The sequence below is a fragment of the Thunnus thynnus genome, chromosome 5 (assembly GCF_963924715.1).
Source record: "Thunnus thynnus chromosome 5, fThuThy2.1, whole genome shotgun sequence".
Taxonomy (NCBI): Eukaryota; Metazoa; Chordata; class Actinopteri; order Scombriformes; family Scombridae; genus Thunnus; species Thunnus thynnus.
The window spans coordinates 25693331-25981688 of NC_089521.1; the positions used below are offsets into that span (position 1 = coordinate 25693331).

Below are 288358 nucleotides of genomic sequence, written 5' to 3' on the forward strand. Positions count from 1 at the left end.
TCCAAGTTGCAACTCTGTATCGTAATCCAAAAATGGTAGCTGGTGGCTCCCTGGATAGGAAACAGAGTCACAGATTAACAATCTTTTTTATAGCGTGGTGGTAAATTAATTCTTTATGTCCCTTTTAATTTTAAGGTTAAAAGTAGTGCACACAGCTCCAGAGTAGCGGGTGCACAGTTGTAGCAAGGATGAAACAAACAAATCACCGGCACTCACAGATCTTTCTTATTATTATTTGTTGTGGGCAGAAATGAATGCATTTCAGCCAGAAGCCATCATCAGCATAAACGTGCTGTTTCTGTCCACAATAAGTAATAATAAGATAGATCCGTGAGCGCCGGTGTTTTGTTTGTTTCACCCTTTTAATTTTAATTCTGAGTTAAATTATCCTTCATACTGCCTCATCATTTAGTGGGAAAAATTGCTCATTATTGTAAACATTACAAGATTTTGATAATAGCTAGGCAACAGGAACATTACTGGAAAATTAAACTAGTAATGTACTCCCCAACACTGTGCACACAGCCTACAGTTTACATGGATAGATTCAGAATATCGTGTGTTGTGCATCTGAATATTAACTGTATATTGAAACACATGTCCTGCGTTATTGTGTCTTTAAGATCCTGTAGTGGAAAAAGCCTAAGAGTGCAGTTTAAGTGATGTAGATCAGAAAGGTCAGCTGGTCAGATTGTTAGATATTAAAGAAGCATAAAAAACCCTGTGACTGTTAGATATCACATGTACAGTACATATATTAGATATTACTAAAACTAAAAAATAACAGAAGATTGGTACACAAAGAATGTAATTCATAAGCAAGTCAGAACAGTCGCACGTCAGCTCACCTTGATAGAGTAGATGAGCGCTGCCAGTCCGAGGCAGAAAGGGTTTGAGTAGACAAAGCAGCAGAGGGACCAGATGATGTGGTCCGGGGGGGGCTCAGTGGTGATGTTCACAGTGGTGTACTGTACTGAACCATCGTAGGTGCACTGGGCTGTCCAGGTGTTCATCTGGGCACCTGACTGTTGTTTTAAGACAGACCTGAAAAATTGTGAACTTATCCTTTTAATGTGAAGTCCTGAGGAGTTTGCGGTTTTAACTGAGAATTAGAGTACATTCTTTCAACTGAACTGGACATTAAATTGTCCTTGAAGCCTTCAACTGTCACATTTGCAAAAGTACACCTCTAAAAATGAATAAGAGAACAGCCAGATGAGAGGCCACTTCTCACTTTTTTTTTTTTTAGAGGTGATAATGTAGAGCAAGAAAGTTTGGATCAAAGAGCCTAAAACACAGGTATAAACTAAACCAGATGCTGTTAGTGATAACTGTCCGTGTACTGGAAAATTACAGGAGGGCAAATCCAACAGGCTACAGGCCAGTGGTCTACAAAACAGAGATGTTAGATGGCTGTAAGGGACATGATATGTTTCAACATAGTACAAGTGTAACTAGGAAAAAATGCAAGTGTCGAAAACAACCACAATCTTTTCACCCTCAAAATTTCACAACCACATTTCAAAGAATAATGAAGCAGACAAACTTCCATTTATTAAAAAATTAAACTGTTGCTGAGATGCAGACCTCCCTGACAGGAAATCTGACTTTAATAACAAAGTCTTGCATTCAAACTTGACTACAGGCTGCTGTTAAGGAAATGTGGAGTTACATTTAGGACTTTTTGACACCAATGAAAGTTAAGTGTCTGTTTTGCTCAAGGGTATAAGTAAAAGGGCATAAAAAGTTACAAACTGTGCCATGTGCGTTAAGCAGAGAACCACAAGTATCACCAAGCCACAGCAGCAAGCAACTCTAACACTATTTGAAATTATGCCATTTTTTTTAATATCTGTAATAGTTGCTTCGGTATTGGTATGCGTACCTATTCGCTTCTACAGACAATACAATAACTGTAATAATAACAATAAGAATCATGACGGCAGCCAGCACAGTGGACACGATGTTGAGTAAGCGGGCAGTGGATCCGTAGTTTCTGGCACCCTCCAGGTCTCCAGCCAACTTTCGGTCTCTGGCCTGTAAAAGCAAAAGCAAATCTCATAGATTTCAGCCAAAACCTTTGAGACATTCTTGTTTGCTCTATTTCCATGCAGCAAATTCAGTTGCTTTCTTCCTTTTCTATCCATATTTCCATTCTCACATGTAGTTTTGTTTGCATAGTTGTCTTTGACCTTCTATTTCTTTTATCAATATTTTTATACTTGGCACATCTATGAAAAACCCAGAATGTTGTTCAATAACACTTAATGCTTTTCTGAAGGTATCTCCAGTGCAACTCTGTTTCCTAATCCAAAGAAAGATGGTAGCTGGTGGTTCCCTGGATAGGAAACAGAGTCACACCTTGTAAAACAGGTTAAAAATCTTTTTTATTGCGTGGTGGTAATTTAATTCTCTATGGTCCCTTTTAATTTTAATTCTGGGTAAAATTATCCGCCATACTGAAAAAATTGCTCACTACTGTAAATATAGACACACAAGATTTTGATAATAGCTAGGCAACAGGAACATTACTGGAAAATTAAACTAGTAATGTACTCCCCAACACTGTGCACACAGCCTACAGTTTACATGGATAGATTCAGAATATCTGATGTGTGTTGTGCATCTGAATATTAACTGTATATTGAAACACATGTCCCGCATTATTGTGTCTTTATGATCCTGTTATGGAAAAAGCCTAAGAGTGCAGTTTAAGTGATGTAGATCAGAAAGGTCAGCTGGTCAGATTGTTAGATATCAATGAAGCATGCAAAACCCTGTGACTGTTAGATACATGTACAGTACATATAATAGATATTACTAAAACTAAATAATAACAGATGATTGGTACACAATGAATGTAATTCATAAGAAAGTCAGTTGCACATCAGCTCACCTTGAACGAGAAGATGAGTGCTGCCAGTCCGAGACAGAGAGGGTTTGAGTAGACAAAGCAGCAGAGGGACCAGATGATGTGGTCCGGGGGGGGCTCAGCGGTGATGTTCACAGTGGTGTACTGAACCATCGTAGGTGCACTGGGCTGTCCAGGGAGCCCATCTTGCCTCCCCCCCTGCAGTGGAATAAATTCAGCCGGGTAACCTGAAGGATTCATCGCTGTCAGCTCAACTGTGGTTTGGAGTGGAGGAAGGTGTGCAAGAACTGATCGTTTCAGTGTAATTCGTGTTAGCTTTTGGGGTCAGCAGGCTTGTTGGTTTGTTTGTTTTTTGTTTGTTTCTTTGTTTCTTTCACCGAGAGCCAATGAGAGAAAAGCAGGCCAACCACAGTGTGTTGAAACATTCAGTACCTGATTTTCTTTTTCTTTTTCTTTTTTTTTTGTTCAGAAGAGTTCGCAGATTTAATTCAAAATCAAAGGATCGTTCAATGTCCAGATTAATAAACAGAATATATTCTAAGTTTCACTCAACTATCACATTTCTAAAAGCAAACCTATAACAAGTAGTTGCCAAGATGGGAAGCTAGTTTGATTTGTTTGAAAAAGGCATGTAAAATTTGATCTCATTTACATCTTTTACCATATAACAGCATGGCAGTTGGGATGGTAATGTTGGTCTGCCAGTGAATTACTGTTCAGTGTTGTACAGACATTGATGGTGCCCAAAGGATGAATCCTACTTTGGTGACCCCTTGATTTTTTCCTGTAGTGTAACCAGCAGGTCAAAGTTTTGACTTAACCTGACAAATATAAATATCTACTCGAAGGATTGGCACAAAATTTGGTAGGGTTCAGGTTGCATGATCATTTTGGTGGTTTTGATGTCCAAAGCTACATGTGAATGTAAGGACATTCCCACCAGCCTCAACTGTGCTTTGTGCATTTAGCATTGTGAGCATATTCGCATTACCATTTAAGCCCCTGCTAAACATAAGTACCACCTGACAGATCAGCTAGCATGACGGTACACTCTTACTCTTATTGAGATGTAGAATTGGATATATCTGGATCAAAGAACCCAATACACAGATAAGCTGAAATCAGTAGTTTAGAAGCTGTTGGCAATAAGTGTGCTAGAAAATTACTAGAGTGAAGATTCAAAAGCCTTCGGGCCAGTAGACACCCGCTAGCTTACAAAACGGTAGTTAACAAAACATCAAGCACTGAACGCCTTAGCAGGAAGCCTTCTCGTGTCAGGTGTCACCTGTTGTGCGGACATTTGATCAAACTGCACATTTTCACTCAAGCTCAAAAACGTTTCAATTTCACGTAACGTACCATCTTAATATCCATGAAGATACAAACCTGCTTTAAAAGGACAGCTAGAGCAGAAGAAATGGAGACAAATGAAAGTAGCTGATAAGCTTTAATTACAAATTATTGATACAGGCACTAAATACACATCTCATCTGAAAGAAGTTCACAACTTGAATATTAATAAAAACATCAGTTACATTCAGATTTACGAATACACATCAATGGCAGGTTATATAACTAATTCATATGGACTGTTATACATTTGATTTTAGATTGTTTGCATCCTGTTGGGAATCTTTGTAATCTCTTTCCAGGAAAGTGACCTACATGATATCTTTAAATGTGAACTTGGTCTGAAAGAATCAGGCTCCGCCTCAAATGTTGTCAGATTTTGTAATGTGCCATTTAAACCTGACAAAAGCAGAAAAGCAGGACTTTCTGAGCTGTTTTCCATTTTAAAATTCTATACATTTTCTTAGACACTGCAGAATTAACAATATCTTTCACCATTAGGTCACTAATGGCAGTCTCTTTCTACTCGTGAATAAGTGGTGAAAACTTCAAAAATATCCGGATTTCTCATAATTAATTATAGTCTGCTATGTATTCATATGATCAATGGTTCAGTCAGGCATAAACAAAAGTGGTCAAAACTAATTATGACCCATATTGAAAAGAAAAACACTGTCATAAGCTAATCCAATTTTTTTTTTCACAAATATTATTTGAATGTTATCAGAAGAAATTTAGAACAGCTCTGGAGGCATTTTTGTTAACTTTAGCAAAAGAAAACATGACATAGTAGTACACGCACAACCTGAGGAATTATTAGAGACATTCATCACGCATCATAGCATTTATCAGGGGCTGAGGATCAGTCATTAATGAAGTCATATGAAAATGCACATACAACTCCAACCAGGTGTTTGGTATAACTAGTCATTGGTCGAAATTAGACTTAATTGTGGACTACTTTTTAATCTATTAAAAAATCCTGATGTTAAACGTCTGTTCAATCAAGACAAAAGTAACTTCAAAGGTTTTATCCTTAGACTGAGTTGTACAGAGAGCCAAGGCATATTGATGAATTGATTGGTGTTTATGCTATATTCTATTACTATAACTTATTCTTAAGGCAGTGCATTATATATTTTGACTCACAGCAAACAGATATTTATAGATTAGAAAAAACATTAGCTGCTTGAATTGACACTACAGGGTTAGTATTTCAGTCTTGTCTCTGATTGGCAAGTTAAATACAAATCCTGTGACTGGTAGTAGCAGTTGGTAATTATGTAAGTGCATTTTGTTCTCAGATAAATGAAGGGTGGTCCCCCTGTGGAAATTTAAGGCATCACATCTTGGAGGACGCAGCGATGGCCGATGCTCCTGGACGGCTGTAGACATGCAGAGGTGTGTTCTGTGAAAGTGGAAAGGAGAGAGAGAGAGAAAGATGGTATAAGCTTTTTTAATGTGCAGCATGTGAACAATAAACTGGTATCATTATAAAATTAAATATTTAATATTATTTATTTATTTATTTATTATATATGTGTGTATATATATATATATATATATATATATATATATATATATATACACACATACACACACACACACATACACACACATCTCCCTGAGGATCAGTGAGGTCTTATCTATTTCTAATAGCTCCATTTAAAAATACAGTGGTGTCACTTCATGTGAGAGCAACCGTAGTTTACACTTAGTTAGGGCTGAAACTATTAATTATTTTCATTATCGATTATTTTCTGCAGAATATTTTTTTTGATTAATCCATTAACTGTTTTGTCTATAAAATGACAGAAAATAGTAAAAAATGTCTTGTCTTTTTCCAACCAACAGTTGAAAAACCCAAAGACATTCAGTTTACCATCAAAGCAGACAAAGAAAACCAAAAACATTAATTTTCTGTCAATCAACTAATCGTTGTAGCTCTACACACATTTTGTGTTAATCCATCCAACATCATCCAATGGTTGTCAAGACATTTTACTCAAAATTAGAAATGTCAAAATCATGGTGGCACTAGAAGAAAAGTCAAGTAATCACCAGAGTCAATAGGACTCTCTCTATGGGGACTGTGAATGTCTGTACCAAATACTGGTCATGATATTCCACTCTGGAACAAAGTGGTGCGTGGACTGATGGATAGACTGACCACAACTGTATCTCTAGGAGATGGAGCACTACACATCTTAGCATCATTGCACTGGCTTCCTTTAGATTTTAGAATTGATTTTAAATTGTATTGCTTACTTTTAAAGCACAACTTGGACTGGCCTTATTATATATAATAGACCTCTTAACATCCTATGAGCCTGAACGTGGTCTTAGATCATCTAATCAGTTAGTTCTCGTTGTTTCCATTTCTAATTTTAGCCTGACCAGAGGGGATCAGGCTTCTGCTGTCACTCTGGAATGTACTTCCTATAGACGACAGACTGTAGACATCTGTGTCAACATTTAAAAACCTACTTCTTTAAGATGGCTTTTTGTGTGTGTGTGTATGCTTCTGCAAGTGTATTTATGCTAATGTGTAGATATGTATCCATGTGTGCACATATATCTGTAATATATTTTATTTGTTCTTGATATCTATCTTAGCACTGTTCTGTCTTCATAGTTATTTTACTGTCACTACTTTTATTTAATTTGTCTTGTTTTTATTGCTTTGTGTAGAACTTTGTAACATTTACTTTGAGAAGCGCTTTATAATTTATTATCATTATTATTATTATTATTATTATAATAACAGTACTGGGCAAAGACTTTATATTTGACTGGACAAGGACCGGGTTTACCTTCTGGGCCTCTGCATTGTACTTGTTGAGAAGGGTCTGAACCCTGTTTCCATAGTCTGGATGGACAGCCTTCAAGTTCTCGACCTGCAGAAAGAACCAGACAATGAGACTTACAGGCCCTGAAAACACTTTTACTATAAATACACTATTACGTGTCGAAGTGAGAGCAGTATTTGTTATTCTCACAGGAGATGTCTGTATTTCTTTTTTTGTCTGTGCTCTTCTCACTGGTTTGAAGTTTGCAGGGCTTAGTTAGAAACAGGTATCAAACCATAACCACACAGTTCTCATGAAGCGGACCGGCTGAGTGTTCATTTGTTTATAAATAATATTTTTTAACTTCAACTGTTGCTTATTTATTTATTGTTATGGAGAAATATTTAGGATTTGAAGCCAAGTTTGCAGGAGCTTTAAAAGTTTCTCAAACATCATACCTCAGAGTTTCTCGTAAGTTTATAACATTTTGTGAGGTGATAAACTACACTTGACCACAATGGAAAATGCACGTACTGCAGCAGAAAGCTCCAACCACATCTGCAAAAAAGTTTCTGTGGGTTGGTGATGGTTGGGGTGGTTGACATACGCATAGAAGACAGTACATCTAAATGTCTAAAAGGAAGCTAAATGACTCTTTGGATTTTATTGTATCATGTTTCAAAAATCTCTGGTGCTTCTCTGTGTGATAACACCAACACAATAAGTACAAACCAAATAAATCTGGACCAGATTTCAAGAATTTGGTTTCTGTGATTCTGTTGTCATGATTGTTGTTACAACACTTACACAGGGTTAAATTATTGGTCCTGTAAAGTTCCTTGTCTACATTCTTCACTGGGTCATAAAAGTCACAATAACAATATTTTATATCATAATTATGCAGACAATATTGAACTTAACATATCACTTACACCTGACAACTTCCATCCTGATGAAAAACTGATTCAGTATTGTATTCAGTATTGACCAGATGAATGACTGCATGTCCCAGAACTTTCTCCAACTCAGTAAGGACAAAACTAAAGTCACTTGTGTTGGTACGCTTAACACTGCTGACCTGCTTGTGCAATATGAACAGGTTAAAAAAAATGTGCTCACTGTTCTGAAAGTGAGATCAAAGATCAGAGAGCCATTCAGTTACTTTGCACCATACTTGTGGAACAAATAACTTGATGATCTAAGGTGTGCCCCAACTCTGCCTTAGAAGCTTTCTTCTAATGTTGTGTTTTTATTGCTTTTGTTGTATGTCTATGTTGTCACTTTTATACGAGGAATACCTCAAAGTTTATATATATATATTCATATTTACTTTTATTCAATTGTATTAATTTATTGTTTTTATTCTTTTTACTAAGTTTTAATGTTGGTACAGCACTTCGAAAGTGTGTTCTGTTTGAATTCTGCAATATAAGTACACTTGTTTTGCCTTGCATCCACATAACCACAGATTTCCTGTGTATGATTAAATGTACCATTTGGTATTTCTAAGAGCAACATCCTGTGGTGCAATCATACAGCACCTCTGAATATATGCAATTGGTTCAACAATCCAATAATTAACTATCATTGTCTTTTGTGCAATTACTTTGTAAAAGTAAACATCAATATTTATATTTCATTTTGAAACTATTCATCACTGCATAATAAAAGCACAACAGCATGAAAGGCAATAAGGTGACAGACTGTGGTGCTTGCACTGAGTCAACACTATAAATGACTCACCATGCGTTTCTGGATGAAGAGCTGGGCCCCTTTCAGGGCCCCTGCCATGTTCTGGCAAAGTCTCTGGCGCTCCTCTTCATTCAGCACCTGAGTGTAGAAGGTACGAACCTGCAATATAACACAAAGAAAAGTTGTTCAAAGAGGGTCAAATTAAAATTAGATTAATTTAAGTGCAATTTCATATAGGAATTGCTGTTTAAAAAGGAACTATTATTAATTATGATTACCCTTATATCACAAACCAAGTGCCCTGCCAATATGCTGAATATACTAAGAAGCATATTTACTGCCCCTTTAGCCAAAGCATGGATGATAAATTACCTTATTTGCATTATTGTATTAAATATAAACTTATTTGAAGTGGTATCTCTGGCCACCCAACAAATGTAAGTCCGTATACTTAGCTGTCAGGAGTGTATGTATGTATGTATGTATGTATGTATATATATATATATATATATATATACACACACACACATACATATACATATATACACATATATATATATATATTTACTGAATCTGTGTTTCTCCATAATGACACAACGAGAACCCCCGCCAGGCCAAAAAAAGTTTTTTATTATTTGATATCCGAATGAATATCCATTCATTTGGAAATCGATAGTGTTTGGGAGTCTCTGTGCAGCGCTGTTCCGGTACGTGAGTCAACCTCTGTCGTTGCCTGGGAAACTATTGGTAGCGTGGCTCCGTTAAGGAGTATGTTTGCGTATCGAGTGGGAAAGAGCGAGAGGCAGAGAAGTGACATTGGATAATTGGATACATTCTAAAACATAAACAAACATGCGCACACCTCCACACAGCCCTGCAGGAAGGTGCCGCATTGCCAGATTTTTTGGTGAATGCAGCCTTACATGTAACCTAGGTGTATGAATGGTACTAAAACAAAGTTTACTTTGCTTCACCATCGTCATATTACAAATATTAATCTTACATAGCCACACATAGATACATTACCTCATCGCTATGCATCCTGCAAACAGCTGTGTTTAAAAAAGAAAAATAATACTAAAAATAAGTAGTGTCTTTCTTTCACTTGCTCCCAAAGCAAATGCACATGCTAGCTAAGATTTTTATGACACACAGGCGTGGTGCTCATGGGAAATACATTATTCATTCCAGGTAACACTACCGTGTTTGTCCACAGGGGCTGCCAAAATCAACACAGAATGAAAGTTCCTTGTAGTAACTTTAAGCAATTTGAAACCCCTCTTTTTTGTGTGTTTTTAATTTGTTTTTAATCCTCTGTCGATTATTTATTAATTTTTTTGTCGTTTTCACTCTTTTGTTCGCAAAACACAAAAATTTAATTTGCATTGAACTTATTCCCATTCTCTTGAATGAGAAAGTGTGTTCAAACATTTAACTGATACTGTACTTGTTTTGAAACGTATCACATAACCTGACTATGTATATAATCAGAGATGAGTTGAAGGTTGTAATTAGTTTTACAGCTATTGATAAGACCAATTGATCCAAGAGTTATGGGCTTATTACCACAAGGTTGGAGTGTATTAGCGATGATCTTTAGTACTTAAGGCTAATTTTTAACAAATATCACAAGCATCAAAATCAGTGTACCACAATTAAGAGAATTGTCCCTATATTTAAAGATTCCCTCCAGACATGTTTTAAGATATATATAAAAATACTCTTTATAGAAATACTATATAGAAGTACTCTGCTTTGAATATAAATTTGCATCTGATGTGGTTTTTCCATTAAAAAAAGTTAAATTGCCTTGTTAAATTACAGTTCCTCCTTCTCCCCCATTGAAAAATCTAGAAACTATTTTTTCATTTCATTTTTCATTTCAAAAGTTAAACTGCTGAAAAGTCCGTTCTCAGTCTATGTGCACTGAAGGCCCTTCTGTCCTGGTCACTTTAATATTCTGACACACTATAGTACAGCTGGGAAGTGTGTGAATTAATGTTATTAATACACTTATTCAGCTCTTGTGGGCACAAATGGCTTGGCCACAGAAAACACACCTACAAAAGTGTGACGCTATCTTTACCTGTGTGACATTATCATCATCTGCGCTGTTGTAACGTGCCACATCTAGAGACACCTTGAACTTGGACTCCATAAACTGAGGCTGGGTCTCTGGGGCACTGAAGCTGTTGGGAAAGTAGTTTGGAGCTCCACCTAGAGGCAAGACACACCAAACACTAGTGAGTCAGGTATGAGGAAAAAAATGCTGTTGAAGGTTGAATTCTGCAAAATACTGAAGTAACTGAGATGACAAAAGATTGTTATTTATAGTGAGAAAAAAATGAATGATACCAGACACATATCAGCCATCAGGTTAGTTTACAGATAGTGTTTGCTTAGGATTCATATTTTCTGAACAGTTTGGATAAGATGAGAAACTGAAAATATATTTTCTTATAGCCGCTTACTAGTGATGGGAGAAATAAAACGTCCAAATGGCGACATCTGGTGGGCAGCCATTGGTATTACATTTGTAGGAAAGGATTAAATACAAGACCAAAATCAATGAAACAATGATATAAGTGGTCTCACAGCTGTCACTACTGATATCTTTTTAGCGTATATTATAAATCTGATTACTTCTAAACATCTACAGTGCCTGCAATACAGTGATCTTTGAAGCTACGAGGCCTTGTTTATAATGGTCATGTAAATTTGGTGTGAAGTGATGCATTGATCCATCGTGTTCTTGCTTTGAAAGGTTGATACTGTGTTGAGTAGTCTGTTTCCAATGTAAAATCACTACTGCTTATAGCTAAATGGTTCAAAGTCAGCTTCATGGATTGTTTTCTGTTGTGCAGTCAAAACAAATTGTGCTTACTAGTGATAATGATCACTGGTCTTGATATTCTGAAGAACAAAATAATTTCCCTGTACTTGTGCACATTTTATCATCATCATCATCATTATCTCAGCTCTTTTAACTACACTAAAAATAATGTTTCTGTACTGATGTAGTATAAAATGTGTTTTAACAAATATATTAGTCAAGATTATTATGTTTGCCTTAACATTTAAAAAGCATAAACGCATGCTCATCATATGAACAAAGGAACACACACACACAAAAGGTGGGTGCAGAAAAAGAAAAACCTAATTTGACTGGAGTAAGGAAGCTGGACTGTAACTTACCTTGGTTGTCAAACATGCACATCGGACCATCACGCTGGTAGTTGGCCACACGGGCCCTGAAGGGGCAGTTAACGGGGATCTGCAGGTAGTTGGCTCCCAGCCGGTGTCGATGTGTGTCTGGGTAGGAGAAGAGACGACCCTAAAGGGAGAAATACATCAGTGAGATATGCAGTGCAACAAAGATCTGTCTTGTCTAAGAGGAAATGTGTTAACAAAATACGATACTCGTCTCCCAGACGGTTGCATTACAAAGGTTGCAGATCCTCTGGTTTCTATCCAGCCCTTTATATCTTCCAATGACCTTGGGGATTCTGGTGTTGTTCACCCTGAAGTTACAAACAGCCTGTCTGGACTTTTGGTTTTCGTAAAACAGACACTTTTCCAGTTTAAGCTTTTGTTTAAATTCTACATAAATATCACATAATGTCATACTTCTGAAGTCACTTTGCTACTTCTGCATGAACTGATCTTTCAGCCTCTCTTCTGTTTCAATCAGTTGATTATGTAACTCTTTTGTGTAAGACAAACCACAGTCCTCAAGTATCTGCTTAACCTGCAAGACCGAAGGCAAAGTATATACACCCAGTTATGCAGGCTGAGCGAATAGTTGTACGTTATTCGACTGAGTTTAGTTCCTTTACCTTCTATCAACTTCCCCCAAGCGCATCTTTAGCAGCTGGTGTGTAACGCTAGCAGCTGATCATCTTGAAATATTGTATGATTTTACATGATGATGGGCACTATGCCTTCTTTTAAGGTATACCGGTATTGATTCACATGAAGGTCACCTTCATCAAATGGTATTTTGTCATCACAAAATTCAGTTTGCTAAATACTTTTTAAAAGCCATTGTATGACAGAATTAGTGATCTAAACGTAATATATTGCAAAGGACAGTAGCATAATTTGATTAAAAAGTAAAAATAAAAAGGCCATTTGAGCTCATGTTGTTATGCGGTAAAGTAACTACCCTAAACAAGATGCAGTCCAAGGCAAGTACCAGCACTGAAACCCACACGGATTTAATTCCTAAAACTGGTTTTATACCAACATATTAGTGTATGTTAGTGTTAATAGTGTAGCACAGAACTAATGTTCAGGGTGGGAGAGAAGCTAAATTAATCTGAATTTCTAGCATCAAATTGATCTGCATTAACTATAGTCAGCAGGGATGTTATCATTGTGTTTGTGTTATTATTGTCAGACATTAAATTAAAAAATTAAATTAATGCCTAATGTAAGATTATATGTACAATAAGCATACATATTTCCTTTCCTTGTATTTTATGTGTTATGTATGCTCATCGGGTGATGACAGTGAATACAACTACATTTATGTGAATGTTGAATATTAACTGTTTACTAAATGTCATTATATATTCAGGCAAATAGTTATACCAAGAATCTGTAAATGCTAGGACAAGAAACCATGAGATGGTAGCGATGAACCCATCGTATTACAGGTTTCCTAATAAAAAAAAGTTGTGAAATTCAATATAGCATTTTTCATGCAATTCAATTATTTATTTAAGTTTTCATTGAAGTCTGACAGAGAAACAATCAAGTGAAAATATACTGTTGGTTACCTGCAGCATCTTGTCAGGGCTGGGCTCGATGCCTGGTGGCATGTTACTGGGGTCAAAGGCCAGCTGTTCCACCTCTGCAAAGTAGTTGACTGGGTTCCTGTTGAGTACCATTTTCCCCACAGGGATCAATGGGTATTCTTTATGTGACCAAACCTGAATGAGAGAACTCCATTAGCTGAAATATAGTGACACCTACTGCTGGATGAGCCAAAGAAAGAACTGACAAATCCAGGATCCATCCAACTATTTCTCATGTATTCAAGGCCTTTCTCAACATCACAACATTTCATATTGGTATAAACATTCAAAACTAGACATCTGATGTTGGCCACTAAAATTACTTCCATGCACACTGCTTTTATTAACTGGAAAGTAAATTATAACTAAGCAGAAAGTTATGATCACAATGCAGAAATAATTCTGTCAAGTTTAAGTTCTCCTAATACACATTTTACAGCTGCCCCAGAGATGTGCAATTCATCAATAAACAACTTTTCTATAAACTCATAAATGGGGGAACTCAAACATACTACAATAAAGCTTGACTTTTGTGTGGTTTTTCTTTACTAGGTTACTGCAATATGGTGATAAAAATCTTAATCTGTGTTGGAAATTCATTTACAGGGCTGCTTTAACTTCGTCAAAAATTTTATTTTCATTTCTGCATAATGGTATTCACTGCTCTGACATCACAGCAATATCAACAAATATAATGTGGTATTATTTCAAGAAATCCTATTACTATTAGTAATCTCACTGTTTTTCAACCGGGAACATCTGTATTGATTTAACATAAACATTTATTTGAAGAACTGTTCCTCATTCAACCTGATGGATCTTTTATGATACACACTTCAGTAAAAACTGCAAACAGTTGTCAATCTAAAAACACACTTTTGATAATGTCAACGGTTCTTTGCAATAACGCATGACAGTACTTTGCAAGAGGTTATAATGCCATTGCATCTACAACTACAGGAGTGAAGTTTACAGTGCAGTTTGTTGTGCTGTGGAGGGATGCGGTACCTTGGTAAGGTCGAAGGGGTTGAACTGGAACTTCTCAGCCTGCTCAAAGGTCATGACCTGGATGTAGAAGGTCCAGGACGGGAAGTTGCCATTGGCAATAGCGTTGAACAGGTCTCCAATAGCATAATCTGGGTTGGTGGAAGCCAGACGTTCTGCCTCCTCCACCGACAGATTCTTAATTCCTTGATCAGTCTAAAAAAATATGACATAAGACATAAGTAAGTAATGTCACAATCCCAGGAAGTACATCTGTAATGTTACATAAGGCTGAAACCTGGGCTCAAACAGACCTTGTAGTGGAACTTGCAGTAGAAACGCTCTCCACCAGCATTTACCAGTTTGAACGTATGAGAGCCATAGCCATTCATGAAACGGTAGCCATCAGGCAAACCTCGATCGCTAAACAGGAAGGACACCTGCACAGGAGATATGGGTCAGAAGACACAAGACAGTGTCATGCAACAATGCCCTGCAACACAACACAACTTTCATATTTCATAGATTTTAGTCAAGTGTCCTTTTAGAAATGATCTCGACTAGTCTGTCTTGTTAACAAAAGCCTCAGCAGCAGCTACCTGATGCAGACTCTCAGGCCTCAGACTCCAGAAGTCCCACACCATGTCGGGGTCTTTCATGTGGGTTTGAGGATTGCGTTTCTGGGAGTGGATGAAGGACGGGAACTACATGGGGTAAAAGACACAGGTCAATGCAATGCTTTCTATACTTGCTTCATGTCAACAGAAGTGTTGTGAAACTTAGAGAATTTATATGTTTTGTCTCTATCTGTGTTTGTTTTTGAAATACGTTAAACTGTTGTTCATTTGATAGCTTATTATGACTGATGGAATTAGTTCTAAAAACTGTTCCTATATTTATTTGCATGTTTGAGGGAAACTAGAGACTGTTCTTAAATAAAATTGTGGCCCTTCACTACTAAACCAATCCTGGCTCATACACCACCTACACCCACTCACCAGCAGGGCATCCCTGATGAAAAAAATGGGGGTGTTGTTGCCTGTCAGGTCCCAGTTGCCTTCATCAGTGTAAAACTTGACTGCGAAGCCTCGAGGATCTCGCACTGTGTCTGCTGATCCTGATTCCCCAGCTGGAATAAAATGCACATAAATGATAACATTTTACTCATAAATTAGCAAAATAATTGATCATGAAAAATAATCTGTAATTGCAGTTCTACAATTAATTTTGAGGCTCATTCATCAGATTAGCAAAAGCAAGCATTTAAGTCTGATTTAGAGGGGAAGTGATTGTCTTTGTAGTTGTGATCCCAGCTTGTAAGTGAGTGCAATTTTACAAAACACCCTTGCAAGTGTAGCTTTAAGTTTGAGCGGCACCTCGCAGCTTCTGAAGCTACCAATACTAATCTTATTAACTATCTGTGCCAATATGTGTATCAATCCAAAATACTTAAGGCACAGCCCATCTGTTGAATAGAGATAACCAGTGTGGTGCAACATCAATGAAAGCAACGACTCCCAAAGTGGCCTATACTTGGACTATGGATGTCTTAAATATATATCAAAATCAAGAATTATTTTTATTCAGTTGATACTTCTTACTCAAATACTATACTAATTACAAAACATATCATTTACAACTCATACTATACTTTAAAAGTCATCATCTAAATCAAGCTCTACATATCTGAATCTTATTTTGACAGTTCTGTGAAGAGTAGCCTGAGAAGAAACTGCCATCACACCACATTTTTCAAGTGTCAGAAGATAGGGTTTATTTGTATATAGTTAAACTGACAGTGTCTAGAGCAGTGAAAACATCTGAGGAAGCCACTTTTTCCATGAAATAAAATATTAAAGGGTTACAATTGTAAATCAATAGCACAAATTTTGAAGTGAAAAAAATCAAACTATAAAAATACAATTTATCATTATTAGTGACCTGCATAATCAGCAGACCATGGATGCTTTCCCCTAATTTTTCTCTTCACTTTTACTACAATGTTTACAGCATACATTAGCAGCGGGCAACATGACAGTGTGTTGAGATATAAAATCCAGGGGAAAACGCAATCTTGTAGTAAATAAATCTGGATTTTTTTTTTTTTTTTACATTTTATGGAAACAATCTGTAAACAAGTGGTATAAGTCATACGTACACACATTACATGGTTGCTCTTACCTACAGTTGAGAAGCGGACAGCAATAGGTGTGGTCTTGCCGACATGCTCAAACACCTTAGCCTTGCAGTAGCGAGAGATGTCATGAGTCACCTCAAAGTAGCCGAATGCACCTGCATCAGGAAGGAAAAAAGTAAGTGTCTTTGTTTGGTTCACATATTCAGATCAGCTTAGAGTTGTCTGACTCACATATTTGTAGTTAACTGCTCAGACTAACTGTGGGTTGTCAGGCCAACAAACACAACTTTATGAATATCTGCCCCACAGTCTTTGACCTTGATCTGTAAAGCTTGCAAAGATTAGCATTTGTCAGGAGCTAATCCTCAAACAAGAATGACCTTCATTTGCTTTTTGCCTGTTTTTTTAGTTTTTTAGTCAGTTCTGTTGACTTTGGCAGGTAATATAGCTAGAGGTGCACTAGTGTTATTTATTTCTTTCCAATGTCAAGAATTGGTCCGAATATTATACATTGTTTTAGAAAATGGTTCAAAAGACATAATATGCTGTGTGACAAAAATAATCTCATCTTCATCACTCATGACTGAGATGTGGTTGAAAGCACCAAAAAGGACCTTGATTTTGAAATTACTTTGTCACACATAGTGATCCAGTGGTAAAGATTGAACTTTTTAAATTCATGTAAAACAAGTTTGGGCTGCTTGTTGGATTGCAAGGGGAAAAAAATGAATACAGTTGCTGAGAGGGTCTGTTTTGGGTTTTTTTTTAGTTTTTTTGTATGTTTGTTGATATTATATTTTTTTGTTTTCTTATTATTGTGACTTAGGCTAGATGCTCTGAAACTTGCTTTATAAGAATTATTGTAAAGGAGACTGATGTTTTGTTTATTATTGGGGGGAGGGGAATCAAAATAAATAAATATAAATTACCTCCATGCCCAAGACCATTTTGTTATTCAAATGTAGAATTTATTGAATTTGACAAATCCTGGTCTCTAATTTTGGGTCAGTCCTGTGCCATATGTACATTACAAAAGTGTTGAAGGACTACACTAAAGGCTCAAAATTTTATTAATTATATCTTAAACAGTAGTCAGGTACCCATATTTACACTGAAATAGGTTTTGCAGTCATTATTCCTCCTGTTCATATTGGTTATTAAGTGATCCCTTTCTACTGCACTTCCAATGTAAATGACGGGGGACAAAATCCATAGTCCTTGTTCCATACCAGAATGTATTCTAAAGTTTATCTGAAGGATATACAACATATATATATATATATGTGGATATTAGATGTTATGTATTGTAAATGCATTACGGTATATGTGGAGCCCAGGAAGAGCACCAATTGTTGTTGCACAAACACACACAAAGTTAGCGACACAGATGAGACTGATTACTACTTTGCACTTACCTGCCCCCTTGGCATGCACCACTCTCTCTGGGATTCGTTCCCGGTCAAAGTGGGCCATCTCATCTGTGAAGACGACATCTTGAACCAGCAGCGGCCCTCTTGGTCCTGCAGTCTGCAGGTTGAGCTTGTCTCCAACAGGATGGCCAGCCCCTGTGGTCAGTGTGTCTGGTCTCTGTTGCAAACAGCATCCACATTAGAGATATGTACATGAGGCCAATCACAAAGAGTCTCATGTACGCATGTTGCAAATGAATGAAATTATATGTTTAGTAAGGCTGTAATTTACAAGTATTTTCATAACTGATTCATCTGTCGATTATTTTTTATTAATTTAGTCTATGAAATGTCAAAACAATAAGAAAGAAAATGATTAGTTGGGAGAGCCCAAGGTGACATCTTCAAATGTCATGTTTTGTTTGTATTCATCAATTAAAAATACTACAGAATACGCATAAAAAACTGCAAAACTTCACATTTAAGAAGTTGGACCTAGTAAATATTTGCCATTTTTGCTTGACTAAGCAACAATCAGTCAAACAATCAACAATAAAAATTGTTGCAGATTTATTTTATGTTGATCGACTTGTCAATTAATTGACTAATTGTTTCAGCTTTTTGATTACTTTATCTAACAGATGAGTTGACTGACAGAAAATCAAACATTTGTTATTTTTAAAAATATGGTATGCAAACAAGCAATTACAAGTAGAATTTCTGCAACAAGCATGACATTGATGTTCGCAGTGTTGCACCAGATATACCAAAAACAAAGAAACTACGTCCACAAAATTAACGTCTGTGCAGAAATCCTGCAAAATTTCCTAAACATTATTGTTTCCTATTCATTGTTTATTGTCAAAGATGCACTCTGCTTGTCATGAGTATTATCACAAGATTCAGAATGCTCTGGAAACCTGCACAACTGCTGAAAGAGCAAGAACAATAAACAGTAAGACATTACAAAATCCAAGCTAACATGCAGTGAGTGGTTGGAGGGACGTGGACTTCAATAAGGGTTACATTCGGTGATAGTGGCTATTTACTCTGATGTGGTCTGGTTATATAACTGAGAGGGCTGAAGTTCATTCACAATGCATGCCTCTGGACAATGACCTACTTCAAATCTTCCCTCCGCATTAAGGACTTCTCAGGTTTTTGCATGTTTATTTTGTTAATTAAAAAGGTTTGAGAAACGATTGGTGGCCACTTACTGCTAGACGCTATTTGATTTCTTCGACAGAGGCCAGTTTAACCTGCAACATTAGCAAACGGCTGTTGGTAGGTTTGCTAGTGAGCACAACAATAATAAGGAATACTAACGATCAAAAACAAACAATAAGCCAGCCAACCTAATTTATAATAGCGTAAAGTAGTTTAAAAAATATTTATTTACATGTCTGCACATTCAGGCTTCGGTGCTGAACGCTAATTTTACCGACAAGCTAGCTTTGGAGTTTGGCTGTTAACGTTAGCTGGTTACCCCAGACGACCTCTCACCCAAAGTCAGGCAGCGCTGCGCACCATAAAACACTTCAAATACAAGGCGCATACAGACCTGAGAAACTCTGTTCTCCTTCCATGTCTTCATTTGATCGGTAGCTTTATCTCTGTTCTCAGACATGTTGACAGGTCAGCGCTGACGGACGTTCAGACCACACACTATTGACAGGATACTGCGGAGGAAAAACGTTATTATCCCGATTCCTGAAGATTTCTTCCTGGACTTTGCTTTGCGTGGCCCCGCCCCCTCCTGCACCCCTCTCCTCTGATTGGCTGTTGGGAGGAAACTGACCTACTTTTGAGACTAGAAAAAAAAAAAAAAAGCACCAAAGCAAAGATCGTCTATAACGTTTGCATAATGCAGAATTGTATTTGTTGAGTTGTAACAGCAGAGTTTGAAGTTCGTGCCCCTTTAAAGTCCACCTCTGCTCAAAAGTGTGTTATTCTCCCTTTTCCTACAGTTAAATGTTTGAGCTTCACTGTGCAGATTGATGTAGAAGATGGAAAGTTTCTCCGTGCTCATTTAAAATATAATTTTAAGAAGTGGGCCCATGAACATGATTTGTGACATTACAACTAGTTTGGAAGCCAGTCCTGGTCCAATATCAATGTGTTCGGTGGAAACTTAAAGTCTCCAGTGCACATACACTGAGAATGGATTTTACAGTGAAATAGGAGATATCTTGTGTCCCGCAATTAAAGCTCTGAGATGAAATATATTTACATATTTATAGGAATTTTTAATGAGGGAGGAGGAAATGCCATTAAAACTTCACTTTTTGGCTTGTAACCCCTGTGTGTAGTTGTGGCCCACTGTCATGTCACAGATGTTTGAGTTGTTAGTAGTTCCACCAAATAAATAATCGTTTGAGGCCCAAAGAGGTAAAACTTTCCAACTTCTCATAAAAAAGAGAGAAGTCTGAAAAATGAATCTGAAAAATTTGTGTGGCAGAGTGATACTTCAGTCACAGTCACAGTGGCTGTTTTTCTGCAAAACGAGTACTTTTACTGGTAATACTTCTGTACTTTTACTTAAGTAGGATCTTAAATGCATGAATTCTACTTGTAATGAAGTAATTTTACATTGTGGTATTAATACTTTCACTTAAGTAAAGGATCTGAGTACTTCTTCCAACACCGATGCTTGTCTTTACATACAAAGTGCTAAACACTGAATCAGATGCTTTAATAGTCTTCAGAAGACAAATACAAACACCTCATACAAGCACAAGTTCAAATATTTATTACTAAACATTTGGATCACTGAACAGATGCAACACAACACGTGTTTGTAGCTACATGCACTTTATTTGAACATTTCCTTCTACTTTATACTTACTGACAGTGGTGGATGAAGTATTAAGATCTTTTATTTAAATAAAAGTAGCAATACCACAGCTTGAAAAGTACTCTATTACAAGTAAAAGTCCTGCATGTAAATGTATAGAAGTATTAGATGCAAAATTTAGTATTGAAATTAAAAGTATTCATTATGCAAAATGTCCCCACTCAGTGTTATATTTATTATACATACAGATATATGGTGCCTGTAAAAAGTATTCACCACTCTTGGAATGTTTTGTCATGTTTTGTTGTCTTAAAACATTGAATCAAAGAGGATTTAATGTGGATTTTTTGACAGTGATCAACAGAAAAAGACCCTTTAATGTCAAGATGAAAACAGATCTCTACAAAGTGATCTAAATTAATAACCAATTTAAAAAATAAAGAATACATCATCTGTTGTACATATAAAATATTGATCTGAAAAGTAACTAGTATCTGTAGTTGTGAAATAAATGTAGTGGAGTAAAAAAGTACAATGTTTTCCTCTGAAATGTAGTGGAGTGCAAGTATAAAGTAGCATAAAATGGAAATACTCCAGTAAAATAAAAATACTTCAATATCATATTTAAGTATATTACTTGAGTAAATGTATTTAATTCCACCACTGCTTACTGCTCCACTACATTTCAAGGGAACTAATGTACTTTTTACCCAAGTAATGTTACATTTGTTTGACAGCTACTATACTTTGTAGATTAAGATATTCTGTACATACAAATTATATGATCATATAATTTATAAAATATGATAAAATGTTAGACTAAACTACCCAACAGTATATAAAATAGCTAAATTAGCATCACCATGATCCACTACAACATTAAAGTGCTGCCACAAAGTAACGCATCAGTAATAATAATCAGTTGACATACATATAATATAACACTGACAGAGGCTATTCTGCATAATGAGTACTTTTACCTTTGAAAACTCTAACTATGTTCTACAGATAATACTTCTGTAATTTTACTTATATAAGATTTTGAATGCAGGACTTTACATGTAAGGAAGTATTTTCATATTGCCATACTGACACTTATACTTACGTAAAATATCTGATTATTGATAAAAGCGAGACAGATGCATTTGGTGGTATATGACCTAAAATTAACTTGCAATGAAGATTAAACACTTATTCTCCATATTTGTTTAATAATTTATTTACCTCACAAGAAGGCTACTGTATAATTACACCTGTTACTCTGATGTGTTGATTATCATTAAAGCAATGCTACCATAAAGATAAACTATTTTACCTGCAGGCACTCAGGCATTACATACAGGCAGCCTTGTTAGCTGTAACCTAAAAGGTCCTTAATAATTCAACGATACAAAAGTTTCAAACTTTTAGTTCCACTGAAAAATAGTATTAAGTTGGAGAATTTGCATTCACAGCCAAGAAAAGTAGCATAGCGCTAAATCCTCCAACTATTTTTCTATACTTCATACGTATTATACCTGTCATTTGTGCTATTCTGTGATCAAGCTTGTATTTGTCACATGCGCATAAAAATGTGCAGTGAAATACACTGTGGCAAATTCTTGAGGCTGTGCTAAAGTGTGAGCACTAAAGAAAAATAATTAGAATAAGAGTTTAAAAAAAATAAAAATGGAAAAAGGGATATAAAATTTAAAGGTACATTTTTAAAATAAATGTATAGTACCAAAAGTATACCTTGGGCCAGTGTGTCGATGGGCTGTGCAATTTTTCAGTAAATAAAAATGTAAAATATACATGTGTCACATACATGTCATAAAATTTTGAAAATGCCCAAATGCAAATATGCAGATGTGCAGGGTAGACAGCCTGGAGTCTTTGGGGTGCTCCTGGGCCTTATATGCCATTCACAGACGCTGGTGGTCATTCCTGGTGTTAATTCTTTGAGCTGGGGTGTAATATTCAATCAAGCTGGCAGTGTTTTTACAGATGATATCTCCAACTGTAAACCATATCTCACTGCAACAGTTGTCTGCACCCCAGCAATCCCAGGTCATTCCAACAAGATAAACAAGTGGTCAGACTGTTACTGTTGAATTGCTTTTATTTCAAACAGCATTCACACAATACACTGTATTCTTGAGGCACATTCACATCAAGTGCTAAATAACTTCATGCATGGTTGAATGTAGGCTACAGCTTTGTTGAATTGAATGCAAATGCTGATTGTAAATGAAAATATTGCTTCATTATTTGGCACAGTAGGAAATGTTGTCTATTGTATGACCACAGGTGTATTATTTTTGGACTGATTGTAAAAGTGAGGTGAGGAATGCAGTTGGAGTTTGACCCAAAACGTAGAGTAGGTTCTGCTTGGAAAAATCCAAAATCACAATAATGCGTAAGGCTGATGATTTAGTTCGCAGATATTTCACGTGATAAGTCACATTCAAAAGTTACAACAAAACAGCACTATTGCACAATGTCGTAGAGAATACCTCAGACAGATAAAAAGCCATCTTGACATTCTGGCTTTCACCAGACCCTTGTCATTATCTTAATTTTAACTGAAAAACTGCTTATTAGCAATATTACCATTCACATTCCAGCTGCAAAGAGGTACCTATTGGAGAAACGTCTTTAATGCTAACAAGAAGTCTGCACATTCAGAATGTCGTGGCGTTTCCTGTAACATAAAAGGAACTGTAAACCCATTTAAAGGGGTTAGTATACTTTATATCACATGTTAAATTCCCAGAGGTGTTTTGATAGTAATTAATTGACCAGCAACAATATTGGTGTTGAATATAGAGTTAGGTATGAATGGACTGACTGTCTGGGATGTTTATTAAAGTGTAATATGATGGAAAGCATGACTTTGCACCCAGAATTTAGAAGAAAAACATAATGATGGCAATAAGAAGAATGTTGTAGTACACTATTTACACTGTTAATTAAGCTTATGCAACTTGTATTGCATTAATTATGGTAAAAATAGAACAATATAACATGATATTAATATGCTGATTACATCTGATTTGGCCACCCTGTAACAACTGCTACAAATTACAATTATTTCACCTGGATAAGAGTACCTGGATTTTTTTTTTCAAAAGCACAATAAATACTGAACATACCAAAACCTCTATTATTTATCAGTCTCACTGTTAACAAATTACACAAGCAAAACCAATAGAGCTAACGCAACTCGGCTCTAAAACCGCTACGAAATCAATCAAGGAGGCGCAGTCAATGACAAATGAGTGTTTTCCTGAAAGAGAAGTGATTTCACTCCTCCGTCCAGTCGGTCATTCTCTAGACGATATAATAGGCTACAACCAGAGTAGGCACCATGCAGAAAGGGGGGTCACGCCTGCAAAGGCTGGGCTCAATTAAAACTCACTGCAAAGTCCAAACTGAAACTTCTGATTTCTTTACTTTTGAAAAAAGGAAAAAATATCCACATATTCATGTCTCCTTTGCTGTTGTTGGAGTGGAGAATCGGGTTTCAGCGTGATTCTAAAGCCAAGTGAACAAGATAGAAATGAGGGAACTACACAATTTAAAGGATAAGACTGGCGATTTTCTATATTTTTATTCAACTTCTACCTTAGTTTGTTTAGAAACAGCTCCAAAGAGTAATAACAGCAATCACATTTTCAGTCTAAGGAGAGTAGTTTGTTGTACGGCAGACGCCATTGCGCATGCGTAGGAATGCAGTTCTGTTTACAGAGCTTCGCTAGGAACTACTCTCCTTATAGTGGAAATGTGTTTGTTGTTATTACTCTTTGGAACCATGGCAACCATTGTCTTTGGAGCAAAGGAACATGTCATGCCCAGTGCAACGGTGTGGTGTGACATGTTTTTAATAGTTTTTCGCCAAAAACGAAGGTCTACGACACAGAGGAATACGATATATCAGGCTTTGGATAAACACACAATACTTGTGAGTAGGACCAATTTATTGTTGGTTTTGCTCTGCACATGAAATTTGTTGACAATAATAAAAACACAGAAAATCGCCAACCATATCCTTTAAAACCTCATCTGTTACTTTGAGCAGGTGAACTGGGTAATTTGGGAAATGGGCTGTTCCTTCATAAACACCACCCTCACCCATAATGCAGAGACAGAATGGAGCCAAATAATAGAAAGTGTGTAATTGATCCAGGGATCAATAATAGACCCAGTTCAGGGTCAAACACTAGCTTATCAGATTCCTCCCCCTTATATGATGATAAGGTGTTTACTCCAATTTGTTAGAGTGACACAGACCACACGCAGTATCCTCCTGTGGGCCACAATGTAAACTCTATGCTACAGATTTGAACATGGCACCCAACAAGGGGAGAGGTGAAAGGAACATGAAGAAGCGAGTGTTTTACTTGAAACAGGTCGGGTATGCGCAAGAGTCGAGAGGACTAGATCCTGCGCAGAGGGTGCCACATGGACACAGGCTTCCTCAGAGTGGCCAGCATCTGGTTCCAGTGGGTAATCCCCATCCCGCTGGCCTCTGGACCGATGATCACGTGACCCAGGTTCTCGCCCCGACCGTCGTCTGTGGCCTCTGCCACCGTCACCCTCAGGGAGAGCTCCTGCAAACAGTATAACATGGTTACACAACCTGCTATGTAAGCATGACTCTGCATCTTCTTTACAGCGTGGTTCATCCAAAACTTAAGTTAAATGAATATGTTTAATAACAATATTGCCATTTTTTTTATTGTTCTTGGCATTTTTACCTCAACACCTTTTACAAGCATTTAATTTTATTACTGTCTAGTTGGCTCACTTTGTAAAAAGCCAGAAGCCTATAAAAGCAATTACATTATCTTTGGGCTTTAACATTTTTTACAGGTGGAACCATGCATTTAAAGGCACTTTACATAATACAGGAACCTTATGTTTTTAATTCTCTTTATATCAGCATTTTTTTCCTACTTCTGGATCCAAACTAATATTTGTTTTATTGTATTAAATGCATTATTTGTTTTACAAGAATAGAAGCATATTAGTTAGCATATAATTACACAAAAAACACATTCACATAAATCACAATAAGATAGGACCTGAGAGGTATGATGGAGAGAGGACTATTTAAAGCTCTGTTAAGTATTATTATTATAATCATGATTACATGATACAGTATGCATTGTTTGCTTCATTGTATTGTTTATTGTATGCTTTAACTAAACATGTAACTACACAACTATTCATGATCTGTTTGGACACAACTGTTCATATTCTTTTTGTTGCTTTATGAATTATATTACTGTTGTTACTGTTGGCAGTGTTGGTTTATTATTTTATTTTTGTACTTGCACCTTATCTTATCTTTTTTCCGTAATCTAAATTCCCCTTTTGCATGAATACATTTTCCTATTCAGGAAGGGTTTGGGCCACAGTCTAACTCTGAAGTGTTACCTGCAGGACGAGGGATGGCACAGAGAAGATCATGGCTTCATTGAAGATTGGGTTTGTGTCGTCCCTTTTGGTGGATGTCTTCTTCTTGCTGATCTTCCTGCCGTCTTGCAGGAGATACACTTTGACAAATGGGTCTGATCGGGAGAATGGAAGAATTAGATGAGGAAAGCATTACTGTACATCTTTCAGGTCTCTAAAAAACAGACTACCTGTAATAAACATGTACACACACTCAGTGTGTAGAGCATGCAATAAACTCCTCATTAAAGATTAATCAACTAGAAGCTGAGTCCTGTATGCAAAATTAGCTCTGTGGATGATAATGACAGTGTGTCAATAGGTGACCTTTGTTGGTACAATGTTAATGTGGACATTTAATGTGATGAACAAGTGATTTAAGTCCCATCTGCCTGTCTGGATGAAGATAAATGAATCCTCTGGGAGTTGGCATTAAGCATCTTTTATTACTGAATCAGTTAGTATTCTCCTCAGTGGCAGGATATGCATAATTTAAAAAACTAGAGAGAGACTTAATGGCAGAAAGAGACAGGTAGAACATAGTTTATACAGAGATAAACACACAGACACTCACAAACTCAGATCGCTCACTTTGACACACATTCATAAATAAAACACAAACACACACCAAGGCGAACAAACGAGTGTCCCTGACCTGCAGTGTTCTTGCTGTTGGTCCACACCAGGTTCTTACATTTGGCCACAACCACTGTGAGGCGCTCTGCTGTTGGCAGGTAGCTGAGAGACAACAGGATCTCCCCGACTGCATCCACAGCCTGCAGAGTCAAACCAGAGTACGGCAGATATGAAATATAACATGACATGTGCCAGAGTGGACGATGCTCTGACAGAGAGCACTTTAGAGAATCAGGAATCTTCTTTCTTGCAAATATTCAACCTTAGATAATCCGGAGCTGTTAAATAGCATCAATCTGTGATGTTCAACACGCTCCAAGTGTGTCATTTTGTTTATTTGATAAGGAGGATAGTATCATAAAGCATCAACATTGTTGCTATGGTTACCTACAGTTCAATATCTGTACTGTATCAGTACATCATGCACTGAATTAGAACAATGGTTAAACTGGGACCACATTTGTGATGTCTTGATATACAATTTTAACATAGTCGATCAGAAAGAAGTACTTTTGAGGACATAGTATAAATGCATTTATTGAATATATTTTTTATTATAATGGATTACATTACAAAGATCAGTATGTATAATCAATATTTCAGGATTTGCTGTTTGCAAGTAAGCCACTCAACTCTGATCCTTGTACTGTATGTGAGTGGTGGTGTTTTGCTGAATGTCCAGCAGGGGGTCCCAGACACCACAATGCTTTCTATACACATTATAATGTTCAGTACGTTGTATTTATGCACTTATGTTTATGTTAGTTTGTTGTGAAATTATAGTGCAGAAACTGGAAATGAGTTTGTAAATGAGTACTGTAATGCAACTCACCTTATTGACATCCTGAAGGTAGAGCCAGGCGTTGAACGGTCTGATGGTCAGGTCCAGGTCTGACAGCTTGAGATCTGCTATCCCCGCACTGATATTTCTCTCATCAGCATCAATACCAAAAGCAGCAAATCTCAGGCTGCACTCATCCAGACTGGACAAGTCCAGAGGGATGGAGAAGCGCTCATCAAAAATCACGGTGTATGCATTTGTCTGGACCTGCGGGAAGCAGAAGATAGTAGAAATGTAGGCTTTTAAACTGTTTTGAGTTGCTCCTTAGGAATTTTACATAATCACACACAGAGGTAATAAAAACACCTGAATCAGACCTTATTTGCATCAGTAATAAAATAAATTACACAAAGCGTGAGTCTAACTTTACAAGAAAAGATGTTTTGTAGGTTGTAACATCTGTTCTTCTCTTCATCCTCTCCCTGACCTATTTGATGTCAGGCTGACAAGCACAAAAGTATCAAACACTTTCTCCTTATTAGATAATAACTCAGTCAATTGTAAAACAAACAAACAAAAAACTCTTGTTCACTGAGGTAAAATGGATCCATTCACTGTTTTCCCAGTCTATGTCCACATATATCCATTTATTTTTCCTAAAGTCATTACCACAGCATCACATACAGACATCAACAAAGCAGCATTGCAGCTTTTCTTTAAACTATTTCTCATAAATATACTTTTAAACAGATGTTGCACTGTCACTCTACAGGCTGCAGAGAGGGAACTACACTTTTTCTTTTCAGAGTTACCTGATAAACATTTGGTGTCTCCATTGTTGTGGTACTTGGGATACTCTTCCCCATCATGTCACATCTCTAAACACTGCACATTTCTTCAGTATGCTGCTAAAAGATGTTTTTACTGGAATCATCCTGGAGGATGAGATTTTTTATTTTTTCTGTATTTTTTTGTCAACCAGTGACAAAGTCAAGGGGATTCAAATGACTAATGATTATTATATTTCTTTTCTTGGCAGCAAAAAACAGCTTTTAAAATGAAAAATATAATCTGAAGGCAGTTTGGCCTGTCCAGCAGTATTTTAGATCAAAGTGAGAGACTCTGCTGCCAGAATGACCAACAATTGCTTTGAGGCTAATGCTGATTTTCAGCCATCAGATGCTGAAGCACGTGTTGAAACCAGGATTTACAAAGCAGTCAGAAGTTACCAGGCAACTAGTAATGTGCATGTAATGATGAGAGTGGATTTAATAATAGCCCTTTTTCTCACCAGTGTTTGTTCTTGAAGTGTGAAATACAATGGTAAACATTTCTGCTAAATATATCTGAAATAAGAACAGCTTTCTTTTGTACAAGTACAGTGAAACCCAGTAAAATTATAAAAGCACGTGCTGTGCAAGGTCACCAGGAGTTGTTGTCGACAAAAAGTAAAATAGTAACTCTCTGTATTATAAAAGGATTGTGAATTCACAGCACAGGGTCTACAAATCAGCCTGTGAGGCTGACCTTGGATTGTGCCTCATATCAAACAGCTGAATAGCGTCATAATCATACATCCAACTACACCTACAGCCTCACTGCTGTATAAATATGTACATCTTTCTGGCAGCCGAAGCATACAGACTTGCTCTCAATCCACAATATATGATTGTCTGGCTTATCATTCATGGGATAACAATGGCGAGGTGTGAGGTGAAAATGAGGCAATAAAAAGCTCAGAGACAGGCACATGTGTGTGTATGTGTGTGTGTGTGTGTGTGTGTGTGTGTGTGTGTGTGTGAGCTACAATTCAATTCAGACTTCATTAAGGACACAGCTCATGGGGGATCCATAGCAAAATAAAATACAAAGAAGAAAAATAAATAAATAAATGAACAATATCTAAAAAAAAAATTTTTTAGAAAAGATCTAAGTGAACTTTGAAAGAGGGTTCATTGTTTGGGCATGGATGGCAGGAGTTTCAGTCACAAAGACTGCTCAACTGGCCACTGTTTCAATAGGAACAGTGACTGAAGTGACGTGCATTTAGATTTATGGGAAAGACATCAGTAAATAGGGTCGGAAATTGTGGTCAACAGTGCATATTTGATGACTGTGATGCTCGTGCATTAGTGAGATATGTAAGAAAAAACAGAAGAGCAACTCTTCCTCAGGTGACTGAGAATGTCAATGCAGGACGTGATCAGAATGTCTCAGCAAGAACAGTCCATCAGCAATTACATAGAGAGGGATATTATAGCAGGGCTGCAGTGCATAAATCCCTCATTACAAAGATGAATGCACATTTGAGAGCTAAGTGGTGCAAAAATCATAGGCACTGGTCCACAGAGATGTGGAAAAAAGTGATATGGTCAGATGAGTCACCATATTCTGGGCGAGTGCATGTGTTGCGTACACCAAGAGAACGGTACAGGCCTGAATGTTTGACCCTACAGTGAGGGGATCCGGTGGCTCTGTTATTGTTGTTGGAGGCATTTTGCCGGCAAGGTTCGGGTCCACTTGTCGCCTTAGAAGGAAGGGTCACTGCAAATCAATACAAAGTTGTTCTGAGTGATCACCTTTATCCTATGCTGAAACATGCTATGGCCTTCACAGTCACCAAATCTCAACCCAGTTGAACACCTATGGGAGATTTTGGACCGATGTGTTAGACAGCACTCTCCACCACCATCAACAAAACATCAAATGAGGGAATATCTTTCTGGAGAATGGTGTTCATCCCTCCAGTAGAGTTCAGAGACTTGTAGAATCAATGCCAAGGTGCATTGAAGCTGTTCTGGTAGCACATGGTGGCCCAACACCCTACTAAGACGTTATGTTGACCTTTTATTTGTCATCTGTCTATATATAATATTTCTTATTACAGCAGAGCAGGTGTTGGTGCACCAACATTAACAAACCTAAACCTTAACCTTGGCTTGCACTGCAGCTTCTTGGTGCTTTAAGCAGCAGCCTCATACTGTCATTATAAGCCACTGTGAGCCTCTGCATGCTGCCCTTTCTGTAGCAATGCCACAGGTGGGCGATATATAGTGGGGTACAAAAAGCTTTAAAAACAGAGGTCTTCACAGTCACTGAACAAAAACTGAATTTACAAGCCAACATGTTTGCTTGTGCGTACAACTTTCGACATTTGTCTGTAAATGTCCTTTTCATCTGATAGATCATTGGTTGTGTAATGGCCTAAATATTTAGCCTCATTACACACTTTAAGGGCAATGCCAGACCTCAAGAAATCAAGAAATACTAATTTTCTGTCTTCCCTACTTCTGACAATCATAATATTATTCTTATTTGCATTATATCTGATGTTGAAATCTATACCATATTGTGAACATACCCTCAATAACTGTTGAAGACCAGCACTACATGGAAAGAAAATCACCAAATCATCTGCGTACATTAGGTGGTTAATGAGAGAATTACCAACCATGCACCCTGTTCCACATCCTTTTAACTGCATTGACAGATAATCCATATTGATGTTAAAAAGAAAAAGAGACAAAATACCACCTTGTCGAGCTCCATTTTTCACATGGAACAGAACAGATAAAGAATTTCCCTGTTTAACTCGCATTGTCTGATGATCATACCAGAAAACCAGGATTCTCACTAGAAATCTAGGAACCCCTCTTTGATATATTTTGTTAAATAATTTTTCATGATTTATATGGTCAAAAGCTTTAATGGCATCAATAAAACACATAAAAATTGTGTGATTTTTCCTTTTGTATTCATCTAAAATCTCCTTTAAGGCAAAAATACACATATCAGTGCCATGTTTATGTTTAAAACCAAACTGGTTTATTAAGTAGAGTTCTCTGCAGCACTTTGGATAAAATGCTGGCTAAAGCTATAGGCCTGTAATTCTCTGAACTATTTAGTTTACCAGCTTTATCTTTAATGACAGGCACTATTATAACAGATAAAATACAGTCATGTAGAATACCATGGACTAATAAACCCAATAAAATAAATAGCAAGCAGAGGATAGAGTTTTTTACCAGCAACTGTTCAGCAGTTATATTATCCATACCCCATGCCTTATTATCTCCATCATGACTGCATCATGGACTTCTTGTGGGGTAACAATCACATCCTCATTATTATCTATGTTGCCCACTATAAACAAATTGCTTTTAACACAGTTGAACAGATTCATATTAATGTTTCACCAGTGAGAAAGTTTATTTGAGCCACTTACTCCATCAATATTCAATGGTAGAGATGTTTTACAATTATTCATAACTCTGACTTCTTTCCAGAAATCATTAAGACTATTGTTTTGCAACTTCCTCGCAAGTGAGTCAGACCTCAGTGCACTCTCATTCGTTCTGATAAATCGAAGGGCATATGTAAAATTTGCATTTGCACGTTTCTTATATTCAAATAAGGGTCCATATTTATTTCTACCTGACTCAACCCATGCTTTAAAAGCCCTTCTAGCCTCAGCATGAAGCTCCTCTACATATTCATTCCAACCTGGCTTAGCATTGTACACATTAGTCTTTAATTTATTTAAAAGGCCTGCTGGAGATAAAGAGACCTGGTATCATGCCTTGGACTATTTTAGTGCTATGGTCAGTAGTGGATTCACCAGCCTCATATAAGCCTTTTTCTTAAGAATGTAGTCTTTCCAAGTCGTGTTAGCTAAGAATGTCTCTTGAACACACAGTATGTCACAGTTCTCCAAGAGCTAGTCCACAACAACACAACGTGATTTGTCTACTTCACTGTGGCCAACACACAGTCCTCAGACATTATATGACACAATACTGACTTTCATTTAGGGGATTTCATTTCATGTTAACTACATTGTCTTTACTGGCTGCTGTCATTTGCCCAAGCAAATCCCATGCGGAGCTACAGGTGTAATCACAGAGCGCTCCACAGGTGATCCACAGGCCTCAGCTCTGGGTCTATAAGCCTCATAATAACGATGGACATAGGTCTCAGTTGGCCAAAGTTGTGGATCGTACATATCAGCAACTTTGTAACATTCAGCAGTGACATGAAACAAGGTGAACCTGCTCCGGGTTGAATCAATCTTCCAACACTGTCCAATTTCTCAGTCAAATAAGTACTAGGAGTGTCAGCATCAAGATTAGGGGAGAATCTTGTAGCAAACACACTCACCAGCATGCTTTTAACCACTTGAGTTACTCTCAGTGCCGGTATCAATTATTCTCATTTTCTTCTTCTCTTGTTTCAAATGAGATTGCATAGCGCAGGGTTTTGGCTGCATGGCTGTGTTTTGGGAAACGTGCTTTAGTCGCTGTCCCTCTTTCACAATAATGCTCCACTGTGGGGACCATGATCATGTTTGGGGTGGTGTGCTCACTGTTGCTTCATCCAATATCTCTTCCTGGCGAGCGGAGCACGGTCTCTGCACCTCTCTTTCCTGATATGCACAGGTCTCAGGGTCCAAGCCAGGGGGACCACGCTACTTTTTCATTGCTGACATCCAGCAATCCAAAGCTGCAGTAGCCGCCCCCAGGTTCTCATTCACACTTGCCTGTGCTTCCAGGGCCCTCCTCAAGCTAGAAACTCCTTGGCTCAAATGCTCAACGCTGCTAAGCAGTGCTGATGCATCCATGCTGCCAAACCCGACAGGTGGAAGCTTATCCAAGTAGTGCGAAACAAACCTGGAAATATTTTCTGCCCTGATGTTGTTAATGTCCTTCTGTGGGTCTTTGTATGAGACTTAGCGTTACATAGTTTTCGGGCAGACTTCAAATAGAAGCCTCTTGGACTCTTCAATCCACTCAGATGAGAAGTTGTTTGAAGCCAGCAAAATATTTTCATTTTAGCTTACAAGGAAGTTCAAAAGCTCCTCTTCCACTATCACCTTGCCACCAGCCATTTTATAAATCTCGGGTTTTGTATGAGAGCAAACACCGCCTCCAGCACATGCATGCACCGCCACCCCCGCCATCTTGCTAATATACGGTAAACAGAGGAAGGGACAAAGGGAGAATGAGAAAGAAGAAGAATGGCAGGCTCATTACTTCAAGCAAAACAAAATCAAGAAGCACTGACAGTAAATAAATCGGGAGGAAAACGTGATGAGGGGAAAATGGGCAAGGAAAGGCATGGGAGACAGAGAGAGTGATAGACAGGTGACAGGCAGCACAAAAACAAGAAACAGTGACAGAAAAGAAATGCAGGAAAAAAGAGAGAGAATATAATGAGTGAGAGAAAGCAAAGGAACAGAGAGAGGGAGGGAGGGAGAGAAAAGCTAGCTTGGCCATCAGGGTGAGTGGAGCTGATGTCAGCATTTCCTTTGGTCTTCACCTCTCCTCTACATTAAAGAAGGAGCCACTAAAGCCGTCGCATCAGTGGCTGCTTCAACTATTATTACACCCAGCCTGAGCACATTAATACAACAAAACAACATGCTCAAGTAAAAGGAGCCCTGATGACTCAGTGTGACGTCCCTGGCAGCCTGTACAAAACCACAGTCACAGGAGGTGCTATGCTGATGACTCACAGCCAGGCAGGAATTAGTAAATTTTCTGGCAACGTGTAGCTAAGAGCAGAAGGCAAGTGGCAGGTGTAGCAGATGGAAGAATGTAGCCCTGTTCTTCTCTTGTCAGAGTAGTCACATAGATTTAAGCTTTTATGAAACTGTTTCAGTGAAGGATTCAAGTAATTTGCTATAGGAAGTAACAATCAAGATACGTTTCCACCAGGGGAACAATAAACATGAGAATCTACAGCCATGCTATAGTGGCTCTGTGAGGCTGCGGCACAGTGATGTGTTGAGCTAAATGCTAACATAAGACTGCTAACATGCTGATGCAAAGCAGGTATAGTTTTACCATGTCCATCACCTTAGTTCAGCGTGTTAGCATGCTAACAGCTGCTAATTAGCACTAAACACAAAGCACAGCTGAGGCTGAAGGGGATGTGATTAGTTTTGCAGGTATTTAGTCATAAAACAAAGTATTGGACTAATTAAATTTTTGACCCAATGATAGCGCAAAAAAAATCTGGGGATCATGTTATTACAATTCATCCTGAGGGGGACATGAATGTCTTCATCAACCTTCATAGCAATCCACAGTTGTAGAGGCATTTCACTACAAATCACAAAAGTAAACCCTATGGTGGCGCCAGAGGAAAAGTCAAGGGATCACAAACATCAGTAGGATTCATTGTCTGGGAACTGTGAATGTCTGTTCAAAATTTTGTGCAATCAGTCTGGTAGATGTTGAAATATTTCAGTCTGGACCGACCAAGACTGAGTTTGTTATCCATAGAGCCGTGCAGTACCATGGCTAAAAGAAAATGTTCTCATCACATCTCATCTTATATGTATGGAAGCACTTTTCTGCTAGAAAAAGATTTTTAAAAATATGCATGATTAAAACAAAAAATACTCACAGTGAAAAGTTGGACTTCTATCTCATAATTTCTGCTCAAAGTTATGCTAAGTCAGTTACTATGAGTATTTTTAATTTGATCATGTCTAAATTAACATCATTTTTTTCCTCAGCTGCATTTTCTGGAAGGTTTTTGATCAACAGTTTATGTAAAAATAACCAGATCCAAATATTAGTTTTGACTAATACAGAAACTCAAATACTTAAATCTGTGAACTTCATCACATTGTCTTGCCTGCTGATTTGCAGAACTGTCCCCAAGGACCTATTACACCCTGAGAAATTACAGGATATCTACCCGTGTATGAACAGTATGATAAAATCTCTTATGGTTGACAATTTTATTTAGTCTATCATCATATCACCCAACCCTATTATCTCATCTCCACCGACCCTTATTTTAATGCGACCTGTAGCATTTTCAGACCAGATGAACTGAAAATGAATCCCTTCTCAATGTGAGAAGGGATTATAAACATTCATAATGCCACATATCATAATCATAATATCATATAACATAATCACAATGGCACATACCATCATCATTATAATATGAACTGCAGTTAAAATCTGAATCACTCAAACTCAGTGACCTCAAAGTCAATCACATCTACTCCTGATGAAGGTAAAGGATGTGAAATCAACCAATGCTGACTACATCCAGCTCCCAGGGGGCTTGCCACTCAAGCAAATGAAATGGGCTCTTCCAGGGGACAGGAAACGATTGGCTTGTCAAGCTGCAGCATCAAGCATCGTATCACTGTCTCTGTCTCAAATTTAGCAAACGCTAAAATCTTAAACACAGTTCAAGCGAGCCAAAGCTGCCCCCTGAGCGAGAACGTTTCAGACACTACAGCCTTATTGCTCTCCCACGATGACAGGGTCGACTTTTATCTTCAGTCCTTTGCTCTAGTTCAATCGTCATGGCTTAACTGCTAATTACCCATCTGAGAAGCTGTCCCTTTCATTTTTTGCCCCAATCCTGAATCACTGCTCCATTAGTAGTCTAGCTGTAATTATGTTGAAAGTCTCCCGTCCTCTTTTTGTGCGATAGTGGCAGCTAATGAGGAACTGCCTCATCTTTAATTATCATATGTTAAAATGCACATATGCTAACACTTACAACACACACGCTGAAATGATTAGTCGATTAATCAACAGTTGATCCATTGATCCATCCTTATTAAGCAAAAATCCCCCAAATTTGCTCAGAATTCCTGCTTCTCGGATGTGAGAATTCAGTTTTTCTCTGGTTTTATATCATTGTAAATGTAAAACTTTTGGTTTTGGGCTGTTGGTGCCACAAAACAAGCAATTTGAGGACGTCACGTATAGCTCTCAGAACAAAAATAATTGTGTGTTGCAACTAACATATATCCACATATAGTGTAGAGTCATACTTTATTGAGGCGGCGCAAGTAGGCATAGAAATACAAGAACACACACAAAAACACACAGCTCCCTTACCCTTGTGACTCCCACGTTTAGCTCTTCTGGCCCCAGAGAGACTCTGATGAAGCAGCCTGGAAAGTCTCCCTCCTCCTTCTCCAGCAGGTCCTTGCCCTGGTGCAGGCTGATGTGGAGCATTCCCACTCCCTGACCTGGCAGCCTGGACTGCTCAAACTCCAGAGTCACCTCCAGCTGGCCGACAGTGAAGTCATGGCCAAAATTGTTGGCGATGGAGGAGATGGAACTGAGCGAATCGGTGGAGATGGAACGGTTGAGCTGGGCCATGCCAGTCGGGTCCAGCTCTCTGCTCATCAGCTCCAGGTGACCCAGGTCTCTGAAGCCATCTGGGGTGTCACCCAGGGCCAGGCTAGGCTTGCGGCTAGAGGTGGTGGAGGCCCGCCGGTGATTGTTGGCTGCCACTCTCTTCAGGAAGGGGTTAAGTAAAGGATAAAGAACTTTTTAAAGATACTAGGATGGTAAAAAATGGAAAAATCTTTACAAACTGACCTCCTGGTTCAACCTTGACCTGCTGTGCTTGTAGTTGAGTGATGAAGGATGAACACTTAGTATCCTCACTTTGGGTTTTAAGCCAAATAAGGAGGTTTACAGCAGATATTCTGGCTAAAGTGCTTATTTACAAACTGTCTGATCATCTGAACTCTTGTGTTGTTTGTTGTACTTTGTTGTAGTGATGTCACTGTGTTTACAGATCTCAGAAAATTGCTTTGGTGAGTACAATTTTAACATTAACAGATAGAAATAATGGCCAAAACTACAAAAATAAGACCCTGGAATTCTGCTTCGAGGTAGCTCAAGAGTCTCAACATCAAATAAAATCTGACCAGTAAATTTCAAAAATCTTTCAGCAACAGAAGAGAAAATATACTTATTTCCACTTAATACACTACAAGTGGAGAGAAAACCTGCAGACTCTTGACCCTCAGTGGTACATTATTGCTCATCACTTGTTCTAGGCAAACCAGTTCATCTTTCACATTTCTACATAGCATGCATTTAAATGTACCTTTTGCCTGACTTCCGAGAAGGAGTTTCCATATTTTTCTTGCAGGTACCGGTAGTCAAAGTTGGGGAAGGGGGATGGCGTGGGGAAGGTTCCAGATTTCCACAGCTTCCAGATGTTGAGTCCGGCCACACCCAGCAGCACGAAGAAGCCCACTAGGTAGATTCCCACCTCCCAGCCCGGCGGGTTACGTACCACTGAAACACACACACACAAAACAAAAAGTTCTTAAAGCTGTCTTATACAGTTCCATTTCATCAGTGGCAGCATAAAGTTTTGGCCTCATAACTGTCTGTATTTCATATCTGATGCGAGAACACATTTTCGTTTTAAGACTAGCAGGATTCTTAACAAGCTCATGATCACAGAGCACAGTTTGCTGCAGCCTCAGTTCTTGTCATTTAGCAGTGAGATGACTTTGGGAAACAGTCGTGACATGAAGTTTTATGTAAATCAGCTAATAGTTTCAGACGAAATCTGGCGAAATGTGACAGATAAATTGAAATGCCACTCTGAATTAAAGCTCATGTTGTATCTTAGGGAGGAACTATGAGGGTGCCGAGCTGGCTTTCTCAAGATGAATTGCATCTGTGGGAGGACTTTGACAGCTTTATTTCTACTTTTTAACACAAGAGATAAACCAATTATAGTGCAAGTTAAAATGTCTTGAAACATCAGTGGCCTTCAGCAACAGATGAGGCCGCAGGCATTGTAAAGCTTGTGTATAAATGTGACCTCAAAATACATACGCACACCACTGAATGAAAAGCTATAGACAGCATCATCTGTCATGGTCTCAAACACACTCACATACAAACAGGCATTTACAACAGTGTGGATGAAAAAGGACAGCTGTCAAGCATTCATCCACACAATGATACTCAATGCAGACAAGATCAGTAAAGGAATTTGCTTGAAACCATCTTGGACATTAAGTGTTGTCCACTCACCGCTCAGATGGTAGCCTGATATATCCCCACTTTGAGCCGAGGACATGGTGCTGCAGCCAGCCTGCAAAAAAAAAACATCCAGAGAATAATCTGTTCAAGTGGCGTTTTACATCAGGAAGCATAAGAGAGTAAAGTTTGACCCTCAGAGCTGTTGCCAGACTCGGACTTAAAGGGAGCTGCACAAAGACAAATCACAGAATTACTGACAACACAGACTATTGTTTTGACCCAGAGCCAACAAAGAGGGCTACTGCAAAATTATTCCAACTTTGATAGCTTTTCCAGTGTTCTTTTATTCAAACCGAACCTCCAGTACTTAAAGCAACAACCTCCTCTGCCAACTTTACAGAGTTTTTAACGCAGGACCAACCTTGTCTCTTAGAAATTACATACATATACAACTAAATTGTTTTCTCAATTATGTTGCATTGGCAAAGGTAATCGCTGCCTGGATTTATGTTCACAGACGTGTGTTTTTGAATGACTTAAATGCCACATTTATGTATCACTCTGAAGTCGGAGGGAGAAGGTTGAGGTGGATGGCAGGTGTACAAGATGCAGGACTCTGGCAACAGAGACTGGGATTCGCATCCTGAGTCCTGCCAGAGTGTTGCAAGATCAGATAATTTGATAAGAAAAAAAAGAACTACGTCATCACTGAACACTTCCCTCATCCATTTAGCATCAACATTTTTGCAACTTGCCAAATACGTAACATTTTCTCATTATTTTGAGAGAAAAATTAATCAGCCAGCATTACATTTCTAGCAAAACGTGTTTGCCGTTGCAATTTAGATGTATATGAATGTAATTTCTTGGAAACATCTTGCGTAGGTCTGAACGCCAGTAAGAGGGGATGTAAGACTCATGGTGCTTTTTGCCCTGCCTCTCCTAGTAGATTAATCTGGCCATGATTTAAGACCGAATGGAGGAAAACACCTTATATACAATAATATCAAATTGTGTTTTAGACCCCAATTGTTTCTGGGACTCCTACATTTGTTGCATTAACATTTATATTGATTGAAATTGATGATTTGTGGCCCTGAGGCAGTAATGTGAGTAATCCAGCGACCACTACTTTGAAATCTACGCTAAGAGAACACAGATTATGTTATTTTCCAATCATTCTGCCGTGACAAACAGAAAAAATGTGTTGCTCCCCCAAGCTTGCATTAAGGATTCTGGGAGAACTCACTCAGAGGCAGTCATCAGGTTTGTTTGGTTAACAATGAGAAATCAATTCAATTTTTCTTAAAAATTGCATCAGCGGCTGTTTTTCAAAAGACAAAGGAGAACAATATTTTCCTGTGCCCTTCTTCTTCCTTCACAAACTGCAAAAAAAAAAAAAAAAGGTTGCTGGAGTGTGACTCATTCCTCCCCCCAACCTCCCCTCTTTCTCCCCCGCTTGTTGGAATCTCCCCATATCTCAGCAGCTCGGGGGAAAGGGAGCATTACACTAATGATATAGCAAAAGGCTGGAGGGGGCAGCGGGTGGGGGTTTGCAGACCATAGCCATGCGGGCCAATTAAAGTGGCTGACGCAGTGCAGGGCCCACTGACAGCTGCTGATGTGCCATTAAACAAAGCATGGGGAATCTCTGGCAGAGAGGGAAGCACTGAGCATCGCCCGCCAACTCAGCCCTGCCTGGCTCAGCTCGGCTTAAGGTAACATATGAGTGTAGAGGAGGTCCAGAGGAAGCTTAAAAGAAGGAGGAAGAGGGAGGGGAGATCAAGGCAGGGGAGGGAAAGAACAAGAGGGAGAGAACAAGACAATGTTTCAGACAGATTTAGTAAATAACAATGAGGCAGCATTGGCTTTGTTTGTTAATGTTTGCTCATTTGAGATCAGTGCCAATGGATTTAAGGCTTTGAAAGTCATTTAATCAGTCACATCAGCTTACACAGTGGCTCTGAACCTTTTTGTCTGATGAACAAACCACCATCCTATCAGGTGAGATGTACCCCTCCATCGACACCAGCTGTCATGTTTCAGATGTGTTTAAATTGAACATTACATTTGATGTTATTTATATCCATAAATATGTGGATATATTTTTACAGACAGACAGAATTTCTACTACCTATTTCACTGTCTTTCCACGTACCCACTGGCAACCGCAAAAGCACCCCCGGCGTATAATGTACTTCTGATTGGGAATCACAGTTCTTGCAAACTCAGCAGACCAAATCTTGAAGTGATTCAAGTTTTGACCTCAAGATGGGAGCACAAAGGCAGGATCTAAAGGAACGAAGCTGCAAAGGAAATTGAGGTGACTCAGTGTTACACAATCACTAATGTGAAATTTAAGACCAGAGTTGCACTTATGCTCAAACTAGATCCGGTCAGCAAATGTCTTGTTGTGTGTTTTTTTGCAACAAGTACTGTAGACAGCCAGTTTAAGGCTGTAATTAGTCCTGCAAATACAAATACTGTAAACGTTTCTGTGGATCTTTGCAGAGAGCAGTGTTATAATGTCAAGTGTTAAAAATAGAGCAATGCGAGCGTCTCCTAATAACACCCGTGCACTTTCACTTATAGTACGTGCAGCCCAGAGAAGCATTTTCCAGCCTTATGGTGGATTCCATCATGTACACCGATGAGTGAAGAGTAGAATCAGGATCATGACCTTTGCTGCTTGTTATCCCCTCTCTTTCTCATTTTCCCTGTCACCTTCTATCACATAAAATCTGTGCAGAGGTGTCTCAGAAAACCATCGAGATAAGAAAGATGGTGTGAGGACAAAGGCCAGAAATAGTTTGTGTAATAAACTGAGACAGACAAACAAAGGCAAACAGAGAGAGAGAGAGAGAGAGATGCCAGCAGAGAAGAAATGAAAAGGTTGAATTTTTACACACTTGAGTACTGATATTTTTCATATTATCCAGAATGGCAATCGTTTAGCTGGAACTCAAAGAACTGGAGCATGAAACACACTTCTCAACGTAAACTACTTACTGTATGTCTTATTTTCAGGATAACAACATGTCAGTGATTTGATATCACATCAACGCTCTCCTTCAGATTGGAGACTTTCCTCCAGCTGACAGCTCATTAACACATGACTGTGAAAGGAAAGGTGAACATTTACATAAAGGCTTTTCCACTGATGTGTCATCTTCATGCGCACATGGTCTCTCACATCTTTAGATTTATCTCACCGTTGCTGCAGGGATTCTGTGTCTGATAATATTCCTCATCAGGTCTAAAAAGACTGTCTGCCTCCAGCGCACAGAGAGTTGTCTAAAGGACTTTTTTTTTTCAATTACTGAGATATGCATGAAATGAATGTCCTGTCACTATGTCAGCTTGGAAAACAAGCTGTGAAGAACGTTAAGTGGCAAGTGAATGATGCAATGGAACAGAGCTTGTGAAATTTGTGGAATACAATTTTCCGTACCAGTAATGGGCCTGTGGGTGGAAAAATAAACAGAGTTAAGAATTATGCATACTAATCGACAATTAAATACTTAAACCATGAATATCTATCTTAAAGGTTACAGGGTTAAGTAATATCTCAGACTATTTGGCTTTACTGGGAAAACTTTGAAAACCTGACTCTTCCTGGAAACATTTTCCTCCAGGCACTTACAGTAGGATGCAGTCCTGTGTGTGTGTGTGTGTGTGTGTGTGTGTATGTGTGTAGCTCTCATCAGCCACATCTTAATGTTAAACCTACACTCAGACTCCCTGCAGAGCGACAACCCCAGCCCACACACACACTGTCTGAGCCCGTTTGTGTGTGAGCCAGATAGATGTATCAAACCTACTCTCCATTAATACTGGCCTTTCACAGATACAGTATCCAAGGTATTTGAATAGAGCAAGCACAGGACACTAGTATTGACTGTCTACTTTCTGCATTAGCTTCAGGCTGTTGAAAAATGAGATAAAATAACTCATGCGTTGATCTGGCAGATGGAGGTATCTTTTTTTTTTTTTTTTTTTACAACTGAGATTGGTTGAAGGTTGTGTATTCAGGCTTGTTAGTTTTCTTTTGCGGCAGCTTATTAACGTACAGGCTGAAAACCTTTCACGTCAACATTTTAATGAGGCTGTTTTTACTTTTCTAGGAAACAAAAAATGTGGTCACACATAAACTTCATGAAAATCCTGGGTCAAATCTGTGGAGATCTGTTGTTAAAAGCCTCTGAGAAATAATAATATAAATAATTTTTTTTTTTTTAAATGTCATGACTTTTGCCAAAGAATAGAGAAGGAGATTCGACAGATGTGTTTTCAGGGTAAAACTTAAGGGATGGGTATGAATGAAGAAGACTCTGAGATGCAGAAAAAGCTAGTAAGAGAACCTTGACTTCATTTTTTTGTAAAACAAAATATCTCATACAGTAGTTACATCCATAATAGTCAAGCACAGCTTTTCCAATTCTGACCACTGACCAGACTAGCAAAATGAGAGTAAAATAACATTTCCACGTCTATTGGAATATCGTTACATGATTTACAGTTCAAAAGACTCATTATTTATCTTATACTGGCTGTTTATGCAGCCCTTCAGTTCAGCCTCTGTCTGAAACAGGCTGTTTTTTAGCTCCTGTCTCTTTAAGGCCCTCCTCCCGAAGAGCCCACTCTCTTCTGATTGGCCAGCTGGAGACTGGAGGCTATGTAAAAAAAAACAGTAGTAGTCAGAATTCACTTCTTTTTCTTGTTCTTTACTCAAAATGGAAACTTCTCAAACACATCCATACAAATTTGAGGCAAAATCTGACTCGTAATAACCGCGTGGACATCACAAACAACGCTTGGAACAACCTTAGCAACAAAGGCCACAGAATTGACAGGTTGAAGCCCTTCACTGGCTTTTGACTTTCAGGGAGCATTTTTACATATGTTCACCTCATATTTGGGAACTCTGACCATGTTTAACATAGACATCCAACATTATTACTGTATATGAATGACAGAAAATCACAAAAAGCATGTTATGTCACATCCTTACGGTACTGTAATTATTAATGCAGCCACAGTCACATTCACTCTTACAGAGCCAAATAATTGGGTTGTTTTTTTTAAGTTAGATGCTGCTTTTCACATAACTACAGTGAAAATATTGTCCAATAATAAATAATAGCTCTAACCCATGTATCTGTGTGTGAAAAGCTCTTTTGTTTCCTTGGATTCCCTGTAGGACTGCCTACAAAAACCAGCATGACTGGGGAGGAAACAGACGCTGTGGCTGCTGCATGCAAACCAGGCAGCCTGCGTGTCTCCTGCTGAAACCAAAACAGCTCAGACACCAACAGCGAACCCAGATTCTGCACACTGGATATAAATACGGCATGGCTGCTGCTGTTTGCTGCTAACTGCGAGTAAGAAGGAAAACAAGAAATTCCCCCCTACCGGAGCTGCATCTTAAAACAGGCCTGATCAATAACAACAGACACACTGATTTATGACACCCACGAACACATAAAAAGGAGATAAAAACAGGAAGAGAGGAGAGATAAGGAGAGAAGTGAGACAAGGATGAAATCATAGAAAGAATTGATTGAGGAAAATAAAAAAAAGATGTGTGTGTTGAAAAGAAGAAGCAATAGAGCCGCTGGGAAGGAAGAAGCTACTCCCCTCTGACTCTTTCTCATTCGCTCTCCCAACAACTGATCAATCAACTTTGCTTTTAATCTTGCCCAATGACTCTCATAATCAAATTAACTGCCTCACTGCTGCGCTCAGTGAAACAGCCAGATACAATATGACACCGCACAGCAATCTGTGTTCAGGCCGCAAAGCAATATCTCTTTCTCTCTCTTCTCCTTCTCTTTCCTGCCTCTTCGTATATCTGCCTGTTTCAATGCCAGCTACACTCTGACTTTCTGGTTTGGACAGCTTATTTGATGCACGGTTAAATAAAAGTAGCATCGCACCGGCCAGCGCCGGTTTTTAAATGTCAGCGATGGCGCCAGCTGAGGCAGGAAGAACCAGCAAGCTGCAGCTAATCAGCTCAATCACTCAGAGTTAGAATAACAAAACCTGGACTCAAAATACTGCCACTACTTTTCAGCTAAAGGCAGCTAAAACTATAGCATATGTAAACGCACTGAAAACATAAAGAAATATGTTGAGATTTGTGCAAAGGATGTCTAAAAATTAAAGGATAGGTTCACAATTTTTCAAGTCTGTCTTAAAACAACAGTCAGGTACCCAAATGAACATTGCTCATGTTCTTCTTGCTGTAATGATTCCTCCCGTTCATACTTTCAGTGTAAGTGATGGAGGACAAAATCTACAGCCCTCCTTATATACAAAAATATATTTAAAAGTTTATCTGAAGATAATATGAAGTTGCAGCCATCCAACGTCCAAGTCCAAATCAAGTCAATATGTTTCAAAGTGTCTTTAATGCCAAATTCCCTCTTTTTGTTTCTTTGTTCCTACAATGTCCATTAAGACACAAAGAGGGAATCTTTTACTAAAAAGACTGCAAAATTTTTACTCAAAACAAGGATTGTGGATTTTGTCCACCATCACTTACATTGTAAGTGCATTTGGAGAGAATCAATGGTCAGAAGAGGGACAATGATTACAGCAAGCAAAAGCTGTTTCAGTGTTCATTTGGAGACGTGACAATCGTTTTAAGACAGACAGACTAAACTGTTAATCTATTCTTTAAAATGTTTACTTGTGCCAGGAGTTTTTTTTTCACCCATTTTAGTTAGTCACTTGGTCTGTCTGTTGGCTGCATATTTCAACAACTTATAAACAGAGTTGAATGAAACTTGCACAGATCATCCTTAGTTCACCAAACAAAAGATCAGATTTTGAGGGTGATGATGGATGACCACCAAAATGTCTTTGATTTTCACTTCATGATCAGTTTCAATCCCTTTTTTAACCAAAACTAACCATAAAGACTTGACTCAAGTTTATGTTTGCAGACTGAATCAACACGAAATGGAAATAGTGTAACAGGCATCTTTGACTGTGACAGCGAACAGAGAATTGTTTGCACTCTGTCTGGTAGTGAAAGTCAAGAGCTACTTAAACAACTCTCGCAAGTGGAATTTGATTTATCTCCTAAAATCTGGAAGTTAAATATTTTCTTTCTTTCTTTGCCAAAGACAGAGGAAAGCTTTCTTTGAATCTAGTGATGAGTTGTGAGAAAAAGCCTGCTGACTTCACTCTAAACCACATTAAACACTAAAATGTCCAAACAGCCACTATAAAGAGTAGATAAAACTGTACAAACACAGATAAATGGTTAAATAACTACAGAATAGTTACCTAAAATCATGTCATTTGCTTCTTTTTTAATCCTGGTAAATGATGACCTCGCACGTTATTTTACAACATTTGTTTGAGTCACAGTTTCATATATCTAAGTGTCTCACAACACAACCATAGATGTTAGGGTAATTAAAGAAGTTGCTGAGAGTTGCCCATTTATTTCCACACCTGGGCGGGTTTTTCCAGGCCACTAATTTTTCATCACTTCTGTAATCTTGAAGCCTCAGTCTGAAGTCTTGATGTTAAGACTGAAAAGCTAAATCATGTGTGAGTCATTATACCTACAACTTATTAGATTAACAACCTCACAATTAGGCTAATACAGGACAGGGAAAGCACTTAGTGCTGCAGAAAACGTCTCTCAGACCTGACTTAATGTTTTGGAAAAGGTCCATACACTCTCTTTAATGCGAAAGTGGGTGGAAGCTTAAATTCTCCAAAGTGGGGAAGAGTAGTGATTTGAAGCCAAGCCACGGCTTTATTGATTAACTATTGAGTAACTGCAGAGGGAGCCAAAGGTATTTGGACAGTAACACAGTTTTTATGCTTCACCCCTGCACTCTTGCTTCTTTGTAGGTTAAATCTTACTTTAACTGTGGTTAAGTTGCAGACTTTCAGTTTTAAAAGCCAAACTTACATTTTAATTAACTTTTTGTGTTAGGAAATAAACTATGATGATACTGCAACTATTATGAATATTGAACTTTTCCTAAAGAGTATAAAAACTCCTTTGGAAACAGTGTCAAAGCTTCAATCCTCTGTTGACTGAGATTTTAAAGGTGCAGTGTGTAGAATTTTGTGGCATCTAGTGGTACGGACTTGTTCATAAGTATGTTTTCATTAGTGTATAATCCCATGAACATAAGAATCAGTTAAAATGAGCCCTTTATATCTACATAGGGAGCAGGTCCTCTTCTTCTATTCAGTTTGTTGCAATCTGCAACCTCATCTCTAGATGCCACTAAATCCTACACACTGCACCTTTAAGAAACGGAATTGCTTGGAGACACCCTGTTAACTTCCATGGTACGCTACTGATAGTAGCACGTCTTAGCATTGTACAGCCTCCAAATATTGAAACAACACCGTTTTTGAGCTCCTTTTTCAAACATCCCATATAGCACTGGTTATAAACTGATAGTTCTGTCACTTTGCAGCTTTGCATGCAACATTTGGGAGGCCCCATTATGCTGTTAAGTTTGTATACAACTCAAGAAGTGGAAGCTAGTTAGCCTAGCTTGCCAATGTTAGCACTGGCTGTGCTCTATTTGGCTGTGCCAGCGTGCCACTTGGGCAGGGAAATCAGCTTAAATGGAGTGCAGATGGAAGTCAGCTGATAATAACATATTAATTTCATCTTCTCACATTTTTAAGTGTTAGCAGAGACACCACAGTACATCTTTTATTTAGATTCAGCCACAGCAAGCCATGTGAAATGTGTGTTTATTAGTCTGTATTGTTTAAGATGCAGTTGGTACACATTATATTTTGTTAACTTGCCGCATGGAGCTGTTTATTCAAGTTGGCAAAATGTGCCATTTTTAACTGCCTGTGTGTTTGTTGTAATTGAAGTTACAAATTACATTACGAACTGTTTTAGTGCCTGCCCATACAGATATTGCACCCGTCAAATTACCAGGACTGACACTGTCAGTAGGAACCAAAAATTCACGCCTCCTGGAGAACGCTAATATAGGAGCCACTATCACTGCAAAAACATATATAAACAAACATCAACATACTGTATATAGACTGATTATTTAACAAAAATATATGTTCATTTTCACTATAATTTTAATGTATGTTCATCCATATGAGATGAGTAGTTCAGCACCTGCGAGGTGTTTTGTAAAATCAGAACCAGTTGAGATTATTGTCAGTAAAGCAACCAGTTTTATATATTGCCAACACTGTTTAATACCTGATAACTTCTAGCTCATGAATATGACACATCTTATGATAGATTATGATTCTCTCTCTCCAGCCTGCTGTGTTTCGAGGCATCAATGAGAGAAGTGAGCTGTAGCTACATTTGGCAGCAAACTGCTCTGACCACAGGCATTCGCCAGAAAACGAGGCAATCCATTACCTGATCTATTCGGGAAATATTAGCTGTGATACATTAAGGTGTAACTCTCCATTCTTTGTTTGGAAAGACCATTTAGATAATGGCAGTGGGCCTTTAGGTGTTGGACTCACAGAGCCATGTGTCTTCAGTGTTCATCTAAGTGCTCTCAGTTTTGTTAATGTAATAACACTTTTCTTTTGACGAGTTCAACACGGGCACAGGAAGTGGAAGTAGGTGTATTAAGGCTTTGAGTGTGTGTGTGTGTGTGTGTGTGTGTGTAAGCAAGGGAAACCCATGACAGAGAGCGAGAGAGAGAGAGTAGGTGTTAAACGAATGGCTGAGATGATTGCGAGTGCTGGTGGAGAATTGAATTCTGAGCAGGTCGTATTTCAGCTCGGCGAGGAGGCGAGAGTCCCAGTGACACTCACACACACTCATACACGCACACACACACACACACACACACACACAGCTATTTCACCTCTACTGCCGAGCCGCTTCACACAGGCCGCCAGCATCATTAGAAAGCTCCGAAGAAAACACTCAAAGAGCTGGAGAGGACCCAGGGTGTGAGCTAATGTTAACAAGATTTTTTCCTCCGTCTAAGTTTGAAATGTCTAAAGCAAAGTTGGGTAGTTTTCAAGTGAACGTTTTTCTTTTAGATCCTGAATGTGCTAAGAATCACAGCTTTGAGAGGGAAAAGTCTATACTCCCACACATCTTTTTACCGTTAATTGATGCATAAAGCTTTCCAGGTAATTTGCACACAACTGTCACTTTTTAAGACAGTAGAGTACAGCGAGAAAGCAAAGGAAAAAATCTGGCGCCTATAAAGTCAAGGAAGTGTTAAAGAGACAAACAGTTAACTTGAGTTATGGGAAAGTGCATTTAGGCAACCAAACACACCAGCAACAAGATCATCTTCTGTATCACTTTATGGGGTTAACATGCATAACTAGTAACATTTTTTCATTACCATTTTTACTCAGCTTTTTTGGATTGTGTCTCCTCACAACACCCTCTCACAGGTTGCATATGTCTGAGTAGTGAGCAGTGCAATGAAAGAGTGATGTAACCTTTTCAGACTGTTTGATATGAATAGTTTTTAAAGACCAGAAGAGGTCAAACTATCCAGTATTTCACGATTAAAAAAAACCCCAAGAAATTGAAAAATGTTTGTTACCCCTTTTGTTATTCATCTTGTGGCCACTCAGGTTTGTCTTGTGACTCTTGGTGTGGTCCAAGCCCCCATGTTGGGAACCCATGATTTAGAAGATCAACTTGCACAAAAGCAAAAACATTGATTTGACACTATTAATAATTAAGTCTAGGTATCAAAATTTGATCAAAGGTAACAAAGGACGGCATTGAATGCATGCTTAATCAGATATATTTAGATTTAACTCAACAGTTGTGTGCTGCATTTTATTGAGGCAAAGTTCTTAAACAGCTGTTTGTGTTAAGATCAAATTAAACAAAAGTATTGGGGGTAAAAAAAAAAAAACGCACCTTGGTGTTGGTACCAAAACACAGTAATTGAAAGTATTTATGACGCAAAGATTTATGGCAGCCCTAATAAACCGATTAAACACTATCCTGCAAACAAAAGACTGTGAACTAGACTTCACTTTACACTTAAATCCCTGAAACTGGTCATCAAACCTGCACTAAGTTTTTTTTTTAAGGCCACAGTTGCAGTTTCTAGTTTGAGTTGAGCAGAGTGGTGCTGAATGGATAGCTCCTGCTGGACAGCTCCTTTAACCTCTGTCGCCAGTGAAAGCTGCATGAGCATCAATTCACTCCCTCAGCAATAACCTGCTCCTAGTTCAGGTCGACTTGCAATGCGAATCAACATTTGGGTCGACTGAAAGACGGGATGGCAGGCATTTCCTGTCATCCCGTCTGCTGAGATGCATTCACAAGCGCGGCTAATGTGCTTTAAATTAATCCTTTACTCTCAACAAAGAACCGAGGAGGAAAAAAAGGGACACATGCAAGTCCCAAGTCTCGCCATGATGCATGTTGCGTGTTAGTGCACCGAGAGTGCAGGAGCGCAGCGGTTTACGCCAGGTGGTCGATGGGGCCAAACGGCCTGAGTGAGCACGCATTTCTTACCCGGAGTTTTCTTTTGGTGCAGTAGGGAAGAAGGAGGAGGAGGAGGAAGAGGAGGAGGAGGAGAAGGGGGGTTGACCAACTCCACCGCTCTCCCTTCTTCAGGCGCCTCTCTCCATCCAATGGCACCGGTGCCGGTCCGGTCTATCTGTCCCGGGGGGTGGAGGAGGGGAGGGAAACGGCGTTCACACTCCTCCCGTTTCAGCGCATCCGGAAGCTTTCAGACGCGGCCGGCTGAAGGAGGAAGATGAGCAGAGGGATGAAGAGGCAAAGGAGGAGGAGGAGGAGAAGAAGGAGGAGGAGGAGGAGGGTTTATTTCAGCTCGGAGGTGTCCGTGTGTTTCTGCTGCTGCTCGCTGGAGTCTGGAAAGCTGCTGCCAGTTGCATTTCTGTGTGAGCCGCAGATCACCCCCGACTGACCGACTGCAGAAAAAAAGTCCCACCCCTGCAGCGCAACTTCCACCGCCGGGCCGCTCAATAACACGACCACCGCCTCCTCCTTCACAGCTCCACAACAGCAGCAGCAGCAGCAGCAGCACAGGAGAGGACCTGACTGCTGCACACACACACAAACACACACACCCTGATGTTACGCAATGGGTGCACGGGGATAGACCAGGATGGGAGGTGTGTGAGTTTATAACTTTTAAAGTCTCCCCGAGCTGCCCTCCATAATCTAACGCCCCCCCCCCCAACCCCCAAAACTGATCAAATTCTGCCCCAAGAACCTCCTCCTCCTCCTCCTCCTCCTCCTCCCTCTCCTCCTCCTCCTCCTCCTCCCCTCCTCATCTGAGGTTTGAGCCGTTAGGGATGATTCAGTGTGAAATTACATAACTGTCTATACTGGAGGTGGGCAGGGTTCAGTGATGACACCTCAGATAGCAAAACAATCATCTTTAATCCTCCTCTTGCTGCGGCCAGAGAATTAAATTAAAGGCAAATAAAACTTCTCCTCACCGCGCTGTTAGTAGCATAAAGTCACAACACATCACTGAGGTGGCTGAAGAAAAAAAAAAAGAGGTGTCATTTTCTAATAAAGGGTTTATTTAACGAATATATTTAAATATTTAATAAATCATTTATGAATGCATTATAGATCCATGCAGTTATGTTTAGAGAATAAACAGTCAAAGAGTTTTATGAATATAGCAACCCAAATGCTCTTATTAATAAATGATTACTGATCTATAAAGGATTAATACATTATTTATTAGCCATTAGACACAATTTGTAATCCCTATGTATAGCTGTAACATTTGGAAATACCTTTATCTTTATTGAGTATTTTATATTACTCTTTACCACATTTCAGTGAGAAATATTTATTTTTTCATGCTTTTACATCTTTTTAAGCTACTTACATGTAGCAAAATGCTACAAAGGAGTGTAACTACATGCATTGTCAGTTACTTTGAACTGTTTCATCTATCATTTACTGCATCTCTGCCAATCTGCATCTTAAACACACCTCCCCACTTTTACTTATTGATCACATATAGGACACATCATTGACAGAATTTGCAACTGATTGAACCTAAATGTCACTTGTCATCAGAACACTTTCGCCAATAGTTCATCTTCAAAACAGTGTCAGTGGAGGACGGTTTATTTTTAGGCTGCACAGGAAATTTCAAAAGTTAAATTTCATTTATGCTTTTTACTGTTTGATAAACGCAACAGCTGCTGTAACATTTTTTTTTTTTTTTAACAAAAGTCTGTTTAAATGCATAGTTTTACTTTTAATACTCAAAAAAATCTCACATTTCTTCTCCAGTATGTTGACAATAATGTCCTTGTTCTTTCATTCTTGCTGATATTTCCTTGAAGTTGACTTTTGATCCTTTGTACCAAAGAAATATGCTGTTAAGGTGCTTTTTTACTTCTATAACAGATTGTGAGTGCTTTCTGAGGATCCCCTGCAGTCCCCTTCAGTTTCCCTGACCCCCGGTTTGCCCTGCTTTGACATCATTTAACAAGATTATTGATTAAGCAATGGCTCACAGTACAGGTAATAAAGCTAGTGGAGCATCACTCTGGATCCAGACTGATGAACGTGATGATTACTGCCCGCAAGAAATATTCACCACTGCTTACTGCAGCAGATTTTAAACTAAGGTGAACGGAGCAACAGGGAGTCCTGGAGGAGACACCGGTGAGATGTTGTCATGTCAACAAAGGGTAGATTTTATTCCTCAGATTGGGGAACCAACATTTTGCAACATTATTTATAGGTTTACATTGAGAACATACCCTAAACATTGCACAGGATGCAGTTATGATAACATCTTTTGGCTTCTGATGACTTTTCTACCTTTCTTTTGACAGCATCCACAGCGAGGTTTGGGGCTTTTGTTTGGTGAATGTGTCCTCAGCTGCAGCTGTGCCACTAGGGTGTGTGAGGACAGAAGAGTAAACACAGTACATGATGAACAGGAATTGAGATTAAAACTCCACTTTATTTGCCAAAGGAGGTGCAGTCTGATCAAACAGACCTCTCTTACCTTAGAAGTGAAGCTCTACTTGCAGTAATTTGCCTTACATACAACATGAGGGTACTAGTTTTCTGTTATGACAGAAGTGTAGTGGATGAAAAGGACTTCATCTCCTTCCTTTTCTCATTTTCAATTAAAGACGACGAGTGAGACCGCAGAGTAAGACATATTATGTTGGATAAGAGTATAATCTCAGCCTAGACAGGATAATCTCATCTTTTTGGTTAAAGCTAAATGATGGGAGTTTCCTTGACTGCAAATCCCCATGAGGTACCGTAAATACAACATGTTTATATTTGTACAGCTAAATTCACACAAGCATGTTAATACAGCTTTCAGTCACCGTTAATACATGTGGAACTGAACGTAGCAGGAGTACAAGTAAAGGCAGAAACTATAATAGACAGTTACTTGAGAGGCTTAACAGCAGGAGAATGCTGCAGTCTGGTTTTTGATTGCCTTTTGAATGGCTCCCTCTGGTGGTGAAATTACTGTACTGATGTAGGCACAGAGCTTCTTTATGTATTTGCTCCCTGATTTTGTTGAAGTGCTCAATAAGAGCCGCCAAATCCCAAAATGTCACTGTTGATCAATAGTGAGCTGTGTGGAAATTCTGTGATACTTTTGGGCACTTTATCAAAATCAGAAAGTGTTCCTTTAAAATCTAAGATTCTGAAAACGTCCATCTGAGCATGTAGACTCGATGTAATTAATAAATGAAAAAAACTCTCTTGACTCTGAGAGCAGTGAGGGAATTTCTTCATCTACACAGACTCTGCTGATATGAAGCTGCAAAGGAAGACTGGATGTACCAGTTCTTAAAATTTACAAAAGAAAATTTATATTCCAAACCCCTGAAAAGATGAATATGTTTCCAATTTTAGTATGATCACTGTAAATAATTTAAAGGCTCATTATCAGCCCAACACTCAAGAATGGTTCTTTTGCAGACTATATGTCTAAAATGACTGAATAACATAAGATCTCACTGCACAAACTAGTCACAACAGCAATAAAAAACTGGCACAAAGTGTATATATAAAAACATATATTTATTGTTCTGTTACGGTTAACTTGATTAACAATAAATGGCGGCAGGCCAGGAGACATACTGTACACATATCAATAGAAAGCCTTACAGAGATTCTGTTTTTCTGTTCAGTGGCAATTAACAATGCAAAGAGAAAACCAGAGCAAACAGAGAGAAAAAGAAAGTTATACTCGCTGTAGGCTGTACAGTCGCTGTTAATGAAATGTTGGGTTTCAATGGTGCGTTCGAAAGCTATCCTTCGGCCTCTTTTCAAAGTGGTTCAACTCCTAAGCAGGTAAATTTACAAGAAGGGGGGGTAAAAATACTGTACATTGTTCTGTATATTAATGCTCCTTCCTCTGATCTATTTTTCTTTATCCTGTGTTTAGGACAGTGATAACTTCTCACCTTTTTTTCTTCCCCCAAAACAAGCAAGGTTGAAGAAAGTCAAGTAAAGCTTTACAAGTGAATAAATGATATTTAGACTCTCTAAAGACTGAAATAGAGGTGCTCCATACTCGACAAAATAGTGTGTGGATTAAAATAGATAAAGGTTATATATATTTATATATATATATACTATATAAAGGCTTAAATCTCTAGATACAAGGACAGCCACCAGTGCCGTCCACACACATTCCTTAGTACACAAACCCTTTAAACGCAGCAATAAACACACACACCTGCTTTGTCTCATTTGCGCTCCATGGACCATTAAGTCTTGTGCTGTACATCTGCAGTAACACTAACACAGGATCCTGATCCCAAAAGTACATTTTCCCCAAGTGACAAGCTAGAACTGCTGCAGTATTTCAGAAAATGAAAAGAAAACCCAGAGGTGGTGACAATGCAAAAGAGCAACAGCGCAATCGAAGACAATAAAGTAAACTTGTGGATGCAAAGCCTTTCTGCAGTGTCGGTCTGAAAACATCCGTCCACCTGGATAAATATCAAGGGAACGTTCTGCACAAAAAGAACACTGAGCTTAAGATGCTTTTTTACAGTGTTTGTTCATCATAACCATAAATAAACCAATGTGCATACATGTGGAGGCTGAGGCTTGTGTAAATGTGTTACTTCCACTGACTCCAGGCTAGAAGGTACTGATCAATAACACACAGCTCATTTAATTAAAGCAGAATAAATCTGTAGAGTGACAAGCGGTGAGCATCGATGCACGATCTGCCATCCTGTTAAGCTGGATAACAAGAGGACGGTAAACAAGGCAGGTGGAATGGAAGCAAGTCTCAGTGTTTGGGGTTGTTTGTCTGTCTCGAGGCTGTGGTTGTTTCGTACACATAAGAGTTTCTATGTGAAACAGAAGTGGTTCAGTCGGAAGATGAGTGTGTTCAGAAAGCAGATGAGAACAGGTCCGAATGTTCGTTTCAGTCCAGGCAAACTTTTACATTCCACACGCTGCAAAAAAAAAAAAAAAAATCATTTCCAGTTCCTCAAATTCACAGGAACTCTCCTCAGTTTCTCCTGCATCATCATCATCATCATCATCATCATGTCCTCCGGTCTCCATCGAGGAGCGCCAACGTTCAGACTGAATGTGCAAATGTCATCCGTAACGCAGAACCGTTCAAAAACAACTTGACAAAAACAACACAATAGACAAAGAATAACCGCCTTCTGGCAGTCCCTGAAACATCCCTGTCTCCCATCCACTGTAAGAAAGTCTTTACACTGAACTTAACTTTGTTTCTACAGTTGCAGAATTGAACTGACATGAATCAGTTTATGTGCCACAAAACAAAAAAAGGAAGAAAGAATTAGTAAAAGTCGGCATAACATGTTAAAAATGTTACCGTTACCTCTAAAAGACAACAACAAAACAAATATATTAATTGCACATACTCCGACTAGAAACCAAACCAACAGCTGGGGAGAGTTGTGTCCCATTTTAACTTCAAAGCCTGGATAAGAGTGAGAGAGAGAGAGAGAACACGTCTAAAACTTGTTAACTGACAAAACTGCAAAGCCAGATTTAGCTCAACATTCATCACCTACCTCGCTCAAAGCCCCCGTGCAGAAGTGTTTAAAAGTATGATATGATACAACAGCAACAACTCCAGACAGGCTAGAACTTTTTTTAAACATAAAAAATGACATTTCATTGATCTGTGCAAACATTGGGACTAACCAATATTTAATTAGTGACTATTTGCTGTAATCTTGTATAAAAAATCTTTAGCGTGTTAAAATGGACAATTGGTGGCAGATCTTTGGCTTCACTGGTGAAATATATTTCCCTTTTCCCATCACTCTTAATTAAAAAAATCTGATTAGGCCTAATCAACCTGATTAGATTTGATTTCTAAGATGACTTAATAGCTTTCCCCCCCCATTCCCTTCACTTCAAATGCTCTCCCTTCATTTCTCTTCTTAGTTTTTCCATAATTCAATCAGTGTCTTTTGAGGAGTGAATTGTTCCTTAAAATACAATACTATGCAATAATGAGTTGAATAATTGGGACAAAAACCTCAAGTTTCCTCTCCAGACACAAAATACTTTGAGAATATCTAAATGTGAATCTGGTGAAACTTTTCTATAAAATACTAATGTGTAACATTAATGTGTAACTATAAAATCTCAGATTTATTCCATTTGACACTGTCTCAAATAAACCCTGGAGACAGCCGCCCTGCAAACTGTATCTAATATATAGCTCTCACAACTCCGTAGTCTTGCAGAACATTGCTGAAAAAACACACAAATCTAAAAATCCCTCACACATTTGGTGAATGTCTTTGATCAAGTACTAGTGGAGTGTTAGAACACACAGGATGAGCTGCTAATGTTTGCCAATTCTCTGTCAAGAGCCAAAAATTACTTTCATTTGCTACCGTATTTCATATTATCTTGGCCAGTGTTAGAGAGCCACTTCATTTGCTGCACTTCCTGCTGATGGTAATCGGAGCCTCTTGAAAACCCTCGATCATGAAGCTGTCTGATGGGAGCACGGCCTCTCACTCTGTGGATTGATTTGAAAACACACACACATTGCACAACCAGCTATTAGTGTTAGGTGAGCACTGTGGCTGCTGCGACAAAGCTGACTATTAGCTTGCATCACACATTAGCGTCAGCAGAGGGACCACACGGGGGGGGGGAAGTTGGATCTGTTACCATAGTAACAACCAGCAGAGGAACTCAGAGTGGCTGTGACTGAGTCAGGTGGAAGGAGTGTGCTAGATGTGTTTGGGTTTGGGTTTGGTTCTGTGCTGCGTGCGCTGGCTGCGTCTGGTTCTGGGACGGAGGATGTGGCTGCGGCTGCTGCAGGATGTGCACCACCCGGCTCAGGGTGTCTGTGGTTGCAAACGCCAGATACTGGCAGCACAGCCAGTCCTCCAGGCTCACACCGCACGCTGTGTCCATTGAACGCTCGGCGAACTTGATCATCATCAGTGTCCGCTTCAGGTCCAGCCAGTTCTGGAGTGTTGCCTCACGCTGGCTGGAGGTGACTGCTGACATGGGGCCTGTGCTGCTGCAGCCCAGCGCCTGGAACAAGTCTTCCCGAGGGCCCCACAGCAGACATTGCAGGCAGGCCCGGGCCTCGGACATCCGGATCCTTTCAGAGGGGTTGACGGTGAGCAGTAACCTGGCCAGCTGCTGCAGGCCCTGTGAATAGAGCGATCGAACCGGCAGCGGCGGCAGGTCGGCCCACGTGTACTCCCGCTCCTTCAGTTCCGGCGTCTCCTCGAAGGGGTTCGGCCGGTGCAGCATCTCATAGATGAGGATCCCGGTCTGGAACTCGTCACACTTGCGGTACTGAGTCGCTGTGACGATTTCGGGCGCCAGCCGTGACTGGTCGCGCAGCGTACCAGGATCGGCGGCCATGAGAGTGCTCTTTTGTTTGGCTTGGGAGAAGTTACTGATGATGAGGCGGGCGGGGCAGGTGGCGTTGGCGGCTGCGGCGGCGGCACTAGCGGAGGTCGCACCAGAGCTGCCGCCGCTGCTGCTGTTGCTGTTGTTGTTGGGCTCCAGGATGTCCAGATTCCAGGGGTTGCCAGGTTGGCAGTGGACCAGCAGCAAGTTCTCCAGTCGCAGGTCGCAGTGGGTCACATGGTAGGGTTTCATGTGCTCCAGGCCAGAGCAGAGCTGGAGCAGCAGCAGACAGACCTGACGCTCGTACAGCTCTGGGTTATGGGTATGTCGGGAAACGCCTTCTCGAACAAAGTCAGCCACCGTCTGGAAGGGCACCTCGCGTGTGATGACCACCACTCGGCTCCTTAAGCGCCCGGCGGTGGTCATGTGACCTGCTGCTGGGGTTTCATCTAATTTACCGTTTGGAGCTTTGGTGTCCGTCGTCTTGGTTTCTGTCTTAATCCCTTTCTCTTTCTCCTTCAGCCCGTTTACATCTTCCTTCTCATCCTCTTCCTCCTCCTCATCTTCTTCCTCTTCCCAGGGCAGCAGGCGGGTGGGGACATCAGCCAGGAAGTGTCCACAGTCCTGCTGGATGTTGAAGTGCACGGCGAGGCTCTGCCTCACTGCCAGGCTGTGGAAAAACTGCTGCTGGGTCTCCTTCACTTTGCTCCGACAAATCTACATAAACACAGATAGAGAAGAGAGTGTTAAGGTTTGCTTTTGAACTGAGAAACCAACTGTGATGAAGCTAAATGCTAAATTGACAATATTGCTATTAAAGGAGAAGTCTGGTGATATTTTATGTTTTTGTTATTGTCAGCAAATCCCACAAGGAAAGCAAAACAACGAGTTCATCCTACTCACAGGTATTGCCTGTGTATCAAACCCTGATATACTGCTTATTACCCTGAGCTACAGAGCTCCAACTGTTACCCCCCCTTATCATATACACAAACACACTAGTTTATTCTGAGTTAACCACATACACGTTCTAAATACTCACAAGAGCATCAAATGTGTATTAATACACAGCTGATATTAGTTCCCAACAAATGCACTGTTTGCTCCTGTTTGAGTAACATTTTCTAAAAACTACAAAGCCCAACTGTTTTAGGAAATTTCTGAGACAAAACAATATATATATAACGTGACCAGTTTTAAAGATTTACGTCTTCAGAAGGAACGAATGAGCACAGAGGCTGAGTGCATCACACAGGCTGGAAAGTAATGAGAGACTAACTAACATGTTGGTTTTGGTCTTTTTTTGGTATTTGTTGATAATAAGAAAAATTCGGATTCACCTGCCTTATCTTTTAATATGGATGAAACATCAATAACCTTTAAATTATGAAAGATTAAGTTTGTATTTTTGTTTTTTCTTTTTTTTTTTCTCTGCCAAGCACTTGTAAAAACTTCTGATATTCTGATATATGACTGCTATTTATCAGTGAAATCAAATAAACTCTACCAGTGACAGAAAAGTGCTCCTGGAGTGCCTATTAAACAAACAGCGTCCTTCTGCAACATCAGGAACAAAACACCATTTTAGCAGAGAACGTACAAGAGAACCGAAAGATCAAAGAGGTTTTTTTTCCCCGTTTCAAAACTCTCCGTTTGCCCCACTCCGTTTCTCCAGAACATCGAAGCTCAATGCCGTTAATGACACACAGAGCCGAGAGGAACGGAGAGCGGACTTGAGGCTGTCACAGACTGCAGTGTGAGCGTGTCTCTGTCTCCTAAACCACAGTGACAGCCTCTGCAGCTCTTCTTGTCTTTCTTCACTTTGATCAAAGCGCAGAGCGGAGAAGCTGAGTCAAGGGTAGGATCAGCCGCTGCAGACATCACAACATTCACTAAAATACCAGCAAAAAAAAGGAATGAAGTCATAACATATTAAGCTGAAGATATTTTTGGCTGGAGGATGGGTTTCATATAAATCTATGATAAGCGTGAATATTCTAATTATCTTACAGAGATTAACCTGTACATGAATTACAGTCTGTTTTACTTAAATATTTGCAGATATTACCATCAATTACAAACATTTCATGTCTCAAATTATGTTTAACTGTTAAAGATTCAGAGAAATAATTCATTAGAGCAAAAAATAATAATAATAATTTACTGACGAGGGAAGTAAATCTTGCTATGATTTCTGATGACATGAATTATAATGTGTTTATTATTCATTATTATTATTTTAAAGGGGCATTGCATTTTTTATTTGTTTGGAAGATCAAATTGAGTGTTTTAGTCTAACAAATAGCAGGTATACAGGTACAGAGGAACAGAGGAACATAAGAACGTAATGAGAAAGTAAAAAGCAAAAGAAAGTAATGAGTTCCTGGACACTGTCTGCACAAAATATGTTGAAAATGCAACATTTCATTTGTAGACTTCTGTGTTTGACATTTAGAATATCGTTAAAATCTAAATTCAGAGCAAGATGTTAGCTGCTTTCTCTCATACAGTACTAAAAGAGACATGGCCTAAAAATCACACTTTAATGTCCATTTCTTGAAAACCTTGGATTGATTTATTGAATAAGTAGCCATCAATCTAACCCTGGCTGATATGGCTGAAATACTTATCATGATCTACATTAAAATACAAACAAACAAACCAAAAGAAATATCAATATTTCAGTACATTACAGTAATTTGGTTGTCTTGCTTAAGAAAACTACAACATGTAGACAATAATTCAAGCAAAAATACCAAACATTCCCTTGTTTCAGCATTTAGGTTGTGAGTATTTGTAGTTTTTCTTCATCTCATGTAACAACAAACTGAACTGTTTCTGGGTTTTGGATTGTTGGTTGGAAAAAACAAACAATCTGATGAGGGTTTAAGGGCAAAGGGCAGTTTTCAATATTTTTTATGACATTTTATGATGATTTTATGATGACATTATATGATCATAACAGGATTCCACTAAAAGTAAATACTAAGTTACAGCCCAACATTTTATCAGCACCTTCAAAAACTTGTCTTTGACCTTGGTCTTCGGGTAACACACATGGCAGCGATGAAGCGTGTGTGTGTGTGTTCTTTTATTACTGTCAACTTCACTTTATGACTTCTATTAATGTTGACTTTAACCTTGGTTGTCTCTCGCATAATTTATGTCCGTCTATTAGATTGTGATGTGAGATGATTGAGTGCGTTCCTCACTGCGTTCCTTTCAAACACACTCTGTACAGTAATGTAAGTCTTTAGGAATGTGCAGGTCCACTGGATTTTTGTTCTGACACGTTAGCTTTGAGGCTACAGCTGCCTTTTATCATTTTTTGAGCAAAACAACTTTGAGGATACATTTGTAGACTTCTGTTCGCTGCTTTTCACGACCATATTTTGTAAGCTGTATTGCAGATTGTAAACACAGACCTCCAGGGCTAATGGACACTCAGAATCAGTTCCATTTATTGTTCCTTAATGCTGACATTTCGGAGGTACTTTAAAGCACACGACCTCATTCACTGAATTCCTTGGAGAGTCAAGATTTCACACAGACATGCTAAAGGTGGGTTATGAATAATTATCGCCGCATTAAAAATATCACAGCATGTAAAAATCTCATTTGCAGGAGGATCAACTGCACTTGCGGGTGAAGGTAGGCAGGAGCGCGAGTGGGCTGCATTAAAAAATGGGAGAGCTGGGGAAAGTTTAATTGGGAAGTTGGGGCCTGTTTGTGCTCTGCTGCTTCTGCTGCTCCTGGTTGCCTTATTTATGGATGAGCATCATAAAAAAACAAGTCTTTCTCTTGAGCCTGCTGCTAATATGAAGGCAAAGCTTTGAAGTGCTGTGGAGCGCAGAGTTTCATATCCTGTGAATAATGCAACCTTCATCCATATCTGCTTTGTATTTAGCTTCAAAACTCTTCCGGCAAGCTTCGCCCGCCTCCCCCACCCCCTCCGACCCCCACCTCTCTCTCCTTCTTACTGACACACACACACACACACACACACACACAGTAACATAAATAACTGCTACCCTCAAACAATTATATAGAGAAGGCACGAATGCATGCACACACAGGTTTTATTGCAGAAGGTCATGCCCTAAAGGCTCAAAGTTTAAGTGCTAATATTTCAGCACAAACACGTTCCTCTGCTTCAGCTCAGGGAGGTGATTCAACAGCCAGAAAAAATAAAATTCAAGGATTTTTTTATAAAACTATTCCAAGGACAGCAACCACCAAACTACAAACTACAATGAGAAAAATGCAATGAGAAGTAAGGATTGAAATAAATAAAAACACACACTTGTAAATTTCAACCAATAAGATACAGAAAAATAGTAGAAATACTATGGTTAGAGTATATATACTGTAGCTTTTTTTTGGGTCAGGCCTAAAATTGGTAGCTGCATTACGTGGGAAAAAAACTTTAAATACTTTGACTGGAAAGTGGGACAAACTAGCTTCAGTTAGTGTATGTGTCAGAGTCACACACAGTTTGAGGACTTTAAATATGACATGTGCTTAAATGCAATGTGTGGAATATGGTATTATATTACATAAATGGCAGAGAATTAAGAAATTTTATAACCAAATTAAGTTGTCTGAATACCATTGCAAAGGACAAATCATGCAGATGGTCTTTGACTCTTTTACCACCATGGCACACTGCTAAATGTATTTTACCTTCACTCAAAATGTCAGTTTGTTTTACATTTTCTAGGCACTTATATACCTGCGATTATAACATTTATATTATAATCTCTCTTTCTATCGGTAAGGAAACTGAACAAGTCAATCTGATTGGTCTCATTGCATTTATTTCACAGTAACATGGGAAACATTTTTCAGATCTATAAAGTACTAAATAGAACCAGACATCTCACCTTGATGGCGTAGTTGACCAGCGGGTCCTTGGCGTAGGAAGCAGTGTAGTATACAGCGTCTCCAGCCTCGCAGCAAGGTTTCCCAGTGGTCAGCCTGAAGTGGGACCAGCTGTCAGTGCCGAACCTCAGGTGATCCTTCTGGCCAGCCATGAAACGGTCCTCGCACTTGGATGCCAGCTTCCGCAGCGTGTCCGTGTGGAGCCCCCTGATCCTCCCCACCACCTCATCCCAGCTGTCCAACCCCCTGTAAAGAGCAGGTCTCTGGGGCTTGGAGCCACCTCCTCCAGCAGCAGCAGCAGCAGCAGCAGCAGCACCTCGACCGGTTGTCCGACCCCTCCCCGCAAGAGACTCTGTACTCGGGTAGGCCCTCCTCTCTCTGGTGGCGCTGAGTGCAGCAGCGGGTTGCTGAACCAGGGAGGACATGCTGTTAGTCGGGCGACCCTTGTTGGTGGCCGTGGCAACCGATGGCCTCTCCAGGGAGTCACCGCTCTCGTGTTCATGGGCTCGGTGTGGCTCAGAGCTGAGAGAGGAGCTCTGGCTGGCTGTCTCCCAGGTGGAGTCCAAGTCGTAGAGAGGGTTGGCCACACTCAGGTTGGTGCCCCCAGGTTTGGCTTCAGCCCGAGGTCTCAGGGCTCCCTGGGTTGGCTCTTTACCTCCCAGGCTGGGCTCTGTGCTGGAGCGAGGAACAGCCTTTTTAGGTAGCGGCGGTGGTGTGGCCTTAGGGGCTGGCTGGTCCGTTGGGCCATCAAGGTCGATGGAAGCCAGAGTGTCGTTGGATGCTTTGATGTTCCTTGGCTGTTTCAGTGGGATCATGTTGGCTCTGGATTGACCTGGAGAGGAAGAAGGATCACATTGTATTTATTGTATGAATAATAATAATAAAAAAAAAATCTGTGCAATTCAGACTATAAGATTGATTTATCTCTTCGATTCCACTGCTAGACTAGGGCAGTCAACACAAACTCAGGCTGTGCTGCAAAACACAATTTCATTTCACTTTCTAGTGGAAATTCCAATGTTTCCAAAGATACCAAATATGTTAGGGTGAATTTTGGAGAAATGTGTATAAAAAAAGGGTTCAGACATCTAAAATATTTCTATTGATGGAATGGTGCAGAAATAAAAAACATGGAGTCTAGGGTTTGAAAATTTCACCCAGTTAAAATATCATATAACTTGAGGAGCTGTAACAAGAATATACTGTGTGATACTGTCGGACAGTGTGTAATAAAACTATATTACCAACTTTAAAACAACTGAAAGGGGAAAAGGAAACATGGTGTTAAACCATTACACTATATAAAAAGCTGAACACATGACAGCAGGAGAAGTAAAATTAAATACAATCAGAAAGTCAAATTATGTGAGAACGTTGCTTCATTAAGTTGCAAACAACAGCTCACGTTTCCCGATAGCAGTGGTCAGTGATCAGTTTATACCAAATACATGAAAGACGCAAAACATCTAGAGTTGGTGAGTCTGTCTTTCCCTGGATCATTGTCACCTGTTGCTGTTCAGATGACAGTTTTTTGGATTTTACTTTCAATTTTCATTCTTATACTTGTTTTGATGGCCAGGAAAGGCAAATCAGACTTCATAGGTTTGTGATTTCTGGCTGTCAAGACAGATTTTAAGCATCTGTAACAGCTTTAACTCCTCAAATTTGGTTTAGAGATTCAAAAGAATTCACTGCAGCTGAAATGGATAAACATGAAACCAGAAACACAAGTAATTCCACTCTCTCGCATCCTTAGCTTCCCCCAGCAGTTAAGTGCTACTTGTTCCTCCCACATGGCGTTTTCCAGCCGCCTACTGTCTTCCTGCCTCTCATGAGGAAGAGAGGGCTAAACACGAGGTTGTGTGCCGCGGCACGTGAGGGAACTGGTGGCCCTGAGGAGAATTGAAGCCAGAGAGCGGGACAGCTGGGCACAAGTCGTCCCTCCAACCATCCAGCTGCCCGACTCAATCTGCACTTCTGCTCTGCAGTGAGGCTTAAAGAGGCAGCGTGGAGAGCAAATTTATCAGTGGCTTGAAGTGACCTTATTTTTTTCTGGGATGGCGGTGGGTGGGAATTGGAGGGGTGATGGGGTTGATTGCATTGCCTCAGTGTTCTCTGGAGTTGAGGACCACAGAGGCAGATGGGTCAAAGACAAGTGTCTGACAAGATGAAGAGAATAAAGGAGTCGTGCCATTTGCATGTGGGAGTGAAACAGCCTGGTGGTTTTAGATGAGTGGATGCACAAGGTCACAGACGACCCTACTGTGCAGTTTTTCACTCACCAGGGAACACCACGTTTTCTAGGAAGATCACGATGAGAGGCTGCTGAGTGTTATAAGATTCTGTCTTTCAAAGTCACATCCTTCTGCCAAATTACTTTTCCCATTTCTTCAGTAGGAAGCTTTACTTTAACAAATCCTTTCTCTTCGCACAGTTCAAAAGCCACTGATCACAAATTCTAATAACATTTCCTTGTTAAAACGGTATGAGTAGCTCCTCACGTGTACCGTCACTCTGCCATCATCTTAGGAAAGCCTTAAGAAAGAGTAGTCAGGATGAAGTAAATGAGTCTTGTTAATCCTTCCTGGAACGAATATATTTAATGTGTTCCTCCACCAATCTGCAGTAATCCATCCAAGAAAACAACCGCTCCCCTCGTCCAGTCTTACTGCAGCACTGTGGTTGTGATTTAACTTATTACATAAGGCTAACTCAGTTTGTGTTTGTCATTTCAAAATCAAGAGAAATACATAAGCCCTCTGAGACAAAGTTGTGGTTTGGGGCTATGTCTATATTTACTGACATTAACATTGTTGGAACCATTTCTGCAACTTGCACAATTTTTTTAATGGCCTTTTAATATAACGACACAGAATGCTGTTATTCAAATGATTATCAGATAGCCTGTTTCCAGATCTGTACTGCATGGACAGATGGGTTCAGCGTGAATGAAGGTAAACAAACTATGTGAAGGAACAGTTTAAGATATTAAAATATTACTGTATCTTCATAAGGGATTGTTTTTAAAAGCGATCCATTTGAACAAACGTGTCTAATAAGCTATCTGGAGAAAAAAAAGAACAGAACAAAAACACACTAATACTTGTTATTGAAAAATACTACAAAAAGATGGAAGTTTTGGAAAAGTACTGCACAGTGACAGTCATGGATCATGCTTAGTTAAGTTATTTCCTTATAATTTAAAACACACTGCTGTTACATTTAACTTTTTTATGACCAGCGTCTGTCTCCAGAGGATAAAGCAGCAGAGAGTCCCAATCCTCCCAAAATCTGCACAGGTTTTTATAGCTAATTGCATTTTCTTCTCCTCCAGAGCAAAGAACCTTATGTGTATGAAACAATTCTTTTGCTACTGCTTTCTATTTCAGTAAGTCCCAATCTGGGTAACAATATATGCAAATTCAGATGCATCACATTGTCCCTGCTGCACATTATAATCACAGAAAAAAAAAAATCAAACACATGCACACAAATGAAAGGTTATAGAGGCAGGTTCAGTAAAAAGAAAGCACATTCTCCAGCAGGTCTGGGTTCATGATTTCACTTCTATTTAAGAATATTTAAAATATAAATTGACACTAACACTCACAGATGGTAGCAAATCTATTTACTGTAAAGACATCTCCTCAAAGACTGGATATGAAACTACTGAAACAATATTAACTTTTTAGAGTGAAATAAAAATCACTTGTTCTTAACCTTGATGTACAATAAATTATATAAGTAAAACAAAATTAAAAATGCCATATTAAGTAATGCCATAACAATTCCAGTAAACTGAGACCAGTGTTATCTAACATTTGTTTGTGAGATGAAGGAACTTGTTGCTGTAGCAGAGGGATTATTGTTCAGCCATTGTGCTGCAATAAAACTAACTGACACTGCAACAAGAGGAGGCGAGGTGGTAAAATAAAGAGGAACAGAGGGGTGGAACGAAGCGAGAGCAGCGGAGTGGGTTGCGAGAGGTGGTAAAACTGAGGGAAGTGACAGAGAAAGAGAAACAACAACAAAAAAAAAAAAGGTGAGTCGGAGACACCTGATAACAGAGAGATAAACAACAGACATGTGATGAAATAGATGAATACGTCGAGATAAAGAGGCAAACAAACTAAACGAGATTACCTCAGTTCCACTAATGCCCTTTTAGGTAAATGCGGCAGAGCGGCTGCGAAGAGATGCAGAGTGAACTGCTTTTCTGTGCTTCCATCCCTGAGAGTCTGTGCAGAGTCGCTGGTGCCAACAAGCAGGCTCAATGTTCCCACCAATACTGGAGATTTCTCACTGAGTGAGGCAGCGAGCGCTCTGCCTCCTACTGCCTGATGCTCTGATTTAAAAAAAAATGTGTGTGTGTGTATACTGTATACATAGCGAGTGAGAGAGAGAGAGAGAGGACACTTATGCTTTCAAAATGAGTCTCTTCTAAAATGTGTGAAAATGTATTAATGCAGCTAAAAGTGGACAGCAGAGAGTGAAAGAGTCAGAGAGAGAGGGGGGGAGTGCGAGGCGAATCAATTCTGTTTCTGCAATTCTGACATGTAGAAAAGACAAGATAGATGTGAAAACTTCAACGCGGCATCACACTTAGCGGCTGTCATGTTAATCTTGAAGCCCACATACCCTCTCAAAACAAAAAATGAAGTACTGATGTATGAAGGCAGACAAACACAAACAAACACTCCTGCCTTGTTTCTCATTAGAGAAGAGAGTGAGGGGTGAAATTCGGCTGCAGGCGGCTCATCATGCGTCATCCAGGGAGCTTTTAGTACAATCACAATATATGCATCTACACAGCTGGTCTGCATTGTGAACCTCACAAAAACACAAACAGAGCATACCCAAATTTGCATACGTCCTTGTAAAAAGAAGACTAATTAGCGCAACAACATACAAACAGTCTCAGACGAAATCCTTAACAAGAAACAAAGACCCACGCACCTTTAAAACCCTCACAGTAAACAAACAGCGAAGCACCTCGATAGCGCATCTGTTCAACGCTGTTCCACAAACCCACACTCCACGCTCCATCACTTCCAGTTCTTTTTCTCTCACGCACCACGTGATCACAGCGATAGGCTTTCCCACACACACAACTTCATGTTTTAAGTACCCTGCTGTGTATGTTTGACAGCTGTGCCTACCTCTCTCTCTTCCTCTTGTTGCTTTCAGGCTGCCTGATTTTAACGTACTCATTGTTCCACCACAATAAAACCTGTGATGTATTGTACTCTACTGATAATATGTCCACTGACAGTAAACTAGTCGCAAACTGACTCCAAATGGGAACTAAGTAAGAAAAATTTCCTCATCATGGTCTAAGAGAAATATGTTTGGTCTGCAGTAGTATTGCAAACCATGGAGGAGGGTATATGGGCCCTTCTGTAATTTTTTGTATGATTTAGATATTTTTATCTTCTATTTTCTAAGTCTATATCTGAAATTGGCAAGGGCTGCTGAGACAAATGCTTAAAGAATTAAGAATTAATTTTAAAAATCTCCCCAAATTTGTCTTTGTTGCTTTCGAAGGACAAAAAATAAATAAATAAAACATTTCAGCAAGCCACTGTCTCTCTCGCAATTCCTCCCCGAGTGTACATGTATATGGATTTCACTACTCACATTCATAGTATTCAAAGCAAAATTATTTTTCCTGCATTGTCATGTAGATACAAATGGGAACAAAACAGCAACATGCAGGGATTTTTTTTTGCCTTTTTGTGATAAAAGATATCAGACAAGTGTTATGTAGTACCAGTAAAAAAAAGTATAGATAAGCAGTATATGTTGCCTCCTGATGATTGTCTGATTTCTTGCTTTCACCTCAAAAAGAACATTTTTATGTCACTCTTTGACTTCAAATGATGTTATGGAACTTAAGAATGAGATAACAAGCACTTACTCCTTTAACTTCTATTTCTACCCTGCGCTGACTCCATTTACACTACAAAGATCAGGTTACGCAATTTGTCTTTCTTTTTATTCCGTCTGGAAGTTCGGTTTACTTGCTAGAAAAGATTAGATCTGTGTTCTACAAGCAAAAGAATCACTTGAAAATGAGTCAAACGCATCCAAGTGAACGATTCAGACTGAGGAGAGAGAGACTTTTGTGCCTTGTTCATACTGGACTTGAATGTTTAAGTGTCAGTGCAGACAATGAGGAACATTTCCAGGACACAGACAGCATGATAATTAGCTTCAGATATAACATGAGGATAAAAGCTTTCTACTTTTTGTAGACTAGTTGAGAGAGATATTGAAGATGTACTGCATATTGGATATGACTATCAAACATTTGACAGTCTTAGTAGGGCAGACAGACAGGCCCTGTCTGATCTCCCATCTGACTCTTCTATCATAATTCGCTCCGCTGATAAAAGGTGGGGCTTTGGTTATTATCAATAAAAATGACTATGTAGCAGAGTGCTCCAGACAACTGCAAAATAATACTTTTTATATTCATTGACCAGGTGGCCCTACCCCCCAATTTAAAGTCATTTTCTCAGGGGTACTAGACGGTTTTTTGAGCCCCTCAAATCCACCTGGACAACCCATAGTGTCGGCCACTGACTCTCTTACTTCTGCTATTTCCACATTTGTTGATTATTTTATCAGACAACTGGCTGAACAGCTTCCTTCTTTTGTTAAAGACACAGGTCATGATTTCTGTCTTGGAGCTGTTTCGGGATGATTTCTTCCTGCAACGAAAAAAGTGTGGCTATGGACTCCAATATGTCTTGTAATGTTGCTAGCTTGTATGTGAGATATCTGGAAAAAATAAAAATACTTAATAGTGCAGCCAAACCCTTTCTGTCTAATATTCTGGTTTACAAGAGGTATGACTACAGTCCTTTTGCAGCTTTTTAAATTTAGCTTCTGAAACACCTCAAGTTCACTATAAATTTATGATTTACAGAGAATCAACTTTCTTGACACCTGGATCATCCGTAGAGACAATATATTGTACACTGACTTGTATACCAAACCCACTGATCGCAAAAGCCTTTTAAGAGCTGACAGTTGTGATCCTGTTTCTCTAAAAAATAGTCTACCCTGTAGTCAGTTTTGCAGGTTGAAACAAATCTGTAAAGCCCCTTTTGATTTTATGCATGTAATGAAAGACAAATTTAACAAACGTGGCTACAAAGAACAACAACTGGACATTGCTGTTGAGAAGATAAATGAGATGTTTAGAGTGGACCTTTTCAAGGGCGTCCAGAAAAGTAGGAAAGGGTTAGTTCCTTTATTCATCATCAAGTATTCCTGTTGTGCCGAAATGATAAAGCCTGTTGTGTATAGACCCTCACTTATATAATGTTTTCAATGACCCCCCTCAAGTAGTTTTCTCACGAGGTAGAAACCATGGAGATGCTCTAGTCCGTACTGACCTGCCTCCTCCAGAAATCCTGCCACAATGCACGCTGGCCCCTATCCCTGATAGGAATTACAAATGTGGTGCTTGTGCGCAATGCAAGAGTACTTTTAAATGTACTGATTTTAAACACCGCATTCAGGTAAGAAAACCCCTATAAGGGGGTTATTCTTGCACTACAGTACTATGTGGGCAAAACTAAATGTGCCCTTAAGGTGTGTATAGCGGACTATCGCAGCTCCATAAGATGTACAAATATTACCTATCGTGTTGCAGCACACTTCATTGAGGCTGCTCATGCAATTTCTGCTCTCCAGTACATGACCATAAAAAAAATGAACTTTTCTAGAAGAGGGGACAACCTTGATAGGTTGTTGTTGAAAAGAGAGGCTTAATGGATCTATTCCTTAAATACCCTTGTCCCTAATGGCCTAAACATTGGTTTTTCATTTATGGTTTATCGTCTCGTAGGCGTCTTGCCTCTATCTCTGTCCTTAACCTTTTCTACATTTTATTTTTTTCAATTAAAAAAAATGTTTTCCTAGTATATTTCTAATATATTTATCCTAAATCTACTTGTGAGATATAATGTCTATACCGTGTGGTCTCCTCTTTAGGAAGCCTGTCTGAGCTGGGGGTGTTTGGTTTTCCTTAAAATAGTATTTGCTATGTCTCTCCTAATATTATGTGTCTTGATAAAGCTGTGTTACAGACTCTTATCTGTCTTTTGATAATTATATGGAGACGCTTTTTGATACGTTGCATAATCTGAGCTATTTATCAATTGTATTGTATCTTTCTAATGTTTACTTGTTTCTTGATATCTATATGGAGACGTGTTTTGATATACTGTATAACATAAGCTATTTATCAACTGTATTGTGCTTTTCTAATGGGATTTTTAAATGGCATATTAATCAGGTACTTGCTCATCCTACAGTATGTAAATGTGCTTGAGGACACTCCTCCCCATGACAGAGCACACCTGTGTCCTATCCCATATATAATGTCTGTTTAACTTATTAAACTAGTGTTGCATCGTGGCTATGAGTATTCACACTTGCGTTCCTCCTCTCTCCCATCGAAAAGCATTCATGACATTAAAGACAGTACTGTGGTTAGTCATGCGGTACATGTTATTGTATTGTGGTAAGGTGGTAATGTGGTTAATAGTGAAGCCCTACTCAAAACTCATAAATCATGTCAAACATGTTTCTTAGAGTGGGTGATCCACTTTCCTTACATCTGTGCTTTTCCTAAAAATGTGACACAAACAGGAGCAAAACTCTCAGAGACAAAGACTGCAAGCTTCAGCTTTAATAACTCATTTCAAATTATTCTAGATTCAAAGTTGCAAGCTGTACAGTGGGTGAGAAGATGTGTTGAGATGTTGTGCTCCGGCTGGTTTAGCGAGGAATAAATTATTACTTATCACATGTGGAGGTGTGCTGATGCCGGAGGAAAATTAAATCAGACATTTAGGAGTGAAGTGAACTGCACAAACTGACACAAACTGTCAACATGCATCCACAAACCGAAGTTAGAAACCCTTACAACAACACTAAATAGAACCTCCATATAGAGGCATATTATGTTTTCTCTAAAAATACATTCCATTGTTGTTGTTTTATAATCAAGAAATTATTAAAAATCAGATTAAAAAAAATCAGATAACATTTGCAGCACAGACACTGGTGTTTAACTGTGTATACTTTTATTGCTCTGAGGGATTTTGGTGCATAATCTGCAACTAATTTGCATTTTCTCTCCATTTTTCTCTTCACTTTTTTTATGTGAAGCATATTGTGAGCTATACTGGCTGCAACAGGACCCTATTTACTGTAATGCAGTAAACAGTGTCTTTTGGCAGCAGGCAACAAACAAGTTTTAGATGTGTTGGGATATAAAATAAAGATGAAAATCCATTTATGCATACAAAGTGATAATCATATTGTCATCTTAGAAAGACAGCGTACTGTACATGGAAGGAACATGTTCATTTTGACAATAAAATCTTGCAGACTTAAACCTGACAAGTCAGATGGTTTATTACGCAGAACCAACTGAGAAGTCGTCCTTGGAAACTTTGGAAAAGGGCAGGCACTTTCATAAAATATTTGGCAGGTGATTGGATGAACCATCTGTCTATCACCGCCTATCACAATTTTTTATCTTGGGAGGCAGCTGGATTCACGAGATCACGTCTCTGGTTCGGACACAAGCGCGTAACTTGAAGCCTGAGAAGATGGATTCTTGTGCGATCTTGTGATGTCAAGATCTTGCGAATCCAGGTGTCTGGCAAGGTAATGCAGACTTTATAGTGCCCACAGTTACAGCACAGTAAGTAATGTTTTAAGTATTTTGTCAGCTGTCGTTTCAGAAACCAACGAGTTATCTTGGACGTGTCTTTCTTACCCAGGTTGCTGTAGGTAGCGCTGCACTGGCTGGAGGCGGGAGAGTGGGAATGATGGGAGTGATTCCCGTCCTCTTCTGGCTCTCCTAGGCTGGCGCTGCCCTCGCTGGCTGAGGCTGGTGTGGCAACCTGGTTTGTGCGGCCCTCCTCCCCCTCCCCAAGCACCAGCCCCAGATTCACTCTGGCAGGCAGGGAGGCAGCACCGGGCAGCTCCCGATCCCTGGCATTGCTGGCACTGACTGGTACCTGGCTGCAGATGACAGAGACAGACATGGCTTGTTTAGTCATGAAAATGTGGAATACTTGATCTATTTACCGTGCAATTAAATCATTTTGTTTATTTTCTCGATTTGTTTGAAATCTATATTTCCCACTGTTTTGACTTTATTCCGTATTCTGCTTATGACAAGGTTTAATTCCACATTAAATTGTTTGCAAAACAAGTTAGAGAAGAAGCAGAGTGATAATAGTGAGCTGTACTGCAGAGACTAGATAAATAAATGAGCTGCTTTTGATAAGCGCTTCAGTCTGTCATTGTTCGTCTTGTCTAAGATAGTTAACAGTATTTAACATCACAAGATATGAACAAAATACATAGAACAAAGTTTTGATATTTGTAATTTTTCAAACTCTCAAATCACTGCTCGCTCGCTTCATCAGCTCACTCACATCCTTCTCAGCAAGTGATGTATTAGAGCCAGCACCGCTGTAAGTGGGGGGCTTTTGAAGTCTGATGCATTTCAGATGCAACTACACATACATTGCCTGAAGGAAGGTGGAGGAAAAAAGGCTAAGCAGGTCACAATGCAGTGTGTTTATACGTTTTTGAAGATCCTTCTATGACAGTGGGTGGCTGTGATTTGAGATGTTCAAAGAGGTGCGATTAATTTCATCTGAATCTGCCACAACAGATTGATGAAAAGGTGTCATATTACAGTGACTGACTTAAATGTGATTATTAGCCATCTCCTTTTTAAAAATCTGATACTTCACAAAACTCTGGGAGTGTATGAAAGAATTCTGGTTGTCCTGAGGGATAGTCTAATGAACCATGAAGCTTAACAAGATAAACTGCGACAAAATTTCCCCTGGTGGGATAATAAAAGTTTGACTTGACAAAATAAAACAAAAACAAAACTGTGTCAGTTTTCTCCTGACTCACATATTTAAAGTGCAGCAACACTGACGCAAACTGTCACCTCAAGAGCTGTATGTGAGCATAGAGGAATGTGATATTATGAAACAAAGCGCCTGCCTTCTTTATGATATTCTGCATTTAATGTCTCTATTGTTATCAGAATGACTTACAGCATCTTAAAAATGGATGTCATATCATCATAATGTACTGACAGTGGCCCAATAGAGTTGTGGGAACTAGAAATCTGGGTCATATCTTACAGTTTGTTATCATCGAGAGAGTGAAATTGGAGAGTGCAATCAGTGTGAAGTACCCGGGGATGTTATGAAGAGACTTGTCGTACACTCATTGCTGCCAGATATGCAAGTTGAACAATCTGACAATGTGTCTTCTTAAGGAAGTGACAGCGTGACAATTGGCCCATGGGGCCTGTCTGCATCACCATATTAATGCACTGTAAAAAAAAAAAAAACTTTTCTGACCAGCTACAGATTGATTCTTGTCTGTCAAATATGGACCAAATTATAGGCATCTAAATCTCCTAAATCAATTTAGAATTAAGACCAGCTTTAAAAAAAAGTCACAATCAGCAAGACAATATAATAATTAAATGATAATCCTATAAATAACTTCCAATCCAAACACTGATTCTAGCCAATTATTTTCATACAGGAGTTGAGAGAACCAGGCTAACAAGTTGAAACAAAACTACAACGAATCATCGAGTAAAATGATGCAATACAGTAACAAGAGCAAAACATTAAACATGCAGTAGAACTGACGATGACAACGTGATAGTAAAAAAGAAAGCTTTCTGTCAGCTGGTTGAAGCGGGGAGGCAAGAGCCAATTTGCGCAACTAAAAAAAAAAAAAGAGCTTTTTGTTAACCAGAACATCAAGACAGATTTTTTTCCACAGTCACCTGGATAACTGTGTCTCGCTGTTCTGCGCTGAATAAAAGCTCAACAGCTGGTGTTTCATTGAGAGCCATCTGGGATCAGTCTGCCCCTCTGATCACAGTAAATAAGATACTCAAAGCGACCCGGTTACTGACCCCTGATCTCTAACATTTCAGTCGCAGCCTTTCAAAGTAACCTGTGTGAGAGATTAAAGCTTCAGACCACCTGGGTTGTGGCCACCCAGGTAGGGTGACATTCTAAACTACAGTAGATTTTAACCTCCATTGTGATACACGAAATACCCGCTGCTGGTCTTGCCACAGTGACTACCATCTGTTCTTAACTACATTTCAAATTTTCTTGTGGTGACATATTGTTTACTATCCTGACACTGCAGTTGGATACTTCTTTCTCTTCAGCCTTATCTTTTTTGTCCTTGTGGTGAATAATAAATAAAAAGTATTTCAAATAGGCTCAAAGTAAAACTGAAGGGAACATAAATAGGGAAAAAGGTCACACAGCGTTTAAAGAGCTGGTTACATTGCCACAGGGGTTGTCATGGGTGGGGCAGGTTGGCAATATGTTTGTATTATCCTGAATCACACGTGTTATTTCCGTTGACTGCAATATTGGAAACACATGTTCCAAATATGACTAATGATTTATGCCATCATAGGCAAAAGTCCCTGTCAATAAAAAGTCCCATCTCAAGACAGAACTTATAGGGGGCTTGTCCAACTTAATATTTTAGTCATGTAGCATAGTCTTTTACAACATGTAGTGCACAAGTAAAATAAACTAATATTCTTCTTATTCTATCACCAACTAAATCAAGTGTGTCTAGATCATTTTTTTTATAAAAGGTTAAATGAGATCTTTGAATAATTGTTTTAGGCACTTTGAAGATGTGTGATGCAAAGACAATACTAAACTTAGCTTAAAATTCACAATCATTCGTGCTGACAAATAGCAACATGCAGGATCTAAAACAATGATAAAATAGTAAGAAAAAGAAAAAAAGGGTAAAACAAAGTAATACACAAGGTATGCATTATCAACAGAACAAAGAGATGAATGACTAGAGAGAAAAACTTAAATATTCAGTAATATAAAACACTGTCCAGTTTTCGCTTTAAAGATGATTATCAACTTCTATGTAAACATTTTCAGGCAGAAACAGATACTGAGATAAATCAAACTCACATTCTTGAGAATCACTATTTCTGAATATCTTAAGAGGTTCCCTAGAAATGCTTCTGCAGTAGAAACATCTTATATCGTACTGTTATTTTTGAAGCAGTGATGTTCTTTAGGAGAACACGAATCTGTGATATTTTGACCATGACATGATAGAAATGCGAGTGTTCAAAGAAAAAATCCAGTTGCTCAAGTGTCTGTCTGTATCCTGGGGCACTATGTCTGAAGAAAGCATCAGATCTGACATGTTTATGATCTGTCTTTGTAGACCATAATCCCTCTGTGTCTCTTTAAAAGAGAGTCAATCGATAGCCTCCAAGTTGCCACAGTGAATTACTTTAGCACTTGCCAGCAGTAGACAATTGATATAAAAGGCCCATCATGGTTTGTGAGCCAACTAGAAAACAAGGATTAAATAAACCATGAAGAGATGGAGGCATAAAAACTGAGTATACTGTAATTACAAACAAAACAGCATAAAGTAGAGTGTGATATAATGGAATACAGATGGTTTACCATAAGAAATCTGCCTGACTTGTACACGTTAACTCAGTTTCCTCTTCTGTTCTTCCCTGTTCGGTCTACGTGAATAGATTGGTTTCAACTTGACTGCAATTACCTTACTGTACCTTACACAGGGAACAACTAACATTAATCCTACTGAAAACCAAACTATTTATGGGTTACAATTAGCTAGAAAACATCCCAAAACAGCATTAAAACACAAAGAAGACAATCACCAGCATATACTCCCGTATAAACAAAACATTCAGTGTAGACAGACAGCTTGAGAGGCCCTTGACACAATAAATACCTTTATGGCTGCTACACGTTTCAATGTCAGGACCTGACTTGTTCAGACAGCATGAAGCTGCCTCAGTACATTTCTTTTTTTTTTCAGACTTCTGCTGTGAGAAATGAACAATCGTTGGTCCAAAACACAAATCACGAACCTCCACTCCCAACTAAGTCAACAACTTCAACTGGCCTGGATGGTCACAGGTATTTACAGAGGTGAATGAAAGAAAAAGGCTTCAGTTCAAGCTTACCCACTGTACTGGCTCACACAGCTTCCCATCTGGAAACCTTGAATACAAGGCAGAGGTGAATTCACATTCTAGCTAGAGCAGTCACTGCAGGCTGGCCTGTTGTGAGGAATCAAAACATATTTCCCTGCATGTGTCTTTTCCTCGTCTTCCTCTGCTTCTCCCTCTTTGAATGTTCTTACCTGTCTAAGGTGAGGTGTGTTTGCCAGCGCTGAAGAGCACGCCCACTGTCAGCCAATAAAACAGCTTCCAGTCAAAAAAACACAGCAGTTAACCCCTCATCTGCCAATCAATACTAAAGGTCTGGAGAATGATCTGTGTGACTGGTTCATGACAAGTAATCACTGACCTGACTGGTCTGTTTACTGAGGGCCCATTCAGGTTTTTAAGAAGCCTATGAATCATGAAAGTCCATTCACTTCCTGCAAACTAACTCCAGTCCTCCAGAACTACAGTACTTTGCAGCTGCATTGACTTGAGGGACCTTGTAGTTAATAAACTCAGACAACTTGTTTGAATAATCTACCTAGCCCCTTAACGTATGTTACTAAAGCGCTGAGGAATTTATTCACATTCCATGAGCCCATTCCCTTTGTAGACTTTGATTTTGTCACATCTTCCCCCACACCACCACAGGAAGCTTGGGAGTGGATAGAAACATAAGAGAGATGTTCAGCTATTTTATGTTTTTGGGTCAAGTCAAAAACCATGCGCAAATATGTGAGAAAAACATAAAATACAGAGTGGAGTAGCACTGTAACACCGATCCTACAAAACAAGTGAATAAATAAGTTACTAATTGACCAGTTCACAGTGTCTGCTGTAAACAGCAGAGACATAACAAACTGTCCAATAAAAGACGGTAGGTGTAAGGAAGATAAGGCAAACTAGACCAAAGGTTAAAATGCTTGACAGTGTTTCAGTGATGTGACTTGTTTAATCCGGTTTGCTTTGAAGTGCTTCCTCATTGTCTGATATGGTTGTTTGTACAGTGTGTAAATGTACCTCATACTGTGTGTGCATATACTACTGTACTGCAAACTAACAATGACAACAAAGTAAGAACAACCTAATCTATTATTTTGGAAATGTTTTTAGAAAAGTAATAAAACTTTAAAGATTATTGCTGATTTCATTACATTTCATTAACAGCTGTTCGTTTTTTTTCATGTTGAGACAGCTGTTCCCTGATGTTGAATGCTCAATTTAACAGGAGAAACATTCGTTGTATGAGGGATACCCTGGGGATACTACAACAAGTTCATCTTTGTTGCTGACATCAGCTCTTCAGACTAAACATGGTATTGGCCAGTGTTGAATAGCCATCAAGTTATTTTACTCGACATTATAAACTTAAGTTTCAATGACTCTGTGTGAAGCAAGAACAGCAAAAAACTCTGCTGTAACTAATGAATTGGATTTTGGCATCAAACTTTTGGGGAACGTACAGTATACTGGGTACCCTTCAATACATAGAGCACAGAATCATATCCAATTTTAGTATGGTATTAGCTAGACATTACATATTTTTAGCAAAACTAGCATATACTTGTTACTTGGTACCATTTGTTATGAAGTGCGAGAAGAGACAGGAACTTCTGGAAAGAAAGAAAGAAAAGATGGGTAGAGCTGAAGCTTGAGGAAGAGAGAAAAGCAGCAACGCTAGAAAAGAGACAGAATGGGGCCGTGCGCTTGACAGGATGGAGGAGTGAAATATTTAAGAGTTCACAAAGCTCGGGGCTCAAAGGAGAAAAATGTGGAAGGAAGGCATGGAAGAGGATTGAAAATTACACAAAACAGAGAAAGTGATGGTGGAAAGCCAAGCACCTTAAAATATACCCACAAGATGTGGATAATATGGCAGGGACATGAAGAGAAATGAAGAAGCAGATGAAGGCAGTGTAAGGGGGAAGTTCACATATGAGATATCAGGTGAGAAGATGAACAAGAATATCTCAAGTACAGTACAGTAGGTGTTTTTTCCCACTAAACACATGCGTGGCTGTGAGATGCATTCTGGTTTTCTGAGTTTGATTATGTGTTTGATTAAACAAAATAATGAGAACTTTTCACTTAGCATTCAAACTCAGAAAAAAATCATGATATCCCAGGAAGAGGTGGTAAGGTAATGCTGTACTGACCTCACATAAGGCCTGCTGCCCAATGCCCCATTTACTAATTAGTTAACATGAATTATATATTTGTAATTGACTGGGTAGGGTACACAGGCACTTGTGGAATATTATAAACACTGAAAATATTGCATGTTTGATGCGACTTTTTCATAATACTGTAGGAAATCACAACTCCTGAGACATGAGTTTTTTTATGTATCCTGTACACCAGGGTGAGTCAGAGGATCCATTGTTGAATCACCGACTGACGAACTTGAAGTACAAAGGTTGGGTTTTTTTTAATACTAACTTGGCTTTATACACTCTAGAATAAATCACGTACTTGGTGGACTTGTTTTTTTTACTTCAAGTAATTTCCTGCTGTGAACAGGCTTATAAATATTGTGTAATAACGATGACTGCCATCAGATGGGTGGGAGATGTTTTCAGTGTGTGTTATCCAACCTGCAGTCTAAGTGATTAATACCTCACATTATTAGCAGTGCTTTTAGTATGCAGCTTTCCTGATGAATGATGTTTTTGTCTGGCAACTGCAGTGTCCATTTGACTAATTATCTTTGAGTGAAATGAAAAATAACACTTAGCTTCACTTCTAAGACAAAAACAAGTCACATTAAAGAGGACCTATTATGCTCATTTCCAGCTCTGAATTTTTAGTTTTGGACTCCACTAGAGTAGCTTTGCATGATTCACAGGTCAAAAAACTCCTTATTTATCTTATACTGAACCTTTATGCAGTTCCTCAGTATAACTTCTGTCTCTTAACAGTCCTTTTGAGCTCCTGTCTCTTTAAGGCCCCCCTCCTGATGAGCCCACTCTGTTCTTATTGGCCAGCTTTCTGGAAGCTGCTGAGGGGCAGTGTGTATAAGAGTCGTATTTTATTACCGCTGATGTAAATCAAACATTTCCTGCTTTACTGCTTCAAATTACAAACTTTTAAATGACTAAACAATGGGAGACTTTTATTGTGAAGAATTTACAGGAAGTTACACATGTTCCTCTCTGAATTAGCGGAGCTTTGTTAGCAGTGCTAAAAACTGGTCTAAACAACAACATATGGACATATTTGGCTATTTGTTGAGTAAAACAGTTAGAAATAATGCAGGGAGGAATAGCATAAGCAGAAACAGCCACAGTGATGATGATGTTTGATGAAGAACTGTAGACGACCAGCACACCTCCAACAGGTAAACAAATTATTTTACTTGTAGTGTAATGGAGTCATGGCCCGGTGTGACTACCCCCAAAACAATGGAAAAATGCTATAATGTTAGCGGAGCAGTGCAGTGAACTCGCATGCTATGTGTGGAGCAGATGACCTATAAAGAAATCTGTCATGAGCCAACATTTTAACATTTTATATATATATCTATATATATATATATATATATATATATATATATATATATATATATATATATATATATATAGATAGATAGATAGATAGATAGATAGATATATATATATATATATATATATATATATATATATATATATATATATATATATATATATATATATATATATATATATATATATATATATATAGATATATATATAGATATATATATATATATGTATGACTGAAAATAAGGAAAAGCATAATAGGTCCCCTGTAGGCATGAACAACTTTATAATTTAGAACTGAAAATATGGTGCATCTAATACCATGTGTGAAGAGTTCACACTCATGCTGTCTGGCAGACGGTACAGGAGTCTGAAATGCAGGACCTCAAGGCTCAAAGACAGTTTCTACCCCCAGGCCATAACATAACATAACATAACACCTCCAAGCCACTGCCCCTGCCGCCCACCCACAAAAGAAAGGACTTAATGCAACTTTGCACACATCTGGACAATATGCACACCTCGTTTGTCATTTTGCACATACTTTTATACTGAGCACAACTGTTATCAACTTGTCTACCTCAGTATGTATGGATGTATGTGTGTGATGGGTGGATATGAATATGTGGGTGTTTGTGTGTCTGTATATTTGCCTACAAATACTTTTTTAGATTAAATTTAGTTTCTAGTATATTTTCAATAGAGTAATTGACTGCACCAGGTAGAGAAATAGCGAACTAAGAATTTCATTGCATTGATAACTTGTTTATTCTTGCATATGACAATAAAGCCTTTGAATCCTTTCAATATGGGTTATCTTTATCTGCCACTATTACTCACGCTACTCACACTTACTTCAGGAAGCTAAACACAAAGGGCAACAGCAGGTCAAAGACAAATAATTAACTTATTATGCAAGAATACAGTGACTAAACAGGAGTGGACTGATGAGTGAGTATGTGTTGTGTGTGTGTGTGTCTGGCTGGGTGAGTGAGAATTTGATGCATTTTGAGTAGCTGAAGGGAATATGCCATCTAAAGAAGTGATTAATAGAGTAAAGGTCGATCTGACTGCTGTTGGGTGACTTGAAACAAACGGAGGTCCCCTCCTGGAGGGAGAACCACTGACCACAGATCCTGCTGTTCACGAAATAGATGACATTAGGGAAGAGACCACATACACTGCACAACCCATACAGTTGACTGGGCAAGTGGGTGAGCAGACATGCCAAATTAAGATCAAACACCTCTAGAATCTGTTATGAAGGATCTGTATGATAGGGAGAGAAGCACCCCTGGCACTTTGGAGGAGCAGCTGGCAAAGGTTGAGCATCTTCATTTGAGCTGGGTCCCATGAGTGCACTGAAGGGAATGCATGTAGGTAATGGTAATACAGGCTTTGCATGCGAAATGATTCATTAGATCAGCAAGAGTTGATGTACTATAGGCAGGGCATGTGTGAACTGAGTTGATAGATTATTAAGAATTCCACTAGAGGCCTTAAAGAGAGAGGCATCTTGAAATAAACATTTGTGAAAAAACAATATCTATCTCACAGACGCCAAAAGCCCTAACCCTTTCTACAGGACTTCAATAATAGCATAAGTGCATTTTGTCAAAATCCTACAGGTATACAAATCTATTCCATGCACATATGCGTACCTTGCAAATGAAAAGAACACATTCTTGATCCCCTTTCCAATTACATACAGACATATCCACAATAAACACTTCACTTTTTGGTTTCAGATTATCCGTGAATTCTCTGTAATGGGGATTTAGTTTAGCAACTTTATATTTTCTCTAACAAATAAATCCAAGTATTCTGATGAAAATCCATATTTATCTTTATCATATTACCAACTGTATAAACATAGTTGTAAACACACTGATTACTATGAAGTACTACTATTACAGGCTTGACTCTGGTCACTGAGGCATATTTTAATATTGTGGTGTCTGAAGAGTAAATAAAACCTTAGAAAATCCCGGACAAAATACCTCATGTCCTTGCTGTTGAGATCGCCTCCAGTGGTGTGTGATGGTGGTGTTCGCCCTGGGCTCAAAGGTCTGGGCTCCTTGCTCTCATCAGGTGTCAGTAGTGCAGTTTCTCTGCACTCCTCTACTCGTAATTCTCCTTCTCCATCACCAGGAGTGCTGCCACTCTCTGGTTTGCAGGTGAATATGATGGTTGGTTTCTGAGTGGGATCCTCAGGTTTGGCCTCGGTGAACCACTGGTGATGTTGAATTGGTGGTGGTGGAAGCATGTGAATGACTGTTCCATCAAGCCCAACCAGCTTCCCTTTCTCCTTCTCTCTCTCCACCTTCTCTCTCTGTTCGTCCTCCTCTTTCCGCCGACGAAAAAAGCTCTTGAAGGAGATCCAACGTTTGGGTTTAGAACTTTCTGTTGAAATACGTCTCCCCTCTCCACCTGGACTTGCTTCACCTTCACTGGGTCGTACAGGAGAACTGGAAGCGGAGCTCTTGGTCCAGTTGCCAAAGTGTCTCTGGAGGATATTAGAAGCATGGTAAGGGGAAGATGTAGATCTGGGAGGGGGGAAGGGGGCATTTGGCTCTGACCGGGTGCTGGAGAGTGTAACAGCAGCAGAGGCACTCTGGGATTTAGACAAAACTTTCGAGGGCGTGTCCTTCTTGGGTTTGGAAAGACAGCCATCAGTTGCAGAGAAGAGAGACTTGGGTCGTGTGAGGGTCTCCTTCATGGCATCAGGTGGCAGGGCGTACAGCTCCTCAGAACCGAAAGTTTTGTCATGTGCTGAAGGTGACTCTGGAGGAGACTGAGGAGGCTGGATGGAGGCCACAATCTGTGAAAGCACAGCACTGGCCTCCTCCCTGTGGCTTACCACTGTTCCAGACGACAAAACTAAGTCTGTATCATCATCATTACTGTAAATAGTGTCTCCACTTGTCTTGCAAGTGCGTGAAACAGCATTGGCAGTGGGGCTGTTTTTAGGTAGGTTTGCAGTAATGGCAAGAATGGCAGGGGAATTAATTGATGCAGTGGGAGAGAGAGCCCCAACATTGGAGCTCATCACAGTGCTTGTCACAGTGCTAGAGTCTGTAGTGGTTCTAGGTTGTAAATTTGGTGCTTTTGACAATGCTTCAAGTGGAGCTTTTGTCTCCTCAAAAGAAGCTCTCTCTGATGTGCCTCTACCAGAGATGGTTTTCTCTGTTGAGGAGGACTGGACACTTTCAGAAGATCCAATCTCTTCATAAGTATGACTGGTCACCCTACTACCTACCCCTTTTGGCTGGTGCAGTTCCCCACTGAGTCCCAAGAAGCTCTTGTACACAGCTAAGTTGTCATAAGCGCTTGGATTGATAACGATAGGTACCTTTACAGCATTCTTGGAGCTGCGGGCATAGGCTGGCTCATCTCGGATAATAATGGGAAAAGGAGGCATGCCTGCGTTATTGAAACTGTTGAACTTGATCTCTGATAAGTTTGGGGATTTCACTGGTACAGTGCGGGAGGAAGACAGCCCAGCAATGGGAGAAGTGGGAGCTGACTTGTGGCTGAAGTGTTGAAAAGGGATGGAGGGGCCAGGAGTACTCCCAACCCCCAGATCCACTTTAGGTATCTTTTGGCGAGGACTTGTGCTTGATGTCCACACTTCTTGGTAGCGTATGCTCCCTAATTTCTTTCGGGAGGTACTTGAGGGGGCAATAGATGTGGTTGATGTTGGCTTCACAGGCGAAGATGGAGAAATAGGGGAGGTTGGAGACAGGGACTGACCTAAAGGAGTGCTACAGAATGATGTAGGGCTGGAAGGCATTGACAGGTTTTTGGGTTTTGGAGTAGAGTCTGGAATCTGTTCATCTTTGTTGGCCATAGATGCTGACACATCCACTACAGTATAAGGCTTACAGATAAGCGATTTTTCCAGATTCACTACACGGTATGGTTTAGCTTGCTCCTCTGTAGGACTAAAACTGATAGTAACTGGTTGACCTGGAAGGGCTTGAGGCATTGACGCACCTTCTCTGCCATCCTGTTCTTCTAATCTAATGGCCAGGACAGCTTTGTGTGTTTCAGCCACCTTGAGTGGACTCAGCGCTCTGTGGACGGGCTCCTTTTTTGGAGGAGAAGTGCAAGGGACAGGTGCTTTGGAGGATGTGGGAGAATGCAAGCCATTTCGAAGAGCACAGGACACACTGCTCCCACTGCTGGAGGTTGTCCGAGAATCCTCTGGTAGTGATGACGATGACTCTGGAGAAGTGGTGGACTCTGAATTTGTGAGGAAACCACTGCCTTGCATGTCACGAGGTCCATAGGGAAGAAGAGCTCCATTGGAGTCCATGGAGGGGTATCCATTCAAGATCTCATCATAGCTATCATCATAGTCTACCGCACAAATCCGCTGTAGTGAGCGGTTGCGCAGTGGAACGGTATTCCACTTTTTTCCTGCAGCAAAGGGCACCGGAGACAATGTGGCTGCACGGAAATGTGCAAATCGTGGTTGGCCTCGCATACGGATCTCCATGGCTAGTAACTCTTCATCACTTTCATCCCAGCTCTCATGTTCATCATCATCCCTTTCAGATTCTTCCTCCTCATCCTCCTCATCCTCATCATCTTCGCCTTCACTAGAAAATTCTGGGTAGCAAAAGCGACCCCCCTCTGCACTGATGATGTCTGTGCTATCACTAAGGGATACCCGTTTTTGAGCAGAGCCACCACCGCTACTGCTGCTTCCCATGGCAAGACAGCTTGAGGCTGGAAGGCCTCTTTCCAAGGACCGTTGGTATGAGCTACTGATTCGCCCCCAGAACAAGTCTTTAGAGACAGAAAGATGCATGGGGTTTGGGCCAGGGCCTAATCCAGCAATCTCTTTTAGGACATCTGTCAGTCCACTGTTGTTGTTATTTCCACTAGGGGTCCTTGGGCTAAGTTGTCCATAACCTTCAATCTCCTCAACGCCATCCTCTCCTTCGTTGTTGTTGCTAGGACCACCTGGCCTCTTACAATTCAGTCCATTGCGATTCCAGACCGCGAAGGCTGATGTTTTGCCCTGTTCTATTACATTTGTTGGTCGTTGCATGTTGCCATCTGAATCCAGTCCTGCAGAAGAGCAGGGCAGCATCATAGTTGGCTTAACAGCAATGGTTGGCTTCTTAGCCACTGGTGGACGGAAGTGTCCTGAGCGGGAAGACCCACTGCCAGCCCTCTGGGAGTTGTTGGCAAGGTTAGGGTTGGCTCTGGCTCCAGCAGGGGGTGGAATCTGTTGCTGAGATGCTGGAGCCCTCTGCTCAGAGGGATGCTTCCCTCCACCACTCTGGGCCAGACAGTGCAGACTCTTAGGTTTAAAGCAGTTCTTGCACTCGCCTGGTTTCCACACGTGCTCGGTGAATGTGCTGCAGGCGGACATGGCTGCTGTTCCTGTGAGGCAGCCTGCTGGGTCAGTGGACAGGAAACCCCTCCATGAAGCTACTGGCTACAGGAACTAACTGTAGTACAACAATGATGAACTTTACTCAAGCCTCAAACATTGGGGATACCAGACCTGAAAAAGAGAACAGAAGAGGAAGGCATAAATAAAACGTATTTTTAATAAATAAATTTGTATTTTTTGTTAATTAAATTTAAAACATTCATTTGATTTAGTTGCAATTTAATGCATCACTTCACTGCACAGAGTAGTTATGAATGTAGTTAATTAAAAAGGTATGCCTATGCAGGAACAAACTACTGAACCAAACAAGGAAAATTAGATCCCGCTATACAATTACAATTGTCACACACACAACTGAACTGAAATAAAGAGGGAAGCAGAAACATAAACTGTGTGTGAGAGAGAATGAATTAGGAAGGCAGTGCTACACTGTCTCCATTAGGTGGCACACTTTCTCTACTGAGCAGCCAATCTATCCTATGGGGCAGCAATCTGTCTCCTGCTAACTCACAACTGGACCTATAAGACTCAAAAAGCAGAGGGGCAGAAGTGAAGAGGATTAAGAGAGCTTATTTCTGAATTGTTGTCTTGTATTGTTGGCTGTTTCAGCCAGGCTTAGGTGAGATACAGGTACTGATATTGTCATTTAATCAAAACTTCCAATGTCTTAAAGTCTATGAACTAGAACGGTTACATAGAGGATGGAAATAAAATGTGCTTTAGCTGAGTTCACGTGTACTGAGGTCTGACAATGCCATGGAGAAAGAGTTTTTCAGACTCATGTATTTACAGTGCAGTCTGTAAGTAGTAGAAGGGTACCCAGGCTTTGTGGTTTTGGCTCTGTTTTCTAGCACACTAGATTTGAAATCAATTAACAACTCAGGGGATTAAAGTGATTATGGGTGCTTAGTAACAACCACACTGGAACTGTGTAGGATAAGTAAATCTTTCCATATGTAATCACTACAGATTTAGGACAATGAAGCAAGATATGATCCTAAACATAAAGACAATGAAAGGAGTTCTTCGGGCTGTTCAACTGTTCAAGGCAGTCCCCAGACTTTTCACTTGCTGAGGCCCAGACTGAAGGGAAAAGCCCCCAAAACCAGCAAAAACTGAAGAAGGCTGCAATAAGACCATACCAATGAACATACCAAGGTGCATACCAAGCATCAAGAACTTAAGGAATTGGTTGCAAAGACTATGCAATCACATATCAAGCATAATGACTCACTTTAATTTAATTTTAGTTTCTTCAATACAATTTGGACCCCTAAAGGTGAAAAAATGCTCCAATTTCAACATTGTGAATGTTAACTTCAAATATGGAGGTCGGCGCTTGCACCATACAGTAATTCTTTCATTTCGAATCCAAAACAAGCACATTACCAAAACATCAAAATACAAGAAAAAACAAAAGGTTACTCTCCTAATACTGTACTACATACAGGCAATAAACTGTCAGTCTTTAATATTCAGACGTATGATACAAAAAAATGGTTGCAAAGCCAACTACATAATTTATGTGTTGTTTCTAAACTTGTTTAATAGTCTATCAACCTACATAGAGTACAAAAGAAATAGGTTTAAAATCAACACCATTCAGTCTTTGTGAGATAACAAAGACTGACATTTAAAAACTCGAGCACAAGCATGGTCTCCTCAGGTTATCGGCTCCAGTGCAAATCAGGTGCATCCTGTTTTCTCGGTCAGCCAGGTCACACTTTGTGGCATTGGGATACCACATCCTTTCTTTTTTTTAAATTACACAGTTCAAAAGTACTGTGTTTCCCATCTATCACGCACAGACAAAACAACTTTGGTAAAACTTTATGGGTCCGACAGATATTTACTGGTAAAGAAGTGCGCAAATACAGTGATGGCTACTTTCATCTGTTTATAGTTAAATAAGGGAAACGTAGGATTAAAGTTCTTTGTGGAACACTTGTTACCATTTTTTTAAGTCACACTCTTGAAATGAAATATTTAATCTACTGGAGACGGAAAATCCATTTGTATTAAAAAATTGCTTTTTTTTTCCTTAGTGGTGTGATACTCAAACAACCAAATAAAACCAAGCCATACTATGAAAGCTTGTTTAATAACTACACAACCTGGTACAGTTTTCACAGTATTTTTTATACCTGAAGCCTGCCCTGGACAGGTCCTTAAAGCACAGTACTATAATTTTTAAACAAAGGACACCATTAAGGTGTAAGGGTACAACATAAAATATCATAAACCTTGAGTATAGAAAGTAAGAATACTTTCTTACTAGAATTCGGGTTAGAATTAAATTTCATACAGAGAAAATGCATAAAGCATAAAGCTTAAATCTGAGTTTAGTAACCTCCTAAGAGAATATGCCTGATGGAGGTAAACAAAACATGACTATTCAAAAAATGTGAAAATTCAGAAAGAATTGGTAGAAGCACTGCAAGTGTCACAATACTGTGGTGTTACTGTTGGCTTGTAGAAACGTGGTGAATTCTGTGATTTTGTCTTGGGTTAAATGTCAGCTTAGTCACATACAGTCCAATACAGTCGAAAGGAGGCAATTGCAGTTTTGGTGTTTTCATTTTTCTAGTTCAGTCAAAAAATACACTCCACTGTAAGCCATGAAGCTATCTCAAAATATGATTTGAGATAATATGTACAGCTGATGATATGTAAAAATGTGAACATGTAGGCCTCTAGATTTAATATTGAGGTCTATAGTAATTCTATCGTTACAAAGACATCTTGATCTCAATGATATTACCCAATTAAATAAAGGTTACGCTAGATACAAGGCATTCAGATTAATAGTTTTTATTTAGAGGTTAATTGTTCCCTTTGAGGCTATAGATCACACACATATTCTCTTGACCACAGCCTTGGAATCTAATTGGGTGATATTTTGACACAAAAATGATCGAGGAGCTTGTATAACAGTTATAGTTATCCTAAAAAATAAAGTAAAAATTAAAATAAAAACTCAAAACTAGAAACATTTTAAAAGCCTACTTCTGCTGTAGACTGTTCCTGGCTTCTATCAAAAATCGGCTTTTCTTGCATGGACACCTATCAAAGGTTTACAGTTCTCTCCCTCAGCCAGTAAAACCTGATTAAATGATCTCTGCTAGAGCAATATTCTATTGGCTGGGGTGAGATAGCTCATTCAGCTCTGTTTGATGTGTAAAAGCTGCCAAAAGATTATTATACAATACTTGGCCTGAATACACTGTTTGGCCAATGGTGTACTTCAGGGGAGGTAACCTATACACAGAGTGAGGAAGTTCATTCTTACACATTGCTTGACTTTGGACGATAATAAACCAAAGTAAACAAACAATGACCACACTAACACTGCACAATAACTTCCTGAAGACCTCAATTCACAAAAAGTAAATGACAGCTCCGTGTTCTCTTCTCTTCTGCTCTGATATATTAACAAAATTAATATAACCTTAAGCAAAGCAAAAGGAAAAACATGTGATCACTGCTGTGCTTTTATGGGTGACCAAAACCTGCATTTCATCAAATAAAGCTCAGGCTATGACTCATTGTTGGGCTGATGCTGACAGGGACGAGTAAATCAGTCTTTTCATCCATCTAACAAGGTCATGGGTGTCAGATCCTGTACGGAAGGATGTTACCATGACAACACCCTGGACCTGCCCAGGGCCTGAAACAATAGAGCAGGAACTCCTGAATGAAAGTTTGCTGATCAAGTCTTGATGGGTGGGAGAAGATTTATCCTGTCACATTGTACAGGTTGCATCCTCACAGGAACTAAACACTGTAATTCAAACAATATTATTCATAACCTGCTGGTGATGTGAAATGTAAGTACTGTGTATTTCTGTGGCAGACTTTCAAAGCTTCATGAGCAACTGTCAGAAAAGCCCCCCAAAAAAATTAATTACTGAGTCTAATATGTGTCTCTCCACTGTCTGTTACAGTTGAAATCCACTGTTCAATAGATTAAACAAAAGCTCATTTACAACAACAGCATCCAGAATCATTTTCAAGTCCAGGACTCTGTTCTCCTTGAAACATATTAGGACACATTTAAGACTCTGTCTGACACAGATTTAATGCAGCTGTGTTGCACAACAAGTATTTTCCAAATGAGAAAATGGCGAGCAGAGAAAGGCATAAAAAGCGGTATTAACGATAATATTTCAATACTTTTTGCACATTGAGAAAAAGTTGAATTGCTTTTATGAGATCTACACCAGACATACTTTTGTTGGAAAAGATATTATTTCTTCACTGACAGACACTGGAAGAGGTAGGAGAGGGAACAGTTTTCTTTAGAAATCAAGATAAAGAATCCTTATTGTGTTTACTTTCTTCAAAGCAGTGAGATGGAATTATGAAAAGCAGCTCCCATGGTGCATTATAATAAGATAATTCAGTTTTTCATGCTTTTTGAGTTTCTGATCACGCTTCTGGAACTCCAGAAATATCAGATATCCAATATACGTCACATACACTTACGCGCCGACAGAAACCCTCAGTGGCGGATGTGACAGCATATTTTACTTTTCTCTCAGCCATCATTAAAATTCTGCTGGTGTTTTGATTTCTTTTTTTTTCTTCCCCTTGCCTACACAGTGGGGGCTGCTAATGACACTGCCTCTATCATCCAGCGAAACTTACTTATATTTTAGTTTCTCATTAAGCCAAAGGCAAAAAGTAGTGCCATGTTGTTACTGACAAGACCTCACAACATCTAATCTGGGATGACAGTTATGCCTTGGGGACGGCAACAATCCCATCTGCCCAACAATCCTTTCCTAAACCATGCAGTCCAGTATTTTTAGTTCACGCAGCTCACAGTGCAGGGCATATCATTTAAATATGATATGAGGTGGGAAACCTCTCTGATACAAGCAATCCCTCTCACTTATGTAATCGCCTTTGTCAGTTTTGTTTGAACATGAAAATGATTCTATTTCTAGTTATACTCTCTTTGCAATAAAAATGTTCCTGCTCATGGCCATCAGCCAAATAATGGACTGCTATTTTTGTGTTACTTGCATTATGTAACATATATTACACAACACAATTGAAATGTGATGAATTACGATACAGCAAACTGATTTCAAAATAAAACCCTCACCACAAAACATTTTCAGTATTTACAGGAGGGATGTGTTGCATAAATACAAAAAAAACCCAATTTAGTGCTACTAAAACACTCGTTTGTACATCTACTGTGAACATTATATTTTTCTTCTCAGGTGTTTGGGGTTGTTCTGTAATATTGACTGTGTCTCATTGATTCAGTCTTTGCGTGTGTCCACAGTGTGACTCTGCACCATCTTTGATTAGAGAGATATGAAGCAGCACTAAGCCACCAGCGATTATTGGAAAAACGGGGCGGATGCATAGACATATTTTCTCTCCTTCTTTGAAATTCTGTCTGTTCGTTTCCACCGGTTTTCCTCTGATTTGACAGTCAAATACTGAGTGAAACCTATGAAATGAATGTGATAATTTGTCTATGTTAGTGTGATATTCTCCTGTCTGCTTGGTTATCCTCCTCAGTCTTGTTTTTGTTTATGATTTCCTTGTTTGCCATGCATATTTGATGAGGCTGAGGAATTACTGTTGATAATTTAAATGGATTCCTTATGTATATGAACTGATTACGGTTTGAGGTAAAAGAACAACTTCTCTCCATCTAAAATATGTATTCTGTAAATAAAATGAGATTTATGTGTGCTCCAAAATCAATGTAAAGCTGAGATCTTTTGTATCTTAAACCATTGTGTTATTCCCATATTTTGCACATTTCTTTAGCAGTTATGCAAGATTTTGGTTTTAGTTGCACATTCTTGTTTAGGCCCCAGATTTGTCCTAAATCTGCCTAAAAACAAAACAAGGCAGAGGACAGAATGTGACTGCTCTGCAGCTCTGTAGCTGTAATAATAATCAGGTTATTGCCACACTTCGATTGATGTGTTTACAGGCATTTAATAAAATAATGATGGAAAATGTGGTTAATGTGATTTTATGAATAATGTTCTATTGGAAGAACTTCAAATCCATCCTCATTTTTGTCAACCGAATATTTCATTAGGATAGTTAAAGTTGATGTGTGGAGCTGAGAAAGCAGCGTGGATCAGCACAGTGTGTGTGTGGGAACGAGCCGCTCATAAGAAGAGCTAAAGCCTAGTTTATTTGTTCACCCAGCAGAATGCCGCATCCCCCTGCGCTACAGTTATTTTGTTTTATGAATGGTCAATTACATGTGTCAACATACTGTTCTCCGCTTTGCATGTTAGACTGGCTGAAATCATCTGGCAGCGCACATTATAGCTCCTATTCACATAATTGTGTCTGTTGTGGGCCAGACAAGTTTAGATTGTCTGCCAGTTCAGATGAAGAACACCATTTTTAATGTTTTTGTTACATGTACATGGATAATTTACCTTTTGGTAATTCTGAAAAATAATTAGCAGAGAAATTCAGTATTTGTCAGACATTATGGATGACTAACAACCTAAATCCAACAAATGAACAAGAAACTTCCTGTGATCATTTGTAATTAATGTGTCACATGCCTTGTTTGTTTCAGTTGAAGGCAGTAAATGTTGGCCTTGCCTGTGCTGCACACTGTGTTAGAGTGACATGTGTTTATCAAACTTAAATGAATAGATGAGGAAAACTGCATCGGGAGGCAATATATATTACCCAAGATTTAGAGGGGAGGAATTTTATAAATGTTCATGTGAGACTTTGGTAGTCTATTGCCGGTGGTGACAACCAAATGTGTTTAATTTGAGATAGATAACATCATGAAAAGTCTGTAAAAACACAGAGGTCTCTATGTCTAGTCCTTACTTAGCTGTTATGTACCATGTCTCTGCTTGGAGACGGATCTCATTCCTCCTGGTGTGTCAATAGGTCACCTACAGCGAGTGAATGAGAGGAGCAATAATGAAGTTTTAATGTTCAGCACACGTACACAGCGCCGTTCTACATACTACACGGGGAATTGAGTGCTTGTGTTTAAGTGTGTGTATGTGGACTTTCTAATTGCAACAAGAAATCCTGCTTTTTTTCCCTTAAGAGGCATTTCTAGAAACTATGAATACATTGGAGAAGTGCATGTGTGTGTGATCCAAATAGTATACAACAATACTCATATTCACTGTACGGTATGTGAGCCGCTGCTGACAGACAATGCATATGAACTTTCTGGAGCGAGGAGCTGTGGGAGGTGAAAGGTCAGGTCAATGATACCTCATCGCAGAGGTTGCATTTATTAACTCTGTTGTTAACCTCAGCTGCCCTCGAGTCTGTCCGCTCCTTTCCTCTACCGCTTTACAGTTTCTCCTCATTTAATGAGACTCTTCTTTCTCATCTTTGTTTCTTCCTACTCGATTCTCTCTCTTTCAAAGTTTTTCTTTGTTGTTTGTCTTTTCCCCTCTGGCTCAAAATTTCCCTCAGCCTCTCTCCGTCTCCTTGTCCCTACCCACTCACTTTCTATTCACTTTTTATTCAGGCTGGGTTTTTTTTTCTCTAGGCTTTTTCTTACTGCTGCCTCTCTCCTGTGAGATATGTAAATCTGCCTTCCCTTCTGTCCCTCTTTGCTTCACAACAGGACTTCAAGATACAACCGTCAGACTTCAATTTTGCAAACCACCACCGTCAAAACCCAAACTAGTGAGTGACCACACGCAGACAACTAACAATAACTTATTATCTAGGTCCTTACCAGCAAACATACCTTCAAGGCACAAGAGACACCAAACCAAAACCAATAACAAGCCTTTCCTGGTGTTTAACTTTTGTATGTGATTCTATTGTATATGGCAGGCAGTTAGGACATCTGCATTCACCACCATGTTTTCGAGACAGGCAGTCTTTGGCTTTCTATGAACATGCATCTGAATATAAATTAAATGCAAATAAATAAATCACATATTTTTCCACATTTTCAACCAGTAAGCTTTGTTGCCATTTATGTAAACTGCAACTGATTGTAACCGTTCCCACTGCCACTAAAATGTGTAGTTAATGTGTCTGATGCACCTGCGTTTCATGAACACCTTTTTCTACACCTCTGTTGACTGATTGTTGTGAAAACATATAAGAGGAAATTATTTAACACATTGGTATAACTGCAAAAATAGCAGATTTGGCTAAATTGCAGCACTGTATAACTGTGTTTTTATTACATCTAATGTAAACACTTTCAAGTTTATATATATATGTATAACTTTTTTTTCCCATGTGTGTTTTCAGTGGAAATGAGTGTTCCCATCTGTGCTGTCAAAGACTCTGATTTTTGAGTCGGCCACAGGAAGATATAAAGAAATTTCACAGCTGTATGAAGACAACTGAGGTTGTTTGCATGCTAAGCATACACAACACAAAAAAAAAAACACAAATGCAAACACATGCATGATTCAATCCCATATTCCCTATGAAATGCTGAAAATTCAGTGGTGTCACTTGCGGTTTTCTCTAAATGACAAAAATTCTGAAACAACAAACCAGTCACACAGACGACAAACACCGCACAAACCGACAAAACTTTGCCTCATTAAAAACAAAAGGCTGTCAAATACGACAGGAAGCTCCGGAGCAGGTTTTCTATTGGTTTTCTGCAACTGTAACTCAGTAGTGCAGAGTTAGCAGTTCCGATGAGATGCAGTGTTGGCTGACGATCTGTGACCATCTGCTCATGATTTGATAGCAGCAAACGCTGTCTGGTTTTTTGCCAGGTGAGATATCACACAACACCTGCTGCTTGGTGCCACTACCACCAACACACAAGCCCCGTGGGACTGCAGAGTGAGACCCAGATTTGTACCGGGATAAGAATAACTTCTGAGGAGCGACTGGCGGGTTAGAACTTTATTTACCGAAAGCTACCCCAGTGAGATTAATGCATAAAACATTTTCCTGTGTGTGTGACTTTTCAAAAATAAGAAACAGTTCACGAAATTAGTTGCAGTAAGCAGTGAACCGGCCCAGATCTTCACAATAAGGTGAATGCAATCACTGTGTAATAGGGAAATAGATTACAAAGACAACCACTCAGTGTGACTACTACTTCTCTATCTAACCCCCTGCAGTAACACAGCATCACCGTCTTTAAACTGTATTCCAACCCGATTTAATTGGAGTTGAATATATGTGCTCATTAGGAATTTTAGAATGATTTTAAAATGACTCTCCTGACAACACATAGGACTCCTCTTGAAGTCCTACACGATTACAAATATTGAATCTTAGACAACATCAAGTGTCTTTGCTTAAATGCCGGTTACACAAAGGGAAGTTTTTGAATATAAATGGCCTATTTTTGAACTCCCACACCTATACCATCCTTTCATCTTTTTCATTCATCCTACACACCTGACGTCTCCCTCGTTTCTTCCTTCATCAATTATTGCTCAGTGAACTGATATGCTGGAGAAATACTCACTCTGAGGGTGATAAAGCATTTGGGACCTGTCAAAGACAGACTGCGAAGATGTCACTGTACATTTAGCAACCAGTACATTTCAGCCAGAGAAGAGTACCACCACCCCTGTTTGGTTAAACTGATCCAGACTCTGGAAGACGAGTGTATGGCAGTTTGACTGGCTAGATGGAGAGAAGGGGAATCGATAATAGTGTCTGTAGGTGTGTGTCAGAGTGTGTGTGTGTTTGCAACTAGCAAGCAAACAAACACTCGCTTGCAAACAAACACTGTGACTGCAGGAGACGGGGCGAGAGAATGTATGCAAATGTCTGAAGTGTCTGATGGTGAGCTTGAGAGAAGGCGAGAAAGTAAGAGAAATGCTATTTCTCTGCATCTTTAAAGAGCAATTTAACACCCAGTTTTAGCATGAGCACACCAACTTCACAAATCTAAAAGAAAATGCATTCAACCACATACTACTACCCTTCATATCTTAGCAAACTAAAAAAAACCTCTCCAAACTCACTTTTTTATCTACAGGGCAGACATATTTGGAAAAAGACAAATAACATCAAATCCAATGAACACCATAGTCTGGAGCCAGGATCATTTGATATAAAGTACAAATACAATTCTTGAAGATCCCCTCCAGACATGTACAGTACTAAGACATATAAAAATACTCTGCTTGGAACAATAATGTGTGTCTGATGTGTTTTTTCCACAAAAAAAGTATAATTACTACATTAAAATCCTTAAAATGGCATATCCTCCTCCTTTCTCATTAAACATTCCAGAATCTATGAATATGTAAATATATTTCATTTCATAAGTTTAACTGCTGGACACAAGATGTCTCCTACTTCACTGAAAAGTCGATTCTTAGTTTATGTGCACTGGAGGCTTCAAGTTTCCACATCACACTTATGTAATTTGAATATTGGACCGCGATTGGCTTCCAAACTAGCTGTGATGTCATAATTCATGCTCAGATTTTAGGTGCGCACAAAGAAACTTTCCACTTTTAGCAGATGAATGTGAGAACACATCATAAGCATGGGCAGGATTTTTAGTCCAGTCTACGGATATTCACAGATCAAGGAGGAAGCTCAGTGACGATACCACAGCAATATGGTGTTCACAGGTAGAGTTTTTCTAATGCCAATAAGTTTTTTTTAAATCCCACATTTCAATAGAACACCTAGAGAGCAACATCACTCTTGTTTGGAAAAAAGTGTTATTATTCCAACACCAACAGTTAAACATTCTGTTGCTAATAGCAACCACTTCAGGCACAGTTTCATAGCTGCTATAACTTAAAATTATTCACTGTTTTGTCAGATGTGATCAACAAATATTCACAGGCATCTTTAAGCTAGTCTATAAATGTCCTCGTTGGACCATTATCTTTAGGTACTCCATTTAACCAACTAACCAACCAAGCCGTTATACAAGCTGTCTGAGGATAATGTGTAATGTGCTAATACAACATTCTATGCTAATCTGTTAATTTAGTGTTGTACTAACTGCTATATATATCTTACTTATATATTTTTACTTCTGTGAACTAGATTCATTTCTAAAGGGACTTAATGTTGATCTTGGTGATACTTTGTTTTATCCTGGAATGAGGGACAACTTAACTATTTTTTTTCTGTATCCACTTTTCCTTTTACAGTGTAATTTCACTTAAACTTTACAATGCAGTACCTTTGGTCTGAGTCTAACTCTGTTTACTGTATCTTGTCTTTTTCTGATTCGTTATCACTATCACTTTATCCAATACTGTTTTCACAGTTTCACAACTGCTTCTAAAAAAAACCTCAAAGCCAACTCGTCTTCAACCTTTATTGGAAGTGTGTTTAGCTCACTACAAAACTGTGTACCTACAAGAATAGTGAACACAGAATTGTTCTAATTAACGAAACAGCAATATGAATATGTAACATCAAATACACATTAGATGAGTGATTAAGACATCACCAAAAAATATGCTCAAGTTGGTTATGTCAAATAAATTCAACCAAAGCTTAACATGAGGTGTTGAGAGATAATGGATGTACCAGTGAGTGGTGGGAAATTATGAGAAAAACAGAGAATAGACAACAAAAAAGTAAAACAGAGGGCACTGAAAAGAATAGAAGAGCTGGAGATATTGAGATGTAAAGAAGTGAGGCATCAAACCCAGAGACATAATGGTCACTTTAAAATTTCAAATCAGGTTCTACTTCTCCACTGAGGGGTGACGTTTATCCCCTGAGAAAAGTCAGTATGCTGAGGGCATAAGCTCATTTTCCACCCAGAGCGCATTCGTAGAGAGGCATTGGGAGCTGACTGAGCCTGGTACATAATAGTGGAATAACTGAGGCTGAAAGCTGAAGCCATGAGAAGATGGGATATGGGATTTTCTGCCGCTTTATGGCAGAGGGCTTGAATGATAAGACAGCCATGGCAGTGGGATAGACAAGGGCAGATATGAAATATGAACGGAACTGCAGAGCAAGAAGCCGGGCAGATGGAGAAAGCTGTGCACTGAGTTGTTTGTTAAGGCAACAGTAAGCCAGTATCTGCCACTGTGACCACTAGTTTTTTTTATAAAAGAATCAAATGTCATATGCTCTGTGTTGTATCAAAAGCTTTTAAGATGTTATTCATTGATACAAAACAAAATGGGCCCAGAGCTACAAAATGATGGAGCAGTTACCATGCTTCATGCTTTAGTGTCCATCAACTAGCCTTTTCCTTAATGATAAAAAACTATAAAATAACATAATACTCTCATATTTCTTGTCATTAAGACAGTATTTGTGTTAGTTATGAGAAACCATTCTATTTGATCATTTCCTCGCTGTTTGCTCAGTCCCATCTGTTATTGGTGAAACCATTTCTAAGCTTAATGTGAAAAGAACAAGCTATCACACTAATCCCAATTCATTATTTTTTCTGTTTCATTCTCAAAGAGCAAATACATGCTTTTCCAACTGTGCTTTCAATGCACTGAAGTGCATGCTTCCCTTGCAGGGCCAGAAATAATGTTAAGAGAAATACAATGAAACCTTTAGCTATAAATTACAAAATATATTAAAAAGTCAAAGGCTTTTAACAATCACAAGGTTGGTGGTTCAATGTCCAGATGTAGATGTGAAGTGATTTATAAAATATCCGGGCAATGCTTTTTTCTTTGAATAGGGGTGCAGGGAAAATGGATTTAAATAATAATCGTGATTCTTATCTTGTAAGATTCTGAATCGATTCTCAGTCACGAAAAAAGTTGATGGAAATGAAAAAGTTGAACGTGACCACACGGGTACAGTGCAGCACCCATTTAGAGTTATCTTCTTCAAAAATGGAAAGTCTTTGGGTACATTTTACATTTATTCTCTTAATAAATATAGTAGCTTTGCAAGATGTATAGGTTAAGTATTTTAGTTTTGCAACTAACGATTAGCCTATTTTAATTATCACTCAACAATCAATAATACACTGACAATTGTTTTCTAGATTAATTGATCAGTTGGTCGGTCTATGAAATTGGTGAAACATGTCACTTTGTTTCCCAAAGCCCAAAGTGACATCCCCAACCCCAACAAACAGTAACAACCCAAATATACTCAGTTTACTGTCATGGAAGACTAAAGAAACCAGAAAATATTCACATTTGAGAAGCTGGAACCAGAGAATTTGGACAGTTTGTCCTAAAAATGACTCAAAGCGATTAATCAATCGTCAAAATAGCAATACATTTCCTGTTGATTGACTAATCTACTACTCATTGCAGCTCTTAAGTATTTAACAAATACCTCATACTTCATATCACCCACCACCCAGAGACTAATGTTTGTAAAAGTGGAGCACCAAACTCTAACATCAGCTGACTAACATGAACTGCACCACTTTATAAAACTTCCACCCAACTCTGACCTGGTCAAGAAAATAATTCTTTCTAATATAGCCTGTTTCATAATAAAAAACCTGCATCTGTAAGGCATTGTGGATTGTTTGCTTGCCCTGATAACTTACTGGACGTTACATCCCACAATCGACTCTGAATCCAATCAACACTAAAAACTGGAATCAATAATGAATTGTCAGATTCCTAGCAAGTTTCTTTGGATAATAGCATCTGCTATTATTTATGAAATGTTGTAACATTGTAAAAACCACTTCGTCATATCAGATGAAACTGGGATTTGTACTATATTTGTACAGTCATCCCTATGCATCCCTTATCTATATCTACAAATCGTTTCACCTGGTCATGGTAGGGGACATTATACACAGCCACATTTGGGAGTATAGCCAGTACAACCACAGACTCTGAGCAGCAGTTTAGCACTGAAGGGCACACTGACAGCAGAAAATGAAGTGCAGGCTGCATGTATAGCCTCCTTGCCTCAGATTTTCTCAACTCATCCAGGGATTTAAACTGATGACCTTCAAACCTCCCCTTCCAGCCATTCAAGCAAGCGCCACCTCAAATTAAGTTAGTGGGTACCATTGACTAATCTCTTCACTTAGTCACGGGTGCTGATGATGTCTAATAATTCACTTTGAGCATTAACCGTCTTCAAAATGTGGGATGACATTACCTATGTGACAATTACAGGTTGGGCAAAGTGTACCAGAGTCGTGTATGTGAGTGTATGTGTACACGAGTGCGGGCACATGCCAACCGGCTTTCAATTTCAGAAGCAAACCCACTCCGAGTCATGGCTGACTCGTTCCACATAATTCCCAATTTCTACCAAATTTCAGCTACTGTCCACAGAGAGACTCTGCCAAGATGGTTCCACTATATGTCACTCCAGTTTCAAGGAGCTTTTCCACAAGCATGACTCTCATTAGCTGCTCAATTGGACTGGTGTTTTGAGTGAGATCAACTATTCAGCTGAAATGAAATGAGTAAACTACAGGTCCAATGGACATTTCTAAAATAAAAGTTAGAAAAAAGTCCTCTCTAAGTATCTTTTTGTCTTATGGAGCTAGACAGTAAGAAAGCTGAGAGGGACACAGAAATGCAAGTCATGTAAGTAAATTTAACTAAAAGACAAGTGAAAACGGCTGATCCTAGTAAAACCCAGATGAAGGCTTGAATGGGCAAGAGGCAAGTTAGAAACATGATACTGTTTTGTTCTCTTTTAAGTCTTCAAAGTCTACAGAAACGTGACCTTCTTTTGGCTGAAATAAACATCTACTCTGCAAATATCAACCTTTTACTCATAGTAAATAAAGCTACTCCAGGGTGGGCATTGTTTTCAAGATATGCAAGAGATGCCCATGTTCACAAGTATTGATTGAACCGTCTAAAGCCTGTGATGGATTCTCACAGCGAGTGGTGAATTCTATTTAATAGTTGTGAGTTCCATAAAACAGATAAATGGCCAATAATTACAAGTACACAGTTTGCAATTAAGATTAATTTGCTTAAGAGATTAATGTATCTGGATCTCACTGATTTGGTTACATGCTGATGTGTGAATTATACCATTAAAGTTTGTCTGATAGCTGCAGAGAGAAAGATAGTCTGGAAGAAAACATCAGCAAGACACAGCTAAGTGAAACAAAACCGCAACTATAGACTACTATGAGTGATGTACCAACACATGAGTAGTAGTCAGAGGTGTAATGGTACATGTATTCAAAACAGAAAGGTTGTTTCAGTAATAGTTTTGGCCTATGACCCATTATTGGATCTTTACTTTTTTCCCCCGCTGTACCGAAATCGTACCAAATGACCCCAAAACCGTGGATTTTGTGTACCATTACACCACTAGTAGTAGTGAGTGATGTTATGTTAATCAACAGGATTCCCCCTGAGAGTTACTTTTACAATACAAACAAGTCAGTGAGCTGACAACACACAGACCTCCAAGAGAGTCAGACGAGACAAAGGAGGTGAGTGGAGGCAGAGAGGTCAGTAACGTGTCTGAGATTACTAGTAGAAAAATCAAGGTGTTACTTGTTCTGACTATCTGCATGCATGCATTATGATTAATCTGTCATGATGAATCCTTACTGACAGTCAATTACAATCTTCTCACAGTTAACTACAGATGGCGCAAATCTAGATATTGTAAATCAACAATTTCAATAGTATAAAATGCTAAATCCACACCTTAAGAAACAAATTATTGACAGCAACAGTAAAAATGAGAGTGAGTACTGAATGTTGCATTTTGGTGTTGCAAACATAGCTACCTTCAATCCCCTAGAAGATTACTACACTGTTCACTGTAAAACATCAGAGACTACCGCATCGACCTGGATATAAGACGACCCTGATTATAAGACGAAACCCCTTTTTCAAGACTCAATTTTGGAAAAAGACTTAGGTCTACAACTTGGATCAAATTACTCTCATTTGCTTTTTACTCGCAAAACTTGCAGTTGCTCTTACAGTAATATAACAAGCGTAGTTAGTTGTCGTCAACTCAAGTACTTCACCTGGTTCACTGTCTCTGCTCTGCTCTGCTCTGCAGAGCACACACACACACACAAAGAGCGCTCAGCCCCGCCCGCGGTGAAACAGAGGAGAGGAGAGAGAATATGTTTATTTATGTTATTTACCTAATTTAAGTGCACTTGTTTCATTTCAGCACAGCGTGAGACTACCGCATTTTGTTCTCATTTACGCCGGGTTTCTCTCCTCTCCTCTGTTTCACTGAGGGCGGGGCTGCCCCTCCACACACACACACACACACACACATGGCGCTCAGCGGAGCAGAGGAGAGACAGCGAAGTAGTTGACGACAACACTCGTTACTGTTACTCAGTTGTTGGTTAACAACTATACAGTTGTTGGCCTACTTTTGAGCCACTTTGTTCGAGACCATCACTGCGTCTCTCTCATTTTTAAGGCCCCCCCAGCACTGTAGACTAGTTGTGAGGGATGGTGGCTCGCTTCAGTCAGGAGGGGAGCACTCATTTTAGAGATTTTTTTTGCACCATCTGTTTTTGTGAATGTATATTGTTATTTAAAAGCCTGGACCTTGAATATAAGATGAGCCCACTTTTTTCAGACATATTTCCAGCAAAACAAACCTTATATTCGGACAAATATGGTATTTAATACTTGTAATAATAATAAAATTGCGCAATGAAACATAAAGTCAAATTATAAAAATGCTTGAGAAATAGTTTTCATTGTGGATTGGCCTTTACAGTGTTCATGCTGCAGGCTCATCCATATTGATGAAACACAAGATGGACTGAGTGTAATGGACTGAATCCACCACTGATGTACTAAGTGGCTAGACAGCTGGCTCTGTGTGAGTGTGTGTGTTTGAGTGCATATGAAAAGAAGAAGGATGTGTGTGTTTCAGTGTGTGTGTGTGTGTGTACATATGTTAAAGACCTTTACTGTTTAGTAAATTAAGTTTACTGGACGATCACATAGCCTTAAAAATGACAGAATAACAATGCGTATAATAAGCATGGCATTTATTATGAAGATGAACTCAAGTACTAAAAATGGTGCTGCGAATTATGAGAGGTGATTTGGAACACTTCTGCAGAACTGTTAAACTTTTTGAGTGCTGGAAAAGTACAAGGGATTTCAGCCTCGTTCCTGTCATTTTTGTTCTTAGCAGAGAGGAGATTAGAGATTGTCTTGCACATATGAATCCCTCTAATCCTGGGTTTTGCACAACATCAATATGTGCAGCCAACATTTGATGAGCTTCAAGCCCCTGTTGTATTTTAGTTCCTGCCAAAAGTCTATTTTATGTTTGAAGAGAAGACAAATGTTTCACTTGTCTGAGCTTTCAGCTTTTGACAGCTTTGAATGGTGGGGGTTTAGATGCTGTTTTTTGGGCTGCACTCAATGCAGGTATCTCGCTCTTGAAGATGCAATGTTTACTGTACTTCCTGCAGAAAGAAATCTTGCAGTGTGCAATCAAATCATTATTTGCATTTTTACTGCCAAAAGAATCCATAAGGACCTGGAGTGGGGGGAATTTAGCAGCTTGCGATCTGCTCCAACATTCACCAGGGCTCCCCTGTAGTTCTTTCAAGCCTTAAGAATTCCCAGAGTAAACAACTAAAAACATGGACTGCACAAGCCCTTTCAGTACTGGTGTTGACAGACAGCGGTGAGTAATGTGACAACCAAACGACCTCATTATAAAGCTCACCTCCCATAGCTGATTCACTGACAGCTATGGCTTGCAACAGCTAATGTTAAACTAGATGACACTGTTATAATGATGCCTTCTCTCACTGCTGTTGTAAGCTTCAGTCATTAGCCCTTGGCAGTTCAACCTGTCAGTCTCAAACATTCAACACTTCCACAAGATAGTTAAGTTTCAATATAAACCTCAAGAGCGTATTCAGGTATTCAGGTGAGACAGACAGAGAGACAGACAGTCGGTGATAGGATCTCAATAGCAAAGAGTGAGTAAGTGAACTGAGAGCAACACTAAAAAAAGAAGAGAGAGAGAAGAGAGAAAAAAAAAGAAAGCAAGAGCATTCCAGCCCAGTGTTTAGTATTGTGTAAACTCTGGGAGAGTTGTTGGAGTTCGGCCTGGGAAAGAGCCAGTAGAGGTCTCTGGGGACCAACCCGCTGGCCTCCAGACAAACACCAGCAGAGTGGCAGAGCAGACAAAGCCAGATGTGTGGGAGAGCATAATACACACAAAAACAATTCACAGATTTATGGATATGCACACAAAGGACTAAAGGCTGATTTATGGTAGGTCGCTTGACACTTTGGATAAGTGTTGCTCAAAAGAAATGATGCATTTTTGACAGAAGAAAAGTGTCCCTTTCATGTTGTGGACCCTGGAGAATTTTTTTATGTTGCGGACAACATCATATTTTGTCACGCAATGTGATTACCAGTGTTACTAGTGTTACCACGCCGCCATGGAGATTGTAGTTTTCACTGAACTTCCTTATTTTGGTCTGTAACTTTAGATAACTTGTAACATCCTTGTTCAATTACTCCCAGTTGGGATAATATAATGTAACTAAACAAGCTGCCTGGAGGATAGCATCTGGTTACCATAGAGACTGACACCTTTTACCAAAACATAAACTGAAAACGCGACTCTTTAATTTCTGTTGAGCAACATTTATCAAAAGTGTCGAGCGACGTACTGTAAAATAGCTTTAACATGCCAAACAGATACAAATACAAAGTTTAGGTCCAAAAATCATCACCATTTGAAAAATGTGACATCTACTCAAAGTGAAAATCATTATGTAGTAAAAGTGTTTTGTATCATAACACCTTCCCTAAAGGACAATCCACATAGAAGTGTCTTTTTTGAAGTGTTTTTCACATCCGTTAATCGTCTGTCTGTGGAACAGATATGCTCCCAGTTTAATAAATGTACCAATCCACACCCTTCTGGTGCGCTTGGTGAAGCATAATCTCCTAAGCAGTCATTAAAAATCACACAAAACTCCCACTGCATCTAAGTTGTGAACTTATTGACGGTATTTATCATGGCCTCCAGTGTCGCTTATAAAATTGACATTGGGGGGGATATAATCATTGAATAAAACCAATGTTGTTTTCTTCCTCTGTACTCCTTATTGAGGCTACCTGAAAGATATTTTTGTGTGGATTGAACAGATCAACCTTTCCATAGTGCTTACTTGTTGCTCACTTTTGATGTGGATTCCCAGTAAGAGTATGTAGCAAGAGTATGAAATAGTTTTTTCTTTTGTTTCTCCAAATGTACCAATGCTGACACCAATCAATTCCCCAAAGTTATATAAAAGACTAAGGATATTTTTAGGAAAGATGGAATATCTGCAGGGACTGGCTATGTAAATGCAAATGTATAATATATGGTGCTCACCCTGCGGATATACTGTAACTGTATTCCACTATACTCTATGTATATTGGAATACATATGTAGTGTGTAGCATCACACTTAAAAGAATGATAGTTAACTTTGTTAAACTAGTGTTTCTGCACATTTTAAAGCTGAGCCTCATTTTAGACCTGCCTTGTTAAACATGAGTTATATCACCATCTATATCTAATATTAATAACTATGATGTCATTTTAAGGGTCCACTAAAGAGATACAGTATTTATACTTGTCTGTTTGACTTAAGCCAAAAATCCTCAGGTTTCACCTCTGGTTATAATATTCAATATAATATTGTTGGATATTTATGTTAACTAATGGCAGTTACTGGTGCCATAAAATGTGCTCTATTGAAATTGAAAAGAAGGCTGTTTCTGCAGAGCAAACAGATTGCCTCTCTAAGCTTTTACAAAAAGACTGTGCATAACTTCTACCTGATCATATAAATTCTGAGCAGGAACAAAATGTTCCCTGTATTCCAGGAAAATCACAGTGTGTGCTGCCACAGTGTTCACAAGTCCTTGTCACTGGAGCAGGTAAAAATGTGCAACATGATATCATCACAGATGAGAGACTTGGCTATATACTTTTCCAGCTTTTGTAGAACCGTCCAAAGTCATTTGCAAATTCCATGTTATGATAGATTTTTACCTTAGTAACAGTACTCTAGAAATCCCCAGTGGTAGCAAAACTATAGAGGGCACCAAAAAAAAAAAAAAAAAGAGCTGTTCACATAAACCACAAAGAAAACAGTCAGGAGGAGGGTGGTAAAACAGATCTTGAGTCTGCTCAGTGTGAAACCCACAAGCTTTTTGCTTGCCCTGGTCAAACATGAGCTACGCCTCTTTGGACATGTTTAATAACTTAATGCATTAAATGTGAAACTGGAAAGGCAGAAAAAGACATTTGTAACACACATTTACTATTTTTTTTTTATGTGCTGGTCATGGGAAAAGGAGGAAAACATCCAAACCCTGAATTACTTGCAAACAACTGTAACTGGTCTATATAACACACTATCCAGCTGTAGGGCTATAAATAACAAGGATGTCATCATGTGTTTTCTCTCTCGCAGTTTTCTCTTCTCTCTGTCTCTCACCCATATATCCACATCAACACACACACACATACTCTGCTTCACACGCACACACACATACGCTCATTCACTCTAACTCTCAGTTTTACTCACTCACACTCTGGCGTAAAACTGACACGGTGATTAGCCTGAGGCAGGTTAGTGATGACTGTGGAGAGCTCATGATGGTTTTCTACACCCTGACTAACACCTTCCCGGCATCCACTCCCTCTACCCTATGGAACAGAGGGTTGTTTGGCACCAGGAAACACTGAGTGTAGCATCACACTGAGAACTGAATATTCCTATCAGCTATCGGCTAGGATCACAGAAAATTTCTTTTGGCTTCAGGACTGTAATATCACACACACAGACACACTCGCCAAGACTGCCTTCCTGCCTTCCTTCCTTGAAAGACTGGTGACGAGCAATGTGTTCACTTCAAAGAATATGTGTTTATTGAATCAATACATTTGATATTTTATTTTTTTGCTCCACATATTGTTGGCTTCTCTCTCAACCTCTTTGCTCTATTCAAGATCTAAAACCAGCAATGCATCCGAAAGAAAGAAACTCACTTGTCTGTTAATATAAAAATATTGACAGCCAGTTATATTTACATTAAATTTGAAAACAAGAAGTCTACGGCATTTTGTTGTGACAGTGGTGCACATAAGACCATATATAAACATAAAGATGCACTATGGGTAATGATCTAATACCCTTGATACTCCTTCTACATTCACCAGCAGTCTCTACAGGCTTTAATTACTCCTTCCGGAGTACAGACACAAGCCATGGAATATATAGGCAGAAAATATAGGAAGCTACAAAAGACAGAAACAGCCCCGAGACAAAACCGTAGCTGCTGGAAAAACTCGTCCTACTTTCTTCGAAGAACAATCGCCCGTTTCTGCTACAGTGCTCCGACTGTGGGTGAAATGAGAAGGTTGGGAACAGATTTGATAACAGTTCCCAATTACCACCAATAAGAAAAAGAAAGAAAGAAGAAAAGAAAATAGAGTGTTTCTGTGAGTGTGGAAATTTTCTTTCTTTTCCCATGATGGTGTTGGACTGTGTTAAGCTGAAGGTAATGGGGGACAGGCTTATTTCACTAATGATTTAACCATGGCTTTGTCTGTTTCTCTGCCTGCTAACTGTGCTCCCTGGAGAATGGCTACAGTCTGGAAAGCATTCACAGCTGTCTTTTTGTGTTTTTATTTCAAAATGTGACAGACTTTGATGAAAAAAAAAAACACACAATATGTGAGGGTAGAGGAGATAATAAAATCACTGCATTTGTTAATGAGTTGCAGTTTTGTATCAAAGATCGTCTTCCATACGTTGGCATCGCTTCTGTCTTAACGCTTGACAGTAACATCTCAAAGTTGAAAATGAATCACCTCCAGAAAGACATTATATACAACAGCAGTAGTAGAAGAGTTGTAACAGCTGTGTTGGCCTGACCTGCATCCTGCAAAAAAAGTTGGCGAAGCATATTTTCTTCCTGCAAAAACCCTTCAATGGGAAAAAAAAATTGGAAAGAAACTTTGGGACGGATCATACAAGAAGGGACACTCTTCCAGGAATAGCTAACAAAAGAATTACAATACTAATAATGACAAATCCCAGACTGCTCCGTCCTAGTTTACAGTATTTTCACACAACTTGTCATTTTTGAGCAGGGACAGACACATTGTTTTCATTTTTGCAATGTGAGCTATCATTTCCCTCAGTGGCTTTGAGCAAGGTGATGAGAGGTACAGGCCAAGAAACGACTGCTGGCGAGAACAACTTTGGAAGGCAATACCATATCATCCAATTACACTGAACACAACATCTCCCTGCTCTTAACTGCCAAGTGCAAAACAAACCAATGGCAGCAGAAACTAATGGATACCAGTAAAGGCAAGAGGCAGCGAGAAAGCGCTAATGCCAGCCTACGCCACTGTCGCTCCCAGGTGAAAATACACGGGGGAGGCGGGCGAGCAGCTGCCTGTGGGGCGAAAGCTTTGAAAGAGAGAACCTATGTGTGCTCTCGCAAGGTAGGGTACCTCTCTCCTTTTGCCTGAACAAGTATTTCATCCTCCTCGCTTCCTCCAACCAGCCCTAAACCGTTTGAGTCGGTGCATGTGTGTGAAATCAAGCCTGACGGGTCTCGTTAAAAAAGAAATATTTTTAAAATAAGATTCACACGCTCCTTGGTTGTGAGGGGGAGTTTTTGCTGCCAGCTAGAGTTTGCTGCTTACTACTTTTTTTTTTTTCTTGCCATGGTGGAGGAATGAAATATGTGTCGTTTCAGCATCAATATCTTAATGTACACGTGCAATTGTCAATCCCTCCAAGGGTCTCAAGTATTAACATAAATTCAACCAATCCATGAGATATTTATAAGAGCTTGCAATGTTTTCATGTCCACATGATTTTTCTGGGCAACCTGAAAGAAACCACAACTTCCTTATGTAAGAGGGACGTTGTAACACTTGTAGCACTTGCTCCCAATGAAGTTCTCCAATTAACACTGCAAAGAATATACAGCATATTTATTCCTTTCCCAGTTCAGCACAAGTGTGTGTGTGTGTATCTTCAAGGTCTCAATACAAGGCACCAAAGACAAACAGAAATTACAGAAGAAAAACAACTGAGAAGATATTTAGATAGTCTGGTGTTCCTTTGTAAAAGGTCAAGAATAGCTCACACTGTATCTATTGTTATGGCGGGCACACACACACACACACACACACACAAACAGAGTAACATTTGTTGTGGGAGCTGCAGAGACCAAGCACATGCAGACAGGGCCGGACCAAAACCTGCTGAGACACAACAACGCAGATGGCTGCTTTTCACCCAGCTGGCACCGAGACATATGGAAACAGAGATCATTAGCGAGATAGTAAGTGCGTGAGAATGTTAGCGAAGGTAAGTCATCGAGAAGATCCTCACAATAAGCTCACTGACAGAGAAGTTCCCCCCAATCCAAAACCATTAGATTCACATCTACTTAATGTTGCCACAGTATTCCTAGAAGCATCAACAATAGTGCGTCTGCTCATCCAGCTGTGTCCGACGGCAGGTAAGAATCGATTCAAGTCCAATAACACTACATCAGTTGTTATATTTTCAGTTACACATTTATTATACAGTATTTTATTCTAATGTGGATGGTGTTGTTTTGAAATCAAACACTAGTAAGTATTGCAGTGCTTGGAGCTGTAATCGATTTCACAGCCTGTCAGTCATTAAGTTGGGAAGACTGACTTCATGCATTTTTGTTTTGGAGAAAGGCAGCATTGCCATACTAATGCCAGAGTTTGCTGGAGTAGAATCAGCAGAATAATGAACACAGCATGACTCTGGTCCATGGGGAGTAACTAGACTCTCTCTCGTCAGCTTTTAGAGTCGCAAAATTGTATCTGCACAATTCAAAACAGTACTAAAAGTGAAGTTACAGAGAGGCAGCTACTACAGAGGACAAAGTTTTTGGTATTCTATTAATTCAACTGGGCATGCTGCATAGTCATGACCAAACAGCCAAGAAAAAAGCCAATGAGAAAAACACAGATGGACAAACAGACCAACACACACACACACACACATCCACACACAAAGCAGGAGTAAACTCACAGTGCAATGAATCAAGCGGCAGCACTGGCAGCCATGGAGTCCCAGTTGGTGAAGCGGAGAGCACCCACTGCTGGAACCTACAGATGACGGGAAGACACAAACAGACAGAGGGAAAAGAAACAAAGAGAAAAAGTGTTTGAGAGAGAATGAGGAGGGAGGGTGATAGAGACAAAGGGAGAGAAGGAGAGAGAGAGAGAGAGAGAGTTTTTTTGTTTTTTGTTCGCCCGAGGCAGATCTCTTAACATCATGGCTCATTTTCAGAGTAAGTCATTGTTCTGGCATGGCGTTACGGAACAGATATCAGATTTATCGGTACATTTAGCACGCTAGAAAATTCATAATAAGAACAGAGATGCTTTTATGTGAAAAGGCAAAGACAGAAATACACACAACTTGATGCATTTCGAGCTTCAAGTAGCCTTTGGGTCTTGTTTTTAGCAACCTCTGCTTCTCAGACATACTGCAGGTCAAACACTTTTCACAGATCTTAAAGGGTTTTTTTTTTGTTTTTTAATCTGCTTGGCATGCAATATGCAATGGTTGTGGTTTCCTGGATCAAGTCTGAAACTTTTCTGTAGGAATTAAATATAGTTTTTTTTGTTGTTGTTTAATAAATGTATGTGCAGCATCCACAAATGTGAACACATATCTTCCATAATGTACATTCTCTCTAAGTGTTGTTTTACAGCATGAACTACCGTGTGTAGATCACTCTTGAATGATGAAAACAACTCTCTACAGAGCAGCTCAACAGAAGCAGCATCATTACGCAAATATCAGATTTAGTGGTACATTTAGCAGCCAGGGAAGTTCATCTTCATCTTCTCTACAGAAAAGCTTTTGTTGCATCACACCCCAAGGCACAACAAAGACATAATATAATGCATATGACCTTATTTATCTCGTGGGGTCCCGGGGTGGTTTGGGAACTGTTGGTAGTCATGATTCTTACTGTTTGTGTGTGTGTGTGTGGTGCATAATTCCCTGGTCACTATGACATGTTGTACATTGTTAAATATACACACAACACTCAACTGAGAGACATGCAAACGTCTGTCATGTCCTAATATCCTGTATGCTGAAAATAAACTGGACAGTAACAGTTCTCCTAATCCAGCCGGTCAATTTAATACCAACTGTGAAGGGAGCACAGATTTTCTGTCAGTGTATTGAAACTGCTCAGCCCATTTGCAAATGCTATCCTCCTTTCATAGTAGGATCTCTCAGAGGTATTGTATCTGGAAACAATATAGGTGGCTCCGTGAGTGTTGCTATGCAACCGAGGGAAACTTCAGAAAATAACGCAAAGACCTCCTTCCTCGTGTTAGGGATTCTATCTTAAAAACCGCTCTGCATTAATTTATCCAAGGAGGAAGCATCTTGTTGGAGGATAAAAATAGCCGCAGTCATTTCAAGAGCCTTGAGGTTTTTTTTTTTTTTTATGCGCCTATTTATTCGCTTTAGAATGGAAAAATGATCTGTCAAAATGGGGATATGGAGAGAAAATCCTTGGAAGTTGTGTGCTGATAAAACTGTTGTTGCACATTAGTGAGCTCATGTTATGAATAAATGCAATTTGGTTTCAGAAAGGATGTTGTACATTTATGTGTATGCTTCCTCTCTGCTACTGTTGGCTTTAAAATCATGTCTATGTATTTTTGACTGGATTGGTAGTAACACACTTGGTTTTAGCCATCATCGCGAGCTTCGAATCGTCACGGTTCGTGCATAAGCTTTTTTAGTATGTGCATTTTTGTCTATGCACAGAAGAAGAGGAAAAAATGTCATGCAGGCTCAAGTGTTCATTTGTATGCTCACACACGTCTCCCGTTATACATACTACATTTACAACTGTTTGACCAACAGTATGAAACAATTACATCAGAATAATGGAACAATTTTATGGGATGAACCTGCCAGTCTCTTATGCAATCTAAATTGCTATGCAGCAAATTATCACCCGACCTCTGCAGCTTTTGATGACATATAATGAACATTTCTGGCAACTCTCACAATACAAGGGTTTAGTCTCCTTTTAGTGTGATATTTTTCAATCTCAGGATGTGGTGTCATCATTACAATGGAGTCCAGCGGGGCAGACAACATGAGCGGTTTGATGATAGAACAGGTTGTAAACAAAGCTTTGACTTCATTATACTCATTTGGAAGATAAGACACCTAAAGCTGGTGTATAGGTTCATTGGAATTTACAGAGTTATTGCTTGATTGACCTTTTATATACTGTAACTACCATAGCTGTAGAGGATAGAGGATTATAACAAACAGGTGTGCTCATTTCTTAACAACTGGTTTAGAAAATATGGTTAACCTATTGGTTTGTCATGTGATCATCTGATCAGTCTCGTGCTTACCCTACGATTCTGTCACCATGTCCCCAGATGACAGCAATTACTTTGTTGTTGAATAAAATGTTAGTACAGTCAGAAATAACGACCAAAACAACTCAATAAGACCCAAATTGCAAAAGAAACTTCAAATTGCCTTTAACAGTGCAGAGCTGGAGCTGTCAGTCGGGAGCTACGGTGTTTCTTTTATGTCATGAGTTGTGTTCCTGGGTGAGTCACCGGCTAATATCTGACTACATGTCATGTAGAACAGCTAATGGGTCAGCAGACCTCCTCTAGACAGGTAGAACTCATTTAAATGGTGGAAAAAAGGTTCATGAAGAACATTTCTAAAGCTAAAGGCAATTAAGAGCAAGTTTATACACTCTATGCTCAGTCTTTTTTAGTGTTATTAAGTACAGCAAGATGAGACTCGCTCCATCCAGCTCTGCCCTCCCACATACTCTCAGAGCTATACACACCTGGGAGCTGCCCAATAAACCCACCTCCAGTGACCTAAGCAGGTCAGTTGGAGTAGTCCTGAGTTAAGTGGCTCAGTAGACATATGACAGTAGCACAATTACTGAATAAGGGCTGTTTTTTTGTTCATTTCCTGCCTAGATTTAAAACTTGGAAATTAGAAGCCTTGCGATCATAAACAGGATTATCAAACCTCTAGTTTACCAGCGCTCTGTGTTGTGGTATTCCTCTACAGTACCAGCGCAACACTGTTTGTTTTGCACAGCTCAGATGACTTAAATTAGAGTGTAGTGTTTGCAGGTACCGTTGCACGCATGTCCCTACCCATTTGAACTGTTGACCACAATCCCTCCCCTCTACCTAGTAAACAACAGCTGGTTCCAGCAGTCCATCTGCTACCTGCAAATTCCCTTCATCAGGACTCACAGTTCTAGCATACTATTGGTTGGTCTTCTCTGAGAGGTGCACTTCCTGGGATACTGCAAGTGTGTGTTGATACTTTGACACCATAATAACAGTTTGAATTTTCGACTGGCACACTCGGCAGTGAACAGGCTTTTATTTGACTGTCTGAGTGCTTTTTTCAAAGCATGACTGTGTGGCTTGAAAATAAACGTACTGATTACTGCTGTGGCTGTTGTCTGGGAGGTATGTTCAATACCTACAGTGCATGTAAGTGATTCAGCTGCCTGCTGATGTTATGGGGGAAAGTTCCAGTGTTTGTTTACTGCAAAAACCATGTTTAACGTTTCTTTAGTGTCACTACTGAATGACAGCATCAAAGGACAATCTGACCAAGATATAGTAAACTGCAAACTGCTTATGCAACATTTATGTGAATGTTCATAAGATCCTGATGGTCTTCGTTTGATCCAATATCAGAATGATCATCACCAGTTTGCTGGCATCTTTATAGTTGTCATAGAGTCTTTTCACCTGATCTCCCAGACCACCTTCCCCTTCCCCAGTACATAAACAGTGTCTGTAAGCATAATTTGCTCACTCACTGTCATTAACAATAACTGCAAAGAGGCTGAGTGTCTGTGATTAGTACAAACACCACTTCGAGCAAGTCATTTAACTTAAATTGTGCGTGACAACTTCCTGAAATCAGGATTAAGGTATAATGACTTTAGGCTTCAGGTCATTTAACAAGCAAACCGTACCAAGTGTCCAGATCCACTTAGCTAGAGAATAGTTGCATGTGTTATTTGGTGATTATTCTGTAAGGTATCTTTATATTTACAAGACTGTCAACTTTTCTGTCTTGCACAATGGCATTTCAACAGTACCATATGATCCAATGGACACAAAAATATGTACTTTGTTAAGAAAATATCATAAAACAGCACTAAATTCAAAGTACAAAACTGTTATTTGGCTCTCTGGTTTTTACTGTCATTCTTTGATCAATTCAAGGGATTATAATCAAAGCTCGTCTTAAAATGTAAGACCTGTATTTTTCTTAAATATGGTGTTTTAGATATAGTATAAGTCCATGGTTGAGTACAGAGACACACAGAAAGCTTTTACACAACAACAGGGCTCAGTGGAAAACCACAGACAAACCAGCATTTAAAATCCTGAGCTTAGTGGCAGAGTTGACGCCACACAGACAAGGAAATTGTCACCATCAGCTGTGACTTAACACTAAACACACAGGTCAGTTCTGACGGCAGCTTCATGAATATGCACATACAGTACATCCCAGTCATCGGGATACTTGTTATGCTTGGTCCACCGTCTCATCTTTATTGTTGCTTCCTGTCGTTATGCTCTACCTTGCCCTTGTCTCCATAACAACCATCTCAAAACTACTCTGCATTTTCAGTGACAGGTTGGCTGCTGCTGGTTGTGGGGGTGGGAATGACTCTGCAGTGACATCTACTAATGTTATTCTTAAATTAAGGGACAGATACCACAGACAGGTGAGCTAAAGCGGGAAAATCAGATTAGTTATAAAACGTGTAGCCTACTTGTGGGAAACTTTAATTAACCAACTTGGCAGAATGGTCTTGTAGGTGAAAATTGTAGGCTTTGGAGGTTTAAAACTCTCATTATGCCTGTTTCTGCTTTACTTCAATGTTTGCTGGAAAAAAAACAGTAGTAGATCACAATAACCTTAATCTTCCCTTTTCAAGAGTTGTCTGGTGAGAATTATGGCAGATAAACATTGCTTTAGAGCCCATTATTATGAAACTGTCCTTCTGGAGATAATGAATGACTTTCTTTCATCGACTAATAGCAATAACTCTTCTACTGTGGTCGTCAAGAAAATCAGTGCAGAATTTGGTACAAAAGTAGATTATTCTGTCCTTCTTGGCCAACAGTGAGCGGGCACCATTGGCATAGAAAATTGTTCAAGGTAGGACTTTTAGTGTGGGCCAGGGTGACTGCAGGTTTCTTTCTAAAAATCTTTTATCTGGCTCAGTTTCATTCAGCATGTATTGGCTGAATTTACGGCATCTTGCTTGTTCACTGCAGTTACATGTTAAAAATACCTCATAACTGGCACTGTGATTGGTCAACCAACGAGCCACCAGCGTTACTTCACACTTTCTCTTGGACCCCGAAACCGGAAAACAATTAAAAATATGTTTAACCACTTCCATTACATGTTAAATCTGCTCCAGGGGCTCTGACTTGTAATTGACAGCACATCTTTGGCGTGACTCTTCATAATTCATCATAGATGCAGCGATTTGGAACATGATCCATACTTAGAGTGGCATTTTGGCACCACTCCCTCATCAGAAAAAGCCTGTGGGGTATTAAGCAAGTTTCACCTTTAGATTCTGTTAAGAGTGTGCTAGAGAAAACAAAGACAGGCTTCAGTCAGAGAGGATATTTTTATGACAAAACATGGTGCTCTCCATTTGAGTTTCATTCCAACATGAGACCCCCACAGTGTGAAAAACACTAGCCTTGACAAAATGATTGATGGCACAAATTAAAGGCTAATTACAGAAAAGCGCAAAACTAAAGTAACATTAACAACAAGTGCGTTTCATCACATGACTATGACAGGACAACGAAGACCAATATTTCCAAATGTACGCTCGCTGGAAAGTGTTTATGATGGACAAATTGTAAGAACTCCAACTTCATCAATTATGGTGGCTGCAGCTCACAATTATGTTTTAAATAAATGAATTTAGTTTTTGTTAAGTGTACAGACTATAAATGCCAGGTTTGAATGTAATCTCCATCATTCATGTAACTGAAAATACAAGTCAGAAAAATAAAGATATGCATTATCTAGTTTGAGTCATAAAAAGTTAGTGAAATTGTCAATCCAACCAATGATGAAAATCATCAATCAATTCTATTTTTACTTTGGTGTAGTTAAAATTAAAACTGCTTTTAAGTGGGTACTTAAGTGGGTAGTTTCTCCATTTGTCTCCAGAGTTGACAGATAAAGGCTTCCAAATGGTTTGTTTCATAGTTGATTTACTTTGTCATAGCCTGCCCTAAGTACTGTTTATCATGTGGGTAAAATGGGAAGAGGAAATGTTTGAAACGATGCCATTTAATACATTAGCTTGAAAATCTCCCTGGATTACTTTATACTGTAGGTCACAGTAAAATATCTAAATACTAGAAAGATTGAAAAAAAAACACGACCAGGGGTAAAAGGGTAGCAAATGATCTCCCTTTGGCTTAAGCTCGCTACACCTGCAATTCAATTTAGCTTTCAAATGAGACATTTAAATCATCTGCTAATCACCTGACTGATCTCTGGCTAAATCACTCTTGATGTAAATCCACTACAGGTGAAATATCTGAATGGACTGAGATTAAGACAGGATTGATTCACACAACTAACACCCTGCAGTGAGATGAACGCTGACTGCATTCATAACATGAAATGAACACAAATCATCAAACACACTCTCTCTGGTCAGGCCTAAAAGCATTAGCTACTGCATAGATCTGTGTGTATTGTGTCTTTCTGCTTGGAGCTGATTAGAAAGCAATGTGTTGGAGGAGGGGTGGGATTATCCAATATACATACAGCAAAAATAGTCACAGATAAACCTCCCATCAAGTTGTATTAACTTGACTGTACTGCTGAGCACGTACTTTTTTCCTTCCCATCTGAATAAATGAGAAAAAGGGTTACAAAATCAATCATTCCCCATCTTAGTCTCAGTGTTCATTTCTATTCCTTCCACTCTCAGGTTCCAATATTACAGACGCTTGAAAATCCTTTTACTATGGTTGGAATTTCTATACAGCCTGTAAAGGATTGTGCTGAAAATGCTGAGAGGAGAGTCATGCTGCAAACAACAGTCACTGTAAGCAGATAAACCTTCTCTTTTAAACATTTTTTTAAGCTGATCAAGCCGCTTCCACACAAAATTCAATATTCAAATGTGTACGAGGAAGAGCAGAAGAAGCACATGCTTCTACGATATTGTACAAAAAGACAAGACTGAACAGGACAAAAACCATAAAAATCATGCTCTCTCTCGAAAAGGTTAAGTTGCATGAATGGATAGAAAGTAGTGTCTGAATAAAGCATTTTGAGTTATGACATGCTCCCATTATTGTCCCACAACACTGAACTGTGACTAGGAAAGCTGTAGCTACTCTCGTGTATTAAAAGCTCTCATTAACAAGTGAGCCAAGTTGTCTGAAGTCAAACATCCTGCTTTGACGAGTTCCTTCTCCATACACTTGACACCTGAGACAGGAGATAATAATAATGATGCATAGACTGGCTTGGGAGTCCCCCTCCTCTGCTTCTCTCTGACTTATCTCCATGCACAACCTGTTTTCTGTGGATCTCTCAAGTCCTGTGTGGTCATCTCTGTCCGTCTGTGTCTCTGAACCTGTCAGTATGCGAGCAAGCCTCTGCCATAGTGAGCAGACAGCAACAGTTGTTGGAACCTCGAGACCTTGAGAGGAGCAGGAAGAGGAGGGAGGTGAAGAGTAAACAAAAAAACGTGGCTAACTACTTACACAGCAGTGGCATGTATCCGATCAGTGGCCAGGCAGACGAACGGGGGAGAGAGCCACATGACAAACGTAGTCAGGATGGAGCTGGTGCATGAATGAGAGACAGGGAGTGAGAGAGCTTGAGCACCACGTGAGGAGGGAGGGGAGGGAACAAATACTAGAGTGGAAGATGATGAGGGAGCTAAAACATAACAGAACAGAGATGAAGGAGAGGAGAGTGGAAAAGGCAGAGGAAAAAAAAGCTAAGAACATGAGGGTGAGAATCTAATTGACTTGGCTTCTCACATTTAAAAGACGAAAAGGTGAAAAAAAAACAGAAAAAACTGAAGGGAGAAGTACGACAAGAGGATGACTGACAGAGGAGAGATAGACTTGGCCTTTCCACTCTCTTTGGCAGTTGTAGTTTATGTTCAGTCCCTATGTATGACCAGCTCTGCACAACAGTCACAACTTCAAAGTGCATTAAGAGCTCCTCATGGTTAACATAGAGAGGATATAAAAAAAAGAGAGAAGAAATGAGAGAATGGGGTTGAGCTGAATTCTCTCAGTAAGACTGAATTCCCGTTGAGACCTATCAGTTTCATGATGCCTCTTAACGATACATTTTGCAGGCAGGGCCAGAGCTGAGCAGCTGTCAACCTCTCGTAGATATGGACCCATTGCGGCCTCAGCTATGTTTCACCCGTTTCAATTGAAACAAGGCCCGCCCTCTCCAAGAGCCCCCGACTGACATACAAGAGTTGAATAATTCACTCACTTTATATAGTGGCAAGCTGTGGTTCAAAGCTACCAGCCAGCTTTAATTGCAGTTAGAACCAGTTAGCAACTCAACATTCATAGCAAAACAGTAGGCAGGTCATTTCTTCACTGTAAACACTACTAATGGTGTCGACTAACGCAAACTAGTAAATTCTCAAACTAAAGCAAATACGGATAATTAAAAGAATCTCTATAAGCACCTCTGGGACGCTGCAATATTCTCCTGTAACATACGGCTGTTGAATCTGATAATCTGCATTTTGCCATCGTCAAGTAAAACGTAGCTATACTGTTGTTACTATTATTAGTCTGTTTCATCCTCTCCGCTACGGCCTCTGTAGTGAAATCACACTGCTGCTCCCTGCGTCATGCAGACATACAGGCTCCATGTCTGCGTGTGTGCGGATGTGTCTGTCACACTGACGCACAGACGGAGCACCCAAAGAGAGGAGAGGAGGGGAAAGTTCCCGTTCCTGGTTTTAAGACCCCCCATTTGCAAAGCGCAATTTATTGTAAACTATCAGTAGACACTTTTTATTCTCAAGCAAAATATGGCATTGCTTTTGTTGTTCATTTGATCTGAGGGAATTGTTTAAACTGTTTTTGTCTCAGCAGATACATAGCACATAGTTCTATTCAATGCAGACTAGTAGTTGCTGAGAAGGGGCGAGGCTTCTCCTCATTCCAAAGCATTGTTTCAGGTTTTAATTAAGGGAATGGTTTAGATTATTTCTATGTTACGCTCAGATGTCCGTGACGCTGAGAGAGCACATATTGCATTCAAGTTGAAGTCCAAAAATATACGATTATTGATGCAAACCAACTTGAATTTTGACTGATAGGCCCCACATTAGCTCTTGAAACAGGCCCCCAAATGCTTAAGGCCGCCTCTGTATAGACCTGTATGCAGTCAACCTCCAGCCTGCTAAGTGCATATTTACTAGATGTTTCAGAAGTCAAATGGTTTGTAAAGCGAGCTTGTGTCCAGAGTCAGAGACAGAGAAAGTGCTCTCTCCTCGCTAAATAACTACTATTAAAATACAAGGCATGAACCAGTGAAGCAAACCAGTGGCCAGAACTGCAGGATTTTTGTTGTTCTCGGTAGTTCCCAAATGTCAGTGTTTGATTATGTGTTACCTTTTTGGTCCTGCAATTACAACCCCTGGCTGTAAAACTTGATAAATTGTCTCTACAAAGCCTGACCACATGGATATAAGAAAAACAAAACAAAAAACATCTGGAAAGAAAAGGATGAATGATTCCTCACTTTATATCTCATTGGTTAATGTTCGCAGCTCTGAGGCAGGACTACAGCTGTGTCCAAAGTTTCAGGCAGCTATTAAAATGTTATATTTACTAATATGTACAGTACCAGTCAAAAGTTTGGACACTGCTTTGCATTCATTTGAATGAGAATGTTTGTCCATACTTTTGACTGGTACTGTAATTCTATGACCCTTTCAATGGCTGAACAAAGAAATGTATTCACTTATAGTTAGTCAAAATTACACTTATTTCTCTACAATACATGTATCCTTTAGTACATTATGGATGTCATGGGCCTTGTCCATTTCTTCAAAGTTCATGACCCACTTACTGTGTCATAAATACATGCTTTTATTAGAAACTTTATTTCTAGGTCATGAAAAGTGATTACTGATTCAATTCCCCTGGTCTTAGTAGAATAGCTATGGTATGACAACTCAATTCAGCTCATGTTTTCAGTCTGAAAGCTAGTATTCACAAAAATATAATCAGAGATTTTTTTACTCTTGCAGTTACAACAAGGGAACTGTGCTCAATGGCATAACATATACTTAAGAAGGGGTATAGTTGAAAAGCATCTGTATGGGTTCATCACTTCACATCGCCATTAAAGATACCTTTAAAGGGTTTCGGTCAATCTTTTAGACTTAAAGCACTGATGATAGCAGAACAAATGGGTCAAATTGGTGATAACTACAGACCTCAAGCACCTCTACACTACTATGTATATGTGACATCTATGCCAAAGCAATAAGTTATCATTTACATTAATATCTTTGCCCAACTCAAACATCTTCAAGAGAATTCAGCGTCTCCAATATGGTCATCAGTACTGAACATCTGTGCAGATCATGAGCCCAACCTAAACTAGATCCATCACAGTTTCCACAGCTAACATGCCTCATCCTGGGGCTGCCTCCAAAGTTACTCAGTCTTACTAGACTTGTAAGACATTTGTTAAAAGTAGTTGGGCGCTATGAGTGACTGTTTTATTACCAAAACAAATCTGAGGCATTCTGGCAGAAGGCTTCCAAGCTTTCACACGACATTTCTAAGGATGAGGATAGTTACCGTTGATGACTACCAGCTTTTTCCAGTGTTTAGTCTCTGTAGCAAAGCAGTGCTAAATTAGCTTTAAGAGGCCATTTCCTATTGACCACAAAGGTACTATGCATCCAGATGTCAGTGCAGTTGGCAGATGATGTGGTGAGGTCTATATGGCCCCATCATCTGTGCTGACATCTGGACCATATGTCTTCTACACTGAGGGAGCAGGGTCCAGATTCAGAATAAAGACAGGGCACTGGGGATGAAATTAATCCAAGGACCCACAAGGGCATTGGCTGTAAAGAGAGGCAAGGACTGGTAGGTAGTTCATTAAAAAGAGTGGAGTTTTACCTGCATGAGGATCAGGTTACCAATGAAATATACACTTTATGGCTTGCACTTAATCGTGTTGTGAATAAACTATAAATGTAAGAATTGATACAGGGAGGAGGAGAAAACAAGATTCTACCTCGCCAATTTCTTAGACTCTTTGTTTCTCTGGTTGTGAAGAACAAAGAAAAGGAAGTAGGATAAAGGAATGGGAAGCCAGTAGGATAAAAGTAAAGAAGGGGGGAGGGTTGCCACTAATTAGCCGTCTGAATGTCCTCATGAAAAAAACCCAACAAAAAACAGATAGCTGATAGAGGCAGAAGTTTGCTGTGACTGTGGGGCACAGTTGGTATTTTGCTCAAGGATTAATTCTATATTCTACAAAAATAAACACATGTATTCCACTACTAAGATGCTGGATAATGGTGCTTAAAAAAAAAAAAAACACACTCCTTATCGTTAAACATACAGGGAAGAGAAAGTAATTAAAGAATATGTTTTGGATGATAAATAGTTAGCTTTTTCTCTCAAATGCTCTTACTGCAGTGGTTCAAAATTGGAATTGAGTGGTTTATGTAGACTATCTGTTTACAGTCTACTGTACAGATTTGATAGAACCCAAGGCAATAACAACAAAATGGTAAAATACTATAAATATTCTACATGATTTCCATCCAGAGTGTCATTCTCATTTCAACAGGGCAGGTTAGTCTGTGAGCTCTGATTCTTCAGTGACTTCTAACTCCACTGAGTCAACTATTACAAAGTGTCTGTGACCACACATAATGTCAGATGGCTTCCAAGAAAAATGCCTGTGGTTAGACACCATTATGTACAGCCAACCTGCCATTAAGGTTTACCGCCTTTCATCTGTGAATGCGAGCTGTGTTTGTATGTGAGGAGGCGCTACCCCTTGCATAAATATTGCCGTCATGTGTGCATTCACACAGACAAATACCACCTAACAGCTGTTTTTTATTACCGCCTTCAGACGTATGTTGGCACATCTCCTGCTTCGTCATCCTCATCTGTCCCTCTGTTTATCAGGGAGACTGAGACAATCCTTCGACTCCCATTTTATTTATCTCGACTTCACGTTTGAATGTGACGGGGAACACAACAGGATCATCCATCCCTCTGTCCTTCACTTGAAGCTGTCCTACCTGCTGATGGGAGGACTCCGTCACCATAATGACTTCCTTTTACATGTTGTGTCCGCAGCGATAAAGTGAGTGAGGGATGTAAGGCTTACATCATTCTTCTTTCTCCATGGCGATTTACCTAGAAATCTCAATAAATCAATTTTCTTAAGGAGCTCTGGGTTCATAAAAGTCTATTTTAACGACATTATTAAAGTTGAAACAAGAGTAGGGTATCAATCACCGATTTGAATGACTCATAAACCAAGAGGGGCAGAGAGAGTGAGAGGAAGGAATCAAGAAAGGACAGCTGGAAGGACATAATCACTACTATTTATTTGTGAAAAATTGCACATTCCAGAGTTATGATTTGATTAGATATGTGGATCCCAGCTCTGCTGAAATTTCACAAGTTCCACGAACCAATGAGGTGTGAGATGCTGTGACAGATTACCGTGTCCTACCGCATTACAGTCCGGTCAATCCACACTGCTGTGGTGGTTTAGGGAAGTTTTGTGAGATGTTAATGTCTGAATGGAGAAAAACTGTTTCAAACTCATGGGTATGAGAGAGAGAAGAGCTCCTTTATACACGTTTTTTCATGCGCCAAAGAATTAGACTTTTCCTCATTCACAGCGACATGAAGACGTTTTAGCTTTCTGATCACGACTCCAGTAAGTATGACATAACAAGAGTATGAGCCAGTATGAGCTCTAGTATCTATGGAGAGAAAGAAGAATGTCATAGTAATCTATCTCCAACCCCAGTGGAGAGAGGAGGATGAAGACACAGTTTAGCTCCTTGGCTCACTCTCGCCCCTAGCCAATGCTTTCCTTTTTCGACCTTGCCAGCAGACCAATAGGGATGTTGATTCCAGCTCTGTTCTGAGCCCATTCAGAGCCACTCCAGATAAGGAGCTGGTCCAGGAGGAGGATGTTTTTCAATAGCATAGAACGGCAGGGAAGAGATAAGACAGGGCCAATTTGAATTCACCAAAAAGAAGTCAGCAGCAGAAGATTTTATACACATTTTATATATCAGTAACATCCCCTTTTTTTTTTTTTCACAAGTTTAGGCAAAAACAGGAAGAAATACGTTTCAAATTCAACTATTGTTTATCCAGGGCAGGAATGTTGTCCTTTGGCATAAAAACAGTTTCGGATGAAGCCTTGAGGCCATTCTGTGTTTTTTTCATCTTCAGTGAAAATGTCTGGGAAGGACAACACAGAGCTGTTGAAACTCCCACACCACAAGCCATTCCAAGTCTTATTCTCCCCCTCACTCTCGATGGCACTATCGGTGCAGAGCATTCTGGTGCTTTTTCAATCTGCCCTCCTTCTTCAGCTGCATAGCAAATAATTATTAACAGGATTAAAGCATATGAAAGGGCTTCTGCGTCAGTGAGGTTGAGCTTGGGGAGTCGGTTGACTGAAAGTGATAATGGCGAAGCACTGAATTGTTTTTGCCCTCTATATACAGCGCTGGAATATCTGAGCTCTGCGATTCATACTGGTGGAACTGAGAAACTGACTGAATTATTTTAAGGTAAATAGTTTTCTGCAGGTGCTTTTATGCAATTAAAGTTATTTTACAGATGTCTGCCTTCACAACTATTAGGTCCTTTGAAGCTGCTTAATTCTAAGCCATGTCAAATTCATAGAACAATTAAAGTGGAAATTTAAATATCAATTTAGAGAGGCAATATAAACAAAGCTAAGGCATAGAGTTGCAAAGTGGGAGGGGCTGCTGTATTCCCATTTCTAATTTCTCTTTAAACAATATCCTCAATATTACTTACCATATAAATGCAGGACTGTGCCAGATAACGTAAAGATCATATAGGTTTATATTACATTACCACCAATTTCAATTATTTCAACTTTGTTTCTGAGAAATCACTTTTTATGCATGATTCTGACATGGTGGACGGCTAAGAATACTTCACTATCCATGAGGCTCAGCTGCTGTTGCTATGGAGAAGTCAGCCAGAAGGGCAAATCAGAACTGTAATAAATTCAAATCACTTCATTGTTGAAGTTGTAAATAAAATTAAGTGCCATAGTTGCTAAATTCACTCAAAAGAAAAAAAACAAAAAAAACAAAAAAACAAAACCTCTTTAGCGTTTGCCTGCCTTAAGCCATGCACATGAAAAAAATTTAAGCTCTGTGATTGGCTGTTTCTTTCCAAAATGCACCTTGGGAGTCGTAGTTAACTTGTACCACAAAATTTTTATTTTTTTATTTAATGCAGTTGTTCATCTTTTGTACTGATGATTTAACAGGGAGTGTTTCATGCTCATCCAAGTGGTAGAAGATTTCCGACTGTGAGTCATGTAACACTGTTTATGGGGAAAATGAATGGGACTGAATTCCGGCCTGGAAAATTCCAACGATACCAGTGTATGTTGTGGAAATGTCTTTCCTCAAGCAAAACTACGATCTGTAAACTGCTCATTGCATGCTCCACTACATGTCTCTAGCCACTCTCAGATTGTCTTTAGTGAATGGACAGTTACATGCGCATATCCACTATAGAATGGTTCAAAGCACCCTAGCAGTTGGATAAGGGCAATTTGGTGCTTGACAAGTGTAAGTGTATGCTTTAAGACAGTTAATAAATGTGATGTACACTTGGGGGTATTTCCTTGTGTGGTGAGTATGCACCCCGTGTGTTTGAAAGCCTGGGGTCAACTGCACTTGCAATCAAGCTAAAAGGTTGGTAACATTGAAATACCACTATCTAATGCCCACATACTGTACATCAGCATGACAAACTGACAAGAAGCAGTTCACTCAGTGGATGACTTGTTTGTAAAACCAAGGGAAGAATGATGAAATGCATTCCAGGATAAGACTTAGGAGCACAGTGTGTGACTGACGCTTGGACAAGCTTAATTTCAATCACAGATTGTGCCTTTCTTTGCATGTCAAGTAGGACAAGACTCTCTGTGAAGGGTTTCACAAGTGTACTAGAACACTCTCGCATTCCTAAAGGCGAAAAAGCCTTGAAGACACTCAGCTTTAGTGCCGTTGAATGGCAAATACACTTAAAAGCAAAAGCAATGTCCCACACTTCACAGTTTCAACCTATAACCTGGTTTTCATTAAATACCAGTAACAGAAAGTTGAGCCTGTGTAAAAGAACACACCCTGACCTTCACGGTGAGTTTCAGGAAGGTCTGGTCAAAATCAGAAACCTCTGAAATGACAACAAACATCATTATCTAAGTATAACTTGAGAAGTTATTATTAATGTTCTTTATTTTACTTGAACTACATGCGACACATCATCTTTTTAGGTTGCTTAAACATGCACTATTATGACGTATTGACAATGAATACATGCAAAAAAAATAAGAGATGGCGCAAATGCATACAAAGTCAATGGAAAGATGTAAATGCCAATCGAAATAATTATGTGTCCGACATGCTTTTGGGGATGTTGTGGATCTTACACCCTGGTATTAATGCAGGTTTGAGTCCTGTTTGTTGTTGAAAAGGGTGTTCTAACTAATGAATACTACATAAATATTACAATTTACAGGCTCTATTGTTAGTCTAATTTGATTCTTTATCTCAGCTGACAAACAACACAATGCAGTAACCATGTAATCTAAAGCCTCTCATACAAGGAATTATCCCCTGATGAGATACATATGGGGGAGTGTGATTCCTTTTTCTTCTCCCAAACCGGATATTATATTACATTATATGTATGTCACCACTATGCATAATTTACAAGGTAATTTAACTCTACAGAAGCTGCTGCGCTTTTACTTCTCAAGAGCACAGCGATGATTTAAAATTAATATTTCACATGACCATTTGAGCCTATTAAATAGTAACGTCAAAAAAATCGCAGAATCCCTCCCACTTAAAGGGCAAAGGCTATCGTTAGAAAGCAACGACTAAAGATCAGCCTTAGCACATTGCACCGAACCAGAGGAAGGCATCCTGTCATAAAATATTCAGGAGAGAGGGATATTTGATAGCCGAACCCGAGTAGAGAACATAAAGTGGTGAAGAGTGATGAAATGGTGCAATATCAATCTGTGACCGTAAAATACTGAGTCACAGTTGAAGTATGCACACATGTGGAAGGGATCAAAAAACAATTTTCTAATAGGAAACCCACATTTGAGAACAACTCCAAAGGGTCCAGTGCAAGTTCAGAGAGGTCAGTAGGACAGAAGGTTAATTTCAGTAGTTCAATATTATATATTATTCAATATTATGCGTGTTTTGAAAAGTCTTCTGTTGTTCCCCTTCTGTTGTCTCCTCCAACCTTTATTTTTCATCTTTTTGTTCCATCTTTGTATAAAATTTAAATCACTATGGACACTTGTGTGTCAAATCGTATTTTTTTTTTTCATTTAAGCGTATGACACTCTAAAGGTGCGCGACTGCATGCACAAATTGTTGTGATGTTGTGGTTGTGTCCCAGTTTTTCTCTATGTTCCTTAGCTGCTATTATCCACCAGTCCACCAGAGACCCTTTTACTTTGAATATTAAGATTAATTGACTGTTTAATCCTGTGTTGTGATGTTACATTGCCATAGATACCCTTTGTGTTTATTAATCTGTCCTCTATCGATATTTATGGATAGATTGAAGGGGGATCTGTGGGTGGACAGAAAGTGGATGTTCTGTAAACATCTAACATGCTAAAATTACTCAACAGTATCAGTCTGTCAGATTTGTGTTCCTTATATTGGTTTCACTTGTATGTTTGAAAGTTTAAAATGTTAGTGTGATATATTGAAGAGAGGATTTTGTTTCTGGGTTTTTAGTTTGCTCTGTGATTTTCCTCCTGCGTCTCTGTGCTGCTTTTCCCTCCACACCTGCCCTGCATATGCTTCGTTAGCCCTACCCTTTTCCCAGAGTTTTCCCCAGCCAATCAGTTCCTTGCCAGTCCTCTGTCGAGTCACCTGTTCCCCATTCCCTCATTAGTTCTGTCTGTATTTAAGTCCTGGTTTTCAGCTCAGTTTTGTTGGATCCTGTATTCAGTTTGTTCTGCTCTGTTCAGTTTAACTCTGCCGGCACTCGAGCCTTAATAAAGAATGTATTCTTCAGCCTGAAGTCTCTTGTATTTAGGTCCACCTGCTCCACTCCACCTAACAAGATAATATCGAATGGAATTAGATTTATTTCAGTATTATGTGACACAGGAGGGATGAGCGCTGTGAAATGAACTTTTAGTATTTGTATAGGTACAATATACTGTATGCAGCTAAGGCTGAAACAACACAATGATTAGTCGATTAACAGAAAATTAATCTGCAATGACTACTGATTAATCATTTTGACATTTTTCAAGCAAATGCCAACAAATGTCTTTCCAGCTTCTCAACTGTGAGGATTTGTGGCTTTTCTTTATGACATGTGATCATAAACTGAATGTCTTTTGGACTGTTGGGTGAACAAAACAAGCAATTCTGACAAAACAAACCCAATGTGATGTCAACAGAAAATTGATATGATACCATTAATCAGTGAATTGAGAAAATTATCGACAGATGCAATTTATGTGTATCCAAAAAAAAAAAAGCAGGCAGCAGTGTTGTCCAATCTAAACCATGAAGCCATATATTCATCATAAAAAGGATACATCAAATTAGTTGTAGTGTCCCAGATCAAGTCACTCACAGCAAAATTTACTAAGCCGGTTTATTCATCATCGTTTTTAAGCATGTGCATTTAAAGTAGGATTGCACATAACAGGAGGGGAATGTGGAGGCAAGCAATAAAAGTGCACAGGCGCAGTAGCAAAAGGGCACCAAGCGACAGTTACCTTAGAAACCATTGTGGTATGCGCAGTGCTACCCCTGCGTCATTTGGCCACAGGAACACCACTAATTGAATTAACAAGACTTCTCACACCTGTAGCCTGTTAATAGAAGTAACATTTCGTAGTGAGAACAGCTGAGCCTCATTAGAGGTTAGGATTGCTGAGGTGACATCATGCTCATATTCTAATAAACTTTGGGTAAAAGCAAATGTGTTACGATATTTTTAGCTGCTGCCCTCCTTCTTTGTCACCCTATCAAACATATGAAGCTATGCATTACACAAAAGCTGCATTGCATTTTTTTTTTTTTTGACAGTTTACCGATTACCTTTGTACCATTTAAGGTTATTCACTGGACTTGAACTGCCTAAATGTCAATAAAAACTGGAAAAATGTGGGTGTTCTAAAACTTTTGACCGGTAGTATAGTGTACATACAATTATATACAGACACTGTGCTATGCTACACTCACACACATTACACTACAGACTCTTTAGACTTCACCTTTCATCTGAGCTGCATGTATTTGCATTAAGGTAAGAAACCAAAGTTTCTGGACAAAACCCTTAACTTCATGTTTGTATGAGGCAGTGAAGGTTGATTATTTCATAGCATCTCCTGTATTACTGCAGACCAGCAAGTGAGATTTATTAATGCAGGAAAAAAACATTAAGTGATGAAACTCATGAAGTCTCTCTAACGATACTGTCTGACTGAATGTTTCCTCTGCTACATGGCGTTTATTGTTCTAATGTCCATTCCCAATTTTGAGCATATAGTCATTTCAATAAAGGAAAATCATCTATTCTGCAATTAATGACGTATTTGATAGTTGAAATATTTGGGTACAAGAGTAACTCACTGAGTACTGTTAAGCACATAAAAATACTAACCATACACACTGCAAACATATGCCATTTGGTAGACGATATATTCATATATACTTGCTTTGAGAGATCATCTCATTCCAAAATTTTAGTCTATGCATCATGTCTTCCCTATGCTCCAAATACAATTATTGTCATCATCTGAAGACAAAACGTCCTGATCTTGCTCGAATTTTCCCACTTCCCTCAGAATTTCTCATTTTTGCACATTAGTTGAGCACTCTGTTCCTTTACAAGCTGTAAACACTATAAAAGAAATCTCTTGCACTCAATGGAATTGAATACTCTCTAGATCAACTTTCACGGCAGGGCCACATTTTAGCTAGAGATGAATGCCCAATGCACAAACAATGAGTTCTTATTGACGACAGTGGGGAGAGGTGAACAAGTGAAGAGGGATGGATGACAGGAAAGAAAGAAGAGGGTCATGATTGCTAAGTACAGAATCCGAACTGCCTCCTCAAACTGTCTTCCTGCTCTGATTGCAGCGGGTCTCGAGTGGCGCGCCGTAGACGAAATTTGTGTTAAGAACCTGTGAAGGACCCTTTGAGAAAATGTGAGTCACACGGTAAGAGGAGGAAACAAAATGAGGCAGATACAAAGAGGCAGCGGTCGAGATGCAAAGATTGTGAGGGAAGACAAAGAATGGCAAAAGTGGGCCAGAAGAGACTCTCCAATCTGTTGTCTCCACAATACATTGCTGGATTTAAAGTACGCTCTCCGAGTGTGGCATCCAAGGACATGGAAAAGGAAACCTAATGTACAGGAGACGATTAAAACAATTTCTAGGTCTGGAAACAAGTGTGATGAAAAGAACAGTACTGAACTTCTGAACCGAGATGTCAACCGCTTGTTCTCACCTCTCAGTCATGTGTCTCTTTCTTGCCGTTTTTTCTCACTTGATCACTTCTCTCTCTGCCGGACTCGAGGATGGCTGACAACTCCATCACTTGAGTGCGACACGCAGGCCGTGTCACATCTTCGTTTTAATGTGTGTTAATTGTTCCCTGCATCGCATATCAGACACACCATACGAGGTTCAGTAGCGGGGGGTGCACTCATCTCGGGAACAAATGTTGGAAAATTGCTGCTTTTCAGGAGAGCTGCGTGTCATTGCTGAGGAAGAGGACATCAGCATATCCTCAACCATCAATGCATGTCAAGATGCCCATCAGTGTGTATTTTACAAAACAAAAAGGTACATGTGTTTTGACTTGTGTCTTATGCCCTCAGATTTACACGCAGGTGCCATATTTTTCATTCAAAGAGCGAATTTCACAAAAATGTGATGAAAAATAGATTTTTTGAATAATCTCTGCCCTCACAAAGAATTCTGGAGAGGATGTAAGAAAACTGCATCTGCCTTTGACATTCAAACAGTAGCAGATAGTTATTCAATAAATGAGACAAGTAGAGACAGGTTACGAGAAGAAAATGGTGAGACTGCATGTCATAGTCATTGTGCCACTTTCTGAATAGTCATTAAAAAGTCACATGACTGTCTTAAAGCAGAATACTTTGACCCTCATGATGAGTGCCATAGATGTGATGACTGAGTCATCACAAAGAGCAGAAAGACATCAAAATCCATCAGCGCCACTCCCAGTGCATAGAAATGAAGTCATTAGAACAGTGAGCAAAGGCAATTCATGCTGTGTTTTACAGCTTTGTGTCGCTCAGTTCTATTTATAGGATGTCAGGCCCAAATTAGTTCTTTAAAGTGTAATTCGTAATGTTCACAGAGCAGCAAATAATGAGCAAAGTCACTGGTAGCTGCGCTGTGGATCAAGTGGAAAGCGGGATCATGAGTTTTAGCAGCACTGTACATATAATCCAAAAGGCCAGTGTGGAAAATGAAATGAGTTCTGAGATAATGGGGCTTGCTGAACACGAGTTTGCAAAGGAAGCTGCTGCCAGATATTTTTACACATTATGTGTGTTTGCTTCAGGTCTGTCAAAAAGTAAGACAATCTAGTCGGGAAACAAGCGCTGCACTTCAAATGTCCTCTCGTTAATTTCAACAAGAAAAGTACAGTATACCGACAGCCAATTATAAGAGGATGAGAAGTTCACATTTCCACAATAAAATAATACTCCTTTATGGAAAGATGATGTAAAACACTTGTTAGTTCCAGGAACAGCTGTTAAAAAAAAAAGGAGAAGGGAAAAAAAGATTTAATAAAACAGGGTTTGAATGATATTGTACAGGTTTCTATTGTGCCCACACTCCCTATATCTGAAACACTGCAAACTGTTACCAAAACTTCAGACACAGTGCGTATTTTGTTTCCGGAAACTTGTGAAAGCCTCTGTTGCTTGGTTGCTTTACTCCGGCATGATGTGGTACACTCAGATGCTCGCACGTCTATGCCAGTCTGTCGAGAAAATATTTCAACTCAACCAGCCTTGCATTCCACCAACAGCTGAGACTGTGAGAGACATGCAGTAACAGGACGCCACAACGCAGCCAGAACCATGGATCAGGCGATGAAGGCTTTAAGAGCCATATCACGTTGCAACCTGACAGGGTTTGGGGGTTCGTAACAATGTAGCTCTGGACCGCTGTGAATTTTACCCTTTGAAATGTCTTGATGAGATTAAAGCACTGTGGATTGCCTTTTGACATCAAACCAACATCATTTGGAATGTAAATCTGGATCCACTAAGGGAATGCACTAGATTTGAAGAGCAGTTTCTCAAGATCCGGCTGAATTCAGATATATACCTCTGTAGGTTAAATTATCAACATTGACACAGCATCCTCACAAGGCCAAAATGGCTACCAAGTTTTCTAAGGAAGTCATATATACATGCATGCTTTATCATTATCCACTGATTTTGGGCATTTTCAAACCTATAGTTCGTTTGTTCTGGTCCGAAAAAGTAGGTTCAGTTGGTAAACTTTGCGTTTTTACCCTTGGATCGGGTTCTTTTCCAACAGAGACAAGCCAAACGAACCAAAATGCATCACTACAAGCCATTCTCTCTCAGCTTGCTGGACAGATGTGTGTCTGGGGCGGGTGCAACCTCTGGGCAAATGCAACACTCTTCGTTGTGCTAGTCTAGGTCGGACCTCAATTCATTCTCCAACTAGTTCCTAGCAACTGTTGTTTTATATCTGTGTGTATATTTATCTGGAAATTAGGCACAATGTCAAGGTGAACTTTTAAGGTCAATTTTTTTTCACTGCTTCAAAAAGATCCTCTAGTCTTCATTGGAGGGACTGACTACACATCCTTGACACATCTCACAACCATAACATCTCCAAAGTAGAGGAGCACTACAGTCTTTGACAATGGCAGGTTTTTTTTCTATCATTTTCTATCATAGAGTTTTACTAGCTTCTTCCCCCTTTGATCCCTGGGATATTCAAGTCTTGACAAGTTAGATTTCAGCCATCATGGCAGTAGTTGGTGGGAATAGAGCACTAGAAGGGTCCTTTATCAGCCCACAACCCATATTGGATGTCTGGGAGTACAAAAGGTTTAGGCTTAGTAGTTCAGTGTTCGGTAATGCTTCAGCGCAACAAAAAAACTGCTGCAGTAGATGGTATCTTTCATCTGAGATTTACCTTTATTATGTGCAAAATTTCCTTTTCATCTACTTGACATTTCTGGTCAATTTTTAACCCTGTCCCACTTTTCTTTCCTAAAATAGTTTCTGCTTTTTCACCTTTCTCCCTACCAAGCTCTCTAAAATCGAATTTCATTTTGGCCTCTTGGCATCTGAAGATTGGCTCTGTGGGCCTTCTGGCAAGAGGTAACACACAACATAGCCAAAGAAAAGGGACAGAATATCAATCCATGGACGGGATGTTATTACCTTGTGACACAGGAGGAATGAAGCCATAATCTTAACTCTTATGAGACGTGACATAGTCATTTACATAATATTTTTACAGATTGGTCGTCATCCCTCTGAAAACAATGCCATTCTTTGGGTCCAATGTTCTTTCAAGGTTCTATGGGGATATGTGATTATGTGCTGCAGCGTATTTCAATGTTTGTATCACAAACTGGCACAAATTACAATACGTTTCATATTAATTTAAATATTATAGTCGGCCTCTGGCTATTCACTTAAACATGCCAATTCACTGGGGCCTGCTGGCGTGACCTGCAGTCATAATCCTCAGCATTCACAGTTACCTTTTGTGGAAAGTGAATGAGCCGATACTGTGAAAACTTTTGGATTGAAGGGTTTCAAACCAATATTTCTAAAATTCCATGACAACCATGACATCAGTGTTGCTATACTTTTTTTTTGATGAAGGTCACAGACATCTGCCATTACTGGCCCTTAAACAACAGGTCTCTATTTCCCAATAAATATCAATGTCAATCTGAACTAACATTAAGGCCAACGGTTTCATCTCAACACAAAAGATTACTAGTTACATTGTACATGATGGAAAATAAAGATGTTTTATTTTTACTCTGACTAATGAGGTCATGCAAGACATCTTTGGCAGCAGAACATGTTCTTTTGAGAGACAACTGCAACCTTCACATCTTGAACTCAAAACGTTAAACCCCTGAGCCTGATTTTATAAGCTTATCCTCATGATACAAGAAAAGAACCAAAAAAGGTACAATTTCTCCTCCAAAAATCATTCTGTCTTAATCATCTCTCATTCTTTCTCAGTGATACAGCTTCAGTGTTAACATCTTGATGACATTATCAGTTCGAGTCACCATCTGGTTTCAGCCATTATTAGAAACACGCTCATTTTTCAAAAATGTCCATCTTTATTTGAAAAATGACCTGTGCTGTCATGATTGCTTGAACTAAATGGCAACATAAAAATATGATTAATGAATAGACTTCATGATGTGATGCTCTATTAGCAGATCATTAGGCTAATCAGGTACTGTGTTCCATTAGTTTGCTTCATACTGCACCTTCAATTTACTGAAATGCTCAACTAATGCACTGCATTACAATAAACGAATATGTGAAACATCTCCTAAGTGACTCCAAGACTGGTAATGCGTGCATAAACTGAGAATCAAAGTCAAATCAAACACCACTAACAGTTGCTCTTAGGAATATTGTGATGGAATACAACTATATTGGTGCAGAATTTATTTTTACACTACAACATGTGCAAAAACTCTTTGTCAAAGTTTATTAAGTCCAAAACAAACAGTCACTAACTACGGCAACTCCACAGTATAATACTAAGTCTTAGTTAGTCTAGAGTTCTTGCTTAAAATGCATAAAACAAAATAAGCTCAAAAGCAAAACCAATCAAATTAATTGGGTAACGGAATACTCAGTTGTATATATTTCACAAACTCATGCGGAATCAATCCAATTTAAATCCTTCAAATCACAGGTTTGCTGTAGTGGACTATATATATCAATGAGCAGGACCTTCACAAAGATTTCAGAAAATCCATTTTCCTATACTCTTCTATGGGGATGTGAATTCAACAAAATGGAAAGAAAGAAGGTGACCATACTGACATCTCCTTGGGGGTTGACTGACCCTTTTGAGGCGATCTATCACCACAGATTGCCTGTTCCCCCAAACTCTTTCATTCCCAGGCCCTTGCTTTACTGCATTACATGCATACAGATTGCACATTTATTCTACATGAAACGGGCCAAATTAGAGCGCAAATGATCAATAACAGAGCAGGAGTGCGGGATGTGGGCCAAGGTGCAGGCTCTCATAGATCGAGGATACTTAATGTGCTGTATACCACAGATGAAAGATTACTTTTTAGCTCAGAGGCTCAATTTTCACACTCCTCAATAATGCATGTAGTTAAGATGCCTCTCTTCTTTGCTAACTGACTGATTGGTTTGCACTATTTGCCGTGAAGGAAATATGTATGAGAAAAGGAAGGTCAGCATTAAGAATATTTACCCTCCAGTGCAGTTCAATCGTTCTGTCACCAACAAACGTTTATGGGGAATTAAGTCATCCAAATATTTCTGAGGTAGATTAATCTGAGCTACCTCATTTATACGTTATCAGTCAGACATTACATAGTAGACTGGCACTTCCAGATTTAAAGGTAAAGTCAGCAATTCTAATCCAATACACTTTTTGTCAAATTCAGCAAGTATCTCCTCACAGTCCGCTAGCTGTCCATTCTGTGTGTGAGCATTTAAAAAAAAAAATCTGGTGTCCATACACATCTCTGGCTCTGTAAATGAGCAAGTAAACACAGTGCCTCAAAGTGAGCCACACAACACTACTCCGGCCAATCAGCGGCAAGGGGTGTTTGTGCTTGTGCACAGGACAGGGGGAAGTCATCAGAGCAGCTGTCTGTGTGAGGACATGACAGTCTCCCGTCTCCAGCGCCCGTTGAATGGCGAAGGAGGGCTGGGAACTGAAGAGAGAGAGGCTGTACAGATATGCTTCCGTTTGATTAAATGTATCAATCTATAATGAATCCCAGACAGTCTCACAGATGTGTGAGAGGAACAGAAGTGACTCTACAGTTGACACATCACTCTGGATTCCACCATATTTCTCTTCTGGTCATTGCCATGGCAATGCACGTTCATGAATTTGGGGGGGGGCGGTGCTTCTGAAGGAGCACGAAGAGAGGGCCGTATTTGTTTGGGTGTTAAGTTAATATTCTTTCTCCAGAATGACTGATTCTACCTTTTAAAAAAGATATGAAAAGATCAAGTAACTATTCCTTATTTAAATTCTACAAACATTGAATTTATTAAGAAAGTTTTCTTAAATAAAAACCAGAGATATTAAAGTTAATTCATATAAAAGGTTGTTCAGATTCTCAGAAACAACCTTAGTTTAACCATCTATCCTTCTCAAAAAATGTGGTTCTAATTTTTCATAGTATGCAGCATTAGTATGCAGCTACTGCAAATCAAAGGAATTATGATGTGACTACATTAATGTCATTAGTGCCTTCTGATGAAATCTCTGATGTGAAAGCCAGAAATTAGTTTGAAATGAGCATCAAACAAACAATAAAAGAAAAAAATAATAAATAAAATATAATTTTCCTTAAAAAAAGGTGTACATAAGCTTAAAAGTGCCATTTATACATTATGTAAAAGTTACGGAGAAACATGAATGATGGAAAGCCGTGACAGATGTCAGAAGTCTGTTACAGAGGAAGGCATGCACCCCCACCCATCAATCAATCATTCTGAAGAGCTGGCATGTAAACACAGCGGAGAAAAAAACATGCAACAGAGGGTGGGATGAACTGGGTCTGGCTGGGGGCAGAGGAGTCACAGCAAGGCAGAATTACATATGGAGTAAGTCTCTCTCTCTCTCTCTCTCTCTCTCTCTCTCTCTCTCACACACATCCTCCCTGATGACAATGGTCAGTAGTTACACTGCTCTGAGCCAGTATTTCACATGCTAAAGGCTTAATAAGATTGTGACAGAGGGATTATAAAGTAACTCTATAGTCTGTGGAGGGAGGAGGCAGTTTCTACATGTACACCATCCCCCCCTTTCTTAAAAAAGCATGCGAGTTCTGTTCTGGGAAGCGATGTAGTTTAGGCCTACATAATATCAGCCTCTCGAAACTTCCTTCCAGTAAAACAGGATTCTACAATTTCAGTTGTCTCATTCAATTGGGTGGTACAGATGTCGCTAAACCTTGTTGCACCCAAACATGTGTTTAGGTACTTCTTTCAATTGGAATGTGATTCTAGGTAAATCCCTTTAAAACTGACAGGATGATAAATCCCTTGCAATGTTCTATCACCTCCTCATCTGGCCTTGAACATCACCTCTGATATTGAGTGACATCAATCATATATTTGTTTGTGTGTGTGCCTGTGTGAACGCGAGTCATGTGGTAAAAGTACGACCCTGCCAATCTGTCCGCTCAAAAACTTTAAATAGCAGGAAAAATACTTTGAGTGTGTAAGTGTACGATGCACACTGAGGATGTCAAAACTTTTACAGTTTGTTTTCCATCGGATGCTTCACAGTTTCTATACATTCTTATTGGCAGTCTTACTAAACTTTGCCAAAGGAGTGCTACCAGAGACATCTTAGCTTGAATTCAACCAATTAAGCCCTGAAGGAGGCATATAAGCTAAGTAGAAATCATGTTTCCCATTTCACAAGAGCACCATTATTGGGGCTATTGACAAAAATGGTCAATAAGCTCTGGTGTTAAAAGCCTCATAAATGTGTTTTAAAGCTGTTTAATTCTCCACAAAAATCAAAATAGTGTAAATAAATAAAATATCCTACAGCATTTTTATAAAGAAGTCCTAAATCAAGAAAATATAGATGCTACATAGCTTTGTTGTAAGGTTGTACAAAAACATCACAAATATGACGTGATGAAGATTGTTGATTGAGCTGTGACCACACTGCTGAAATAAAGCAAATACTATTTGATTGGACAGCCAGAGGCATTGTTCAATTGGAAAACAGTGTCACTTTTTTTAAAGACATTTTCCATTTTAACTTGAATATCAACTCCGAAGCATGAAATCCAATGTTCCATTCCATCTTCAAAGCACAAACCACACAGGGGGCACAGGCTGAACAGCTGAAACTTTAGCCTGTTTGAAGAGCCAGGCAAGACAAGGTTGACTAAACAGTGAAACAATAGGTGGCAAGACTAAAGGGCTTGGCAAAGATCAAGTTGAAAGTCTTTGGGCAGACTAGTGGCCAATAAATCTGAAACACAGATTACATGACACCAAGTGAAGTAACTAGATATATATTCAAAAGTAAAGGACCTCTACATTAGCCTTGAGTGCTGATTTGAGGTTGGCAGATAGCGTAAGAGAATAAAGCCATGTCCGTGATAGATTAGTACTCACTGTGAATTTTAATCAAGCTAATCTGCAGCTTACTTTATGACTGCAATTTATCAAACGCTGGAAAAATAATCTATAAATCTGATCTGACAGTATAATCTAGTGGTTGGAGAGACCAGTCTTGCACCTGGGAGTCCACGTTCAACCAACCCATGACATAAACTATTCATCCTCCTGAAGAGTGCTTGACCAAAAGACCTGAGTATGTACCAGCTCCAGGATAGCAGTTCTGTAGCTGACCTTACAGTCTGATTTTGTTCATTATCAACATTGACAGTGATTAATAATCATTGAGACGATTCATAACAATTTATTCCAGTTCATTTTCAAATGATTAGCAATAGTCAGTACTGGGAATACAAACACAGGGTAACCAAGGTAACACGATTTTTAGAGAGAAAACCAAATTGCTTCCTTATGCACAAGGACAAATTACTAACCCATTCCATTAAATATCAAGTCCTACAATTATGGGGCTCACTGAACTATGACTAATATCCCTGTCTTCAGTCACATCAGTGTAAATACACTGTCATACATATGAAAAAACACCATTAACCTTCACAAGCTTTACCTAATGTTGCTGCTTTTGTTCCCACCAGAGCCAATGGCGGAAGATTTAGAAGGTCCTGAGCTGGCTTATTACCCAGAGCATCTCACACACAAAATCCACTCCAGCGTTTAATCCGGCAAGATGGAGACACAGAAAAAAGATCAGGGCATTCAAGATGACTTGGTGGCATTTTGGAGGAGCAGTATGTATAGGCATGTGTATAGGTGTGTGAGCCACAGATGAAGAAATAAAAAATGTCTAATTCTAAAATGACAATATTAAATAACTAACACAGGGAGACCACAGAACATCTAAGGCTGATTTGAAGTTAAAGTTACCCTGATAATAACAATAAACTTGAGCATAGCTTTATTTAGAAACCACATAGCATGGGTAAGCGGAGAAAAAGATAACACTGATACTTCCTCTAAATAGCCTGGATTAAGCAAAGTTAAGCTCTCTACATGATATATATCCACATTCTTCGATGATGAATAGGAGGATGGTTGCATGCGTGGGAAAGCATGTCTGTATCTTAGCAGCCTTGACTAAGGATTGGGGGAAGAGCCATGGTAGGACATGAGGACTGATGACCTCTTCTCATGCAATGCCACATTCCTGTCATAACTAAGTTGAAACAGGCCTGGGACAACTATAGCAAGCAGCGTGAAGGGGACGGGGTCACAGTTTGGTGGAATTTAGGGGAGACTGCCACCCACCCCTCGCAAACCTTTTTGAATAGGCTGCCTAAATCCACCTAGACTGCCACTGGACCTAGATGGTTCAGGAAGTCACTTGACATCATTCTACCACTTGACCTTTGTTCCACTAGCAGGTGATGGCAAGAGAAAGCAAAAATACGTTGACATGCACTAGCAAAATTGGCATCTATTTTCAAAACAAACCATCCATATGTTATGTGGATGGGTAAAGCAAGTGGATTACTCCAATTGGACTGTAAATCATTGCATTTTTTGTTTCAGAATTATATGACTTTTTAGCTTTTTTACATTTATCAGGTGCTTATGTATGTATACTCACACCAAAATGCATTTTGTAAAGTTGTACTGTGTCAGCCTATTTTAGGTTCATCAAGCAAATATGTCATTTGAAAAATGTGGCAATAACAAAATATGTAGCTCCAGTGAACCTGTGTGAAGTTGGTTATCCCTCTGAGGTTCACTCTGACTAATGGTTAAAAAAAATGGAGCAGAGAGCTGACCCATAGATCATTTGATATTGATGTTTGAGACTTCTGTGACTCTCGCTCTGATGGGAACTCCAACAGCTGCTGGTTTCCACAGTCAACTTAGTGGGGCCTTAAGGGAAAGTCAGGGATTGAAAGACAGAGAGAGAGAGAGAGAGAGAGAGAGGGGCCGAGCAAGAGTGTGATGGGAATACATGTTCCAGACACCCACTCACTTATTGATCCATTGACCTTGCCTCCACTGACATGATGGGCTTCAAGGACAGACCGCTATCCAAGGTCTATCTTTCTCCGTTTTCACATTACATTTCTCCGGAAGTTAGATACTTTCTATGGCTTAATTGATTTAAACCTTATCAATGGGGTCCTAATGGGAAAACTTTACATTGTTTACTGTTGAGGCTAGATTGCAAGGGCACTTTTAGTGAGCGTTTTAGAAGTGGTAACTCTAGATGAAAAAAGCACAGGGCACATCCTAATCCATTTATCAAGGACAATCACAGCAGGGAAATGCAGCAATCAATAAGTAGAGTACCTTAAAGAGCTTCCATGAGTCAACAGCATGTAATCTTAATGGATCTATACATATATATACTACCAGTCAATACACCCCAACTTTCAGAGTGCTCACAAATTCCACAGAGACTTAAATGCTACACTTGGCCTCTGTAGCAAAGCCATAGGCATCTAAACAGAACACAAGTCTGGTAAAACCTTGGGATGAAGTAATTAGTTTGCTTTTTCTATTTAAGGCCAATGCTGACATTCTACCACTCAAATCAGCTGATACTGATGCAGTTTTATTGACTTCATGTAAACTGCAGGTAAATAGATAAATCATCTTACATTAGGGGTGTGACAGTACGTGTATTTGTCCCAAACCATACTGTACAGGATGTTGGGTATGGTATGCACCATGACCCAAACAATCACTGTCAAAATAGTTTAATAATCCACTTACTCCGACATGTGGAACAATAATTCTAGCGTGCAAGTTCCACCCAGAACATTTTGGCAGCGCACCACTTAGCTGTAGCATCCTCGTGGATGTATGCTAGCCGACTTAGCCAAGTTAGCCTGTTTACCCTGGTGTGTCACTGCTGCCAGAATGACAAATGAGAGACCCATTAAACACTGACCAAGTGTTCACAAGAATAAAAGTTAAAAATAAGACCATAAAACATACAAACAATAAAAGCATAAGCCACAAGATAAAGTCAACGTAGAAACAAAACACAGGCACCAAGGTACCCTAAAAGAAACACACACAAGAACAATCACAGACAATCATAAACATCTTAGCACTGGGGGCCCGGAGGAGCAAGCTGCTGGCAGATCTGAGGCTGTGAGATAAACATAAAAAGCTCAAGCAAAATGCAGGAAGTCCACATTAATCACACGGGCAGTGAAGTTCACAGTCAATTGTCTATTTAGTAAAGAGGAGTGGCAGCCAGTATGAGCCAGTGTTTCCTCATAAGAGGAGCTTCTCTCCCACTGCAACACAAACACCAAAATAAATCTTGTACTTTTGGTTGCCATGGTGATACACGTGGCTATCTTAAAATAATGAAGTGACTTTCAACTAAAAAAAACAGGATATAAACAGGATGTTACTTTATTCCAGTGCTAAATCATGTAAAATAAAAGGTCAGCAAAATCCCATTCCCACATTTATTATGGTCAAATATTCACATTAGTAAGAATACTGGAACTGTGGTGGTAGATGTGCTGGTAGACATTGCCAATTAAGTGACCCAACATGGGGTCCCAGTGTTGAGAAACCTTGCTATATTGTGTCAGTTTTATTGTATGTGCATTCCAGTACTTTAGATGTTCATATCATAAAGTATGATTTGCTTTTTGCCATGCAGCATAGTAACTTTCTCACAGATATGTGTGTTCACGTGTATATGATGTTGATATGATACATGATAGGTTTCATTTGAAAGCACTGGCTTCCACTTTCAAGTATGGGACTTGCTTGTGGGTGTTGATCATTTCTTAAAGGGTTTATGTTTTATGGATTTCTATGGGAATCATATAACCTTTAACCAATAGTAGTAATGGAAGTCACCTGTATTCATAATCATAACCAAACCCATAATACATAAGGTTGAGTAAAGTGTCAAACTATGGCTCTCTTATTCTGAATTTTCTTCAACTGACCTATAACAGTATTGCTTTTGGTCTGCCAACACTGTCTGCCAATATATCACTGCAGCTCTACAGTTTGCACCATTTAAAATGTCCTTTAAGACCTACATCTTCAAAGGAAAAACATCTTTAAAAAATGGCCCTTGATCAGCTGAGCAACTCCATTTCAGAGGTCCAGTCTTAAACACTGGCCCTGACAGCTCTATCAACTCCAGTGGGAATGAACCTAACCTACAGCAGCTCTAAATCTGTTCAAATACATCATCTGCTTAAACACTCCTAAAATGTGAAAAACTGTTCACAAAAAGGGACAGGTTCGAGCTAAGTGTTTACACTGCATTTGCTCTAACAATCATAATCATGGGATTAGCTCAAAATGAGGGGAGCTGATGGGCCCGGACTTGAGTGTTCATTTGTTGTGTGTTTAGCTTTTTTGTTTTTTTTATTACATCTGTTTTGTATCCAGAAAGATGTTGGATATGGAGGAAAGAGGGAGAGAGAGAGTGTACGAGCAGGATGGAATGAAAATAGTTGGATGGCGTTCTAGCTCTGCTGATTTGAAATTCTGCGATTGTTAATATACTGCAGGCAGAACAAAAATAAAAACACTGAATTTTTTTGTAAAATAATAAGGGTTTCTCATGTCATCTAACTTCACTGGTCCAGTCATCTGTTGTCTATTCTAAACTGCCTCGAGCAGTATCCTCATGTTTAGCAAGCAAGTAATTAGCATTTCCCTTCAGTAGCCAAATCGAACCATCAACAGTCCATAATACATTTGTGCACATATTGACTGAAGAGTTGAAGATGCTTGGGGATAACTTCCGAGCAATAACAACCATGAAAAGAAGCAGGCAGAGACTTTTATTTATTTAAACTAAATTATTTTATGTCTAGGTTTTGAATACACCTTTTCTTGGAGAATTCTTTCTTCAAATACACTCTGTACTGTCAGTAAATTTTGTTCAACTACAGTACATATTTAAGCTTTGGAAACTGTACTGCAGCTCTGACCTAACCACTGCTGCTATCATATATTCGTGGATAATTATTACCCCAGACGCCCTCCCCAAACTCACTAATTAGGTTCCCCAGAGGAAATCAAGAAGAGATGTGGATGCCACATTCTTGCATCCTCTTGAGCACATTCAAGTTAATGACTGCACTATCAGTAAATCAGCATTCAGAAGATAATTATGTCAAAAACAAACCCCTCAAACCTCTCCCCCCACCATCCCCAAAGAGCCCCCTTATCCTCCATGAGACTAGATGGCGCAGGGCCTATCTGTGGGAGCTTGTGAACACAGAGGGATGTGTGGTGGTTGGCCTGGACTCAGCCAAAGACCTGGCAAGTCCAATTATACTCAAGCCATTTCAAAGTGCATCTAAAGACAAATGTGGGATTTTGCTATGGTGCTAATTAGGGGCTTGGAATTATGAGAGACCTCACAATGCACATGACATTACCACAATAGTTGGATCAAACTGACCCTGAAATAGTGAAGTACTAAATATTTTTAGTGACAAAAACACATTTAAATGGGATCATCATATAAAAAAGCTAAAACCTCTATCACAACTAACATGTCATGTCATTGAAAGTAAATCTTTCAAGCAAACAGCAGATGCTCAACATGTGCAGCACAGACAGACAGACGATCCGACTGACATCGACCAATCAAACTGTCTTCTTGTAACAAGATAAACAGTATGTTTGTGAGACAAAACAGATCAAGTATGTCAGGAGGAGGAATGAAGCAAAGGAATGGAAAATATGTATTGTGAATGTGAAATAGAACAGCAATGACAAGTATGTTGGCATTAAATGCAGAACACAAAACAGCAGTCTCAGCTATCAAAGTAGAGGTGGTAATAACCACCAAAACAGAACAAAAACAAAGAATGTCCAAAAATAGCTGCTGAGCTTCGTAGGTGACGCAAAGCTACAATTTTGAAATACCTTGGTCATGAAGTCAGAATGGATGAAATCATTTCCCAGAATGGTGGAGATGAGTGTATACTAAAAATAATCGCTCCATATTTGAGTTTGGCTTGAATCAAACTGCGGGGGAGGGGGAAATCGTAACAATATGTTAATTAGTAAGCTAAATAAAATATTGTCATCTCTTCTCATTGTGGTGATGGAAATGTGTGGGTTCAAAAAAAAGTACCAGGACATATTCTTGACCTTTCTCTCCCCTTAGTCACGGGTGCTATCGCTTTGTGATGCATGAGCAGTATGACAACAATCTGACTGCTTTGTAGTTCCTTTTCTGTGCCGGAGCACGAAAATACTGGTTACAGAAAGGAAGATTTATAGAGGTCCATTGACAAAGGCAAAGGACTAACAAACATCAGCCCAGGCAACGTGGCCGGAAACTGAAACAAACAATATGGCCTTTGAGTGTCCCTGTGCAAGGATGACTAACCATTTGTATAACAGACTAAGTCTACTCCAATTTTTATGCGGTGTCAAAGCCAACCGAACGAATAACACATCAAAACATGAAGAGCAAGGCTGAAGGTGTTGATTTTTTTTGTTTTTTTGCCAATAATGTGCTACAGTATTTCCGGTACAATACTTAATTTTAATTTTAATAGTGTTAGTCTCCGCAAAAATACAATAAAACAAATAAAAACATGTGACGGACTGTTTATGCTCCCGTTATATGTGGCCGGGCGGCAGGAATTTTCTGGTAAACTGTACTTTCCTAAATTTTCCTAGCGTAGTTGTGGTGATGTTAAAGGTGGTTGCATACATACAAATTTAGATTAGTTATGTTTTGCTGTGGTGTTGCAGTTTATTTGTATTGCCCAATATCACACAATGTCTCAACAGCCTTTACAGGCCCACAACAGTAACAATTTGGTTTTAAAACCAAACTCTTAAAGAAGAAAAAAGGGAAAACTCTATAAAAACTCCCTCAGTATATTAAATGGTGTAACACAGTCTTGTCATGTTTTAGTGTTGCTAAGGGAGAAAGTTGCTTGCAAATTCAACAATAACAGAACCAATGTCTTGTAGCAAAAGGACTGTATAACGGTTTAATCAAACCTGCAGTTTTAATATCATTGATTGTGCAGCACTACTGCAGATAATAAGAGGTAATAGAAAGTTTGATTCGACTCACCTGCCAGGCTATGCGACTCCCTGTTGTCTTGAGTGTTATTGGCCTGAAAGTCACAAAAGTAGCTGATTCAGACAAAGCCACAGGGCATCCTAAGGCTGCAGCCAATTTGCCTGCAAACAAGGAGAGCAAGAGACAAGAGGTTAGATGTCAGCTTAATGTCACCATTAAGCGCTCCTGATGAGCACCTATTTCTGAAGAGTAACAGAGAAAGGCTCATTAAAAAAGATTTGACTTTTGACTTCACGTTCACATTTAAATCAAGAGAAGCACGGGACAATTTATGATTCACAAATGCCTCAATAGTCAATACAGCAAAAGCTAAAGAAAATTTCAGGGACAAGTATATTGTGGTATTACAAACAAATTCACAAAAAGGTACAGCATGTGCCACTGCTTCAATTCCTATAATTACAACAGTGCATAAAGGTAATTCCTGCACAAGGGTTTGGCCTCTGGGTTACTCTATAATCGAAATTTCTATACAAGGAAAGAGCAACTGAGCTGTTTTCAAAAGTCTGAGTATGTAAAATTTAAGACTGTACAAAAGTGAGCAACAGAGAGAGCTGTGATGTTCGTACAACAACTGAGGGCTTGCGGGTACCGTGCTATGTGGATCACTTCCACAAGAAAAAGAGACCGGAGTGAGGGTTAACAGTGGTGGGGTTGGAGGTATCATGGTCCTATATTTCATAACAGAACTAACCTATAAAACCTGTCTGCTTCAAGCTGCTGCCAGTCAAGCATGTACAGCTCAATATGATATAAAGCTAGACTGCTTTGTCACTATGAGCAAAAGAACATAATCTGTGAGGGCAAAAAAAGTGACAAAAAGAGAATTTCCCCTTTTCCACAAGAAAACGGTCACACATCATCTTGAAATGATCTCATCACATGTTTAGCTGTTATGAAAAAGGGATTTTTCATGGGCAGTTCCTCTCTACGAGGCACCAAGCTGAGAATGAGCCATGACAACACATTGCACCCACTTGATGCGACATAAGCTTCATAAACATTCACATCAGCTAGCCAAAAAGCCACTGTGCATTAATAACGCCGGCGGACTAGCGAACCATTCCAAAGCCATTCTCCGCAACGCTGTCACGTCCCAATTCTCATTAAAAGCCATGAGTCAACAGAAATTAGACAAGAACCACTCCCCTGCCCTAAATTCATCCCTGCAGACATGGCATTCTGCTTTTGCCCACTTCATACTGTAGTCTGCTCAGGCAAGAAACCAAGCTATATAAGGAATTGTTAGTGTTGAGCACAGCTAGTGGCTCTAAACTATTAGAGCCAAGGGTTTAGAGGTGGGGAGTCTGTTTACACTGAAAGCTTTTTTATTTTTTGTTTTAAGAGGGTCCACTTGCTAAACATGACTCAGGCTTTAATGCATAATCCAACACTAATATTGGCTGCCGGTGGGCAGGATGGGGGGGGGGGAGGTGAACAGGGTATGTTTGTGTGAACACATGCAGGTGTGAGTGTTGTGCACATGGCCATATTTGAGTGAGTCCTAGTATTTGCAAATTGCAATTTTGATTAAATTAATGTTATGTACATATAATATTTCAATCACACTTTAATGGACAGTGTTTAATACCTTGATCACCTTTTTGCAGAGCATGCTAATGGCTTAAAATGGCACTGTTTTATAATTGGACTGGTGTTTGAGGTTTATTCTTACTAAGAAAGGCAGTAAAACATAATCATACACTGAGATTGACCAAGAAACAGTATAAGAGAAACCAAGCGCAACCAAATGTCCCAATAACAGTGAGATCACTTTCAAGTTCAACTGCAAACTAGAAGTCCAGCAATGCCCTACATATAATAACTAAAAAGAGAAAAAATTAAAAAATATGAGTACAGTCATGCCAATTCTCCCCTGGGCTTCCCTTTGCTCCTGGTTTTAGCTGTGACCACTTCCTTCCTCTAGCTCTAATTGACTGTGCACTATTTCTACACGAGGCAGCAAACTAAACAACTCCATGTGTCCCTGTATGGCAGTTAAGCAATGGCAATCAGGACAGATACAGAGCTGTGCGCACCAGGCTAACGCTATTGTGATGCAGACTGTTTTACTGCATCCCAGCAGCATTATAGCATTCCCACTCGCTAATCTGTGCCTGTATCATAAGGCCTCTCGGGGCATTCTTGATTCACAAGCTGTTGTTATGATGTCATGACGGACAATTTTCCCACATAAAATTTGATCGCTCTCAGACCATCACCGAGATTCTGAGTCGATCTGCCGGGATAGCTGAGTGTGAAAGGTTTTAAAAAGTTGAAGACCTGAGCCTTGGACATTATGCACATGCACTGGGGCCTTTGATCTTCGACTCCAGCTAAGACTAAGCGATCCCCGTGGAAAGGAAACATGCCAAGCTCAACAGAGCCTGAATCAAAGACTTTACTTAGCACCCAAACCACAAACGACATTATCGTACTTAGTTGGGAACGTGAGGCGAGAGAAAGTTTCAAAGACATTGACATGCTTACCTTATCACGATCCTATTCATGAAAGACAGACCGTTGCAAAGAAATATGAGTTTTAGAAAATTAGTAGAAAGTTCTGGGAGAGAACAGTCGTAGATGCATTTGGGTATTTTTAAGCTGAATGCCGCTCCTGCAGCTGAAACTGATTCATTTTTTTGACTTGACTAAAACTGTTATTAGGAAAAATGTTGCATTTTGTCGTAACTACAACAGGGCTAACTGCAGTTCCTAGAAAATATACACAAATACAGTATCTTCTCAGACATCAAATTACACCGACAGACAGGAACAGAAACAGTGCACCTCCTCAACATTCAGTAAACATTCTGGTGTCTGCATGAATTGCACAGATGTTTCCTCCTCTCAGCAATGTGACTAGATTGGTTGTGTGTGTGCAGACTAAGTGGGCTGAGAGGCCACCGGAGGGACAGCTGACTGTTTGCAATGGTCCACGGAGCATGTCTTTAGGCCAGGACCCTGTTCCCAAGACGACAACAACAACCTACAGTTCAGCGTGACCTTTACGAGAGTTTGGAAAGTTGGACAATCCGGATAAAAAAGAAAAAAGGTTTGAGAAACAATGCAGCTGCAAAGAAAGAATTTTCAAATGTTTCTGATCTGGCATCTCAGCTTATATCAAGTGTCTACATCTAAAATGCATTTCATATAGTACTGTGATTAATAGATAATATACTAAGTATAAAATAAGTATTCTGAGATGTAAAACTGCACCCCCTCCCAAAAATAAACAAACAAAAGATATATTAAATGACCACTAACAAAAGACTCAGACACAAATCAACCTAGCCCACCAATAAGCCAGCCAACTTGTCTCCATGGTGAAAGGATTATGTCATGACTCAAGCATCTAGAGGAAAATACAGCCTGGGTAGGCCATGACAAGTGACTGAGTGGATTTAATATTTGTCAAAGAATAAGCGTGTGAGCTGAGCGACTAGACAAACGACTGGAATGGAGAGCTACCCCTGTGCATTAACCATGATGTCATTATTGTGCATCTTGGAGCCAGGGCAGAAAAAAGCATCCGTGCTGTTCCAAGAGCCGAGGACCTGCATCACATTTAGATGGCATCAGACACTATATTTAAATGTGATTCTGCAGGAGGACAGAAAAGGGTTCTGACATCTCCTGGATACAAGTTACTTAACAAGTGCCTCTTTTAACACAGTCTTTACAAGGTACATTCAGCTCCCCTCTCCCTCCATTTCTTCTTCTTTCAGTAGTATTTATACATTTTCTCCATCCCTGTTCTCTTCACAACTCCCCAGCTTTCTGTTCCCCTCTCTCCATATTATCGGTCCCACTGCTCAACTCCCAGGGCGGGCAGCTGGCTCTACATCAGACACATCCCAGGACAAAAGGGTAACTCCAGATTGTCGTGGTGAGGGCAGCCACCCGTGGCAGCGCTCAGCGGGATTCCGGTTGTTCATGGTTGGCACTAATTACAGATCGGCCAGACTCGCCAGAGCTCTAGAAACTCCAGTTAGTACAAAGAAAATGCAGAACTGGTTTAGACAGAAAAACACAGACTGACCATTAAAACTGTCTCCACTTGAAGCAAGGCAGATAAAACACGGAGTGATGTAAACTCAATAGGGTGGCTTAAAGACATCAATCAGGATCAAGCACACGCTCCCTGGGGAAGCCTATTAACTTGTGCAAGGCCATAATGTTGCAGTTTTATTGCTACCCGGAGGCGTGATGTAGCCTTCGTATGGAGTATCAATGTGTGGAGTTGAATTCACACTACGGGCTGTTGTAAAGCTAATTGCAAAGATAATCCCCCTCTCTCCCTCAAGCTCCATGTCTCACTTTACAATCATTATCGTGCCAGAAAAATAGTTTTTTTTTTTTCAGCAAAGTTGCACTGAGCTTCTTAAAAGAGCTTCTTTTGCAGGGAATCCCTGCACTAGATGTCTTTATGAATTCAGAGGCCTGTGAAAGACCCATGTTGGTAATTCTGAATCAGTAATGGAATTCAAAGGCTGGAGCCATGTTGGAAGCTCAAAGGATATAGACGGCAATTTTCTATATTTTTCTTATTGTCAACAAATCTCATGTGCAGAGTAAACCAACAATGGACTCAAACTTCTTACATGTATTATGTGTGCATCCAAAGCCTAATATATCATATTCCTCTGTGCTGTAGACTTCTGTTGTTGTCCAAAAACTATTAAAAATAAGTCAATGAACCACATCGTTGCACTTGGTGACCATGATGATTATGGTAGTTTTAGGTAAAAATGGCTCCAATGACTAATAACAGCTTTGGAGCCATTTCTAAACATCTCATTAAATACAGAATATAGAAAATCATCAGCCATATTCTTTTACAGAACTCCCATTTGCTGTGCAAGGAGAGATAATAACATCACCTCCTAATAAAATCCAGCCCGCAGAAGATGCAACCTGCTAATAAGAGAGTACACTCTTTAAAAGAGATCGATTTGGGTTTAGATTTTTGTTTCTGTTAAAAAAAAAAACATGTTTTTTGCTGTTATTTTCACAAAAATATACATCGGTATTGTGGCATACAGGTTTTTGTATCCAGCCTGAGACTTGTGTTGTACACCATTCTCTACCCTCTCTCCAAAAAACAAAAAACAACTTTAAAACCTTGGCTACTTGTTTCATGCACCCACATTTTTTAAAACATCTACACAACATCTTGACAACCGTGGGTGTATAATTTCTATTCCCCACAAAGATTTGACTGACAAGTTAATAGCCAATCACACACCGGAGGTGGCGATGTGTGTGAATAGTAGACAGCATAAGAAGGGGACATAAAACATGGAATGGCTAAAGCTACAGTAAAAGCTGTGAGTGAAAAGAAGCAGCCTGTTGCACAAGGCTGCTTGTTTGAGCTGACTAAAAGAACGGCATCAGGTGTCAACAAGAAAACTCAGCGAAAGCAAACAGAGTGTTTATAGCACATGCACTGCAACGCACTGCTTAGCAATTAAACACTAAGACATGTTACACTTTGCTCTCTGATTTATGCTGGTTGGAATCTGTAGTATACAAGCTACCTGCCACTTTTATTTTGGTTGAAAGCAAATTATCTGAAAGCAATCACCAATGGTTATAATCTATATATAATCTATCCAGAACGGTGATGCATTTGATTACAATAAGAAAGGAGGAGAGAGATTTGCAAATGTAACTGACATTGAATTGAAACCACAAGGAGCAAATTTAGGTTTTTAGCATGCATACACACACACACACACACACTAAGAAACAAAAGTGTTGACCTCATTTAATATTTGATGTGTTTGCTCTAGTCATTATTCGTTTTTTTATGCCCTTTACTGTCACATAAATCGACTCGGTGACAAACCTGTTTAATTAAAGCCCTTTTATGAAGAAAGTCAGCTTGATTAATATGCATGTCCTCGTTTCTGTCATGCTTCCACACGAGACTAATTTTCGCTTAGACAGTAAAAATAAATTAACATGTCTTGCTTAAGTAGCTGAGATGTAATAGGGGGATTCGTGAGCGTGTGCGCAAAAGAGATAGCTTTTAATTAAAAGGAGTGTTGGTGCATATAGGGTGAGTATGGCTATATGTAGTGTGTGCACGCTTGTGTAAATTAGCCAATTTCAAGCTCCTTTAAAAACAGTGGACTAACTTAGGCTCAATCAGTATTTTCTCTACACAGTAATACAGGAAATGAATGTTTAATTTAAACCAGATCACATTTAAGTTATATTATAATATAATATAAATGAAGTTAATAGAGTTTAGCAAGTCTAAAAAGCAGATTTCGATGACCCTGAAGAAGAACAACAGCTGTTTTCAACTGTTTTGGTGCTTTTCACTCTTTTTTTTTTTTACTACGTTTACACAAACAACTGGATATGTTTTACATTCCCAACGGCACGATAAACAGAAACGATAACACAAACAGGGACGTTTTATGGTGTAAGAAATGTTATCATCTCCAAACCTAGGTATTTCAGTCCTTTCAAGTGTTCCATCCACCTCAAAAGAGCCACCGTGCTTTCCTAACACTACAAAAAAACAAACACAGAAAGGGTTTCCTCTGATCTCTCCGAGTTCCCATCACGTGTCGGTGCAGGTGTTCTACTCTTGCCCAGAGGGAAGAAGATGTGTTGGCACAAGGGAGAAATATGCATGCCAGAGTAAATATAAGTGTGTGTGTGTGTGTTTATATATTCTCCATTTACATCTTTTCTCTTCTTCAGAAAAGAAAACAAACACACTTTCACAATTTAGACTAGAACTCCGCCTTTAGCGTGCGTTAACGGTGCCAGAGAGAAACCGAGGGATAAAGCGATCCTTATGTTTCAACATCGCGTTTTCACTTTGATCTTACAATATGAGTCCAGACGTATAAAATCATATGAATGCTGGAGCTTAATGTGCTGTAGACTTGTTTGCCAGCCACATGTTCGCTGGCCGGTTTGTGCACAGCCACTGTTCCTGTCAGTCAACAGTCCTCTGGATCATAGTGCTCCAAACTCCTCCTCCTCCTCCTCTTCTTCCTCCTCCTTCCGTGGCCCAGATCTAATGGCTGAATGCCAATATCTGGGCAGGACACCCACCTGCTATCGCAGTTACACACTCACGCACATGGAAGTTTCACAACTAAGCAGTCACTTCAAAACACCGAATCAGCAAACTTGCTCCTCTAATCTGAATAAAGACTTCCGTTTCTTCTTTCCTCAAAGGGCTACGTGCCCTCTTTCACACCATTCTCAGACGGACACGTCACGCTCGTCTCATCCCCTACGGACAATCAGCCAGGAGCCCCCCCCCCTGTCGGCCTTCCAGCCTGATATAGCTGTGGTATGGGCTGGGGTGTGGGCCAGGGTCTGAAGGAATGGGACTGTTAGTTTTCTGGCCATTTCGATCGCCATGTGATCCAGATCATGTCGCACCTATCGACAAGTACTTACACAAGCGGGGGGGGAGAGGTACTGTCACAGAGGTACGGCGTGCACTATTATTGCTAATGAGATCACAGCGTGGAGGGGCTGTGCGTGTGTGTGTGTGTGTGTGTGTGAGAGAGAGACTAAAAGGGGAGGGGTGGGGGGGGGGGGGGTCTATGAGTTAAACAGGTAATTTGAGATGAGCCCTCACTCAGTCGGGCGGTTGAAAATGGGGTGAGTCTGCAAATTTAATTTGAGCAGCACCAACGAGATTATTTGCGGAAAAGAGTCTTGCTGTGTCAGGCAAGGTCAGGCAGGGGATGTTTGTTTACAAGTGGTGAGGTAGTGAATGCTGAGATGCATTTTCGCTGTGAATGTTGCGTAATCTCTTAACAACTCTGGAATGCTGGGTGACAAATAATGTAAGGTGTGATTTTTCTATGTTTTGCCACTAAATGTATTGTTCTAGCTGCACAGCCGCTTTGCTTTGCTCTCAGTTCATATTCAAAAGAAGCATAATTTCAATGATCAGAGCCTTCCTGCTTTATTGAGCTTGACACTCATTTGAAAATCTAAATTTCTCAAATCTATGTGTGTGTGCACTCATTAACAATGTGTCTACCACTGGAATTTAATTGTGATGATTTAATATTGTGATACTCTGTTGTCTACACTATTCACAACTCTGAATTAAACACTTTAAGGAATATTTAACATTTAGCGTTTTACAAGATGATTGCCTCCAGTAGGCTCAAGGGGAATTTAAACTGTAGCTCTGCCTTACGGGGTTACGTGCACAGGCTCTATAGCCACACTGTAGGATATACCATAGCTGACATGCCGACCCTCAAAAATATAACTACACGTCAGGGCTCCGGCAGTTACGGAGATACCGCGTGAAGACCGCAATAATTGTGACCGGTCAGCTCTGGATGCGTGTGTTCTCTCCTTGAAGTTTCTGTTGATAGTGACAACAACGTTTAGCAAGTTTAAAACAGCTCAGTAATTGTCTTCATTTCAATAACACACATAGCAAAGCCACTGCAAACCCTCTGCTCGCTGTATTTACTTTATCACAGTGAATGAAAGAACACACAACTGCACAACAATAGTCTCCTATTCAGTAGGAAAAGGAAAACTTTCCCTTTGTCACTCTATATCACAAAGTGTATTGAAGAACCAGTTACTGTGGGAGGTATATATATCAAAACTTACGCGGGAGTGCTGTTAACTTCTTACATCAAGTATAAATCCAGCTTTACACTACAGTTTAATGCAACAACAAATACAATTTTGTATACATAAGCCAATATATAATGGTTCTGAATATGTTCTCATGAATACTGGGATACTGGCCATATTACCTAACAATTCCTGGTATCCCTTACTATTTTAATGGGTGACAATATTCTTACAGTGCCAACATTGGCCCACAGTATAAATCATGTTGGGTTAATATGTCATTATGTTTTGCTTGATGGTCTCTGCAGCTTGATATAGTAATAATACTGTGATCAGAAAGTAGCCACACTGCACTGGCAGCGTTTATTTCTGTCAGCTATGCGGTTCAAAACTTACTTGGTACAATGTTCCTAATAACTTGAATCAGCCGAAGCTGAGGCACAGCTGTATTAAAGTCATCCTTGTCTATCACTGAATTAGGACAAGATTAGAAACTGCCATGAAAAAAAAAAAAAGACAAGGGGTTTTATTGTAAGAACAAGAGATAAGAAGAAGCAAAGCGTTTCTATAGTTCACATTTGGATGGAAATAAGTGAGTCACGATGACCTAGTTTAGCGTTCAGAACAGTGGAGGAAGGTTTTTGTACATTTGCAGTGTCAGGAAGAGCCATTAATAAGTGTGGATTTGCAGAGAAGCACCACACCCACCGCCTCCATCCATCTCATCTGTAATTTATAAGACTTCTGTATTCCACTGAGCTTCATCAAGATGCAAATTAACAACGATACGGAATATTTAGACCTCATAGAATAAAATCCACACAACTAAAGGAAATTCTGCAAAAATCAAGCTCCGAAAAAAAGCACAGTTGAAGTTTCCTACTGCAAAATTGTGTAACTGATGAATGTTCTGATAACCGACAAGCACACACATACAGACTCACACAAGCCATCTCCGAAAACCCTCCACACTTCATCTTGAAAGATGGGTGCTTTAGATTAATGTTGGAGATAGTATTGAAGCTTGTACGTAGCCCTCATCCAGGCCTGTAATCTCTAACAGCAGGCAGAGCTCAGGTTCACCATGGTAAACAAGTCCAACATCAGCAAGGTATGTCTGAGAGATTTCAGCACAACACGTAGCAAGTTATTTTAGGTTTGCAGGGGTGAGTCCAGGAGAGTTAGTGAGGTCAAAACGTGGCCAAAAACAAGTGCCCTGCTGTGCTCTCGCACATTTGAGCGAGCCAGAATTGTTTTAGCCTCATCATTGCCACAACCAATCACGGATGCCTTGCCTTAACTCAAACAAATACTTGTGTAGATAGATCATCACATATCTTGCAAGGGAGGTTTATCCTACCATATATGGAGCTCAATACAGTGTCAAGGCAGTTGAAAGTTTGAAATCATGTTGGGGTTTTTTGTTTTTTTTTTTGTCTAAACTGCTTTTCAAGCTCTAACCAAAAAATTCAGATAACAGATAAAACAGATGAAGCACAGAAATGTGAGAAATTGCTTTATAATGAAAACATACCCAAGTCAGAGAAGGCATTCTCTCCCTGCACAGGCTTTGTCTGGAGAGTTGTAGCACTTTTCTCCAGTGTAAAAGTCCCTGAAAGCAGTAGCTACTGGGCCAGACTGGTGCCAACACTCAAAAAAAAAGCCTAACTGGAGAAGTTGAGATCAAAAGCCTAACTGGAGAAACACAATTTGTGCAGAGGGGGGGGATATTTTTCACCTGTTCCAGAGAGACATGATGATAGCAGCGTTACAAATTTAAAAGAGTAAACGTGCAGGTGTGCATGCATGCTAGGTAAGATTAAAATACATGTGGCTGCATGTCCCTTTAAGCACAATGTCGATAGTGGATTTTATTTGTACTTCATAGTTATTTGCTTTACCCCATATCCATCCCCACCCAGATTTAATCGCCAGAAATGCAGAACTGTGGGACCGAGCCTCGAGGCGTTTTTACTTTTACATGAAATTGGAAACTGGATTCATAGAGAGATTTTGATCTCTCACCACATATTGTTAGGTTTTTATTGGCCATCTCTTGTTCCAGCCTCAGGGTGTCAGCTCTGTTAGTTGTCAGATTGAGGGAAGTAGAAGGCCCTGGGATTGCAAAACTCTGAGAAACAATATTTTATTCTGACACTATTTCAACAGTTGGAAATAAAGCAAGCTATAGACATCAGACAACAGTTGTTTTAGGTTTTAATGTCTAGTTGAGTTTGTACTATAGGTGGGATATTTGAATAGACTGTATGGTCATTTTGTTACCAGTCAATGAGTTGTTAACTGTGGCCTAAACATCCAAACCTATCAATAATAAATGGCTCCTGGCCATCAGATGACACTGAGGTTACGTTCGCCAGCTTCTGCTGATGCTTTACAGAGTAAGTCAGTATTGAGTATGCATGTTGCTTATGCTAAGTCAATTAGCTGAATATGCAGTACTGCAGAACAAGGCATCTTCAGAGGGTACTATCACTGTTATATCATGGACAATTACTAAAGAAACAAGACTGTGCCTTTTGCACGCTAGCTGGCAAAGTTAACTAACATATTATAAACCAGTTGTTCCCATTTTAAGTTTCTACTGTTGAGGAATAGGCATTTCATTTAAAAACTTACAGGGATCCCATGTCAGACAAAAAGACCAGGCAATATGGTATCACTTTTTATTCAGCCACAACATCACTTAATATTCCCAGTCTACTGCTGTGTTAGTTAGTGGGAGCCTGAGACATAACAGAACATATCAAGCTTGGAATGCGACACAGCTGGAGTGGACGCTTGAAGGAATCTCCAAATGAAGTTTTTGGTTTTGAGGTTCAGAGAGTCTACTTGAAGCCAGAGTGTGTGTATATACAGTGTGTGGATGCATGCGAAGAATACAAATTAGTGAAGTCTCTAATAATTAGTGCTGTTACTGAGATGTCCGAGTAAAATGCGCTCAAGGAGCCATGACTCCACTTTACCTCACCGTCTGGCTGAGAGAGCTGAGTCTGTCTCGGTGAGAAGATAATCTGAGTCGGAGCAGAGAATTTCTAAGCTCTACAAAATCCAGGAGGCTGAGAGGCACTTGAACACTATCATCTTCGGCCCTGTGCGAGCCACCGCCACCAGTGCTGAAGAGCTGGCTGCCTCCTGACACTGCCACTTATATATATGTATATATAAAACATATATCCAACCTATTGCCAAGATCTACAGTTTTCCTTTTAACATATTCAAACATGTAAATGCTCCTAGAAGGCTTTGAGAGAGAAATTAATCATCAGGTCATTTCAAATCAGAAATGGCATTCGGTCTACGTACTGCCACGTTATCATCAGTTAGGCTTTCCACTGACTGCCAAAAGCAACAGCTAACGTAATGTCTGACATGACCCACATCAATCAGCTATTAAACAGACATTAACGAGACATCATGGTGTTTTTTTACAAGCGGAGAGACAGGTGAGAGGTCTGGAAGACGTCAACAATGAAAAGGCCTTACGTCACCCGCTGGCCGTGGTTCAGCTTTGTTTTATGGACCCCACAGGATGATGATGATGGTTGGAGTAGTCTATCCCACACCCACTATTCAGTTCAAAAGGAGAATATCTGACACCATTAAATCACTGAGTCCAACAGCTTTAGCCCATTAAGTCACTTTGCGATATCCTGAATAGCTGAACTCTGCTTGCCCTGAGAGGAGGAGACACGGTTTTAAATCACACGCTCTGGTGAAAGGACAAAGTTTGACAAGGGGGTTAGCAGCAGCGTCCAGCTTTAAGCTGAGTTAAATCATTAAGGTCAACACATAAGCTTATAGCCTTCATATGTATGCATAACAAAACAGCTGTGGCACAAAGACTTATTAGAAAAATGCATTATAACTCATTAAAGAAAAACTGCCCCTATCTACGTGCAATCTACTCGTAAAAGTATTTTTTAGATATGAGTATCTTAACTACAGTTCGGCATTGCTGTTGATTAATTCAACAGTTTATTTATTTCATTACAAAATCGTAACCTCAACTATTAGCTAATTAGACTGAAATTTTCAGGGTCAACACCTTAGCTAATAGCTTATCAGCAAAGGCATAACCTTGAGTTTTCCAGATATTCACTAATGATTACCGAGTCAACATTCCTTTAAAAGGTCAAACAGAAACATTTCAAACTATTTAAAACTGATCAGCTCTCATGCTACAAAGAAAACAAAGTCATGCAGTAAAAATTAGTGGCATTAATACCTGCAAGTCATCTTCGGAATGAAAACACCTGACTATCAAGCTTATCAATAATCAGTGTCCAATGTAACATTGGCAGTAGATCAGAGTTTTTCACCGGCCCGGCAGCCAAAAACTGATAATAACTTTTTTCCATAATTTTGGTGATTTATTCGTTGTATAGATAATACATACAACAGTGAAGTTCCCTTCCCCGCCCTCGTGCATACACACACACTGACGGAGAGCAGAGGAGAGAGACGGAGAGGCAAACACGGCATTTTCTCCCCACTAGCTCCAATCAGCTGCTCGAAGTGGAGATAGTGCGCATGGTTCGCATGCGTTGTGATTATTGTGTACAATGTGAAATTTCAGCAGTGGCGTTCATCATTTAGCGGTGACATAAACCTGGTCTCATGCTCAGGCAGCCTGGCCAGTGACCTCAATTAATTCTCTTTCATGTCTCCGATTGGCCAATCAACTTACCCTACATAAACTTTTATTGGCCCTGGGCCATAGGGCCATTAGTTATGTCAGAACCTGATAATTAATATCTACCTTATTAGACTACATTGAGTTAAATCCCAAGAATAAAACATAGTTCCTAGTAGTAAAAATTCCACATTTATTGCAATACTGTAGAAGAAAATTTGCTATTTATTTTGCTATTTAAATTTGCTAGTTATATGGGAACGTGCATCCTTCAGGAACAAATCTTTGCCAAGCTTTTTCAAAGCCCTTATCTCACTTTACTGCTTTAATGCCTGTTTGAGCACATTTACAACATCGGTATGAGCACGCTAACGGTCACACAGACACACAAGGAGACATGAGCAAATATAAGGAGGCTGGTGAGACAGTGATGAATGCCCCCTCTCTCTCTCTCAGATCAAATACCCTGACAAGAGTAGATGCCTTCTGGTTTGAGATAAGATCCCAGTGCCACTCTGATCCGCTCCTTCATCATCCACCATCTTCTTCTGAGCCGCAGATTGAAGACTGATATGAAAATTACTCATGACGCTGAGACTGTATGAACCCGGCATGACACTGCTGCCATGTCACATACAAGTAGTCAAGTGAAAATGTCAACTGTATCTTCATCTGATCAGGTTGTATTACTACACAGTTGATGAAGTCCAGCATAAAAATAATTTCATAAAGAAACAGAGATTATATTTCATTAAAAAGAAGGCTTTTGGTAATCCAAATACATCTATTATCTGCTGGATGTGTCGAACAAATAATATGATAATTGCACCGTTCATCTGAGTGACTCCTGGAGTCCAGTGGGTTACTTTAATTTGTTCTGACATTTTCCCACCTGGATGACTAAGATGACACTACACCGACTTTTGGTAGGTGCCGTGTTATTGCCTGATAGCTGCAAAATGTACTCTGTGTAAGCCACGACCTGGAGCTGCCAACACGAATTATATCAAGGCCAGAGAGCCAAAACAAAACGCAACTGGGCTCCGACTCTGCCTTGATTGCAGACAGAGCTGAAGTTTTTTAGACGTGGCTTCCAGCCTGAACTGCACTTTTATCAGGCTCCACTGACCTTCTAAAACCTGGAGTGTTTTGTTTGAGGGTAAACTACATGGTCAAATTCCTGATGGTGTAAAACGAGAACAATGTTGTTTATCGAAAAGCAGTGTGACATTTGGAAAGACCTAACTGCGGTTTTGCTTTGTAGGGGTTGAATTCAAGATATGCTGGAGTGTTATACTGATCTTTAGACCTTTAGCCTAATTACCCATCTCACAAATGTTTGTTAAACATTTTTAACAAACCAATCATTTAGCGACGGCAGCTTTTTTCAGTCAACTAATGAGAGTTTTTACAACATTTTCTGCTCAATTTGATCATTTATTCATGTGTACAGGGGAAAAAACCACGGAGTGGGATACTGGGATGAATAGCAAGAATATCAGAAACTAAGATATTCATGTGGCACTCCGCTGATCTTCATGAAGAAATTGTTATTCGACTTGTCCCCCTCCACAGGTGGTTTCACAGCGCTGGTCTAGCTACAGAAACAGCGGTCCTGGGGTGAGTAGAGATCCACCGCCTTGTTCAAAGACATTTCAGAAAGAGAGCTGTATGAACTTGGATTGAGAGGCCATTCATTTTAAATGATATCACACTAGTTATTACAGCTCACAAAGTCGAGTTATTTGCTGAAGTCAAAGGCTTGAGTCAGAGACTTGGATAAAACATCACATGAGGGATATGCGTCACAGAAATCCAATTTTGAAAAACTACATTAATGAGATCTGCATCTGGTGTGAGTAACACTACTGTTCTTTTGCAACTGGCCTCTCTTTGTGTGCCAGTGTGGGCTCCTTAACCTCCGGGTCACACCTGTTACCTAGCTCAAACTCTGGCTGAGGGCAAAGGGAGAGGTCGAGGGTCACGGTGTCACATGACACTTCCTTCACAGATCTTTTTCAGAGCCCACACGTACACATGCACTCTGTCAACCGAGGAATTATCTGTTATTTATGTCACTGAGCTCTCTAGACAACAACTGTTTCTGAGATTCATTTTTTTTCTTATTTGCCAGCAAACATGTTTGGAACGGTGGGTGTCTAATATCATGCACTGCCTTTAATCCCAGGCTACAAATAATCCGAGAGTGTGTGCACGAATAAGGTACACTGAGATCAGTTATACCAGAGCTGAGATCTTAGCTGAAAACTCCATCTGATATCATACATTTTGCAGTTTTGCAACGTCCCTTTTATCTGGAACACACAGCTTTTCTACCTATCATAATTCAGAATTTACCTTTTTTTTTTTTATTCCTGAAAGGTTTTGCACTATTTACTGTTGAAGGGTGGTGCATTATTTCATGTTTATCAAGTAGACTGAAGCCTGTACACATGTATAATTCAATAGTTTAATTCAAAAATACTATTAGCTATGTCTTAGGAATATATATTCCATTTGGAAATCAATGTGTTAAAATTAAAAGCATAGATTCAAAAGCACCACAGCGCTGCACACAAACGTCTTAAAATGGCTTATTACACTCAAATTAACCAATAAACACGCTTTGCTTCGATGCCAAAAATACAGCAGAATGTGTTTTCATAGAGCAGATTTGCTGTGCAGTAATGATGCTTTAATATCCAGCACCATCACACTTCGAGCTTCGAGCTGATTAGTGTATTAGAAGATAGAAACATTTATTCTATCTTTCAGAAAAAAAACAAACATTAAACACAACACAGTAATATATCTGCATGATGGAGTAAAGTAAAACACAACCAGCTGCGGTTGCAGACTCTGCACATACTGAGCTTTTGAGAAATATCGATCCGCTACTCGGGTTGCACCTGTTGTGGGTTGAAGCTAATTGAACGTCAATTAATCGATACAAACTGTTTCCAAGCATCAAATTAATTTTGACAGTTGTTTATGTCGTTTCTAAGACTCCTCGTATGAAAATATCATTCTCTTACTCCTCTGCGGCTCTACCTTCGGGTCGTGGACTCGGTTGAACAAAACAAGCTAATTTTTTTTTTTTGGTTTTTTCATCAAGTGACTGGCATTAGTCTCTTTCTAAGCATGTATGGGGTATCTATTTGAAAAACAAACAGTGGAAAGCCTTAGATAAGCTCAAGCTCCGGGTCATTGATCTTTCTGGCAAACAGAAACAACTTTCATCTCAATTCACAATGTGATGGGACACATTGTGAACATCTCACTGCACTGCCATTTCAAGATATGCCTGGAGGCCTCAGTGAGTCATCCATGACATTCCTGTATAACACACACAAAAAAAGGAGCCTTTTGTAATGAAAAAGGTAATTTATGTCAGATTAATGTCATCTCTTCTCACACGCCGCTGTCACAGGGTAGATCAATACTACGGCTGAATGTCTGTGATAGGCAAACAAAAAGGTGAAAGGCAAATAAAACAGTGACTGTTAAGCAGCTGCCGTGAAAATCACTTATATCATTTAGAAATATACCCCACGACTGTATTTCGATGTCAGACTCCATCTCATGTCATTCAAAGATCCTGCAAATCACGACACCTCTGCAGCCCTGCGGAATACAACAGATAAACATCACCACAAAATCACTATCTTCCCCCCATCGCTCACCGCAAAGAATGTCAGGTATGTTCACAATCCTGAAATCTCGGAAATAATCCAACAAATATTTGTTCCGCATACTTTGGGAACAGGCGTCCGCGGGGCAATTATCAGAAGGCAAATCTCGGCAAAATCCCCCCCCCCCCCTACCCCACCCCTCATCCGCTTTAAACAGGTGAAGAAGTAACAATGTCAGACGCCTGCCTTTGTTGACACTGTCAACTCACCAGTGGTAATCAAAACAAGAGCAGGGAGCAAGTAAAAACAAGAACTGAAAACTACAGTCGCACACAAAGAAGATCTCGTTTTTTATCAAGAGCCCCGGTGTCTGTTTCCAAAGAACGGACAGTTACGAGCGGTGATGCACTTCAACTTTCACTGGCCTGAACTTTTGACACTGAAACTGAAGCATGTTTCACTTTCACAAACACATTCTTCACATGACCTAAACTGAGGGGTTGAATGCGTATTAATGAGAGAATAAAGGATACTGCAGATTCCAGCTGCACAGGGTTTGACATTTATGGGTTTTTGGAGTCTGATAATGATGTTTTTTTTTTCTCTACAGCTGACTAAAGTGACATCCCACCTTGAGGTCCGAGCCTGTCCCGCACATGTGTGACTTTTGTGGAAATATCTTCCAGATGACTTGATGACGCTGAATGAGCAATTAGCCGGCTGACATACTGTATATACAGTGTACATTACACTCTCCGCTGCTCACTGTCAAGCTCTCAACACCTAGAACTGAAATGTTTAGGCAATTAATTGATTAGACGACTGACGTAAAATTCATCTGCAGCTGTTTTCATTCTATTTTAGTCATTAAAATGCCAAACATTAACTGGTTGTTGCTTTGAACGGTAGGTCGAACAACACAAGCTATCTGAAGATGTCACCGGGAAAACGTGATGTGCATTTTTCATTGTTTACCACCTGACGTAAAGACAAAATATTTTCCGATGCCACTCAAAACACAAAACTTAACTTTTTAAATTGTTCTTCGCATGCATACATCACACCTCAGCTACTCTTTTTAATTCATGATAAGGCCTTATCATTAAACTGACTGCACTATAAGATTTAGTCTTGAATCTTTTAGCAGAAGCCTCTCAGATAAAGACGGTTCAACACTAACCTGGGAATACAGATATTGACAGGTGAAAATAAAACTTTCACATTTTTTAATTGGCTCATTTAAACACCTGCATTAAAACTTAATTTCTGTCTTCACTTGTCAGAGCCTTCATGCCTGATTTCCATTTTTAGTTAGAAGTTAACAAGCAACATAGAGAAGCTGTTTTTATTGATACATTCAATGCAGTGCTCATTCGGGTACATTTTGTGTGTGTTATTTAACACTGTCAGTTATATACAGAGGCAGAAACATGCCATGCAATACACTTAATGCTAGTATCAAACCCTGATGTAATGTAAACATTGGCAGCTTTTGTATGTAAGGCACTAGCTAACCCATGTTCCACTCTGCAGTCCTGCGTAAATGGCTCGTCATGGGCCAAACAAAGGTCGTCATGTTTAGGAAGTTTAGGTTAGGGAGCACAGACAGTTCTTTGATTGGAAAAAAGGAGGACAAGGCAGTATAACGCCCTTCACTTGTTTACAGGTAAACGATATTTTTAAATGAAGAATTATTTTTACAAATATGCCAGTCAAATAATAAAAATCTACAGGAGAGGAGAGGCACATTTTGTATGAGTTTTAATAACCTGGCAATGGATAACTTTTTGTAAGATTGTTGCATATAACTTAAATAAATGTATTTTCTGCAGGTAGGAGAGCAACCATCTAATTATTTAATATTTAAAATTCAATCTGTAGCTGCTCCTCTCATCAGAGTATACTATATATTTAATATTTTTCTTCTATTGTAAAGTCTTTCCTTTTTTTATATTATTTAAGATTTCTTAATTTTGTATATGTTTTTGACTGCTACTCACCACAACACCGCTGAGACAAATTCCGTATATGTAATCTGATTACCTACTTGGCAATAAATCTGATTTTGATTCCGATCCTGGCAACGGTGAAACACTCATTTTCCACTCACACTCTTCTCATTACCTTATTACATTAACATTTTGTGTAGAGAAATAGCACGAACATAAAGCCGTTTCCCCACTGTTACCCTCTAAAAGACCCCTGGTGGTCCCAGGACCCCTGTTCGGTCAGCAGCGCTAACTTAAACTGCCTATTTCATTCTGTAAACATTGAGAGGTTTTTTTTTTGGTGTGGGCTCATTCCTAAACAAACGCCAAACTAACTTTTTTTTAAAAACAAAACCAAAGACGAGCAGCATCACATTTCTGAACAAACCTGAGTTGCCTCTCGGTATTTTAGCCCTCACTCAAGTTATGACAGCAGCAAAGGAGCAGCTATGTTGCAACGTTACGAAGTCGGCACGCAGATATCATTCAATTTGTTGAGAAGCAAACAACGGCTAGCAAACTTCTCCGCTGTCTGTACTCGCATCCATGCATGTGAACTGCATACATTTTGACAATAAGCGTAAACGTTACAACCCACTGAGCCGTTAGCTTATTCGCAAAGACACGGCATTCCCCTACTGTACAAACTGGAACTTGGCAGCCGAGACGAGACTTGTGGCTGAGACACTTTCAATTTTGGGGGGGAAAAGGAACACTTAGCTAACTTTTCCATACCTTTGAGACGCCGGAGATCTCCCCGTCGATACTACGGCTTCTTAGCAACCATAAATCCCGTCTTTGACAACGTCGTGTTCGGCGGTAACAACGACAGTCCGAGTGTGTACAGCTCAACTCTTGTGCCAGTGCGAGTGATTTTTCGCACACAGCTCCTCTCTGCGTGGCTCCGGTAACAGCCGCTGCAGTTTTTTCCACACAGCCTGCCGCGGGGGCGAGCGCACTGGGATACTGGGCTGGCCAGGAGAACCCGCGTGAACGCGCAATTTACAAGAGACTTTAAACTGAATGTGGAAATCCACTCAAGAAAATTAAGCTGTTTTTTTTTCTCTATTTGTCATTTAAAAAAAAAACTAGCAGGTTATGAGATAAGAGCTTGCAATACTACGTACCTCTTCTTCTGCAGCAGTTACTCTGTGACAAGGTCGAAAAGTCTTCTTCTTGTCGGCTGCTCCCGTTAGGGGTCGCCACAGCGGATCATTCGTTCCCATCTCTTCCTGTCCTCTGCATCTTCCTCTGTTGTGCCAACCACCTGCATGTCTTCCCTCACCATATCCATAAACCTCCTATCTGGCCTTCTTCGTTCCCTCTTGCTGGCAGCTCCATCTTCAGCTTCCTTATCCCAGTATAATAAATATATACATATACATATACGTGTGTGTGTGTGTGTGTGTGTGTGTGTGTGTGTGTGTGTGTGTGTGTGTGTGTGTGTGTGAAAAGGTTGAAAATACAACTAAAAAAAAAAATTGAAATGTGCCATTCAGATAATTCTGCACTTTTTTACTCACATATAAATTTAAAAAATGAAGCACTTTAAAACACAAAAGTGATCAATTGCAGATAAATTTAAATGATTCTATTAAAAAAACAAATTCAAAAACAAAGTTATGACATTACCTTTATAAATGGCAGTTAATTGTATTATTATGTCATGCATTATTTTATTTTCAAATGATTAAAAAATACTAATGCATGGTTCACTTGATAGCTTCTTCTGGAACTTTCAACCACATCTCATAGTCTTCCTCAGCAGATGGAGTTTGATCTCATGCGAGGTGAAGTGTGAAACTTGTTGACAATTAAGCTATCTCCATGACAACTAAGTAAATTCCATCTGCTGAGGAAGAAATATGATTGAAAGCTCTGGAAATAGTAAGTGAATCCTGAGATTGTTTTGTTTTGTTTTGTCTTTTTGTTTATTTGTCAAACTACTATTTTATGGTCATGAATGAACTTCCATGTTAAATTTTTATATATACATTCAAAATATGTTTTAAAGACTCATGTTGACTTTTTTCCATTTGCTAATATGTCTTTGTATAATAGACCACAGTGAGTGTGTGCACTCACATTTCACTTATTGAAAAGCGTTGAGTGCAGTCAGTGTGTCTCGCTGACATAATGCTTCTCATAAGGGGTAATGACCACAGGAGAGGAAATCCCCTCCTCTCCTGCTGCCTTCAGGTGCTGTGGGAAATATCCAAATCATAATTAAAAGCTAAGTGCACATGAAAAGCACAGATCAGTGGTAAGTGTAACTCTTGTCTTTTATTTTCTCCATTTTGCCTACTTGGCACTCAAGTTTCAGAAGGTAATGTTTAGGCTTGGATAAAGGCAGCAGATGTAACAAATGATGCGATTAATTGTTATATTAATGTTTTCGAATTGATCACAAAGCAATATGAGATTAAGATCACACCCAGTTTGTGAAAACTTGCTGCTCTTGTAAGTCTTTCCTTGGAAAAAAAAAAAAAAAGTCCAGTAAAGCAAGACAGTATGTTTCAGACAGCAGTAACATTGGGTGAAACAAGCGAGATAGGGTTCATTTGGAAAAGGCGTTTGGGAAGAGGAGGAGGAGGAGGAGCTGAGCCAGAGGCTGACATGTGGGAATGACTCAAGTTTTTTTGCACATTCCAAGCATTGTTTCCTCCTCCTCCTCCTCCCTGCCCCGGTCCTGGGCACTGAGGCCAAGGATTTTCCAGGGCTGGGGGGAGATGGAGCGGATGATGGATCAAGGAAGAGGGAGGATGACTCGCATTTTCCTCTTTTGCCTTTTTAAGAGTAATTCTCTGTTTCTGCAGCTGAATGAATTGAGTGAGATTTCTTTTCTATGCTTTGTATAACTGGTCTGCATCCCTCACCTGTAAGCAGATTAACATGCTTATCTATGGAGATTATTACACTGCTGCAGGACAAATTGTAAAGATAGAGCAGGAAATCAAAAAAAAAAAAGCTCTTCCTCCTCTGTGTTAAAGGGTAATGAGATAGTGGGGATACATGTTCTTAGAAAAGTAAAGTCAAAACAACTAGCCTGAGAAATATTATGGTACAGTTTTGATCAAATAGACTATTTTAGACAATTTTATCATGTGGACAAATCCTCCTCCTCCTCCTTCTCCTCCTCATCATCATTCTCTTTTCAGACACATTATTAGCTCTACATTTGATGACATAAGTATTATCATCAGTATTTTATGGAGAAAAAAAGAGCCATGTACCTTGACATTTACAGCAAAAAATATAATTTTCAGTGCCCACATACATTTCTCTGTATGAACAAACACTTCCCAAGTAAATTCATTCAAGTCAGCAAAGTAAAAGTAAAGTACAAGGCAATTCTTTCATTTCTTGGAGAGCATGCAATATGTGTATATGTGTGTTTCATTCAAAGCACAAATGTATCTCCAAGTGCAAATGTCACAGCCTTAAAATAGTCTCAGAATAATGAGGTTTTTTGTTTTGGGTGCAGAAAACTAAACAGAGCTGAAATCCTTGAGAAAATCTCTTTGTGAAAATGAGTTCTGGCATCATAATCACTCTAACTGATGTCTCAAAATCACGCAAGGACGTTAATACAAGCAACCCACGTAGAGTGAAACCGAGACACGCCGCCATGTAAAATTTCCATTACTTTTTATGAGTAGAGTGCATATTGTCAGAAAATACTGATACGCAGGTGGAGCTCAGTCCCAGACAGACAGAGAGAGACAGAGAGAGAGAGAGAGAGACAGGGCGCCATGAGGGTTGGCTGGAACACAGAGGTAATGACGTTTGATCTGACTCATGTCAGCTGTACAGTTGAAAGGACTTTGTCCCTGATAATGAAACAGAATTTAAAATAAATCTTCAATAATGTTCCTGTTAAGAAAGAAAGACATGCTGACAGACTTAACTAAAAGATTCTCTCTGATAGATTTGCAGACATTCCTCATTACTCTGTACCTCATTATTCTTCCTACACCTTTATATAATATTTTGTTCACTGTAATGCCAACATGCCGTGCTCTGATTGTGTTTCAAAGTACTCATATCATCGTTTCTTTTCAGACTGGAGGAGATATCTGTCTCCTTTCAAATACTTTTACTCGTTTTCTTCAGATGTGTTGAGAAACTGCCACCGGGGCAACAACCTATAGACTTAAATAGTACTTTAAGAAGACTGGGTTCAAGCCCGTGTTACTGCAAGCATCTGAAGTATCCTTGAGCAAGACACCAGCTGCAGCGAAGCTGTTCTGCGGCTGACTGTCATGTCTGATCTTAATGTCCTGTTAGGAAAGTCAACAGGGCATAATAAAAACTTTCTCACTGAATCTGTTTCTTATTTTTGAAAAGACACTTTCAGAACATGTGAATCATTTAGAATAGGTCATAGAGGTTGCAGGGGTTGAAAAGAGGAACTTTAACTTGATGCTTACACATGTAAAAGTATGACTAAATTACAGAAATGTGTCCTAAAAAAAAGGTCACGAGAAAGTTGCTCTCAGCAAATAATCATTCTCAACCCCAGAGGTCAACAGTGGCCTTCAGCAGTGACTCACATAATTGAATACTTTATTGATTAAACAAGTAGGGGGTTTGTGCCATTAGAAAACATTTTTAAAAATCAATCCCTGTTGATTATAAAAAAGATCTTCCATAAATGTTTATTGGCCCACATAGATTAGGCAAGGCGAAGCCACATCATCAGCTGTTTTGACCACGTCTGAATACACTGACGAGAGGTGTCTCATTTAAACCGTGATAGTGTGAGCTAACAGAAACCATTCAGGACATTGAGGCCATTGAAAGCTCAATCAGCACATGTCGCCTGACTCATCCTCCCTGCTCTGAGTCACTCCCTCCCTCCTCCGGTTCAGGATCTGTGGCTCTCTGCTGGAGCTGGCTCCTCTATCCTAATGTCAACCCGCCACTCCTCGAGCAGGAAACTGGCCAAGGATGCAGACACAACCCAAATAAGGAGGAAGAGGCTGTTTGTATTTCGGTGGGTGTTTCTTTGTGAGGACAAAGACTGGGTGTGATGGTGTGGCGAGATGAGGGCAAGAGGTGGGACATCACGGCTGACATCACTGTTTCTCCGTTCCAACGATTCTGTCATGTCGTAAAATAGATTTATAGATTTTCCGCTTGATTTGGTATCACAGAGCACAGATTGGGTGTGTGGAGTGGAGAGAAACGGGTCACGTCTGGACTTAAAACTCGAGGTATGATGCATTACTCTGCACCATTTATAACCCCCCCCCCCCACCCTCCACCCTCCACCCCCGACGGAAATAGTTCTGTTGTTTTTTTACAGCTTTGGGCCAACATCAAAGCGAAATAAAGGCTGTGGCTAAGCTCATTATATAAATGAGCTTTGGTGCCTACTGCACACACCAAGCAGCACATATGTGAAAGATGATCCCAAAAGTGAAAAGGTAAACAACTCTAATAAGGTAGTGAGTGTCTCACTGGTCACAGAGCTTGTCTGGAAGTAGTTTATGTCTCATAGTACATCTACCACATACAAGAGCTAGTATTTCTCTACATTTTGAATGTTTAGCCAAGCTAGCTGCATGGTTTTAGGGATGGTAATGGTGGTCTATCCACCACTTTGGTTCATACTGAAATACCTCAACACCTATTGGATGCATTGCAATGGTATTTTGCACAGACACTCATAGTCCCCAGAGAATGATCCCCTGACTTTTCCTGAGGTTGATGTTCTTATTTTTTTGTGAAGTGTCCCAACGACTTTTGGATGGATTGCTATTATACTTGGTATAGATGTCCATGTTGCCCAGAGGATTCATTCTAATGACTTTTACAATCCCCTAACTTTTCCCCCTGGTGCAACCTTGAGATTCACATTTATGGTTTTGAGTAAAACGTCTAGACAGCTATTAAATTGATTGCCATGAAATTTGATGAGTACAGATTCAGTGAATTCCCAGCTTTTCATCTGGTGGCGTCATCGGGTCAAAATTTTAATTTGTCCAATAATTAGGTTTATGGTCAAATACCTGCAAACCAAACTACATGATGATCAGCTGTACTTTGTGTGTTGTACTAATTGGAAAATGTTAGCATTCTAACACACTAAACTAAGATGGTGATCATAGTAAACACTACCTACCCACGGCATCAGCATGCTCAACATGGTCATTGTGAGCATGTTAGCATTTAGCTCAAAGCACTGCTGTGCCGAAGTATAGCCTCACAGAGCTGCTCGCATAGCTATAGAAAGTCTTGTTAAAATACATAATGCCTACAAAAACTGCTGGAAATCTATAGCCCATACTGTGCCTCTGACATTTAACTGACATTACTACCAAAACAAGCTGGCATTTGATCAAATTCAGACAGGTTTCGGGTTGTAAATGTTACTTTCATAACGACCTGTAAATTGTCAAAGTCCTCTCCGCACTGCGTCACATGACAGAGATGAGCTTGTACTTGTGCAATGTGGATGTAAAACAGAAACACGGATTCTGCCAACGCTCATGCATTCAGTATAATGTAGCAGTCAAGAGTCTGTATATTATTACTTCACTGTATGGACTCACATACTCTCCTGCGGGAACAGATCATCTGTTATGGACATTGTTGCCCATTTTTGGATATAACACTGTGACACATGTAGCCGTTGTGGACAGGAAGTCTCAGCTGGCAAAGAGGAAAAGGGCATCAGTGAATGGAAACAGGAAGGGCTCATAATGTCAAGTCAAAAACAAATACAGTACTACATTAGCAACTCGATACTTCATATCCAAGCTAATTAGCCAGCTACTGATCAAACAAATGGGAACATTCATTTTAAATTAAAGTGAATTATAATAAAAATATGATTTATTTAAAAGGATTTGTGTCAGAGACTTCCATGGTCATTTTCTTTTTTCCTTATTCAGCTGTTTTCCTCTGGTCTAGTGTTGCTATGTGAGGGGGGAAACCTTCAAACATGATACAGTAGGTTATTGTTTCCCAAAGCTGTGTGCAGCTCAGTGGCTGAGAAATGAGCTGCTGAGTGCAAAGTAATTTCTCCAGATTCCAGTAAATTACTGTAGAGCCGCTCAATTAACTTAACCAGACCAAATCTGTTTGACACCACATCTACTGTACGCTGCGAGTAAATAAGCTTCGGCACTCACCGAGCACCTTTAAAAGTTACGGTTAGCAGCGTATTTCTTTTTGATGTCGTTCCTGAAATGCAGCATTTACTCGGCAAATAATACAACCAGCTGCTTTGACATTTACACTGCATAATTTAGATACGCCATCAAAGAGAGATCCTGTTATACTTGATAGTGGCTGTTATATAAAGGACCTTTTTGGATGAGATAAAACAATAAAACTACGGCATTATGATACCCTGTGTATCTAACTTTCATTTTCATTTCTCTGCAAGAATATTCCCAGCATGTCATAAACCTTTCCTGAGAGACTCACTCCTCACATGATGTAAATAAGTTTATTGAAAACACAAACACTTTTTTTACACACAGAAAGGAAAAAAAAAGAAATGGCACGTTTTTTCTTCAACAGAGCATTAAAAAAAAGCAATATTTCTTGGTGTATATGATAAATACAAACTTCAAACTCACATTTCTCTTCAATCGGACACAACATGTCGGACAATAGTTTAGATATTGTTGTGGAAGCGTTTGCTAGAAATGGACGGTGAGAACAGAACAGAAGCAATGAGTGACAGGAAACAGTTTATGTTAAGGTTTCAGGTTCTGTCATCGGATTATTTTATAAAAACAAACTACAGCTATATTAATAAATTGTTAACAGCTTGAAAGTATAAAAAAACAAAAAAAACCAATAAATAAATATGAGACGCTACATCACCTTCACCTACGCCACCTTAGCAGAGTAATAAAAGACGTTTTAAAATCGTTTGGGATGACAGATCGAAAAGAAGGTTCGCCGTCAAGGAGTCGGGCGTCGACTTGGAAATGACGTCTACTTAGCGCCGCTGTGAATCCCAATCCGTCAAAAAGATGGGACTTTGTCCAATTATCTAGGGCAAAAGACATACTGGTGTTGTGATTTGTAGTCATGTTACTTTGTCGACTAAGACAAAAAACATTCTAGTAGCTCTCAACCAATTATCAGCTCCAGAACAGATGATTAAAAGATGTAAGACTGTTTTGCCAATTAGAAAATCAAGAAATTTCATTAATAACAATACAGATAACAGGTTTATCTTTGAGATTTTGTAACATTAGTCAGACTGAGAAAGCTTTGTCAAGGCCTGCTTTTAAGCCCTGTTACCTTGAGAATGGTATTTATTTTTATTGTTTTCATTTTATTGACTAGACAACTACTCATAAATAAATAAAACGCTAGATTAAAGGAAAGAATCTCTTACCTGTCCAAACGGTTGACCACGTCTCTCACGGTGTTGATGAGATTCTCGTTTTCTTGGGGGTTACTAACGATGATGCTGTGGAGCTTCTTCATGTAGGAGTCGATGGTTTCAAGAGAGGGCATCTCTCCGCTGCCTGTAGGACAATAAGTGTGTGATGTGATAAGAAGTGAGATATTTATAAGCTCACAAAAGTTCGATTTTATATCACTCAAATTGGGGGAGACAACGTCATTAGGTTGCAGTTGACATCTTGTCTTTTACTTTTAGCGAAGTATCCGCTGAGCACCGGGGGCTGGATTCAATGAAAACAGATCAGAAGTAGGATGAACCAAGCACAAAAACACCAGCCTCGTCGATACCGATGTTATTGCTCCGAGCAAAATCAAACCATGTCCCGAGCTGTCAATTAATTAATAGAAATGGCACAATTACAGAAAGAACCAGCCTGAAATCAGAGGTACACATCTGATGTTACTTACATATAGGTGCCTTCTTCTAAACAGAACCTGCCTGACAAGTTTCCCTGAGGCGAGGTCTTAGTGGATTTCGCAATCATCTTTCATCATCAAGCTTTTATGAAATTACGCCAATTTGTGTTGTTTGCAGAGTCTGTGTCTCTGCTGCAAGGAATTCAAATAGGTGTGAAAGAAAACAGAGAGAGAGAAAAATCTGTGGGTGTGAGCTCAGCACAGGTTCTGTACGTGGATTAAACAAGTGGGAACAAAGTAGGAGCGCGTTCCTGAAATTTAAACAATAAACATGTTAAAATGAATGTGGGTTCAAAGCCTGATTTACCTGAGCGGTCTGTAAAAGACTGTAAACGGTAAGCGGTTTAAATATGGGCATCCAGGAAGAGAGACGTCGGAGTTATAAGCACAGTAAATATATTGTAGGTGTATGAACACACCAATGATATTATTTATGTCACACCAACTTTAACTAGGACACTTCTACAGTATTTATGTTTGTGTCTTGGGATGGATTACTGGTGTGGGATATCAGGTCAATACTAGTTTATAATGTGCATCCATCAGTATCAACAAATTTTAAGCCCGAGAGCTACATGCACGCTTTAAGAAATAAGTCCAAGTTCCCAAAAACGAATGGTCATTTTTACGGAGGTTTTGGAGCTGCAGGCTGTATGTGCTGCTAAGGTCGGGTCTGTCTCTCTCTCACCGCACGGCACACAGCTCTGTAACGGCATCCACTTTTGTCTTCTTAAAGGCTCAGTTTTTTCAGTTTGGCAGCTTATAAAAAGATAGTTCTGGGTTCTTCACCCTGTTGGAAGTGCATCCCACCTCACAGCAGCTTTTAGGCATTTTTCTGTTGTTTGCTAGCAGACAGAAGTGACGCAATACAAAGTCAATGGAGAGCAATGAATTGTGCGGGACTTAATTGTGCTCTGTCTCTATATTAATAAGTCATAGAGGATAGTGTTGAGTCATTTATACTATTTTTATTTTAAAAAATAGAGATGAAAATCAAGGTTCCGCTACATAAAATGGATGCAGATCACTGACTTAAGCGATACTGGTTCTCACCTGGCAGAGGTACAGAAGAGAAGCTGGATGTGAGCGCCTGACGCAGGGTCTCCAGGTGTTGGTGGAGGAGCCCGTTGCGTCCCCTCTCTTGCATCACGTCGCCTTCCAGCCGCTCTACCGCCCCACGCATACTCTCCACGTGCTTTTGCAGAGCCGCGTTACGCTCCTCATACTCCATGTTGGTCTTACGCAGCTGCCTCATCTCGGCCTCACGTGCTGTTGAGGAATACAAACAAAAAAAAAAAAAAATCCAGACAGAGAACCAGACACAAAGGCAGATCAGAGCAGAAGTCCAAAGAGATGATACAATAGGATACAGCACTTGGCGCCGTCATGCATTTTTAATTTGCTCGGAGAGGTGCGTTCTTTTTAAAGTTCAAGACATCACTGAGTTCATCGGACTGTGGGACTATTTTGGGACAATGGAGCTCTATAAACTGGGTTCTCTTGAGGTAGCGAAGGAATGTGTTTTGAAACACTTAAGACAAATGGAGGTTTAAAAAAGTCACAGCACACCCAGTAAAAACGCATTTCCCAACAAACAGCTGGCTGTGCTCAGGCTTTTTACCTTTGCTGTGGTTGAGAAACTCCTCTGTGAAGATTGGTATGTCAAACACAGTTCTGTCCTTCCCCTCTGCATCCTTCTAATGGCAGCCAAAGACAAAGTAACAGCGAGAGAGATGAGCTCAACAGTGAAAACGTTTGGCCACACAGACTGAGATGAGAGGGAGAGAGAGAGAGACGGTCATTTATCTAGCTGGGCTGTAGGTGGGTGGATAATTGATTTCATACCTGGCCGTGGGGGAAATACAGTTATACAGGTTAAGAAATGAGGAGGTAGAAGTAATTTCATCAACAACGCTGCTAAGATATCAAAGGCTCTGAAATGGTTTGAAATACATTTGCAATAAAAAAAACGTGCTTCACAATAGCAGCACGAGATACAGAGCAGGTTTCGTTTATATATTCCATCCTATGAAAGCCTGCATCATCCTTCCTCCTTTCTTAACATAATGAAATTTATGCTGAATCCTGCGTCCTTTTGAAATCTAAAAGGGGGGGGAAACACTGGTATCCCCAGAGGAATGCTGATTCCAATAAAGTCACCTTGGCTGTAACCCCTTCGGAGTATGCTGAAACGCTTACAAAGGAAACCTCTTAATTACATGCAGAACTTAATAAAAATGAATTACACACTTTAGTAGAAGCCAAGTGTTTTGGATCATGAACACAGACGTAGCACCAAAGCGGATTAAAGGCGGCTTTAGTGATGCAACAATAAGAACAAGAACACGACGGATCTAGCTTCCTCTGTGTGAAAATAGCAAAAATGAAACTCTTACCGTGATTACACAAACTCTAAATCGTTGAAATTAGTGAGTGATTAGTGAGTTTTTACTGTTTGCGAAGGTTCAGTTGAGTTTTTTGATGTAATTTTCAAAACCAACCTTAAGATTTCATGTTGATGGAAGCGATTTCACACATTTTTGAGGACATTATCATTTTAATTTTTGAAAGTTCGTAGCCTCTGCTGCTATTTTTCCTATTTAACCATCTGAATCTACTTGTATTTGTTGTCTGAGTTCTCAACAAGGCAGTAAGAACGTTGTGTCTCTGAAAGTTGAAAAAAAGATGTTACATCAGCACAAATTATTCATGGTAATGAAACAAAAGCAAAAGGTTATTCACTTATAACATAACCGGAGATTTAGCAGTTTCACTGTCACACACGCTATGAGATAATAAGACGGATTGTGAATAATGTCATTGATTTATTCTACTGAACACAAGGACATAGTGCTCCGACAGTTTGCAACACCTTTATACAGCTGCAACAACACCGAATGCAACGCTGTGTAGGATTACTGTTGGCTGTACATACGTTTTTCTACACTGTACTGTTTATTTAAGCTGCTGCTGCTAAATGAGATGAATCTGAACTTAATGAGTCGAGTCATTCTGATGAGATCCTGTGCTTTCCTTCGTCGGACGGAAATCGCGGTGTAAACGTATATTATATTCTGACAGTCAGACGAGGATTTATTCGCTCGATTAAATATGATATTTTCTTCTGGAGGGAAGTGGTTGTGAGAGTGGCGGGGCAGGAAAGAGTTACTGACCTCGTGAAGAGCCTCGTTGGCAACCTGGTGCCCAACATCTGGAGAGGAAGGAAAGAATAAAGGAAGAAGACAGCGGATGATTCATGTTTCCCCCGGCACAGCATGCTTTTACTACGTTGGGAACTGATAGAGTGAATGACAGTAATCAAAAAAACATCCCATCTCTGCGCTCTACTATAGGAGATACAGTGAATCGACTGAAATGAGTCAGAATATCTTCTTCAGATGGGCAGATTTCTCTTTCATTTTTTTTTCTAATGCAAAACTGTTTATGTCATTAACATTTTTGATATTAAGACTGACATTTATAGACCATGTGTTATGAGCAAAGTGACAGCTCCTTGGCCTTTAGTTGATCTATAACTTATAACCCTGCCTAACACAAACTCATGCAGTTTCCCCTTCCTCGCCACATTTCCTTTGACTATGCAAAGCGAATGATGGATTATCTTGGACTAAATAATGAAAATTTAATCATTTTTGAGTGAATAACCCAAGTTGAAAATCATTTCCAAGCCTTTGCAGTATTTGCACTTTTCAGTGGCTGTTGCTAGCTTGCCGCCCGACTGCTTTTCTAACCGAATCTCACCTCCCCTGTGTCGCTTGCCCTTCTGCTTCTCTTGGACCTTTCTGGTGAAATGTTTGTAGGCCTCCGTCTTCTGGTACTTCTCCAGCTCCCGCATGTAGCGCTCCTTGTCTCGCTCCGCCTCATCCAAGTATCGCTAGCGAGAGAAGAAAGAAAGGTGAGGAGAAGCCGGAATAAATGAAGACAACAAAAGGGAGGAAAATGAGATTTGGTGAGTCGGGATGGAGGGGAATTGTGGCTGAGATGGCACAATGAGTGGGAGTGATTGTTCCTAATCAGGATTAGTTTTTGAGGATCTCCATTTCAATTGACAAACATCAGTAATTTCCAATATTAATAACCTACTTTCATACAAGGCTTGTAAAAAAAAACATCTTGTAATATAATTAGTTTAGGAATTAGAGGAAAAGCTACTAAAATTGCTTTCACACTAAGAACTGGTCCCAAGATACTGACAAGTCTGACCCAGTTTTGAACTCTGTGGAAGACAACAACATGTTACAAACCAGCAGCCAAGTTACCTGAGCTCTATTCCACCTGTGTTTACAAACAAAACATGTCCAGACTTCTCAAATCTTCTTTGGAAAGAAAGGCAAGAAGTCTGCGGGTTCTAACTTTGAATATAATAAATACTTTGGCAGCTATGCCTGAGGAATTTTGTTACCTGACAGTATGAAACATTTGGGCTAGTATCATGTTAAAGGTGGAGTGCAGGACTTTCGTCTCCCCCTTCTGGCAGTGAGAGTAATTACAAAAACACTGTTGACGCGCTTACATCATAGGCTTCTGTTACTGTAAAATGGTGGATAAAATGGTTTGAGCGTCACACAACCCCCGTGAAATGACTCGTTTCACTATCAGAAGTTGATCCATTTGGTCTGATAACATTTGGAAAGTCTAGAAGAGGCTGTATGATTAAATTATTTTATTCCCATTCAAGTTAGCATCAAGTTAGCATCAATCTCTGTATACTGTGAAATACAGAGAGATCTACTTGGCGGTGATGGGCTTAATCTGCATTGTGTGAACTTGTTTGGCGAGGGCTTCAATGTAACAAATGTTCATTTATATGTTTCTGTACTGCAGCTTTAAATACACAGTCAAAGGAAACATTTATACATTAGTTTCCAACAGATGTCTAATGGAGAATTTATTGTCATAACATAACCATGACGTTTTTCTGATTAGCGTATGTGCTATCAGGATAAAATGCAACACAAAACTAGTAAAACTGATTATGATTCAGTTTACCTCTTATCTGTGATATTTTTAAAAGGGCATCCAAGTGCTCCCTGAGTGAAACATACACACTCGGGTATCTCTGCAGCGGAGCAACACATATTAATATAACAGCAGTGACTTACAGTATGTGACTTTTGTTTAAAGTGAGTAGCATTATACCACCTGTTCTTTTTTATATAACAGTTTAGGGCAGATCTAGGAAACACTGCAAGAGGCCATCAAGAGGCTGCGTTTACATGGATTCAAGCAGACGGTAGACGGCAGATGGACAACACCTTCTGGACGGCACGGGGAAAAACTAACAAACGGTCCGACGGCAAAACAAAACACTCATGACGATATGTTGCTATGGTGATATTGTATTGTTTACAAAGAATGGAATAACATATATTAAATAAATTAATTTTGTGTCTATTTTATTATTCTAGTAATGCACGTAGCTATAAAATGTAGCTTTCTATTAATATTCTATTGCAAACTTTTCAGATTTTCTTGTAATATCTGGGAAAGATTTCAAGCTCTGATTGAATTATTAGCTTCTTGTTGTCCTCATTCTTCTTGTGTGAGGGAGCTACGTAACATCCGGTTGTAAATTCCGTCAATGCCGTCTACCGTTACCATTGCCAGTATTCTCTGCCAGCCTCACCTACTTTTACTATCCTGCTCTCGTCTGCTACGCCAGAATCCATGTAAACGCAGCAATAATCACGTGTAAATCAGTGTCTTGTCACCTTCGAGGCAGACTGTGAGGGCTTTCCCTACATTGGCTCTTGTGCACAGAGAAAACTCATAATGAATGTAAATGTGTCTGCTGATTTCAGAGAGTGTTAAATCTGTTTGGGGAAACTGGCATCATTTTGACTAACTGGATATTTCAGTCCAGTCCTTTGGGGCACAGTGGCTGCAGTTACTGAAAGCCAAAAGTAATGACAATTAAAAATCCACCATCTTGTTAATCAAAAACCTAAATAGGTTTTGCTGCTGGCTGCTGCCGCCTCTGGTCTATTTATTTTCTTTCACTGCTTTTTGAGAACAATCACAATGATTATTTACTTCTGCAGCACAAAACTGTGCACATTTTAAGGATTTTGGATGCAATCATGCAACATACAAGTGGGAAAGGAAAGAAATTCTCAAACTCTGACACATTTCTTCTATGTTATTTGCTCGGTGTGTAATCCTTTCTGCAGCTTTTTCACTGACCTGCTTCTCCTCTGGCGGCAGCTTGCTCCACTCATTGCCCAGCATCCTCGTGATCTCCGGGAAGGGCACGTCTGGACGCTCTGCCCGTAGCTGCTCCCGTCTGTCGTTCATGAAGCGAACGTAGCCCGTTAGGGGGGCTTTGGGTGCGTTGCTGTCCTTCATTGGCTTCTTCCTCTTCCTCCCCTTGGGCCAGCTGCCACGTCGAGGCTTCTGAAAAAGATAACAAAAACAGATATGTTCTGAAAATTCAGGTAGCAATCCCCCCATGATATACACTGATGAGACATTCTTGGACTTTGAATGGGGGGAAAAAACTGAAAAATATGCCATCTGATATCTGTGTGTTCACCTCTTACCTCGTCTCCATTTCTCTGGCTGTTGTTGTCGGGATTGGCTGCAGGAGATCCTGTCAGCTCATCCATGACTTCTAAATCTAACAGAAGAGATCTGGAGGATAAAAGTAGGAGATGTTAGAATAGGAAACATCTAATACCAGCACAGCGAGGGCTAACATTTTTTTATTGGACGTATAAAAAGTTGAGCTACAGATCTAACTGAGATGTATAAGATCTAGAAAGGCCGATGATTGGTTACAGTAAGGCTTGTGCCATTTGGAGGAGCTGGATACGCTAAACAGGGACACTTATTGCTGCTTGATGAACATAGGTTCAAAGCATTTTGAGACATGGTCGGACTGACATGTGTAAGCATTGTCACCATGGATGCTGTCCGGTCAGGAAATAAGAGAGCAGACTGTTCCCTCAACAGCGGTATCGCTTTTTCTGCTTTTCCTCCAAACTCCTCCCAAACTTGGCTCTGCAACCCATCTTGGCCAGCCACATTTCCTCTAATAGAAATGTCTCGCTGCTATCAATCACTATTAAGCAAGTGATTGAAAAAACACATTGCACTTACCCCTCAGACGCTAGTGTAACCTATATTCAAAAGGAGGAAATAAGTAGTGTTTTGGTACTGCCTCGTAATTAGAGATAAGAGAACGCCTACATGCTAAAATGCTCTCTGAAGTGAAGTTTCATTAAGCTTTACAGAGACTCTGTAGTCAAAATATCAGCATTAGGAAATCTGTTTAGTAGTGTTAAATTCTAGCTTTGAATAAAAATTAGTTTGACTCTTAAAACCGACTGAAGAAAACAATAGGCTGAAAAAAAACAAAACAGGTTGAACTCTGAAAATAATAACAATATGATTGTGTTTTAACCTTTAACCTCCTCTAAATCACTGCGTGGGAAGTGAGTCTCAGTATCCTGGATGTGGTTTCTGCCCCCCCCCCCGCCACTAAATACTGTGGGAAAAAGTCACAGAGGAATTAGCCAATTCACCACAAATATCCCGTTTGGAAAGAGAATATAAGGGGAAATCCCCTCTACAGTACACTGTTAAGGTAAGCAGGAGTTTTTTTTCAAACATTTCTGTCATGCCAGACCTCACTGTTTCAGAAATGCTGATAGTGCTGTCTACAGTGGTGTATTCAGATCCTTTCCTTCAGTAGAAATACCGATACAGTACTGTAAAAATACTCTGTTACAAATAAAAGTATAAAAAATCCTACTTAAGTAGAAGTACATAAGTTTTATCAGCAAAATACACTTAAACTATTAAAGTAAAAGTGCTCATTTGATCCCTCTGACTGATATATTATTATATATGACATCATTAGATTATTAATACTGAAGCATCAGTGTTAGAGCAGCTTGTTACTGTTGTAGCTGCTGGAGGTGGAGCTAGTTTCAACTACTTTATATACAGTTACATAGTTTTGTCCAGTGGTTCCCAACCTAGGGGTCGGTCCCCTCCAAAGGGTCACCAGATAAATCTGAGGGGTCATAAGATGATTAACGGGAGAGGAAAGAAGAAAAAACAAAGTTCTGAAACACAAATCTGTTTTCAGTTTTTGGACTTTTTCCTCTAATCTTTGATTTTATGTGAAATATTGGATCATTTGAACATTTATTGAAATGAAACCATGTGTGAAGTTTAGAGGGAAAAATCACTATTTGGTAGAGCTGTTAACAACTCATAAACATCTGAAATGTGACTCCGACTACACACTGCTTTTTTTGAGACATCAAAAGCTAAAAAGTTGGAAACCACTGGTTTCATCTTTAACAATGTGTTTTAAAAGCTTGTTATATTATCCATTGTGTCAAATCTTCATCTGAAAAGTAACTAAAGCCGTTATATAGATGTAGTGGAGTAGAAAGTACAATATTTCCCTCTTAAATGTTGTAGAGTGGAAGTATAAAGTAGCGTCAAAGGGAAATACTCATATAAAGTACTAGTACCTCAAAATTGAACTTAAGTACAGTACTTGAGTAATTCTATTTAGTTACTTTCCACCACTGGATGCCTAGGAATGCCTTCATCATAATGAGTCACATATTCAGCAACAATCTTGCAGGTAAAACTGTAAAATGCTCACAACAACAACAACAACAACAAAAAACAGAAGCTACGAAAAAAAGAAAAAACGGCATAAAATTCACTTTACTCCAACTGCTCTGCTTTCAAACAATTCAGTGCAGCTGCAGTGTCCTCTGCTGGATGAGAGTCCGCAATGCAAGATTCAATAATAATCAGTTTGGGATTTTATCTAGATTGAATAATGTAATGTCAGTGTTTACCAGATTGTGATGTTCGATATTTTCCCTCTTTAAACTCTGAAAAGTTATGTATATTTAAATGGCATATGACTTCTATACATTCAAGTTTTTACCTCACATTATTTAAAATTCTGAATCCCAAAATAGGCTAACTAATTAGGATGACTACAAGGGGAACTAAGGCCACAGATCGAACTATTCCTTTATTTTACAATCCATAGAAATAGCTAAACTTCATTATAAACACCACAGTGCGTCACTATGTTAGAATTTAACATTGTATGTCGGTTGAGATTACGTTCATCGGTGGTATATAACATCGGCTAGCGTTGACGTCAACATTACGCTACGTTAATGCAAACAGGCGCTATGATCAATATGTTCAAATATATTCTAGTCAGTTGAGTGTCCAAAATAAACCTATTTTACTTGATTATGTGTAAAATTACACTGAGAGGTTGACGAAATTCATTCAAACCGTGTGGGCAGCTGGCAAACCGCTCCGTTGTTATGTTAGCTAACTTAGACGAGCTAACGTCAACCTAAACAGCTAAAAATGAATTAACTGCGGTCTTCATCTGCACTGCAAGCTACTGCTGCACGGCCATTGAATGTCTGACAATCATTACGACTAATGTTAACCTTGAAACGCAAAGGTACGCTGAACTTTAATTACAGTATCAAGAAACAAAGGTCTAGCACTAGCATTACACTGCTCGGCTAATAGCTAGTGCTGCTAATGTTAGCACTAATGCTAGCAACGGTCCGCTAGTTAACGCCTGCTCAACAACATGCGATTGGAAACATCATTATCTGATATATTTAATATACACATATTAAAAGCATTCAATTGAAACTAACCTTAGATACTATAAAGCGTAGCTCTACCTGTCCAAATGGTTATTTTCCTAATCAAAACAATACAGCAGCAACTGCATAGAAGCACAACACATAGATAGGCATATGTCCTTCGACCTGCACATTTTCTGCCAATTTCTCCATGTACGTTTTAATAATTAATTGTGTTTGTTTGATATCATAATGGCGAGGAAATATTCGATCACAGAATCTCCAAAATGTAAAAAGATAAATTAAGACATTAAAATGTTGGCTTGTCCTTTATAATTTTAACAAATCTCTAACAGAGCTCTTAATGGGTACAGACCAAAACCAACAATTTTATAAATGCATATACTACATCATGTGCTTGCCAAAAGTCAATAATAATCAAAACCAGAAAAACAAATTAAAGAATTGGTGCACAATTTTTCAAGTGTGGCTTAAAACAACAGTCAGGTGTCCGTATGAACACTGAAAGAGGTTTTCCTCACTGTAATCATTCCTCCTGTTCATACTAGCTATTAAAAGATCCCCTTAAATTGTGCCTTTAATGTAAGTGATGGGGGCCAAAATCCATACATTCATTTTGTACAAAAAATACATTTAAAAGTTTATGTGAAGCTTCAATGAGGCTTCAGCAGTCCAAGTTAGTCATGAGTTAGTCAAATGGATATCTGCCACATTGACATCTTTTTAACATCAAATTCCATCTTTGTTGTTTCCTCGGACAGTGTTTCCCAGGTTGAGCTGCGGTGGAAGTATAGAAACAAAAAGAAGGACTCTGGCACTAAAAAGACTGTAATGTTGAAATATATCCATTTGATTTGAAGCTTTATATTAGCCTCAGATAAACTTTTAAATAAATTCTTGCACAGAGGGAGGCTTGTGGATTTTAGCACCCATCACCTACATTGTAAATGCATTATGAAGGGATCTTCTGATGACCAGTATGATAGGAGGAATGAGTTCGGCAAGAAAAACAAATGTTTCAAATATCATTTGGGCACCTGACTATTGTTTTAAGACAGACTTGAAGAATTGTGAACCCCTCCTTTTATTGAATCCCATTTGAGGGAATTGTTCTAGTCATTGTAATTCTATGCTCCCTTGTCGTCACCGTTTTCTTCGTGTAACAAGAGACTAATGCATTTTAGGGTGTTGCCGCCCCCTACTGTTAATTTTCTGTATTACACGTTCATAGATTTATATGTTCCACATTTGCTCCCTTGAGAAATTCCAGGCCTTATTTATCAGATGTAGCTTTTAAGAAGTATTAAGTGGGTGAGATGAGGAACATGTTCATTTGATGGGTTAGTTTTCCAGAAAAATACTTTTGCAGGTTGTTCAAGCAAAAATGATGCTATGAGTAGGCCTGGCAAGCGTTCAAACTTTTTTTATAGGTCAATCCTTAATACCTATATAGCAGTTGCAACTTGTAATACTGCCCTTACCTGTTATTTCAAGATATCCTCATCTCTGTTTATGTGTGTGTGTGTGTGAGTGTTTGCCAGTGCCACACACGCATACAAATACACATACACACATCTCGTCAGCAGCAATATTTACAGTGTTGGCAACCCTGGGGTACAGTCATCTTCTGAAAACAATAAAATACTCATATTGCACTGAGCATTCCCCGTAGATTCATTAATGTTTTATTAATTTGTGAATATACATACACTCTGCTCTATGACTTGTTGCCCCTTTCAGTACAGCTTTGTCTCTGTGGGTTAACATGGTTTATTCAAAATGAAAATTCAGTAACACATTACTTTTCAGAATACAGAATACACAAGATAAATAATGAAGGTCCCCACTCAAAAAACCTCCCCAAACATGAGAGAGGGGGAGAAAAATATAAGAATAATACTCTAATACCAAATGAACTAAATCCAAATCAATACAGGCAGGAGTGACCTAATCCAACCCAATTCTCAGGCTCATTACATACAGGTTGGGTACATCCAGCCACCACACGGAGTTTAGAAAGTAAAGTATCAAACAAAATCAAGACATTTAGCCAGGAATTCTGGTGACATTTAAAACATTTGTTTATTTACATATCTTATAGATAATCTAATCAAAAAATATTCGACTGTACTCTGGTGATCTGTAGCTTTGATTGTACCTCATTTGTATGTCACTTTAGACAAAATCCTCTGACAGATGACTCAGAAAAACAGGCTGCCAAGAAATAGCAAACATCTCAGCATCAACATACTGTACAAAATTTGAAGCTGCTCAGCCTCAATTTATTTTATTAACCTCATTTGTTTTCCCAACAAGAAATTTAAAAAAAATTAAACTGTACAACAATATATATATATATATATATTCTGTTTTAACATGTACATTTTCATTAAGGATAAAAGAGTTGGATCTCTTTATAGGTGCACCATTCCATCATATTCTTGATGTCTTATGCGTCTTTTATACACATTTAACAAAGATTTAGCCGGACATATTTAGTATCTTTGGAAACCTTGATGTGTCATCTAGAATTTAACATAAGGTTCTGTGCAGATTAACATTTCTTGGCTGCACATTGTTAATTTGAAATGATGTGTCCACCTGTGGGTCAGTGAGCTTTAAGAAAAAAAAAACTGTGTAATGTAATGTTTAAAGTTAAAGTTACTACTTTGGTTTGTCCTCATTTCCTAAGTCTCTCTTGCCTACATTTGCTAAAGGTAGATTCAATGTCCTTAATTACCAAGAAAACCTTTCAACGACCCCCTGAGAACTGACCTGAACTTGCTGCATCTGGCTGTTAGTTGTACTTGCATAGTGTGATGTAATCGATTTTATTATTCGAGCAAGAACGTTTTTTTCCCCCAGTGGTTAAAAAAGCAGAGTTACAGCCCCTTAGTCAAATGTCTTGTGGCTGCATTGCACTCAGAGGCTGCTGTAAGTGGAAAAACTGACATGTTTGACTTTTCTACCATGGAATTCTTCTTGTTAGATTGTTGAACATCAGTGTGAATCTACAGCGCTGACACCAACATATGACATTTGGTATTTTTGTTTTGGACATTGGGAAAAAAAAACTGCTTTAAAACTTTACTGAAGCTGCACAGTTTTCGAAGTGTTTTCAAATTATATTATTTTAAGAAAAGAAAATGCAAATTGCGAACCAGCCCAGAAATGTTAAAAGATGCTAGAAGCTGTTTTAGCTAAGGTTGTAGTTTTCTTATGGGGATTTACTAATAATTACAAGAGGTCCACAAATGAACTGTGATAACTTTTAGTTGAGGCGAACAGAAAAAAAAACATCTGCCAATAATATGGTAATCTCTGCCAGCAGACATTTTACATTCAAGTTCTCCAAGAGTCATGAATTAATAAGAGGTAGCAATGACTGTGGAATCATGTTTGTCACTAATTGGCTGACTTGGAACACAGAAATGGTGCAGGCCAGCTGTTCAACTCCCTGCAGTAGCATGTCTGGCTTGGTTTTTCCTTTTTTTTTTTTTTGTTACTATTCAGCATCAGTAGTCACTGCATTGTGGGCAGTCACACAGCAAACAAAGCTTAGGAAATAGCGAGCCAGGTTCAATCAGCTCTGAACTACAGACTCTTCAGATCCCAGCAGGCCTGCGGGGCACAGTGGCCAGCTGTCCCCTGTACCGTTATCCACTTGTCACGCCACGTCAAATCATCTGGTCTCAGCCTGAGATGTTTAGTGCAGAGGAAAGGTTTCCAGCCACTGGCCCTCTGTGGGTTGATCATATGTCCTTGCCAGTCCGCCTGTGTGGCCTGGAAAGTGGCAACATTTTGACACCCACACTGCACGCATCAAGCCCTCCTCATGCCTGCGGATATCAAGGGTGATAATGTCACATGACATGCTGGTAGGGTGAGGATAGATGGTCAATAGTGAATCAGAGAAGTATCTGTCTAAGAATGATGCCACTGAGTAAATAAGTGTGATGTACCACTCTATGAGCTAAGACCACACTCTTACCTTTATTTTACAAGGATTCTTGAGAAATTCTGATTTAAGCTGCTGTGAGTGCTCTTAATGCTCTTAGTCACCAAAACAAAATCACCTTTGACAGCTGTGAAATATATGTGAAACTCACGTTCAGCCATGAAATGCTCTTGGTATTGTGGCGAGCAAGTGCTCAAAAGACAGCAGATTTGAACTTGTGTTTTTCAATACATGTACAAACTAATCTTTAACACAGAATCTTAAAATTGAATGGACCATAATGACTCACCTTCGGTGCAGACCAAAGCAATGGATTTTAACTGTGGAGCTCCTCTGAGTGGTGACTGAGAGTTGACAGCTCAGGTGTGGCATGTGTTTTACTGCCTGGTTAGAAAGTTGCTGAAAGACCACAAAAGCCACATAAACAATCATGATGTGATAACTCTGTTACAAATAGTGGGCAGCTGAGCTATTTACCTTATGAACCGGTCTTGTGTATGCCTAATTTTGTATTGAACTGAATGTAACAGCTTGAATATCCAACAAGAGACTGAACTACTACTGGACTGAAACAAACTGAACTGAATGAAACGATTCCACTCAGCAAAGTGATTGGTAATTTCCACCTCTTTCAACGTGAACAACAGTTTCAATGGCAAAAAACAGTCTTTGAATTTGTACTGGGGAGAACATTACCAGTTGTACACACAACATCATGCATGGTCTACCTGCATTCGCTGGCTGTGTAACGACAAGTGGATCGTGGAAAAAGTGAAAGCATGGTGTAACAACATGTACTGTAGGACACAGTAACAATGTGAGAACATACATAACATGAGACCTATGTCAAAGATATAAGTACAGCCAACATTCATATAGAATCATTGCTTAATGATAGTGAATACAAAATGAACCTTGGAAGGTCCTTTTTAATCTGAACAAGAGACTTATTGGGTTATACAGCTTCAGAGGTTAATATATGCTGGGTAGTCACATGTTTTCTTTTTCCATCAAAAAGCAGTGTGAAGCAGAGAACAAATATATTTACATACATGCCATTATGAATGCAACGTTGTGTAGTCATGGTGCTGTCATGGTGTGTCTACATGTAGATGCAGATGCCACATCCATATGAACACTAACACAAACATCACATGAAATAAAGATCATGCTTACAGCCATTCCCTATAGAGTAGATAATTGGCTTCGATTTTTCAGCATCTTGCTGAATACATTTGGATATTAATGAGAATAACTCTGCAGCTTCCTCATGCCCTCTTGCTTTAAGATTGGTAGTTAATATTAATACCAGCGCGTGTTGTTTGAAAACAAGTGTGTCAACATATGCTAAGTAATGCATTCATTAGCTTAGTTAATGACCTCATCAGCATAACTGGTTATGGTTCAGTGTATGATGGTGAATATGGCAGGATATTAGGAAGCTCAAGTGCCTCTTGCTTCTCATACACAAACACAAAGCGCATTTGTGAGCTTTGCAAATACCAGAGGGAACAAGAGCTCAAAGGGTGCAAGGACTGTTGCATCATCTTGTTGCTAAGCAACCATCTAATTAGTCTTAGGTAGCTAACCTAATGAATCAAAGGGGCATGATATTGAAAATAAGAATAGGAAAGATGGATGGATGTGGGTAGATGACGTCTTCTCAGGTGTTTTTTTTTCTATGATCTAAAAGCTGTGGCTAAAGCGCAGATGTGCAGCCATGTGCCACAGAGGGCCAAGTATGCAGAATTTCATTGCAATCAAACACTATGCCAGGTGATTTCAGTGATTAGTATGTCCTCTCTGGTTGAAGCTAATCAGTGAAACTTCCTGGGAAAAAGGGCTCAGATACCTTTAAAAAAGGTATCATATGTAATCACAACCACAATAGGTAAAGCTTAAATTACCTCAATACTGTCATTATCATCATCCCCTGATTCCCTGTCGCTCTTGCAGCTCATGTAGTCGAGCCTTTATGACAAAATGGCAGAAAAGTTTACTTTCTCCCAGGAGAACTATTTTCATGACTTCTGACTTTACATTTCAGATCGATGCAATTTGATTTAGAAGGTTTTCAAAGGATACAAATGTTTGTTTCCATGATGTAAAAAAAACAGGTAGTAATGAGTAGAAGATTTTTGTTAAAGTTACTCTTAAAGGAATAGTAACTTATTCAGTTTCTTCTCAAGAGTGAGATAAGAAGATTGATAACTTTCAAGCTTTCAGCTTTCAGTCCAACATAATGACTGACAGCAGGGGTAAACAGCTAGCCTGGGTCACCCCTCCCCCCCACACCCATTTAAATGAGTGGCACACCAATGTGCAACAAACACTCTCTTCATAGTGGTTCAGCACCTAGCTGAGATGCTGTTACTTGACCTTTAATATTATGATGATGTTACTGATTGAAATGTAAATTTTAATGTGATTCAGGGCCCTGTATGATGCACTATTATATTTTGCAGCTCTCCTCACATCGTGTTTGTGTGTGTTTTTTTACATGTAGAACAATGCTTCATAAAATTTAAATCTGAATCTTTATCAAAGGAAAACGCCCTGCTAATCACCACCAGAATAAATTTAGCATTTGAAACAGGTGAACAAGTTCAACAAAGAGGCTACACAAAATAAGCTACAACACTTATAAAGCAGTGCTGGGAAACAAAAGGAAAGGCTTCTCAGAACTTAGAGTTGCAAAGAGATGCCGAGAATAAAGGAAATGTAAGTGGTATTTCATCAAAATAAAGGAGTACATATAAAGATGAAACATTAAATTACCCAACAGTCTTGACGATAAACACAGTGATGATACCTGATTTCTCTAAACACAATTATGTTGAATCACTGAAATAACTTTAAAGACGTATGTTTTCGGTAGCGCATATTTTCACAGAAACACACAATAGAGGCAGATTAAATAAACCAGATAAGACCTTTAACGTGAGGCAACCCAGATTTCAAATGATGGCTCGAAAGTGACTAGACTGCCCTTTGTAAAGGGATAAAGAGGGTAGAGGAGATGACAATGGATAATAACTTGATGTATGACGCTTCTGCAGTAAGCTTTAAATGTCTTATCTAAATTCATACACAATGACAGTGCTTCTCCCAACCATGTCACGTTTATCATTTTTGTTGCAGCGCCGGGCTTATAATGGACAAAAGAAAATCAATAAGCAAGAAAATCTTACTGAATGAAACACAGGGCAATGGCAATGAGCGCTGATGAATGCGCTCTATTCTCACGCATACCGTATTGACTTTGTGGAGGATGGTCATGAGCCTTATTCAGAGGTTTATGCAACATTAGATTTAACACTTTGCATTGGGTTAGAAAAAAACCCCAACTAATATACAAAAGAATACAATACTCTTTAATTGTGTATTTATTGTCTTCTCTTGCAGGACGCACAAAACTAAAGGCACAATTTTAACATAAGTAAAGAAAATTAGATGCTCAGTGATCCATAGCTGGATTAACCTGATTGGTGGCCTCAGTGCAAAAATAAACCACTGGGCTCCTACAAATCCCCCATTTCCCCCTTCTCTGTGCATTGTGTACTGTATTCCTATGTTGGGATATTATATAACCCTATATTTGCTGTGTGGTAATAAGATTAAACGCAAATTAGTTCGGGAATATGGGAATATGCACAATATTAGCACAGTAAAAATGTCCGAAAGCTAGATTTTGACATCCTGAACCTGTACAGTACAGGGCCTCAAGATTACGTAAAGCAGGACCCACCATAAGGACATTATCATATCAATAGATATTGTCTTTTAGTAGAACATATTCCCATATTCCCAAAATGTACAAGTAATCAAACTATAGCCAGCCATTTGACAACCAGTGAGATGAATCATAAATCAGTAGAATATTTAATATCCGAGCAGTAAGAATCACTAACTCCTGAAGAGAAGGTGAAGGTTATTATTTTGAATAAAAGTTCATTTCCAAGATGGAAAAAAATGTTATATACAGTTCCAATTACAGCCAATTTAAGATAGAAGTGATAAAGTGGTAATTGTGACTGTTTGATGCTAACACCAACAGGTCATCAACATTGTAAACAAGACAAGTAAATTCACGTTATTTTTTTTTATTATCATTGTATAAAAGTTGACATTAAAATAAAGTATTTTAATCCCAACATGATCCCTTTTGCTGCCATGTGCATTGTGACAGCAGTGTATTTAAACCAGATGAGTTGCTGGAAGCAACAGAAGAACATATTCAAATATTGCTCTGTGAAAATATGATTTAACCAGATGTTCTGAAGATGGGGATTTAAGTGAGGAGAGAAAAGCTTAGCAGTATGTTTTATTTATAGTCTAAAATACAATATACACAAAATTAAAAAAACTGACAAAACGCATGTCACTATGCTTTTGTTTTCATAGTAATTTCATAAAATGGAATATTAGCTGGACAAAAGTAAGACAAAACACCACTATTAAAATTCAATCTATGTGTTACCTTCGATAATTGTATTTCAGTTTAATTATACAAGCAGCATCTCTTTGGAAATGGACTAGCATGAAACAGTTTTAGTTTAATAAATTCATAACGTTCTTGGAGAAGCAGATTTTTTATGTATGCAGCAACAAGCTGCTCATTGTGGCTGTGACAAATTCCAGTCATGGATGTCATGTTGGATCAAAGACACAATTACATTTATAATGCATTTTGCACTGGTGTGTGGTTATGCGTGCACTCTAATGAACAACAACATCACGTGAACTGTTACAGTCGAGTATTTTCCTGCATGACGGCATGTGATCACATCAGGGGAACTGTCACAGCAGCGTACATAGGTGTGCTGTAACCTGTGGATGTCCTCACCCACTCTCCCCTGGGTGACAGTGAGTGATGGACAGGTTGGCTGTGGGATACTGACAGGGTCACCAGCTGTGTGCTTTTGTCACACATGTATCTACACTTCACTATGTTACAGTATATGTATTTGTACCCAAGCAGCAAAGGCAAACATACTTGTGGCCTCAGGGAATAGTTGTACATGACATGTCCTTTAATGTACATGATGGGTATGGGACAGCAGGACAAGTCTTTTTACAGCGTGACCTGGTCACACAACAAACATACTGAGATGCATGTGACTCAGGGTCACCACGCATGAGTGTACGATATGTGCATTTGCAGTTCATGAGGTTCAGCATCAGCGTACATCTCAAACACTGGCTTTTAGGCTTATGATATACATGCTTTTTACCAATGTGCAGGCTAGATAATATACCTGGAACACAAATAGAATTATTCACATACTTGTGAATGTTTGCTGCCTGTAAGCTTTGTGTGTACATGGATGATTAAAAATTTAAAATATCCCCGGCAGACACCGGAATATTTTCATTGAGAACTTCTGAGTTTGCTCAATATAAACACAAATGGAAACGCTCTATTTATTAGTTTTTCTTCAAAACCTTCACCATTGCTATTCTGGTTTGTTCAGAAGCTGCTTTGACATATTGCATTTGTATCTTGTGGACGTGCACAACCAACACACTGAAGGAACACAGGATATGCGGGGTAGCCATAATGCACATGCAAATGTGTAGTTAAAAGCAAGTACATCACAAGCTTTAAACAACAATTGACAGCTTAAACGAAGCTCAGCATTAATATAATTTTGCATTAAAAGCGGAAACAAAAAAATCTGTGTTTAGCATTTCTTTGACACTCCAGCACTAAATGGGGCACAATAATTCTATTAAGAGGTTAAAAGTAAATTAGGATTGAAAATAGAATCTTGAGTTACACAAAAATGCAGATTGAGTTGAGCTCATAGGACTTGTTTTACAATCCCCTATTGTAATCGGCAATCATTCCTTGAGTGGGGGTAGGAGTAAACACTTCACTGGGGTCATCAGGTGGGCACCTTCCCTCACGAGAGTTTCGTTGCTAGGCCCAAGCAGCAACAGAGCTTAGCAGGATCAGTCGAGTCAGGGTTCTGTCAATAATTCAGTCCTGTTTATGCAGACTGTATATTATAACCAGTAGTGGGAGGGTAGGGGTAAAAGATTCACTGGGGTCCTTCCTTGATGTTTCGTTGATAGGCCCACGACACCTCCAGAGGGCTCAACAGTGACACCTGGCATCCCAGATGCACCCCCCTCCACTTTTACCCCTCCTGCTGGCTGGTGATCATCTTGCCACCCAGTTCTTTTCAGCCAGAGCCAGCTGCTGCTTTGATTGGCAGCCTCTGCCAGTGACTTGATAGCCTGTCGGAGGGCCTGTGCACGGACTTCATCTTCCAATCCCGGACTGTATCCAGTAGGCTTGATTCTTTTCTTGCAGCTGACCTCTTTGATACCTTTCCTGCTGGTACAAACGCCATGGTGTTTGAGAAGCCAGGGCTTTGGGGAGGGAAGGCATTGTTGTTAGTCTGCCTTTCTTCCAGCACTAGTGCCAGTTGCCAGAGAGAAATATCTGGCCTGGAGCAAGTTTCGGGGGGCAATAGCTTCCTTTAAAGGAACAACGTGAGTTCAAGCTTGTCCCATTGGTGAAGCTTTTCTTTAGCCTTGCTAAACTAATTGGAGCTTATATGTGCATGTGAACAACCTCAACTACTGTAAGTTGTGGCATAACAACAGAGGGATCAATGACAATATGTGGCAGGGCATACGTTTCGGCCCCCCTTACATCTCTTTCTCTTTTCCCTCTCCATCTCTCCATCCTTGACCTGTCTACCAGACTTGCCTTTATCTCTTCTTGCCTTCATCCCCTCTCCTCTCTTTCCCCCTGTCTCTTCTTGCCTGCGGCGAAGTCTTCCACTTCAGGCCTTGCTCGAATGCTGGCTTTGTGCAGTCGTGGTGTTAGGCAGGCTGATTGAAGACGCAATTTAATTAGCAAGTCAGGCGATAAATTACCCCCGCAATTAAAAGGCAGCCCCTCTTTTTTGTTTATGCCTATAGGGAGAGCTCTCTAAACAAACCACAGCTCTGTGCAGACATGACACTTCTCTGATGAGCACACATGGGTTTGGTGTGACCGAGCTCTCCTCCAAAATGATGTAAATACAATTGTGAGCAGCCTTCTCCAAAGAGCCAAGCTCCATTTCCTCCTGTCTTGGTAACAGACGAGCTTTATCTTCTGTTACAGAGCTCTGGCTTTGGCTGAGGCCCAGGAAGCTCTGGGAGAGAACACAGAGTCGACTTCAATAGCCCACACACACATACACACACAAATGAAAAAGATGCATTCACGCACAAACACACAGAACAGATGCAAAAGCAGTCAAAGTGTCCAGCTGGTCTGTCCTTGGTGTTTCACTTCCTGCTGATCAGAGAAGACTTTCAGAGGTGAGAAGTCCTTCACATGCTTTTCGTCTATCAAATAGGCTGTTTGAGGGTGACTACTGAGTGGATCTCAAATAATTGTTTCTTTTTGAATGGTTCTTTTTAAGTGAATTAGTAATGATGATGATTCATGCTCAAAGCACTCCTTTTTTGCTACTGCGAAGCAAAATGTAAAATTATTTCCTGAGAATATGTGGCTTATGAACACTGCATTAACACTCCAGTGCACCCCAAACTACTTTTGTTTAAACCTCAGTAGAGAATTAGTCAGTCAACCTAAAGCTGCCAGGTGCCATGATGTAGTCTGGGTATAAGTTTCCAACAAATGACTAATGTATTACTTTGACACACAATTCCTTAATTCCTTAATGAAACCTATTAAAAAAAGGTTTTTAAAAAATCACTTAATGAAAGGTACAAATCAAGAAAGAACAAAACTCTGAGATGATTGGACTAGAAGAAAGATATAGCTGAAGTGAAACCAGAATTTCCAGGTTTTCTTTCAGAAGTATGAAAACTTCATTCCAAATCATGTTGACATTTGTAATAATGGAAATAACTAAAAATCCTTACTCAACAATACATTGTGTGGTTCTCTCCATATGTCTAGAAGAGGATGGTAATTCAAAAAAGAAATTTAGTATCAATGTTATATTTCTGTTTTTAGTGGCATTTAATGATCTCCCATGAGAAAAAGACCATTGTGGACTAAACATCATTAGCATGTTTAGCAATGATGCAAAGAGACAAATGTTTTAGACCGTGACAGCAGAGATTACAGCTAAAAAGTTGTAAAGATGACATTGGAAGAGTGCATTGGTGGTGGATAATATGGATGTGGATGAAACTAACACCTGCGCTGCTGCATTACAAAATTTTCATGCTGTATTTTTTTTGTATGCTAACAAATCAATAGTCATTTAACTTTGTAAAAAACAACAAAGCTTTCAACTTCTAATGCTATAGTAAGTGTTATTTTAGAACACGGATAGCAAATCACAGAAATACTTTTTTCACAAGACAGATAAAAGCAATGCTCAATGAGAGATTGCATTATGTCACAAAAGCTATCTTGGATGTTGAGGACTTGGACCCTATAGTGGCTAAAGATCCTCTCTGTTGAATGAAAGCCTCAAGTCTTCAGATTGGTTTTCTCATCTACGAGAGACAGTTAAATTTAAAACACCTCCAAGCCGAGAGCGTTTGCTTTACATGACACGTACTGGCAATGTATAGCCAGTCATTATGATTTTTACCAAAGGGGGCTGTTATGTCCAGTATGATCACCATGTGCTCCCACACTTTCTTTACAGCCCCAAGGAAATGGTGTCAGTCTTATCACTGAACGATTAATGAGCAGGAGATACAAAGTCCAGACACACGTGATGGCTGTGCGATGAAACCATTAAAGCACTAAAAAGACTGGCCTTTGTTCAACCGACTGGGAGAGCTGAGGGTAGCGGAGGGCGACTGGAAAAATGAGGCAGCCTTTGCAAAATAAGTCTGGGTAATCCATCAGATGCCAGGCCTCATTATGGCTGTGGGTACAGCATGAAAGAGAGCCCTTTATCTGGGCTTCCTGTTCTTATTAGTAGCGCCCTAGCAAAGGATAGTTGCAGTCTCTCCTTCATCCCCCACCTCTGTGCTGGGGGGCTGCTGCTGACACAGAGAAGCAAAGTCATTCTCTGGCCTGCATTCCCTGGCCACCTCTGTGGGCAGGCCTGCCAACTTGTGGGGATGAGTGTGTTTGTGTGTGTGTGTGTTGTATTTGTGCAAAAGTGTGTATGTGTGCACACACATATCCAGGGAGGCTCAATGGTCACTGTCAGAAACCTTTTTGCCAGCTGCAGCACATCCTCCCCTTCACTGACGATAGCCAAGTCCAAAATGGTCGCAGCTATTTTAAGCCACTCATTCTCAAAATGGTGCCACACAACACTGAAATTATTGCAATGGACTTCTGTGGACCATCTGCACAATGTAGCATTCGTATGAGTGTATGTCTTTGTTATTGCACACTAGCAGGTAGTTTATGGAGCATGAGATCTCGAGGGCACAAAGGAGTGTTTTGTCTTCTTGCAGTCCCCTTAGAGGATTTTCCTGGTGAAAAAGCAAACTCCCACTAAGTATGTCTACTCATCCACCACAGCTCATAAAACTGCTGAGTAGGACAATGTGAATAAGAATGTGCCATCCGGGATGATAAGCCACACCACAGTGTACGAGAATGACACCTGGTACATCACGCGCTTATTGATCCCCAGAGAATCTTCAGTCAAATTATTGCTTTTTTTCACACACACGGTAGTCAATCAGGAAGTACACAAACAAACTTAAGAGATGGTGACATAAAAGATTATAACCAAGTGAAAGCCTAACTATTATGGTTCAATCAACCATTACCTCAAATCCTCTTTTCATAGAAGTCTGGATGCTGGTGGTGCTGCAAACTAATGCAATCCCCAATCAGGGCAGCAGAGGGCAGTGGGTGACAATAGTGGTGGCACATCACTGTCAGAACTGTCCAGATGAAGGGCAGCCAGGACTGTGGAACATCAAGGGGTCCTGGAGTATGGCAGGTGGAGCGAATAATGCTCCGAAAAGGGAAGAGAACAAAATGGTACAAAGAGAGCAAATTAGCCCATCTCCAAAGATGAGGGGCTTCAATTATCACAGCCAGAGACTAGTTGACAGTGCATGAGGGAAGCCGGATTGAACTTTTCAAAGAAGTGGATGCACAGCATGAGGGTCATTAAAAAAGAGGGGATGCCACTTGACAGAATGTAAGGTGGCAAAAAGCACACTGGACTTGTGCACTTTGGAAACCAAGGGTTCTTTAAGGGCAGAAGGGCGACCAACAGATGCCCCGGTGTGTATGTAAAAGCAGTCAGTCTTTTGACATCCTTCGGCTGCCCCACCTTCCCATTCCCTCTGTCTCTCTCTCCACAGGTTCTTGGATTGTGCTCTAACCAAGGTGGCGGCCTGGAGAGGAGTGTTTGGGCGAGTTCGAAATGAAGATGCCATGTTCTTTTCCACACAGAAGCAGGAACAGCTTCAGCTTTCACTGTAAACACAGCAAAGCACGTTTACATGAAACATTAGGCACCAACACAAAATGCAAAAGGAACATATAAAAATTCATTTAAATACAATTAAAAATAATTATTAAAGAGTTAATACAATATGAAATAAAAATAAGCTAAAAAAAGACATAAAATATGGATAAAACATGAGAATAAAAGTCACAGTGCAGTGCAAGAAATGAATGAAAAGCCTAAAATTTGATTTTATAAAAGGCAGCAGCAAACAGAGAAGTCTTTAGCCTTGATTTAAAAGAACTGAGAGTTACAGCAGACCTGCAGTTTTCTGGGAGTTTGTTCCAGATATGTGGAGTATAAAAACTGAACGCTGCCTCTCCATATTTAGTTTTGACTCTGGGGACAGAAAGTAGACCAGTCCCAGAGGATCTGAGAGGTCTGGATGGTTCATAACGTAGCAGCAGATCAGAAATATATTTTGGCCCTAAACCATTTAGTGCTTTATAAACCAACAGATTTAGGCCTCCGAAATCATTTATAAAATATTTTTTCTCTCTTCTTTGGAGAAAATCCATTTTGAGATTCTAATTAAAATGCTTTGACAGTGACACCTGCAGGGCAGGCAAGAGGGGAAAGGGCAGTATGTGTGAAGTGGTGATGGGGGCAGAGGAGGACAGGCTCCTGCTGTCCTCCCCCAAGCCCCCAGGAACAGCGCCGGGCTGTGAAGCCAATTTGACATAGCAGCCAAACCGTGTAATTACAACATTATGTAATGGACAATGGCCCAAAAAGACTTTTTCCCCATAGACTTACATTGTGAAAGAGACGTCTGTAAATCAACGGATACATTTTTTTGAGTGTCACAACCCCCCACGAAATGGCTTGTCTCACTATCAGAATTTGATCCATTCGGTCCGATCACATTTCGAAAGTCTAGAGGAGCTGCACAATTTAATTGTTTTATCCCCATTCAAGTTAGTCAGCGGGCTAAACTGGAAGTAGCAGGCTCGGCTGGCAGAAGTCACTAGTGCACTTTGTGTGCTCTATGGGTCCCATAGATGTGGAGGCTATGTGGAAGAAGTTGAACTTTTTTGGCTTTATGCGCCACTGAGCAACCACCGGCTCATAGGAATGAACGGGCCTCCGCCTCAAAAGCTTTATCCAGTTCTCTTTATACATCCATGGTCCTCCCTAGGGTGGGATATCTTATACATAGGCTGAATCCCAAACCAGCCCTTATCCCCTTGCCCTATCCACTCCCCCTCTGTTTGCGCGTTCACGTGGAGGTTCACCCTATTAAGGGCTGTCCCAATAGCGTGGAGTAAGTGGACTGTGAAACTCATAAATAGCGAGTCTGCATCGGTGCAGGCTTACGACCATCCTAACAGGAAGCACACTGCAAAAGGAGAATGAAAGAAACAACAAATAAATGTAAGAATTCCATCTTTCTATTTTGTCAAGTATTTTAGTTCAAGTATTTTAGATGAAGCACTTCATCTAAAGCTCAAGTATTTTAGATGAAGCTGCCATGTTGCTTGTGAGACGTTATTTGGAGCCAGAGTCTGTGCAGTAGAATTGGGCAGCGGGATGTCGGCTTGTGGGATTTGCATCGGAAGGAATCATTAAACAAAATGGCAACTCCACCTCCTGCCTCCTGCACTCTAGCTTCACTCATAAAACTGAAGTTGGGAGGGGTTGACTCGATAAGAACTGCTGCACTGTTATCTTGGTCTAGCCAAGTTTCAGTTAAAAACATAAAATCAATATTGTGATTGATAATAAAAATCATTGATTAAAAATGTTTTTCCTGCCAAAGACCTGACATTTAATAAAGCTAAATTTAATGTGTTAAAAGCATTATGTGCCATATTTTTTGCGACAGGCTGTGGCTGACAAGGAATGAATGCTAAATTTGATAAATTTGCAGAATCGGTTGGGTGCTTCCTATTTTTTTTAGCAGATTCACCATTCTTTTTCTCTTACCTATCAAGATAGGAATTGAGATCATTACTGGCACACTGCACCCTGTCTTGTTCCGGGAATAGTCATGAGTGCCAGTAGCATTGCAGCCTGGACCCATCAGATATCAGTTAGGGCTTACTGTATTTAGTACACAAATAACTGGACGTGCCATGCTTTTATCAGGCTGTGGAGACAGAGGATAATTCTGATGCTGTCGTGGTGGGGGGTGGGGTGGTAGTCATAACTTTGACAATTGTGTCAAAAATGGCTGAGGATTTAAAGCCGATGGATGGTGGAGGTGCATGCCGAGGGGGTTTAGGGGAGAGAAAATGGGAGTTAGGCAGGGGAAGGGGCAGGGTGTTTGGTCCCAGCAGTTACCATCTCTTTCATCTGGTCAGTGAACTCCAAGAGGGGAGAGAGGGAGAAAGGGTGACTGGAGAGGAGGGTGACCTGGATGGGGTTTGGGATGGTGAGGAAGCTGAATCCTCACAGGCGGTTGTTGGTGAGGGGGTGAAGACTCTTCCTCTCGGCTCGGATAACTGTCATGTTTAAAGCTCTCTTCAGGCGGGGGCTGAGGTTGCTCTCTTTCAAGGTTTCTGCCGCGTTGTCATGTCTTCTTCTTGTTTTGATTCCTGTTGTCTCTTGTCCCTGGCAGAGGGAGCAGATGGGTGACAGAGGAAGTAAAATAGGTTAGAGATAAACAATTTTACTCCCGACTTGTTAAAGCGAATTCCATCTGCTTTAAAAAGATGTCTGCAATCCCAAAAAAAGTTGAAATTGTCAATAAAGTGCACTGAATGGATGGTGCATACAGTTGAAAGCCATGTGCCCGGAGCCAACAATCTACTGAATCTCTTAACTCCTCCTCTGACTGGTGGTAGAAGGCCACTGACAAACACCTCAGCATTTAAGGAGCTGAGTGGGTTCAACAGGTCACTAAAGTCTTCTTTCAGTGCTTCCGACTGTTTTTTTCACAACATCATTGGTCCCTATTTGCACTATGATGTGTTTCACAGTTGGATGTGCATCCTTGATATGCAGAATTATTTCTGTCATGTCAGAGTCCATATCCATGGGAAAGCAGAGTATTTTGGTGTTTTCACTGCACATGCTTCTTGCATCTTTTACAGCGCACAATCAGACAACACAATCAGAGTTTGAGGACCAGTTGTAAGCCTTCCCTGTGGCCTTTTACTTTCAGATTTACTCTCAGTCCTTACCCTTCTCTGTGAGGATGAGAGTTTATCCAGGTCATAAAACAGAAATCCAGGGTCCTCCAACAGTGGAGCAAATCTGTTCTCCAGTTGTACACTTGGTTGTTGGGGAGGTTTATTGCTAGTTCTCCCTTTAGCAGCTGTCCACAGCTGTGTCCTACCATGTACAGGGGTTGAAGAGGTGCTCCGCCTGATGATAATGCAGGCCAGCCAGTTGCATCACAAATCTCAGGGTGCTGGGCCCTGTCTGTTACTTGTCCTCCCATTTCCCAGGGAAATTATTTACTGTTCCAAGAGAGTTCCAGGGAGGACTACTACTTGGGTAACATAGCCCTCCTGTTTCTTGGTAGTCTTGTTGGTGCTATTAGCCATGTGTTACAAGTGGCAACCTCTGAGGCTAAAAAATGAAGCCAATGTGGTGGTGTCAAAAACTGCAGTTCCTTGTATGGCCACTTAAGGCTTGCTCCAAAAGCGAGTCAATCCCCATAGATGCTCACATTAAAATACTCAACTTTACAGCAGAAATAAACATCTTTACAGCCTGGTACAAAAAATGGTTTTGGTCTCCTCACCCATTTAAATTTTATTAAGGCTTAAAGTCATGCATAATTAAGGATGAGGCTGCTTTGAGTGACAGGTGGGTGCCGCCACAAGCAAGTCGCTACCATGCTGACAACATTGGTTAGGTAACGTAACCATGGCGTAACCCCAGATTAACGGAGTAGAGGCATAGCTGTAGCTGTCGCAATTTCAGTGTGTTTTCAGTTCATCAAAGTTAATTGTTAATTAACATTTTGGTCACCTAAAAAAGTTTTGTTCAGCTTTTGGCTGTACCAAAAGACCCCATAAGGAGTCAGATGTTCAGTTTTTTCCAGTAAGTACATTTTGTTTGGATGGTTTTAAAGCCTGTTTTTCACTAGTGAAAATTAGCATTAGCATTATTACAGTTAACCATAGATTACAAGTACACAGTGCAAATCAAGCTGGCAGTTAGAGTTAGGATCAGTTCCACCCTCTCGTCCAAATATGGTCACTTCTGGCTCCAAAAATCCAAGATGGTGGCGGTCAAAATGCAAACGTGAGGCTTCAAAAAAGGAGTCCACAAACCAATGGGTGATGTCACTGTGGCTACGTCCATTATTTTTTACAGTCTATGGTGTGTTAGCATAATCTTGCTAACCCCACTGTTTGGAGTCCATGGTAAAGTGGTGTCATTCCCACATAGTCCATTCACTTCCACGTTCCCTTTTAACTAGTGAATTTTGGTTTCCAGTAGAAATTTGGGAAAGTTGTCCATGGAGAAGGGCAGCATCTTGCTGCTAATTAGCTTTAGCTAAGTACCATGTTTCCAGTCACTGCAGTGCAGGCTTGGGCTGTTGTTTATGTAGCACTGAGGAGGTCATAAATATGTTGAAATATGGCAATAGCATAGTATATCTACAAAAAAATGCAGTCCCAGTGATTTATAAGTATCCAGGAGCCGCTGCTCGTAATTTCTCATAGAAAAGAAAAACAAGAATATCAGCAGAAGAATGCAAGCAGAAGCGAGAGCAAGCAGCAAAGCATCTGCACTGTAAGAAAGCTGGAAAGCAACAAGGCAAAAATAATACTCATATGAGCACTGCAGGCTATATAATTATATGGATATACATGGGTTTTTGTGAGAGCGTGTGTGGGTGTTATGATTACATTCAAACTCAGTAAACACCTGTCATGTGAGTGCTCTCATCAATATGGTCCTATCATCTGCATGTCAAAGGTTACCAAACAAGCTCACGGCTGAGCAAGCAGTGGGATCAAACACAGAAGAGCAGGAGGCAAATCAGTTGACTTTTCCCCCAGACTGGATGACTGCTGACAGCAGCCCACAGCCTCAATAACAAACACACACAACACAACATAACTGCACAGTCACCACACATGCTGACACACACACTTCGGTGTTGTGCACGCATCCAGCCATGCGTGAGCTGGCGCCCACACATAAATTTCAGACTTTCTAGTCCTTCACCATGCGTGCAGCTAATTGGGGCCTGATGAGGAAGTCCACTTCATCCAGAGAAACAATGAAGCAGGCAGCAGAGGATATCACCAGCCAACACAAATGGAGCCAGAGAATGGCCCTACAGATAAAATCTCTGCCAGTGCCTCTGAAACCCCACAGGAGCCTTTTCTTCCCTGCCTTTTCTTCAGGTGCTGGCACGGATGAACATGAAGGGGCCTAATTAAGGGTCGTTTCCCGGGGGAGTCAGTTAGACCAGCTGTATTATTTGCCCAGTCCGATATGCAGCCAGGCTGCTGTGTCCATTTCTTTCTGTGCCTCAGGCCTATGTGCTTGCCCTACTTCAGTCCACAAGGTGCTCTCAGTCTAGTGAAAGTGGACGGGCGAGCCTGGAGGACACTTGGGACATACACAGAGATTCTTGCTTCTTGTATGACATTGGGAACATGTTTGAATTTAGCCTTTTGGGCTTTGGGCATTGATTTGATCATGGCAAAATTGATTACATTAGCACTAGAGTACTTCATTATCATTTCAATGTCTCAATGTTTCAATCTCTTTATGTTCTGGCCACAATTGTCAAATTCATTGATGTCTTAGTTGTCACACTCCCTTAAAGCTATAATACCCTTAGCACCTCAATGCAGCCCAAAAATCATTTTAAATGAACTAATTAAATACTATTACACAACACTGGAAAAAAAGCTTTGTTATCTTTGGGTGCATAGCCTTCACAGCTCAGGCAGTGATATCCAAGCAACCCTAAATTTATCCCTCCTATTCTCTCCACACTCGCCATTCTTCTAAACACAAAGCTAATATGCGGCGGGCCTGACAGTAACTACTGCGTGAGGAGGCATTTACATAAGCTTGTGTATACGGCCATTGTGATGATAATAGGCGTGTGATCTCCTGTGTCAGCGAATGAGAAAAACATCTCATCCATTCAAATAGATATGTCAGCCAAAGCATTAGCCTCCCCTATAATTGGCCACAGAGGTCACCCTGGCAAAGCCGGGAGGCGACATTTAATGTGGCAAAAGAATTTGTTGTGCTCGTTCACCCCCTCTCTCCTCGATAGACAAAACTGCTTGTGCCCGGCTGAAATGTGACACCCGGCCTGCACAGTGCCAGTTGCAGCTGCCCATCCAAGGGCCGTGTTTCTATGTAAGATTTCTTTAATGGTTTCCATTAATATCACTCATGTCTACCGTCCCTGCAGAGCCACACAGCCCGTCTCATTCTCTTAATGTATTATTTGTGCACTATGTGGCAAAGGGCTGTGACAGTCAGTTCAGAAGATTACAAACTAACATCGAAACCCGACCTTGCAGGGATGACACTGCCGTTAATCTAGGTGTTCTGGCTCTATAATTTTTTTTTGCAGCAAAGCTTGTGGTTTATCCTCTCACACATATTTATTGTCTTTGCAACAGAGACAACAAAGAGACATGAGGTGAACAGAGGGCTGTGACTGACGAAATGAACTAAGACTCAAATCACATTGACTAAGTACGAAATGTACCAGAGATGTCAGCAAAATACCACACAACACTGACATACTGTTTCTGAATACTGACAGCTTTCGAAACTTACTGTACTTTCAACATCAGTGTACCCTTCGGAAAATAAACAAGTAAAACTAAAGCTTGAACACTTGACTCTGCATCTGAGTTCATCAACATCTAAAATCAAGATTTAGAAGACTGTTTTCAATCAGATGATATCTTTCTTTCATCACTCATTATGTTTGACATCTTTATGATGGTTTGGCAAAAGTTCAATAACAAACTCTAATGGGTAGCTCGTGGTCTGAAAAGTGAAGCCAATGCGGAAATGCCTTAAACCTGCATTCTTTGTAATGGCCTGCAGGGAGTGACGCCACTGGCTGCAGAAAGAAGAGAAAGTAAAGAGTAAGAAAGTCTGATTGTATGGAAGTCTATGAGAAAATCACCCTACTTCTCACTTGATTTATTACCTCAATAAACATTTTCCTAATGAGTTTATAGTCTCAATCGCTTGTATCAAGTCCTCTTGAATGCATCATGATGTTCGGTTTGGAAATTATGGCCCTGTTTAGAGTAAAATAGATGATAAAACAGCGTATGCTTTAGGGTGTGGCTACGTTGTAATTGACAAGTTGCTACCATGGCGACAACGTTGACTACATAACGTAACCAAGGTGTAACCCCAGATTCACAGAGTATAGTCGTAGCTGCTGCTATTTCAGTGTGTTTTCAGTTCATTAAAGTTAATTATAATATTTTGGTCACCTAAAAAAGTCCTGTCCAGCGTTTGGTTGTGATAAAAGATCCTCTAGGGAGGCAGATGTTCAGTTTTTACATTTTGTTTTAATGATTTTAGGCCTGTTTTTCGCTAGTGGAAATAGTATTTAAGTATCTAATTAGTATTAGCATTAGCATTATCACTGTTAACCATAGATTGTAAATGCACCATGCTAACCAAGCTAGCGGCTAGCGCTATGGTCAGCTCCACCCTCTCATCCAAATATGGTCAGTTCTGGCTCCTAAAATCAAACATGGTGACGGTGAAATCCAAGATGGCGTGGTGAAATTGCCAAACTAAAGTCCACAAACCAATGGGTGATGTCACTGTCACAACGTCCATATTTTTTTACAGTCTACGGTTGAGTATTGAAGGGAATATACTGTATATATAGTGATGTGTAGTGAAGACAAAGACAGTCGACAGCTACTGCTATAACTTGGAGCTTTTGCCGGGCAGCTTTAAGATCCCCTCCAGACATGTTTTAGGACTTATAAAAATCCTCTGCTTGGAATGATAAATTGTGTCTGATATGTTTCATCCACAAAAAAGTTCACTTACCAATGTTAAAAATCCTTAAAATTACATCTTCTGCTTCCTTTAAAGCCACTATATGTGACATTTGAGAATTTCTGGTTCAAATCAAATGCACTCACACCTACCTCCTTACCACAGATACGACCTAGGGACAGTGGGAACTTACTGCATTAGAATAATTTGAATGATGTTACAACCACATTAAAATTTTACAGATAAGTCTCTAAATATCTCTGTGACTATTTCAGAATGAAAAAGTAATACAATGGTCAGGGGGATCCATCAACCACCTGCTGGCTCTGACAGTGTCTAGACTCTGGAGGGTCCTATCCTGTCTCCTATCATCATGGGCCTGCTTTTGATGAAAATGCTACATGTTAATTAGGTAGAATCCACAAAACCTTTCTCTGCTATGTTATACGCTGCAAACTGATCTCTTTGGATCTTGTTTTGGTCCCTTCCTGCATCTGTTGTTGTGGACTACATGAATTTGTTCTTGTCTGTCTGTGACCTCACTGTGTGGGATTTGTTGAAACATGGGGACTCAGTGCACTTCTGCACTGCTTTGTGGCAGTTTGGAAATGACATTATTTGACCAACAGTGGGTGCTGCAATTACAGGTCTAAACAGAGTGACTTATTAGCCACCAATTGCTTGAGAGAGGGAGTGTAACATTTGCGGAGGACAAATGTTACACTCGGCTGTTGCCTTGTCACATTTTGTCATTCTTTTTGCAAAGTCATCCCACGGTGTAAAGCACCCAACTGTCATCATCTGCTCTCATAATTTTTTAACCAAAGAGGAAGCTGAAACACTATGTGCAGAGAGAACTGGCACCAGGTCCATCTATAAATGATTATTGACATTTTCACAAGAAATGAAATTCACTGTGAATGAAAAGTATACTAAACTTTGTATGTCAACCAAATGAAATTATGTTCATGTGAAGTGTGTCTGAATTTGGGCACGATTTCAATATTAACAGCCAAAAATTGTAATGCTAAGAGGAGAATGAAATTACCCAGTGACTTTTTAAACCTTAGTTTGTGTTTGTTCAGTCTAGAGCAGAGCAGCTGTATAAAGGCAGAATGTGCAAACACTAAGACAATGGGAGAGTAATTGGAGAAGATGATATTCTGTGTAAATGTCTAGAATTATATTGTTAAGAACAGATGTATAATCACAACCAAATGTGAACGTCGCCAGTTGTTTAAACTTTCAGTTATCTGTTATTAGTACTACTGAATTACATTCTCTCTCTTGACCTAAAGGCGTTAGTATGCTTCAAACGAAACATTTGTTAAATGGTTTAACTATGTCCGAAACAACAATCATTGCCACTTCATACAATATTCACACGTGTACAATGTGCAACAATAAGAATGCCTTTGAAGAGAGACTGTCAAATAAAGTGCACCATTATTACCATTTGTACAATTGTTGCGTCTTTTATTACATCAACAGTACTTAATTTTGTTTTGTGCTATTGTTCGGAGATTTGCCAAAATTACTTACTTTTTTATGAATGGAGCATAGTGGTAGTCCAGGCAGAGCACTGAAGTTGCGCTTGTTTTAGCTGATTGGCCTCAGATGTTTTCAGTTTGCTCTGCAATCACTGACTCATCCACAGCTGTGTTGCCCGATCACAATTCATGCAGGTGTACACTGCAGACATTTTAAGCTGACACTATCACAGTTCACGTCGACTGTGCTCTTGCCAACGCAGTTTGCTGCTGCAGCTCACTCCATCTCCCCAACCACCTCCTTATGTGATATTTAATATTTTAACCAAGTTTTAATGTTCATGTATGTTTATTAGGGGGATTAGCTCTTTAAGCAGAATCGCTGTTGGTGCTCGGATTCTTTGAGAGCTCCTTGCAACAGCAGAGCCTTTTTAACTGTATAACCATTTGCTATAAATGGTAATTTCTTGACGTAAATGTCTCTGACTGAACTGCTTCATTTGCTGCCTTTAACATACAATACATAGCAGTGGGAAACTTACTGTATTTCCTCAGATAGTGGCTGGGGCTTTTATTTACCTCAACTGTAGAGGGTACCAGGCCTTTATTGGAAGCAGGCCTATATTACAGAGAAGACTTTATTTCTAATTCCCTCTGATAAGTCTTTTTGCTCATATTTTAGTACAAAGCAAATTTTACAACCACTCTTGTCCCCCCCGGCCTGTTTTTGGGGTCAGCCTTTATTTGTTCGTGTCGACCACGCCCCCAGCCATTATCGGAGACTCAGTTTTTAACTGACTACTGTCTTTTTTTTGGAGGAAATACGGTAAGACTTGGTTTTTAATTTATTATTTAATTTATTTATTTATCTCTTACGTTCGTTAGCATTGCTCTAATTCATTGTCATTTTTTAAAACATTTATACATTTGGTTGCTCAAAGGCATTTCAGCAAGATGGAAAAGCCTGACTCACTCACTCCTCCTTTCCTTTTCTTGGATACAGTCTGATCTGAACCAATGTCCATCTAATCTGATCTGAAACGGACCACTGTTGCAACTTTGGCAAACAGAACATTTAATTTACTCTGTAGGAGGATGAAAAGCTCTGCAAAAGTGCCAGGAAAAAAAAAATCAGATGTGATTCAGATAAAAAAAATGTATCAGCCACCGGGTGCCATGAACATTATATTGGACTATACAGTATAATTGCTTCAAAAAGTTACAAACGAGAGATAATTACTGCATTTGAGTCGATTTCAATCCAAGTTCATATGCAGTCATGAAATTCAATGGTACCTCTGGGACCTCATGTTTTTTCAAGGTCTTTATGTAGCAATCAAATCGCCTCTGAGTCTTCTCTCCCAGCATGAGCGAGGGAGCACACAGGACTCGGATTGGCCTCCTCATGCGTTAATGTTACACCTCTTCTCTGGGCATGGCCAGCGGCAACAGCATGTTTTCCACACAAGATGATAAGAATGGAGCTCTGATTCCTATGCAGATGAGAGGAGCATCGCACACAGACCCTTCCCCAGCCCGCCCTGCATTGTTGTTATCTCTGCCCAAGGCACTTTTATTTATGTTTAATAAAGTATTACATCAACTTCTCCCACTCCTCCACCATTTTATACATACCGCTCATCCAAGAGAAGATTAATAATTGATTGCCTCCAGTACTGGCCAGTGTTGCATTGTTTGTTGACATAGCTTGGCTCGTGAAAGAAGCTATGGCCCTGTGGTTTGTGGTCTTGGTTTTATATCTGTCCTCTAGGGCAGTTGTTGAGATCGAACCGTTCCTGTAAGGAGCCATACCAACAGCAAGCTTTGCTTCTTCCAAGGTCTCTCGTGGACAAAAGAAGATAAAATATATTGAAGGATGACAAAAAATGTAAAACAAGAATTTATATAATACACACATATACAGTACAATACAGAAAGCGTGAAAGTGCCTATCACAGACTAAAATGTAACATAGTGGGCTGAATGTGATTAAAAATTGATTGTTTAGAAATTTAACAAAACTTTCTAGGTGTTTCATCATGAGGATGATGTTAATATGCCTTAATAAAACAGATTTTCACAAATTAACTACTCAGTAGTATTTAAATCTTATCTTTAAAGGATTGGTTCACACAAATTAAACATTTTCTCACTATCTCTAGTCATAGGTGGTGGGTGAGGCTAAGGATGGGAAGGCTAATATTTCACCAACTATTACACTTGTTTTAAAGACCATGGAGGACAATGTTATATTCATAACAGCAATTATATGTACTGAATGCAAACAATAATGCACAGCTAATAAAGCAACACAGTAAAAGTATGCTGACTACTAAAGTTACATGCATAGACATCAGAAAATGGGCTTGCAAGTGGCTGTGGCAGGTGGTTAGAAATTGAGTTTTCACAATCTCACACATTTAAACGCAAGCCTAGGTAACGTTAGACAATGCCAGTACTGTTTTTGATTACAATTGTAACCAAGCTGTTATAGATCATTACTTTAAAAAAAAAATTATTATTAGACTACAGGTCTTATGAATGAACTATATAGTGCAATTAAAAGTGTCCATATCAAGACATGGCAGCCAATAATTTAATGATTAAATCATTGTCTTACTTTACCTGTCTCGTATTCTTTGCAGTATTCTATGAAATTGTAGGTTTTGAAATAGTCGGATGACAATGAACGTCTCTGTTTCCCGAAAACGGCAGGATGGGCTGATATGGACTGCTTTCCTCGTCTCTCAAGTCAGTAGGCCTAGTATCCTCCTGCTGCTGGCTCATCTCTCCTTACTGTACAGGTAGCAGGTGATTCAATGTTGGTAGATACACTAGCTGCTGCTTCAGTGATGTGGGTGCTGCTGGTGGCATCTAGATTACAGATAGGTTTATCTTTTGACTTGAAAAATGTCCGTATGTCCATTTTGTTAGCTGAAATTAACACTAGCTAGCCATAATTTCCAAAATAGCACTTGCTTGCTTGTGATTGGCGGGATGAAATGATGCTTTGCGACGCAGATCTGGATGTGATAGGCTATTTGAATTTGACAAGGCCAGCCTAGGCTTTGAAACACAAAAATTATTTATATATAAAGTCTCAATTACAAAATGTAATTTGTATCAGCAATAGTTTAATGTATCTGCAGATTTTTTTTTTTTAGCCTACCTATAAGACCTTCTGCACGCTTCATTCTGGTGCTTCATTGCCAGCAAGTGGCTGCATTGATAATGACACACACAATAATACCATAATCCAGGTAGGACAAGGATGACACAGGCCTTTTTATTATTTTAACTTCACCAGTATGCAGTGTATGGTGCACAATAGCCAGCAGTAAATTTAGGGAAAACTTAGCCTTCTTCAGCCTACATTACCCACCACCCCTGCCTCTAGTGGTATCTAGCAATGCAGATAGTTTGGGTTTTATTTGTTTAGTTTGCGGTACAGTATCTGTCAGTGTTGTGGTGAAGAGGGAGCTGAGTCACTACAGTCTATTGTCATGAGCCTTTGGAAGTGAGCTAAAGAATTAAATTGCAGGTAACAAGTGGGCAGCAAAATTTATTTACTCTGTAGGGTGGCTGGACTCACCCTTGTGGATAGGCTGAGGATCTCAAACATCCACAAGGAGCTCAGAGTAGAACCTTTGCCCTTTTTGTGAGAGGAGCCAGTTCAGGTGGTTCGGGCATCTGATAAGAATGCCTCCTTTATAGATTTTCTAAGCAGGTCTGACTGGCTGGAGACAGAGATTGCATATCCCATCTGGGCTGGCCAAGGAATGTCTTGGGATCCCCAAGGAGGAGCTGGACGACATGAGTGTGGAGACGGATGTCTGGGCTGCCTTGCTTAGTCTGCTGCCACTGCTACCTGGACCAGGATAAGCTGCCAAAAATGAATGGATGGATGTCTCTGATGTTTCTGCCACCACCCCAATTCAGTGGAGATGAATAGTATCTTGTCCGTGGAGGTTTATGTTATTTTGGCGAACTGGCCCTGTAATTGATGTAATGGAATTCCCTTGTATGGCCTAACAGGAGTTTTGTGTTTGAATTTGGCCTGCAGGTCAGAATATGGGATTCATAGGGAGTTCAGCTGCATGAACTCCCTTTGGATCCCATATTGTCTCAGCTGCATGAGACAATATGAGAAAACTCTACACACTCACATCCAATGATATGTAGAAAGCAACATAATCCAACTGTGTGTAATGAGATTCCTGCAGCAACATGGTTCGTCTGAATGTCAGGCTGGTATATTACTGAATGGGAGTAATATCCGCTGAAGGTTACTGAATACTAGACAAAATTTCCAATGCTCAGGATGGCTTACTCATCAAGCAATTACAGTTGTTCAGCTACTCACACGGTTGATCCCGGCAGACCATCCTGTGTGGTTGTCAGGGAGATCAGTGTGTCTCTCTTCATGCCCGGTATTAACATGCATCTCTTATGTGGATTGTGTCTGGATTTGATTTATCCGGATTACCTTTGGACCTGACATTAAAATTTGACAGCATTACAGCATTCCTGCTAAAATCAGCTCTGTTCTTACACCACATGCAAAATTGTCTGCTTTCTTTTTCTTCTAATAATATTTAAATCCTTTACAAAGGTAGCAATTGTTCAAAAAAGTTTTCTAACATAAGATATATTGTTGTGGCATGCTGGGGATAAAGAATAAGGAGATAATTACTGTATTACCACTATTGTTGAAAACAAATAAGTACAATGACCCAATACTGATAAAATTAACTCAAAATTCAGCAGTTAGTTAATTTTTAGGTTACTAACCCAGCTGCCATACACTTATATGTGTGCTCACCACACAGTCTGCATGTGTGGCGTGCACAATAAACAATTATTTTTATGAAATTAAATGATTTATTATTTGAAATCTAGCATTAATCTGGTCCACTGTGTGTCTTCAATGATTGGCTCTTCTTTAGTCCTAATACCTGGATTTTTACACTACTGAAGACTTAGAAAATACACATAATGTTGACACCAGCTGTGAAGAGGATCATTATCAATATCTGTGTGAGCCACTTCATTTGTATATATATATATATGTGTATATATATATATATATATAAATTCTGCATCATAAAAGTGAAGCCTAAGCTTGCATTACATAGCAAACCAAAGACCCCCTTGCCTTCCACTGTGCAAAAAGAAACTCCTACACACTTTGTTTGCCTTGCAGTGGAAATATTGCACAGAAAAAACAACATTTAAACCCTGAAACCTTTGTTAGTTTAATGGTTTCAACAGTGGACATCATGTTATATAGACATTTATTTTTTACAGCTTGGTGAATCAAAACAAGACGTAGCAGCCTTTCTTTATGGTCAAATCAAAGATAAGCTCTTGCTTTCCATCTGGTGTGACACAAACTGCAGCAAGAACGAGACGGAGAACTGAATTCTTTCCATCATAATGAGAGGTGACAGGAAGACAACATGTGCCTCGGTGGATATTCTGTTAAGTGTCCATATTTCTTACAATGGCAGACGGACTGGATAGTCTTTGTTTGGGTCTGTAAGGAATTTCCATTTATACAGCATCATTAAAAACGATAGAGAGAGAGAGAGGGAGAGAGGCAGCAGCAAATGGAGAAAAACTGACACATACAGTATATTTCCTTTATTTCCTTTCCTAGCGCTGCTCATAATCCTTTCCTTCAGCGCTGACTGTATGCATGACTTGACATCAAATACAGAAAGAAATGCAACCTGATTATCTAATTAGATATTTTTTTAATTGAGTTGCTCCATAAGGATCACCGCGCGTAGATACAATATATGGAATGGCACACAAGCATAGCTCTTGTGACAAAGTGCTCACATTCAGAGGTTAATGAGTTGAGCTGAGTTAATGAATCTCTGTGAAGATGCAACACACACACACAACCGTGTAGGCGCACACATGTCCAACACACACATAATGTTCATTTTTATTCTACAACATTTGAATATCTGCATCATAAACAATAGGTCTAAGGGGCCAAGAATACAATCCAAAGTAAAAGACAGGGAACTCATTGCTTACAAGAATTGTTATTGGTGCTTTAGATGCACATGAATAAACAGAAGTGCATACGAAGCAGAAGATGAACAGACGGGTGGCAGTAATCTAACATGCAGATACAGAATGCAAGACGTTTTGAGCTCTGTGCTCTTCCTCAGGCAGCATTCTGCCTGCCTCATGCATGGGATTATTTTCAGAAACAGTTGACTGCAGGAAAGAATTATACTGCAAATGTACATGTTTTTTCTTGAATTTGAATAAGCTTCAAATAGTCCTCCATGCTTTTTATTAGCACGTATAGAATGTGTGTATGGACCTATTCATTAGAAATGCATTGTTAGGGAATGGCAGCTATTTAAACTAGAAATGACTGCAACTGGTCTGTAGAGGAATTAGACATTAATGTCAGAAGTAACTTTTATCAAAAACAATATCAAAAAAGAGACAAATATTTTTGTCCGGCTATGAAATCATCACAACTGCTGCCCAGGTTGTTGATCCTGGAGCTGTTCAGGGTACTTTCTATTAATTGTGTTGATGGGTTAGAATGCTGCTGGTGGGACCAATGAGTTGCCAGCATTTAAAGCAAAATTTTGCTTTACTTCAATTAAACTGATGCCTATTGGACTCGATCTTAAGCTTTATGGCACTTACTCATGTTGTTGTCTCCTGATTAGATCCCTGCTTGTGTTGTATCTGTTTCAGATGTACAGCGCTTTGGATAAAAGCGTCTGCTAAATGAAAAATGTAAATGTAAATGCAATCGGTGGATTTGCTCATGAGGGCAAAGTAAACCCACGTGAATCTTTTGCATTGAGTTTTGGTAAACTATTGTAGCTTATTAGCTGTGTATAAAGTGCCAGGGCATCTTCCAGGTCGGGTTTGCGTTTCTGAGGGTTAAGCTCGATTTATGGTCGATCACAACTGGTTCTTACAACCTGTCCGACCACGTCGGATATCAAATGTGTTGTTCCGAATGTCCACACTCGAAGGCGGGGTGAAAAGCTAGGGGAGGGGGACAGGGGAGACGCAATATTGTTTAAATATGAGGATAATGGCGCATATTTTCAGACAGTCTCTCCTGGAAAGCAAGCATAGTGCTGCACTCAGTTGTTCACATAAGAAGACAACAGTTGTGTCATGAAAGAAAAAAGAGACTCAACTCAACGTTACAAAACTAACATTATTCATTGTTGTGGTTGAATCTGAATAAATACATTTGAGAGAACAACATTACTTTATCACACTGAATCACAGCACATACAAAGCAAATAGTAGAAAATCAATATAATGCAACTACAGATTTAGTTTTTAAGACCATTTTGGACCACAGACAGCAGCTCCCAGCAGCAACAGACAGAAACGTCCAAGCTTTACACCACTGTTTGTGGAATTGGCTGTAGCTGCCCGCAACCCCCTGATGTTTTTCCATCACAGATGCATTGTTGCCTTCAAATACAGACTTCTCTCAAAGGGCTCTGTTTTGAACTGTACAGCAGAGGTCATATGGTCAGTAAGCTCATGATAGCCTCCATTTTTTTTGTCTTCCGCCATTTTGTCCGGTCATCCATTTGGGCTCGCACCTGCTGAGTACTGTTAGAGGACATTCTGCCTAACCTCAAGGCCAATGCTCTTACGACAAATTATTGGATTACCTGCTGACCTCTGCCTGTTGGCAGGTTCTCTGAAGTAAAATGCCTTTTAGCAAGACATTTCAGCTTGTTCTTCCTTTTAAGATTAACAATCATAAGCTATGTCTATTTTAGTGTAATGTAAGCTGGAGGAGACATCTGACAGCAATCAACAGGGTTAGGAATCACCACTGTGAAGTGTTTATAAGGGCTCATCCACCCTTCACTTGTCAAATTAAAATTACTGTAGCTGAATAAGCCAAAACTTACTCCCATTCGTACCATAGACTAGTTATGATTTGACTAAATCAGCAAAAACTGACAACTTCCAACTGTCAATAACATTACACCATCAGCAGGTATGTGTATTGTAATATCTGCATCCTAATACGTGTGGTAGCAGAACACAGAAGTTACCTGCACCCCTAGTGCAGGGCACTTTAAAGGACCATACCAGTAATTTTGCGTGTTTAGACCAAATAACTACTGTCCACTTACACCTTCCATTAGTGCCAGTCATTTCCCCAAACTTACAGCCATATTTTAGCTTTTGTAATATTTAGCAAAACTATCTATAATACACTCACTTTAAAATTCAGTTCACATTTTCTTGTGAAAGCATTACTACTTTGCATTTACTTCTCCACCAACTACTTTTTGTTTACTAACTAGTATGCAGACTTTCCTGCCTTGATCATCCAGTGAGACCACACATCTGCGTCCGATGTAAGGGATGGTGTGTTTATGTGCTGTCATGTAGTTAAAACTTTCTTTTTTCTACAACATTCATGTCTGATTGATTTATATGGCCTGTTGGGTTTTCAAAAATCATAGCTTATGAATGCAATCAGGTCCGGTCCTAACTATAGGCAACCTAGGCAACTGCCTACCTTCTCTGCAAGATTGTCTGACGTGTGACAGACTGAGAGGCTATGAGTAAGGAGCACACCGGACTGTATCTCCCAGTCAGCATTAACAAAGTGACATGTAGTTGTGGTATAACTTTCATTTGTGAGAGCTGTCCAGCAGTCTGTGGTCAGACCTAGCTTGTCTAACCTGGCTAGCTTGACTTGTAGCTCATCCTTCTTCTCAAAGTGTTTTTCAATGTGATTAGTTACAGTGGCTCTTGATGGCAAAACATACTCGGGCTCAAGGTACCAAACTAGCTCATTAAATCCTTTGCCCTCTACCACACTGATTGGCAGCATATCAGTCTCTGGCACACCAACTGGATGATGGCTTTGGACTGGCATCACACTTTCTCACCCTGGGTAGCAGCAACATGATCTTTGGCTGTGCTTGCAAGTCTGCCTCAGACATAGCAGCTGGATGCTTGTTCTTAATGTGGTACAGCATAGCACTAGAACTACTACTAAACTGAAGAGTAGCATCACACTATTCACATTTTACTTTGTTGCCTTTCTGGGGGAAATGGTCCCACACTGAGCTTCGCCGAGCATGCTTCATTCAGACTGTTGCAAAGCCATTAGCAGAGTGTTATGGATCCCACTGCTTTTCTCAGCATGACCCACCCTACTCTGTCTCTGATTGGCTTGTACTCGTTGCTTTCATTGGTTGGGTTGGTTAGGTTTAGGCGTGAGGAAATTAAATTAACATGTACACCGATATGCTTAACCGGTCAAAAATATTCTGGGCAGTTAACTGATTAATGGATAACTGTTGATATCCATAGTGTGAATACATGAATACAAACATATACACAACTTTAATTGTCTTCTTGTTTAATACCCACCTCATTTGTACAACTGTAATTGTCTACACACTATAATTTTGTCTCTGTCAGTTGGTTTGAGTAAATTCCTTAAAAGAGATTATATTATGATCTGTGTTAATGTGTGAAGCTTGTGTAGACATGAGGTGAGAATAAGTGTAATAAGTGCATTATCTGCCCTGTAGAAGCACCAGATACAGCCTCCTCTGCCCAGCCTTTGGAGCTGCCGACCCCTGCTGCTGCTGAGACAGATGAACCACTTTCAGCTGATCCTGCTGACTGGCCTTCACATCTGAAGGGGGAGAGAAAGGAGAATTAAGTAGTTTTAACAGAAACCAGTGCAGACATGTGTTTCATTATGATGCACCAGCTATGCTGAACAAGTTTCAAGTCTATGTGAGTTGATTTTGATGAATAATTTGAATAAATTCAAACACTGTGACCACACCAACCTAATACCTTTATGTCCATGGAATGTGCCTTGTCAATATTACTGAATGTTGTACTATTTATTGAGAACATATTGCTTAGCTTACTTGGCATTTTGTGTTAAATTAAATTTTTAATAACAAGACCTGAAGGAGATTTATCTTTGCTCTGCTCTTCTCTCTGGAGATATTCAATGTATGAGTACCTTGGAATGCATTATTTAACTGCACAGTATGTTGGGGTTACAGTAGCCTTGCATAGCCAGACTTATCTCCTCAGTGCTGTGCCAGTGCTTGAGAAAGGTCTGGCTGCACCCACTATCAATTCTGCTATAGGGGAAAAAATGCTCTGGCTTGTTTATATTTTTTAAATCAATCACAATCATCTAGGCTAAGCCCAGGATGCAGCGATGGTGCCCTTGCTAAAATAGCATCGGGGGTAACTTGTTTGAGCCCTGGCATTAAAATGGCTAAATCCCTGCCAAAGAAAAAGCCACATAAAACAGTAAAAGATGCATGTTGACTATGTTATATGACTTTTACTGATAAAAAAGACAAACATGATATGCCATTTTCAGTGTGTAGGTTGCTAGCTCGGAGGTTATGTAGCAATGGGGATTTTGAAAACGGTAACATGCAGATAGCGGAAGGAGAGGAGAATGCCGTCTAAAATAGGCGGCCAATGGCAGGCTTATACCCGCAGTCTCTATCTGGTGAGTCAGACTAGGTTACTGCTACTTTCTGCTGGAGAGGTCCAGAATTAAAAATGTATCAGAAATGAAAATGAGTGACTGCTATGTTTACTCCTCTAGATCCTGCAGACCTTCTACCAAACACAGGTAATCAAACTGCATTAACCTCTGAGCAACAATTTCACTGTATTTCAGGGACAACAGTCTGCTTATATGAGTTCACATATAGAGTTTTCAGCCTGGTAAACTTTGTCATTTCCATGGAAATATTGCCATATTTATTTATGTGATTCAAACACAAATATAAAAGAGAACAATTGCTTACTCAAGGAGAGAAGATACCAAGAGTGGGTAATGGCAGTTTAGTTTAATTTATGTCCTTTTGTTTACCCTTCATGACAAAATCTATTGAATTAAAACAAAAAACTGTGCTCAAAACAACAATAGTGTTGAGAGGTGCAGCCAAAAATGAACTGCTAAAATTATTTTTTAAAAAGTTTAGAGTCTCTCAAGGCGAAAGTGGAAAATTTGTTCCAAAATGAAATATATATTTTTGAATAAATGATTCACTTCGACCTCATGAGAGTGTCATGCCTCTTTTTTTATTAAGTATGATCACATCAAAGAATACAATGTATGAAACATATGAAAAAGATAGTTTTAGCTCTTATGTATTTGGTAACTGCTGATTGCTTTTTGTATATTATGGAAAATTGGAGCTTTTTGATTTAATGGCTGACACTAAAAGGAAAAAATAAAATGCTTGAACATGGAGGTGGTCAATTTTGCAAGGTGTTAACAAGTTCAGTTGTGAGAACACACTGGCACCGAATTATTGGACAGAGATTTATTTCTGTCTTAACAACACTGATTGAAAAGTAGTAGCAATTAAAACATAATTTTGGCTAAATCTGTGTCATATTTGTTTGGATTTTAGTTGTCATAAATCTACCAAAGCGCCTCACATGGGGTTTGTGGCCTCATTTCTGCAACAGGACTTTGGAGAAGAAAATCTCCTTTGAAAAGGCCCTTGCTTCTAATAGCCTGCAGTCAGCCACTGTTGACTTTGTGGAGTCCAGTTGGTGTTGGAAGCGCTCCATATCTGTACATATCAACCTCCCCAGGAGGACTGCTCCTATCGTCTCAGCTGCATGTCACTCCAATTCAATTAGAACTGGTCTGTAAGGCCGGTCCAAATAGACAGGAGACAGGAGTGACAGCTGGAGTATGAGAGAGAAAAAGAGGAGAGAGGGAAGGAGAGGTGAGGGGATGGTTGGATGAAGGTGAAGCAGGGCAGATCACAGGCGGCAAGTGAAAGAGTTGGAGGATGAAAAAGAGACCGGAGAGAGAGGAGGAAAGGAGCGAAGGTAGGACAGGGAGGATGATGTGAGAGGAGTTAGGAGACAGCGAGTGTGAATTCATGGAGAGTTCAGAGAGAGACTCTGTTCTTAGTTCGAACACACACTGATGTCTCAGTCTGCGCCATCAGAGAGGTCTTTCTCTGCTGGGGTAAAAACTGGCCAGCTGCTGGGGAGGAGGGGGAGGGACAGGATGGAGGGAGAGGATGAATGGAAGGATGGAGGGATCTGAGCTGGACACTGGAGGCAGAGCTGGCACCAATCCTTTCCTGGCCCTCTCTTTGCCCCCAATCTCTCCCCTCTCTCCTTTTAAGCCCAGACTCTCTCCCTCTGCCTCTCCCTCTCTGTGCCTCAGTAATAAGTGATGCCCTGATCCAAAACACACTTCTTTGTATTTGTGGGACTCAGCCGGACGGATCACTGTGGGAAGGAGGAAGATGCTCCGGAGTCCCCAAATCCCTCTGCTGAGAAGTCTCACCAGCTGTCATTTTCTCCCTCTCTTCACATACATTACTCAAAATGCGATGGTTAATGATAATCAGCACTTGCCTAACACACATTTCTTTCTGCAGATGAGTGAGTTCAGAGTGTAGTTTTAATTTCTTTATACCAAGGAACTTGATTTGCATTCTAGTGAACATAGTCTCTGGGATATACAGTATGTTGCAGCTAATGGCTTTACTAATGGTTAATGAGTCATTATTGATGCTGCTATATATTTGCATGATTTACAAGAAAAACCCTCCTTATTTATCTTATACTGGTCCCTTATGCAGCCCCTCAGTTCGGGCCATTTTAGCTCCTGTCTCTTTAAGGCTCCCTTCCTCATGAGCCCACTCTGTTGTGATTGGTTAGCTTCAGGAAGCTGCTCTTCGGCAGACTTTTCCCTGGAGGAACATTCAGAGCAGGCTTAGGCCTGGGCTTTTGACATGCAGGGAGCATTTTTACATATGTTCACCTCAAGTTTAGGAACTTTGACCATGTTTAACATAGACATCCAACATCATAACTAGAGATGGGCATGATTAATTGATGATTGATGATTGATCGTTAAGATTTTTTTCGATCACGTGGAATTAAATCGATTTAACATTCGTATCAAAGTATGTTATGTGTGTATGTGTCTTGAAGTTGCAATGAATTTCACTACGTGCTGCAACCAGCCGGGGGCGCAATTTAAATTCAAGAGGGAAAATGAATACTCAGTTGCCGAAATTAGACGAAAGTAAACATGAAGAGAGCAAGGCGAAGTTTGGTGTGGGACCATTTCGAGCTAAAAAACAACGAAGCTCATTGTAAACATTGCAATGCCGTGTATACCTACAACACAACAACGACCCCAATGATGTACCACTTGAACAACGTACACCCGACACTGGTTAATGAATCCTCCTGTTAAAGAGCTGAAATGACAAAGGAAGATTTTCTGGAGGAGAATATACATCAGCCAATCAGGATTTTTCACATCCGACCAATGCAAATGTTATTAATGGCTTAATAATGATCTGTTACGCATTAGTAAATGAATAATCAATGTTAAGAAAGCCAATAGGCACAACCGATAAACCCTTTATAACCCATGCTGTATCAGAAAGTGGTACCCAGCATGTGCAAGTGCCAGTACTTCAGATCTGTACTTGACTAAATGTGCCTTTCTTACTTTCTTCGTCTGCAGGTAACCAACACATGGCAACACATGAAAAACATGAATTGATGTCATGCTTTCAAAAGAACATTGTTGTGCTGCAAAGATTTCTAGCCACCCGCCGAGCTGAAAATGTCAAGAATGAAACCTGAGAGTGATGCATAAATTCCGGGCAGCAGCAGCATTACGGTGTCAGTTTTGACAAAATGCAGATCTCCTCGAGGCATGACCTTGTTGTCATTGTGCTGGGCAATAATGGATGCCACAGTGTAGTAATGGCTGAACCGTACAAGCAATTGTGTGTGTGTGTACATTGTGTGCATGTCGCACAAACACAAACTAATACATAGGAGCACGTTTGCAACCATGAAGGATTGTGGGAGTGTGTATACCCCAAAAAAACAGACTAATACCTAGGAGGCAGGATGCTGTCTCTGAGGATTGTGTGTGTGTATATGTGAGCATGTGTGTGTTTTGGTTGTGCAAGTGCGTGTGTGAGAGATGACAGAGCAGTGGTCCCTCTGGGAAGGCAGACACCAATAGCCATCACTGCCGAGGAATCCTGGGGGACAGCGAGCTTTCACTGGCACTGTCCATGCCAGCATCTCTCTTCCTGACAATCTGGCTGGAGACACCAATTCACTCACACACACACACACACACACAAACACACACACATAGACACACACACACGCACACACTTCATAAACTTGTCTCACTCTCCACCACCTTCTGTCTCTCTCACCCCAGCAAAATCTCGCAACAGTCTTTCCGCATCACACTCACTCATTTCCAATTACCAGGCAGGTAGCTGACGTTCCAAGACAATAGCTCACCAAACTTGATTACCTGTTCCCATGGAGCCGGTGGGACAACAGATGAAGTCTGAGGTATTGAACGTAGCGAAAGCATCAGCTCATGTTGCTTAGAGACTGCCTCATTTATCAAGATGGGTACACACAAGTTTGTGTGGAGAGAATTTTTAATAACATACAATTTGAATCATTTCTTTCAAAGTTATTTCGCAAGCCGTTCTGGTTTACTATACTCTGCACGAGAGAGACAGAGAAAGCAATAAGAAAAAAAAAGGACATAAACTGGATGAAGAAGTGTTGTGAATCTGTGATGTGCCCCTTCTGCTGGTGGCATGTTGCAGAAATGATTTTTTTTCTGTTTCAAATGAACAATAGGACACATTTGCAGAGAAAATGAAGCTCTACATTTGATGGGGCCTAAGCTGCATGCACAGGCTGCATGCACAGGCTAGTCATGTATTTCCTTGTGGAAAAGCATCTTTATTTTCTTTTCCAGTTTACTGCCTCTGTTTACATCTCAGAACAGGCAAACAGTGTGAAATTGCATTAAGTACACAGACTGTGCAACGTGTTTAATTTCAGACGAGTTCACCTTCGTTGTAAGAATATCCCTACCTTGATCCTGTTGTGCCACCAGAAAATCCCAACTTTGAGCATCTCAATGGTACATTCGACTGAATCTTGGAAAGGATGCCACACAAGGTTTAGTGCCCTTTCTTAGTTGCAAACACATTCATGTATAGATTAAATGTAACCCGGTGTCAGTAGCCGTGTGGCTGAGGGAAAGTGTTTCTATAGCAACCTTCAGCAGTATGATGGATTGCAAAACCCCCATGTGCCAACGCACACAGACACACACACACACACTCCTGCACAAACTTGCATGCACACACATCTTTTTCATTTGTTCACTCACAAACACTCCAACACACCTGTCCACACACACTCCAGACTCAGCAGGAGGACCAGTCTGTATATATGACCTGAGGCACCTGAGGTTCATCTATCTACGAAGCAAAGAAACAGCTCTTAGGTAAAGACAAAAATAACAACGGCAGAGTTTCTCACTTTGTGAAGGTCTCATCACTGCTATAGGGAGATGTGGGGTACATCTGGACAGATAGACGGGTTGGAGAGAGATGGACAGAAGGTGTGTTCTTTTTCTCCTCATCTGACAACGCTATATTATGAGCCAACAGCTGAGATTTGGACAGAAGCAAAAAACACCATCTGCATCTGAGAAACACGTGTTTCCATCTTGCTCCCTGATATTAATACTCTCAATGATAAGGACGCCAAAGAAGCTTAGTTATGACCAATAAATACAGATTGTAGATTAATATGATAAAAATACACTTTTGCGGTCGGACGCAGACCTGCTACTGATCCGCTTCATTAATATTGATGCCACTTATCCCACACTGGGAGCAAGAGCTCAAGGATATTTGGCTTTTACCTTCCCTATCAAGTCAATTGCACTTTGCATACATATCAAAGCATACACACACACACACACATACACACACAAACACACACACACACACAGCCAGTCAAAAGTTTGGACACACCTTCCCATTCCCTTGAATGAGAAAGTGTGCCCAAAGTTTTGACTGGTATAATATACACAGAGACAAGCAATGGAACAAGCACCCTTAAAAACAAATCCCATAATTACAATGCTCATCACAGTTTCTCTGGGTTCCTCTCTGTTAATCATATGAATTATAATTGCTTCATGAATATTTTGAGGGGAAAAGTAGCCCATTTTAACCTGAGGTGAAGTCTGCCTCTATTTCAAGGCCAGTTGACCTGAACAACACCCCTCCTCTCCTGCTTCCTGTTCCCTCTTGTCCCACCCGCAGCTTGAGCTGCATAATATGCACATAAATAACACATTCCACATGTGAAATTATAAATGAGTGTTTAATAAATATTAATCAATAATGCATACTTTATGTGCATATGTAAAATACAGTATTATTTATACTTAATAGCAACATTTTTCAGCTTAGTTTTTAAAATAAATAGAAATAGAAATAAATATAAACAATTGATATATATATATATATATATACTGTACAGACAGGTGACAAATTCAAGGAAAAACTGGTACAGGTCTTAATGCTTGACCCCTACAGTGAGGAGATCTGGTGGCTCTGTTATGCTTCGGGGGACATTTTGCATGGTTTGGGTCCACTTGTCTCCTTAGAGGGAAGGGTCACTGCAAATCAATACAGAGTTGTTCTGAGTCATCACCTTCATCCTATGATGGAACATTTCTATCCTGATGGGAGTTGTCTCTTCCAGCCCCAATTCACAGGGCACGAGGGATCACTGAATGGCTTGATGAATATGAAAATGATGTGAATCATATCCTATGACCTTTTGGACCAGCGTGTTAGACAGCACCTTCTACCACCATCATCAAAACACTAAATGAGGGAATATCTTTTGGAAGAATGGAGTTCATCCCTCCAGTAGAGTTCCAGAGACTTGTAGAATCAATGCCAAGGCGTATTGAAGCTGTTCTGTCAGCACATGGTGGCCCAACACCTTACTAAGACACTTTGTGTTGGTTTTTCCTTTAATTTGTCACCCGTCATCTCTCTCTCTCTCTCTCTCTCTCTCTCTCTCTCTCTCTCTCTCTCTCTCTCTCTCTCTCTCTCTATATATATATATATATGTTTACTGTATATATTGCTTTTATACAGCAGTTCTACAAGCACTATTTATTAATTAACAGTAATAAGTGACAACAGATTATGATTTGCTTGTTTATTTTATCAGTTATTTGGCACCACCAACACAAATAGTTCCACAGCTGGACTGGGAGTGGACTATTGCCAAGCAACACATAAACATTTTCCTGCACACTAGCTTTCTGCATTGTGTAGTTCTACATGTTACCGCTGGCCAGCTACTTTGTATCATATACATTTATCTGTATGTTTGTATTTACTGTGTTGACAGTCGCTTTGTGGCCTCTGTGATTCTGATGAACAGCTTGATCAGACAGTACGTTGCTTGCTCTCCATGGATGGTCTCCAGTAACTTTTTAGTGAGCTTTCAGACCTGCAAGACACACAAGATTTCGTTTACCGGTATGATTTTTATGTTCAGTGACTCATTATAAATCACAATTGTGATGTGTATGTTTATATAAAGCATCTCACCTATGCCCATTTACTGACATGATCTCCCTTGCCTGGAGTCCCACATCAGACTGTTTCTGTATGGCAGTGGCTCTCAGGCTGTGGTTGGTGTAACACGTGTGTGTCCCTGCCTCTTTGCACATCCTGGGTAACATCTGTGACAGCTGGTTTACTCCCAAGGGAATGGCGGTATACCAGAAGCTGTCTGTCGCAGCTGTTACCCTCCTGGGCTGTAGATAGAGGGCTTTTGCACCAGGCAGAACTTTGCTTAGGAATTTTTCGAGAGACACTACCGGGCAGAGGGGATTTCCTCGCTCTGGTGTTGCGGGGGGTTGTCATTTTGTCTTTCCCTGCCCTTCTAATCTCTTTTACAACACCTTTGAAAACATTAGCTGACATGAAGTCTGGGTCCTGCATTAAGTTCCATGAACAGCTAACCAGAGGCTCGTTGATATAACGTTTTGAACCAGCCTGAAGGCCAAGGTAGCTGCTGATGCTGTAGAGCTCCCCTTTAGTTGTCCAGATGGATCCATAAACCTGCCTCAAGACTGTATTCAGCTTCTCTTCTTAATGGAGTGTCGATGTCTATATTTTTGAGACTTAGCCAAGTCTGAAAGCACTTCAAAGTCCATGTTGTTTGCCTTACAGAGATAGCTTTAATTTTGCTCTTCTCTAATTTGTCTAGGTTGGCTGATGTCACGGAGCACGCCTGGAGGTTTGCACTGAAGTATCCAGATTTCTTTCCTTTCCTTCGTCCTCTTCCGATGACCATTCATAATTTAACTCAAATGGTATTTGTGGAATTATGTTCATCTTTGCGGTGCGAAGTTTGTTAAAATCTAGGATAGATAACGACTGTTGATGTAATTAATGGTTATTAGAACACCTGTAAAGCGGAGTGATACATGTACAGTTAATAGTCCTAGTGCTGTTGGACTCTGTATCAGCACTCATGGAATACCTCTTGTCCAATCAAATTGCTACTTAAAGAGTATGGTCTAGACCTGCTTTATGTGAAAAGTGCCCTGAGATAACTTCTGTTGTGATTTGGCGCTGTATTAATAAAATTGAATTGAATTGAATAAAATATGTACACTGTACACTCACTGAGCACTTTATTATCTAATGCAATCCAATACAACAGCTCTGCCATAAATTCTACTTTTACAAAGCTTATACATTTTCATACATTTTTATTGACATTGTCAGGAGGTGATAATTCTGCTTTATCTTTATTATTGAGGTTGTGGTGGGTGATGGTGTACTGGAGTGCATTATATTGAAAAGTGTTCCTAATATTTTGCCCCTCTCGTGTATGTTAATAGGGTGGACAACCTCAATAATAAACATAAAGTAGAATTATCACCTTTCTGACAATGTCAACAAAAACTAAAAATGTATAAGATATGTATAAGTGATGCAGGAGGCCAAGGAAGCAACCAAGATGGCGGAGCCACCTCCACAAGACATCTCAGCCATGGTGACTGAACTGCAGGGAATCAAGACTATCCTCGAGAGCCCGGCTACAGACCTCTCAGGGGTAAAAAGAAGAATTGAGGATCTGAATGAGACAGTGAAAAGTTTGGGCTGCAGGATTACAGAGGCAGAATTGAGAATATACAAACTGGAAGACGAAGAGGCAAAACGAGCCCCCTGCAGTAAATGACCTGGCGAGACAGAATCACATACTTAAGGAGAAAATAGCGATGCTGGAAGGCTTTTCTCCCAGTCAGAACATCCGTATTGCAGGTGTTAAAGAAGGAATGGAAGGTCGCGACTGGGATGTCCTTCATGAAAACACTGCTGTCTGAGGCATTGGATATTAATGTCGATAACTGGTATGAAGCCCCCCACCAGGTGATAACTCCAGGTCAAGACGCATCATTGTCCAGTTCCTATGGGACAAGGCCAAGGCAGCCGTGTTAATGGCAGCAAGAAAGAAGAAACAAGTTACCTGGAATGGTTCAAGAATCTTTTTCTTCCAAGATTATACACAAGAGATACAAGAGAAGTGCAAAAAATATGATGAGGTGAGGCGACTTCTCCGAAAATTCAATGTGGAGTATCCCTTGTGACATCCAGCAACAATTACTTTTTCATCGGACAACTGACGGCATGAGTTCTGGTGTGTGGCAGATGCCAAAGCCTTTCTCAACTGCCTCCGAGGCGAGGGGACAAGGGGGCCCACCGGAGGAGAGAAGTGCACTGACATGGATAATTGAAAACATGCTACGGACCAGCGCCACCAGAACAATATTGAAACAATGCTGAAAAGTTTGGACTGAATGTGGAGTGATCGTCATATGGAGGTGGACAGAAAAAATATAGGATAACTAATATCCATCTTTCAATAAAGCTGCAAAACTCAAAAGAGAATGGGATGCCCAGGAATATCACAGCACATTTTCCTAGAGAAAAAGAGGAGTAAGCAGTCTAATAAAGAAAAGTATAGATTGTCAGGTACACAAATATATTTCATAGAAAGAAGGTAGATGGGCTATATTGGATGTCACATTAGAAGGTCAAAGAATGACAATTGCTGATATTTATACCCCTAATTCTGCTAACCCAGATTTTTTTCAGGAAGTCTGTAATTTAATTAGAAACGTGGGTAATGATAATGCAATCTTAGGGGGGAATTTTTAATCAAGTGAGGGATTTAATTATGGATAAAACTTATTGACCCACTCAGCCTAACAATGCAGGTATTATGGCAATAGATGTATTGTCAGAAGAGTTGGGTCCTGTTGATATTTGGAGAATATTGCAACCAAGGGAAGAGCTCTTTACTTTCCCATACACACTTAAGCTATTCTAGAATAGATTATTTTCTTATATCACGTAATTTAGTTAGTCAGGTGCTGCATAGTATTGTCAGACCATGCACCTGTGGATTTAGTTCTCTGTCCACTAGATAAAGTGGAAAAAACCCTGAGATGGCGATTTAATATCTGTATGCTGAATAGGGAAGAGAATTGCAACTTTATTAAGTCTGTAATGTAGGAATTTTGGGAGCATAATGAAAGCTCTATTGAGGACCATGGTATAATATGGGATGCTTTTAAATCTATTTTGAGGGGGCGTATTATTCAAAAATCACTTATTAAAAAAGCAGAATGTCAAAGGATGCTTAAGTTAAATCAAGATAATAAAAAGCTAGAAAAGCAATACATGGAGCAACAACACTCTGATTCATGGGGTAAAGTGAATGAGCATAAATGTGAATTAAATGACAAACTAAATAGGAAAATTGAATATGCCTTGTTCCACTTTCTGTACACAAATGGACAGACCAGTTCCTTTTCAAGACCCGGTACTGGCTTTTGCCAGAGAATCTTGCAGAATGGCACATCAAATAACAAAATCCAATCCATATTTATCAAGCAGATCCTCCATATGGTATAACAAGAAACTGTTAACAGATAAGAAGAGTTTTTTGGGGGATTAATGGATTAGGTCTGGTATTCATACTCAGGTCTTTTGACGAAATTAAAAATAAATATAATTTGAGTAACTCAAATGAATTTTGGAGACAAATTAGACATTGCATTCTCTCAAATAAAAAAAACATATTCTGCAAGGTACAACTGGAATTCAGGAACTTTCACTTAAGATAGGACATAAAAAGTGTCAAAATGCTAAGAATATATTAGAGGTACACAATTGCCAAAATTGGATGGCCTAAAAATATGCTGGGAATGGGACATGGATCAGGAGATTCCAGAAGACAACTGGAAAAAACTCTTTGCATCATGGTATTGTTACTCATGTGAAACACACTCATTTTTTATAAGATATTAAATAGATCCCACTGGACTCCTTCAAAATAGCATGACTTAAACTTAGAAACAGTGATACATGTTGGAGATGTAATAAAAAGGTGGGAACTGTCATATGTACGATTATGATAAAACAGACATGTGGGATGAAATAATATCTTTCTTGAATAAGATGTTTGGAATACACTTGATCAAAAAACCCACAATATGTCTCTTGGGATTACTGACAGATAATGTTGAAATGGTGCCATTTAGCTATGATAACAGGGTGTAGGATAACTCTACACCACCAGAAATCTTCCACCTTATCCACTTCTAAAGGTTGGATAGATGTATTAAGTACAATGACAAGTTATGGGTGGGATACTTATAGCGTGGCTGGGATAGAAGATTTATTTAATGAAGTATGGGGCCCATTCCTCGCCAGATTGTTGGATATTAAAGTTTAATGCTTCCTACTTTAGCATAATTTGTATTTAGACCATATGTGGTGTTTATGCTATGTAGATTCCCTAGGGTGTTATGTTTTGGGTTTTTTTTCTGTGTTTTGTGTTGGTTGTCTGGCTAGATTTGAATCTTGTTGCTGGACTGCAGACTTTTTTTAGTTGTTTAAAAAAAAACTGGACATATATATATATATATATATATATATATATATATATATATATATAGGCCAGAAGGCACACAACCTGACAGCTACTCTCACTTTGCACCTCAGCTTGTGTGAAACAACAGTGAGCCCAAGGTGCGAAGTTAAAAGCAAGCATTTTTCTACCCATTTGACACTCAAAAACAAACCATCAGTAAACACATATACATAATGATGCAAAATATAATGTTGACTTTATATACACACATGTGTACAAGACTGATAAAACAACATGTTAAAAATGTAAAACCATGTTTAGGTAGTTGACTGTTTTCCCAGCCCATCACAGGGTTAGAATCTGTTGAAAGTTGAAAAGAAAATAGGTTTATTTTTTAATGACATTGTGAAGTATTAGACTGTAGACCCAGAATTTTGAGTACTTTGCTGAAGAAAACAAATCAAAAACTGGTTATTTATTTGCAGTGTGACAAGCGCCCTGTGATAATCACAAATAGCATTGTTTAGCTTGGGACTAAAATCACAGAATCATGCCGGTGAAAATGACTTTACTCAACATCTAGTACAACTAATCCCAAGGCTTTAGTCACACGAAGCAGGCAGTCTACATAGCCTTCCATATGGCTGTAGAGTGTGACGATACGCATGCAGACAGGAGTCAAACTCCAGGCTACGTGGGTCAAGGTGTCAGATGCTCCGGGGTAAAAGATCTTATTCCAACCTGTATTTATTCAGGTTTTCACACATGGACATTTCAACTGTGGCCTCCTTGTTATGACCTGACTCAAGTGGTCACACACCAACATAGAGATTTTAACAAAAGATAATCTAATAGTAAATCAAATTAAACAAATTAAAGACTTAACTAAGTATAAAGGGCACAGGGTGTGAATATTAGCAGCAAAAGTGGTGTATGGTGTGCATGAATGTAAGATGTGTGTGTGTTGTAAAGTGCAAGAAAGTAAATCATAACAAAACTAAGACAACATAACTAAACCAAACCGGTGCCTGAAGGGAGAAATAGAAAGCTGCAAGCAGCAGCAGCAGCAGCAGCAAGCAGCAAGCAGTCAGAGAAGGGAGCGAGACTGTCGCAGCTGCAGCACTGACTTTAACAACCCGGCAACCCTGTGGGCCCTCAGGTGTCGTGGGCTGCTTTAACGAACACCTGCAGAGACAGAGCAGACAGGTAAATCACAAGGCCAAACAAAGATGACACCAGGGGTCATGACATCCTTCACGTTCACACAGGTCAAATTCTGAAGCTGGCCTGCAGAACCACGTGTTTTTACTGCCAAGTCACTGTGTGAGTAGGGGTTAGCTACAGTATGTTGATGAAGGACTCTTTTTTTTTGTCTTTGTGGGATTCAAACTGGCACTGCTTTTAACCCATGAAGAGTGAATGCAGGGGGATAGTGAGCCATCTTTGATTAGTAATCAGTCACGACATCCAGATGTTTGTCAGAGTGCAAGAAGGCATTTAAAAGGACCAAACTCGCTTTGTATGTTGTAGCCCTTTTACTACAAATCAGGAATGCTACAAAACATGTAGTAGTGTTTTTTATGTATGCATTTCAAGCAGCCATTGTCTAACAAGTGTGCTTTTTTTTAAATTATATTATATTATTATATATTATATCAAATAAGGCAGTGCTGCATTTTCAGATCAATCTGCACTTAACAGTGAGTCTGGTAATTGATTTTCATACCTTAAAAAATGAATGGAAACCAATGGTTGAATGCAAAGTATTAAAAATACATAAGATTATGAAACTCTAAATGCTTTGGACAATGTTAAATTATATGAATAAAGTATGTATGCATTGTAATTACAGAGCAAAAACTTGCAAAACACTGTGAAGAAAGTTGGAAACCAGACTGATAAAGACAGTCAGACAGTCAGACAGGGGGCCGGCCTTTTGAAGAAAAGTAGTTTATGGATCTGGCATGTTAGAATTCCTTGAAAGCTTTAAGAATATGTAACATAAAAAATAAACCCTACGTAAACACCTGGCTATTGTTCCTGGAGTTTTTTATAGATTATCAGGAAAATGTTTTGGGTGAAATTTCTGTTCAACAAAACCTGTCTGCTGTAAAATGACATTATCTTCTGTACACAGGCTTTGGCTGTTTCTTAAATATTAATTTCCTACCCAACACACCTACGGGGATCAATAGATTTCATCTTATCTTCTCAGCTCATCATAAACCTCATCAGCAGCGGAAACATCACACTGCTCTGGTCCTGGAACCCAAAACTCGATTCATGAATATAGGGTGCACTTTTTTATCTCTATTATGTTATTTTTTAGATTGTGAGTCATACCTGCTGTGTCGCATTCAATATAACTCGTAACTTTTCATACAGAAAAATCACAAAAAGTTTCCCTTCAGCACAAGTGAGGTGAGTTTTACATTTTATTTACACATTTTCTATTTTTGAGATTTAAAGGGGATCACGCTGTATTTAGTAATCCAAAAACAAATGGAACTAATCTGATTAGGTGATTGATTTGGGGGGATTATAATAGATCATTGACTACAATTTCAGATAGGTAATTAAAATCCTCAAAACCTTCTAAAAACATGATAGTTGGAAAACTAACTACTGCATAAAGTTGTAGTTGTTATGTTGACATCTTCCATCTTGCTATGTTTGCAGAAAATTTAGTACTCTTACAGCTGCATAGTCTCCCCACCCTCAATAATTAAGTATGATTTTCCCAATTTTTTGTTGCAAAATATTACATTTATGAATCTACAGTACCTTACTGAGAGAGTTTTGTACTCTGATTTTCTACATTTTATTCTCATGTGAGAATAGTGAACTGTCTGCACACAATGCAGGATGCAAAATGGTTACATGGTTACTGACAAAGCACAGTCACATGATTGTCACTGCAAGGTATACATAGCAAACATGGCATCAGATTTATTGTTTTGACTTATATGAAAACTGACAAACACATTTAAAACATATAAAAACATAATCCATGACCTTTATCCATCGCTACATATCTGTACCAACAAGTATTGCAAAAAGATGAAAAGAAGAAATGATCTTTTTCACCTGGTACTGATAAGATTTTTACTTGCTGACCTTTTGAGAAAACATATTTGACAATGATTGTAATTGTTTGCTTTGTTCAACAAATGCTACTCTCTCTGTTGAGTGTTTATCAGTTTGTCTCTTTGCTCACTTAGACTTTTCTTCTCAGTAAATCCATCAGTAAAAGCCCTTGTCTAAACTTTTCTTTTTCTCTCTCATCTCATTTGTTCTTTAGCAGCTCAGACTGGGTCTCATTGCCTCTTTCTATCAGCTCATTGGCCAAGTCACTGATACTCTGTCTCCCAGAATATTTCATTGTTATTTCTTCAGCAGCACCCGTTGTTCTCTCACTGCCTGCAGTGTGAAGAAAGAAACTGAGTTTTCTTTCTTTATGAACTGAGCAAAAATGAAACTGGGGGCACAATATGCTGATCCACTGTACATATTAGACTGAACATTGTAGCCATCTAAATTGTTTGGTGTTTGCTGATTTGCAGCATTATTAGTTTGTGTCAAGAGATGTGACAGAAAACCAGCTTAACCGGTTTGGCAAATTGGTCCTTAATTCTGGTCCTTCTCTAGTCTAGACCACCATCACTGTTTTAAATCATGATGAATGAGCTAGCAAGGGGAACCTGGTTGAAGCCGAATGCTTACACACATACACATACACACGCACGAACACTCACACCCCTCTTCTCCGTCTGCATCTGGAGCATTTAGTTGTTCACAGTGGAGAAGCTAGAGGGAGCTGTGGGTGTTTAATATCCACACTTAGACTTCCTCTCTCTCTCTCTCTTTGATAACACATCAACATAGACACACACACACACACACACACACACAGACGTTCACACACATACGCCCACACAGGGATACAAACAAGCACAGGTGAGTTATTAATATCTCATGAGCGGCTCACAGATTGGAATCAACCCAAGCTGCTCTGACATGTAAAATGCAGTGTCTGTAGTCAGCTGTTGGGACACAGAACAGAACTAAAAGGAAGCTTTTAAGTGCACCCTTCAGCGGCATCAAACCGATGGAACGAGACATTATACCCACAGCCCAAAGCAGGGAGTGGGCTGCTCACTTAGGAGTGCATGTATTAAGGTTCTACGCATGCAGCGCCCTTGCCTGAGGTAGCGAAGGAAAACCCTCAGCGCTCTTGTCTCAGAAGGTGACTGACAGTTCGGTTTAGTTCTGAAGTAACATATTCTGATTTCATGCTCATGTGGAACTTCAGTCTTGAGACAAATCAATTCAAGGCAGAGTAAATTTACATTGCATTATCTGACGTTCGCAGAAGCATATGTATCTCAGAGCGACCATTACATTTGGGATGTTACAGGAGTCTTGGTCATTCAAGCAGCATGACAGACGTAGAAAAAAAGTCTCTTTGGTCAGGTTTCTTTGTTATCGTTTGAAGCAGGTTGCAGCATGATACAGAAAAATCTGAAATGCAAATCCATGCAACAGGATTTCCATAGGTACAGCGTGTTCGGTGTGTGTTGAATCCACCTCTCTTTTCATTCCCTGCCACTGCAAAGACAAAATGGTGTGAACCTCTTTGGGAGGTAATCGTTCTTCAGGGGAGTACGACAGAGGTTTCTCATATCCAGATAAAAATAAAGGATGTACCAAACGGCCACAGACTTTGGCCATTGTCCTGATGGTGCACGCCTACTCACCAACTGTCATTGCTGATTGAAACCACAGAATGTTCCTGGTAATCTCTTTCTCCAGAATGAAAAAGGACAGTAGACTGCCTTGAGATCAACCCTCCCTTTGTAAGATTACACAAGATCTTTTTTTTTTTTTCCTTTTGCCGAACAGGTACGAGTACTGCTTGTACTTGCAAACAAGGCAAATAATCACCTACCTTGTCCTAAATCATATGCTTCCGTGTCAGCTATAACACATGTTGTTTGTTTCATCTTTCCGCCTCTTTCTCATGTAGACACAGCACAAAAGTGAGATTTCCCAGAGCCTAATTTCACTATCCTTTCATTAGAGGAAAATATGACATTCTGATTGGATTGCTACATTTAAAATATAAAAAAACACTATGAGAGAAAGGCATGAACTTATCAAAACAACAGAAGACATCAACAGATGGATGAAACTACCAGTCACATAAATTGGAAAAAATGCAGTAACCAAGATAACAATGTTACCCAAAATGACTGGGTAATTGAAAATACCCTTTTCAATTATTCTAGGGGGGAAAATCAAACTTTCAACCTTAAAAATAAAAAAAAATAAAAATAGAGATCTTGAGACACTGAATTTTCTATTTCCTGGCCAGCCAATGGCAAATTTCTCACAAATAACTCCACCAAACAAATGCCACCCCTGGTTAGATACTGAACTATGATACTGAATAATGCAAAGAACCTGATATATCTGAATTGCTGTTCATCAACACCTCCATAAAAGGCCACAACAGCTTTGAAAATGTGACTATGGCAACAGCTCTGACAGCTTAGAGGAATGGCAACAAAACCAGGAACTTAACACAAGCATCCTGTAAATACACCCCACCATGGAACAACCTGGAACTCCTTCAGGATAACAAAACATTCAACTTCACAGCTTAGAAAGGTGAAGATATTACATAGCCAACAACAAATAATTCCTCCAACACCTACAACTCAAATAAGTCACTGCACATGGGGTAAATCTGAAAAAAAAATACAGTAATCTCCAACTGTCTGTTCTAATAGAGGACATTGTAAAGCCCACAAACTCCCTGTCCAAATTATACAAACTTATCAAGAACACTGATCAGATAATATCCCTCCCAATAGCAAAATCAGTATCAGTGATCTCAGCTGTTGGACTTAAATCAGTACAAACACATTCTAAATGAAATAAATGAAATCTAAAAATTGCATCCTTCAACTCATTCGGTCTAAACTAAACCACATAAACAAATATCACTTTAAAAATGGTTCCCTCGACTATACATATATATGATTATTATTTGCCTCCACTCTGACAAAAGCACTTCCTATACATACAGTATGTGTACAGACACGCTCACACCCACCCATATACTTGTAACCACACGGGATATTCTGCCCTCTTCCTTCTCCAACCCACATCGATACGGCATCTCTTGTCACTCCAGTTGTAACCCACACAATACTTAATTTGCTGTAGTCTTTGTATGTACGTCATTTGTCATGTCAACATTGTGTAATGTTCTGTCTTGTTCGCTCAGCCATTAAACCATCAGAATTGGAGGGCAACAAATAGCATCTTTGCATTTTTTAAAAATAAATATTTTAATGCTAATAGTCCAAGTCCAGTTTTTAGTCAAATAACATCAAGTTTTCTTGGGGGACCCCCCCATACACACACACCAAAACGGCTGCAGGTCCACTCATTTAATCAGCCGGATAGCTTCATTAAAACAACAACACTCATATCATATCAGTAAAATGGCACAGAACAAGAAAAAATGCCACCAGTGTTCTATTGAATACCTTACTTATGGATACATATCCTTCAGCTTTTTTTCCAGTAGCCTCAGACTTTTTCCTTGGCAGTCCTCTCTTGTTTTCTGTTGGAGCAATTAATAAGAATGCTTATTGTTTGGCACTGGCACCAAATTATTGCTTTCTGATTGGCTGCTGTTTGTAATCAAGAACAATATAGTTTGAATGTCAAATTTCTAACCAATGCATTTGTTTAACAGAATGATATTCCAACTGTCCAGTTAAATCAAATCTGTTATTTGGCATTCAATGACATGCTTTTTAAATGATATAACACAGAATAATATTAATCAACATTAATATACAGGGAAGACAATTAGCCTACACTTTAATTGATGGGGGGTGGTAAGGGAACTGGATAATGGATGGGGGGCACTGATCCAAAAAGGTTGAGAACCACTGGTCTAAAGAAAATTATAAGCAGATGTGACTTGACAAGATGAGTTTTGCTCCATTGTATTTACATTTACACTGCTGGGGCTTCAATTTAGTTGTAATTTTAAGACACATTGTGTTGGCCAAACAATAAAGGTTCCTTGGTTAGAACCTCTGATGCATTTATTTTTCTGCTGTAATACTATATACAGTGGCCCACTGAGTGAGACAGACTAAAGTTTCTCAGTAGTTGTTCTGGTCACACTGGTTTCTACGGTATCTCTTGACACAGCTTGCTGCATGATGCAGCAAAATGTAACATACCTTGCCATTCAAACTGCTGTGAAAGTAAATCCGTTCAAAGGGATTTCCATAGGTACAGCAGATGTCCTGAGCCCTGAAATGGTGAATGAATGTACCACACCTGTGCTCTTACTGTTCCCAACCATGACCACTACGAAGTGGTTTTAACCTGTTTGGGATTGTATTCAAGCTGAATTCAGAGATGTTCTGTTCACCTCTAGCCTCTAGCTTACTGACCAATTACACTCTAAAACATATTTCATGATGTGAATTTATACAGATATAACATGGCTAATACGACTACCACTTAATTCTGGATGATGCAGTCCATACTGCACAATACCAGTGACAGCTAATTGGACATCTCTTAAACTTTTGTGGTCATATTGTGCAAACAGAGGGATTGTGGTTCAAGTCAGGCAGAGGGCAAGTGCTGCTAAGGGCCAGAGATAATTCATCACCCACAGATACTTCAGAGACCCTCTTCTTAAAATCCACATGCTCTTTGAAAATGAACAAATGGACAACAACATCAGTTTGTGTGCTGCACTATGTACCAAAAGATCCGAATACTTGTTTGGCCTGAAAGCAGCTATAGGCAGCTAGCTATTGAAGCACCATCAGACAGCAGACCATAGTTAGAGCAGAGAGAGCCATTTGTTTCATCTGTCCACACAGCTCACAGCCATTCATCACATAGAAAAGGCTCAGCTACTTTCAATGCACTTTCGATAATACAGAGGAGCCATAGCATCCATGTAGGCGGGCAGACTTTCACGTGTTTTAAAAAGCAACAACACGCCAGCACAACTGTACACATGTGCAGGCACAGACACACTTTTCCTCTCCAAAGGCTGATCACCTTGGCATTGACCTCCCTGCTTCCCCCTCCTTTCTCCAGCTCTATTTTCCTCAGTCCTGAAGGTTCGTGGGGTCAGAACAATTGAACAAGCTGGAAGGCACATGTTATGCCGCTATTTAACAGTGATGTCAAATCATAGACCAAGGCAATAGAAAAACTTGAGAGCTGCTAACACCGAATAATATACCGTTAGTGCCCTGCTGTGGGCTGCAAAGGCAAACTCAGAAATCCATTTCTTGCAGTTCAAACTGCACACAGCAGCACTGACGTACCTTGTTTGCTATGACATAGAATCTTGTGTGTTTTCTCTCCAGTGTAACCTGGGCTTGTCCCTTCTTACCAGGGCTCATTTCAGAGCCTTTGAGGCAACACGAGAGAGGAAATTGTTGTGGAGTAAATAAGTCACGTTGCAACAGCGGTGCAGTAATGTGTTTCTAATGACCGTCTAAAATGAGAAATCCTCTCTTATTAAGCTGAGGTAATTAATAATAGAAAAAACGAACTGACAATGAGCAGCAAAACAATATGGGGTGTGCTTGACTAACGAGCCTGCAATATGGATTTATGCTGATATATTCCTATGACAGAGACACTGAAGTACAGTCAGGAGACTGCAATTTGCATAGTATGTGTTCTTTGACACCAAAACATGTTACTGAAAATTATACTATTGACTGTCAACAGTTTTTTCATGAACTTTTCCCACACATAACACAATAGCTAAAAGCTATCAAGCTAAAAACAAGGCTGCTTGTCATAGTTGCTGGTGAACTCATGTTTTTGTTATTGATCTGCACATTTTAGTGCAAAATTTTCTAAAACGGTGTCATTGTTACACCCAAATCCAAGAGGAATAACAGAAAAAACTGTGAGTATTGCTAGATGTACAAGACATTTGAGCTTTCATCTTGATCCAAGGGTCAGATCAGGGAATCAGAGGTCAGAGCCCATTATAAATAAACTTAAATTTTGATAAGGATGCCAACATTTTCCTTCATTTATCTGCCGTGAATGTTCATATATCTGATTTTATATATATATATATATATATATGTGTGTGTGTGTGTGTGTGTGTGTGTGTGTGTGTGTGTATATATATATATATATATATATATATATATATATATATATATATATATATATATATATATATAACAGTTTGTTTTACAAAGATGTTGGCTTTGATGTCTCCTGTGTGCATGACTTGGCTGTAGACCTACTGTATTTTATGAATTCTGATTTGCTTTCATGTTCTTTCTCTGCCTGGTCCTTGTTTCATGGCCCCTGGATGTATGCCAAACATAATACATTCAAAAATGTTTGGCCCCAGCGTGCACACACATCTGATTCTGCACCATTATTTTCCAGCTTAAGGTCCATAAAACATACTTAGTACAATATCATTTGACTCCAACTCATGCGACATGTCATTTTTGGCTTGACAAAACACATAAACTGCCAAAACCTAATTCCAATTATATGAGTGAAATAGCACCAGTCCACAATACAGTTGATACTATTGACCATCATGCGTTGGACAGTGGTGAAAAAAAGATTACATTGCCTTGAAGACAGCTAAATTGAAAATAATATAAAGTCAGGATATGAAAAATGACACATTTTATTTAACAGAAAGGAATATAAAGTAAAACAGCTTTCTGTTCAAGAGGGTATTTTCTTACACTTTGTCCAATCCAACTAAGCCTGAAATCACCTCAACTAATGTTTTGAAGTAAGATGAAATAATCAAGAAGGGGTATAGGGAAAGTATTTTTGACAAAAGTCTCCCAGGGTAATTGTTTTGTGTATAGTAGAAAAGCCGGGAGCAATTTTCTTAGTTTTAAATTTAACTAAAGGTGAAGATAAAAAGGATGTTGTTAGAAAATCGCTTCACCTTAAGCGCTTAAATCCCTGTTTGCCACATATATTCTGTGTCTATTTTATCAGTGTAAGCCCTTGTAAATTTCCAGACTAAACACTTATGTTTACATGACCGTGGCACCATGACAATGAAGTGTGTGTGTGTGTGTATGGTGCAGCTGATAACTCATCCAACATCATGGCTATACGTGTCTGCACGGTATGTCTGCCTGAGGCTTCCTATGTCAGCTGGTGCTCCTGTATGTGTGCATGACAGCTGACATTGCTGGGTTGAGTCACTGACAGCTTGTGCCACCGCTTATGTCACCATGCACACCAGTAAATCTATGGCGAACTTAGTCATTGACAGCATCTAGAAGCCATTTTAATAATTTTTCTGCGGTTCTTTTTCTCTCCAAGAGCCTTTTCTTCTGCAGCACCCTACCACATAATCATAGTTATCTTCATTCACACACAATATAGTACAATTAAAGCCAAGGCATTCGATTGATTGCCACTGGAGCAACTGGGGGTTAAGTGTCCTAAATAAAAGGCACCTTGGAGAATGACTTTGAGGGAGGGGAGTATGTTACCCACCATGTTTCCTTGCCTAGATTTTCCCATTTGCTTTGCTCAAAGAAGCAGTTCCCTTCAGGCTTCAAGTTTGCCGTTCCTACATTTTAGGCAGCTGTCATCATCAATTGACAATCCACTGGTCGAAGTTCTCATTGGATGACTACTACCTTTATAGGAAAATTCCACTCTTGGACATGTACTGTATACACTACTATACATCGTCAACCTCTAATACTTAGGAAAGACTTAGGGAAAAACCAAATACTCTTACACTTTAAACACAATACTGACATATTACCACCTTTTAAGTTGATATGGTGAACTTATTAACAAACAGTTGCCTATTCACAAATCCAGGAGATGCAGAGCAACAGTAGCAAGCCCAATATTCACTCTCCTTTTAGCTATGTTTTGCTCTCCACCAACATATCTGGCTCTTTAGATGCTAAATGCTCCACTATGTTCACCAGCTGGACACTAACTTTGTGCGTCATTTAGTGCTGGTCAGGCACAGGGGGTTTATCTGAACCATTTTAGTCTTATAGCTGCCTGCTTCATCACTGAAGCACCGAAAAGCACAGAAAACAACACCGATGAAAGCAGTCAAAACAGTAAAGTTGCAGTCTGTAAAACCAAAACAATATGCTGAAAGACAATGAAAAGCTCCGTAGAGCCAAGCTGCAGAGTCAGGTGATTATCTGTGAGTTTGTCACTACAAGCGACACCTTTCGTGCGAACACAGTCATTTAGCAAATATTAACGATATTAAGCTCAAAAATGTCTCCATGATTGTTAAATACTGGTGCACAATGATGAGGCAAGATATAAGTAATTTTATGTTTATGTTTCATATTGTTGAAAATGTTTCCTTCACTTTAGCTGTGGTAGAATGATCTTAATGTTACAATAATAAAAATAAGCACAAAACAATAAAATAGATATAAATAAGCATTTTAAGGTAGGTTTTTCCTTCAATACCCTGTCAGGCAATCAGCCACAGAGCTATTCATCTCTTTCCTCATTCAGTTTATGGAAAGTGCTCACTGAATACCAGGAATTATAACTTTATTCATCACTTATCATTGACAAGCTATAGAGAGTCTTCCCTCTAAGGTTCAGATTACTTTATGTGAGCTTTCAAACACTTAATTTCATATCACAAAAGAAATCAGCTTTGATCGAGCCAAAAATCAGACTCCAACATGGAGTGGACGTCTGCATCAATGTCAGAGAACAAATTTGGAGACGGTAAGATAAGTTGGTGAGCAGAGCAGTGTGAATGCAAACACTGCATCAGACTGATTAGAATCAAGCCTTTAAAACTTAATCAGGCTTCTTTAAACTGATAAAAAAAAGGGGAAAACTTCCTCTGGATCTGCAATAGTGCTTTCCTGTCCTCTTTAGCAGCTGCGCTACTTAAAACAAACTTCATGCTCTATAGTCAGTATTGGTTTCCCATATACTAAGAACAGATGATGTGCACTCAGCAGTTTCTGATAGTTTATATATGAACATTTTCACCATTTAGAAATAAACTTGATAATAAAAGTAAAAATAAAAGTAAGTTGCAAAAAACTGCTACGTTAGCATAAATGTGAAATTTCTGCTGTTTGCTTGCTGCACTATTTAAGAGCACAGAACTTCCCTCGTTCTGGATATTATTAGTAAAGCCAACATATATAGAAATTCTGCTCTAGTATGTAATAGTGAAATATGAATACTCATGTTATTTCCTAAATTGATTTTGCAAAATATTTCCCTCAAATGTCCTAATGTTGCCATTGTTTGTTTTTTGAAGGGGGTACCGTTGCCTATTGGTCTGAAGAATACTGGCTTTAGGGAATACAAATATCAGCATAATCTTGTGTATGACACATTCATATAATTATTTTCATGTACTATTCATTCATCATTGTTTTTTTTGACAGCTTTCTTTCTCTTTCATTGTCGCTCTCAAGCCTCTATCAGTATGGTCATCTTGGCTTTGTTCACTCAGTGTTTGTGTGCTTCAGCACCAGGCTGCTGGCCTTGCTTTCCTGTTTTAAGCCTCTTTTTTTACTTTTCTGCTGGATGCTTATTTCTGCTATATGCTGTTGTCCTTTAAGTGCGGTATTTGCAAAGATAATACGTTCTTGGCATTGTTTTGGTCCCTGTCTAATATGTATCATGATGCTTTATTGCTGCAGATTTATTTAGTGTTGAAATACGCTTGAGTCTTATGTGCTACAACATATTTGCATTGTTATTGCCATTATTATCACATCAAGGTAAGAAGTCATGTTAATGTTTTCCCACATACTTCATATTCAGCCATCAACTGTTAAAATGCAGTTTTCCAGAGTGTGATGTGTGCAGCTTGGGACCTTGGGACTCTTCCCAAGGAGTTCATGTCAGTTTTTCACATTGCCAAGGTTGCTCCTTTTGCTAACATGCATGGCTTGGCTTTGTTTAGTTTGCATTTGTGTGCTTGACAATATGGCTGCTGATGGCGCTTCGCTATTTTATGCTTGTCTCCTGGCTGCTAATTTCTGCTGCTGTCATCCACGTGCAACAATAACATGAATTGTGAGTAAACTTGTTGTTGTTGTTAAACTTGTTTTTATTTTGGCCATTGCTTTGCATCGTTTTCATTTTTATTTGTCTTGCATTCTGTTGCTTTCATGCTGTCGATGTACTGTATGTAGTGGTGATGTAATAAAGGTGGTGAGGGTTGTCTAATTGGCTTATTGGTTGCCTATTGGCCTTTAGTAGGGTGTAATATTGAATATTGACTCCAAGGATGTAAACATGAGCGTAATCTTGCATGCAGCCCATTGACATAATTATTCCTCTGTACAATTGGCTTCATGAAAACTCAGTGTGGCTTGTCATACAAAGGTAGGTCATCAGGTTCACATTTTCAGTGCACACTTCATATTCAGCAAAGCATTAGAAACAATGCAAATCAAAACAATTGTTTTATGTGACTGCATGTCTTTCATTTTCGCTCTCTATCTATATACTGATGGTCATCTTGGCTTTGTATACACAGTGTTTGTGTATTTGACCATATGGCTGCTGGCCCTGATTCTGTGTTCAACGCTTGTCTGCTGGCTGCACATTTCTGCTGTTGTCATTTATGTGCAGAATGTGCAATGCCATTTATTTCTGGGATTGTTTTTGTGGTTGTCTGACTTGCTTTATGATGCTTTCATGCTGCTTATTTATGTAGTGGTGAAATATTGGCTTCATGGGAAAATCCGACATCGCTTTTATCATACAGTACAGAAGGTAGCTTTTCATGTTCATGTTTTTCTTCTCACACTTCATCTTAAGCCTGACAAAGGTATGAAAATTTTGATTCTGGATGGCATTGAGAGGGAACATTCGTCACCCATTTGAGAATCAACTGTTGACCTTAAAAGCTGCTTTGAGTTTCCAGAGTGTGACGTTTGTAGCTCAGGGCGACAGTGAGTTTTCTTGGGTATCAGCACTCCACCCCACCAAGTGCCCATTTGCTGCTTTTAATAACATGCATATAATGAGTTGATGTCTTGGCTTTGTTCAGTCAGTGTTGATGTGCTTGACAACATGGATGCCAATGCTGGTTTGTTGCAATATCTGTTTTTTACATATCTGCTTGCTGTTGTCATACATGTGCAGTATTTGCATCTGTTTTATTTTGAATCAATTTGTTTTTGTGGTTGAGCTTATTTCTACTTTGGTTGTTGATGGACTTGCATTCTAATGCTTTCGTGCTAATAGTGTATGTACTGGTGAAGTATGAATCTAATCTTGTTAGAGGAATGAATCGTGTTAGATTCATGTTTGAATCTAACATTAAAAAACATGAATCATGTTTGAGTGTGTCGCTGTTAGGGCTTGTCTGTTTGCTCACCGGTCGCCTATTGGTCTCTAGTAGCGTGTAATATTGTATTTTGGCTTCAGGGATGTAAACATGACTGTAGTCATTCATATAATTATTTCCCTGTTATATTGGCTTAGTGGGAAGCTCAAAAAGGCTTTTGTCACACACATAGGTTGTCACATTCACAGTTCCTCCACACTCTTCATATTCAACAAATTATTAGAGAAATATCTAACTCAAACAAATGGACTTTTGTGACAGTTTTCTCTACTTTCCTTTCTCTGCTTTTTTGTGCATCTTATACTAAATCTACCAGTTCTGCAATGATGCAAGATACAAGGGGCTTTGATGATGCCTACCACTGTAACAACATTGTACTGCAAGACTTTTCTGGTTCTAATGTTGTACAGAAATGTATTTCTGGTTGTTAAGTCATTCAGATGAACCCACTGCTGGAAGTAGCATGATAACGAGCAAGTGGCCATTGTGTCCTGAGGCGCTGCAGGGGTGACATTGAGCAGATTCTGTGGAGCTCCAAGGCGATACGGACTTACAACCTTAGTAAAGTGCCAGAGCAAGGGGAAAGCAGAAGAAATCCTCTTTCTCCTTTTCCCTAACACGGGCCTGAGCTGGCAGTAGTACAAGGCTAGGATAAATGGAAGTACATCAGAGTGGAGGGATGAGATTATCCTGGTTGGGATTTGGATTGGGACTTTGAGGAAATGCTGAAGGTAGGAGTACAGACGAAGTTCTCACCTAAGCTACTGCAGGCTGGAAGAGAGCAGTCGGCTGAAAGATGAGAGAAAAGCCTCAGATATAGAAAGTTCCTATCTGTTCCTCTTTCTAGTCTGTGTAGAGAAAACAGGACAAAGGCATTAAACTGTGAGTATGGATGTGCATGTGTTTGGATGTTTATATGTTTGTGTAAGATACTGGGGCAACCTTATGCAGTTGATTTCAAAGTGGTACAGTACAGTGCTGCATGTACACACCATGAATACTTATGTGGTAATAACAGCAATTATTTGTGCACAATTAGGCATTTTGTTGGTTCCATTAGTTACAATTCCCATGCTGATGCATGCAATTAGAAGCACTTCAACAAACAGTTTAGTGTGTGTGCGTCTTGGAATATTTCATAGACCAATTAAGCTGTCCCCTTAACTTTCTGGGGTTTGGGTAAACCCATTTCTATGGGTCTCATTGGTACAGCAAGCGTATGTAAACCTCATGCTCTGACCTCATGACATTGCTGCTGGTGCAGTGGAGACTAGCAAATGACAAGTTTGACATTATTTCAAAAGTCGTAGCTACTGCAGCACTGTGCCGAACACTAGGAGAGTCCTCTGCTACATTAGCAGCCTCTCAAAAAAAAGTGTATCATTAAATTTTCACAGCTCTTCAGCTTTCGTCTTTGGCATGACATATCCGTTCAAGTTATTGTCATTTGAAGTAACAAACTACACTGCGGGAGAAGATTGAGTTTATACTTTTGTTTTCTGTTTGCAAATTCACTTGACCACATGGAAAGATCTGAGTTGCTTTAGCAGCAAATTTGCAGATAAGACCACATGTCAGGTAGGTGTTTTTCATGTTTATGTGATGACTTGATTTAAATATTAATATGTTATGTTGTCTCTCCCTCCTAATATGTTTCCCCAGCATGCTGTGGCAATCTGTTTATTAGTCTTAAACCACCTTTTCATCACAAATATGTGTCCATGGTATCCCTTTTTCTTTCCTTGTACTCTGTGGACGAAGCTATTGATAGATGACAAGAATCTGTCTCAATTGGAGACTAATCTGTGATCCAGGTCTTCAAATGGTGTTTGAACAGAGAGCCCTTTGCTCTCTTTCAAAAGAAAAAATGTCTGTTCCACTGGTAATTACCAGATTCATGTTTAGGTTTCTTGTCCTTTTTGTAGCTGTACATCGGGGCTTTAACCTACAATAAGTAGGACATAAAACTGTCCTGATTTTTTTGCAGGGAACAATGTATTCTACTCTGCAGTAGAAAATGGAATGAATCAGTCTGCTGTAGTATTTAAATAGTAGTCTCTGCTCAACAGTTGCACGAAGCTTGTTAATTGAGCACAGACATGTCTGTTTCATAAGCAGAAACATCAAAAATGTTTAGATGGTACATGTGTTTTTTCTTTATTTAATGTTTATTCTTATAGGTACAATAATATAGCATGGACCAATGCCACATTCCACAGCATTTTTAGCCTAAGCTAGTTGAGATGGGCCTTTAAAACACCCAAAACAAGAAAATACATGCAAACCTTTATTTATTAACTTCCTAATTCATTGATCGTTCATTCAGAGTGTTAATCAGTCCCTGTGCATGACAGAATTTCTAAGGAGAACAAATTAATGTTACAAATGTTTCTATATCCAGTCAATTAGTGGTGCTTTGATCTTCAAAGAGGACCAATCGCAACTTGTCCTTCTCATCACTGACCAGATTGCTTGATAGCAATTTGCAGCCAGAGACAAAAGGCAAGAACAGAGGTGGCTCCCTAATTAGCAGGGAAAAATGGTTATTTCATGGCTAACTTTAAACATTTATATGCTCTGAGTCCTGCTGTCAGTGTGGGAACAAAGAAGCTGCATTATATAACAGCTTCAAAATGAACCAGGGTTTCTTTTCCTTTTCACTCTTAAGAGTCCAAATGCAATCAAATAAACATGGGTGCCTTAACTGTAACTTCTAGGAAAAACCTAATGAGACTTTGAGGAAGACCTCGCAAGTGCATCAAGTGCCTATAGTCATGAAAGAGCAGACTCCCCTTGGTCATGAAAAACTCTCCATGAACCTAAAGCGAGGAGTAAAAAAAGTAAATGACTACATTTGAATTGTAGATACTTTGGATAAAACAAAAAACAGTCTCCATGAATTATTTATTTCATCATGACAACATTATAATTAAATGCATTAACACAAAATAGTCCTCTTTAATTATTCAACTCCAGTGTTTTCGTGAAGGAATGCCATGTAGTCTGCTGAAAACGGGGAGGTTGCATGCATAACTGAGCAGCAGTATTTCCATAATGGGACCTAAACTGTATTCAAAGGGGTAGAAGGTTATAAAAAATTACAGAAGAGAGACAGTGACATATTTGGAGTCTCCAAAAACATAATATCTGCAGCATATTTTTGTCACCAAAAAAACAACAACAACAAAAAAACTAAAACAGCAAACAAAACTGTTAGTTGCATGCCAGAACCTTGTGTGTCTCCTTTTGTAATATGATAATTGTATTGTTCAGTATTGTCTAGAGTGATTCAAATCAGGCTCCTACTTATGGAAATATTCACAGACAGACAGACAGACAGACACTCAGTTTGTAGTTGTCATTTTCACTTCTACTCATCCTGGAAATTATGCGGGCTGTTTTTTCCACTGGTGAAACATCTCGATACTAAGTGATAACTCGATTGACATTACTGCACCCACATTAAAGATGTTCCATATCAGACTCTACAAGACGAATAGCTCTTTTTCCAGGATGGCAGCAGCCATTGAATCTCATCCCCTCACTGAAGATTTTGGTTTAAATTAATGGACAATAAAATCAATTACCTAGATCAGAACATTCAATCAATGGCTTAATTACAGGTAATTTAATGCCTCAGCTGGAATTGATCCTATTTATTATGCAGCTGTGAATTAATCAAATGTAAGTGGTGTGAAGGCAGAAGCTGCAAGAGACGTGTTTGGGGTGAAAATGGCGACGTTCTCTCCACAACGCACAGGCCATTAAACTTCTAGAGCTTCTGGCAAACTTCTCCAGCAACCCTTAGTGCTTCCAGCCAGGGGTTGAAATGGGCCGGAACGATTTGGAGCAGTGTTCTGGTACCTTTGATTAATAAGTTAATAAATCTGATTGGCAGTTGCAAACATAATAATGTCAAGCGAGTCCATTTTTCGTGTGCTGCAGCCTGGCGCTCTTTCCAGCTGATGCCATCGAGATACTCACCCAACGGCCCCGCCCCAACACTCAACACACTCCCGTTTTCCATTATCATCCCTTCCCTTCAGTGGGTTCAAGCGTGCAGATGTCAATAAAATTGTGGTCGCGGTACTTCAGCCTCTAGCTAGCTATAGAAGGGGAATGAGCCTAAACAGAGTTGCTTTTTTCTGAAGTGGCAGGTAATTTCAAATGCAACTTTTCAAACAGAGCTCAACAAATATCACCAAGCACACAACAAGCTGTTTTATGTGCAACTTGGTTATCTGTCTTGCTAGCTACAGGTACTGTACCCGACACCCCTGAATGACATAACAAGCAGCACTGGCCAGGGAGATAGCCGGGGCACACCTATCACCCTTACTGGCAGTGCTGGCAGTATCTGTCAGGAATTTCCTACAAGGACCCTCCTCCCCTGATACGTTTGGGGGACAGCTACACTGTTCCTGCTGCTCGTATGAAGAGCATAAAATACCCTGAAATTGAGTATTTCCCGATTAGAAAGTACATTATTAATGTTAATGTGTGATAATGATAACATTTTAAGCTTGCATAAGTAATGTCATTCATTTTAGATTTTTTTTAATCAGACAGTAGTTATGTACATGATCTGGTTAATTCAAATGCAGCACAGCCCAGAGCCACAGCATGAAAATGGGTGCTTAAGGGAAGGTCAGCTGATCATATAGCCTGTCCAAAAAGAAAACAAGTCCACCGGAGCTCACAGTACAAATCAATTTATTTCAAAGTGAGTGATTTTTCCCAGCTGAACCGCTACAAAGGATCTTAGGGTTCCCTCACCTGCCAAATCTCACTTTAACACCTGCTTCCAGCAAGACTCGACTCTTTCAGAGCTATTCTCCAACACACCTCTGTTCCAGTTTACTGTAAATTAACTCAGCCATTCAATGCCTCTTCTTATATTACATGGAGATGAATAATTTTTAGCATAAGAGTAAAAAAAATAAAAATAATAGTGCATAAAAAAGGTAAATGTTGTCACCAACTCATGTTTCAGTAAGCCTTTAACAGTGTGGTCTTTACTTACCTGTTACATGTTGGACAAGTCATGCTGCTGCTCAATTGACTCCAATCATACAGTTTTGTAATTTTTATACCATTTTTATATTTAGATAATTTTTCCCCGTTTTGTATGTTTTCATTCTCTGGTTCCTGCTTTAAAATGTAAATTCTTAAAACAGCATGATTAACATTTCATTGCAACAAGTCCTCCAAATTCAACAAGCAAATAGGTAATTTGACCATGACACATGCAAGCATTTTCTTATCTGGCGCCTCTATCGGCAGAAATTGGCAGGACAACATCATTTGTCTGTGTTTTTCAAAACTTTTTACAAATCACTGTTAAAAAAGAATGATTTTTATGATTTAACAATGTTATGGTTAAGGTCTGGTTAGGTTTAGGCACAAAAACCACTTGGTTAGGTTTAGGGAAAGATGTTGGTTTTGGTTAAAATTATCACTTTGTTAAGTAAACATGTGGTGTGGGTTAAAGTTACTACATCCTTTATTTTTGGTAGGCCAGTCTCTTTCATTGTGTAGTGCAACTTGTTCATTGAGCGTATGGCAATAAACTTTTGAATCTTGTATTTTAATAGTGACTTCACCCAGTCTGATAATACTACTGGCACTGCCAGCTAGTGGCAACAATATGTGTTTTCCTCACCTTATGCAGCAACAATATAATTTTTCACTTCAGTACCATGCTACATCACAGCTGGGTGTGGTCACAAGTACAGCGGACCACAACCGACCACATCCGAATGTGATGTTTGGTGTGGTCAAAAAACATATCTTTCCACCCATAGAGATCAGGGCAGCTACATATGATTCTCTTCCTTCCAAAATCCAGTGTGTAGTTACTCTAATGAATTATTGGAATCATTTAAACTGTTCTAAATTGAATTTTCTAATGTGTAAACATTTGCAGCTAGTACGAGCTCTAAACTTCCTAAAACTCTGTGACTGTAGACACTCTATGAATACATAGTGGTACCTTTTGCTCTATCAATATTGCACCAAAGCCATCTACTGAGCCATCACCACCACTGCTGTGCTCTAACAAAGTTTGAAAGTTCAGACTGTCCGTGATAAAGCTCTGTCTCCAGGTAAGATCAGAGATTGCAATGATCTCGCATTCACACAGAGGAGCTAATGATAAAACAGCCATGCCTATTTTGTTTCCATCTATAATGCGGCAGCGTCAGCGAGAGTGTTTGCCTGACTCTTGCAGGCTTTCATCTTAGATTGCAGGAGCTTTCACAAAATCTGTAGCCTCCAGCATGTGTCTCATTGTTAGTCTGCCTCTATTTTAAGTGTTTTATGACACCTAGCAGTTGGCAGAGATGGAAGGAGGGAGAAATATCCTGCTGTTGAATAAATGCAGGAGATGGAGGAGCACCATCGGCTGAAAAAAAACCCCACCCTATTACTGTAATCACTACTACTACCAGCAGTAGTCACATTTAGTAAACACTTGTGGTAGCCTGACTTTTTAACATGAGATGCATAAGTTCTCCCCTTTTAAAGAAATAGCACAATAGAAGTGCAAGCAATATCTCAGTGTTTGTACCCTCTAATTTTGGCAAAGAAATGTCATATACTGTAGCCTGCTTCCACGTGGAGCCATTTCACTGGCAAGAAACCCACTTGAAGACCAAGAATGACAATTTAACAGGTGACAACTGTAACCAGGTGGTAAAATAATAATATTTATGGGAAATAAAATTCATGCTGAAGAAGTTCTCCATTGTTGTTATCTAGCTGGGGATGCTCACGTTGGACAGCAGAGGATGTGATTTTACCGTTTAGTGGAGCGGTATGCCTGCTGAGTGGACAGGGAATGCTGGGAAAATACGCAAGTACATTACGCGCTACTTTTTTGCTGGAAATAGCCACTGGTTCCAAGGGTGAGGGCATTTATCAAGTATCTTATCTTGTTTTGAGATTATTTTTCAGGATTCTGTAAAATTGTGGTTTAATGATGTTGGATGCACTTCTATAAAAGCCACATTTTGTACGATTGTTTTGGTAGGATTGCAGATGTCGGTGGATTGAAAACCACATGTACAGAGCACAGTTTGCTATCCGTGACTTTGGTATGAAACAGTTTGATTATTTCTGTTTTGATATTTTGTATTTTTGTTTGTCAAATGTATAAAGCAAAATGAACGTTGCTTTTTTGTGAACTTAAAAGGCTGCTAAATTTGATATATTAGCACTGATATGTTAGAGAATTTACATGGCAGTGTGGTGAATGTTTTTGTGTTCCTCTGTTTATAGAGGTGCCACTGCTGTATTTATGCTGTATATATGCTGTATTTATGCTGTATATATGCTGTATTTATGCTGTATATATGCTGTATTTATGCTGTATTTATGCTGCATTTATTCTGTATATATGCTGTATTCATGCTGTATTTATGCTGTATTTATGCTGTATATATGCTGTATTTACGCTGTATTTGTGCTGTATTTGTGCTGTATTTGTGCCTATCTGAGCCACCTTTTTGCGCCACTTTTGTCATGATCTCTGTGACATGTTTTCTGTACTGGAAAAAAGTTGTTGTTTTTTTTGTTTATTAATTTATTTTTTGGCTAAATGTTTCTTTTGTAAATTTGAAAACCTGGCCTTTGGTGGAGACCAAGATTTTTCTATAAGTTGCTCTCCATAATCGGATAACAAAATGATTTAGCATTTGAAGTTGTGTGTTCACTTTATCCCCGGCTTCACAACTATTATTAGATATTACTTATGTACCATCCATTGGCCATTACCTGATCCAGAGTCACACGTTTACTCCGACACTCCTCTCAGCCTTCATATGAAACACACAATGATAGCACATGTGCATTTTACGGTGATAATTTAGTCTTAATATTGTTTGTCTTTAGTGTGTTCTCTGAGTTGTCTGTACATTCAGAAACACCATGAGCTACAGTCTGACAAGACACTGTTATTATTGTATATTATGAATATTCTTATGTAAGCAATGTAAATTTGAAAACTGAGGAAAGATATTATTCAAAAATATTCAGATTGCTCTCAAAGCCCTTGGAAATGTTCAAATTAAAATAAATCCAGAAATATACATGCAGCTGTTATTTTTAAGCAAATGGGTCAAAAATGTTTGAGTCCCCAGTAATGGCAACAGAAAGTTACATCAAAAAGTCATATAGTTTTCTGCAATTGAACACAGTGTTTTCTGTGTTCCCTCAGAAATGCAGTTGCTGCACTCAAAGCCTCTTATGGTCTTCAATATGTAGCATATAGTCAGTCAAAAAGAGAATAATAATCATGAGGAGCAATGTTCAGGCCCTCTTTTCAGCCAATTCTATTTGCTATGCAGTAATATAAAGTTAGCAAATAACTCTAGATCTTATTATCTCCTGTGGATGCATTGGCACAAACACAGACCCACACGCCACAAAGCATTATAGTGTACAGCAATACTGCCACAGGCAAAGTGTAACTTTACACTTATTTGTGCTGCTTTTATGACTGCGAGTGGCATCCCATGGGTGGTAATTCAGGTTGAAACTATGATGCTGACTTTATGAGACGTTTTCATCAGCCTGAGAGGATAGATAGAAGTATTTGAACGGTAACAGTAATATCAGTCTTATTTTTTTGGTGACATTTATGTGTTTTGAGGGTCTTGTTTTGATAAAATGTTTCCGTAAAGTTTTAAGATGCTATGATAAGATGGCAAAAAAAAGATGTCAAACAAAAATGATGTTATCAGACAACTGAAATGAATTTGAAATATAGCGTCTTTGGTCAATATAAAGTTTAAGAGAGAGGATTATTCTGCGGATGATACACTTTAAAATCCTGCTTCAACTGTTTGTGAGGAGATCAGTCGAGCTCTCACCAAAGCAACTGCAAAACTCCCCTTGGGTTGCACTTTGAGAATTTGAGAACTATCCCGCTGAGGTGTCCCTCCCTCGAACACCTGTGACGCAAAACTCCTCTCAGAGGTGTAATGAAGTTGTGCGCAGCATAACAGGGTGCCTGAAGTGACAGCGCCAACAAATATGGGCCAACACCATAACAAGTCAACAGAAATAGTCCTCAACCGGGGAATTGTGAGAGGGTTGCCTACATCTGGGTGGACAGACAGCATTCACAACCTGCAGTGCCTCTGCTCCAAATCCGTGACGAAAGGGTTGTCTCTGTTGTCTGCAGAGACTGAGGCAGCTATCATGGCGATGCTGTGGGTGCCAGATGGTGCAGTCTCATGGAATGCGTGGATGAGTGAGTAACGTAGGAAACTGGAGGAGTGACATGATTGAAGAAAACAGACTTTGGGAAAGGAAAGAATATTACATTTCTCTGTTGTAATATCAGAGTGGAGCTGAGTCAATAGTCTTTTACAGTATGTGTGGTACAGATTTAATACCCTGAAGTTATCTTCCATAGACTATACATTAATCTAGGTTCATACAGGACCTTAATCTCTAATGTAAACTGCATTTTCCATAGTTTGTGCCTAAAACAAAAGATCAACTGAAACAAAGCTATTTTATAAATGCACCATATGCTGACAGTATGCTGGAGTTGATTTTTTGTTTTGAACTTTATCTCCTGTCTGTTTACAGCTGTGCAAAGACCACTCTTTCTTTACATAGTTTAAACCTAACATTCATACACTTACTCTCCATATGTCCTCTATATACTTTACAGTTTGAACGTGCTGTAAAGAGTGTACCTTAACATAAACAGATTTATGAGTTGGGCCACACCAGCAATTTTTTTTTTTTTTTTACAAAATTTGATTCAATTGAATGTAATCACCATAATCAGTGACAAAGACAGTGGTAAGCAGTGAGTAAATCCTTACTGAGGGAAACTTTGGCATGCAAATTTTCAGAGTCAACCAGTGAGTTGAGACATAAAATATCCACTTAATTAAAACCGGTTTTAATGTCCATGCCTGTAAATATCATGCAGTATGTTGAAACCATTTTATATTTTTTGTCGATGGATTGTTAAATGTCGACTGTTGAATACTATGTATCCTTTTTTTGATTTATTTTTACTGGTTTGAACATTTAGCATGTACAGTGAGAATGTGTGTTAGCTCTCTTGCTGCTTCACGAGGTGCCCTATGCTGTCACTAATGTTGTGAAAATGAATCACCTCCTGCTACCCACAGGTTCTTTTTGTAGTAGTAAGACCCAAGTTACTCATATCACAAAAGAGTAAGTCATATCTCTACTTTTTCCATCGATATATAATGCATACAGTATAGCTGATAGATATTAACACTTGGGACAGCATCCTAGATATAGCATAGTTATAATAATAGAAACAGCTGGTATAGATTTATCCACCCACAGAATCTGTTCAGCAGAATCTAAGTTTCCCTATTCAGTGTTGAGACCACTGCGCTGCACTACACTTCAGTAGCGTCGACCATGTTCAGTGGGAAGGATGTTTAGTTTTGCACAAGTGGTCTTAAATTGACTACGAATCCTTTGATACACACAATAATCAAATACAATACAATGTGCAGTACTCTGGATGATTTGTGCAGCCCAGAGCTAAACAATCTTCTTCTGCCTCAGTTTGACTTTGATAGAAAAAACCTTTTTCAAGTGATGAGATGGTACAGTAGAATGCATGAAGTCACTTGAGATTGTAGTTAAGAGTGAGTGAACCACATCATGACTTTGGTGTGCTACTTTGTGGAGGGGGGGAGGGGAGGGGGCATTGAAAGGAGGTGTGGGGGTTTAGTTTGAAGCATTGATGGAAAGAGGCAAAGACAAAAATCAATATTTGCAGGGTGGATGAAAATTCCCTCAGCTTCCAAGCCGGTTGTCTGGAGGAGTTTGGCTGCTTTTTCTTCCCTGCTGTTTTCTACTCTGGGTGCCCTTTATCTCTTGCCAGAATCCCTCATTCACTGTGCTTACTCTAGAGCTCTTTATCATACAGATTGAAAACAGAGGGAATCGTCAAGGGGTGAATCACATGCGATTGGGAATTGGGCATCCACCATGTGGTTGTGCACCTACTTCACACCCTGAGCTGTGACCTTTTCTATTGTACCTCATTAGTACCATTGTGCATGTGGGTTTCAGTATGTGCGTGCCTGTAGGTTATTGATGCATTGGTGTCCCAGTCAGTGCTGCTGTTACCTAGAGCTGATAAATGACGGCCAACTTCACCTCCCCCTCCCAAGATCCTTTTGCTGCCTCTGGTTAGTTTCTCTTCTGCGTATTGATATCAAGACCTCGGGACCAGTGTCGCCCACGCCCTTTAACCCCTTCTTCTAATTTGCCTTCAGTGTAGGGTAGACAGTGTATTAAGAATTTTCTGGCCTGTGCTCACACTACTGCATGAAGTATAACCTTCCTTAGAAATGAGCCTATTAATCGCACAGTGAATGGAAAACAGCATTACTTTAACCTCTCAGATCAAATCCAAATACATCTGCCATTGTTTCCAACATGCCAACACTGTTTCATAGAGACCCGACTAGACAGTGCATGCAACACATCAGTCATTGCCCTCTGCTTTATTGGCAATAAAGCAATCAGTCAAGATGTCACTGTGAGCATGTGTCAACTGGTGGCAGTGATGGAGGGCATGGGTATGGGCTAGTGGGGGTGCATTCTGGGTTTTGGCTGGATAAATCTTCAATGGCAGCTCCCAGCAGCTTCTGCCAAAACACTCAGTCTCAACAACAAGCCAGTGAATGCATCTATGTTGGAGCCTCCTTATTGGATGAGTCGATAGCCTCAGGCGAGGAAAAGTTCCCCACATCTCAATTTCACATTGACAAGAACTCCGCTGTGAGGATAATTGTGGATTTGTTGCTCTGCACATTGAAACAGAGAGAAGAACAGAGAGGGAGGGAGGGGCACGCATAGGGAGAGCACTGGAGTATTAAATATGATAAAACAATCAGATAACCACTGTAAAGCAACATTTACTTCTGGATGTAATTGGCATTTTGTAATGAATGTTTAGTCACAAAAAAATCTGCTCCTCGAAAGAGCTGCACAGCGTATTTTGATTGCATTACATTCTGTCAGAGCATGTAAGTGCACTTCTAATCTACATTACGCTATTAGCAATTCTCATTATGTTATACTCTTCCATGCAATCCTCTCTTTGTAAGTAATAAAAGAATACATTTAGTTGACATTCAACTTAAATGAGCCAGGCTCCTTCTGATTGGCTGCAATGTATGAGTCTGTGAATTCTGCTATCAGATGAATGAACTATAAAAATGATTTGGAAATGTTTTTTTTTTTTTCTTCAAAAGACACAAATAATAAATAATAAATTCAACAAAACTGCTTAAAACTGGGCTCAGAAGGAATCAGCTGGAAAATTTGATGTCAATAATGTAATGAGATTATTTTCAGTTCCTTTTAGAGCAAGACTACAGTATATGCAACGTTTGCCAAATACAGGATAATGGCACATTTCATTTCCCTCCTACTTTAAAGGAGTAGTTTGACATTTTAGGAAATGTGCTTAATTGCTTTCTTGACGAGAGTTAGATAAGAAGTTCTTACTACTCTCATGTCTGTATGGTAAATATGAAGTTACTGACAGCAGCCCAGCTGTTGCAGGGGAAAAGGGATGCAATATAAAAAAAAATGTCAGTCTCCATATCAGACCTTGTAAGTATATTTTGATTTTCGTATGGATTAAACAAATGGGATATATTAGTGAACATCTGAGATGTTCACTAATATATCAGGCAGATTTTGTTCCCTTTGGACAGAGCCAGGGTAGCTGTTTTTCCCTGTAGCTTCATATTTACTGCATGGACATGAGAGCAGGATCAATTTTTGTATCTAACTTGCAGGAAGAAAGTAAATAACGAATTTCCCGAAATGTCAATCTATTCCTTTGAACACAGCTTCATTATGTAGCCTGACTGAGAGTGAATGAAAACAACAGCAGAAAACAACAAATATGTCTTCTAATTAAATATGTGTTTTTCTCCCTGTTTTACTTTTGTGGTAAACCATTAAATTGGTATCAGTAACATGCAAAACACAGAATAACAGCAGCACAAGTAGAGAAGACTCATACAGTCAGCAAACTGACTCTGTAACACAACAATTTCTAATTTCTAATAACTAATTTCACATTTCTAACTAATTTCTAATTATTTGCCATAAGGTTCTGGTCATACTAGACCAAGTAAGGCTGAAAAAAACAAACAAAAAAAAAACCCTGAGTGTGTTCAAATGAGCAATAGTGAGTTTTATGTAAGGGATAAAGTACAGCGAGCAGCTCATTATTGTGAAATGAACCCTGACAGGGTGATGCAGGTCTTGAATCACCCTGAAGGGGTTCATTTCACAATAATGACCCACTCGCTGTACATTATCCCACTTATTACATGACTATTTAATAAGGAAATCAATAATTTGACACAAAATATTGATTCAAAAATGGTTTTATTGACTTGAAGATGATTTTACCGCTTCCACTAAAAAAATAGTCCGTTAGATTATATGGTTGGAACTGAGAAAATAGCAACGTCAACGCTGTAGCCTTCTTAAGATGAACCTACTTAGCGTTATAATTCACATTCGACTGAATGTTGAACTCGTTGATGAAGTGAGACGAGGTAAATGGGACTTCTTTGGGAATATTGATGTTGATGTTTCTGTCCTCATTCATCTCTACATTTTCTTCTTGCTGGGGCTTTGCAGTGGACACACCTGGAAACACAACTGTTACTAATGATTCAACTGGTAAGTAAAGAGCAACTAGGAGAGGCGCTCACCAGATTTGCTGCTGTTGCCTCTATTGGAGGATAGGATCTTGCTCCACTTTTCCCTTTCTGTAATGGTTGCAGCTAGGGATGCACGATATTGGATTTTTTGCCGATATCCGATATGCCGATACTGATATATGCACATATTTTTTTCCAGCTGGCTGAGGAGACTATTATACATGCAATCATAGATTGTACTAAGTATGATTAAGAAAGACAATATATGAAGGAAGAACTTAGGAAGACTGGAGTTCAGAGGCTCAGCGGTAAAAACTTTAATGAACTTGCCAAGTGGGTGGAGTAGTAGAGTTTTCTTTGAGTTCATTAGACAGACAGGATTAATGTGTAGGATTAATCTTTGGTCCATACTCCGGAGCAGAAGGTGGCAGTAATGCACCTAATACGCTGGTTGCCAACCGCCATTATAAACTAAAAAGAAGTTTTTTTTCCCCCCAAACAGAGTAGTACATCCTGTCAGCAAAGGTGTTTTCTATCTATGCAGCCGAACGTCGCAGCTCTTCCGTGGACTATTTGCCATAAGGTTCTGGTCATCCCTAGTTGGAGCCTACATTTTTTGCCACAGGGTGTAGTGAATTAGCTGTAGTTGGAAATTTTACTTCTGTATTCTTTCTGTGGATTGATATGATTAAACATGGTCCTTCAGAGTCTATGATCAGAGCTGTGTCCATAGCAAGGGTCTGTTATTCATAGCAGCAGTCTGCTATTCAGAAATAGCAGACCATAGAATGGCATAATTGACCAATCAGAAGTGAGTATTCAACAAAGCCATGTAATTATGGTTATGAAATTTAACTTGCCACTTCATTTACAATAGGAACACTGTGTTCTTTCAAGAGTTTCAGAGGTTACATAGCCTTGCTTAAAAGTGTTATGTGTTCACAGTAGTTGAATACTGCGGCAAACATTGTGCTCCACCATTTCAAGATAAAACAGAGTATCAAGAAGTATTTTCCTTAATTATAACTAAATATATAACTAATTATATTACAGAAATGCTGAAAATGTCAAAATGTTATTTTCTTTACCAGTTTGCTCTTGTGCTTAGAATAGAAATTTAATTTAAAAAGAGCCTCAATTGAAAAAGTTTGTACATTTTCAGTTCTATCATCTAATAATGAAAATCATGCCATGACTTAGAAATCAGATTTTTACAAGTTGAGCTTCATTTGTGTCTTCAGCTACTCTCAATCCACTACAGCAGTGAATCACCGGACCTCTCGCCCTGATTGTGAAACATCACCTGATTCAGAGCACTCACCCTCTCACTTCTGCCGTTTTCTCACAGGCCCATTGAACCCGTCTTCCTGCCTCCCTCCAGCTGGTGTCTCCACCACACACCAGATGGCTCTGCTTGTCTGAAAAACATTTACCCTTTCAGTCTCAACGTGACAGTTTCTCTGCCAAGCATTCACGTCCTTACCACCAGTATGGAGGTGGCATGTTGGCTCAGCGGTTAGCACTGTCATTCCATAGCAGCAAGGTTCAGTTCGTGTTTCTCTGTGGACAATTTAATGTTCTCTTTGTGTTTGTGTAGGTTTACTCCCACCATTTAAGAAATCTGACAAGAAAGTCAAATGGATTAGAGACTGCATGCCTTCATGTGTGAGTGTCTTTCATTCTCCATCCTTACCCTTTGAAGAGCTGTTGCCCTGTCCTTGGTGTTCCTGTGACTTCTATTAAACATATTCTGGGATAGACTCCATCCCTGAATATGAATAAATAGGTAAACAAAGCACGTGCAGGGACAAGGGAAAGATTTAGTAAACTGGATACTTGTGATGTCCTACTGATGCTAAACATGGAAAGCATCCCCAAACAACTCACAGATCCATTGGCAGTCAACTGTCATACTTAAATAACAAAAGCAAATGGTTCAGCAATGATGAGCTGCAGGCATCCCTCCACCTGAAATGATAAACAATTATGTTTTTTTCTATTATTTTCTACACTTTTAGTAGCACAAAAGAGGGTTGTACATAAATAGGCAAGAGCAATGGCATGAATGCACAGCATATACTGTATCTCATTTACTGAAGAGTCTTCCCTTAGTCACATTAGACTTTGGATGTATTGAATAAATTTACTCTTGAATCTGAAGGTGAGCCTCTCAGTTTTTTAACCAACAGATGAGCATTTTAAGGTTGTAAAATCTCTCGTTCAGTGAAATTACTAATGTACCCTCAGTTTAATGGCACCTACAGTTGTGTAATGACAAAACGTGTAATGACTAAATCAATAATATACCAGAGCAGTTGAACTTGTACTGGCAGAGTATCAAATGAACTAGTTAAATCAGTGAGGGAAGATAAAACAGTTTTACAACGTCTGAGAAATGAATCATAAGTTCATAAGGAGATATTACAAAACATCTCTTTTTTTATAGGCTGCATTAGATAGAGAGATTCTCAGTTAATGCTTACAATTTGAAAACATCACAATACATAGGTACATTTTTAACACGTATATTCAAATATGTCCTTTGGTTTGTGTTTAATTTAGCATCTTTGCTGGCTGTCCAGTTGTTGGGCTGCAAGCAATGAAAACAAATAGAAGCAGACTACCTTGTTTTCAACACCCTGAAGTACTTTTAAAGCTTAATTTTCCCCAAGTGTAGAAATACTGCCTCTTTTAATAACAGTTTGCTTGTGCCAGATGCATATAAAGACATAATATAACATGACAGCTAGTCACCACCTAACAGGGCACACGCTGTTGCACAGAAGCAGGCACAAAAATGGACAGGACAGGACAGAATGTTGGAACATCTATCTAATGGTGTAAGACCTTTATTTGCACAGGACATGACACTGGCTGGGACACATAATTGTCTGACCTTTTGTGGCTGAAACACAGACTCTGGACTAGCAATGTGATGTCAGTGACCTAATGTATGTCAGGTCTGTGACCGGTCCATGTTCAAATTTCAAGCTTTAATTACACATGCAAGCAGGTTGAACAGAAATTGCACTTGTGAAAAAGAAGGGAATATTTTGTACTCAGTGCCTTCCATTTCACTTTATCAACTTTAAGGCAATGAGTTACAAGTACAGTTAATGATATATATGTAGGAAATATCCATGAATTTATATGTTCAAAAATGTAAATGTAAAATGTTATGTAAGTGCTGTTGGGCACAGTAGCTTAATATGTGATCATTTATAGCTTGAAATTGATATTTCAAATGAACTGTATGTGTGGCTGGTGAAGCTTTATTTCACCTAAACAACATAAATTGCCCCATGAAACACAGGGGAATGCCTCAGCCTTTTTGTAATGAGCAATTATAATGAGACAACCCGAAAGTTGGCAATAGAACACAATATAGGCCTGAAACTGTCCCAAGCCCCACATGGCTTGCATCATTTAGGCCTGAGGAGCACAACACTGATGCACTGTGTACAGTCTTTGTTTAGTCTGTTGCTCAGTTATCAACCTCAGTTTGAGGTTGATCGGTAATTTGAAAGCCATTGTAATATGGCAATATTGGAATCAGAGAAAAACATAATGACAGCAAATAAGTATACAAACGCTCTGCAAATATTCACCAACTGGCTAATGAATAGAATCTCCTCAACCTCCATAATTTGGGACCAATGAAGGTCCTCTGGTGCATATGTATTCTCTTCTATATTGTCCTTAAAAAAACATCTTGCAGCCCAAAATGGAAGATAACCATAGTTGGCACTAGGGCTGCAAATAAGGATTATTTTCAAACAATGAACCTGCTGATGATTTTCTCAATGATTTGTTTTTTTGTCTACAAAATGTCAGGATATATTGAAATATGCTCATAATAATTTCCCAGACCCCGAATTCCTTATTTTATGTGTACATCAATCCAAAACCCAAAGATATTAAGTTTATATATGTCAAAGAAAAGCAGCAAATCATCACATTTGAGAGGCTAGATGCCAGAGTCTGGCATTTTTGCTAGCGAAATGATTGAAATGACTAATTGATCATTAAAATTGTTGCCTTTTAATTTCCTGCCAATCGACCAACTGATTAATCAGCTCACTGTCTCAGCTCTAGTTGGCAGTCATGACCTGTTGGTGTCACTCCTGTTGCATAAAGCTACTCTGCTGCAGAGTGGCGTGTTTATAATGAAGTGGGACAACAGTTTTCAGTATTCATTGTTATCTCTGTAACCTTGTTATTTTGATATTAATATTAATACTTAAAAGCAAGATTTAATTTGTAGAAATACTATTTATATTTTCGGCTCAAACCTGACCCAAACCCACTGTATGTACATGAGAATGTTGCTGAACTCGGCCCAAATTTGCCAATGATATAACTCATCTGGGCAATTTTTTTTTCCTGTTGTGCTTAACTGAGGGTGCACGGCTCAGCCGGTCTGGTTTTTTATAGTGATCATCTGGCTCCCAGTGATAGGGTTGAGGTTATTTGAGAATTTGTTTGTCCAAAAGAAATGACAGGATCTTCTGAGAAAGCCATTATAGAATGTCAAGAATGTTTTCCTATCAGCTTTCACAACTCTCTAGCACCCAGGAGTAGATGGGGTAAATTGAAGTGCCAAAGTTTTTTCTTTTTTTTCTTCACCCTTTTAAAAAAGATACCTCCTGGACCTGATAAACCACAAGGATGAAGGATGTCTGAAGGCAATGCAAACACCCAGGGATACAGTGAAAGCAATAGAAACTGCCAGATTGACCAAAATATTAAAAAAAAAAAGCCATAATACTTTACTGTTCTTCGTTTCACACTGCTGTCTACCCAGGTTTGTGATCCCCCATGAGGGATTGAGAGGAAGCATGAAAATGATATTGGTGGTCTCTCTGGAGTTCAGCAGATGTCGTGCCTGTGGTCCAGAATTTTTAGTAGAACTTAAGCAGCAGTGCCAGAATATGTGGAACCAAAAAAAAAAAAAAAAGGTATGCAGTATGAAGGTATGCATCCTATAAAAAGTGCAAATGTGGGATTAGAGTGTGGATTCATGTTGTGTGTCTTGTGTGTTGTGTATGCTGCACCTCCAGGCTGTCATTGTAAAAGATATCCCTCACTGATTAGACGTTTATGAGTTTCTGCCAGTTCCCTGTTAGAGTTTTATACGGAGTGTTTCCATTAAGACCCAACAATTCATAAAAGTGTTCTGAGACACTCAGCTGGTGTAAGACGGTACATACAAGGAAAGATATGATGGAAATGTTGTAATTGGGGTGTTCAGCGGAAGTTCAAGGCTACCTTCTTGTGAGCTTTGCGATGTGACCCCTGTCAGACATCTTGATACTTCAAATTCCTAATGGGAAGACTTGAGGAATGGTTGATGAAATGGTAGGCTTTCAACGTTTGCCAGATCCATTATAATTTGAAGAAATTGGGGCTTTTAGTGGACTGGTTCTTTTATACTGTATGATTCAAGCTAAAATACTCTTTCAAATCTTGAGTGGATTATAGATGATAACAGTGCAGTAATACAGGTTCTTATTTCACCAGCTATAAAGAAAGTTTACAAAAATGCATTTATTTTCACCATACTCACAATTATGAGTGCTAACCTTGAAATGAAATGTCTATAGATCCCAGTTGCTTTTAACTCAGCCTTTAGAAATTTTAGGATAATGTCTGCTTTAAAAATACTATTCTATTCATTATATACTATACTATTTTTCTACTATTATTCTACTATTCTACTATTCTTCTATCTATTCTATACTATTATATCTATTGGGGAACAGAGAATTATTGGGCATTGTGGCTAGATACATTCACATGTGTCTGTCACAACTGAATGGGAAATACACTACATGGCCAACTTATAGACACCCCTGCCCACATATTTTTGTGTATTTCTGGGGCTGTTCCTCATGGTTTGGGTTGGCCACTTAAGCCAGACAGACACTGTGAGATTTTTATGAATCATGCACATTGTGTGGACTCACACTAAATATGTTAATCGGCCATTAATCCCATGACCTTTGTGCTCATACTGCAGTCAGACTGTTCGTTTGATCAACCGGTCACAACATGAGTGCTCACACTGAATGTTTACATGGAACCCCTGAATGAGGTTTTCTTTTGCTTTGTATGGACAGCAGAATAGACGTCTTGCACATGAAATGACAACAGATGTTGCAGAAATTTGTCCCAATCCTAAAATAAATAGGGGCGACCAATTTAGGGTTAAAATTGGGCTAAATCCAAAGTGTCTGCCTGGCTTTAGTTCCAATTAAAGGAAATCCTAATGCTACAGCATACAATGGTATTTTCAAACTTTACCAGTCTGCACAGTGCCCTGACCTAAACCCCATCAAACACCTTTTAGATGAACCGGAACACTGACTGGGATCCAGGTCTTATTGCCCAATATCAGTGGCTGACTTCTCTAATGCTCTTATTCCCAGAGGAGTAGAGGTTTGGAATGTTTGTTTGAGAGTCTAAATGTCCATGTGTTGCAGGTTTTACTTAACCATTCTGTTTATTTCTTTTATACTTTGCTGTCCAAACATCAATTCAAAACCCATGCTATCACATACTGTATATTTCCTTCAATGCAGTGATGTAGACGAAGCCAAAGGAATAGTAAGAATATTTAAACGGGGTGCAATTATAACAACTAAGGATTTGGCCCTTTAGCTTTTTTGTGGAACGCATCGTTGAATGACAAACTTGCTTCCTAATAATATGCAGCTCTGCGTGCAGTATGCCATACATTGCCCATACCAGCTAATGTCCCCCATAACAATGAGCAGAAGGAGACAGGTGGCCAGCAACCTGTGAGAGCAGGTCCCTCCGGATGCTGGCTGATGACGGTGAAAACATGGACGGGCATTGTATTAATCCAATTCCATGGCAGTAATGTGGAAAATCCAGCAGCTGTCTGAGCTTTATATAGAAGAGCCTAGGGCATGAGAAACCTGCAGTGATTCAAATGGCACAAAGGCACTGGGCCTGAAATACAGCACTCTTCCCCTGGCATATGGATCTCCCCGGCTCCCTTTCGCCTTTCTCTCCCCCTCTCTCAGCATCCCTCTGCTTAATTTAACTTTCCCTCCAATTTCCTCATTTGCTGTCTCTTATACTCCGATGGTCTTTCTGCTTATTTCTCTGCCTGTAGTTCATGTCTTTCATCTTTCCCTTACAACCCAATTGCTTGGGCAGTTATAGCCCAAATCCATCTTTTTGTCCTCCCATCTCCTCATTCACTGGGGCTCTCTCCTTGTCCTTCTCCCATGTCTTTGCTCTCAATAGGGACTCATGAGTCTTCAGGGGTGCTGCATGATTCTCTGTGGGGCGGGTGCAGCTAAAATAATACAAATAAGTACATTTTCTGTTCTACTTAATGAAGATAATGAAAGGATTGATAAGGTTGTTGATCAATACCAGTGACCTAATGATTTCTTTATTGAGATTTGAGACTGTTATGTTTACATTTCCAAGCTCAACACACAGAGACACACACAGGTGTGGCGCGCGCACACACACACACACACACACACTTTTTCAGCAGCTCAACAATGGAGTGCAGCGACCAGTACCACATGATATTTCAGTCATAAAGGCTAATGAGCCTTATTCTCATGCCAAAAAAGCAAATGACCATAATAATGACCATAATTACAGTACTTTGAATCACAATACCGTATATTACCTCGTCACAAAGCAGCTACGACCATGACTGGATATTGGATTTGACTAGAAAGTACCAGAAGAGACATTTTCTGTAATGCCATAGTGGCCAGGTACCAACAGGGACAACAGCTAATCTTCTTGTCAATGTTCACATGTTCACAATCTTCACAAGACTCCTGGTGATTTCTCTTAAAAATAACTGTCATTCAACGAAAATGGAGGGTGAAATATTCAGTTTGAGTTTTTGTTGCAGAACCTATAATTTTTTGGATGTCTGTGCTCTCCTCTTTACTTTTCATTTAAGTGAATGCTAAATCTTTCTCACTAGATACCGGGTTTCACCCATTCAAATTGGATTCACCCTTTTTCTTGCTTTGACTTCTCTGGCTCCAAAAAACCTCAACATGGCAATGAGTGTGTCCTGGCTTCAATGGGTGACATCATGCTCATTTATTGACCATTTTTACACTCTGTTCTCTTTACTATATGTACTACACTGGATCCATGGATTTCAGATGGCATTCCCTTAAAATGTATTTGCAGTTGCAAATTAGTAGCATAGAAACATAATTTCTCTGATGCAGGGTTGCAGACACATAAAAATAGCTTTTTAAAGGCTCTGGGAAAGGTTCTTGCCAATATAAAACCTTCATATAGTGTCTGGTATATTTTTTATAGTAAACATAAGGAAATTCATACGCGCTTTTAACTTGTGTAGTAGGCAAACAGCAGAAATTTTGAGAACATTTTTGAGAAAATTTTTAGAAAATTACAGGATCAATTGTTTGCACAAGTTCCCCAAAATGCCAAATATTTACATCACAGTGATAAAGGCGTCCAGTGGCCATAGTCATTATAATGGGAGCAAAGGAGAAAACCAGGTGGAATTATAATAAAGTGGCAAAATCCATGTAGGGAGGAGGTTGGGTTGGATTGATTGGTCAGCAAAAGATCTGATTTGAAAGTGAGTCAACATAGTACTGGTTTGGTACACACACAGGTAATTTCTCATTACCTACAAGAGCTACACTGAATCACTGTAGTCTGGGATAGTGTTTTTACTGCTACTATAACTACGCTTTCTCACTGGAATTCCATGTGTTATGTTAGCCAGCTAGAGGCAACAGATGTCTATGAAAGAGTGGAACTTTTTGGAAATGCAATGATATACATATACATATGCATACATATAAACACTCTTTGCTAGTTTACTAGTGAACTGTTTATGTCTGTTACAGGCTGCTGTCACCGGGTTTGAGGCTAATTCAAAGTGTTTGGTATAAAGTGAACATTGTTACATTTGATATCGCAGTTCATGGTGCAAGAATTCATTTTTCACTAAATGGTTAGAGTTTTGGGCAAGAATAAGGAATAAAGGTCAGGAACCATTGCTTTGCATAGTTAATAAGCGGCGCTTTTGACAGCCATTATTGCATTATTTTCCTCCTGTATGTCTGGCCACTTGGAGCTTTAGAGAATGTTCTCCCTTCTAATTCTGTCACTTCCTTCTTCTCTGCTAACAGTTGTGACCTTTCATCTTTACCGTACCAATAATTGCAGTGCCTGAGGTACTGAGTTTTAACGGCCAGAGATGGAGTGAGAGAATGAAAAGAAAGATAGAATGAGTGAGGGAGACAAGAAATAGCTGCATTCAACCGAACCCTGAAAAGACTGCTGCTGCTGCCCTAACACTCCCTCCCCTCCTCTCCTCTATCTCTTGTCTTTTTCCCTCTCGCCTCATTTTTTCTCATTTCGACTGAAGGCTAATGCTCAGGTGCCACATGCCTCTGCTTCATGAGCCCCATGTGAGCTCTGGTTTGCCCCGTAGCACCAAAGACTTCTCATTTCACGGTGGAACAAAAAGGGTACACACACAAAACAAATGAGAGAAAGGTTAATGTATTCCAAACACCTTATCTACATTGAAAGACGACATGCCATCTTGTAGCCCTTCTATAAGAGTGAACTCTGACGAACAGACAACATCCCGGCTCCCCTTGCTTACTTAAATTATGTGCTTGGAGAGAACTAATGCAATGACTGTTTTCCCTTGCCAGTGGACCATAGTGAGCCTATTAAAATCACATCGCTACTTGCCTTTCTCTACAATGTGCCCCTCATTAAAAGCTCATGGCGGCATTAAATGAACAGGCCTGAAGACAATGCTGAGAACTCATGGATTTGATGCGACTTGATTATAATATCTAAAATGGCCCCCTAAACACCATGACTAGCTATATCAATGGGCACTGAAGGGATTCATCAGCCCTATCACGCTCAAGCTCATTTCATAGAGTGGCTTGAGGAAAATCACAAGCCAGTCGGGGTCAGGCTGCATTAAAGGCCGTGCACAATTGCAGTCGTTATCAGAGAAATGACGGCCACATCTTTAAGGGAATGTTTACTCGCTATAGCATGTGTGGGTGCTTGCAGTATACGCTGCAAGTGTAAATGTGTGGAATGCCAGGGTCCTCTCACTGCAGTTGGTTGCCAGGTGGGCACAGTGCTTTTAATGGCATTGACCTGTGAGACAGAGGAGCACGGGTTTCTTTTAATGTTACACAATGGGGAAGTGGGAGACTCAAGTTACATAACTCAGAGTTCACAGTAAGGCAGAAACACAAATGTCACCCAACTGAAAGGAGAGGCTATTGTAGAGTCTGGGTTAATTTCATCCAATTCATCTGTCTATCTTTGAGTATGAAATTAAAGTGACAACCTTGCTCGAATCTGTCAAGGTTTTCTTAGACATTACTCAGGTAATTTATTGAGGGGTCAAAGAATAAAAGTGTGGGTGGCACAACCGATTCTCACATTTTTAATGTCTGCCGATTTTAAATTCTGCTGGCAAATGATTGTCAGGTTCCTAAAGAAGATATACACATCCGTATATGTTACGCCCCTGAAACGGGGAGAAATAATCACAAGAGTGATACGAGTGGTTTCTTCAGTGAGAGCGTTTACTCGAATGAATAATTGAACATATACACAATCTACAAATAAACATAGGCTACCCTGCTTAACAGGCTGGTTACAATAGCATACATACCGTATTTAAGTTACACAAATATACAGTATTTCTTTGAGACATAATTCCTATTCTCTCTACTGTTACTGGTAAATAATATACTGCTGTAACTCAGTAACCTCTCATAACCTTATAAAAGTTACTAAATAGACAATATAGAAAAACTGTGTAAAATACATTTACATATGTAGACAATTGGATTCACAAAATGGCGGAAGCAATTGGCTTAGCTACGGGTTGAACTCTGCTAACAAGCGGGAGCTAGCTCGCCAGACACTTTACCATACTCGGCAAACTTTACTTTAACTCACTTGAAATGTTACACATACATTCACTTGACACTCAAAACATATTAGAAAAATTATTACAACCACCTTAATAGTGTCAAATGCCGACAACATACCTGAAACGGGGAGAAATAATCACAAGAGTGATACGAGTGATTTCTTCAGTGAGAGCGTTTACTCGAATGAAGAAAACACCGCGAGTTCCCCTGGATACGTGGGTGGAGACAAAAGCAATCGATCTCATGCTAGTAGATTAAGACTACTTTGCTGATCACTGATAATACCATTATAGCTGAACCTCTGACAATAAAGGATGAAATGAACAATGAATTAATTAAAGACCTTTTAAAATTTTAACCTCTTTTGACATAATGAATTCCTACTTCTTTTTAACCCATTTTAAACACATCTTATAAATTGTTTCTCATGACTATGATCTTTTTAACCTTATCACAGCATTTTAAGTGTACTGTCCTTTTTAAGCTTGTATGGTCCTTTTAGTGCATCATTCTTTTAACTTATCACATACTCCCCTACAAAATAAATGTCGTCCCGACATTAAACCAATTAATTAAACAATTTTCTCTCCTTTTCTTTTCAATCTCTCATGAGCTTGACAATGAAGGGCTCCTGTGAGTTGGTACACAAACAAAGGTCACAGTCTGATGACTCAACAGTCCATAATCACAGGGCTACAGTCCATATTCGGTGACTGGCCAATGCATAAACTGTCTATCAGCAGTTTTTCAACAGTCCATTAGTTTTGCATGGCAATGATACACAGTCTGCAAATTGTCCATAACAATAGTTTTGAAACAGTCCTTGAATAGTCCATGGCAACGGTCTGTGTGAACAGTCTATGTATTGTCCATGGTGTTCGTCAAACTTAGTCAAGTCTGTAGGCTCATGGTTTGCTGGAGTCCATACATGAAGGGGGGCTGGAAGTAGTATGGCTGAAGGGGCGGTAGCCATGGGACCAGTCCTGATGCATGGTAGACAGGTAACATCTGAGTTGCTGGCTGGATACTGTAGCAAGAGGGGATGCCAAGCTGATCGTAGGTCATACGTCTCGGTGGGTGTCTCTCTCTTTGTGGCAGCTGGTAGGATGGCTCCTCAGGTTCAGCAGCACTTGACGAGGGAGAGGCATGTGGTGAGTGTTCATCAGGCAAATTTCCAACAGGTAAGTCTATTTCCTCACCAGGCAGGTTTTCAGCAGGTGTGCTAGACTCCTCCAGCTGATCTTCCCCAGGAGACTGTGCTTGTGGTGCAACAGGAGCTGGCATTTCAATTCTCTCTTCCACTGGTGGGCGCCTATGTTCAAGCGCCATCCTCGATTCACCCAAGGTTTCCTTTCTTTCTGCAGGCACTGTGGGGGCTCGGAGTGGCTCATAATGGAGTTCATACTCATCTCCACTGTCCTCATCAGATTCCTGAGTTTGAGATGCAGGCTGGTATTTCTTTTTCTGTGTCCCTTTTCCGTTTTTTGTTAACTCTGGTGATGTCTCGAAAGGTAAGTGATCACAGGGCATTAGCAAGTTTCTGTGCAGAACTCTGGAGCATCCCTTACCCCTTTCTGGTCTCACTTCATAAATTGGCAGGTTAGACCCCATTCGTCTCACTACTGTGTGAACTGTGTCCTCCCAATAGTTCCGGAGTTTGCCTGGTCCTCCCCTGGGTGTCAAGTTTTTGATCAGGACGCGCTCACCGGGTTGTAGTGCTGAACTCCTTACTTTTGTGTCATAGTACCTTTTACTCCTTTCAGCAGCCTTTTGAGCATTTCTGTTAGCAATGGCGTAGGCTTCCTCCATACCTTGTTTCCATTTCTCCACATAGTCTCGCTGGTCACTGGAGCCTGATTCTGTGTGCAGTCCAAAGAGCATATCAACTGGAAGCCTGGGTGATCTCCCGTACAGAAGATAGTATGGCGAGTAGCCTGTCACTTCACAACGTGTACAGTTATAAGCATTCACCAGTTTGTTCAAGGACTCTTTCCAGTTTGATTTCTGTGCATCAGTCAGTGTCTTGAGCATCTGTAACAATGTCCTGTTCATGCGTTCCACTTGACCGTTCCCCATCGGGTGATAGGGCGTTGTCCTGGACCCAGCCACTCCGCTGAGTTTCTGTAACTGACTGAACAACTGATTCTCGAATTCTCCCCCTTGGTCGTGGTGGATGCGAGAGGGGAAGCCAAACTTCAGGGCGAAGTCATTGAAGATTAGGTTGGCAGCAGTTTTCCCTGACTTTGATGTGGTGGCGTATGCTTGAGCAAAACGCGTGAAATGATCAACAAGGACAAGGATGTACTCATATCCGCCTTTGCATCGGTCAAGATGGAGGAAGTCAACGCATATCAACTCAAATGGCTGTGTTGTCACAATATTTGTCAAGGGAGCTCTTGTGTCATGGCAGGGTTTTTTCTGTTTTAGACAAGAGCAGGCTTTAGTCACATAGTGCTCGATGTCTGATTGCATGTATGGCCAGAAGAAACGGTCACGTACTAGGGATACTGTGCGATCAGCGCCTTGGTGACCCATGTTATTGTGCAACTCTTCCAACACCTTTCCTTTGTATCTTTCTGGCAAGACTAGTTGCTCACGGGCAGTGGTAGTTCTGTACAGAACGCCATCATCATCTATTGTCAATTTGTCCCATTCCCTGAACAAGCATTTCGTCTTTGGACTGAGCTCTCTCAGCTCCTTAACTGGTGGCTTGGAACCTGACAGTTTGCACTCTAGCACAGGACAGATAACTGGATCAGACTCTTGTGCTTCTCGTAACTGTTCTTTTGGTATGGGGCTGATAGATGCAGTGGCTGGCTCACTTTCAGCTGAAACTGACATGGATACAGCCGTGAGTGACCAAGTTGCAGGGGACTCTTTCTGTACCTCAACAGCTTGGATGGCAGCAGTGATGGTGTTAGGTAGCAGTTCCTCACAATATTCTCTCATTAGTGACTCTACATCCAGCGGCATTCTCGACAAAGCATCAGCATCACTGTTCTCCTTCCCTGGTCTGTACTTGATTGTAAAGTGGAAATCAGCCAACTCTGCAACCCACCTGGAAGTGGTTGCGTTCAGCTTTGCAGTCGACAGGATGTAGGTGAGCGGGTTGTTATCACTGTACACAGTGAAAGTTGGAGCATAGTACAGATAGTCGCGGAACTTGTCAGTGATTGCCCATTTTAAAGCCAGGAATTCTAGCTTGCCTGCATGGAGGTGATAGTTCTTTTCAGCTGCCGTTAACGAACGAGAGCCATAAGCAATGACTCTAAGCTTGCCATCTTGGTGTTGATACAGTACTGCTCCCAAACCTTGGTGTGATGCATCAGTGTGTACAATGAATGGCTGACTGAAATCAGGGAAACCCAACACTGGTGGATGGAGCAGGCAGTCAATCAAATGTTCAAGTACCTGTTGGTGCTGATCTGTCCACTTGATCAGTTTATTTGAGGGCACAACATGACTCACTTTCTTTAGTCTTGTTTTTATTTCTCTGCTGTTGACAGAGACTTCATCTGTGTCTGCTTTTAGGAGCTCATATAGACAGCTGGCTTTTCGTGAAAAGTCTTTGATGTACTGCCTGTAGTAGGTGAGTAAACCAAGCATTTTCCTGAGTTGGCCCACAGTCTGAGGTCTGATATCTTTTAGTGCTCTAACAGCTTCGAAGTCGGCTGGATCAACTTTACTGCCCTCTGCAGATACTATTCTGCCCAGGTAGCGGACCTCAGGCTTGAATAGATCACACTTACTTGGCTTGAGTTTGATGCCATGCTCTCTGAGGCGTTGCAGCACTTTTTGTACGTCATTCACATGGTTGTCAAAGGTTTTACTGAAAACCAGTGTGTCGTCCAGATAAGGAATGCAGATGTTATCCCGAAGCCCTTCCAAACACTCCTCCATACAACGTTGGAAGGCCGCTGGGGCGTTCATGAGGCCGAAGGGGATGCGAATCCACTCATAAAGTCCCCATGGGGTAACAAAAGCTGTCAGTGGTCTGCTTTCTTCCGACATAAACCCCTGGTGGTAAGCTTTCCCCTGGTCTAAGAGAGAAAACCAGGATTTACCACCTAAACTGTTCATGATGTCTTGGACCCGAGGGATAGGCTGACGATCAGGATGGGTCTTCCTGTTCAGGTCTCTGTAATCTATGCACAGCCGAAGGGTGCCATCTTTTTTTCGCACACACACAACGGGTGAGGAGTATGAGGAGTTTGACTTCCTGACCCAGCCTTGTGCTATTAGGTCGTGGAGGTAACCCTTCATTTCCTGGTACAGGGGGCTAGGCACTGATATATATGTGCGTTTGACAGGTTCAGTGTCTTTGAGGGAAATGGTCATATGCAACTTTTCAATACAGCCGATATCACTGTCTGACTTTGAGAAGGAATGACACTCTTCTCTGAGCATCTGTTTCACTACCTGTCTCTGATCCTCACTAAGGTGACTAAGATCCACTGGTGGATCCCACTGTTCACTGGCACTACTTGTGGGCTTCATGCTGGTGTGACTCACTGTGGCTGGTGTTGCAACTTTCTCAAATACCTGGGCGGGCAGGACTGTCATAATGGTTTGTACTGTGCCAATTAATGTGCGCCCTGGTAAAACAATGTCATGGTCAGTTGGGTTAGAAACATCAATTGTGATGACTGGGAATACACCTTTCCTGACTCTGACTAGTGTGTCATAAAACTCAAGACCATCTGGCCATTGTGGGTTCAGGTCTGGCTGAAACAACATGGTCATGTCCTCTTTGAAGGGCTGTGTAGCTACGCGACAGTTGATTTGGATGCTGCTGTGTTTTGAAACTGCAACCTCCTCTTTCTTCGTTTTTACTGCATACTCATCTTCTTGCTCTGCGCTAACAGCCTGTATGAAAGCTCTCACTTTGTTTCTTTTGAGGCTTGGGAAAGCTTTCCTCACTGTGTGATACCGTTTAGTCTTTTCAGTCTTTGTCAGGATGTGCTCAATAACATTGAAACCTATGATGGGATGAGACAGGTGCCAGCCTTTCATTATAAGCACTGGAATGATCAGTTCTTCTGCTTGGTCAGTTTCAGAGGCTAGCCGGAAAACTGTTTCAATCCATCCCAAGTACGGCATTTCAGTTCCGTTTGCGGCAGTCAATGTCAAGTCATCATGTGAGTCAAGGATCTCTGAAACATCTCTCAGCCTTGTGGTTGGGAAGTATTCCTCTTTCCATCTTTCATCAATTACCGACACCTGAGAACCTGTGTCCCATAGAGCTTGCAGGTGGTGGCCATTTAGGTAACATTCAACAAGACACTGCCTGCCAACTAGCGAAGTGACTTTGCGGGGGTGGCCAACTCGAGGTAGGAGGGGCGGAGTATCAGCAATTTTCCCTTTGCAGGAAGCCTTTCCACTGGCGCTTGGCAGGTGAGTGCATTTTCCTTTATGCTCAGCCCAGTTTTGGTTTTGACATGTTTTGGAACAGTACAGTGTCTCTTTGCAGGATGAACATCGTTTCAATTTGTCAGGTGAGTCTGCACTGCCACAATTTGCACATTTCTGGGACTCTTTGCTAGTCACGGTTAGCACCCGTCCCGTGGTGGTAACCATTCCCTGTTTAAAGGAGCCTCCCTGGATGGTCTGATTCCTCTGATTTTGCATCCAGCCTGAAAATGTTCTCCACTTCCACATCGGTAGCAGTGCATGCAGCGTTCATTCGCTCCTGTCTGCTGGCAGACAAAACATCTCCGTGGAGCACAGACAGAGTGATTGGTGTACTGATTCGGTCCATACTGTGGCCGCATTGGAGCAGATGTTTGAGGCTGGTTGTAGTTGCTGTAATACTGCTGCGGTGAAACAGATGGCTGAGGGTCCCTATCTGGCCTAACTGCAGGTGGGGCATAGGACTGTGGCTGGAACCTAGTCTGATGTAAAGTTTCTTTGATCTGGGCTATCTCTGCACTGAGACCTTTCAGAGAAGCTACACCTGTCTTAAGCTCTTGTATCTCTGTTAACAGTTCTGGGGAAATCCCTGTTTTGGTTTCCTTCACAGAGCACTTAGCAGGTGACCTATCTTCTGACTGCACTACACTTACACTTGTGGCTGACTGTTGGTTGCTAAGCTTCCTTTTGTTTCTCCTTTCAGCCTCATTAGCACAGGCAACATTTAACCTCTCTAGCAGAAGCTCATCTGAGGTCTCAGTATCTAATAGGAGAGGCTGCATGTCTATCCTGATACTTTCATTCTGGAGACCAGTAAGTAGTGTGTGTAAACACATGCGCTGGACTAACGCTGGATCATACTTAAGCCCTGATTCTGACTCTTGGGAAGCAAACAGTACTTTCTGCCTCAAATCTAAAACTCGCATGAGGAAAGTCTGAGGAGTGTCTTTGCTGTTCTGTGCTTCAGAAGCTAGCTGCTTGTAGAGCTCTGTGGCGCTCTTTTCTTGGAAGTGGGAGCGCAGGATGCGTCGGAGTGTGGGGAGAGTCAGGTGGGGCTTTCCTTCCAAATAGCTGCGTAACTGTGAGCCGGGAGATATAGCTCTAATTACAGCATCTACTATTTCTATTTCAGGATAACCTCTGTTCAGTCCATTCTCAATCTGATGAGCAAGGCTAGAAAATGTCAATTTATCTTTCTGGCCTGCTTCGCCTATTTGACCTGAGATTTTGAAATCTTTGCGCCAGCATGGGCTCGGCTGCTGCAGCTGAGCACTGACCGGGGGCTGCATACTGACTGGTGGGCTGACAGTAGGTTGGGCCTGGCACTGAGACTCATACCCAGCAGCATTAACAGGGATGGACTGCTCAGTTTCCACTCCTTTACATTGCTTTACAGTTCTCTGCTCCTCTATTTCTCTCTGAGTCCCTGCCCTTTCCACGTTCTCCTCAGTTTGTACTGCTCCGTTATCCGTGCCCATGGCCAAACCTGCAATTTTGTCTTTCAGCAGCAACAATTCTGACATGCCGACATCTTCTAACTCTGCCACTTCTTCTCTTTCAAGATACTTCATTACATGAGTCACTAGTGATATGCGGGACTTTCCTTCAACATTTTCTCTCCGCTCTCCTGAGATGTTAAGAAAATCACAGACTCCGAGCAAATTTTCTCTAGTCAGGGTATGTAGTTCTCCTACAACCTCTTCCTGTAGCTCTTCCAAGGCTGTCATCATGTCGACAGGGCAGGAGCAACTTTTACTGTGCAGGAGTTGACTCTGAACTGGATGGCCTTTAATGTCCCTGATGATCTCTGACTGGCCTCAGGTGACGTGTACTTAACCACCAGCTTCCAGCTCTCCTCAAACAGCAACACGTTCCTCACTACCACCTGCCTGGGTTGTATTGTGGGGGATTTAGCTACCACAGGATTCGGCCGCCAGGTTGTGGACACCGGACATCCAAGGAGCAATCCCAGCGGTGCCTCCAAAATGTTACGCCCCTGAAACGGGGAGAAATAATCACAAGAGTGATACGAGTGGTTTCTTCAGTGAGAGCGTTTACTCGAATGAATAATTGAACATATACACAATCTACAAATAAACATAGGCTACCCTGCTTAACAGGCTGGTTACAATAGCATACATACCGTATTTAAGTTACACAAATATACAGTATTTCTTTGAGACATAATTCCTATTCTCTCTACTGTTACTGGTAAATAATATACTGCTGTAACTCAGTAACCTCTCATAACCTTATAAAAGTTACTAAATAGACAATATAGAAAAACTGTGTAAAATACATTTACATATGTAGACAATTGGATTCACAAAATGGCGGAAGCAATTGGCTTAGCTACGGGTTGAACTCTGCTAACAAGCGGGAGCTAGCTCGCCAGACACTTTACCATACTCGGCAAACTTTACTTTAACTCACTTGAAATGTTACACATACATTCACTTGACACTCAAAACATATTAGAAAAATTATTACAACCACCTTAATAGTGTCAAATGCCGACAACATACCTGAAACGGGGAGAAATAATCACAAGAGTGATACGAGTGATTTCTTCAGTGAGAGCGTTTACTCGAATGAAGAAAACACCGCGAGTTCCCCTGGATACGTGGGTGGAGACAAAAGCAATCGATCTCATGCTAGTAGATTAAGACTACTTTGCTGATCACTGATAATACCATTATAGCTGAACCTCTGACAATAAAGGATGAAATGAACAATGAATTAATTAAAGACCTTTTAAAATTTTAACCTCTTTTGACATAATGAATTCCTACTTCTTTTTAACCCATTTTAAACACATCTTATAAATTGTTTCTCATGACTATGATCTTTTTAACCTTATCACAGCATTTTAAGTGTACTGTCCTTTTTAAGCTTGTATGGTCCTTTTAGTGCATCATTCTTTTAACTTATCACATATACCACACCATCCACATGACAGGCTACATACATGTACACAATACACACTTAATGTTTGTTTAGCAGCTTTTGGATGCTCAAGTTTAAATGATGATCAGTATGAAAACGTGAAGACATTAATCATGAAATTAGTGGAAAACCCATCTTGTAATCAGAGTATCAACTTTTCTATTTTAATTTCATTGGGACACACAATTTCATTTTGGGGCACTAACTACATTGAACTGCCATTTATATAACAGTATTGCAGTAGTTTTTTCTCTATGTGAAGATATAGCCATAGCAGTTAAGGACAGTCTTCATTATTATGGGTTTAGATCATTCACGTCAAGCAAAACTGAACCCCTTATTGTCATCTTGCAGTGTTCCCCAGAACTCATTTAACTGTGTTCAGGATCCACAGGAAGGGAATTACTACACGTCTGCAAGAGGAAATGGGAAATTAATAACAAAACACACTTTATTAGACTGTTCTACTTCCAATATAAAAACACACAAGGGGCTTATTTTGAGAATTTGTATTTCATAGCAATAAAGTTTGATTGCTATAGCCAGCATATAAACCAAAAGGGTCACAGATGTGAAACTAAAATAAAAATCACTTCTATAGTTACAGGGTGCCATCCTTGCAGCATTAAAATGGTGCTTTATGCAATGTTTGCAATTGTTTCTCAAAATATCAGTAATTAAGAATGGCATCTAATGTAAAGTGCTATGAAATATTGCCTGTGCACTGACATCAGCAGAGTTATTGGGTGTTTTGCTGCCAAGTACCTGTGAACGCTGCTGAACAACTCTCACCTCTGTTATCAGCATTTAACCTTCTGAGAAATCTGTCATTTTTGTGATACATGTTATAATTGCTTCTAATTGAGGCACAATCTGGTAAAGACCACAACAAATGAGTAATCACATGAATAATAAATGTCTGACTTATAGAAATGCCAACCTCTCTCACCACACATAACCACAATGAGAAAAAATTGCTTGCTTTTAAATGAACAAAGGGTGAAGAAAGTTAAAATAGTGTAATAGCTCAAAGGCTTTAGCAGTGGATGGATCCCCTCCACCAAAAGCTCTTCAGGTCAATTGAATGAAATGTGCTGATCTGGTGGGGGATTGAAAGGTCATGAGGTAGTTTCTGTCTAAGAGGGAATAATTTCTTTGCAGCTGTATGTCAAGCAAAGCATACTGTCCTTTCTCCAGCTGTGAAATTCAGTCGAGTCATCATTTAATGGAAGATCTTTGGAGAAAATGGGATTAGGCATGTTGTGGATCAGCAACTGAAAAACATCCCTGTGCTTAAAGGGGACATATCATAGTTTGTTTGTTTTTTTTTTTAATTTTCTGTTATTTTTATACTGTTATAATTTTGGATGTCTATGTTAAACATATTAAACATATTCAAAGCTCCAAAACATGAGGAAAAATGTATGTAAAAATGCTCCCTGAAAGTCAAAAGCCCAGGCTTCACCCTGCTCTGAACGCCCCATTTGCAAATTTACCTCTTCCTCCTCATCAGACTGACGTCAGATTGTTCGTGCGTGCCCTAAAACAGCTGTCCGTTCCCTAAGCTTTGTTGCTAAGGTTGTTCCACGGGTTTTTCCATGTTGTCCGTTCGCATATTTCAGGTCAGATTCAGGCTTGAACATGTACAGATGTATTTGAGAAGTTTCCATTTCAAGTAAAGAACGAGAAAAAAAGTAAAATGCTACCACTACTGTTTGTTTACATAACCTCCGGCGCTCTGGAGAAGTTTGCCAAGGGCCAATTACCAGAAGCTAATCATCAGAACAGAGTGGGCTCATCGGGAGGAGGGGTGAAAACGGCCTATTTCAGACAGAGACTGAACTGAAGGGCTACATAAAAGGCCAGAATAAGACAATTAATGAGTTTTTTTGAACCATGATTATGACAAGATATACCAGTGACGCCCCAGAATGTAAATATAGATGTAGAAATGTGTACCATACCTCCCCTGTAAGTTGTCCTTTTGTAGTCACCCGTTATATTTTGAATTAATAGCTAAGTGTGCAAACTAGTTGAGTGGGTGGAAACTAATATATTGCCAATGCACCACCAGCAATAGCATTATTGCATATCTCACATGTAATTTTCTAATTATGCTTTATCATGGTTGCCACTGAAGAACTATACATTGAATCATTAGCATGAAACATAACAAATGATTTAATAACTATTGATCAGAGTAATTAAACCATATCAATCGTCTCTTCATACAGTTATTCTCTGCAGTTATCATTACTTTCTACCTTTGCCAGTAATTTGTCCAGTAACTTCATATACAGTTGAAAAATAGAAACAATCTAAAAATGGCATGGCAATGAACTCATTAGTATGTGTATTCAAAAACATTGAACAGATGAGGATCTTGTTTGTTAAAATGAGAAACAGCAGAGATAGTTTGACAAGAACACCCAAGGCATGGAAATGATCCTGAACTGGAGACAAGAAAAATATTAATAACACTGGTATCTGAAGCTGCCTCTGGAAAATGACTCATTGACATACAATACATAAGATCCCAATTAGATAGGCTTTATTTCTATGGCTCACAAAATATGTAGCCTCCTCTGCTTTTTCCCTGTTGGCCATTCTCTGGATTCTCTCTGCAGCAGCCCTCAGGTCAAAGAAATGACTGTGATAAAATGTCATGATGAGAACAGAAAAATGTCATTCTTGTTAGTATTGAAACGTGACTAGAAATTTAATTCTTGTTTGCGCTGCACACACTTCCCCCAGACACATGCACACATACACACACGTACACACACACAGATCCCTCTGACCTATCTCAAAATTAAAAGGAAATCCCTCTTTGACATGGCATGACATGTACATGTACTCATAGACACATTCTGGCATATATTGAAACAAATACTCATGCATGCACATGCATGCGCACACATCCACTAAACAGATTAATCTGAGAGAAAATGTCCAGCTTTTTGTCAGCTAAGTCTACAGTGGTGACAGCACAAAGGGCATAGACACACAAAAACACATTACACACACACAGTGCACACTCTACAGTTAGTTGGTCTTGTGACAGAGTGCTTGTAATGACGGGGAATTCATTAGGCAGTCACTTCACAGGAATCCGCAAACAGGTTAGAGAAACATGTTGAAGATAAAGAGGGTGTGTGGAGACTGGAGCCAGCTGGCAGACATACATGTGGGATGGTATGAAACATGGGCTGAGCTGAGCAAACAGTTGGAACGAGTCTATCCATCCATCCATTTTCTGACACTTATCCTGGGACCTGATGACAGTGGCATCAGACTGAGTAAGGAAACCCAGACATCCTTCACTCCGGCAACGCCCTCCAGCTCCTCCTGGGGGATCCCAAGGCATTCCCAGGCCAGAAGAGATATATAATCCCTCCAGCATGCTCCGGGTCTGCCCTGGGGTCTCCTACCACTTGGATTTGCCCAGAATACCTCCAGAGGGAGACGTTCAGGAGGCATCCTAACCATGTGCCCAAACTACCTCAGCTCTACTCCGAGCTCCCCCTGGATCTCCAAGGCTTAGCCCAGACATCCTGTGGAGGAAATTCATTTCAGCTCCTTGTATCCACAATCTCATTCTTTCAGTCATTACTCAAAGTTTGTGACCATAGATGAGGGTTCGAACGCAGATCAACTGGTAAACTGAGCACCTCGCCTTCTAGCTAAGCTCCTTGTTCATCACAATGATCCAGTACAATGCCCACATTACAGCTGATGTTGCACCAATCTGCCTGTTGACCCCAAGATACCTGAACTCCTTCACTTGGGGCAGTAACTCACTTCCAACCCAGAGGGAGCAGTCCAACTTTTTCTGGCAGAGTGCTATGGCCTCTGACTTGGAGTTACTGACTTTCATCCCATCTGCTTCACATTTGGCTGCATTCCAGTGCCTGCTGGAAGTCGCAGTGTGTCGAAGCCAGTGGAACCACATCATCTGCAAAAAGTAGAGAAGCAATCCTGAGGTCCCCACACCAGACGCTCTCCTCCCCCCAGCTGCGCCTTGAAATTCCGTCCATGAAAATCACAAACAGAATCAATGACAAGGGACAACCCAAAGCTGCCACCCTTTTGGCACTTTGGTACTCATCTGCTGTTTCAAGAGCCCCCTGGGTCAGCCAAACCCAAAAGGCCACCTCCACAATTGAGGTCCTGAACATGGCCCACTCAGATTCCATGTCCCCAATCTCCCCCAGGTTGCAGGAGAAATTCCTCTGGAGATGGGAGTTTAAGACCCCGCGGATGGGGGCCTCCACCAGATGTTCCCAGTCCACCCTCACTACTTGTTTGGGTCTACCAGGTCTGTCCAGCAGCCTTCCCTGCCACCTGATCCAACTCACCACCAGGTGTTTATCAGTTGTATGTCCAAGACATACGGCCGCAGAGCTGATGACAAAGCTGATCATTGATCTTTGGCCTAAGGTGTTCTGGTACCAGGTACACTTATGAACAACCTTATACTCAAACATGGTGTTTGTTATGGCCAATCCATGACGAGTACAGAAGTCCAATAACAATACACCACTTGGGTTCAGGTCAGGCAGGCCGTTCCCACCAGTCATCCCCCTCAAGGTTTCTCCATCACTGCCCACTTGAGTGTTGAAGTCCGCCAGCAGAACTGTGCACTCGTTGGGCTGCACCCCCTCCAGGTCCGTACCCAGAGACTCCAAGGAGGCTGGATACTCTGAACTGCGGTTGGTGTATATGCACACATAACAATCAGAGTCTTCCTCCCAGCAACATGTAGGTCCAAGGAGACGACCCTCTCATTTCATGGGGAGAACTCAAACACTGGTGCTCAGCTGGGAGTATCCCTACACCAGCCTGGCGCCTCTTACCCTGAGCAACTCTGGAAAAGAAGAGAGTCCAGCTCCTCTCCAGGAGTTTATTTCCAGAGCCAGCACTGTGCGTAGAGGTGAGTCCAACTATATCTAGTCGCTACCACTCTACCTCTCACACTAGTTCTGGCTCCTTCCCCACCAGGAAAGTGATGTTCCACATCCCTAGAGCTAGTTTATGAGGCTCGGGATCAGCATGCCCAGGTTCCCGCTCCCGTCCACTGCCTGTTTGGCAATGCACCCAAACCCGGTCTTCATCCCTGCAGGTGGTGGGCCCACAGGACGATGACTCCATATTACTTCTTTGGGCTGTGCCTGGGTCACATGCCTGAAATGCTGCTTCATTGTCAGGTCTATGAATTGTTCTTAGTCTGGACTCTCACCTGAACGAATACATGTCTAATACATACAGGGGTTGCAAAGCTGGATTTTGTAATTGCAGAAGGAATCATATGTGCTTGATAGTGTAAAATCCACTTTTGACTTAGATGTAGCCTTATTAGCTGTGTCAATCTAGGGGTTGCAATGCCGATCAGTCCATCACTTTTGCCCAGACTCAAATCTCAACAACTACTGGGTGAATTGCCAAACATTTTTTACAAGTATTCATGTCGCCCAGAGGATAGAGATTACTGACCTTAGTGATCCCCTGATTTTTCTTCCTGCACCACCATGAGGTTTGCATTTTTGGTTTGTAGTGAAAAATTTTAACAACTATTGGATGGAAAAGAGCACAAATCATACTGACAATGAAGGTCATGTGACAAGATGGCGTGCTGAAGCTCAGCACAGACCTGAAGATTTTCTCTTTATAAATTACCCAGTAAAAAATATAACAAAAATATGAGAAGAAGCATTATTAACAATAAATGCATGAATGAATGAGAGAAAATGGCATTGTCGTAAGACAAGAAAAACAGCGGAACAGAAAGAGAGTGAACAATGCCAAACGGAAGGAAGTATGACCGAGGAGAATCTTCCAGTCTGGGTACAAGAAATTCTAAAGCAGTTTGCTGATATTAAAGAATCATTTGAACAAATGTTTGTTGACTTGAATGAAAGTATGAAAAGAGTCTGAAAAAACAGCCCTGATTGACAGAGTGGCAAATGTGGAACAGCATATTGGGAATTTAGAAGATCTCCAAGACACTCACACTAAAACGTACCAGGAACTCTCCAAAGAAGTACAACAGTTAAAACTAAAGTCACTCACCTGGAATCCTGGGGCAGAAGGAATAACCTGGTGTTTGTGGGTTTAAAAGAGAAGCTGTTGGAGTCTTCTGACCATGGTAAAGAAATAGCAACAATCCTCCGATACATATTGGATCTAGACAACTCAGACCAGGTACCAGAGGTGGAGCGGCAGCATAGAACCCTGCATCTGTGACTAGGCCCATCGGAACCAAGGAGACTGTACATTGTCTGCATGCTGAAGTAGAGTGATCGATATAACATCCCAAAGCAGCAAGGGCCAAGACAGGTTTAAAGTGGCACGGAAAACCTCTCTACATATCCCAGGATCATCCAGTGAAGATACAACAGCAACATGCTACTCATTCAGATTTGAAAAAGATGCTCTAGGATGCAAATATATGCTTTAGCCTACTTTACCCATCCAGACTACTGGTGATACTGGATGGGGAAAAATACATCTATAAAACTCCTGAAGAGGAACATCAAGACCCGGTAAAACATGTCCCATCAGCTTTTGGTTAATAACAATGGACTACAGGTCAGTGAATAGATTTGATCTACAATGGGAACATAAAGTTTATAGTTTGATGTTATGTTTATGTTTGAGTCAGGTGATAAGGCAGGTAGAATGCTGGGAATGAGGCTAAAACACATAGAATCCAAACATTTGATTACAAATATATATGATTGTAATGGACAAGATATACAAGATCACAAGCAAATTAATCACTTTTTAAAACTATAGGAAAATATATGAATCTGAGAGTCATTTTAATTTAAATGAAGTTCACAACTTTTTTTAGCTGTATATGTTTACCCTTGGTTAAAGATGTAGGTAAAAATGAACTAGAGGAATATATTACAGATACAGCAGTAAAATCAGCTATAAAATGTCTGTCTAACAGTGAGACACCTGGAGAAGATGCATTTAGTATTGAGTTCTATAAATATTTTCAGGATGTATTGACTCCCTTTCTTAAAATTATATTATGATGTCTCAATCAATGCCTTTAAACATGCAAACAGCTGTAATTTCAACAATACCAAAACCTGGCAAAGATCATATGCAAATGAACAATTTTAGGCTTCTCGGTCTGCTTAACAATGACTACAAGTTATTTGCTAAAATACTTGCAATGCGTCTTGAAAGACTGGTTCCCTCATTGATCCATTTTGACCAAGTAGGATTTGTAAAAGGCCGTTATGCCTCAAGTAACATGAGAAGGCTCTTCCACATAATGCACAGAGCTGCTTCACTTCAGCATACAGCAGTCAAGCTCACAAATGAGTTTGGCAACCTTTTGGGATATAAAGTAAATTGGTACAAGAGTGAAGCGACTCCGTTCAACTGCATGACTTTTACAGCACATCTTGCCACAACCCAGATAGTTTGGAAGAAAAGAGGGACTGAAATATGTTGGTACTAATATAATTTTCCCTACTGGAAGATATTTGAGATAAATGGTCCTAAATTGATTAAAACTATTAAAGAAGATCTTACCAGATGGAGAACACTTTCGCTATCTTTGTGTGGCAGAGCAGAGATAATTAAAATGAATGTTTTCCCCTAACAGTTTTTTTTTATGATATCTGCAATTCCAGTTTAATTACCTGAATATTGGTTTAAAGAAATTAAAAAACGTTTTACAATGTGTCATCGGGGGAATAAAAAACCAAGAATTGGTCTCAATAAACTTACACAGCATAGAAATAAGGGGGAGTTAGGGATACCGGAAATATACACATATTATTTGGACTTTAATGGGAAATACCCCATGCTCTGGGCTTATCAAGAACAGTGTGAGATCGGCAGCTGGATAAGGCTGGAACAGAAAATTGTTGATGAGAGTAAATAGATAAAAATACTTATACAGATGAAGATTTTATGCAGAACATATATAACTTCACAGAAAAATGAAAATTAATTCTAGTATGTCAGGCCTATGTTGGCATTGCAGTGGTGTGGAGAGAGAAGATCTTTAATACATATGTTATGGCATTGCCCAGAAATAAGACAATTATGGGTAGGGGTCCAAAATATGTTATGTTTAATATTAAAAGTGGATGTATCACAATGCCCAGAAGTGTGTTTGTTTGGAGTTAAAGTGAATGGATTGAAATCTGCATTAACACAACGCCTGATAACACTGTAATGGAAAGTAATGAAATAACATTGTTTTTGTTTCAATTACTGGCTAACGGACTTTGTAGAAATGATAATGATGGAATGTGCAGCCTCAGCCCTGTAGGGGCTTTATAGAGATAATGGCTAAGATGGACCATGGACACTTATAAAAGACTATATAAATAAGAGACATTTAGTTTAAGAAGTGTTTTGACTGTTTAATATATAAAGGCTGTACAATAAATAGAAACCTGAACCTTGTATGCAGAATGGAGAAGCCCTGTCAAGAAGGATTGGTGATGCAGTGATCTCCTGAGCAAGTATATAATATTTTTATCTTTTTTTTCTGTAACCTCTGGCATACTGTCCTTGTGTTGTGTATTTGTGTTGTCTGTATTTGGTCTTTTTTGTAATTATAAAATGTAAAAAAGCTACTGGATGGATTGTTGTGAAATTTGATACAGACATCCATGGTGCCCAGAGGGTGAATCCTTTTCATTTAGCACCAAGTTTTCAGTTATCCAGTGAGATATCTGAATTTTAACTGGATGAACTGGCATTAAATTATGTACAGATTCATGGTTTCCAGACAATGTATTCTACTGACTTTTAAGATCCCCTGAATTTTCCTCGTGCCTCCATGAGGTTTACATTTGTGATTTTGAGTGAAATGTCAACAGCTGTTCAATGGATTGACATGAAATTTGGTAGAGAGATTCATGTCTTCCTCAGGATGAAATGTAACAACTTGCTACCTACTAACAAATAGCATTCGGCCTCAGCTGTACTTTGTGTTTAGTTCAACACATCCTCATAATTAAACGACAGTAGGTATAGGTCTAAAATTCAGCCAGCAAAAAACAACCTTTAGTTACGTTTATGCCATCTAGCGGCTGTAGTAATGCACTCCAGAACGAGCCATAAGACCATAATATACCAATTTCAAAAACTGTTACAAATCACTGTTAAAAAATTATTATGTTTCATGGTGTGACAACGCAGTGGTTAAGGTCTGGTTAGTTTTTAAAAAAAAATGAACCGACTCGCGGTTGGAAACATGACACTTGTGGTTGGAAGCAGGAGGTGAACAGCGGCCTCCTGCAGCAAAATCGACTTTTTGCCATTTAACTATCCAGCCATCCACCCAACCTGCCTCCTCCTAATTACGCAAAATCATTTTATCAAGTCAACTTAAACTGACATCATCTGAATTGTGTCACTTCCCCAGATCATAATTACTAGGGCTGGTAGATGCTAGATGGTGTCAACGTAACTATAGGTCGTCTTTACCGGCCTGGTTTTTAGATCTATACTGTCATTTTCTTGTGAGGATGGGCTGGTTTAGTCCTAATTAGCAATTGTTAGCATCCTGACACACTAAACCCAAAGGATGAACACTATACAGTACCTGCTAAACATCAACATTTTAGGATTGTCATTGTGAGCATGTCAACATGGGTGCCCAGGTCCAGTCTCACAGAGCTGCTAGCATGGCTGTTAGACTGTAGGCTCAATGAGTTTTTGGTCCATGATCTCAAAGAAAGGAAGAAGACATTTTAATTGGCCTAGCTGTGGTTCTCTGAAGAGTGGTTAATAGTATTACAGCTGACACCGTTCTCACCTTCTTTCAGTGATTCAGCTGACTTTTTTTTGACATTTTCCTATAAATCTAGACATTTCCTTCACACTCACACATCCCCATCATTTTAAATGTGTGTGTGTGGTATGTGCACCCACCCATTAGACCAAAGCCATTTAGCATTAAGGTAAATAGATAAAATAAATGCTGTAATTTACCTTTACTGTACACCCAAACAACTGCAGCTCATACATTAGCATTCTACCAAATCGTGATTCATAAAAATGCAAACTGATGCAAGCATGCCCTTGTTGACAATTAGTAAGTAGTATTTTCTATGGGGAATGACAAAACTTTAGTATCTGTCAAGCAGCTGGGGTGAGACAGTTGTTGACAAATAGGAAACACTTGCCCTTCAAGAACAGCAAGCCTCTTAGATGACAGCATGCTACAAAATATGCATTTTTGGCAGTCCAAATTGTAGCTATCAAAGCTGTTTTTCATGGATTTGCTTCTCAAAGATATGTCTGTCACTGCTTTGCTGACACTGATGCACTTTTCATTGAGTGTCATTTGTGTGTTTTTTCTCTAGACTAAATCACCATTTGTTCAGAGGCAGACTAGGGAAAAACAAGTCATTTGCATACCCTAACCCCCCCTGAGTAATGATAAAAGGTAGAAGAAAAATAATGAGGACTGCCTTTTGACTGAAAAATGTAGTTAAGAAACTCTCAACTATCTCAACCAAATCAACCAACAGGGTTAAAGTGTTTCCTTTTAAATAATAAAATTGTGGTTTTATCATTTAAGAGTGGCACTAGGTGGTTTAGAAACATGTGGTGAAAGATCAGTTTATGTAATTCTCAGTAGAAGACAGTTGTTGTGGATGTAAGTTGAACCAATGTGCTTGAAATTTTTAAATTTGATTTAATTTGATGTTACAAATTATGGAGCTATATAGCTGCAACTACATTGGAATTGGAAATCTGATCACACCAAAACCCACATCAACACATCACTAAAATTCTCTTGTATGTTTTTTTTTTAATCAGTGATCAACAACACACAAAGCAAGATTTCTCAAAAATGTAGGAGGCAGAAATATTTCTTAGTGAGATATATTAACTTGTGTTATGCAATTACTGTAAAAACAAACAAACAACCCCACCCCCCCCCCCAAAAAACTGCTCTACACAGAAATAACAACTGATGACAGGCATATGCTTGAATCCATGGAGACATTTCACTGCAATGTGCCTACATTATATGCAAATTTAGAAGTAGAGTGTGTGTGTGTGTTGTACCTCCCCCTCTCATTGCCCTCAGTGTCTACATGTACTTCTTGTATCCAAGTAATAGACTTTATTTCAATGATTAATAAAACTGAAGCAAGTACCCCCCACCCTCTTCGGAGGATTTACTATATGGTTATGGTGGGACCAACTTTATTGACTGCCACTGAGCCGCCAGTGTTGATGCCAAATTCATGGGCTTAATACATAGATTAAAAAATCTCCAAGGCAAGGCGCCTTCAGCAACTCACAGCATGCAATTAGTGAAGAATAACAATGCCATGTGGCGTGTAATTAGCAACGGGGATCAACCTCTTCCCCACTTATTACAGCGCCCTGACCTCAACAAGTACCAAGAAAGTCAATTTAAGACCGAAAAGGCGGCAGTGTCCCCAGAAAAGCTGTGCATATTTTAAAAGCTGTCTGACCTCAAGAGGCCCTGACCAATGGAATTGCTAATAAAGTCAACTTATGAAAGAAAAGCAAAAAAATGCCTGACATTTCCCTTGCTAATAATATGTTTACGTCGAGAGGCATTTGTCTAATGAAGCAGTTTTAATTGCGCCTTCCCTTATTGTTTGCTCTCCAGTTAAATCCACTTTGGCTAATCCTAAAGAACCTTGGCCATATTTCCCCAGACAAAATGCAGTTGTTGCTATACACTCGTTTTCACATTAACCACTCATGAACCAGTCTTTGTGTTTACTGCCTGTTTTCACATTTTGTGTGTAGATTAACTTTAGAGTAAATAATAATTGCACCTTGGTGATCTTTAAGAACCTGGCAAATGGGAAAGAGGAGGAAGGATTTGGCATACAACCACACAGATCCAATCCTACACATACACACACACACACACACACACACACACACACACACACACACACACACACACACACACCCTCAACTTCTCATAGTATCAAGTGTATACCTCTTTCCATCACATGACAATGTGATGTTGATGAGTGCTGGCAGCAGTGTCACAGACAGTGTAATTCTCATCTTCTCTGCTAGACACATATCATGAAAAGATGATGAGAAAGTTATATACAGAAGATCCTTTCAGTGTTGATTCTGACGTGCTTGCACATGAATGCAACCCAATTAAAAATGTATGTTAATGTTAAAACTGTTTTTGTCAACCCCTTCATTTCTATTTAACTCCCATTCAATTACAAAGAACTCCAGGAGAATTTGTGCATTTGCTGGTAAAATTATTCCATTAATTGTGAATGAGTGGCATTTTCACATTAAAATGCCAATGCATTAAAATGCACATAAGACTATATTTTTACATAATAAGTCAGAATGTTAGTCAGCAAATATACTGAGTCATTATGTTTCAGATTTTGATATTTTCCTCTCTAACATAAATGAGCCTGAAATTTAAGTTGACAGTTGCAGCTTCAGTTTCAGTCTCTCAGTCTGAAGCTAAGTCCTTACTCCTGTGTATGACAGATGCCTGCAGCTGCTTCACAGGTAAGCCCCGAAACAAAGTATAAATGCATTTATGTGCTGTAAGGCATTTATTGTGAGGCAGCTTTTCCACATGCATGATGCACTGAAAAGTTGAGTTAGCCGGTGAAAGTTTATGTGTTGTGTTACTCAATAAAATTTAGTCTACTTTAATAAATTCATAACTTGAGTATGTTTACTTGTTTGTTGTTGTACATTTTGCATGAAAAGGCACATTTCTGCAATAGTCTAATTTGTAATGCTGTTTATAATCCTCACCTCTCTGTTTGACAGACGGCTTCTTGCCTCGCCTTTGAGTTTAGCCTTTCAGAAAAGACAACAACTTGTTTGTCTGACATGGTTGAACAAAGGATCCTGCAAACATTTTTGAGTGTGATTTACACATTTAACCCTCATCATACCAACATATTTAACATACAAGTCCTGCTGACTGGGGTCCCCAAGAATAAACTACTGTAAGAAACAACCATCATAGCAAAATATTAACTTATTTCTTCTCAAAACATTATTAGTTTTGTAATTAATGTCATCTGAAAACAAAAACAAAACAAAACAAAACAGATTATTATTATTTTAGGAAAGTTACAGTTAATTTGTATAATGTGTAAAATGAAAACATATACTTTCCTTTAATCTCTCCCACTCCTGCCCCCCTACCATAGACCCAGTTTTGGAGGGGACAGGAGATGTTCAGGAGGAGATAGCAGGTCAACAGTATATGCCACATAGAAGTGGCATACATCATCTGAAAGCTGGGAGCCTGAAGATTAATTTGAGATGCAGGTCAGCACTGTGTGTCAAGTTTTTCTAGTAATAAATCTGTAATGAACATTATGTTTTGGTTGATTGCCTATTCAAATTTTGAAAGTTTAGGGTGTATGAGGGCTTAGAACATTGTGATGGAAGTATATGATGGTCATTCCCATTTTCATTTATATCTCATAAGTTGTTGCTGCAATTTTCAGGTTGATATCATTTGTAAGACAGGTTTAGTGCAAAATGTAACCATTTTTGACCACTCGAGAACTGATAAAAATGGTCAAAAATCCCTCCAAAATACTATGTTAAGACCCCAAGACCTTGAGCATCACAATAGAAAAATTCATGCTGTGATTTGGTATCAAAACTTCTGACATTTGGAGATTTCTGTAAAAACTGCATTTTTCAGCAAATTGATGGTGAGCACTTCTGTTCTGGAAAATGGTCAGAAACCCTTCTATTGTCAATTTACCTAGAAAAGCCACACATCTGCTGAATGACCTGGCTCTCTAGTTTGTGGTTGTAAAGTTTCATGAGGCTGTGATTATCCTCAAGGTCACAATAGGTCTCTTTATACAGTGAGGTTTCAAAAAATGGTCTCACTACAATGAAATGGCTACTATAGGGACTAACATCATCACACATGAATACAATTTGGCTCACTGAATCCACAAGAGTCTCAGCTTTCCAGTCAGACCCAATTTATGCAATTCCAAGACTGTTTAGGGACCCCGGTATGCAGAAATATTCAAATACACCATTTTTAG

The 288358-nt window shown here is 39.6% G+C and overlaps 4 protein-coding genes across 11 annotated transcripts; all 4 read right to left on the bottom strand.

Annotated features, from left to right (window-relative positions):
- Positions 1–4300: 4300 nt before the first annotated feature.
- Positions 4301–19782, bottom strand: cat (catalase). Its single transcript, XM_067590388.1, has 13 exons — positions 19594–19782; positions 18039–18210; positions 16668–16778; positions 15485–15615; positions 15086–15190; positions 14801–14926; positions 14511–14702; positions 13485–13637; positions 11899–12037; positions 10790–10920; positions 8755–8862; positions 7036–7119; positions 4301–5630 (listed from the first exon to the last, which is right to left on the bottom strand). The coding sequence occupies exons 1-13, from the start codon at positions 19657–19659 to the stop codon at positions 5565–5567; spliced, it is 1584 nt and encodes a 527-aa protein (XP_067446489.1). The 5' UTR covers positions 19660–19782; the 3' UTR covers positions 4301–5564.
- A 3127-nt stretch (positions 19783–22909) lies between these two features.
- On the bottom strand, positions 22910–50599 carry syt12 (synaptotagmin XII). The gene is made up of 8 exons (XM_067590389.1): positions 49937–50599; positions 38509–38569; positions 37562–37755; positions 36556–36960; positions 27734–27949; positions 26921–27041; positions 26248–26381; positions 22910–25418 (listed from the first exon to the last, which is right to left on the bottom strand). The coding sequence occupies exons 2-8, from the start codon at positions 38552–38554 to the stop codon at positions 25245–25247; spliced, it is 1290 nt and encodes a 429-aa protein (XP_067446490.1). The 5' UTR covers positions 38555–38569; positions 49937–50599; the 3' UTR covers positions 22910–25244.
- A 2858-nt stretch (positions 50600–53457) lies between these two features.
- Positions 53458–164078, bottom strand: peak1 (pseudopodium-enriched atypical kinase 1). 6 transcript variants are annotated; one of them, XM_067590391.1, is made up of 8 exons: positions 163512–163804; positions 143905–144014; positions 109075–109151; positions 91977–92044; positions 81730–85250; positions 71970–72217; positions 62170–62999; positions 53458–58003 (listed from the first exon to the last, which is right to left on the bottom strand). In XM_067590391.1, exons 5-8 carry the CDS (start codon positions 85113–85115, stop codon positions 56612–56614), a joined length of 5856 nt encoding a protein of 1951 aa, XP_067446492.1. In that variant the 5' UTR covers positions 85116–85250; positions 91977–92044; positions 109075–109151; positions 143905–144014; positions 163512–163804; the 3' UTR covers positions 53458–56611. The 6 variants fall into 6 exon arrangements, with proteins under 6 accessions (XP_067446492.1, XP_067446493.1, XP_067446494.1 ...); XM_067590392.1 differs by lacking the exon at positions 91977–92044 and adding an exon at positions 160705–160780; XM_067590393.1 differs by lacking the exons at positions 91977–92044; positions 163512–163804 and adding an exon at positions 163904–164078.
- Positions 164079–170221: 6143 nt separating this feature from the next.
- On the bottom strand, positions 170222–181436 carry hmg20a (high mobility group 20A). Of its 3 annotated transcripts, none has more exons than XM_067590399.1 (9): positions 181316–181436; positions 178190–178280; positions 177834–178043; positions 175392–175524; positions 174803–174840; positions 173251–173323; positions 172683–172898; positions 171142–171274; positions 170222–170790 (listed from the first exon to the last, which is right to left on the bottom strand). In XM_067590399.1, the coding sequence occupies exons 2-9, from the start codon at positions 178253–178255 to the stop codon at positions 170787–170789; spliced, it is 873 nt and encodes a 290-aa protein (XP_067446500.1). In that variant the 5' UTR covers positions 178256–178280; positions 181316–181436; the 3' UTR covers positions 170222–170786. The 3 variants fall into 3 exon arrangements, with proteins under 3 accessions (XP_067446500.1, XP_067446498.1, XP_067446499.1); XM_067590397.1 differs by having other exon boundaries at positions 173251–173326; XM_067590398.1 differs by lacking the exon at positions 170222–170790 and having other exon boundaries at positions 171138–171274; positions 173251–173326.
- Between the last annotated feature and the right edge of the window lie 106922 nt (positions 181437–288358).

What these genes read in the sequence shown, in the direction of transcription:
- cat (XM_067590388.1), bottom strand. Translation starts at nt 19,659, where the DNA reads ATGTCTGAGAACAGAGATAAAGCTACCGATCAAATGAAGACATGGAAG. An exon ending in ACCCCTTCGACCTTACCAAG is followed by an intron (nt 13,638 to 14,510) that starts GTACCGCATCCC and finishes TCTCTCATTCAG; the next exon opens with GTTTGGTCACATAAAGAATA. An exon ending in ATGATGATAATGTCACACAG is followed by an intron (nt 8,863 to 10,789) that starts GTAAAGATAGCG and finishes GTTATATTGCAG; the next exon opens with GTTCGTACCTTCTACACTCA.
- hmg20a (XM_067590397.1), bottom strand. Translation starts at nt 178,255, where the DNA reads ATGGATGAGCTGACAGGATCTCCTGCAGCCAATCCCGACAACAACAGC. An exon ending in TGCCGCCAGAGGAGAAGCAG is followed by an intron (nt 175,525 to 177,833) that starts GTCAGTGAAAAA and finishes TTCTCTCGCTAG; the next exon opens with CGATACTTGGATGAGGCGGA. An exon ending in GGGCAAGCGACACAGGGGAG is followed by an intron (nt 174,841 to 175,391) that starts GTGAGATTCGGT and finishes CTTCCTCTCCAG; the next exon opens with ATGTTGGGCACCAGGTTGCC.
- syt12 (XM_067590389.1), bottom strand. Translation starts at nt 38,554, where the DNA reads ATGTCCTCGGCTCAAAGTGGGGATATATCAGGCTACCATCTGAGCG. An exon ending in TAAACGTGGGAGTCACAAGG is followed by an intron (nt 27,950 to 36,555) that starts GTAAGGGAGCTG and finishes TGCTTCCCGCAG; the next exon opens with GTCCAGACAAATGCATACAC. An exon ending in TGCCATCCCTCGTCCTGCAG is followed by an intron (nt 25,419 to 26,247) that starts GTAACACTTCAG and finishes TACTGTTTGCAG; the next exon opens with GAGCTCTCCCTGAGGGTGAC.
- peak1 (XM_067590393.1), bottom strand. Translation starts at nt 85,115, where the DNA reads ATGTCCGCCTGCAGCACATTCACCGAGCACGTGTGGAAACCAGGCGAG. An exon ending in CTCAACAGCAAGGACATGAG is followed by an intron (nt 72,218 to 81,729) that starts GTATTTTGTCCG and finishes TGTCATCTGCAG; the next exon opens with CCAGGTACCAGTCAGTGCCA. An exon ending in TGGTCAACTACGCCATCAAG is followed by an intron (nt 58,004 to 62,169) that starts GTGAGATGTCTG and finishes GTGTTTATGTAG; the next exon opens with ATTTGTCGGAGCAAAGTGAA.